The 244,174-nt window shown below is 58.1% G+C and overlaps 14 protein-coding genes across 46 annotated transcripts; 9 read left to right on the plus strand and 5 right to left on the minus strand.

Annotated features, from left to right (window-relative positions):
- Positions 1 to 6,822: 6,822 nt before the first annotated feature.
- On the minus strand, positions 6,823 to 10,010 carry LOC144929593 (uncharacterized). Its single transcript, XM_078849610.1, has 4 exons — positions 9,775 to 10,010; positions 8,474 to 8,657; positions 7,614 to 7,752; positions 6,823 to 7,102 (listed from the first exon to the last, which is right to left on the minus strand). Exons 2-4 carry the CDS (start codon positions 8,649 to 8,651, stop codon positions 6,823 to 6,825), a joined length of 597 nt encoding a protein of 198 aa, XP_078705736.1. The 5' UTR covers positions 8,652 to 8,657; positions 9,775 to 10,010.
- A 3,748-nt stretch (positions 10,011 to 13,758) lies between these two features.
- On the plus strand, positions 13,759 to 20,924 carry QTRT1 (queuine tRNA-ribosyltransferase catalytic subunit 1). Of its 3 annotated transcripts, none has more exons than XM_073318727.2 (10): positions 13,759 to 14,006; positions 14,793 to 14,861; positions 15,989 to 16,127; positions 17,180 to 17,258; positions 17,790 to 17,905; positions 18,460 to 18,598; positions 19,153 to 19,228; positions 19,416 to 19,525; positions 19,894 to 19,978; positions 20,209 to 20,924. In XM_073318727.2, the coding sequence occupies exons 1-10, from the start codon at positions 13,776 to 13,778 to the stop codon at positions 20,359 to 20,361; spliced, it is 1,197 nt and encodes a 398-aa protein (XP_073174828.1). In that variant the 5' UTR covers positions 13,759 to 13,775; the 3' UTR covers positions 20,362 to 20,924. The 3 variants fall into 3 exon arrangements, with proteins under 3 accessions (XP_073174828.1, XP_073174829.1, XP_073174830.1); XM_073318728.2 differs by lacking the exon at positions 13,759 to 14,006 and adding an exon at positions 14,496 to 14,635; XM_073318729.2 differs by lacking the exon at positions 13,759 to 14,006 and adding an exon at positions 14,496 to 14,590.
- Positions 20,925 to 23,727: 2,803 nt separating this feature from the next.
- LOC140900750 (potassium channel subfamily T member 2) lies at positions 23,728 to 62,701 on the plus strand. 8 transcript variants are annotated; one of them, XM_073318501.2, is made up of 31 exons: positions 23,728 to 23,908; positions 33,111 to 33,190; positions 33,773 to 33,875; positions 34,290 to 34,343; positions 34,427 to 34,475; positions 35,518 to 35,577; positions 36,528 to 36,602; positions 37,042 to 37,125; positions 37,483 to 37,580; positions 38,140 to 38,320; positions 40,723 to 40,887; positions 44,550 to 44,686; positions 45,030 to 45,093; positions 45,727 to 45,835; positions 46,307 to 46,415; positions 46,954 to 47,010; positions 47,386 to 47,535; positions 48,130 to 48,365; positions 49,128 to 49,350; positions 49,974 to 50,079; positions 50,547 to 50,719; positions 51,006 to 51,077; positions 51,413 to 51,547; positions 51,682 to 51,793; positions 51,893 to 51,994; positions 53,949 to 54,041; positions 55,464 to 55,547; positions 58,115 to 58,243; positions 60,362 to 60,665; positions 61,294 to 61,378; positions 61,751 to 62,701. In XM_073318501.2, exons 1-31 carry the CDS (start codon positions 23,820 to 23,822, stop codon positions 61,854 to 61,856), a joined length of 3,624 nt encoding a protein of 1,207 aa, XP_073174602.1. In that variant the 5' UTR covers positions 23,728 to 23,819; the 3' UTR covers positions 61,857 to 62,701. The 8 variants fall into 8 exon arrangements, with proteins under 8 accessions (XP_073174602.1, XP_073174604.1, XP_073174603.1 ...); XM_073318503.2 differs by having other exon boundaries at positions 51,896 to 51,994; XM_073318502.2 differs by having other exon boundaries at positions 37,486 to 37,580.
- Positions 62,702 to 65,810: 3,109 nt separating this feature from the next.
- Positions 65,811 to 81,116, plus strand: LOC140900722 (beta-1,3-galactosyltransferase 1). 2 transcript variants are annotated; one of them, XM_073318421.2, is made up of 2 exons: positions 65,811 to 65,878; positions 79,196 to 81,116. In XM_073318421.2, the coding sequence occupies exon 2, from the start codon at positions 79,273 to 79,275 to the stop codon at positions 80,365 to 80,367; it is 1,095 nt and encodes a 364-aa protein (XP_073174522.1). In that variant the 5' UTR covers positions 65,811 to 65,878; positions 79,196 to 79,272; the 3' UTR covers positions 80,368 to 81,116. The 2 variants fall into 2 exon arrangements, with proteins under 2 accessions (XP_073174522.1, XP_073174524.1); XM_073318423.2 differs by lacking the exon at positions 65,811 to 65,878 and adding an exon at positions 67,845 to 68,773.
- An 8,199-nt stretch (positions 81,117 to 89,315) lies between these two features.
- On the minus strand, positions 89,316 to 110,537 carry ILF3 (interleukin enhancer binding factor 3). Of its 9 annotated transcripts, none has more exons than XM_073319037.2 (20): positions 110,429 to 110,537; positions 104,801 to 104,893; positions 104,491 to 104,717; positions 103,981 to 104,161; positions 103,469 to 103,616; positions 102,062 to 102,153; positions 101,580 to 101,675; positions 101,088 to 101,199; positions 100,270 to 100,367; positions 99,738 to 99,849; positions 99,526 to 99,636; positions 99,030 to 99,229; positions 98,345 to 98,515; positions 97,712 to 97,849; positions 97,317 to 97,493; positions 96,876 to 97,029; positions 96,536 to 96,589; positions 92,406 to 92,771; positions 90,178 to 90,315; positions 89,316 to 89,969 (listed from the first exon to the last, which is right to left on the minus strand). In XM_073319037.2, exons 2-20 carry the CDS (start codon positions 104,801 to 104,803, stop codon positions 89,836 to 89,838), a joined length of 2,712 nt encoding a protein of 903 aa, XP_073175138.1. In that variant the 5' UTR covers positions 104,804 to 104,893; positions 110,429 to 110,537; the 3' UTR covers positions 89,316 to 89,835. The 9 variants fall into 9 exon arrangements, with proteins under 9 accessions (XP_073175138.1, XP_073175134.1, XP_073175135.1 ...); XM_073319033.2 differs by having other exon boundaries at positions 99,508 to 99,636; XM_073319034.2 differs by having other exon boundaries at positions 90,187 to 90,315; positions 96,876 to 97,032; positions 99,508 to 99,636.
- Positions 110,538 to 113,544: 3,007 nt separating this feature from the next.
- SLC44A2 (solute carrier family 44 member 2 (CTL2 blood group)) lies at positions 113,545 to 152,527 on the minus strand. 8 transcript variants are annotated; one of them, XM_073318917.2, is made up of 23 exons: positions 145,929 to 148,606; positions 136,086 to 136,134; positions 135,716 to 135,789; positions 134,478 to 134,562; positions 133,516 to 133,600; positions 132,749 to 132,868; positions 132,495 to 132,555; positions 131,755 to 131,881; positions 130,875 to 130,958; positions 129,897 to 130,009; positions 128,990 to 129,121; positions 128,027 to 128,126; positions 127,647 to 127,739; positions 127,313 to 127,397; positions 126,348 to 126,610; positions 126,133 to 126,227; positions 125,052 to 125,155; positions 124,496 to 124,569; positions 123,723 to 123,793; positions 123,347 to 123,435; positions 122,741 to 122,825; positions 121,643 to 121,798; positions 118,653 to 118,738 (listed from the first exon to the last, which is right to left on the minus strand). In XM_073318917.2, exons 1-22 carry the CDS (start codon positions 145,978 to 145,980, stop codon positions 121,677 to 121,679), a joined length of 2,163 nt encoding a protein of 720 aa, XP_073175018.1. In that variant the 5' UTR covers positions 145,981 to 148,606; the 3' UTR covers positions 118,653 to 118,738; positions 121,643 to 121,676. The 8 variants fall into 8 exon arrangements, with proteins under 8 accessions (XP_073175020.1, XP_073175022.1, XP_073175023.1 ...); XM_073318919.2 differs by lacking the exon at positions 121,643 to 121,798 and having other exon boundaries at positions 113,545 to 118,738; positions 145,929 to 148,602; XM_073318921.2 differs by lacking the exons at positions 121,643 to 121,798; positions 145,929 to 148,606 and adding an exon at positions 140,523 to 141,424 and having other exon boundaries at positions 113,545 to 118,738.
- Positions 152,528 to 156,285: 3,758 nt separating this feature from the next.
- On the plus strand, positions 156,286 to 163,732 carry AP1M2 (adaptor related protein complex 1 subunit mu 2). Of its 2 annotated transcripts, XM_073318295.1 has the most exons (12): positions 156,286 to 156,435; positions 157,359 to 157,515; positions 157,751 to 157,818; positions 158,378 to 158,508; positions 158,757 to 158,904; positions 159,170 to 159,296; positions 160,210 to 160,352; positions 161,010 to 161,081; positions 161,739 to 161,897; positions 162,226 to 162,351; positions 163,118 to 163,193; positions 163,437 to 163,731. In XM_073318295.1, exons 1-12 carry the CDS (start codon positions 156,394 to 156,396, stop codon positions 163,457 to 163,459), a joined length of 1,272 nt encoding a protein of 423 aa, XP_073174396.1. In that variant the 5' UTR covers positions 156,286 to 156,393; the 3' UTR covers positions 163,460 to 163,731. The 2 variants fall into 2 exon arrangements, with proteins under 2 accessions (XP_073174396.1, XP_073174397.1); XM_073318296.2 differs by lacking the exons at positions 157,359 to 157,515; positions 157,751 to 157,818 and having other exon boundaries at positions 163,437 to 163,732.
- A 1,769-nt stretch (positions 163,733 to 165,501) lies between these two features.
- CDKN2D (cyclin dependent kinase inhibitor 2D) lies at positions 165,502 to 168,281 on the plus strand. The gene is made up of 3 exons (XM_073319173.2): positions 165,502 to 165,557; positions 165,787 to 165,944; positions 166,611 to 168,281. The coding sequence occupies exons 2-3, from the start codon at positions 165,801 to 165,803 to the stop codon at positions 166,968 to 166,970; spliced, it is 504 nt and encodes a 167-aa protein (XP_073175274.1). The 5' UTR covers positions 165,502 to 165,557; positions 165,787 to 165,800; the 3' UTR covers positions 166,971 to 168,281.
- Positions 168,282 to 170,238: 1,957 nt separating this feature from the next.
- Positions 170,239 to 182,054, plus strand: KRI1 (KRI1 homolog). Its single transcript, XM_073319174.2, has 19 exons — positions 170,239 to 170,375; positions 170,781 to 170,857; positions 171,207 to 171,312; positions 171,853 to 171,952; positions 172,561 to 172,612; positions 172,968 to 173,017; positions 173,253 to 173,349; positions 173,584 to 173,658; positions 174,502 to 174,618; positions 175,521 to 175,643; positions 176,015 to 176,110; positions 176,497 to 176,667; positions 177,258 to 177,333; positions 177,837 to 177,940; positions 178,192 to 178,333; positions 178,837 to 178,967; positions 179,299 to 179,363; positions 179,905 to 180,000; positions 180,801 to 182,054. Exons 1-19 carry the CDS (start codon positions 170,294 to 170,296, stop codon positions 181,243 to 181,245), a joined length of 2,205 nt encoding a protein of 734 aa, XP_073175275.1. The 5' UTR covers positions 170,239 to 170,293; the 3' UTR covers positions 181,246 to 182,054.
- Positions 171,648 to 198,097, minus strand: ATG4D (autophagy related 4D cysteine peptidase). 6 transcript variants are annotated; one of them, XM_073319165.2, is made up of 12 exons: positions 197,972 to 198,097; positions 195,324 to 195,624; positions 192,182 to 192,265; positions 191,304 to 191,477; positions 190,386 to 190,719; positions 190,105 to 190,169; positions 189,699 to 189,847; positions 189,100 to 189,178; positions 188,525 to 188,601; positions 188,319 to 188,438; positions 187,638 to 187,807; positions 171,650 to 172,598 (listed from the first exon to the last, which is right to left on the minus strand). In XM_073319165.2, exons 2-12 carry the CDS (start codon positions 195,538 to 195,540, stop codon positions 172,298 to 172,300), a joined length of 1,770 nt encoding a protein of 589 aa, XP_073175266.1. In that variant the 5' UTR covers positions 195,541 to 195,624; positions 197,972 to 198,097; the 3' UTR covers positions 171,650 to 172,297. The 6 variants fall into 6 exon arrangements, with proteins under 6 accessions (XP_073175269.1, XP_073175267.1, XP_073175266.1 ...); XM_073319166.1 differs by lacking the exon at positions 189,699 to 189,847 and having other exon boundaries at positions 171,649 to 172,598; XM_073319167.1 differs by lacking the exon at positions 171,650 to 172,598 and having other exon boundaries at positions 187,546 to 187,807.
- On the plus strand, positions 182,186 to 186,664 carry LOC140901019 (galactosylceramide sulfotransferase). 2 transcript variants are annotated; one of them, XM_073319172.2, is made up of 3 exons: positions 183,846 to 183,985; positions 184,272 to 184,390; positions 185,057 to 186,664. In XM_073319172.2, the coding sequence occupies exon 3, from the start codon at positions 185,085 to 185,087 to the stop codon at positions 186,147 to 186,149; it is 1,065 nt and encodes a 354-aa protein (XP_073175273.1). In that variant the 5' UTR covers positions 183,846 to 183,985; positions 184,272 to 184,390; positions 185,057 to 185,084; the 3' UTR covers positions 186,150 to 186,664. The 2 variants fall into 2 exon arrangements, with proteins under 2 accessions (XP_073175270.1, XP_073175273.1); XM_073319169.2 differs by having other exon boundaries at positions 182,186 to 184,390.
- A 22,988-nt stretch (positions 198,098 to 221,085) lies between the features above and the next one.
- S1PR5 (sphingosine-1-phosphate receptor 5) lies at positions 221,086 to 227,137 on the plus strand. Its single transcript, XM_073318384.2, has 2 exons — positions 221,086 to 221,136; positions 225,092 to 227,137. Exon 2 carries the CDS (start codon positions 225,244 to 225,246, stop codon positions 226,414 to 226,416), a length of 1,173 nt encoding a protein of 390 aa, XP_073174485.1. The 5' UTR covers positions 221,086 to 221,136; positions 225,092 to 225,243; the 3' UTR covers positions 226,417 to 227,137.
- Positions 227,138 to 233,154: 6,017 nt separating this feature from the next.
- KEAP1 (kelch like ECH associated protein 1) lies at positions 233,155 to 242,429 on the plus strand. Its single transcript, XM_073318236.1, has 6 exons — positions 233,155 to 233,247; positions 236,538 to 237,187; positions 239,537 to 240,222; positions 240,672 to 240,877; positions 241,181 to 241,357; positions 241,619 to 242,429. Exons 2-6 carry the CDS (start codon positions 236,645 to 236,647, stop codon positions 241,981 to 241,983), a joined length of 1,977 nt encoding a protein of 658 aa, XP_073174337.1. The 5' UTR covers positions 233,155 to 233,247; positions 236,538 to 236,644; the 3' UTR covers positions 241,984 to 242,429.
- SPC24 (SPC24 component of NDC80 kinetochore complex) lies at positions 242,255 to 243,729 on the minus strand. The gene is made up of 4 exons (XM_078849698.1): positions 243,551 to 243,729; positions 243,134 to 243,226; positions 242,758 to 242,834; positions 242,255 to 242,643 (listed from the first exon to the last, which is right to left on the minus strand). Exons 1-4 carry the CDS (start codon positions 243,637 to 243,639, stop codon positions 242,537 to 242,539), a joined length of 366 nt encoding a protein of 121 aa, XP_078705824.1. The 5' UTR covers positions 243,640 to 243,729; the 3' UTR covers positions 242,255 to 242,536.
- Between the last annotated feature and the right edge of the window lie 445 nt (positions 243,730 to 244,174).

Raw genomic sequence — 244,174 nt, forward strand, 5'->3', positions numbered from 1 at the left:
CCCCCCCCCAGATGTTCTGGTTTAACTTGGATTTAAACCTGGAGAATGGTCAGTTTAGATGAGCTATTACCAGCAGGAGAGTGAGTTTGTGTGTGTATGGGGGTGGAGGGGATGTGAGAAAACCTTGATCTATGCAGGAAATAGCCCGACTTGATTATGTAAAGAGTTGTCACTTTGGATGGGCTAGCACCAGCAGGAGAGTGAATTTGTGTGGGGGGGTGGAGGGTGAGAAAACCTGGATTTGTGCTGGAAATGGCCCACCTGTTGATCACTTTAGATAAGCTATTACCAGCAGGACAGTGGGGTGGGAGGAGGTATTGTTTCATGATTTCTGTGTGTATATAAAGTCTGCTGCAGTTTCCACGATAAACATCTGATGAAGTGAGCTGTAGCTCACGAAAGCTCATGCTCAAATAAATTGGTTAGTCTCTAAGGTGCCACAAGTACTCCTTTTCTTTTTGCGAATACAGACTAACACGGCTGTTCCTCTGAAACCTATTTCCCCTTGTTTTTTTCCTCTCCCCCCCCCCCCCGTTCCTCAGACGTTCTTGTTAAACTTTGGATCTGTGCTGGAAATGGCCCACCTTGATTATCATACACATTGTAAGGAGAGTGATCACTTTAGAGACTATTACCAGCAGGAGAGGGGGGTGGGGGGAGAGAAAACCCTTTGAAGTGATAAACACCCATTTTTTCATGGTCTGGGTGTATAAAAAATCCTCACTGCATTTTCCACTTTATGCATCCGATGAAGTGAGCTGTAGCTAACAAAAGCTTCTGCTCAAATAAATTGGTTAGTCTCTAAGGTGCCACAAGTCCTCCTGTTCTTTTTTCTTTAATTTTTTGTTACCATATATCTTCCTATAGAAGGAAATAAGGACAATCCGAGGAACTAGAGACCAGTCATCTTAACTTCTGTACCCAGAAAGATAATGGAGCAAATAATTAAGCAATCAATTTGCAAACACTTAGAAAATAATAAGGTGATAAATAAGTCAGCATGGATTGGTCAAGCACAAATCATGTCAAAGCAACCTGATAGCTTTCTTTGACAGGGTAACAAGCCTTGTGGATAGGGGGGGAAGCAGTAGATGGGGTCTATCTTGACTTTAGTAAGGCTTTGGATACTGTCTCCTATGACCTTCTCTAAAAAAAACTAGGGAAATACAACCTAGATGAAGCTACTATAAGGTGGGTGCAAAACTGGCTGGAAAATAGTTCCCAGAGAGTAGTTTATCCGTGGTTCAGAGTCAAGCTGGAAGGGCAGAACAAGTGGGGTCCCGCAGGGATCGATTCTGGGTCTGTTCAATGTCTTCATCAATGATTTAGATAATGGCAGAGAGAGTCCACTTATAAAGTTTGCGGCTGATACCAAGCTGGGAGGGGTTGCAAGTGCTTTGGAGGTTAGGATAAAAAGTCAAAATGATCTGGACAAACTGGAGAAATGGGCTGAAGTAAATAGGAAAAAGTTCAATAAGGACAAATGCAAAGTGCTCCACTTAGGAAGGAACAATCAGTTGCACACACACAAAATGAGAAATGACTGCCTAGGAAGAAGTATTGCAGAAAGGGATCTGGGGGTCATACTGGATCACAAGCTAAATATGAGTCAACAGTGTAATGCTGTTTCAAAAAAAGCAAACATCCTTCTGGGATGTATTAGCAGGAGTGTTGTAAGCAAGACACGAGAAGTCATTCTTCCGCTCTACTCTGCGCTGATTAGGCCTCAACTGGAGTGTTGTGTCCAGTTCTGGGTGCCACATTTCATGAAAGATGTGGACAAATTGGAGAAAGCCCAGAGAAGAGTAACAAAAATGATCAAAGATCTAGAAAACAGGACCTATGAGGGAAGATTGAAAAAACTGGGTTTGTTTCATCTGGAGAAGAGAAGACTGAGAGGGGGCATGAGAATAGTTTTCAAGTACATAAAAGGTTGTTACAAGGAGGTAGGAGAAAAAATGTTCTTAACAAGGACAAGAAACAATGGGCTTAAATTGCAGCAAGGGAGGTCTAGGTTGGACATTAGGAAAAATGGAAATGCCTGTTCCCAGGCTTAGTGCTACCCACCCCATGCATCCTTGGTAGATTGGAAATAGCAAGATTCCTCATGGGCTTTGCAGAGAAGCTGGACACTTAGCCCCTGTCCATGTTCCAGACAGGCGCACAGTCCCACTGGCCAACCCTAAATCCACATACAAAGGTTTGGGACAGTTAATAGAGTCTCTGGCTCTACCCGGTTTTTCCCTTTGGAGGAAGTACCAGGGGTGTACTCTGGCCACTCCCATCAAGTCCAGGATTTTCATGCAACTGCCCATCACCCCAGGTTCTGGGCACTTTCCACATAAATCAGTAGCAAAGGAACTAGGAGACTTCATGGAGGTTCTGCTAATTCTCTCCCCCCCCCCACCCCCAAGAAGGAAGAGAAGAGAAATTTCTGGCTGGGCTTTTTCAACGATAATTTTTTTAAAGGTTGATTTGTCTCAGGGGAGGGATAGTTCTGGGGTTCAGGAGGGTGACCAGATGTCCCAATATGATCAGGATCATACCACTATTAGGGGCTTTGTCTTATATAAGCAACATATAAACCTCACCACTGCTGCCCTGATTTTTCACACTTGCTAGGTGGTCACTCTAGGCCCAAATATCAGTCTGAGGGAGAAATGGCCTATTTGAAGACAAAGTTTTCCCAGCATCTCCTAACACCATCAGACTGTGGCTGGGCCTGCTCTCCTCTGGACGTTTGCCTCAAGCCAGATTCCCTGCCATCGAACACAGCTCATGCCTGCTTCTGCCCACTGGTGACTCCACCTCAGGAAAGCATCTGCTCAAGACACAATGAAGCCAAAAGTGCTGAAGTTCTTTCCTGCACAGGGACCTTCACGCAGGCTCTAGGAGCTGCAGCAGCCCAGCCGAGCTCAACCCCCTGGCTGTTCACAGGTGAGGATGGGGTCTAATGTAGCTGGGACCCAAATCCCAACAACCTTGAGGATCAGGCCCAAGAACTGGCAGCAGAGTGGGAGCTACTAAAAATCTGTTTTGTGAGAAAAAAAGGTCTACAAAGTTATTCTGCACATGCAATATGAGCCCCAGAGAGAAAATAAAGCCAGTTTCCTACGGAAAGAGGAGACAGCCAGCTGGGAGGATCTGCCCCTTCTAATCCACACAAGAAACCCAGTTCTTATAAGCAGCGTCCTGGGCATCATGTTAACATCTGCTCCCCCATCTACACTGCCCCAAACTCAACTACAGCTGGGCAGGAAACTTTCCAGGCAGGCAAGTATTTGCAAGAGTTTGAATCAAAATTGCTGCAACCTCAACAAAAAAACTTGGCAGGGGTCAGGCCAAATGTTTTGTTTCTCGTCTGCTTAGGTTGGATTTCAAAGCAAAATGTCGCTTCAAACAGGAGTTGGATATTTAAAGGGAAAAAATGCCCACACAAAATGGACACTTGGAAACTTTTGCCAACGGTCAGGAGATTCATCCAAAGCAGCCCCGTGTCATGAACAGGTTTGAGGAATCCATATCCCCACCAAAAAGTTTTGCAGAAAGATTCCCAACCTGTTTCCCTCAGGAACACCCGCTCCGCCTGCAAGCGATTCACCCATGGGCTCTGGGACCATCAGAATAGACTTGGGTTATTACGTGTGTGTTATTGCTTGAATCTTGGTTGGCTAACCAGGCTGCCTGCACCTTTTGCAGCATACGCCGCGTTCCTCTGCGCAGCCAAGTCCAGTCACTCAGGCACTGCTTTGTAGCGCTCTCCCAGCACAACTCAAGAGCTCACACCACATTTAGTATTTATATCATCTTAGAACCTAGAGGCCCCAACCATGACCGGGGGCCCCTTGTGCCAGGTGCTGCACAGACAGGGAGAAATAGTCCTACCCTGAAGAGCTCACAATCTAAATAGACACAGGGTGGGAGGGGAAACGGAGGCACAGAGCGATTGCCCGAGGTCACTAAACAGGTCAGTGGCAAAGCTGGACTAGAACACAGATCTCCCCAGAGCCACTAGCAGGGGAGAGGGGGGTAGGTTGCTGTGACTCTCCCTTGTATTTTCTTTGGAGGTTGCCTGACCCAGACCTCCTGGTGCCAATCAGTAGAGGGCATAAGGGTTACAAGACTCCAGAGCCTGGTATTTACAGAGCGTCATGGGAGGTCTCTAATAGAAAATGTGTTAGAAAGACAAGGTGGGGGAGGTAACACCTTCCATTGGACCCATGGCTGTTGAGGAGACAAGCTTTCAGGCTCATACCCAGAACTCTTTCAGGAGGTCCTCACATGCCTAGTTGTCACCTACCACCCCACACTGGAGCCCATACAGGGTATCATTAAACCATTACAACCCATACTCAATGGGAACCACATCCTGAAAGAAATCTTTCCCACACCCGCTCTTCTGGCCTTCAAACACCTCCCCCCAGCCTCCTCACCAGAAGCAATCTCTGCACAGACCAGGACCTACCCCTGCCCCCCAACTCAAAGCAGCACCAGACCCTGCCAGAACAGATGCAAAACCTGCAGCCCTATCTCCACTGCTAGGATGACCAATCCCCCGGCCCCCAAACACACCTTTCGAGATCTATGGCTCCTACACATGCCTACCTTAACATGCAACATACCTCACCCAGTGCACAAAATGCCCCAACATGGGTGAAACAAGACAATCAATGTTCTGAAACAAACTCACACAGAGGAGCAATAAAAGACACAAACCCCACATCACCTGTGGGTGAACCCTGGTCACAGAGCAATCACTCCATATCTCACCTCTGAGGCCTTGTCCTCAAAGGCCTGTCCTTCAAAAGATGAGCTTAAATTCATAACTTTGCTAGAAACTACAAATCAAGGACTTAAAGACACTGGATTTATGGCTCATTACAACAATCTGTAATCCATTAACCATCCCCCCTTTTTTGTGGGGGGGAGCAGGGGGGTCCAGTGACTGCAGAGGTGTTAGCTGGTCACTTCAGTTTGACCCGGGTCTTAGAATATGTTAGCTACTTATGCTAGCCAATCTGTTCCATCTTGTATTTAGCGATGATGCAGAGTACCTTTCCCAGACCTGAAGAGCAGTTTGTGTAAGCTCAAAAGCTTGTCTCTTTCACTGTCAGAAGTTGGTCCAATAAAAGATCCCTCACCCACCTGGTCTCTAATGGGCAACCAGTAGCACTCCAAGTCAAATGCTAATGAAGAGTCAGTGGGGACTTCAGAAAAACTAACCAGAAAGACAGCAGGTCAGGGGAACCCTAGCTTGATGCGCACATCAAAGTTCATTTGAATATAGTTGGAGGACAAAGACACACCCCGTCACCCTCCAGAGGAGCCAGACAGCAAACTTTCTCCATGAACAAATAGCCTTCAACCAGATTGGATTGAAAACACTGGTGAGGACTTTGGACGAGACGAGCATCTTTAGAGAGGTGGTTAACCCGCTAGTTAAGTGCAGTCTCTAGAGGATGTTATTGTTTTGTATGTAACCACTGTTTCCAATATCCTCCTTCAGCCGCTGTTCTTTGGTTATGTTAGATGCATTTATAGTGAAAACAAGGCTAAGTGCTGGGGCGTTAAGCAAAGTGGTGATGCTGAATGGAATCCAACAAGCTGCTGTGTATTATTCCTTTGGGAACAGCAGGCCTGGTCATTCTGGGGAGAGGGGGCGCGAATCTAGTAGAACAGGGCTGGACATTACAGGGGACAAACTCCAAGGATGCAGTGGCTAGGGTGAAGCAGCTGCTAACCTGTCCATAGAAAGCAAGGCCTGTGAAGCCATGCTTGGGTTGCCAGAGGCTGGTGGTTTCAGGGAGCTGATCCACAGATAAGACTTTGCCTGCTAGCAGGTGATGGGGAGATACTACCCCCAAAACTGTGGGGTGCCCCCTGGGGAGCATCAATTACATTGAAATATATTTGCTCACATCCTGGAGTCACTCATTTGGCTCCCTCTAGTGCGGTAACTGCCATTAGCCAGGGGAAAGCTAATTACTAGCTTGCTGGTACCTGTAAGACATCCCTTAATTAACCAGAAGCTGAGTGGAAGCCTAGTTTACACCCACCAGTCAAGGTTCTAGTAGCAGGTGAAGGAGGGAAGAGAGCTGTTCTATGGAATAGGAATAGAACGGTCTTAATGGTTTATTTTAACACGACAAAGTGGTTTGGATTTAAACATTCCAGAGCTGGGGTGGGAAGCCAACAGAAGGTAGAGCCCCCCCCCCGTTCAAACACCAGCCTAGGGCTCAGGACACCTGGGTCCAAGTCCCAGCTCTGCCACTAACTCCCTGTGCCACATTTTCCCCCATGTAAAATGGGAAGAATCTCCCATCCTGCACCACTAGTCTCTCTAGACTGAGGTTCTTCAGGTCAGGGACAGTCTCACTGTCTGTACAGTGCCCAGCACAGTGTCATTGTCCCCCCACATCTGTTTGGGTCCATCAGTGCTATTGTAACACCCAGTATTCAAGGCACAGAGCCGGCCTTGTTGTCAATAGAGGGCCTGGCCCCTGCTCTTGCCAGCGGGGGGTTGAGTTAAAGCAGTTCCCTGGAACAAGGACGAGCCCCCAGGAGCCTTCACAGTGCAGAGTGTCTTTTATTTAGGATTTCTTTGGTTACAACATTAACTGCAGAGGGGAGCAGGGCCGGGTGCAGCCAGGCCCTTTGTGCCTGGAGGACTCACGGCCCCTGCTGGGTTTGTAAAACAGTTGGCTCTCGAGTACAGTTCCACCCCCTCCCCGAGACACCAGCAATTCCCAGAGGATACAAGTCCTGCCCAGCCAGGAGCAGGACTCATGTCCCCTCCACCACCCCCTGCCCCACCAGTCATTCCTAGCAGGCCCCTTTTCCACCCATTGTCTGTTGCTGCTTCCTGTCAGACTCCGGCTGCATCCGGGGCCCATGGCTGTGGCATAGGCCTTCACCTGCCTTGGTCTTGCTGCCAGTGACCTTGGCTGGGGTAACGCTGGGTTGTGCAGATGGATTTCTTGCGCCCCGAGGAGAGGCCAACACAGGGGCTCGCACCCCAGGACTCTGCATCCCTGTCACAAGCTGACTGAGCCCCAAGGGGAAGTGGCCAGCACACAGTGCTTCTGTGCTCCTCCTGGGGCTCCTGGAAGAGAAAGAAGTGTCAGCCTGCCCTCCCCAAAGCGCTAAGGGACACAGCTTCCAGAATAGACACCACCTCCTACTGGATGGGCCCAGAACTGCTCTGCTGTGTAATATAGCACAAACAGCTAATGGAGATTCTCCTCGAGCTCAAGTGACAGGGCCTTCTGGAGCAAGGGGGCTCCAAGTTCTAGCTTCATGGAGTTCTGCATGGTCACAGCATGCAGCCTAGTGGCACCTGAGTGATTATGAGTTTCCTTAGATTGTCAGCTCCTTGGAACAAGGACTGTTTGTACAGTGCCTAGCATGAAGGACAACTGGTCCACGGCTGGGGCTCTGTGCCTACTAAATAATGAATAGGCCACTGCAATGCCAAATGGCTGACTGCTCAGCTCAAGGGGGAGCACTGCATGCTGGGAGTCAGTTTCCCCAGGCTGTATCTCCTGGGTCAAAGCAAGGCAACAGGCTATATTGTATGCCAGGTCTAGTAGGAGCAGCCAATATCCCATAGTTACCTGAGGCCTGGAGAGCTGCAGGGGCTCTTGGCAGGAGAGAAAGGGAAGGCAGGCAGGGAGCGACGCTGGCGCGAGAGGTAGCCTTTGGGCAGATCCTGGGGCAGCTCCACATCCAGGCGCTCCAGGGGCAGAGCCATCTCTGAGCATGGAGAGGACAGGGAGGTGTCAGCCCAGGGCCACCATGGGAAAGTGCCCTAAAGCTAATGTGCTTGCACTGGCTCTGAAACGAGTCCTGCCACCGACTCCACCAGCCTTTTGGTCAGAGAGCTGGGCAAGCAGCACCCCCCCCATGTGGGTGAAGGAAAAGGTAGAGGCTCAAGTCACTGATGACACTCGAGCGTCTGGGATTCCAGACCCTTTGCACCAAGTCACAGTGAAAGGAGGCTCGTGTGCTGACACCCTGCCCCAGGCACTGGGCCCGGCCAGGGGCAGGAAGGTATGTGGTGCCCCAGTCGAAGAAGGGGAGCTGTGCCGGGCTGGGGCCCTGGTGAAACCACAGGCCAATGGTCTGATGGGAGCAACACCACAGAGCTAAGCTGGACGGAGCACCATGGTCATCTTCGACCGAGACACTTCTAAGCTTCTCCTTGGGGGTTGCCTGGGACTCAGGGATCTCTTCCTGGCTCTATAAACTGGGGAAAACTTACTTCACCTCTGAGCTGCTGGTTCCCTTCCCACCCCTGGTCTGCCTAGGCTGGGCGCTCTCAGGGACAGGGTCGGTCTCTTTTCGGCTCAAATCTTGGCAGGCACTTGGGGTCACAGGGTCCCTAAGAGGTGAAGGCTGCTCATCCTCAGAGACAATACAGGATCCACTGGGCCCCAGCAGGGTCAAGGCCCAGATTCCCCCCTTGAGGCCCTACCACTCCGGATCCGGCTCAGTTCTGGCCCCAGCAGCTTTCCATCGAGGCTCAGCAGGACGTATTTCTCCACCTTGATCTCCGGGCTCAGCTGATCCACTGCCCGCAGGTTCGGCCGCTCCATCGCCTCCACTCCCGGCCCAGCCCGGCGCTCCGAGCGCAAAGCATGCACCACGTTCATCTTCGGCTTGGAGAGAGAGCAGAAGGGTGGAATGGGCCAGCACAACTCCCCACCCTCAGGGTAGAGCCCGTAGCTGGTACCCTTCAAAATACTCCAGGGAGAAGGTCTATGAGCTGGCATGCGAGTGGAGGTGATCCTGGCTGTGCCAGTGGAGCAGGCTGCAGGTGTTGGGTCTTTCGCGCTTCACCCAGCACCAACCCCCTACGCAGAAGCCACACAGGCACCATGGGGACCATCTGCCCATGTTTATGGAGATACAAGGCCTGGCTATGTACATCCTACTACAGCAGCTGGCCTAGGGAAGCCCCTACAACACAGTGAGCACCCCTAGTGGGCTCACAAGCTATTTAAAGGGATGTTCTCCTAATCCTGTGTGGCACCCAAACCTACACAAGCGGTGGTGAGCTCTTTTAGCTCAGGCTTTCAGATTCAGAGATCACAGGTTCGATCCCCGCTGCCAACCACCCACCCAGGGACACAACATGACACACACTCCACTGGTGGGAACCCCTTGTGGTGATCCTGCTGCTGTCTGGACTACACCTGGTCTGATGCTAAACAAGGCCTTCAGGATGGCATGCAGCCCTCACGGCAATTGGTTTCCAGCCCTACCCAAGTGACCCCGAAGCAACACATGGGGCTAGCCACCTACACAGCCTGAAGAGGTGTCAGGGCATGCCGTCACACCACCAAGAGCTCAGACAGCTATCAGGGCCCCCTCATGTCACACCCTGCCCCAACAAGCTCAGTCTACATAGGGATGTCCCCACTGGAGGGGACCAAGGCCCAGAGAGGCTCTGTGACTTGTCCACGGTCATGCAGACTCAGTGGCAGAGCTGGGATTAGAACCCAGATCTCCAGTGTCCTGGTCCCCTCTGCCTCCAGCTGGGTCATCACCCCCACCCACCTGGTGTTCTGGCAGCTTCGCTCCCTAATTGCTCAGCCCTTCCAGAAACGCAGCTCAGGGTTTCTGGGTCAAGAGCTACCTCTCTCTGCATACTCAGCAAGACTCTGATAACCCTGCAGAGCAAGGCCTCCACCAATGCTACATGCTCACACCCCCATCCCCGCTTTGCCTAGTAGTCGCAGAATTGCAGATTCTGTGATCCTGGCCAGATTGTACCTGGTTTGTATTTCACAGCAGCTCAGTTCGATAGACACATGGCAGCTTTCCTCTGCCCTGTACCTGCCAGACAAGGTCAGACCGTTGGTCCAGCTAGCCCCACATCCTGCCTTTGGCGCTCGCTGCCTGATATTTTCTCCTTCCACAGAGCAGGTAGCCCTGCTTCCTGCCAGTACAACACATTCAACGCTGCACAGCGACTAGGAGCATAACTGAGCACTGGAGAAGGAGACTTGTCGTCCTGTCCCCCCCCCCCCCATCACCTGAGGGTCCGTGATGCCCCACACAGTGGGCAATTTAACCCACTTGTCAGCCAGAGTCCATGGTTTCACTTGAAACCACCACTTTGGCAGAGACCGAATTGCTGTGCAGGGGAGAACACAGTGTTCCGAAAGGACAAGAAAAACAATTGGGGTTTTGCTTGTGGCTGCAGAGAGGTATTACCGGAGCTAAACAGGCAGAACGATTGAACTGCAGAGGTGACAAGGGAGCCCATAAAAATAAGTGATGGGCCAGCAGCTAATTATTTTTCTCTTTTCCCCACCTCCGGCTTTCTGGATAGAACTAATTAAATCCCTCACCAGATTAAATCTATTACCCAGATTTCCCAGCTGGCTGTTTGCTAGCTACAGAGACAGCCCTCGATTGGTTTCCATTCGGGAGCCCACGCAGGGGAGCTCAGACCAGTAAATGGGCCAGGCTTCTCCTACGGATTCTTGCAGCACTTGAGACAGAGCCCTGCTAGGAAACCATTCATGAAGGGCCAGAGCTCAGCCTACAAGGAAAGCTCATGCTTGAGGTGCTGGGCTGGAACTCTGGCGCTGGATTGGATTCCTGGTTCTGCCATAGACTCCCTTGAGCACCTCACATCAGCTGGGTGCCTTCATTCCCCCATCTGTGAAGTGGGAGCAATGGGTTCCTTGTTCAGTCAGGCTCTCAGTCTCTCGTTAGGTATCCTTAGCACCTAGCACACAGAGCCCTCTAGCACACAGGGGCAGCACATTTTTGCCACAACCTCCCTAGAAATGCACACACACCCCCACACTCAAAGCACTGCCAGGGGGAACCTTTTTTGTTCTGGAGCCATGGCGGTAGCCTGGCACAGCGGGGCTATGGAGTCTGTGCATTTCAGGGTGGTGGGAAAAAGGTGCTGGATTTGTCTCCTTGCAGGTGCTCAGCCGCTCTAGCAACAGAGCTGATGCAGCATGAACAGAGTTTGCACCCCCTGCACAACACCCAGCCCCCTCTGCTTGCAAAGCTCGTCTGTCCAGAGGTTTGCTACTCACACCACACCCCATATCCAGGCCAGCAGGCAGAGCCCACCCCAAGCCACATTTGCCTTTACTGTCTAGTCCCCTATATTACCATATATTTCTATTGCAGCAGCACCTCAGAGCACCAGCTGTGGACCTGGCCTCCATTGTGCTAGGCACTGTACAAACACAGATCAACAGGCCATCACTTTTCAACTAACAAGAAAAGACACCTAGGAGCTGCCAGATCGACTCAGCCCCAGGTCCATGTAGCTCGCTAGCCAGTCTCCAACAGCAGCCAGAGCTAGTTGCTGTGAAGGAAAATCATGAAGTTTTAGAGCCCTTCTGAAAACCTTTACCAAAAGGTACAGGCTAGAAGGACTCCAGAGAACCCTGCCAAAGTCATCTAATACTTAATGCTTCCATGACAGCCTAGGACAATAAATATCACGGTTTAATTATACAGCAGTTGGAAGTGTATTTCCTCTTATCCATCTTGAATTTGCCACTTTGCATTTTAATTGTCCCCATGCTCTTGTGTTACAAGATGGAGAGTAGAAATTGGTAGGCTCTTTCCAATACCCTCCCTTATTGTACACGCTTGGGGCTCTTGCTCACCACCTCCTGATCTAGGTAGGCACAGAGGCTATGCCATTCCTACCTTGCTGCAGGGCCAGATACCTGCCATGGTTAAGGAAGAGCACCAGCCTCCCTGTCAGGACAGTCCCTACCTCAACAAGGTCATCAGTCATAACTAACACACCCAGCCATCTCCCTCTAGGAAGGATTAGAGGCAGACATCCCTCATTGCAAAGGCTGCCCCAAGTTTTAGTCCTGTAGTTAGCTGCAGTCCACACAAAATGGGCCTCCTCTTACACCCAGTATTGGAAGTTATTCACAGCAGGAATAAAAACCCATAACCCTAGGGCTGTAGAAAAATACCCTGACACCAATCCTACCCCACTAAGCCCCCTACCTGACTAATATTCCTGCACTCCTCTATGGGGCACAGTAGAGCCTACATAGAAACCTTAGCCACCCAAGCAAAAATAAAATAAAACTAAACCTTACTTACCCCCCCCAGCTATTTTCCCTTTACACCTGCCTGACAGACACCTGCAGCTGCCACCCCTGGCCCTATATACGAGGAGCCTTGACGCCCTCACTCAGCAACCTGACTCCTCACACCTGACCCTTGCCACACCTAATTCAATCTGCCCCTTATTAGGCCCCCCAACCAACCCCAGCTGCTTTCTAATAAGGTTTAGGGAGGTGATCTCTCTAAGGCAGTATCTTGCTTTTTGGGGGGCTAGAGCAAACATGTTGTGCTCTAGGCTACAAGGGGGCTTGGATGCTCAGGGGGGAACAAGAGTGGGGGATGTTTTGCTCTGGCGCATGAGGGGGCTTGGGCCCTTGGGGGGCAGGAGCAGGGGACCTGGGCTAGAGCGGGGGGGTATTGCTCTGGGGCACGAGGGGGCTTGGGCCATGGGGGGCAGCAGCAGGGGACCTGGGGCAGAGCAGGGGGGTATTGCTCTGGGGCATGAGGGGGCTCAGGCCATGGGGGGCAGGAGCAGGGGGCCTGGGTCAGAGGGGGGGTATCACTCTGGGGCACGAGGGGGCTCGGGCCATGGAGGGGCAGGAGGAGGGGGCCTGGGCCAGAGTGGGGGGGGTATCGCTCTGGGGCACGAGGGGGCTTGGGCCATGGGGGGCAGCAGCAGGGGACCTGGGGCAGAGCAGGGGGGTATTGCTCTGGGGCACGAGGGGGCTCAGGCCATGGGGGGCAGGAGCAGGGGGCCTGGGTCAGAGGGGGGGGTATCACTCTGGGGCACGAGGGGGCTCGGGCCATGGAGGGGCAGGAGGAGGGGGCCTGGGCCAGAGTGGGGGGGGGGTACCGCTCTGGGGCACGAGGGGGCTTGGGGCAGGAGCAGGGGGCCTGGGTCAGAGGGGGGGGTATTACTCTGGGGCACGAGGGGGCTCGGGGCAGGAGCAGGGGGCCTGGGTCAGAGGGGGGGTATCACTCTGGAGCACGAGGGGGCTCGGGCCTTGGGGGCAGGAGCAGGGGGCCTGGGCCAGAGCTGGGGGGAGTATCACTCTGGGGCACGAGGGGGCTCGGGCCATGGAGGGGCAGGAGGAGGGGCCTGGGCCAGAGTGGGGGGGGGTATCGCTCTGGGGCACGAGGGGGCTTGGGCCATGGGGGGCAGCAGCAGGGGACCTGGGGCAGAGCAGGGGGGTATTGCTCTGGGGCACGAGGGGGCTCAGGCCATGGGGGGCAGGAGCAGGGGGCCTGGGTCAGAGGGGGGGGTATCACTCTGGGGCACGAGGGGGCTCGGGCCATGGAGGGGCAGGAGGAGGGGGCCTGGGCCAGAGTGTGGGGGGGTACCGCTCTGGGGCACGAGGGGGCTTGGGGCAGGAGCAGGGGGCCTGGGTCAGAGGGGGGGGTATTACTCTGGGGCACGAGGGGGCTTGGGGCAGGAGCAGGGGGGCTGGGTCAGAGGGGGGGTATCACTCTGGAGCACGAGGGGGCTCGGGCCTTGGGGGCAGGAGCAGGGGGCCTGGGCCAGAGCTGGGGGGAGTATCACTCTGGGGCACGAGGGGGCTCGGGCCTAGTGGGGAGGCTGAAGCCTGAACATGACAGCTGCGCTGCGACCCCCGCTCCCGCGTTGCCCAGGCAACGAGGGCGGCTCGGAATCACGTGACCGTGCCCAAGATGGTGCCGCCTAGGGAGGCGTCACGTGACTCCCGGCCAAGATGGCGGCGCCCAGCAGCCGCGGCCCGGCGCTGTCCCTGCGCGTGGTGGCCGAGTGCGGGCTGAGCAAGGCCCGGGCCTGCGAGCTGCGGCTGCCGCACGGCCCCGTGCTCAGCCCGGTCTTCATGCCCGTGGGCACGCAGGGCACCATGAAGGGGATCACGGCCCGGCAGCTGGAGGGGCTGGGCTGCCGCATCTGCCTGGGCAACACCTACCACCTGGGCATGAGGCCGGTGCGCGACCGCCCCCCCACCCCACCCCACCCCGGGCGTGAGGCCGGTGCGCGACCGCCCCCCCACCCCACCCCACCCCGGGCGTGAGGCCGGTGCGCGACCGCCCCCCCACCCCACCCCGGGCGTGAGGCCGGTGCGCGACCGCCCCCCCCCCGCCCCCCCCCCGGGCGTGAGGCCGGTGCGCGACCCCCCCCCCCCCCGGGCGTGAGGCCGGTGCGCGACCGCCCCCCCCCCCCCGGGCGTGAGGCCGGTGCGCGACCGCCCCCCCCCCCGGGCGTGAGGCCGGTGCGCGACCGCCCCCCCGCCCCCCCCCCCGGGCGTGAGGCCGGTGCGCGACCGCCCCCCCGCCCCCCCCCCCGGGCGTGAGGCCGGTGCGCGACCGCCCCCCCGCCCCCCCCCCCGGGCGTGAGGCCGGTGCGCGACCGCCCCCCCCCGCCCCCCCCCCCCCGGGCGTGAGGCCGGTGCGCGACCGCCCCCCCCACCCAGGGGTCTAATTCCCCCCCACACACACACTTTTCCACCTGGCTATGAGTGAGGCTTGTGGTTGTCTGACCCTCCCTGCTCACCTGCCGCGTGGTCATGAGGTCAGTGAGTGTCCCTGTCCCTGCAATCTCGGCGTAGTCTGTCGGGTGGGTGTAAAAGCCTGTTCTTTGTTGTTTGTTTGTTTGTTTTTTTGCGGGGGGGGGGGTTAGCTGGTGCTTCTGGAGTTCTGATTTCTGGAGAATCCTTGGGCCTGTGTTCAAATTTCTAACCAAGCTTTTTCCCACCCTTCTAAACCCACCTCAGGGGCCTGAGCTCATCAAACAAGCCAACGGCCTTCATGGGTTCATGAACTGGCAACAGAACCTGCTCACGGTGAGTGGGGCTCACCAGGGCTGGGCGAGGAGGCGGGTTTCAGAGGCCTGATCCCTGTGGGTTGGTGGTGAGAGGGGGAGCAGGTTAGAAGCCAGGCACTCTGGCAGCTTCTCATGGGAGCTTGGCTCTGGAGGGGTGAATCGGGGGCCCCTCTGGGCAGGGTGGGTGGTCCGGATTGGGGCCCCTATGGGCAGTGTGCCAGGACATTTCAGAGCTGGGCTGCAGCATGGAGCCCCAGTGTGTTTCCCCTGTGTTAACCCTTTCTTATCTGGGGCTTTTCTTGACTGTTGCTCTGTTCAGGGTTTGCACAGCACCTCGTACAGCCATGGGGTCCTAGGTGCTACCGTAATACACGTAATACATAATGTGCAGCCCCTAGCACAATGGGCCACGATGGGTGCCTAGGTGCTACCGTAATACACGTAATACATAATGTGCAGCCCCTAGCACAATGGGCCACGATGGGTGCCTAGGGGCTACCGTAATACACCTAATAGATAATACAGAGTGTACCTTTAGTGTTAGTGGAACATCCCACGTTGAAGCGGCTTCTGTACTATGTATCTACAGGTTCAGCCTGGGCACCGGCAGGGCAAGCTCCGGCCCGTGGCTAACATGCCTCTGTGCTGCCCCAGCGGGGCCCCTTGCCCCCAGCAGCGAGCGGGGAAGCCTCTGAGGCTGCTGTTTAGCACCATTTGCCTCACTGAGCACCTGGGAGAGGATGACTAGCAAGCGGCCTCGTGGTGAAGGCGGTGGTCTGGCACTTGGGGGGTCTGGCTTTGATTCCTGGCTCTGCCGCTGACTCCCTGCGGGACCTTGGACAAGTCAGTGACTACCTGTGCCTCAGTTTGCCCATCTGTAAAGAGGGCATTGTAAGGAAGCTCACTAATGACTGAAGTGCTCAGATGCTCCAGTGATGGGGGCCTATGGAACAACTGAGGTAGATGGGCCACTGTCAGCCTGGAGTGGGCTCAAAGCAGAGGCCTGGAGTCTCCGTCCCCCTCCCTCAAGCTATCCAGCCTCCCTTCTCCCTATGTTGCACCTGTGACCCCTAGACAGTATCTCTGACCTAAATCTCAGCACCCCCTGGCCTGGTATTCTCTAGCTCTCGATGGGCTTGTTCGCAGGACAGCGGCGGGTTCCAGATGGTCTCCCTGGTGGAGCTGTCTGAGGTGACGGAGGAGGGTGTCCGCTTCCAGTCTCCGTACAATGGGGAAGAGATCCTGCTGACGCCGGAGAAATCCATCGAAATCCAGAACACGCTGGGTAACTTGTGCTGTTTGGGAGCCGCTGGCTGGGTCCCTGGTGCCTACCAGTGGCTGTACACAATGGGGCCATCCTTTAAAAAGGCATCCCCAAGGTGCAGACCGACCTAGAAAAGGAATTTTGAGTTTGAGCTGGTAACTCAGGAGGGAGCACTCGCCCTTGCAGCCCCAGTGCTGTGGGGGTTCAGTGGGGGGCACTGTCCCTTTGGAGGCAGTGCTGACCCAGTGCTGTACTGCCGGGGCAGGGTGGGGTGCTCATCTGGGAGTGTTTATCCCAGTGCCCTGGGGCAGTACGGGAGGGTTGCTGAGCTCTGGGGGAAGAAGTGGGGAAGTGAGATCCTCTCCTGTGGTTATTGAAGCTCCACATGGAGTTCAAGCCCTGTGGTGAGCTCTGGCCAGACCTCCCCACTTCTGTTACATTCTGCCACCCTAATCCCCTGTTGCCTGTGGAAATCCAGCTCCCGGTGGGGCTGAGCCCTGGTGTGTTGCTTCCGTGGGTTGCATGTGGCCTCGAATACTGCCACGCCAGTGTCGCGAGAGACCAGGGACCGGGTCACTCTGGTTCCTTCGAATCCTGTCGGCGGCGGGAACAACGGAAAGTCATGGCCGTCTGCTGGCTGCTTAGTGGAATGAGTCTGGTAGATCTCAGACCACGTCAAGTGCCAGATGCTCCCCGAGGGGTGGGTAAATAACACCCCCACCCCCACTTCTTAACGTCTTCAAAGCACAGAAGACATTAAGTGCAGTGGATGGTTTTCCTTTGGTTAAAGCAGAGTGGGGTCTAGTGGTTAGAGTTGGGGGGGCTGAGAGCCAGGACTCCTGGTTCTCTCCCTGATCTGGAAGGGGAGTGGGCTGCAGTGGAGGGCAGGGGGTTGGGAGCCAGGAGTCTTGGGTCCTGTTCTGGGCTCTGGGGGGGGATGTGAAGCTCAGGGCAGAGAATCAGAGCCATCCCCCTAGAGATTGGCCCTCCCCTGGCTCGCGGGGCCCTCCCCAGGCAAGTGGGAGCTGCCGCAGGCTCCTGGCTCAGGCTGCCTCTCCCTGTTCCCTTCCTAGGCTCAGACATCATGATGCAGCTGGATGACGTGGTGAGCAGCACCGTCACGGGGCCCCGAGTGGAGGAAGCCATGTACAGGTTTGTCCAATCTCTGTAGCGCCCCCCCACCTCTGTGGCTGGCGGATAATGCCCAGCTGAGCCTTCCCGAAGCAAGCGCCCCACTCGGGCTCCTCCACCCCCTGCTTTATCCCTCGTCCTAGGAGCCTGGTGGGGTGCCAGGCTCCTCGCCCCATTCGCTCCACGGGGTGGGTTTAACCCTGGGCAGGCCGGAGCCTCATCGCTGGTGGGTCCCAGCTGCGGGCGAGTGGAGGGCGTTCCCGTCTCGCCTAGTTCGCCCCCCCGCCCCGTGTGGCTGAGCTGTTTGTCCATCGATCTCCAAGTGCTTCCCAAAGCAGGTCCCTATCATTACTATCCTCGTTTTACAGATGGTGAAACTGAGGCACAGGGCAGTGAAGCGGCTTGCGCAGGGTGACCCAGCAGGTTGGGGGGCAGGGCCAGGAACAGAACCCAGCCTTTCCGAGTCCCAGTCCAGGGCTTTATCCATGAGGCCCCGCTGTCTCCAACTCTCCTGTGGGGTGGCAGGGACTGAGCGGGCCGGGTGCATTGCAGGTCGATTCGCTGGCTGGACCGCTGCATTGCTGCCAACAGCAAACCCAATGAGCAGAACCTCTTCGCCATCATCCAGGGTGGGCTGGACCCTGCCCTCCGCACCAAGTGTCTGGAAGGTAACGGAGACCTGGCTCTGCTCACTCCGGTAACAGCTGGTCTCTGTGCTCCGAGCCCGGGGATGGATGGGCTGGACTTGGGGGCTGGGATGACCGTGGGCAAGTCCCTGCTTCCCTCTGGGCCCCAGTTCCCATCTGGACAATGGTAATTCTTCCCGTGTCCAGATAGACCGTGAGCTCCTTGGCACGGGCCCGATCTCGGGCGGCCGTACCTGTGTTGCTGGGTGGTTTCCCCTCTCCAGAGCTGCCGGGAAGCCGGGCAGGGCCTGGTCTGGGCTCGCCAGCCCTACTGTGGTCGTGGGAGCTGTGTGGGGCCGTGATGCCTGCGGCGGGAAGCTCCCGGCTGGCTTTGGGGTAGGATTTAGAGCTGCTGGAGGGGACTAACCCTGTGGGATGGGGGCATGCCCTGGGGGTGAGGCGAAGGAAGGGGGTGTAGAAGCTGCCTCTTCCCCCTTAGCCTGTGGAGACCCTCACGAGGGCATGGGTAGGAGTGATCCTGCCCTACCCCTTCCCCCTTAGGGACGGGACCTTCCTAGCTCTGTTTCCATCCCCAGAGATGACGCAGCGGGACGTGCCCGGCTTCGCCATCGGGGGGCTGAGCGGCGGTGAGGCGAAGGATCACTTCTGGAGGATGGTGACCCTCAGCACCGACCATCTCCCCAGGGGGAAGCCCCGCTATCTCATGGGGGTTGGGTAGGTGTCGACGCCGAGCAGCGTCCACTCCCTGGCTCCCCCCTTCTTCTGGGGCTTTCGGCTGGGCTTGGCATCTCGGGGGACTGGTTCCCTCCGCTTGGGCTCAGGGATTGTCCCGTCTACGCAGCACCTGCTGCTGCTGGGGTGCTTCATGCTGCAGAACCTAGGGGGTTCAGGTGCCTGGGGCAGCAGCGCCTCATGCGGGGAACCAAGGGGGTTCAGGCGCTTGAGGCCTAGTGTGCAAGTTGAAGCTGAAACATGGCTGCCTAGTTACCCCACTTCCTCCTGGGTCATGGGAGGGGAGCATGTGACCCTTCACCAAGAGGGTGATGCCCGGGGGCTGGCAGGTATGGCCCACACTCGGGCAGGGCAGGGCCCCAATTCTAACACCCCTTCCCCACCCATGTGCCTCACCCTGCCCTCCAGAGGGCCTTGGGTCGTCTCGCTCCCTCTCCTGAGGTTCCCCAGGTTTGTGCTGGGTGTCTGGGGCCCTAGGCTGAGACCCGATGTGCTCACGGGCCAGTTTGCAGAGCTGTCGTCTCCCCCACCCCCAGCTACGCCACGGACCTGGTGGTCTGCGTTGCCCTGGGCTGCGACATGTTTGACTGCGTCTTCCCCACCCGGACAGCGGTGAGTGGCTGCACTCAGGGAACGGGGTGGGGGTGGGGGGGTCAGTCTGTCTGTCTACACCCTGGGCTGCTCTTCTGTTTGCTGGGATGCCCCATAGTGATGGGCAGGTAACTGGGATCACACACCCCACCCCATAACCCCTTGTTGGCCACAGTCTCAGTGACCAGCCGGATCCTTTCCCTCCCAGCGCTTCGGCTCGGCCCTGGTGCCCTGGGGCTCCCTGCCAGTAAAGAACAAGCAGTTCGCCAAGGACTTCCGGCCCATCGACGAGAACTGCGACTGCCCCACCTGCCGCAGGTGCGTGCCCTGGGTCGGGGGAGGGGGGCAGGCAAGGGTCGTTCCCCTCCCTGTGGCGGCCACCTCGCCCCGCTGATGGGCTGGGAGCCAGCTGCGTGCTGGGCACCTCAAAGTGAGTTGGTGCTTGGGGGGTGGGGGGCGTTGGGTCCCCACCTTCAGCACGGATCTCCTGCCCTGGTGAGGGGGGGTGGAGGACAGAGCTGCCCTCACCCCAGGGTACTGACCCCCGATCCCAGCCTTTCTCTCAGCCGTGGCTCGTCGCCAGGGGCTCCCATGGGTCTCTCGAGCTCTGTCCCTTCCGAGGCTGCCCCAGGAGGGTCGGTTCCTGGGGCCTTCACCTCCTTCACCGCGACGTTTCCCCGTCCCAGGTACAGCCGGGCCTTCCTGCACGCCCTGGTCCGCAGCGAGACGGTTGCCATGCACCTCCTCACAGTACACAACATCGCCTACCAGGTGGGTCCCCAGGGCGCCACCCGCCGGAGTGCTGCCCTCTAGGCCGGGCGTTAACAGCCCTGGAGGCTGGGGGGGCGCAGCAGGGCTGTTAAATTTGCTGCTGCTTCCTCCCGGGAGCCAGGCGGGTTCTGGGTGTGTGGCGAGCCCCTGGGTCTGTCCCCGGTCGGTGGGGAGGGGATGTGGGAAGTATCTGAGCTGTTCAGGGTGTAATCTGTTCCCCTCCCCTACAGTTGAATCTGATGCGGTCGATCCGGGAGAGCATCGTGGAGCAGAGGTTCCCGCAGTTCGTTCGGGACTTCATGAGAACCATGTACGGCAGCCGGGAGCGGTACCCGCCATGGGCTGTGGAGGCCCTGGCCTCGGTCAATATCACCCTGGAGTGATGGGGGGATGGGGGGGAGGTTGTTTTTCACTCCCTGTCCCCTCCAAAGAAGATGAGCTTGGAGGAGCACAGAGAATCTCTTCTTGACCTGGATTATCCCAGCTCTTCCCGCCCCCAGCAGATACCCCGGGAGTGGGAGGGGTCAGACCTGTAGCCCAGCCGGCCCCATCTTCTGATGCCCGTGCCCAGCGGTGACGGCTCTTCGTAGCGTCTCCACCATGGGACGAGGGGGGGTCGGTGAGTCTGCAGCACAGAGCTCCTCTGTGCAAAGGGTTCTGGGTAACACGGGAGCCCTCAATCGGGCTCGTGGCAGGAGCAGTGCCAGGGCCTGGGTTGTGGGGTCAAAAGAGTTAAAACCCAGCAGCCTCCAAGCTCATTAAGAAGGGGGCCTGGGAATGATTTTAAGCTTTCTTTTTGTTTTACTGTCCCGTCCCGCCTTTGTACACGGTTTGTAATTAACGGTTGGGTTTTTAACGAGGCGGAGCCAGGTGCTCTGCTCCCCACTGGGCTGGGCACTGCCCATCAGCCCCCAATAAAGGCTGTGAAGCTGCCAGTGGAGATGGATCAGCCTGTTGTGGGGAGTTGACTTGTGGGGGTGTGGCTGGCTTGGGGCAAAGACTGGGCCCCTCCACACCGGTCTGGTCTGGCAGGTGCACGACATCCCCCTCCGCTGCAGGATGCCAGAGACACCTACATGGCAGGGCACATGCCTGCTTGTGACATGGAAGGGTGGGCAAATCCCCTTACAGCCTGGACAGTGGGAGGGAGCACCTGAGCTGTTCTGCATCCCTTGTGCTGGGTCTGAACCTGCTCAAGAGCATCCGCCTCTAGGCTGTGGTGCAGGGGTGGTCTCTACAGGGGTCCTTTGCCCCTGCGCTCAGATGCAGCCACTTCTGGGGTGGGACATGGCAGCTGTTCAACAGCGGTACAGCACCAGTGCTTGGTGCATGGAGTGAACAGGAGCGCGGGGAGGCAGGGCTGGGCCTGTGCTGTCTGGGGAAAGCTTTGGTGCTCGCCTCCGACCTGTTTGGTGCCTGAGGGCTGCTGACGTGGCCGAGGCCTGGAGGTGAGCTGGGCTTGTGGGTGGGCCCCCCCACCACTATCTAGCTCAGGGACGATCTAGCCACTCTCCAGCAGCAGCCTGTCACAGACCCTACGGGGTGCCCCAGTCCCTATGCACTGGGCTGGGGGCGGGGGTGGGGAAGCAGGGCCCAGGATACCAGCTGGGGCCTCATGGACCTGGCTTCAAGTCCCTGCTGTGCTGCAGCCTCTCCGTGTGATCTCATGCCAGTGGTGTAGTGTCTCCGTGCCTCGGTTTCCCCATGTGTCCAGTGGCACTAATAGCCCTGCCTCCCCAGCAGGCTGGGAGGGCAAATGGGGCAGCGCCCGAGGTGCCTAGAACAGGAGCGGCTGCAGCCCGTGGCGCTGTGCGTTTCCCATCTCCTTCCAAGCCCCGACTCCTGCCTCTCCCGCTCCCCAAGCCCAGCCCGGGGGGGGTCCCCCCAGCAGGTTGTGATCTGTTCCATGGGGAAAGCATCCCCGGGGGGCCAGCTGCTGGGAATGGGAGGTTCCCCTGTCGGCCAGTAGGGGGCAGCAGGTGCCTGGCGAAAGCGGGGCCCTGGTGGCGCTGCAGCGAGCTCGGGAGGTTCTGCTGCCTGCGTGCAGGGGGCTGTACGGTCAGTGCTCTTGGCATCCTGATGGGGACCCTGCACTGGCTTCTGCTGTCCTGGAGCAGGGACTGCTGCAGGGAGGGGTGATCGGGTACCAGAAGAACCCAGGAGTCCTGGCTCCGAGGCCCCCTTTCTCTAAGCCACCCAACGCAACTCCCCCCCGGTGGGTTCCTGTTCCCGCCCCCCCTGGCTTGTGCCCGGTAAAGCAGCAGGCTGGGAAGATCCGGTGCATTTGTTAGCCCTGCCTGCTCCATCCATCCTGCTTTTGACCCGGGTTCCTCTTGTCCCTGCCAGCCCAGGAAGGAGCCCAGGGGTGAGGGTGCTGGGAAGGGGTAGCACTGCCCGGGCTCCTGGTGAGCTGCAGGTAGGAGAGGGTGGTGCTGCGGCTCCTCAGTTCTGGGCACATTCAGCTTTGCAAACCCTCCAGGGAAAGAGACCGGCCTTGCCGGGGTCCCCCTGCCTGGGCCATCAAAATCACAGGGCGGGCGCTCCCCTGGCACATATCCCCGGCCCGGGGCAATGCTTCCAGCTGTGGTGGACCCAGGTACGTAGAGCCGTTGGCAACCCAGGGGTTAAGCCATACATGGGTTGGGCCCACCTGCAAGGTGTCTCCTATGCCAGGCCGCACCTGGCGTGATGCACGGACACAGTGTAAGCAGCTCGCTGTGGAGGGCAGGGTGGGGGTGAGGTGCCCTGGCCTAGGAGAAGCGGCAGAGAACAGGGCCTGGGGATGGGGGGGGAGCTGGGTGCGATAGGGGAGAGGAAGGGCGCCATGGTGCTGGGGGAGAGAGACACGCTAGTGCAGGGGCGCACACAGAGAGGTCCAGGAGCTGGAGTCTCTTCCTGGGTGTGCATGATAGGCTGTCCGTGAATGCAGCCGCCAGGGGTTCACGGCCACCACCGGGAGGGGAGTGGGGTCTAGTGGTTAGAGCAGGGCAGGTGGGAGCCAGGACTCCTGGGTTCTCTCCCCAGCGTGGGTGGGGGGGGAGTGGTGTCTGGTGGTTTGGGAGAGGGGGCGGGTTCTATCCTGGCTCTGGGAGGGGAGTGGGGGCTAGCGGTTAGAAGAGGGGTCCTGGGAGCCAGGACTCCTGGGTTCTCTCCCCAGCGTGGGGGGGGGAGTGGTGTCTGGTGGTTTGGGAGAGGGGGGCGGGTTCTATGCCGGCTCGGGGAGGGGCGTGGGGGCTGGCGGTTAGAAGAGGGGTCCTGGGAGCCAGGACTCCTGGGTTCTCTCCCCAGCGTGGGGGGGGGAGTGGTGTCTGGTGGTTTGGGAGAGGGGGGCGGGTTCTATGCCGGCTCTGGGAGGGGCGTGGGGGCTGGCGGTTAGAAGCGGGGCAGGGAGGAGCATCTTGTCCCCCGGAGCCCGAGGGGTTAAGAGGGAGGGAGCCCGGGCAGCGGCCCCCCGGCGAGGGGCGGGTCGGCGCGGCCCCTCCTGCTGGAAACGCCCCCCCGCCGTCCCTGCCGGAGACCGAGCCGCGCTCAGCGCCGGGGGCCGGGCCGTGGGCGAGCGGCAGCGCCCCGGGGGGCAGCCAGGGCGGGGGCAGCTCCCAGGCTGCTGCAGGAGCCGGGCACCTGCCGCCCCCCGGCCGGCGAGCCGAGGCCGATGGCGCCGGCTGCCGGCCTCCCTCCCCAGCCCGGGCGGCGGGCGGCGAGCGGCTCCGGGGCGCCCGCGCCGCCCCGCCGTGCCCCTGGGCCCCGGGCGTAGCCGGCCGCCCTGGCTAGCGGCGCCCGGTGCCCGGCAGCCGCCGGGGCGCAGGCGAGCGCCGGCGGGACGGCGGCGTCGGGAGCCGGCATGGCGGAGCTGGAGAAGGAGGTTCTGCCCCTGCCCCCGCGCTACCGCTTCCGCGACCTGCTGCTGGGGGACTGGCAGGCCGACGAGAGGTGCGGGGGGCCCCACCCTGGCGCTGGCGGGGGGGGCTGGGCGAGGGGCGGGCTGGACGGGGCGCTGGGCGAGGGGCGCGCGGGGCGCTGGCAGGGTGGGGGCTGGGCGAGGGGCGGGCTGGATGGGGCGCTGGCAGGGTGGGGGGGCTGGGCGAGGGGCGCGCGGGGCGGGCTGGATGGGGCGCTGGCAGGGTGGGGGGGCTGGGCGAGGGGCACACGGGGCGGGCTGGACGGGGCGCTGGCAGGGTGGGGGGGCTGGGCGAGGGGCGCGCGGGGCGGGCTGGATGGGGCGCTGGCAGGGTGGGGGGGCTGGGCGGGCTGGATGGGGCGCTGGCAGGGTGGGGGCTGGGCGAGGGGCGGGCTGGACGGGGCGCTGGCAGGGTGGGGGGGCTGGGCGAGGGGCACACGGGGCGGGCTGGACGGGGCGCTGGCAGGGTGGGGGGGCTGGGCGAGGGGCGGGCTGGACGGGCCGCTGGCAGGGTGGGGGGGCTGGGCGAGGGGCGCGCGGGGCGCTGGCAGGGTGGGGGCTGGGCGAGGGGCGGGCTGGACGGGGCGCTGGGCGAGGGGCGGGCTGGACGGGGCGCTGGCAGGGTGGGGGGGCTGGGCGAGGGGCACACGGGGCGGGCTGGACGGAGCGCTGGCAGGGTGGGGGGGCTGGGCGGGCTGGACGGGGCGCTGGCAGGGTGGGGGCTGGGCGAGGGGCGGGCTGGATGGGGCGCTGGCAGGGTGGGGGGGCTGGGCGAGGGGCGCGCGGGGCGGGCTGGATGGGGCGCTGGCAGGGTGGGGGCTGGGCGAGGGGCGGGCTGGACGGGGCGCTGGGCGAGGGGCGGGCTGGACGGGGCGCTGGCAGGGTGGGGGGGCTGGGCGAGGGGCACACGGGGCGGGCTGGACGGGGCGCTGGCAGGGTGGGGGGGCTGGGCGAGGGGCGGGCTGGACGGGCCGCTGGCAGGGTGGGGGGGCTGGGCGAGGGGCGCGCGGGGCGGGCTGGACGGGGCGCTGGCAGGGTGGGGGGGCTGGGCGGGCTGGATGGGGCGCTGGCAGGGTGGGGGGGCTGGGCGAGGGGCGCGCGGGGCGGGCTGGATGGGGCGCTGGCAGGGTGGGGGGGCTGGGCGAAGGGCGGGCTGGATGGGGCGCTGGCAGGGTGGGGGGGCTGGGCGAGGGGCACACGGGGCGGGCTGGACGGGGCGCTGGCAGGGTGGGGGGGCTGGGCGAGGGGCGCGCGGGGCGGGCTGGATGGGGCGCTGGCAGGGTGGGGGGGCTGGGCGGGCTGGATGGGGCGCTGGCAGGGTAGGGGGGCTGGGCGAGGGGCGGGCTGGACGGGGCGCTGGCAGGGTGGGGGGGCTGGGCGAGGGGCGCGCGGGGCGGGCTGGATGGGGCGCTGGCAGGGTGGGGGAGCTGGGCGCGGGGCGGGCTGGATGGGGCGCTGGCAGGGTGGGGGGGCTGGGCGAGGGGCGCGCGGGGCGGGCTGGATGGGGGGCCCCAGAGAGGCTGGTCCCTGCTCCAGCTTTGCCAGCCCACCTCTGGTGCGAGCTGTGCCCAGGCAGTCCTGGGGGCGTCGGGCTCTCTGGGGCGGGGCCCCCATGCCCTGGTTCCTGTGTTGCCTGCCGCAGCCTCCCCGGGCTCTCGGCCTGGGCTCTGAGTCTGCTGCCCGCCTGCCCGAAACACTTTGCCCTGGGAGCTGGGTGCGTGATTTCCGCTGGGTGGCCCCTCGTCTTCCCCTGCCCCCCATTCCCTCTCTGAGGACAGGGTAGGGGGGGCTCAATCTCCCTCCCCCGATCGGTGCCACCACCCCGAGAGCCTCCCCCATGCTCCCTGCCCCTGCTGATGCCAGTGTCGCCTGCCGCTTCTGGGCCCTCAGCCAGAGGGATGGGGACAAATGGGGAGGTGTTGCCTCGGGGCGGAAGGGAGCGGCAGCGTGGTCTGGTGATCTGGGGGGTGGGGTACCAGGACTCCTGGGTTCTGTTCCCAGCTCTGGGAGGGGAGTGGGGTCTAGTGGTTAGAGCAGGAGGCACTGGGAGCCAGGACTCCTGGGTTCTCCCCCCAGCTCTTGGGGAAGGTGTAAGCTCCGGATCAGAACGGATGGCATGGTCCTGGGGACACTGGGAAGCCCATGTTGGGTGGTTCTGGGCAGCGGCAGGGGCCACCGGCTGGCTTTCGGTGGCTCTCCGTAGCGCCTGAGGTGTCACCTGGCGCCCCAGGGTCCTTGGCGGCTGCTGCATGGGATCTCCCGGGGGGCTGCCTGGCTTCTCCTGGGCACAGCAGGGGCCTCGGCGGCTCTGTGTGGAGCTGCTGAGCATGGGGGCAGGTCCCGCAGGGTGTGTGGAGCTGGGCGCTTTCCCTGTGGCAGGGCAGGGGACGGGGTGGGGGTTTGGGGCAGTGCGTGGGGCTCTGTCTGGTGTCCCCGGGGGTCTCCCTGGCTCTGACTGGCATGCATGGGGCATGGGATGGTGCAGCAGTGTCCCCCCGGGCCGCTGCAGGCACTGGGGGCTTTCCCCACAGTGTCGCGTGTCCATGGGGCACTTCCAGTGTGGGCACAGGCTGCCCTAGTGAGAGCCCCCCTGCTGCACCATGTGGGGGCAAGGACTCCAGGCAGCGGCTGGGTGCCCCACCCCCACCCCCAGCCCTGCTCTGAGGGATCCCCCGGGGGACGCTCCATGGCTCATGCAGTCCCCAGCCTCTCGGCTGAGCCAGCCAGTCCCCCTGGAGACCTTGCCCCTGGGGTCAGATTGGAGCCGCTGTCCCCTTGAGGGGAAAGGCCTCGTGTCCCATTCCCCACCCCCCTGGGCCAGCCAGTCCCTGCTGCTCTGGGCCTGGATGGTGAGGGGCACCAGCATAGCTGGCTGGGGGAGCCCAGGGCTGGGACAGAGGGGGGCTCCATGTCGGGCTTGAGGGGCACCCGCGAAGCTGGGGGGTGGGAGGAGCCTGGGGCTGGGTTAGCGGCGGGGCGCTGCAGGTCAGGAGTGAGGGGCAGCGGCAGAGCTTGGGGGCAGGGGGAAGCCCAGCGTGAGGCTGGTCTGGGTCTGTGCTTCCAGTGACCCGAGTCTCGGTGGCCTGGGGCTGTTGGGATCTAGCAGCTCCTAAGGGGTTAACGAAGCTGCGAGCCCAGACTGGGGGTGGGGGTGGGGGGTGTTTTCAGAGCTTCCCTGAAGCCCATTTCCCACCCCCATCCCCCAATCCACCCACACCCCTCCTCCTAGCCTGCTTCCAGCGACAGTCACCAGCTGCTGCCTGACTCCAGCGCCTGATCATTGGAGCGAGGGATATGGGGGTAGCTTAGCTGCACCCCGGGCTGTTGCAGGGAGATGCGGGGGGGGGGGGGGTGTGGACAGGAAGGAGTGGGGGGGATATCCTCTTCAACCTCAACTCATTGTCCCCCCGTCGCCCCTGCTCCTTCCCCTTGGGCAGAGGCCGCCTGGAGCCAGATCCCTGCAGCCTGAGCAGGTACCCGGGGCTGCCGGCTGGTGCCAGCTAGGGGAACCTTCCAGGGCTTTACGTGCCAGCCTGGATCTGGCCCAGCAGGCAGAGGCTGTGTGGAAATTATAGCTGGAGAAGATCTGTTGTGGTTAATCAGGTGTATCCGGCTGTGGTGCACACAGACCACAACCCAGCTCCAGGGGTCCCCAGCGACCGTCCCTCCCCCAGAGAGCTCACCAAGGATCATTCCCACCCTCTTACAAAGGGAGGACTGAGGGCCAACACAGACAAAGGTGTCACGGCATCCCCAGGCGAAGCTCTGGAACTGCTCCCCATGAAGCCAGGCAGGAGTCCGGGGAAGTCTCTCTGGGAGCAGCCTGTCTGCAGGACACACAGCTCACCCGGCTTCCACCTTCAACATCCTCTGCCCCTCCGTGCACTTTCCCCAGTGAGTCCGCCCAGGCGGGGTCCTGGGGAAGCCAGAGGGTCCTGCCCCCCAACTCCACAGTCAGACGGGACTCTCAGCCAGCCAGTAAAACAGAAGGTTTATTAGACAACAGGGACATGGTCTGACACAGAGCTTGTAGGTGCAGAGAACAGGACCCCTCAGCTGGGTCCATTTTGAGGGGGGCAGTGAGCCAGACAACCACGTCTGCCCTTCACTCCATGTCTCCAGCCAGCACCAAACTGAAACAGCCTCCCCAACCCCCCGGGCTTTGTCCCTTTCCTGGGCCAGGAGGGCACCTGATTCCTTTGTTCTCCAACCCTTTAGCTCTCACCTTGCAGGGGGGAAGGGCCCAGGCCATCAGTTGCCAGGAAACAGGGTGTCGGCCATTCCCTGTGTCCAGACCCCTGCACACACCTGCCCTCTAGGGCTCTGCAATGATCATACAACCTTATCCCACCACCTAGATACTTAAGAAATGCATAGGGGAAACTGAGGCACCCCCACACTATTCAGAGGAAACATTAAGAACAGTCCCGCTTCGTCACAGGGGGCACTCTTGGCCAGTTAGCTGTGATGTGGTGGTGGGAGCATTTATCTAGGGTCTGCGCTAGGAATGATCTGGGGGAGGGGGGCATGCAGCAGGTCAGAGCAGCTGATCACAACGGTCCCTTCTGGTCATCTGCTCCCGGGCTGGCGTGTGTCTCAGCCGGTTCAACATTTTGCACCTGGCGGAGCCCTGCCGGGCAGGAGGCCTTGCTCTGGCAGCAGCCCTGGGGCCTTTCTGGGGTGCATGGGGGGCAGGGATCTGCTGGCGGCTGAGTGCCCCGGGGCCGGGTGGGGCAAAGGCTGGCTCTGGGCGCGCGGGCTGTGCCAAGTGGAACGCTGAGAGCAGCTGACAGCGGGAATGAACAGCTTTGTTCCGCCTGTATCTCCTGCAATGGATACAGGGCACCCCCGGAGGGGCTGAGCTGGCCCCTTGCCCCCCTGGATCCTGATATGTTGGTGCCCCTGCCCCCGCCGGCCCAGGGAGGGTGAGCTGGAGAGGTGACCCACGTCCCCCACAGCTGGGCCCCGGGGGCAGACGCAGATGGAGCAGAACCAATTGGATAAAGCCCTGGAAGCATCAGCAGACCCGGGGCAGGCAGGTCTGGTGTGACTTCCTGGCCTGAAGTGGGGGGGATGGGGGCTGGTTTCTGATCTCAGTCGTCCCAGGGGCCTATGGGAGCTGCCCATGCTGCCCCCAGCACTGTGTGTTCAGCTGGGCCAGGCAGGGGCCACGTCCCCCCTCCTATCCCCCACGTCTGCACCAGCTGGTTCCCCACCCCCTGCCCACCACTCGCTGCTTGCCAAGGCCCTTCCGAGCTCTACCCCTCCTGACTCACCCACCCTTCCCCTGCATTGGGTCCATGAACCCCACCTGCAGACACCCCCCAAGCCTTCCCCCAGCCCCCCTCGGAAAGCGGGGAACACTCGAGATCAGGCCCTAACTGCCCTGATTGAATCCAGACTGACACCAGCGCCGGGCCCAGGCGTCCAACTGGAGTGGGTTTTACCGGCAGGACACGTTTACCGAGGCATGTGGCTGAGGTTGATTTGATCAGCCCCGCCCCAGGTTGCGCTGCGGCTGGGAAGCCGGGAGCCCCAGGGCCAGGCAGGGAGTGCTGAAATATGGGGCCTGTCTGGCGTGTGAGCTGCAGCGAGCGCCCCGGCTCGGAGCGCCCCTGCCAGCAGCCATGGGAGCCGTAACTGGGAGCAGGTGGTGGGGACGATCAGCCTGGGGGCTGTTCTTCACGGCTGCGTCCTGGCAGCCGGGTGTAATGAGGATTGGGGTTTCTGAGGCTACCTGTGTTGATGGGGGGGACAATTGGTTTAGTCGTGCTGCGGGGGCTGGCGCCCGGGTGAGGAGGTTTAAGGGGGGGTGTTGTTGCAGGGCGGCACTTGAGGAATAGGGTTGGTTGGCTCAGCCCCCAAAGCACCTAGAGACCCTACAATAACAAACCAGCACACGGACCTCTGCATGACCCTCCATTACCATACGGGTGAATGCAGCTGCTCATGATTGACCCTATGCTAACGAAACACTATAGGGGTCTGCGCACCCTAGGATAACAAGCCAGCGCCCAGCTCCGCCCACCCCAACGATAACAAACCGGCGCCCGGCTCTGGCCACCCCAACGATAACAAACCAGGGCCTCTCTCCGCGAGGAGACCAGCTTGATGATGACAACTCCCACCAGCTCAGTGGCTTCTTGGTGAAATAGCCCTGGGGACCGGTGCCCCAGGGTCTCTGATGGCCCCGGGACCTGGCACCCCAGCCTTTAGAGGTTTCTACCTCCATCCCGGAGGCCACCTGTCCTCCTGGCGTGGGTCACGCCAGCCATGGCTACTGTGAGAATGGTGGTCTGCCCCCACCCTGACTCTGGTCTGGTCCTGCCCTGGGTCTGAATGCCTAGTGCCAAGGCTCTGTCTGGCCAGCTGGCTTGTCTGGGAGGCAGGGGAGAGTCAGCCCCTGGGTTAAATCCCACAGGGTTGTGGCTCTGGCACGGCACCTTCCTTGCCAGGTGAGTCCTGAAAGGTGTGTGTGTGTGTGGGGAGTCAGGGACGTGTCCCTCCTGCCCCTGCCCCGGTGTCCCTGCGAGAGTCACACTCAGGGCAGCTCCCCATCTCACAGCAATGGGCTCAGGCTCTCTGCAGACCCAGGCAGACATTGTGGCCTCACATGTCCTCCCATCCTCCGGGCAACAAAATGGCAGGTGACGTTCAATGTTGATAAATGCAAAGTGATGCACGTTGGGAAACATCATCCCAACTGTACACATAAAATGACGGGATCTGAATTAGCTGTTACCACTCAAGAGGGAGATCTTGGTGTCATTGTGGAGAGTTCTCTGAAAACATCCGCTCAGTGTGCAGCGGCCGTTAAAAAAGCGACCAGAATGTCGGGAATCATTAAGCCAGGGAGAGATCATAAGACAGAAAATGTCACATTGCCTCTATAGAAATCCATGGTACAAATCCAGTATTCATCCTTGAATCCTGCGTGCAGACGTGGTCACGCCATCGCAAAAGAGATCTAGTGGAATTGGAAAAGGTTCAGAAAAGATCAACAGAAATGATCAGGGGGACGGAACGGCTTCTGTATGAGGAGAGGTTAATAAGACTGGGAATTTTCAGCTTGGAAAAGAGACAACTAAGGGGGAATATGACAGAGGTCTGTAAACTCATGCCTGGTGTGGAGACAGTGAATAAGGAAGTGTTATTGACTCCTCCTCATAATGCAATCACTAGGGGTCACCCAATGAAATGAATAGGCAGCAGCTTTAAAACAAACAAAAGGAAGTATTTCTTCACACAACGCACAGTCAACCTGTGGAACTCCTTGCCAGAGGATGTTGTGACGGCTAAGACTATATCAGGGTTCAAAAAAGAACTAGATAAGTTCCTAGAGGGCAGGTCCATCAATGGCTGTGAGCCAGGATGGGCAGGGACGGTGTCCCTAGCCCCTGTTTGCCAGAAGCTGGGAATGGGTGACAGGGGATGGATCACTGGGCGATTCCCTGTTCTGTTCATTTCCTCTGGGGCACCTGGCACTGGCCACTGTCGGAAGACAGGACACTGGGCTGGAGGGACCTGCTCTGACCCAGGATGGCTGTTCTGATGTTCTTTAAAGTTTTCCTTTGCAAACTATGAGGGCTGGAAACGTAATTCTGTACGTTTGGTGGATGAATGTCACGAGGCTGCTCTCACGCACTGATGCCAGGTGCTGGGCCCAGGTTTCAGTGCAGAGCTATAACCCAGCCCTGCCCCCCATGCCCACTGGTTCCCAGGGAAAAGCCAAGTCCTGGGTTTCAAGCAAGCAGGAGTGCCTGAAATTACAGTGCTGCCTCCCTCCTCCTGGCGCATTGTCCTATGATGGGGGTGACTGATGCAGGGTCCCTGACCAATGCAAAGGGGGCAGCTGCTATGGGGAGGGACGGGAAGAGACCAGCAGCTGAGCATCCCCGCAGCAGACGTCAGGGAGCCGCTCGCTGGCGGTGGGGAGATGGCTGCCTGCCATGGCTAGTGCGGCAGGGCAGGACGCCTGGGTTCTCTTCCCAGCTCTGGCACGGGGGACGGTCCTTGCCCTGAGGACACAGGTTGCCAGAGCTGGTGCCTCGTGGCCCAGTGGGAGTGCAAATGTGCCAGTGTGGGGAGCTGGGAGCCGCTCGGCCAGGCCTGTGGCTGGGCACGGGGCCGGGGTGGGATGTGGCACCTGCGGCGAGATGGCCGGTTCTAGGAGCAGGGCTGCGCCGTGGGGATGCAGGAGGGTTTGGGCTGAGTCTCCCTGCAAGCAGTTGGGGGGCAGCCTATCAGCTCCTGTCCAGCAAGGGGGAGGCCAGAGGGGTCTTTCTCCGGCGGCCCGGAGAGCTGGCTCAGCCTGAGGGATGTCTCTGAACGTAGTGAGCTACTTCGGAAGGTGCTGCAGGTCAGAACCGAGGTGTGGGGGCAGCCTGGGGCTGGGGCAGCCGGGGGCTGCGGGCTGGAATTGAGGGGCACCAGCAGAGCTGGGGGGAGCCCGGGACTGTGGGCTGGTCTCATAACCTGAGCCCTTGATCTGATGGAGCCTCGCAGGTCTCGGAGCCAGCACTTCCGCCCACGGGCCTGGAGCGGAGCCGAGGGGCAGGGACCAATCTCCACTGCTCTTCTGGGGGCAGACAGCGGCGCAGGGGGCTTTGGAATCCAAATGTCTGGTTCCTCCCTGTGTCCTGGCACATCGCTGCTGTCAGCATCCCTCCCCCCACCCCTCCAGCCTGGCATCCACTGGCCTGGTACCACCCTGGGCTCCCTCTCTGGCTCAGTGATCACAGCTAACGAGATGCCAATCGGTGGAGGCCAAACTAAGCGAGTCCAGCTTATGGTCCTGCCAGTCAATTAGCGCCCAGCAGTAAGTGATGCGCTGGGGTGGGGGCCCGGAGCAGCCGGGCTCTGCCTGCCCAAGACACAAGGGGACCCCAATCCGACAGGACCCCAGGGGGAGTGGCCAGGCGTGTGATGCAGGCACTGGGCCGGGACTCGGAGATCTGGGGTGGCCACCCATCTCTGCCACCGACTCCCTGGGGTGTCCGTGGGTGAGTCACTGATCCTGCCCTGCCTCCCGGCGGCGCTGTGTGGATAAAAGCCCCTGGACTGTGTCTGGGAAGGTGGCACCCTGGGGAGCTGTCTCTGGTGCTGACTAAGGTCCAGCAGAGGCTGCTGGGATCTGCCCAGAATCACCAGGGCTCGGAGCCCTGTTCCAAGCAGGCAGGTTCCCGCAGCCTCAGCTCTTCCCCGGCTGACTCTGTGCCCCCATCTCTCTCGCAGGGTCCAGGTGGCGTTTTACATCAACGAAAACACCTTCAAGGAGCGGCTGAAACTCTTCTTCATCAAGAACCAGCGCTCCAGTGAGTCGCTCTGGCCGCCCTGAGTCCTGGGAGGGGTTTTGGGGGGGGGCCCGGTGCAGAGTCTGGGATGGCTAGGGCAGGGCATGGCCAGCCCGCGGTGATGGACGGTTCTGTGGGTCTACAGCTGCCGGGGCCCCAAACAGGATCTGCCTGGGCCACAGGGGATGGGACTGAAACACAGCTCGGAGCCCCCGGGAACCTCCTGTTTCTCCCCTCTGGCCCCATCAACTCCCTCGCCTCATGGGCGTTACTCTGTCTTTCTTGGTGCCCAGCTAGCTCTAGCTTCACCATAAGATGTGGGCTTGAGGCAGGAATCCCTGGGTGTGATCCAGGACTCCTGGGTTTATCCCCAACTCTGGGAGTGGTTAGAGCAGTGGGGGAAGAGGGGAGGCAGGGACTCCTGGGTTCTATCTAACTCTGGGAAGGAGTGTGGTGTCTAGCGGTCAGAGCAGGGAGGACTGGGCGTCAGGACTCCTGGGTTCCCTTGTAGGGAGTGGGGTGGAGGCTCTGCCCTTGCAGTCCGTGCTGACCCCAGTGTGGCCCGTGGGGCACTGCCAGTCTCATCCCCCGTGTGTGTTTCAGGTTTGCGGGTGCGTCTGTTTAACTTCTCTCTCAAGCTGCTCAGCTGCCTCCTGTACATCATCCGGGTGCTGCTGGACGACCCCCAGGAGGCCCGAGGGGGCTGGTGAGTGAGGCCCCCCGTCCCGGCTGTGACTAGCTCAGAGCCCCCCAGCTGAGGGCAGCCAGTAGAGACAGGCAGCACCATGCCGGGAACCGCACAGAAAGGGTGGGGTGGGCACGGGCGCCCCATGGGCAGACCCCACATGCCTCGTTACCCAGAATGCTCTCTGCCGCGGGCACCACCTGGTTTGCTGGTTCGGCCCGGGGCGCCAGTCACTCCCCCCGGCCAGGAACGTGCCGCCTGCACGTGCAGGGCAGGAGAGGCTGTCTGAGCAACCTCGGCATGGAGATCACAGCGGGCACTCTGGGGTGGGGGGCAGAAACCAGGGCCGGCCCGGTGACTGGCCTCCGCCTCCGGGGAGAGATGGCCAGGGGCTCAGAAGTCTGTCTGTCTGTCTGTCTCCTTCTGCTTTTCCAGCTGGGGCTGCCCCAGGCAAAACCACTCTGCTCACCACCTGCATAAATTTGACTGGTAAGTGTCCGGAGACGCCGAGCTGGCTGGGCCAGGGCTGGGGAGCTCTGGAGCGTGCCCTCAATGTGTCTTTTCTCTTCCAGGACTCCGATTATCTGGGTGAATAGGCCTCTGCCCCTCTGGGGGCTGCAGGTGAGTGGGGGTGTCCAGGGGGAGCAGCAGGAGGCTGGAGCGCATGGGGGTTAGTGACTTGTGGGTGCCTAGGAGTCTGTGTCCCAGTATTGGGGGGGTTGCCTTGGGGGTGTGATGGACACATGGAGGGACCCCTGCCACTGGGAGGGTACTGAGCTGGTCACAGGGGTTATCAAGGGAGGTGGCGTGTCTGCAATTTCACCAGCCTCTTTCCTCCCAAAGGATCCCAGGGGTTGCTTCTCTGGGCGCTGAAATGCAGCTGGCTCTGGGGTGGGATGCAGCTGCTGTATAACAGCCACGCAGCAGCGCCACACAGGGATCGCTCACCCAGCACAGACATGCAGCCACCTCTGGGGTGGGGCATGGTCACCTGGCAAAGTTTAACAGCCACTGGGCAGATGGTGCCCAACAGCTTAGGGCAATACAAGGGGCAAGGGAACCAATCTGACCCGAAGAGCAGAAGCCAGGAAGGCCCAGGACTCCGAAGCCCCAGCCGGCCTGGGGGTGGGGGTGGGGGTGGAGAAAGCAGCGGCAGCCTTGACGTGAAATATCTGCCCTCTGGCCAAGGGCCCAGGGGATCATTACGGCTACGGATGGACTCCGTGACTTCCAAAGACCTCCGTGGATCAGCACCGGAGGCTGGGAGCTGCAGGGTCCCGCCTGATGCAGCGAGGCCCCCAAACTCCCTGCCGCCATGGGCAGCAGGGGGATCCCCGCAGCTCCCCAGCGCCACGGGCGGCAGGGGGACCCTCAGATGGTGGAGCTCCCAGCCACCCCGCGGCTGCCCAGTTCCTGCCCATTTTATCACAGGCAGTTTTAGTAAAAGTCAGGGATGGGTCACGGGCGCCGTGAATACCCATGACACAATCTTAGCCTCAATCCTGGGGCCTGCTGGACCGCCGGCTGCTTGGCAGGAGCTGGGGTCCCCTCCCAGTCCCTTGCGATGGCCCGAGGCCCTGCGCTGGTGGGGAAAGATCTGGGCTCCCTGTGGGGCTATCAGCGTCATTCCCTTACTGACCCCCCCTGTGTCCCCCACCCCCAGGTGCTGGTGGCTTTGATCAGTTTCCTGGAGACGATGCTGCTGGTGTATCTCGGCTACAAGGTATAACCGGGGGGCAGGGGCAGGGGGTGGGGGGCTTCTCCGTGCAAATCGCCTTGGCCTGAACCAACTCCCCTGCCCCGCAGTGGGCCCCGGGGGCAGGAATCCCTGGCACTGGACTCTCTTTGGGAGGCGGGTACCGCAGCTGCCTCCCCTCTGACGCCCTCCCGGGATCTCTGCCTTTCTGCTGCTATCACCTGCTACAGCAGGGGGGTCCCTCTGAACAAGACAGGGGGGGCAGACTCTGCCCAGGTGTAAATCAATAGACCCACCCTGGTTTACCCCAGCTCAGGATCTGGCCCTCGGGGTTCCAGCCCATCCCCAATCCCCCAATACGTGGGAACTCGCCCCCAGCCCGGGGCAGCTGGCAGACACCCCTGGAGTGATGAGCTCTTTGGCGGGGGGGATGGGCAGAGAGGGGGCAGGGAGGGACCATTCCCTGGTGATGGGGGGAGTGGGGCTGAGACTGGAGGGGAGAGGCTGAAGCCGGGGGTGGGGGGGCAGGGTAGATGTATTTAATGCCCCCCCAAGTCTTGTTATTGACAAGGCCAGTTCTCCGCCCAGGTGGCTTGGGGGGGTGGTGTTCCCAGATCTTTCCCCTTCGTTTCTTTTAACGACCTCCCCACTTTGAGCAGTAACATGAAAGCTGTGGGACCAGGGGGGAGACAAGCACCGTGGAGCCCCCCCACTCCCCCCCGCTTTACAACAGACTTTGGTAATTTGGCGAAAGACTGATAGAGCCGTGTAGAGAGGACCTCGGGAAACTGCTCATCCTGCACCCCCCAGCTCAGCTGGTCCCCTGAATCCCGACCCCCAGCCCCCCATTAGCCTAGCCCAGGGCAGCCGATGCCCCTCCATCCTGAGTGAACTGGGGATGAGGGGCAGGAGGATCAGTTACTGTTTGTTCCCGCTGGGAGGGTCTTGGGTTCTGATTTCCTTTCCCCCGTCACCAGGGGAACTTGTGGGAGCAGGTTCTGCGGGTTCCCTTCATGCTGGAGATGATGAACACGGCACCTTTCCTCATCACGGTGAGTCTGAGCCAGGGGCCCCCTCCCCATCCCTCCTTCCCCCACTATATCCCCTGCCCCACTAACCCCCTTCCCCCACTACACCCCCAGACTCTGCCCCAAAAGATCCCACCGCTCCCGCTAACCTCTCCATCCCATTCTCCCCACCAACCACCCCATCCCAGCCCAACCCTTATCTCGCTGCTTCCCTCAAAACCCCCCTCGTTCCATCACCCCCACACCTTGGCATGTTGCTGTCCTAGGACAGGGGCCCATGGTGGCAGAAGTGGGATCCCTACAAGACACCATCCCCTCCCCCGCCCTGACCAGACCTCAGCCTCCTACATCCAGCAAATAACAGGGCAGGGCAGATTCCTGCTGCTGGGAGGGGTCTGTCCTGTGCTGGTGGGGGGCTCTGCCCCCCCACTGCTAACCTCCCCCCGGCCCCTCCTCTGCTCAGGTGTTCTGGCCCCCGCTGCGCAATCTCTTCATCCCGGTGTTCCTGAACTGCTGGCTGGCCAAGCACGCCCTGGAGAACATGATTGTGAGTCTCAAGGCTGGGGAAGGGGGGGCTCACCCAGGGGTGGGGGACACGGCTCTGGCCCCCTTCCCCCCTTGCCTCTGTGCTGGCCCTTCTCAGACAGACCCATCCCAGCTGAGTGGCAAAAGGCTCCCTGGCCCCATCCTGCAGGGCCCCTGGGGGACAGTTGCGCCCCCCCCACCCCCGGGGCACACTCCATGCCAATGAGCAGCACCCAGTGTACCCGCTGGGCCTGGGATTTCTGCTGCTGTCCCAGGTGTGCCGGGCTCAGTGTGCATGCGTGGGTTGCCTGCCGGGGCTGGGAGGGGACGGCAGCGCCTGGCCCCTCAGCGCCCCCCCAGCCCCCGCCTCTCGTCCCAGCAGAACGATCTCCACCGCGCCATCCAGCGGACGCACTCTGCCATGTTTAACCAGGTCCTGATTCTGGTCTGCACCCTGGTCTGCCTGATGTTCACCTGGTGAGTGGGGCCCAGGCAGCAGGGGCTGGGAGGGGTCCCGGGGAGCTGGGGCCGGGGTGAGTGGAGGCAGGATCCTGCCTCGCCCGCTGGGGCCCTGCCCCTCCCCAGCTGCAGGGACAACGCTCAGACCAGCTGGGCTGGGGAAGGGGCAACGCTGAGGTTGGCTCAAGTTCAGGGCCTGAGCGCAGCCCCCCCGGTGGCCCTATTGGCCCCGAGCGCCAGGCTTTGAAGGAGCAAAGGTTCTGGGCTCAGCGGCGTCCCTGGGGGCCGGTGGGGCGTGGGTGGAGCTGGGCTGGCAGGGGCAGGTCAGTGGCAGCACCATGGACAGCAGCCCAGCTGGGCCTTTTCCGCCTGCCCCTTGGGCCTGGAGACTTGAATCCCCAGAGCCACCCAGGCTGAGCGCCTGGCGTGCTGTGCCCCCGCTCACCTGCCGGGGTCAGCGTGGAGATGCCCCTCCCCGCCCTGTTGCGTTGCTGCAGCCAGCTCTGAGGCGGGGCACGTCACTCGCCAGCGATCCCGATGATCCTGGCTGTGACGCTGACCGGTGGCTCCCCCCCAGCATCTGTGGGATCCAGCACCTGGAGCGCGCAGGCAACAACCTCACCCTCTTCGACTCACTCTACTTCTGCATCGTCACCTTCTCCACCGTGGGCTTCGGGGACGTCACCCCCAAGATCTGGCCCTCCCAGCTGCTGGTCGTCATCATGATCTGCGTGGCGCTCATTGTGCTGCCCATCCAGGTGAGCTGCAGGCAGGCGGGAGGCTGCCCAGACGGGCAGGGGTGGGTGGGAAGAGCGGCACCTGCGGGTCGGGTCACTCCCGAACTCTTGGGGAGTAACACGGGGGGCACCTGGCCTCCACGGGGAGCCAACGGTTACTGACGGGCTCCTCAGTCCAGCAGCCAAGGTCGAGCCAGCTTCAGCGGCTGGAGGGTGAAGCTGGCCGAGTTCCAGCTGGCCACACGGTGCCGATGTTTGCCAGGGAGGGGAATGAACCCGGGGGCGCGGTGGGGTCTCTGTCCCTGGCGGCTCTGAACTCAGGCTCTGCTCGGGGCCAGCCAGGAATGAGCTCAGGGCCGTCCTGCACTGGGCAGGGGTCAGACCAGGTCCTTCTGGCCGTGGCATCTCGGGAAGAAACAATGACTCCGGCCGGGGTGGGCCCTGGACTCCTCAGAAGCAGGGTCCAGCCACTTGGGGTGACAGGGGGGCAGGTCAGTGCGGCGGGTGGGAGAGAATCCAGAGGGGGAAAGCTGGAGCCAGGGAGGCAGCCGAGCTCTCTCCGCAGGCCAGGAGGGGCGACCTGCCTTTCCGCTGCCTTTTCGCAGCTCCAGCCCCGGGGCGCTCCTTCCTAGGCCCACTGCACATCGGGCCCGCTGAGCTCCCTTGCCCTGGTGTAGACAGCACGCAGCTCCAGTGGGGTCACCCCAGATCAACCCCGGAGGGGAACCGCCCCCGGTGCTTCCGGCACCATTGCATTTGGGCCCAGAGACAGGAGGCAAATTCCAGGATCCACCGAGTCAGATCCCCAGCTGGCATCAGTGGCCTTCGCTCCATTGGCTACATATGCATTGCGTGTGGCTGCGTGTTTGCATTGTGTGTCCATGGTCCCGGCCAGGGCTGGAGGGCGCCGGGTACTTCCCACCCGTCTCCTTGCCCTGGAGCTGGCGTGTGGGGAGCCCCGCCTGGTGGCTTGGCAGCAGCTGGCCTCACATGGTGACGGGGGCGGGCGAGGACACGAAGTGCTGGCTCCTGCCGTCTGTCAGCTCCGGGAGAGGTGGATTAGAGCTCCCAGGGCCAGGAACAGCCAGTTTTTGGGGAGCCCGGAGCCTGGTGAGAGCCGCAGGGCCCCCTGCCCCATCCCCGCAGGCAAGGGACCTGGGGATGCCCCAGTGCAAGGCAGGAGACAGGGCCCCCCAGACAGGCTGCCGGCTTTTCCTGGTGCTGAAGGTCTAGTGGGGGGATAAAGATGGAGCTGGGGGGGGGTCGCCCCTCTAGCAGGAGGGAGGGGGCAGGGCCCTTGCTCCACCCCACAGGGACCTGCAGCAGCTGGGATTCCGCCCCCCCATCACTCTGTCCATGCAGCTTCCTGCCTCCTCAGCCCCAGGGAACAGACCCCCCTCCCGAGAAGTGGCCTGCCAGCTCCTCTGCCTCCCCATTACCCCCCACGCTCACTCCCAGCCCCAGAGGTACCACCCCACTGGCGGGCTGCCAGGCCCAGGGACTCTCAGTGCACGCGTTCCCCGCCAGGAAGGAGTGGGATCCCAGCCCAAGGGGGCTAACCCAGCTGGCAGCAGCCACGGGCCCAGCCCACCCCCTGGCGCTGGCATGACCGGGCCCAGAGCAGAATGGGGGGCAGGAACCCAGAGCAAATTCATGGTATGGGCCTGCTTCCAGCCCGTGCACCATACACGAGGACCCCTCGCCTGGCACCGAGATGCAGCCACCTCTGGGGTGGAGTGTGGGGGCTGTTTATACAGGGATCCCTCGCCCAGTGCTGAGGTACCCTCACATTGCTCCTAGCTGCACACCACCTGCTGAGCACCCCTCCCTGCAGTCCAGCGCCCCCCACCGAGCCCCCGCCCCTCTCCCCACAGCCCAGAGCCCCCTGCCAAGCCCTTGCCCCGCTCCCCGCAGCCCAGTGCCCCCCGCTGAGCCCCCATCCTGCTCCCTCCAGCACCCCCGGCTGAGCCCCCGCCCTCTCCCCACAGCCCAGCTCTCCCTGCCGAGCCCTTGCCCCTCTCCCCGCAGCCCAGAGCCGCCCGGCAAGCCCCTGCCCCTCTCCCCACAGACCAGCGCCCCCCACTGAGCCGCTGTCCTGCTCCCTCCAGCGCCCCCCGCCGAGTCCCCGCCCCACCCCCTGCAGCCCAGTGCCCCACCGAGCCCCTGCCCCTCTCCCCACAGTCCAGGGCCCCCTGCCGAGCCCCCGCCCTGCTCCCTGCAGCCCAGGGCCCCCCGCAGCCCAGCGCCCCCTGCCGAGCCCCCGACCTGCTCCCTGCAGCCCAGGGCCCCCCGCAGCCCAGCGCCCCCCGCCGAGCCCCCGCCCTGCTCTGGGTAGCACAGTGCCCCCTAGTGCTGCACTGGGGCCAGCAGCAGCTCGGAGGGGCGCGCGCCCCCTAAGGCCGGCTCCCCGCCCTCTCTCGCAGTTCGAGCAGCTGGCCTTCCTATGGATGGAGCGCCAGAAGTCAGGGGGCAACTACAGCCGGTACCGGGCACAGACGGAGAAGCACGTGGTGCTGTGCGTGAGCTCCCTCAAGATCGACCTGCTCATGGACTTCCTCAACGAGTTCTATGCCCACCCCCGCCTGCAGGTGAGAGGGGGCGGGGCGCCAGGCTGCGGGGGGCACGGGGGGGCTAAGGAGCTCACCCCGCATTCTGCAGCCCCTCCAGACACCGATGGTGCCAGCTGCTCTGGGGGCGATGGCATGCTGACGCTCCTGACGTCCCAGCTCTGCACAGACATTGTCCCCGGCCAGGATCGTGGGGGCAGGACAGGGTTCGGGGGGTCAGCGTGGGGCTTGGGGGGCAGGACAGGGCTTGGGGGGTCAGCATGGGGCTTGGGGGGCAGAACAGGGCTTGGGGGGCTCAGCGTGGGGCTAGGGGGGCAGGACAGGGCTTGGGGGGCTCAGCATGGAGCTTGGGGGGCAGAACAGGATTCGGGGGATCAGTGTGGGACTTGGGGCACAGGACAGGGCTTGGGGGGTCAGTGTGAGGCTTGGGGGCAAGGCAGGGTTTTGAGGGATCAGCATGGGGCTTGGGGGAAGATTTGGACATGAAAATCTGGGGGTCCAGTTCAGGTTTTGGGGGGTTCAGTGCAATGTTGGGGGGGTGAATGTTCGCTCCCACACTCTCTGCACACTCTGGTCTGTCCCTTCCCCACTGCCCCCCCACCGCCTGCCAGCATGCTCACTCCTTGTCAAATCAGGAGCAACGCCCTCAACTAACAGAATGGGTGATTTGCATATTCATATATGCAAATGAGACACCCCCACAGACTACTGCACTGTGTCATGCATGGCCTTTGTGCCTGGCATAGCCTAAGTGGGAGGAGGGCAGAGGGAACAGAGCGACCCATTTTATCTCCCTTGCCCAGGAATCGAACAAGCAGCTGGGCTCGGGGGGGGGGGGGAGGCATAGGTGGGGCAGCTGACTCAATGCCCCCCTCCCCACTCCAGGAAAAACATGCTTTGGAAGCTCTCAGGGCCCGATCCTGGGTTCTCAGGATAAATTGAAGGTAACCACTGTAAGTAGACAAAGGGGAAACCGAGGCACGGAGAGGGGCGGTGCTTTACTCCAGAGTGTGGAGCCAGGAGTAGAAGCCAGGAGTCCCGATGCCGGCGTCGTGCCCTGTATGGAGCGCTGTTGGCTCTGTGCTGCTTTATGGGCGGGGGAGGGGGCAGACCCTGGGTACCCCTGGCAGAGGGGCCGGTGCCCTACCAGATAGTTAGTTACTGTTGCTGCCCGCTCGCGGGGCACTCCTCCACCACAGGACTGGAGGTTGCAGGCTCAGACCCAGCCCGGGGCTGGTGTGGGGCAGGGGGCATCTGTAACGAGGCTGGTTCTGGTGGGACCCAACTGAGAGGTGCCAAGTCAGGACACATTGCTGAGACCAGGGCAGGGCTTTTGCAAACTAAGGCAAACCAAACCCACCAGCCAGCGAGGACTTGGGTCTCACCCCACGGGCTAACCACAAGTCAGGCCGGCAATGCCCTCAGACGCGCCCGTTTCCCAGGATCCCCACCAGCGCCGCTCGCTGTGGGGACGCACGGTTATGAAAACCAATTCGCCAGTAAAAGAAAGACGGTTCTCCCGATCCAACGGACCAAGCCCCAGACCCCGGGACAAGTCAGCTCTTACCCACAAATCACGCTGTTGCCGATCCTTTAGCATCTAAAAGCTAAAGGTTTATTGATCAAAGGAAACCGAGGTTGGTGAGAGCCAGCACTGGTGAAATGGAATCAGTCCCATCCAGTAACGGCCAAGTTCTCGGGTCAGGCTTGTAGCAGGGATGGAATAAGCGGCAGGTTCAAATCCAGGCTCTGGAGAACGTCCCCAGCTGGGAGGGGTCCTTTGGTCCCGGGTTCAGAGCTTCCGTGTGTAGCAAGGTCCCTCCAGAGGTGAGCAGCAGGACAGACGACCAGGTGGAGGAGCTGCAGTAGCTTTGTATAGTCTCCTGCCAGGTGGCCTCTGCTTTCTTTGTCCCAAGGACAAGCTGCCCAGCCCATGGCCTGGAAACACCTCAGAGTTTGGTCCATGGGCAGGTCCCTGCCTGCCCGGCTGAGTCCCCAGGCGTGTCTGCCTTCTCGCAATGGGACAGTTGTGTCGCTGATGGTCCTTTCTGGGCCATCCAGCAGGCTGGGCGGAGCTGACCCCAACGTGTCTGGGGCGTCCCCCGGAAGCAGAGCGCAGGTTTGAGCTACAGACAGTACAGAGTCAATACTGATAACTTCAAATTCAAAACAGATACACACACCCAGACAGCACAGTCCTAACCAGCCAACCATCACCTCGTCTTAGACACCTCATTTGACCCCCTTTATACACGTTTTGGTGCCACTACTGGACCTCGGTTGCAACAATGATCTACATGGTCCCAGTTCACGTCAGGAACATCACAGCATCGACCCCCATAGAGTGAAGCTCTGGACCCCCACCCCGTGCTGCAGCAGGAAGAGCTGGGCACTGCGGGCACAAGGGGGTGCTGAGCCCTGATCCCAGCTGGGGAGGTGCAGGGGAACGGCGCTGTGCGGGGAGGGGGAAGGGCTGTTCCAGGGGGCCCCGATGGGCTGGTGCCTTGGCACTGTTCTGCGGCCATGTGGGTGCAGGGGGTCTGGCCTAGCAATGCGCGTTGCACCCTCCCTGGATGCGGGGGCTGCCCATTGCTGTGCAGGGCTCAGAGGGGCTCAGCGGGCAGGCGAAGGGCTGGCGTAGCCCAGGGCTGGAGCTCTCCGCTCCCTGAACCCTCCGGACCCCATGGAAGGGTGCGGGGAGGGGAAAGGGAAACTGGGAGGGAGCGGGTGGGGTGGGGGTGGTGGATGGAGGGGGGTGGCCATAGTGGGATGGGGACTGGCGGGGGGGGGGGGGGGGGGCTAGCCCAGGGGGCGGGCCGGGCCGGGGAGGTGTAGGTATCTGGCACAGGGGGCTGGCCATGCTGGATAGAGGCTGGTATGGGGGGGCTGGTCCAGGGGGCGGGCCGTGCCGGGGAGGTGTAGGTACCTGGCACAGGGGGCTGGCTGTACTGGGATATGGGGGGGCTGGCCATGCTGGCATAGGGGGGCTAGCCCAGGGGGCGGGCCGGGCCAGGGAGGTGTAGGTACCTGGCACAGGGGGCTGGCCATGCTGGGATAGAGGCTGGTATGGGGGGGCTGGCCCAGGGGGCAGGCCGGGCCGGGGAGGTGTAGGTACCTGGCACAGGGGGCTGGCCATGCTGGGATAGAGGCTGGTATGGGGGGGCTGGCCCAGGGGGCAGGCCGGGCCGGGGAGGTGTAGGTACCTGGCACAGGGGGCTGGCCATGCTGGGATAGAGGCTGGTATGGGGGGGCTGGCCCAGGGGGCAGGCCGTGCCGGGGAGGTGTAGGTACCTGGCACAGGGGGCTGGCCATGCTGGGATAGAGGCTGGTATGGGGGGGCTGGCCCAGGGGGCAGGCCGGGCCGGGGAGGTGTAGGTACCTGGCACAGGGGGCTGGCCATGCTGGGATAGAGGCTGGTATGGGGGGGCTGGCCCAGGGGGCAGGCCGGGCCGGGGAGGTGTAGGTACCTGGCACAGGGGGCTGGCTGTACTGGGATATGGGGGGGCTGGCCCAGGGGGCAGGCCGGGCCGGGGAGGTGTAGGTACCTGGCACAGGGGGCTGGCTGTACTGGGATATGGGGGGGCTGGCCATGCTGGCATAGGGGGGCTGGCCCGGGGGGCCGGCCGTGGGGGTGGCGTAGAGGGCTGGCCGTGCCCTGACCATGCCCCGCGACTCCCCGGCAGGACTACTATGTGGTGATCCTGTGCCCCACGGAGATGGACGTGGCGGTGCGGCGGGTGCTGCAGATCCCGCTCTGGTCCCAGCGCGTCATCTTCCTGCAGGGCTCGGCCCTCAAGGACCAGGACCTCATGCGGGCCAAGTGAGTGCCAGCCAGGCGGGGCTGCCCCATGCCTCGGGGGCCCTTCCTCCCATCCCCGTCGGCCAATGACAGAGGGAATCGATGGAACTGGCCAGTGGGGTCAGAAAATCTTGGCCACCCCCCCCAGCCAGCTGGTGGACCCAAAGGGGGGGCCCTGCCCCACCCTGTCTGTGAAGGGAGGGGTGCCGGGGCAGGGAGCTGGCCTTGTCTGTGATGGGGAAGCAAGGGGTCCAGTCCCATCCTGTCTCCAGCCACTTTGCTCCCCACAGCTAATCTGTGGTCTAAGCTGCCCCGCTGGGGTCTGGTTTCCTGCTAATCCCCGTCTCTTCTCCCCACACTAAAGGATGGATGACGCAGAGGCCTGCTTTATCCTCAGCAACCGCTTCGAGGGGGACCGGATCGCTGCGGTAGGTGCCACGCATAGATATCCCGCCCTGCGGGCCACCCAGCCGGACCCAGCACAGGGTTAAAGATAGTACCGGGGGAGGGGTATTTATTACAGGGTAGCACCCAGACACCCCGACCAAGATCAGGGCCCCGTCATGCTGGGCACTGCCCAGACCCCGACCGAGATAGGGGCCCCGTCGTGCCGGGCACTGCCCAGACCCCGGCCGAGATTGGGGCCCCGTCGTGCCGGGCGCTGCCCAGACCCCGGCCGAGATCGGGGCCCCGTCGTGCTGGATGCTGGGCCAACAGCTCTCCTGCAGTGGCTTCTGGGATACGCGCTGGCAGGGGCCGTGTTGTCCGGGTCTCCATCCTCTGCAGGGACCCCACCTGGGCAGGCTGAGACCCCCTGGTGCAGGGCAGCGGGAAGCAGCTGCCAGGCTGTCTGCATTTCCCAGCCATGGCGCCCTGCGTGGGTCGCTGTGTCCACGCCAGGCCAATTGGGTCTCTGGGGACCACGCTGCACAGCAGGGTGCTGGGGGCTGTGGGGAGGCACTGGGGGGAGGCGTGATCCCTCCTGGCACCCGGGGGGCTGGGGGAAACGTGAGGGGGCTGGCCTGGCTGTGACACTCTGCCCCATCTTGCCCACCCCCCAGGATCATCAGACCATCCTGAGGGCCTGGGCGGTCAAGGACTTTGCCCCCAACTGCCCCCTGTACGTGCAGATCCTCAAACCCGAGAACAAGTTCCACATCAAATTCGCAGGTGAGGTGCCCCCACATGGCCCCCGCTGTCCTGTCTCTGCCTCCACTGTGCCCCTGGCACCCTCTCCTGCCCCTGCCCCATGCTCCTGCAGGGATCGGCAACGGGGGAGAGGAGAGCGATGGGGGATGTCTATGGGGATGGGGGGATGGAGGGTTGGCTGGATAGAGGGTTATGAATGAGGGTGGATAAGAGGGGAGATGGGGATGTATACGGGGATGGAGGGATGGATCAGGCAGGGGGTAGATGAATAGAGCAGACAGAGGAGTGGACGGGGGTGGACGGAGAGCTAGAGAAGGAGGGAAGGTGGTTGGGTGGCTGGGTGGACGGAGAGCTGGCAGAGGCAGGATGATAGGCGGATGGAGGGAAGAAGGAAGGGACGGATGAAGGAAGCAAGCAGCTGGGGGAGCAGGCCCAGCTCCTCCGGGGCAGCCTCGGCCCTGGCTCCCAGCCCGTGTGCGCCTCTCTCTGCAGATCACGTGGTCTGCGAAGAAGAATTCAAGTACGCCATGTTGGCTCTGAACTGTGTGTGTCCAGCCACTTCCACCCTCATCACGCTGCTGATCCACACCTCGCGGGGACAGTGAGTAGCGGTGCCCGTCGCTGGCTGACCGCCCCCAGCTGGGGCTGCACTAGACCCAGCAGCGCTGCCTGGTCTGCACAGAGCCTGAGCCAGTCGCTTTCGGGCTGGGGGGAACCCACCCAGTGCATCCCAGTGGGGTGTTGATTCTCAGCCCCACTGCTCTGGGGGTCCTGCCAATCACACCCCAGCAACAGGTCTCTCCACCCACCCTGGGGTCAGTACTCTTCTGGGAGGGAAGGCAGTCAAGGGGGGGGTGGGACCAGGGAGCCCCACAGCACTTCCTCCTGCCCTGGAGACCTCCTGTGCCCCCCCACAGCAGCACTGAGAAAGAAGGGGGGCAGGAGCCAGTGCCAGGGTGGGGGAGGAAACAGCATTAGGTGCATTGGGGGAGGCAGGAGTCAGCAGCAGGGTGGGGGAGACCAGCCCCAGCCACATCTGCCTGAGTGTGCAGAGAGCCTGAGCCGATTGCCAGGGTGGGGGATGGTGGGGTGGCAGGGATGGGGTCGGTTGTCATTTGCCCCTTGGTGCCTTTGGACAGAACCACCCCCATGGAGCCCTTCAAGCCGCGGCCAGGCCCCTGGCAGCCCCTGTCCAGGTGAGTCTGGGCTGGGGCCTGGGTGGGTGACGTGCTGCGGGGGGAGGGGATGCACTTGCCTCTGGGTCACGGGCCAGGAGGAGACGTTGGGGCCCCTCGTCCTGGGGTCGACCCCCGGCTGGAGCCCCCGCATCCAGAGCCAGGCGAGCAGCAGAGGGAGGGGCCCCAACCCTGCCCAGCTCTGGGACATCCCACCCTGCGTTCTGTGAATGGCTGGAGCCCCGTGGACTTTCCCTGCCGTGACCCAGGCACCAGCGACACCGGGGGTGAGTCCACAGGCCAGGGCTCCCCTCCCTCCTGGGCGGGGGTCGGGGGAGGGCCCCCCCCCCAACCCCAGGGCTGTGATGCACATGGGGGGCGTCTCTCCCTCCTCAGGGACGGCCCCGCCTCCCCGGAGCAATGGCAGAGGATGTACAGCCGCTGCTCGGCCAACGAGGTCTACCACGTCCGGCTGGGGGACAGCAAGTTCCTGGGCCAATACCAGGGCAAGAGCTTCACCTACGCCTCCTTCCACGCCCACAAGAGGTGCGCGGGGCCGGGGGAGGGCGGCTCCATGTGCCGCGTGTGCACCGCCGCATGCCGGCACGCTGGCGTACCCTTGCACATGCCCGCACACGTGTATGCTCGTGCCCATGCTCACACACGTGCTCGTACACTTGTGCCCATGCTTACACACATTGGCATACCCTTCCAGGTGCTTGCACGCAGGTGGGCAAGCTCACGCCCTGGTGCACATGCTCACACACATTGATTGGTGCATACCCTTGCACATGCTCGCACATGTCCTTGTACACTCATGCACACACTTACAGACATTGGCACACTCTTCTGTGTGCTTGCACACACTTACACACGTACACTCGTGCCTCACCTGCAGACACACATTTGCATGCCCTTGCACGTGCGCAGACATCCTCGCCCACACGCACCCCTGTGCACGCGCATGATCCAGCTTGCGCGTGGTCTCTGTTCATGAGCACACTTACACCCAGCCAGGCCTGCACGCCTATTGCACCCCCAGGAGCTCCGAGCTGGCTTGCACACGCCTCCCTCCACCAGCTCTGCAGGGCTGAGCCCCCTCCCGGGGGACCCAGGCGCTGACCCCGGCTGCCCCGGCAGGTACGGGGTGTGCCTGATCGGCGTGTGCCGGGAGGACAAGAACAACATCCTGCTGAACCCGGGGCCCTGCCACATCCTGGCCTCCTCCGACACCTGCTTCTACATCAACATCTCCAAGGAGGAGAACTCGGCCTTCATCTTCCGCCAGCAGGAGCATCTGCGCCCGAGCCGGCTGCCCACCCCGGCCTACCCCGGCCTGACACGCCTGCCCGTGCACAGCGTCATCGCCAGCATGGGTGAGCCCCGCCCGTCACCCACCCCGGCCGGCCCCTCACACCTCTCCGGCCAATCGCCCCCCGGCACGCAGCCCGCCCGTTCCCCACCAATCCCCCGCTGGCTCGTCACCCTGCTGCAGCCAATCGGAACTCAGCACCGAGCCCCAGCTTTCTCCCCTCGTCCCCTGCCGGCCTGTCAGGTCTCAGCCAATCACCGCCCGGCATGGGACTCCCCCCAGAGTGCCCCACCAATCCCCAGCCGGCCCTTCACCCCTCCTCAGCCAGTCATTATTGAGTATGGGGCCCTGCCAAACTCCCACCAATCTCCAGCTGGCTTGTCATACTACCCCAGCCAATCACCATCCAGCACTGGGCCACACTCTCCCTTATTAATTCCCACTTGCCCTTCACACTTCCCCAGCCAATCATCACTCAGCATGGGGCCCACCAATCCCCAGCCAGCCCTTTGCACTGCCGCAGCCAATCCCCACCCAGCACAGGCCCAGCTGCCTGCTCTCCGAAGCAGGGGGGCAGGGCACCAGGTGGCTGGTGGGGCGGGGCCCAGCTGGGGGCCGGGTTCCAGTCCAGCCCAGCTGGGTGGCATCATGTGATACGAGTTTGCTGGGGCTCAGCCTGCCCCCACTCGGGGGGCGTGTCACAGAATCGGCCCCAGATGCCCCCCTGCAGGCTGGGGGAGGCACGTGGGGGCAGCCGGGACGGCTGGGCTCAGGGTCCTGCCCCCGCCCGAGAGTGCCCTGACCCGCCTGCCCCCCGGCCGTGCAGGGACGGTGGCCATGGACCTACCGGACTCTGGCAGCAGCCCGGACAGCGTGGGCGGGACCACGCTGGGCCTGCCGGGCGACCCGGCGGGCACTGAGAAGTGCCGCAGCATTGCCCCCGTCCTGGAGGTGGTGGACGCCATCCCCAGCCCCGCCTTCGACCTGCTGAGCGACCAGTCGGAGGACGAGGCCACCCATTCTGACGGCTCCGCAGCCGCCTCCGGCACGTAAGGACCTGCCCGCCCGTGCCTGCCACGGGGCCCTGTGTGACGTGGCTCGAGCTGGGGGGGTCTCAGCATCCTGACTGGCCCCGTCCACGGAGAGGCCACGGGGACGGAGGGGAGTGGGGCACGTAGGGACCTGCCTCTGGGGCACGCCTGGTGCTGCCCCCGCGAATTCAGGCCTGGACCTGCAGCGCCCCTTGCAGGGTCCCGATGGGAAAAAATGTTTATAGCAGTGGGGAGGGAGGTGGCTGTCCGTGGGTCGGAAGCCGCAATCCCCCAATGCCCACATGCTCCCCCCCCGGTATGGGAGACCCCAGGGGGGTTTGCCAATGACAGCATGTGCGCGTGTCTCCAGGCACGTGAGCGTGCGGTGTGGGGTACACGAGGGACCCCCGAGAGTTAAGGGCTGCCCAGAGCACAGACAGACACCCATGCTCCGTGGCACTAACCCAGCTGGAAGGAGCTGCCCGGCTTGGCGGGATGTCTGTGTATCCTGCTCAGCTCCAATGTGCCCTGCTTGGCGCTTTGGGGCTATGAGGAGCGAGGCCCCCCAAAGGCCTGGCCTCCCCCTCTCCCTGCCCCCCTGCCCCCCAGCTCCTCCTTCCCCCTCTCTCTTGGTCTTCCAGCTGGGTAAAGGGTTACCCCACCAACTCCCCCTACATCGGCAGCTCCCCCGCCCTCTGCCACCTGGTCCAGGAGAAGATCCCCTTCTGCTGCCTGCGGCTGGACAAGGTACCACCAGGGCTGGGCAAGACGCCCACGGGGGCGATGCCAAAGGGCCCTGGGCTGGGCCCCCAGCACCATCCCAGGGGCCCCTGCCCTGCCCCAGTGACCCCCTGGGGCCACCCCAGGGACACATGGCTGGCCCCCCTAAGAGGCTGCAGGTGAGAGGGCACAAGTGAGCAAAGGATGATACAACTCCCCCACCAATTTATAGATCCAGGAAGGAACAGGGAGGGGGTCACCCCCCCACCTCAGCCCCAGGTCTCCAGCTGGGGATCAGAGGGAAATGGGGGGATGGGTCACGCCCCCTCTGGGCTGGGGGATTGGTGGGGTTTAACCCCTGCCGTGCTGGCACCCCAGAAGCCAGCTGTACCCCCAGCCAAGTCAGATCCCTGGGGGGTCCCCGGCGCCGGTCTCAGCCCTGGCAGGGAATGAGGGGGGGTTGTCCCCCCGGTGAACCCCGCTTGCCTCTGCAGAGCTGCCACCACTACCCGTACGAGGACGCCCGCGCCTACCACTTCCAGAACAAGCTCATCATTGTCTCGGCTGAGAGAGCCGGCAACGGGCTGTACAACTTCATCGTGCCGCTGCGGGCCTACTACCGGCCCCGCAAGGAGCTCAACCCCATCGTGCTGCTGCTGGAGAACATGTGAGGGACCTGCCCCGGGTAAAGGGGTCGGGGAGGGGGCCACCAGGGCACAGGCATGGGCTGGGGGAGAGGGGGAGCTGTCAGGGACAGACAGCGGGTGCTGGGCTCGCCGGCACACCACTGGGTATTGGGCAGAGGGAGTGGGACAGGGACATGTGGGGGTACAGGCCGTGGGGCGGGGGCAGAGGCTGGGGGGTGGGGGTGGAGTAATGCAGACTGGGTGGGAGCAGGGATACGCCCCTCCCCCTGTCTGCCCCTCCACTGCCGTCCCCCGTTTCCCTTGCAGGCCAGAGACCCATTTCCTGGAGGCCATTTGCTGGTTCCCCTTGGTCTATTACATGGTGGGCTCCATCGATAAGTGAGTAGGTGCTGCACGGGGCAGACCGGGGCAAGGGCTGGGGCAGACCCAGGAGGGAGGGAGGCGGAACCACTCGTCCCCTCTGGATTTCCGGCCACGCTTGCTTTGGCCCTGGGCTCTGGGCCACGGTCCCGGGCTCAGCTGGGGGGCCGGTGGCGTGGGCCAGCTCGGCCCCCTCCCGCCTGCCCCCATCCGGTTGGCGTCGTGGTGCCCTGTGCCCTCACCCCCCTCTAATTCGGGTAGCTTTGGAGGCCCCCAGGGGTGCAAGCCAGTGGGGGGGGGTGTGGGGCAGGGCGGCGCTGCCTGGCACAACAGCTGACCCCCCCGCCCCCCAGCCTGGATGACCTGCTGCACTGCGGTGTGACCTTTGCTGCCAGCATGGTGGTCGTGGACAAGGAGAGCTCCATGATCGCGGACGAGGACTACATGGCCGACGCCAAAACCATCGTCAACGTCCAGACGCTGTTCAGGTATGGGGCCGGGGGAGCCAGGATGCCTGGGGTCCCTCCCCGGCGCTGGGAGGGGAGCGGGGTCCCGTGGTTAGAGCAGGGGGTGGGGGCTGGGCTCAGGAGTCCGTCTGACCCCGTCTTTGTGCCCGGGGCAGGCTGTTCCCAGGCCTGAACATCATCACCGAGCTGACGCACCCGGCCAACATGCGCTTCATGCAGTTCAAGGCCAAGGATCGCCACGCGCTGGCCCTGTCCAAGCTGGAGAAGGTACGGCCTGGCCGGCCCCGCGCTGCCCCCCTGTATCTCCCTGTCCCCCGCTGTGCCCTGGCCCGCTGCACCCCACTCACTCGCTCTCTGTCCCCACAGAAGGAGCGGGAGAACGGCTCCAACCTGGTGTTCATGTTCCGCCTACCTTTCGCTGCAGGGAAGGTGTTCAGCGTCAGCATGCTAGACACACTACTCTACCAGGTACCCCAGGGACCCCCTGCCCTTGGGGACACCCCTCCCTCCCCCAGGGACCCTCCCTCCCCACCCCCAGCAACCCTCCTCCAACTCCCAGGGACCCTCCCCGGGGGACCTTCCCTCCCTGCCCCCAGGGACCCTCCTTGGGGAAATCCCCTGTCCCTGGGGACCCCTCTTCCTGCCCCTGGGGACCCTCCCTGGGGTTATCTGAACAGGTGATCTGCTCGATCCCTCCAATCCTTGACCCTGGGAGCCAGCCTTACTCTGCTCTGCTATGAGAACCCCGCTCCTGGGCTGTTCACGCACAGCCTCTGGCATGTCGGCTGCTCCTTGGATTGTGCAACCAAATGACACTGGCCAATATCTCCAGCCCCGGACACAACCCTAGGAACCTTGGTCCAGTTATGCTGCTGGACACTGCAAGCTTCCATGAGTTTGTCAATTTAACAAAGAAATGGAGATGTACCAGGCTTGTTCTCCCAAGGGAAGTCTCTGACACGCTTCAAACCAACCGCACTGCTTCAGGTAGAATAAACAGATTTATTAACTACAAAGATAGATTTTAAGTGATTATAAGTCAAGGCACAACAAGTCAGATTTGGTCAAATGAAATAAAAGCAAAACTCATTCTAAGATGATCTTAACACTTCCAATGTTGTTACAAACTGAGATGCTTCTCACCACAGGCTGGTGGTTGCCCTTCAGCCAGGCTCTCCCCTTTGATCAGTGCTTCAGTCACTTGGTGGTGGTGTCTGTCGATGGAGGTGGGAGAGCGAGGAAGAGCCTGGCAAACATCTCTTCCTTTTATCACGTTCTTTCTTCCCTCCCTTCCCCACTTCAGGGTCAGGGGAGCATTACCTCATTGCAGTCCCTGACTGACCAAAGGAAGGGCGGTGACTCACTCCAGAGTCCAACAGATCCTTTGTTGCTGCCTAGACTAGTGTCCTTTCTGCCTGTGAGGCTGGGCTGGGTTTGTCCCATACACGCCCTGATGAGGTGTGAACTGCCCCTCTGCTCTTAGAGAGTTTTGCCTGGCCCTGTTTTAAGCCATGAGGGCACATTTTTCAGCCTCATAACTATATACATGAAATTACAACCTATAACAACAATTACTATAACAACCGCTCAGTGCATCATGAGCCTTCCGAAGACACCCGACATGACAACCTTTGGATTGGATACCACACAATCATTTTACAAGGATGAACATGGGGGTGCAGGGTGTTCCCACGAGGTACAGAGCATCACACATCTCCCCTCAGTTTACTGCAAGAGGGTTAGTCACTGACTAGCTCGAAGGCAGTTTGTGTTATAGTTCTCTTGGCATCCAGCTATTATGGCCATGAGGCAGCGTGCCTCAGTCTCCCCTTTCACACACAGCAAACCAGGTTTGTTATGGTTTCTCTGCTGTGGTATGGTTTGAATCTGATTACATGTATTAACTGAGAACTAGCGTTCCCATAAGGTTTAACATCCGTGTCAAAATTCTTATCCCCAAAACTTAACATTAATACCAAACATTTTATCACAGATGGACGTTTACAGGTATCTTTATGATACCACGCCCTCTGTTCAGATAGTCTGGTTTGAGGTCAGTTTTTTCATTAACCATGCTGTTCTTTGACTCTCTCCCATGGAATCAGTCACTGGCTTTTCCTTCCCTCCAGTGTTCCCCTCTGTGCGGGCTCTTAATTTAATCATGTTTCTGGAGTTTTGGTGCCTCAGGGTCTGGCAAGGTAGGTGTTCAGGGGGATCCTGCACATTGGCTGGCCCTTTGGGGAGTGGTCTCCCAACCCCAGGACTGTACACATGCAGAAAATCCAGCTTCCCTTTTGGGGTTACCGAGTGTTTCCCCCTCCAGCACTGAGTCCTTCCCTGCCCCCTAGACTAGAGGGCTGTGATCCGTGCTCTCTGGGCTAGGTGTGTTTACCCTTCAATCAGATTCACCTTTTCCCCACAGCTCTCCCACCAAACGACCACCTTGCAACTTCCAGGTCTCAAATCCTCTGTTCTCACAGGCATTGGAGCTGCATCCATCAGTTTCGCTATCAGGGTAGGAACTCTTATCAAGGATTTCTGGTATTACATACAGGCCTGTTGAAGGCAGTCAGATATTCAGCAATACCATCGTCCTCACTGAATGCAGGACATAAGTGTTCCCACTTGTGGATTTTTGGCGTGATGGGAGTCGTTGGGGTCGGGAGGTTCTGATTCTGCTTCTCTAGCAGGTCCAGTTGGTGTTTTTGCTCGCTCTCTCTTTCTTCTCTCTCTCTCTTTCTCTTTCTTTTATCTCCAGTTCTTTCAGTTGCAATAATCTCTGGTGCTCCCGCTCCTTGTCTGCAATCTCAGGCTAAAAAGCTCCAACTTCGCAATCGCTTCACTGCTTTCACTCATTTTCCTGCTTTTCTGTTCCAACTTCCCTTTCCCGAAATACTCAAACAGAAAATAACAAACCTCTGACCTCCTCCTGACTGTTCTTAACCACTGCGCTTAAGACTCACTTAAAATCACAAATATCAGTGCTTAAAGTGTGAACTTCATTTGGAGTAACAAGCTGCACATACACCCTGCTTGCTCTGCCACTGTGACGTCCCCCTCTGGTGTTATCCGGACCAGTGATCTGCTCGGTCACTCCAGTTCTTGACCCTGGGAGCCAGCCTTACCCTGCTATGCTGTGAGGACCCCCACTCCTGGGCTGTTCACACACAGCCTCTGGCATGGAAGCTGCTCCTTGGATTGTGCAACCGAATGACACTGGCCAATATCTCCAGCCCTGGACACAACCCTAGGAACCTTGGTCTTGCAGTGTCCAGTTATGCTGCTGGACGCTGCAAGCTTCTATGAGTTCATCAATTTAACAAAGAAATTGAGATGTACCAGGCTTGTTTTCCCAAGGGGAGCCTCTGACACGCTTCAAACCAACCGCACTGCTTCAGGTAGAAAAAACAAACAGGATAAACATGGGGGTGTAGGGTATTCCCACAAGGTACAGAACATCACCCCCCCCATCCACAGGGACCTCCCCTCCCTGTCCCTGCGGACCCCCCAAGGGACCTCCCCTCCCTGCCCCCAGGTACCCTCCCTGGGGACACCCACTATTCCCTGCTACTGGGAGCCCCGCCCCCCCACGCCCAGCCCTGCATCCCCTTGTCTCTTTCTCTACCAGGTAACCCCCCCAATCCTGCCCCCACCATACCTGGGACGTACCAGCCTCCCCCCTCTGTGTGGGATGTGCCAGCCTGTCCCCATGTGGGACGTCCCAGCCCCCCTCACCCCACCATAGGACATGCCAGCCTGCAGCCCTGGCAGGGGCAGCCCAGAGTCTGCTGTGCTGGGTCCAGGGGCCAGGCTGGCCTCACCAATCTGCACTGTGAGATCTGCTCCCATCCCCTCCTTGCTAGTAAGGGGAGATGGGGAATCGGGGGCAGGGGGTGGCCCAGAAAGCTCCCCGTTGACCCTCCCCCCTGTCCTGCAGTCGTTTGTGAAGGATTACATGATCTCCATCACTCGCCTGCTCCTGGGGCTCGACTCCATGCCAGGCTCCGGCTTCCTGTGCGCGGTGAGTACCCGGCCGGACGCTGCCTGGCACCTGCCCCTCACCCTGGCGTCTGGGCATCTGTGTCTGCATCCCTCTGCCTGCCTCTCACTTGTCCTGTACATCCCTCTGCTTTACACATCTGTCCAGCCAGTCATGCGTCTCCTCACATGGCCTTCTGTCTGTCCATCGGTCCCCTCACACAGCCCTCCATCCATCCGTCCCCACATGCAGTCTTCTGCCTGTCCAATGGGTGCCATTTAGGAAGGGCAGCGGGGGCTCTGGCTCCCCCTGAGTTTTGCACCTGAGGTCTGCTCACAGCGCTTGCCCTAGCCCCAGACAGACAGTTAACTGCACACAGGTAACTGCAAACAAACCAGGGAAATGCAGCCGAGATGGAGGGTACTATAAGGTGGGTGCATAACTGGTTGGAAAATCGTTCCCAGAGAGTAGTTATCCATGGTTCACAGACAGGCTGGAAGGGCAGAACGAGTGGGGTCCCGCAGGGATAGGTTCTGGGTCCGGTTCTATTCAATGTCTTCATCAATGATTTAGATGATCAATGGCATACAGAGTACGCTTATAAAGTTTGCGGACAATGCCAAGCTGGGAGGGGTTGCAAGTGCTTTGGAGGATGGAATTAAAATTCAGAATGATCTGGACAAACTGCAGAAATGGGCTAAAGTAAATAGGATGAAATGCAATAAGGACAAATGCAAAGTGCTCCACTTAGAAAGGAACAATCTTGCACACACACAAAATGGGAAATGACTGCCTAGGAAGGAGTCCTGTGGAAAGGGATCTGGGGGTCATAGTGGATCACAAGCTAAACATGAGTCAACAGTGTAACGCTGTTTCAAAAAAAGCAAACATCCTTCTGGGATGTATTAGCCGGAGTGTTGTAAGCAAGACACGAGAAGTCATTCTTCTGCTCTGCTCTGCGCTGATTCGGCCTCAACTGGAGTAGTGGGTCCAGTTCTGGGTGCCACATTTCAGGAAAGATGTGGACAAATTGGAGAAAGTCCAGAGAAGAGCAACAAAAATAATCAAAGGTCTAGAAAACATGACCTGTAAGGGAAGATTGAAAAAACTGGGTTTGTTTCATCTGGAGAAGAGAAGACTGAGAGGGGGCATGAGAATAGTTTTCAAGTACATAAAAGGTTGTTACAAGGAGGTAGGAGAAAAAATGTTCTTAACAAGGACAAGAAACAATGGGCTTAAATTGCAGCAAGGGAGGTCTAGGTTGGACATTAGGAAAAACTTCCCACCTGTCAGGGTAGTTAAACACTGGAATAAATTGCCCAGGGAGGTTGTAAAATCTCCATCATTGGGGATTTTTAAGAGCAGGTTGGACAAACACCTATCAGGGATGGTCTAGATAATACTTAGTCCTGCCTTGAGTGTGGGGGACTGGACTGGACGGCCTCTCTAGGTCCCTTCCAGTTCTGTGATTATTTCTCCCTATATAAGCTCACAATTTTGATGCCACTTTTCCAAACCCACCAAGATGACACCATATTTCTTCCTAGAAAAGAGACAACTAAGAGTGGATATGATAGAGACCTACAAAATCATGAATGGTTTGGAAAAATTGAATAAGGAAGTGTTATTTACTCCTTCACTTAAAACACAAGAACTAGGGGTCACCCAATGGAATGAAGAGGCAGCAGGTTTAAAACAAACAAAAGGAAGTATTTACATAACACACAGTCAACCTGTGGAGCTCCTTGCCAGAAGATGTTGTGAAAGCCAAGACTATAACAGGGTTCAAAAAAGAACCTGATAAGTTCCTGGAGGATAGGTCCATCAATGGCTATTAGACAGGATGGGCAGGGACGGTGTCCCTAGCCTCTGCCAGAATCTGGGAATGGGCGACAGGGGATGGATCACTGGATGATTCCCTGTTCTGTTCATTCCCTCTGGGGCACCTGGCACTGGCCACTGTCGGAAGACAGGACACTGGGCTAGATGGACCATTGCTCTGACCCAGTCTGGCCGTTCTGATGTTCTTATATAGAACCCAGATGTATCTGCCCCCCACTTGACCCCCAGAGCTGAGATAGAACCCAGGAGTCCTGACAGAGTCTCTCTGTCTGCAGAGTTAGTAACAAAGTAAGAATAAACTTTAAATATTTAAACCTAACCAGTGTCCCTTAGGTGACTTGCCACGAGGTGTCAGAACATGTTAGTGTTAAGGCTGAATGGGTCTAATATTTATTGAATCTTTGTTCTTTTCTATAGGAATTAGATCCAGGGCTCCTGTCAGCTAATTGCTAAGTTCTCTGCCAAAACACTTTTCAGGTCCCTAAGTAGCCCCCGGCCTGGCATCACAGTTAAAGTTGCCCCCCAAAATCTGAACTGGCACCCCCGGTCGGTCCCCTCATGCTGCCCTCAGTCCCCACACACGGCCCCCTCTCTCTCTGTCTCCCCCACCCTTTCCCTTCTGTTCTCGGTGTGGGGCTCGCTCCTCATCCCCCTGCAGGTGCCGGTAGGGGGGCAGCAGTCACTGCTGCATGGCGGAGGGGATGGCAGGCTCGGGGGGCAGGGGGACGCCCCTCCCCCGCAGGGTGACCCATCTCTCTCCCCCGCAGCTGAAGGTGACCGAGGACGACCTGTGGATCCGCTCCTACGGGCGCCTCTACCAGAAGCTCTGCTCCAGCACGGGCGACATCCCGATCGGCATCTACCGCACCCACTGCCACCTGCTCTCTGCCGCCGAGGTGCGCCCCCCTCCCCTCCGCCCCGGGATCAGGGCTTGGCCCCCATCCCCCCCCGGGATCAGGGCTTGGCCCCCATTCCCCCCTCCCGGGATCAGGGCTTGGCCCCCATTCCCCCCTCCCGGGAGCAGAGCTGTGCCCCCCTCCCCTTCGCCCCGGGATCAGGGCTTGGCCCCCATTCTCCCCTTGGGAGCAGAGCTGGGCCCCCATCCCCCCCCAGGATCAGGGCTTGGCCCCCATTCTCCCCCCAGGAGCAGAGCTGTGCCCCCCCCCCGGGATCAGGGCTTGGCCCCCATTCTCCCCCCAGAAGCAGAGCTGTGCCCCCCCCCGGGATCAGGGCTTGGCCCCCATTCTCCCCCCAGGAGCAGAGCTGGGCCCCCATCCCCTGGGATCAGGGCTTGGCCCCCATTCTCCCCCTGGGCTCACGGCTTGGCCCCCATTCCCCCCCTCCCCGGGAGCAGAGCTGTGCCCCCACCCCACCCCCCGGGATCAGGGCTTGGCCCCCATTCTCCCCCCGGGATCAGGGCTTGGTCCCCATTCCCCCCCCCCCCCCGGGAGCAGAGCTGTGCCCCCATCCCCCGCCCCCGGGATCAGGGCTTGGCCGCCATTCCCCCCTCCCGGGAGCAGAGCTGTGCCCCCTCCCCTCCGCCCCGGGATCAGGGCTTGGCCCCCATTCCCCCCCCCCCGGGATCAGGGCTTGGCCCCCATTCCCCCCTCCCGGGATCAGGGCTTGGCCCCCATTCCCCCCTCCCGGGAGCAGAGCTGTGCCCCCCTCCCCTCCGCCCCGGGATCAGGGCTTGGCCCCCATCCCCCCCCGGGATCAGGGCTTGGCCCCCATTCTCCCCTTGGGAGCAGAGCTGGGCCCCCATCCCCCCCCAGGATCAGGGCTTGGCCCCCATTCTCCCCCCAGGAGCAGAGCTGTGCCCTCCCCCCGGGATCAGGGCTTGGCCCCCATTCTCCCCCCAGGAGCAGAGCTGGGCCCCCATCCCCTGGGATCAGGGCTTGGCCCCCATTCCCCCCCTCCCCAGGAGCAGAGCTGTGCCCCCACCCCACCCCCCGGGATCAGGGCTTGGCCCCCATTCTCCCCCCGGGATCAGGGCTTGGCCCCCATTCTCCCCCTGGGCTCACGGCTTGGCCCCCATTCCCCCCCCCCCCGGGAGCAGAGCTGTGCCCCCATCCCCCGCCCCCGGGATCAGGGCTTGGCCCCCATTCCCCCCTCCCGGGAGCAGAGCTGTGCCCCCTCCCCTCCGCCCCGGGATCAGGGCTTGGCCCCCATCCCCCCCCCGGGATCAGGGCTTGGCCCCCCATTCTCCACCTGGGAGCAGAGCTGGGCCCCCATCCCCTGGGATCAGGGCTTGGCCCCCATTCTCCCCCTGGGATCAGGGCTTGGCCCCCATTCTTCCCCTGGGAGCAGAGCTGGGCCCCCTGGGATCAGGGCTTGGCCCCCATTCTCCCCCTGGGCTCACGGCTTGGCCCCCATTCCCCCCCTCCCCGGGATCAGAGCTGTGCCCCCATCCCCCGCCCCCGGGATCAGGGCTTGGCCCCCCCCGGGAGCAGAGCTGTGCCCCCACCCCACCCCCCGGGAGCAGAGCTGTGCCCCCATCCCCTGCCCCCGGGATCAGGGCTTGGCCCCCATTCCCCCCCCCGGGAGCAGAGCTGTGCCCCCATTCCCCGCCCCCGGGATCAGGGCTTGGCCCCCCATTCTCCCCCTGGGAGCAGAGCTGGGCCCCCATTCCCCCCCGGGAGCAGAGCTGTGCCCCCATCCCCTGCCCCCGGGATCAGGGCTTGGCCCCCATTCCCCCCCCCGGGAGCAGAGCTGTGCCCCCATTCCCCGCCCCCGGGATCAGGGCTTGGCCCCCCATTCTCCCCCTGGGAGCAGAGCTGGGCCCCCATCCTCCGAGATCAGGGCTGGGGCCCCCCCACTTCACGCTCACCCCCCCCCCTTCAGGAGCAGGATCATCCCCCTCCAGTGTGTTCAGGGGCCACGGGATGGCCTCCAGGGCGGGGCGTGGGGGGCAGGGGGTCCCCACTCCTCTGTGCCCCGCCCCCCCCTCCAGCACCGCGGATCCCCCGGGTGGGGGGGTCCGCGGCCCCCCCGCGCTGACCCCCGCCCCCCCCCAGCCGCAGGTCTCGGTCAGCGCGGAGGACGACGAGGACACGCGGGAGCCGCGCGGCGCCCGCCTCTGCCGCCGGGGGCCCCGCGACTCGACGGGCGGCGACCCGGCCGAGCAGCCGCTGCTGCGCCGCAAGAGCCTGCAGTGGGCCCGGCGGCTGAGCCGCAAGGGCGGGCGCCGCCCCAGCCAGACGGCGGCCGAGCGCATCAGCCAGCAGCGCCGTGCACTGTCCCGCCGCTCCGAGCGCCAGGAGCTCGGCGCCCTGGTGCAGACCCGCATGAGACATCTGGGGCTCTCGGCCGCCGGCTACAGTACGGGGGGCTCGGGGGCCGCGCTGGGGGGGCCGGGCTAGGGGCCTAAGCTGGGGGGGCTGGGCCCCGGGGCCGAGCTGGGGGGGGCCGGGGACTGGGCTAGGGGCCTAAGCTGGGGGGGCTGGGCCCGGGGGCCGAGCTGGGGGGGGCCGGGGGCTGGGCCAGGGGCCTGAGCTGGGGAGTGTTGGGGGCTGGGCCTGGGGGCCGAGCTGGGGGGGCCGGGGGCTGGGTTCGGGGACCGCGCTCGGGGGTGCCAGGGGCTGGGCCCCGGGGCCGAGCTGGGGGGTGCCGGGGGCTGGGCTAGGGGACCACGCTGGGGGGGGCTGGGGGCTGGGCCCGGGGACCGCGCTGGGCGGGGTCCCAGGTGGGCTGGGCTGGGGGGCCGAACTGGGCAGGGTCCCGGATGGGCTGGGCCCAGGGGCTGAGCTGGGGGGGTGTCCCAGGGGGGCTGGGCCCGGGGGCTGAGCTGGCAGCGGGGGGGTCTGGGCGGGCTGAGCTGGGGGAGGTCTGGGTGGGCTGGGCCCGTGGGTCTGAGCCGCGGTTGGGGGTGATACTGGCCTGGCTGACTCCGCCCAGGGATGGGCTGGGGGGCCGGACAGGGGTCTCACCATCTCCCCCCAACTTGCAGTGGACATGATGGACCAAGGCAACACACTCTCTTACATCCTGCTCAACCCCTCGCCTGACACGCGGCTGGAAATCAACGACGTGGTGTGAGTGCCGGGGGCACGGCCGGCCGGGGGCGGGGGCTGCTCTCTGGGGGGCACCCACACCCTCTGCCCAGGCTGCAAGCGGCTGCTCCCCCCTCTCCTATACCCTTCCCCTTCAATCCTCAGCCCTGGGCCAAATCCACGCTGGGCTTAGCCCTCCTCACAGCCCCCAGTCCCATCCGGATCCCCCCAGCCGTCCCCTGGTGAGGGAGCACCCCCACCCATAGGCCCGGGGGGCTGGGCTCAGCAGCCCCCCCAGAGAGGGGAGGTGCTGGGGTATAGCTGGCCTGCTTATTTCGGGGGGACGGGAATGAAGGCTGGCGGGGGGACTGCCTGGCTCCTGGCCCCTCCGACATCTCCTTTGTCTCCCCACAGATATCTCATCCGGCCCGACCCCCTGACCCTGGTCTCTGCCAGCAGCCCCAGCCGGAAAGCCAGTGTCAGCCACTCCGAGGACCTGAAGGACAGCACCCATCTGTGACCCCAGCCAGGAGACACGTGCCAACACTGTGACCCCCTGCTCGGCAATGGACTCTGCCAGCCCCCGAGCCAAGATCTGCTCCCAGGGCACCGGGCACCTGCCACCTGCCACCACCGGGCCCGATCCTGGCCCCAGTCTATACGGCTCCCGGAGCCATGGGGGCGCTGCCCTGAGAAAACTTGGCACTGGGGGGCTGTGCCCGTTCCAGGTCCAGTGCTTTCCCATTGGCTCTGGAAAGAGCAGCCCCTGTCCCTCCCAGCACAGGCAGCCCTGACCCATCGGGCACTGTGAGAATTGTGCCCCCTCCTGGGAACCCCAAGGGACAGACAGACAGGCCTGCCCTGCTATGCCTGTGCCCGCTGCCCCATGCTTCCTGCAGCTCTGACCGGCTGAGACGGGTCCCGCGCCACCTGCATTCCAGCCCCAGAGACAGGAATCCGGCCCCCAGGCTGGGGGCGTCCTCTGGGCTGCCAAGGCCCTTACGGCATTTCTCCTTGGCATCAGCCCACGCCCAGTCTCTCTTCCAGCTTGGATTTGGTTGTGCGCCCCTCCGCTCCCCGCAGGCAGCTCCCCGTTCCCACGCTGGGACCGGGTTGGGGACAGGGACCGGAGCTGTCCGTGCGGGCACCCCTCCCGTTAAAGGATCAAGGCCGGGCATGCTGGGAAATGCACTGGCAACCCCCTCCCTCCCCGCGCGCCACTGGTTGAATGTAGCTCCCCCCCTCCCCGGCCTGGGACATGGGCCAAGGGACTTCTTAATGCCAGAGATTCCTCCGACTCTGGTCTCACTGTGAACATGGGCTCTTAGATGTACAGATACAATAAACCTCTCTAGCTGCCTTGGAGATGCTCCATCAGTGTGTGTGTGGTGAGGGGGGAGCCCTGCCTCCCCCCACGTGTTCATGAATCTCGCCATATTTCCTGGGTTCCCCCACAAATCTCCAGCTCCCGGAGTCCTGTGATCACAGGAGACATTCGGCTTTTGTTTAGCCAACAGTGAGCGAATCTGTGCAGCCGTCCCTGGAAGCCGCAGCTCTTGGGCAGCTGAGGTGCTGGGCTGGGGTTCTTTAAGCCCTTGTGATTTTTCGCTCCGTCGGCTGCCGGCCAGCCTGGGGCGTTGGAAATCCGTGATTACTTGAACAGGAGCGCGTGGGTCTAAGTACCTCTCCCAACCTGTGTCCCCTTCGCAGGGTTTTAACCCTTCGGCTCACGGGCGAAAGGGAGGGAGCGGGGCTCGATTTGCCGCCTGGTTCTTTCAGCTTATGGCGCTGGTGTGTTGCGGGTGCAGCTTGGTTTTGGCTCCCCCCTGGGCCAGCCCCCAACCCCACACACACACACACTGCCCTCAGCATCACAGGGCACCGGTTCCTGGGGCACCTCAGGCCAGGCAGCTCTCTTCCGGGGCCCGTTTACCCCTCCCCGTGTCCCTGGGGTGCGGGTGCTGGAGGGATGGCAGGGGAGAGGGTGAGCTCGGACGGACATGGGCTAGGCCCAGCAGGACAGTCAGCCCAGAGGCTGCTGCAGGCATGGCTCAGGGGAGCAAGGGAGATTCACCCAATCCCAGTTTGGGAGAGGTCCCTCAACTCCCAATGGGGTCCTGAGCACTGGCCCCCCACACTGCTCTGCATTAGCCCCCCCCCAGGTTTAGGGGGCTCAGGCCCCAGGGGATGTGGGGGCTGTGAGCATCACTAAAGCACTCTTAGAGCAGCCCCCTGCCCCCCCTAGCGGAGCTGGAGTGCCGCCCGGGAGCGAGGGCCCCATCAGCGGGGCATGGTGGGTGGGAAAGGCTGCTGTCCCCCTGCCCAGGCTGGTGCTGCCCTGGACTCCAGGTGCAGGGGAGACGGGGCCACCCCAGGGTGGAAAGGGCAGCAGGTGGGGTCTGGGCGAGAGGTGGGGGCATTCACGGTTCTGGCTTGGAGCAGGGCTGGGGGTTTGGTTCCTGCCTGGCTTGTTCTCTGCCACAGGCCAGACTGGGCTCCTCACCCTGTCACGCCGCTCCCTCGAACAACGAGCCCCGGCGGGGGGAGGCCTCGGCGCCCGCCCGGCCTGGGGCAGCTGGGCTGGGCAGGGATGGCTGCGGGTGCGCGAGAACTGGGGGGCCGGGCTCAGCCGCCAGCAACTCAGCTCCAAACTGGCTGGAACCCAGGAGATGCCACTGCCCCTGCTAGGGGGCGCTGTGCTGCAGGGAGCGGGGCGGGGTTCAGCCAGCAGGGGGCGCTGTCGCCAGGCAGGTTCAGTGCCGGGATGCTTGCTCTGGGATCCTGGCCGTATGCCAGCCGGGCACCAGGATACTCCTGGGAACGCAAGAAGGAAGTTTTGCATCGTTCCATTAAATAATCTTGGGCCTTTGCCCACAGCTGCCGAAGCCAGGAAGTGGGTGAGCCGACCTGGCCTGCAATTAGCAGGTGTTGCTTACGTCTGGACAGCTCCCACAATGCGCTGGGCTCTGCCCGAGAATGGCCGCAGCCCACAGCCAGGATGCGCCCTCTGGCCCCACCCTACCCCAGAGGTGGCTACATCTTACTGCTGGGGGCGACCTCTGTGCAGCTTGCTCTTTGGCCCTTACCTACTTGTCCCGCCCTGGGATGGCTGGAGCGAGTGGTGTGTGCGGTCAGGTCCCTGAGGGCCTCGGGCTGTGTTTGGCTGAGAGCCCAGGAGCTGTAACCTGGCCTTGAGCAGCTTTTCCCCGGGTGCTGGGTGTGGGAGTATTTGCCACCCCATGGGGCCAGTGCATCCTGCTGCCTGGGGGTTCAATCCAGTGCCAGGACCTATGGTGCACGGGGCGGGGCCGCGCCGCGGACATCACTGTTAGCAACTGGGAACATGGCATGTTCCCCTGCTGGAGCCGAGATGAGTCGAAAGGGTGGCGAGGCGACTCAGGACAAGGAGGTAGTGATGCCTGGTGGTTAAAGCGGGGTAGGTGAGATCCAGGACTCCTGGATTCTCTCCCTTCTCTGGGAGGGGAGTGGGGTCTAGTGGCTTAGAGCAGAGGGGGGCTGGGAGCCAGGACTCCGGGGTTCTAGCCCTGTCTCTGGGAGGAAGTGTTCGCGGACTGCTACCTTCAGGTCCGTACTGTAGCCCCTGGCTTGGGGTGGGGCTGGAGGAGTCAGATTCCAGCCTGAAAGGAGCAAAGGGGCAGCCTACAGGGCTCACATACCCAGTGCTGAAATGCAGCTACCTCTGGGATGGAGCCCAGCTCCCGCATCGCCGTCCCTGACCCAGCCAGGGCCATGCCCTCCACCTGAGACCCAAATGCAAATCTCCCCAGGGAAGAGCCCCTCCTGGCTCCCCAAGCCCTGCACTGGCTCCGACCTCTGACGCTGTGGTCCTTGCCAGAGCCGGTGAAAACCCAGGGAGGGGAGAGCAGCCCCAACGCTGCCTGGGGACCCCACTGGGATGCTGAAGGGACACTGGGCAATCAACGGGGTTATGACAAGAACAGACAGGGCTGTCTGTGGGGGAAGGATCAGGCCCAGGGCTGGTGGGGGGAGGATCAGGCCCCAGGGCTGCAAGGGGGCGGCCCAGGGACCGACAGGTGCTGGATCCTGCCGCTTATTCCCGGTGCAGGGGCAGGTGCTTGATCCTCAGCCCTGATCACCAACCCCCAGCACCTGGCCATGACTGGGACGGGGGAAGGTCCCCTGGGGCAGACAAGACCCAGACCCCACATCCGGGAGGGGCCCAGATCCTGGTTACCTGGGGCCAGGTGACAGCAGGGCCTTGACGTCAGGGAAAATAGCTGGCCCATCCCACCCTGTTACAATATGTATTAAAGTAAAAGGTGTGGTGCCCAGCCAGCCACCTCCATCCCCTGCCCCCAAGGAGCGGGGCAGCAGGGACCTGCCCAGGGAAAGGGAGGGAAGCAGGAAATTTGTGGAGAGGGTGTGTGACTTTGTCGTCAGACACCTTGTGCAATCTTTCCCCCGCACCCAGGGCGCGTGGAATAAATTGTGCCAGGATGGGGCCAGGACAGGAGGAAGAGACGAGCAGGGCTCAGACGGGCGGCACCGCACGGCCCACAGGTGAGCGGCAGATGCTGGGAGGACGGTGAAGGAAAGAGGTGGGGGAGAGAGAGAGAAATGGCTAGAAAGAACGGAAAGAGAAAAGGAAACGGTTAATGGATGAATGTGAAAGAAAGAAAGAAAGAAAGAAAGAAAGAAAGAAAGAAAGAAAGAAAGAAAGAAAGAAAGAAAGAAAGAAAGAAAGAAAGAAGCAAGCTGTATGAAAGGAAGGAAGAACCATTAGAAAGAAAGCGGGTTACAAGGACAAATGAGGAAGGCCGCTGTAGAGAGAGCTTTCAGAGTAACAGCCGTGTTGGTCTGTATTCGCAAAAAGAACAGGAGGACTTGTGGCACCCTAGAGACTAACCAATTTATTTGAGCAGAAGCTTTTGTGAGCTACAGCTCACTTCATCGGATGCATACTGTGGAAAGTGTAGAAGATATTTTTATACACACAAAGCATGAAAAAATACCTCCCCTCACCCCACTCTCCTGCTGGTAATAGCTTATCTAAAGTGACCACTCTCCTTACAATGTGTATGATAATCAAGGTGGGCCATTTCCAGCACAAATCCAGCGTTTAACAAGAATGTCTGGGGGGAGGGGGGGAGGAAAAAACAAGGGGAAATAGGTTACCTTGCATAATGACATTGGTGATTGTGCAGGTGAACGAGCCTCTGATGGTGTGGCTGATGTTAGGCTCGTCCAGCCGGAGGAATTGCTGGGCCCAGCCAGCGCGGTGGAACGCTGACCAACGGGTCAGGAGCAACCCCCCACGCACTCCTGGGCTCTTGGGTTCTGTTCAGACGCTCTGTGTGCAGTGCTCCCTGGTTTTAACCCTGGCCCTCCCACGCTGCCAGTTGCCCCACAAGCACTGGGTGGATCAGGGCCTTGTTGCTGGGGGCGGGGAGAGGGGGCATCTAACCAACAAGCCCATGTAGATCCCTGGAGGTGAGTTGCCTTGGATCTGCAATTCTGAATGGGAAAGTGCTTGGAGGGAGAGTCCCTGCTGTGGGGTGTCTGCAGAGACCAGGCAGATGGCTTCGGGAGCGGGGGGTGTCTCATGGGAACTATCCTTCCAGGGGGGCTGTGGGATGGGGTTAGAGTAGCTCCCGGGGCAGGCTGGGCTCACTGAGGTCTGGCTGAAGAAGGGTTAGGTTTGAATTGCACACTGGCTGTTTTTTGGTACTGCTTGTGATTCCTTCCCTGCACACTTCTCACGGCCCCGGCCAGCTTCAAACGGGACTTGGAAAAGGGCTCAGTATTGCCTATATTACAGTAGTCACTGGCTGAAATCAGAGCCCCGTTGTGCCGGGCGTGGCCCAGACCCTGACCAAGATCAGGGCCTGTGCCAAGCGGGACTGTTCTTGATGTTTCCTCTGAATAGTGTGGGGGTGCCTCAGTTTCCCCTAGGCAGTTCTTAAGTATCTAGAGGGTGGGGCAAGGGTGTATGATCATTGCAGAGCCCTAGAGGGCAGGTGTGTGCAGGGGTCTGGACACAGAGAATGGCCAACACCCTGTTTCCTGGCAACCGATGGCCTGGGCCCTTCCCCCCTGCGAGGTGAGAGCTAAAGGGTTGGAGAACAAAGGAACCAGTGACCTCCTGGCCCGGGAAAGGAACAAAGCCCAGAGGAGGAGGGGCTGGAGGGAGTTTCAGTTTGGGGCTGGCTGGGACATGGAGTGAAGGGCAGACGGGGTTGTCTGGCTCACTGCCCCCCAAAATGGACCCAGCTGAGGGGTCCTGTTCTCTGCACCTACAAGCTCTGTGTTAGACCATGTTCCTGTCGTCTAATAAACCACCTGTTTTACTGGCTGGCTGAGAGTCCCGTCTGACTGCGGAGTTGGGGGGCAGGACCCTCTGGCTTCCCCAGGACCCTGCCTGAGCGGACTCGCTGTGGGAAGCGCAGGGAGGGGCAGAGGAGGCTGAATGCTCCGAGGTCAGACCCAGGAAGGTGGAAGCCGGGGGAGCTGTGTGTCCTGCAGACAGGCTGCTCCCAGAGAGGAGACTTCCCCAGAGTCCTGACTGGCTTCATGGGGAGCAGTTCCAGAGCATCGCCCCGGGACCCCGTGACAACTGGTGGCAGAGGGGGGATGTACTGCACCCCACGGACGGCGCTTCCTGCAGTAAGTGACTGGGGAGCAGTAAAACGAAGGGGGATCGCCGAGGACCAGGCGTGCTGAAGGCTCAGAGAGGAGCGGTTTCGGGGGGCGGTTAACCCCTGCGAGTGTGTGACCAGCGAGAAGGACTGTGCAGTAATGGGGTCCCCCTGGGGACTGCGGGGAGCAGTCTCAGGGGCAGTCTCAGGGGCGGAGGAGCCTTCAGCTTGGCCCGGGGAGAGAGAAGGACTTTTGCAGTAACAGGGTCCCCTGGGGATTGCAGCGAGCGGTCCAAGGGGCGGAGGAGTCTGCAGCTCGACCCTGGCAAAGAGGGGGTGACCTCGAGAAGGGCTGGCACACTAGGGGTTCTCCCTGGAAACCGTGGGGAGCTGAGAGCACACGGGCCTGTGAGTCCACAACAACTTGGGAAGAGCGGAGTGACGGCCTGGAAGGACATTGTAACCCTGTGCAGGAAGAGAGGGTTGCGCATTGGAAAGTTCACCAAGGCACAGTTCATCGTGCAGCTGGAGGAGGATGACCGCTCTAAGGAACAGATTCCTGACCCCAAATGGGGCTATAGCAGGATCTGGGAGCAGCTGGAGCGGGAGCCAGGCATCCCCAAGACTCCTGTCCCCAACGAGACGAGGGTCTTCACGATCGGGTTCCCCATTCGGGGATCGAAGATGGACGGGATTGGAGCTGAGTCCGAGAGAGCAAGAGGACCGTGAGAGACAGCGAGAGCCCGAGAAAGAGCTGCAGAAGCAGCAGCAGCATGAACTGGCGGTGGTGGGGTGGAGAGGCCTAGGGGACCTCCCCGGGGTGAGTGGGGATAGACCCCGGGGGGTCAGTTCCACAGGGAACCTCGAGAGTAAATTGCTGCCCCTGGTTAAGGACGGGGGCATGTGGATGCCACCTCACTGCCTTTGAGCAGGCTGGAGATTTGAACCAGGGGGACCCTGCGGAAAAGCCCCGGTGTCTAGCTCCCTTGCTGGGTCCCAAGGCCACAGACTCCGTCAGCCAGATGGGTGGGGAGGTGGACAGGTTCCCACTCCTGACCCCAACCGATATGTCTGTGTGGAGTTTCCTGGGGCCAGGCCCCTCGGACCCCCAGTGGGAGCGGAAGGGGATGGTCAATGGGGAGACATTCCTGGGGTGGCGAGACCCTGGGACAGAGAGAACTGGTGTCAGGCCCTGGGGGGTGCAGCCTCAGATGCTGAGGGGCTGTGTGAGCTGGGTGAGGGTCTCAGGGACGAAGCCCCTCGCCCTGCCTATGGCCCAGATCCCTGTGCAGACTCAGGAGGGGTGGGTCTGGCTGGCCGTTGGGGTGCTCCAGGACACCAGCTGCGAGACTCTGTTGTGGGGTGACTGTCTCTCTTTGGGACAGGATCCAGGCCCTGCTCCTGTAACTCCCAAGGGTTTGAATTTGAATCCAGGGAACCAATCGGTGGAGAGGGAAATGGTCAGTGAAAATGCAGGTGACCTGGCTGGCAGTGGGGAGGAGCCACTAGGCTCAGGCTACCTGCCTGCCTGTAATCAGACCCCTGGGGCTGGGTGGGACAGAGAGATGCTCCCCGCCCCCTTGCACACCGGAGAGGGGGCTCACTCTGGCTCTGATGCAGTGAGGAAAGCAGCGAGCTCGCTGCCTACCCCCACTGGGACAGCCAGGGCAGTGCTGAGCACAGTGGGAGCTGAGACCCCAGCTGAGTGGGGGGAGACACAGGCAGGGCAGGGGATCTGTGGGAAGTGGCAAGGTGCTGGGTAAGGAAAGTTTGGATGAGCCTAGGCAGCCTTGTGAGCTGATGGCTGTGTCTAGTCAGCAGGGTGGGAAGGCGAGGAGAGTGGAAGATGAGTGTCCCTGGACCTTACCTGTTAGCTGGGTGGAGAAATGGGACAGTGAAGGAAACGTGCCTGTGTCTGTCAGGGATATTGACTTGCGTATGGAGGGAGCTACCCTGGTCTCCAAGCAGTTGTCCGTGACCAGCCTTGTGTGCTGGGACCAGGGGAATGAGATCCCAAGCTGTGGGTCTGGGAAAGGAGAAAGTGTGTCCGGCTCTTCTTTGTCTGTGGAGCGAGAGAAGGGGCCTTTCAGCCTGTGATGGTTGAGGGTCGTGCAGTTGTCTCAGAGCTGGTTCTGGATTCAGCTAAAGCCCAGGAGGGGAAGGGTCCTAAGTTTGTGTCTGCTCGGGAGAATAGCCCTGTAACTAGGTCGCATCCAGTTAGTGTCTATGTAAAATCCCCGAGACCAGACAATTCTGGTGCTTGTATTTTGCCTGTTGCTAGTGTGTGGTTGGGAAAGGGTGTCGCAACTCTGTCTAATCAGGGTGAGATCCTAGCCAGGGCACAAGGAGAGCATGAAGGTGATTTGATCGTGTTACCTATTGAGGGTGTGGAAACCTGTAATAAGAAGGAAAAGATTCCTGAACTTATGTGTGTGGCAAAGGGAAGGAGAATGCTTCTGACCTTTTATCTAGGAAGTCTGTAAGTTTGCCTGAAAGGGGATTGTGTAGGAATCCGCCGGATGGGCCAGAGGTGATTCTGGATGTAAGGGAGACCCAGAAAGAGTCTGTTGTTGCTCAGGAAAGTGTTCCTCTAGAGCAAGCCCTAGGTGAAGAGGGTAAGAGCAGAATTTCTTCCCCCCCTTCCCCCCTGCAAGGTGAGAGCTAAAGGGTTGGCGAACAAAGGAATCTGGTGCCCTCCTGGCCCGGGAAAGGGACAAAGCCCAAGGGAGGAGGGGCTGGAGAGTTTTTCAGTTTGGGGCTGGCTGGGGACGAGGAGTGAAGGGCAGACGTGGTTGTCTGGCTCACTGCCCCCCAAAATGGACCCGGCTGAGGGGTCCTGTTCTCTGCACCTACAAGCTCTGGTTTAGACCATGTTCCTGTCGTCTTATAAACCTCTGTGTTACTGGCTGGCTGAGAGTCCTGTCTGACTGTGGAGTTGTGGGGCAGGACCCTCTGGCTTCCCCAGGACCCCGCCTGGGTGGACTCACTGTGGGAAGCACACGGGGGGCTGAATGCTCCGAGGTCAGACCCAGGAAGGTGGAAGCTGTGTGAGCTTCTTGCCCTGCAGACAGTCTGCTCCCAGAGAGGAGACTTCACCCGAGTCCTGCCTGGCTTCATAGGGAGCAGTTCCAGAGCATCGCCCAGGGACTCCGTGACAGGGCCCCATTGTGCCGGGTGCGGCCCAGACCCTGACTGAGATCAGGGCCCTGTTGTGTCAGGTGCTGCACAGACCCTGACCGAGATCAGGGCCCCGAGGCTGCACATACACAGAGTGAGAGACAATCCCGGCCCCAAAGATCTGACAGTCTAACTGCACAAGGGGTGGGAGGAAACTGAGGCACAGAGCGTGGCAATAACTCATGCCAGGTGCCACAGGGACACAGAGGCAGGAACTGAACTCTGGTCTCCTGAGTCCCAGCCCAGCCCTTCCACTCACACATCCTCACATTCCCATCTGGTACATTTGCGACATGACTCTGCATTGAGGCTTGCACGGAAAACCGGAAAATCCTGTTGCCGAGTCTGAAGCCTCGCTGGGAGTTTTAGCTGCCGGCCACATTCCTGCTCCCCTGATGGCCTGAGCTGGGGCTGACCCATGGGCGTAACGCTCGGGGTGACCAGATAACAAGGGTGCAAAATCGGGACACTTTTTTTGGGGGGGGATGGGTGTTCGGGAATAGTTGCGTATAGAAGCCAAAGCCCCTAATACTAGATGGTCCCAATCATAGCGGGATGGCCAGTCACCCTAGTAATGCTGCACACGCCTGTCAGGGCTTCCAGGATCGGGCCCAGTCTCTAGCCCGCTCCCTGCGGCTTGGTTTGATGGGGCTGAATGTAACTGATATGAACCCCCCCTCCCCCCCCCACACACACACACCCCTCTGGTCCTATCCTAGCAGGGCTTTAACTAGCCCCAGAGATGGGGCCCTTGACCCTTCTGAGGGACGATTCCCCAGCTATTAGGGAGAAGCAGGGTCCCTGGCCCTTCCCTCAAAGAGACGATCAATTCCCTGGTTGGATCCTTTCCCCCTCCCTGTTGGGGTGCAGCAGGCCCCGGTCCTTCCCAGGGGTGCAGGGGGAATCACATTTTCAGGTTATTAGTCAGCCGAAATGTGCTCTAACCAGATTCCCCCCAGCCCTGCATTCTTTGTCCCACGCCCTTTCGCTCAGCTCAGATGACCTGGCTCCAGCTTCCGCTGTCACCTTTGCTCCCATCAGCCCACGCCCCACGGCTCATTCCAGTCTCCCTCCTGCACCCCCCACGTAGGTGAGGGGGTAGAGAGCTCAGTGGTTAGAGCACTGGGCTGGCCCTGGGTTCAGTTCCCTGTCGGACTGTGGGTGAGCCACAGAGCCGCTTTGGGGCCCCTGTGTGAAATGGAGGAATAGTCCACCCCCAAGGGCCACCTGGTAAGTACCTGCCATTAGTGACTCTACGGTATTGAGCCCACCACAGGCGATAAGAGCCATTGGTGCTTTCCATCCACGGAATTCAAAGCACTTCACAGAGGCAGGACCATCCTCCCACCCCTTTTACAGAGAGGGGAAACTGAGGCATGGAGCGAGGGAGGAATTTGCACAAGGTAATAGAAACCCTGACTGTGCTCTGACCACTAGACCCCACTCACCTCCCGGAGCTATGGATAGAACCCAGGAGTCCTGGCTCCCAACCCCCCACTCTAACCTCTAGACCCCACTCTCATCCCAGAGCTGGGGGTAGCCCGCTGCTCTCAGCAGCCTGCCATAGCTGCCTTCCTGTTAGTAAAGCAAATGTTGACTCCTGTCTATTACTCCTAAACGCCGACCCCTCTGCTGCTAATGGCTCCCTGCGTGAATGCCTCTAAACGGATCTCACCCCCCTGCAATCCTGCCATCCCGCCCCCTGCCCTTGCTTCCCAGCGGGAAAGGGAAGAGGCTTTCTAAACTGGGGAAGCTGGTGCGTGGAGCTGGGCACTCCCAGAGTTCTAGAAAGATTTTTACTGCTCCGGTTCCTGGGTGTGGAACAGCTGCTCAGCAGCCAACACCCGGGGCAATCAGAGCAGCCTGTTGCCAACAGCGTCCCTTTATCGCAAGTGTAACACCTGGCAGGGTAGCTCCGTTATCCCGGTTTATAGCTGGGAAGTGACACCTCAAGGACAAGCTTTGCCTGCGTAGCTGGCCCAGGACCCGAACCTGCCTTTCGCTGGGGCTCTGTGACATGGAGCTAGAGTGAGCTCCTTGGGGTGGGGGCTGTCTCTGGCCGTGTGTCTGTGCAATGCAACCGGGGCCTTGATGCCAGCCTGGGCCTCACCCTGCCCTCAGGGGCCTTCTCTCCCCAGTCCCCTCACTGTCCTTTAGCACCATCTCCCCGTCCAAGCACCAGGGCCACCTCCTCCCGTCTGCAGTGCCCTCCTCGTGTCTGGGTTGGGGTAACTCTCCCCTGGTTCATGTCTCTCAGCTGGAGGGCGGCGGTTCTTCCCCCAAACCCTGCCCCTACCCTGCCCCTGCCCCTGCCCCTGCATAGCCCAGGCCTGACAATCTCACCCAGATCCCCGTGTCTAGCTCATGTGGAGCTAGAGCAAAGCTTTGAGATCGCGGTAAAGCGCCTGAGGGAGGGAGAAAACACCCCAGGCCTGGCCCTGGCCCATCACCCGTCCTGATCAAAACCTGCCCCTTAGTCCAGTCCCAACGGGTTGTGCCCAGCAGCCAGCGCTGGGTCTGGGGGATTAACTGAGCTGGGCTAAATGGACCCTAAGAGCCAGAGGTGTTAACGCGACCCTGGAACTGTCCAACATTAAACCAAGGGGGGGTGGGGTTTGGGAGCTGGAGACTCTGCTCAGCACATGGCAAACCCACCAGCAAAGAGCCTTGGAGCCTTTTATTAACAATACCGAAAAGCTGGTGGGGGGGAGCCGGGGGGAGGGGTGGTTAAAGCATTTGAAATGTAGAGTATTAAGTAAGGTTTTCATTTGAACAACAGCCCTGGGTCCCTGGGCCCCCAGCTGGGGAGGGGTTTAAAGCCCCGCTCTTGGACCTTCTGGGGTGGTATTAAAGCCTGGCCTGGTTGGAGGACAGAGACGGGCTGAGCGGGGCTGGAGCAGGTGTTGCTGCGGTTCCTAGATGACAAAATCAGAGAACCACAAGCCAGAGGGGGAAGAAGGAACAGGAACCGCAGTGTTCATTGTCTTTGAAGTTAACTTTTCCTTGTCACCTCATTACTGGATAAACACCAGCCTGGCACACGGGCTGGGCAGCCGTGCCAAGACCTAGCAAACACAGATCTGTGTCAGGCTGCTTTGGGTGGTGCTTTATCTGAATCTTTGCGGTCACGGGCTCACCGCAATGTTGCAAAATCGCTATCGAACAAGACCCGTAGCAACCCAAAGGCCCAAGGAGAGCAGTGGGAAAGGGGAACTAGAAGGTGCGGAAGGAAAAGGCCACCCGAGGGGTGGGAAGGGCTCATATGCCAGGTGGTGGTTGGGATCCAGCCTAGAGCTGGAGGTGTCCTCTGGGTCGCCTGCTCTGGCCTGCTCTGCTCAGCACATCTCTTGGGATCAGGACAGCGAAGGTCCAATGGTGAGACCCCCAGGCGGGCCGGGGGCAGAGCAGCCCGTTCTCCCATGACTTTGGCCACACCTTAGGCCTCATTTTCAGCCCACCAATTTGGGCCCATTGAGTTCTGGTCCCGTGCTGCCCTCGTTTCCCAGGCCTGGTTTTAACAGTCTGCGCGTTACGTCAGGAGGCCTTTGGCTTTCGACTGACGGTGGCACCAGGGGGAGGGGTAGCTCAGTGGTTTGAGCATTGCCCTGCTAAACCCAGGGTTGTGAGTTCAATCCTTGAGGGGGCCATTTAGGGATCTGGGCCAAAAATTGGGGTTTGGTCCTGCTTTAAGCAGGGGTTTGGACTAGGTATGTCCTGAGGTCCCTTCTAGGATTCCAGCAGCAGCAATGCAAGCAGGGCCTCACCCTGCCCAGCGTTCCAAGCAGGTGTGTGGGGCAGCAGTTCCTCTGGCCGTGGTGGCAAATCGGCAGCAGCTTCTTCTTTCTGCCATCTTCCTGTCTGCTGGCTGTGGTGCTGCCATGTCCCCTTTGCGGCACCTGCTCTGGAGCGCCCAGGGTCTCCTGACCCCTACGGGGCCCAGGCTGAGCCACTGGGAGGGCAGGCGCTGGGCCTGATCCTGCAGACGTGTTCCCCTCTGCATTCCCCTGCAGCCCAGGGCCTGGCCTGTGCCCAGGGACTGCCCCCGGTGGGCTCAGCCATAAGAAAGAAAAACTCGTGAGCATCACTAGACCCGGAAACCCACAGACCCATCTCGATGCATCCCCTTCTCCCAGGAGGTGCCATGTACCTGGGCACGAGCCCGCTCAGCCATCCCCTCCATTGCCCAGCGGCCCCGGCTCACCAGAGGCCCAGCAGCCAACGCCAACTATGGGGAGAGCGGGGAATGAGCCAACCTACAGCCAGCGGGGACCCAGCCCCCAACCTGGACAGGCCTGGCCCTTTCCTGTCACCCCCTTTTCCCAGCTCCTGACCCCCAAATTCCTTGTTCCCTGGCAAGTCTGACTGGAGGCCCCCTCTTTGCTGTGGGGAGGTAAATCGATTTCCTCCTACACACCTGCTTGGTAGGAAGGGGGCAGAGTGGGTGGGGCACTGGAGGGGGAGCCTCAGTTGCTCCAGTTGCTCCTCCAGGGCAACAAAAATGATTAGGGGACTGGAACACATGAGTTATGAGGAGAGGCTGAGGGAGCTGGGATTGTTTAGCCTGCAGAAGAGAAGAATGAGGGGGGATTTGATAGCTGCTTTCAACTACCTGAAAGGGGGTTCCAAAGAGGATGGCTCTAGACTGTTCTCAATGGTAGCAGATGACAGAACGAGGAGTAATGGTCTCAAGTTGCAGTGGGGGAGGTTTAGGTTGGATATTAGGAAAAACTTTTTCACTAAGAGGGTGGTGAAACACTGGAATGCGTTACCTAGGGAGGTGGTAGAATCTCCTTCCTTAGAGGTTTTTAAGGTCAGGCTTGACAAAGCCCTGGCTGGGATGATTTAACTGGGAATTGGTCCTGCTTCGAGCAGGGGGTTGGACTAGATGACCTTCTGGGGTCCCTTCCAACCCTGATATTCTATGATTCTATGATTCTATGACTCCTGGGTTCTCTCCCTGGCTCTGGAAGGGGAGTGGGGTCTAGTGGTTAGAGCAGGGGGGACCTGGGAACCAGGACTCCTGGGTTGTGTCCCCAGCTCTGCACTGCCCTGCTGTGTGACTGTGGCCTGTTTACTGTCTCTGGTTCCTGTCCCCACGCATGTCTATTTAGACTGTCTCTCATTGTATCTGTGCAGCGCCTGGCACGACGGGGCCCGGATCTTGGTTGCGGCCTTTCAGTGCTACCATCCTAGTGATATAATAAATAACTCTAATAATTTCCAGGGGGGTTCAGCCCTGTGACCTCAAGTCCACAGCACAAGTCTCTCTGGATTGTGCTAAAGCAGCAGCTCTGTTAGCAAGTGGCAGTAGTGGGCTGTTATCCTGTATGCAGAGCAGCCACTAGAGGGGAAATCTCTGTCCGTCCCCTCAACAGCTGAGTAGCAGAGTCAAATCTGCAGTGCCTTGATCCTCACACACACACACACACACCCCGTGGGAGGCAGGGCATCACACACAGGTGGAAACTGAGGCACAGAGTCACCCAGGAATGCCATGGCAGAGCAGGGACTTGCCACCGGTCTCCCAAGTGCTAAGCTAGAGCCCCAACCACAGGCCCATCCTTCCTCTGTCCGCACAGCACTTTACACCCAATGTACACAAGGGCCTTGCGGGGGACAGGTTCATGGGGCTGTGAACTTCTTTCCCCCAGGAGCCTCTGCTGGGCCAGGACTCCCACGGGCTCCCGGCTCTGGCAGCTCCCCTTGGCACCAGCTCTTACAACCAGTTTGCGCTGGAACAGCACTGCTGTCAAAGGCATCCAGCCCGTGGAGGAAATACCGCAGGGCCCCAGGAATGCCGCCCTGCAGCCGGCGGGGAGGGGCCAGTGGGAGAGGCAGAGACTCTCCTTGTTTGCCTTCCCCTGCCCTGAGAAGATCTCTACTTCCAGGCTGCCTCGGGCAGGCTAGCTAGCTGCCACTTTGCATACCCGTGGCATACAGGAGCCATCCCCACTGGGCTGCTAGCCAAACAGACCCAGAGAAAGGAAGAAGAAAAGGAGGACTTGTGGCACCTCAGAGACCAATCAATTTATTTGAGCAGAAGCTTTTGTGAGCTACAGCTCACTTCATCGGATGCATACCGTGGAAAATACAGAAGACGTTTTTATACACACAAACCATGAAAAAATGGGTGTTTGATTAAATGAATGTAGCTCACGAAAGCTTCTGCTCAAATAAATTGATTGGTCTCTGAGGTGCCACAAGTCCTCCTTTTCTTTTTGCAAATACAGACTAACACGGCTGTTACTCAGAGAAGGGAAGGGACTTACCCCTGCTCACCTAGTTAGTGAACAGCAGAGCTAGGGAGAGAACCCAGGAGTCCAGGCTCCCAGCCCCTCCTGCTCTAACCGTTTGACCCCACTCCCCTCCCAGAGCTGGGAGAGAACCCAGGAGTCCTGGCTCCCAGTCTCTCCTGCTCTAACCGCTAGACCCCACTCCCCTCCCAGAGCTGGGAGAAAAACCAAGACATCCTGGATCCCACCTCCCAACTTCTCCCCACTGCCTTGATCCTGTTGCATTCCCAAGCAACTTTGGGGAGACAGAAGATTAAATACATCAGCCAACAGGCTTCAACTGCAGAGCCGCCCGGCAAGCGCTGGCCACTCCCCACCCCACCCAGCTGTTTACACTTGGCTGAGGTGTCCTGCTGCTAATCTCCACTCCAGGCTCCCTGTGATTGCTCTGGGCACAGGCCCAGAAGCTGCTGGACTCACCAGGCCAAGCGTGGCCCTGCCACTCCCAGATCTCTCGCAATCTGAGAATCAAAGTTCCAGGATGCTGGGCCGGCTGGAGGCAGCGGGTTCGGGGGTGTGTGTGTGTGTGACTCATGGAGCTACCAGAGGAGGGGGGCTGGCTGCAAAGAGCAGCCTGTCCAGGGGCGCATGGGGCTGGCTGGTTTGGTCTCACAATATCCCAGCTTGGTCTCTCCCAGCTCCTGCGTCCCAGAGACCAGGAGCCTCCCCACCCCCCAGGGTGTTTTCCAGCCCCTGGCGTGTGCGGAGTATGAGTTGGTGTTGGTCACTGTGGGAGAGACAGGAAACGCTGCTCACCGGCCACCGATGGAGCAGCCCGTGTGCGCAACAGCCAAATGGCAACACCGCACGGCAGTTTATGGCGGGTGTTGGGGGACATAATGGACGGACGGTGTCTCCTGCTGCAGTTGCAAAGGGGCTTTAGGGAAGGAAAACGGAATGAGGCAGGTGTTAGCAGCGTAAGCCAGGTAGAAGGGCCAGGGGACCTTGTTTCTAATGTCTCACCCACTTAGAAATAAGCTGCCAATTCAGAGGGGAGAGCGCCCCCTACTGAACCCCCACCCCACTTCCTGCAGCACAGCGCCCCCTAGTGCCAGTCTGGGGCACTGGGGTCAGTACTGACTGCCAGGGGAGAGAGCCCCCTACTGAGCCCCCGTCCCTGCAGCACAGCGCCCCCTAGTGCCAGGCTGGGGCACTGGGGTCAGTACTGACTGCCAGGGGAGAGAGCCCCCTACTGAGCCCCCGTCCCTGCAGCACAGCGCCCCCTAGTGCCAGGCTGGGGCACTGGGGTCAGTACTGACTGCCAGGGGAGAGAGCCCCCTACTGAGCCCCCGTCCCTGCAGCACAGCGCCCCCTAGTGCCAGGCTGGGGCACTGGGGTCAGTACTGACTGCCAGGGGAGAGAGCCCCCTACTGAGCCCCTGGTCCCTGCAGCACAGCGCCCCCTAGTGCCAGGCTGGGGCACTGGGGTCAGTACTGACTGCCAGGGGAGAGAGCCCCCTACTGAGCCCCCGGTCCCTGCAGCTCAGCGCCCCCTAGTGCCAGGCTGGGGCACTGGGGTCAGTACTGACTGCCAGGGGAGAGAGCCCCCTACTGAGCCCCCGGTCCCTGCAGCTCAGCGCCCCCTAGTGCCAGGCTGGGGCATTGGGGGCAGCTGACTGAGTGGCATGCACCCTGTCCCCTGCAGCACACGGCGGTCTTCCATCCGAGAGCAGACCCGCCTGGCAGAGGGTCACAGCCCCAGGAGGCTGGGCTTGCTCCCTGTGCCTCCTGGCTGCTCTTGCTCTAATGCAGCTGGGGCCTCCCTCTCTCTAGGTCTGCGCTGGAACGAAGCAGAAGAGGCACCGACTCTGCCCCGCTGAGGCTGTCCCGTCCTTGAGATCTCTGCCAGCATGGGGGCTGGCTTCCTGCACAAGCAGCTCTTGGTCTGTTTCTCCGCCTTCCTCTTCCTGTTGGTTGTCATCATCCACCAGGACGCCCCTGGGACCCTGCAGCTGGGGTTCCTGGGCGCACTCCGGGGTGAGCCTGTCTCTGCAGAGCAGCGCCAGGGCAGCCCCACCTTCCAGTGGCGAGGCACAGAGGAGGAGAGAGCTGGGGACTCCATGCCTGTGCCCGTGCCCAGCCGCCCGCCAGCGACCACCAGGCACCCGCTGCAGGTCGTCTACCCCTACAACTACCGCTTCCTCCTGAACGAGCCGGACAAGTGCCGGGATCGGGCGCCCTTCCTGGTGCTGCTGGTGGTGACAGAGCCCAAGGACATCACGGTGAGGAACGCCATCCGCCAGACCTGGGGCAATGAGAGCGCCGTGCCCGGGGTCTCCATGGTGCGGATCTTCCTGACCGGGGTCCACCCGCGCTACGGCTCCCCGCTGCAGCGGCTGCTGGAGGAGGAGAGCGCCCTGCATCGCGACATCATCCAGCAGGACTTCCTGGACACCTACAACAACCTGACCCTCAAGACGCTGATGGGCATGGAGTGGGTGAGCACGCACTGCTCCAATGCCAGTTACGTGATGAAGGCCGACAGCGACATCTTCCTCAACGTGGGCTTCCTCGTCCGGCAGCTGCTGCAGCCCCAGCTGCCGCCCAAGAAGGACTTCATGACGGGGCACATCTACAGGAACACGGGGCCGCTGCGGAGCAAGGCCTACAAGTGGTACGTGCCCCGGGAGGTGTACCCCAACAACACCTACCCCCCCTACTGCGGAGGTGCTGGCTACGTGCTCTCTGGAGACCTGGCCAAGAAGGTGTACGGGGCGGCCCAGACCCTCCGGGTCATCAACATGGAGGATGCGTTCCTGGGGATCTGTTTGTACAAGCTGGGCATCAGCGTGACCAACAGCCCCTGGGGCCTCTTCAACGTCTTCTGGCTGGAGTACGAGAAGTGCCGGTTCTCCAGGCTGGTGCTGGTGCATCACTACGGGCCCACGGACCTGCTGAGGGTCTGGCCGGACTTCCAGGGCGGGAACAAGACCTGCCCCAGCTAGAGGGATGGGGAAGGAGCCGGGACGTGTGCAGGGACACACGGGCAGGGAGGCAGGCTTGCGCATGGTGCCTTGCCCAGGCTGACAGCCCAGTGTGTGCGCACACTCGCCGCTGTGTACACCCCCCAGTGTCAACACACACACACACTCCAATGCACACCCACACCCCCCCGTGTATACACCCCCCGTGTTCACACACACACACACTCCAATGCACCCCCACACCCCCCCGTGTATATACCCCCCGTGTTCACACACACACGCACGCACGCTACTGTGTACACCCTCCCCAATGTACACACACCCCACGCCAGGGTATACACCCCCCCCAGCTCTATACCTCACTCAGCAACCGTACATCTGGCACCCATACATCACACCACCATCCACCTTGCTCATGCTCCCTGACCGCCATCCACCCCCACCCCACCCCACCGGCCGAACCTCAGACACTTTGGCCAGAAACTCTGGCACTTGGGCAATTGCTCAGGCCTCTTCGGCTGCATAATCTCAGGGCTCTCAGCTGGACCCCAGCTAATAAGCCCCCCCCCCCCCGCCATGCTGCTTTCCCTTTCCCCCCCCCCCAGCACTGCACACGGGGGTGCCTTATCCTGAAATGTCTCTATGCCTTTGCCCAGACAACAAGCAGCGCCCCCCCCCCTTCCCCCGTGGCTACCAGGGGACACAGGGTTCCCATGCCCGGGGCCTGGCTTTATTGCCGGGCTGGTTCAGGCTTTGTATTAAATTATAGATCGCTACATTTGTAATAAACGGGCTGGCTAAGGGCCAGCCGGACTGCGTCCTCCAGCCGCTTCATTTCTCTTTCTTGCCAACTTCCCCTGCTCCTGGCTGGTTCCTTCTGAAAGCGTGGTTAACACGATCCCTGCCCTCTGCTGCTGCTAGGGCTTCTAAAGCCTTCGTTGGCGGGGCCTGAACACCCCTGGGTGGGTGAATCTGGCCTGTCCTGTGCTATGGAAAACCCAGAAGGGGCCCGGGGCTCCAGCTGGGATGAGTCAGTGGAGTGCTGGACACTGCAGGCGGCTGACCTAGGGCTTTCGCCAGGGAGGAGCAGCTGCAGCCAACCCCAGGTGGTGTGGAGGCGTAAGGGGCCAACTGCAGCGGGGGGCCTGGAGGAATGGGGGTGGGCGGGGGAGGCTCTTTGCTACAAAGCCAGATGCTGCAACAAACAGTCCCTGCAATAGAAAAACAGGGCTTGGCATGCTGCCAGCTGCTAGTGACCGTCCACAATTGCAGGCCTGGGCGTTACACACACGCACACCGGTTGGCTGGTCTGGGCAGAAACGCTCCCATGTTTGACTGGGCAGAGTCCACCCACTGACCAACCTACCGGGCCCCAATGGAGACAGCAAATACTCTGGAGGCGACAAATACCGAGATGTTGTTGCAACTCATGATGAAAATGGCACCTGCAGCCGTTTAATTGGGCTGGAGCCAGAGGTGGGCCCAAGGTACCCGGAGAACCCTGCAGCAATCCCCTTTGTGTCTAGGTAAAAGTCGGGTGTTTAAAAAGGGGGCGTGCGAGCAGGGGCCTGGTGACAATGCAGTACCCGACAGGTGCCAGCGAGCGGCATCTGTTCCGTCCTGGTCCCTGCCCCCCAGCCGGGCGATGCATCCACGTCCCGTAGACTAGCAAGCTGCCGACCCCCCTGGTACAGGCCGGGAGTTTAGCTGGGCGTGTGCGGGAGGGACGGAGCCCGGAGTCATTCCAGAACCTCGGGTGCCAACCAGCCGGAAACCTGGGCCAAGGGAGGGGAGCTGCCCTCCTAAGAGTAAAACAAGCCCCCAGTTCCTCCTGGGATAAATCCAGCCCAAGTGCCTGAGACTCGCTGACCTGCAGCCAACATCTCGGCCCTGGGCGCCCCTCCCTAGCTGGGCACCGCAGCCTGGCTGCTGCTCCAGTGGGGCAGGTAACCCCTCTGCCCAAAGGCACTGCTCTCAGCTCCCAGTGTCCCCCTTCCCAGTGCTTCTCCCCCCCTTTCTCCCCGCTGGCCAAAGCTGTTTGCAGACATTAGAAAATTCATCCTCACCACCCCCACCCCCAGGACAGCATGGGCACCTTCACTTAACCCCCCACCCCCGAAACATCAAGGCTGGTTAGATCAGAACATCCTGGCACTTCCTCTGTTGCTAGGCAACTCCTCTTCCCTTCTCCCCTGTGCCAGCTGGTTGCCATAGCACCCTCCCCACCCCATCCCCTGTCCCCATGGAGACCAGTGGCATCACCTCGACAATGCTGGGCTGGTAGTGGGTAAGGCATGACCTGCTACCCTCGAATGCACAGGGACAAAGACTGTGTGGTGCATGCTGGGTCCCCCCCACGACTCCCTGCGGCTCCGAACTGGGAGATGGGGCTGAGATAAAGAAAGCAGCTAACGGGAAAATAGTCTGTATCTACAAAATCACCCTGACCCCGCTGGAGGGGGCTCCGACTACAGGCCAGCTCCGGGGACTCCCTCGAGAGGAGCAGATCCTTGCAAGGTAGCCCCTCTGCCACTCTCATTACCATGTGAGCCAGCATTGAGCAGAAAGGTCCAGGCTCCCCTTCGCGTGGGGTAAGGGCAGGGGGCATGGAGGCAGGTGCAAATCGAGCTGGAGGTGGGCTCAGCTCTCAAGCCCGACCCCTGCTTTTCATTCCGGCCTCAATTCAGAGCCTTTGATTTTCAGGTAGATCCTAGATTCAGAGATTTGAAGGCCAGGAGGGACCAGGCTCGATGTAGCCTGACATGCTGCCGAGAGCCACGCCCCGTGATTCCAGCAGCCGCCCCGTCACGTGGTTGAGAAAGCAGCCTCCATTCCCCATTTCAAGTCCCCAAATAATGGAGACCCCACCCCCTCCCTTGCTAAGCTGACTGAGGCTAATAGCAACCTCTCCCAATCTGGCCCCACGTGCGCCATACCAACGAGGAAGAGGAAAAACTCTAATGAGATGCAAATCTGGTGCTGAGGTCTCGCACACTTCAGCCCCTGGCTTAACCGCATCCCCAGCCAACCATGCCACTGACTCATTACAAACACAGCTCAAATCCATGGTGGAGACAGGTGTCCGCTATCCACCGCAGGCCCTGCTTACAATGCCGTTGTCTCCAAGCACGATGAAAACAGCGGCCGTCGCTGGGTTTAACTTTGCTTTGTTTTAATGTCATGCAGCATCTCAGCTGAGAGTCAGGGTGCCCTAGGAAACAAACTGCCAAGGGCAAAAGTCAACTTGTGGTTGCTGCTGTGTGCCAGCCAAGGGCCAAGTCCATTCAATGGTGGGGCCTGGGGAAGCAAGTGAATGCAGCGCTGCCTCCTCTCCGCACCGTCAGACCGTCACTGAAAGGACACTTGTGCACTGTCCACATACCAACTGCATGATTTATTCTTCACACCAGGGGGAATTGGCGCAGTGACCGATACATAAGCTTGAGTGGCCTTTTGGGGCATGAGTAGATTTGCAAATATGCAAAACCACATGGCAGGAGACTGCTATGCTGAATGAATATCTAATGAGGGTAGCTGGCCCACCAGGCAGCCCCTCCAGGGCACGTCCGAGAGCTCTGATTTTAGTGGAGTAAGTGTAAAAGCAGCAGTTTCAAAAAAGTACCCTGGTCAGATAGTTTTTACTTTGTGTCACTGCTAAAACCAGGCTTCAGTCCCAGGTTTGTTAATAATTCTTTGCATTTCTAGGCTGGCATTTCTGCCAAAGGACACCCAGAAACAGCATCCAGGGTGGGATGCAGCAACTCACTGAGAACTGCGTGGCCGTTTAGAAGAGAGGGAGAATCCTGTGACAACCATGGATTGGAGACTGAGGACTCAGAACCTGGACTCTAGTCTCAGCTCAGCCCCTGGCCTGCTGGGTGACCTCAGGCAAACCATGTTCCCTCTCTGTGCCTCAGTTTCCCCATCCGTACAATGGGGATGCTGATACTGACCTCCTTTCCCAAGTGCTTTGAGATCTACTGATAAGAGCTAGGTGGTGCTAACTGAAACCGTCAGGAGGTGTTTAAGTAGGTAGACTGCCATCTGCCATGCCAGAACCCAGCGGGAACACCAGGGTTATCGCCCCAAGCCTTGGGAAAAGGGCCCTGTGACCTGGAACGACCACACACAAGTGCAGCCTGTGATGCAAATCTCATGCAAAAGCCAGCTCCGTTCAATGCAGTGAATAGCTTGCTGCAGCCACCCTCCCTTCATCTGCTTTAGCACCGGGCCCTTTGAAGCGAGCTGCCTGGTTTCAGCAAGGGACACATTTCCATGAATATACAGCTAGCAAAGCCTGTGCAGATTTACAGAAAATGCTCAATACATCCCCCCCAGCCCCACAAGCCAGCTACAGCCTAGTATGGCTGGGTGCAGCCTTCCCTCCCCCAAGACATGGGGCTATTTCCCCACTTTCTCCCTCCCTCTCTAATTGGTTTCCCAGAATTCCCCACGAATATCCTGTCCTAAGAACAGCCCCCCAGGGTCAGACCAACCAGTCCATCCAGCACAGTACCCTGTCTTCCCACAGCAGCCAATGCCAGGTGAACAGAACAGGGCCACTCCCAGCTTCTGGCGGTCAGAGGCCGCTTTCACTTTTATGCCAGATCCAGCTCATTGCCTGTGAAAGTCAGCCCTCCCCCAAGCTATCGTACCCATCAGCTCCCCTCCTCACCCTATCCTTAGGCTTAACCTGCATGGCTTGGAGAAGGGTCCTCCCATGCCTACCTTTTCATTTCCTCCCCCACAGAACTCCCCAGGCCTGCTTAAGCATTAAACCCTTCCCTGGTGCATCTTCCCCCACAGCCTGGCTGGAAACCCAGGAGGACCGGCAGCAGGGACGGATGTCAATCTAACGACAAAAGGGACAGACAAGGGCCCGCAGGCTGTGCCTAAACACCCAAGCAGATGGGGATTCACTTCCACTAAAGCACACACCAGCTTCCCTGACAGACAGGCAAAGCCCCGTTGATTTCTAGCCTGGGTTGCGTGTGCCACAGTCAGCAAGGTGGGTGCTGCATTCCCACCCACCCCCACACTCAGATGTAACACACTGGGGTTCCTTTTCCTCCTGCACCTGGCAAGAGAGCAGGGTGCCCACTGGCACCCTGCTGGCTGGGTTGGCATGAGTGCCCATGAAGCCCTACCCTGCCTTGTCAGGTAGAGCATGATGCAAGGGGGCTTGAGCTGATTGGCTCTTCTAAGCAGGTTCTGGCTCAGACGATCTAAATCAGCAGCAACGTGCTCTCCTGTGAGTCTTTCCCACGGCAATTTAGGTATCAACGCGCTGCAGGGATGCCGTGCTCGGCAGCATCAGGAAGGGGTTATTAGCCGTGCACTTGCCTGGGCAGCGAAGCCAGGACTCTTGGGCCTGTAGACGTGAAAGGGGGCAGCTGTACAGGTAGGCTGGAGCAGAACCAAGCTGGAAAGCCTCAGCTACACATCACCAGGGCAGTTTTCTTCCCACAGAGGGGGAAACACACTTCCCTGCAGAAAGAACAGGAGGACTTGTGGCACCTTAGAGACTAACAAATTTATTAGAGCTTAAGCTTTCGTGGGCTACAGCTCACTGCGTCGGCTGCATAGAATGGAAAATATAGTAAGATATACACATACCCACAGAGAAGTTGGGAGTTACCATACAAACTGTGAGAGGCTAATTAAGATGAGCTATGATCAGCAGGAGAAAAAAACTTTTGTAGTGATAATCAAAATGGCCCATTTAGACAGTGGAGAAGATGTGAGGATATTTAAGGAAATAGATTCAATAAGTGTAATGACCCAGCCACTCCCAGTCTCCCTTCAAACCCAAGTTCATGGGATCTAGTTTGCATATTAATTCAAGCTCAGCAGTTTCTGGTTGGAGTCTGTTTTTGAAGCTTTTCTCTTGCAAAACTGCCTCCCTTAAAGAATAAATGGACACAAATCTGACATCAGGAATCACAACACTCAAAAACCGGTAGGCAAACACTTCAACCTCTCTGGCCACTCAGTAGAAGATTTAAGGGTGGCAATTTTGCAACAAAAAAGCTTCAAAAACAGACTCCACCAAGAAACTGCTGAGCTTGAATTAATATGCAAACTAGATCCCATGAACTTGGGTTTGAAGAGAGACTGGGCGTGGCTGGGTCATTCCACTTATTGAATCTATTTCCTTAAGTATCCTCACACCTTGTCCCCGGTCTAAATGGGCCATTTTGATTATCACTACAAAAGTTTTTTTCTCCTGCTCATAGCTTATCTTAATTAATGCATCCGATGAAGTGAGCTGTAGCTCACAAAAGCTTATGCTCAAATAAATTGGTTAGTCTCTAAGGTGCCACAAGTCCCCCTTTTCTTTTTTCTTAATTAAATTAGCCTCTCACAGTTTGTATGGTGACTTCCAACTTATCTGTATGTTTCAGAGTAACAGCCGTGTTAGTCTGTATTCGCAAAAAGAAAAGGAGGACTTGTGGCACCTGAGAGACTAACCAATTCATTTGAGCATGAGCTTTCGTGAGCTTCTGCTCAAATAAATTGGTTAGTCTCTAAGGTGCCACAAGTCCTCCTTTTCTTTTTATCTGTATGTGTATATCTTACTATATGTTCCATTCTATGCATCCGATGAAGTGAGCTGTAGCCCACGAAAGCTTATGCTCTAATAAATTTTAGTCTCTAACGTGTCACAAGTCCTCCTGTTCTTTTTGCGGATACAGACTAACACAGCTGCTCCTCTGAAACCTTCCCTGCAGGTTAACCTGCCCAACCATCTGGCACTGATCTGCTCATGCTAGACTCCGGCCCATTCCCCACCACTGCACAGCAGCCCTCCCTGCCTTTCACCTGTGACAGCAGATGCCTTGGCTTCACTAGACAGGTCGCTGCGCAAAGCTGCCCGGCTGGTGCCTGACTGGCCAGAGGCAGGGGGGACACCAGTCACTGTCCGGCGGAGCCTTGACATAGTTTGCTGCCTGCCTCAGCACTCCTTGTACGAAGGATGATTAAAGGCAGCAAAGTTCAGCCTTCCCCAAGCTGCCTGACCTACTGGCTCATTTGTTAATCCCGTTTGACAGCAGCGGGATGCAATACACTGCTTGTCTGCAGCTGGGTAAACTTGCCAGTCATTTAAGCTACACCAGACTGACGACTGAAATTGATGCGCATGTCAGAGAAAGGGCAGGCAGCATAGGCTGCCATCCTTTCCTCTGGGATCTTCTCTAGCGCCTTAGCTTAGTGACTGATGCGCTTTTGGGGGTGAGGAATTTCTCAGAGAAACTTATTGCTAACGGTCTTGCTAACAGTACCGACCAAACCTGGCTGCCAGAAGAGGTCAAAGCTTGGTGAGTCTGCATGGCCACGCTGCGTCTGGACAGGGAGAGGGAATAGAGGTCGCTGGGCCTGGAGGGGGAATGAACACTGACAGGTGGGAGTCGGCTCAAACCTGATTTCTGCACAAACACAGGCAAAGCCTTTGGGTTTAATGCTGCAGTGCTAGTCGCAAAGGAACTCTTCCCGTTCCCTGGCGGACAGCAGCACCACCTAGTGCTCATCTAAGGCATTTCAGACACGCCGGCTTGAGACGGCTCTCAGCTTCCACTCAATCTTTCGTGTGCCAAGGGCGAGGTAGAGCGGTTTTTTAATTTTGACAAGAGTCAGTCAGTGTTTGTGACAGCCTGGTGCTCTTTGGTGTCCACGTTCTCCATAACTGGGTGGAGAAGAATTGCTGTTCTCTTATGTAAAAGTACTCCAGGATCTGATTTCCTTTTGATCTGTCACCTCTTCCAGTCCATGGGTACCTAGGACAGCACGGCCGGCAGAGTTCACGCTCGCTAGGAGGAAAGGAGTTTTCTTGGGTCTCTTCCTCTGCCTGGCTAGAGGCTGAGAACTCATCCTCTGCAAGCAAGGAGGCAAGGGAAGATGCTGGTTAGTAGATTGTTTTCATGAACAGCATGGTTACTTTTTGGAGAGCCTCTTCCCACCTGGTTAATTTCCCAAGGATAGGCCTGGAAATAAACTCAGCAGCCCCTGACAGAGGAGACGGGCTGCTGACTCCATGTGTGCCCTGCTACTTGAGGTAGGTCTGAGCCACTGCTGTACTTCCAGTAAAGGGGTGAATCCCAGTCCTTTACTGGTTACTGATAGGGAGTCTGCAGCTAATGGTGCCACCAGGGATCTGCCACAAGGCAGTCCGGGGCTCAGGAGGGACAGCCCTGTTGGTACTGGAACCTCACCAAACCTCGACTAGGGAACTACTGCCTCCTGCTGGGCTTGAGGTATTCCCACTATGGCTGCTGCTGGAATCTCTCTGCCCACGGCAGCACTGGCATGTGAGATACCAGACTGAGGGAGCGTCAAAGCTCTTGTCCTCTCACTGCTTCCAAGGGCAGCCACAGAAGCCTCTGGGAACCACTATTCCTAAGTGTGTCCTTTGCCAAGGCAGGAGATGAGGTGGAGAGCTCAGTCTCTGCACGAGGTGGGGAAAACAAAGCTGCTTCACACAGTCAAGCAATTCTCTCTGCCCTAAAGGGACGCTGCTGGAGGAGCACAGCAATTCCCAGCTGAGAAAAGAAAGGAGGAACTTTGATCTGAGTTGCAGGCTCCAATGGGAATGGCAAGCCCCCTGATCTGGTGACTGACAAGTTCGGTCCCATTTCAGCTACACAGCAGAAAACCAATGTAAAAATGGCAAACCTGGATATGAACCAATAGGACTGAACGGTCCAAAAAGGCGATTGTAGCCAATTTTTATAATTGAGAAGAAACATTGAGTTCTACTTTCTATATTGATAGAAACAGCTATTTAATTCAGGTCTATCATCTGCACACCTCTGGGGCTGCTGGATATATTTTTGCAAAATGGTTTTCTGGCCATGTTTCACTATTTGTGCCACTGTGGCTATTAAAGGAAGAGGACAAAGTTATTTTGCTGCAGACAAACATTCTAGCTGACATTTGTATGCAAGGCAAAACTACACGTTTGGAGACAAAGACATCAAGAGTTTGTGTTTATTTGTCTACATTCAGCTTAATCAAGATGTACTGCCTGAATGATCCAGACATACAAAACCCACTCTTTCCCACTGGTTTTTAAAATAAAATCTTCACTTATAAAACTGAAACACTAAAGCATTAAAATACAGAAAGCTTGTTTAACTCACTTCACAAAAGCATTAACAGATGGCATATCCCTTATCTATTTAAAGCCATACTGGGTTAACACTTGAATGACAATTTTAAATAGAAAAAGGATACTGAAATTTTATTAACTCAAAAATTCTATTTAGACAAAGTTGTAATGGCAACTAACAAACCATTAAATACATAGATGTCCAAAATACAGCTAAGTATGGAATTACAGGTACTCGACCATTAGTGACGGATATCACAAAGAGCACTGCAACATGGAAACGGGGGTTTACATGTTTACTGTGATGCAATAAAACTGAATATTCAAAGGGTGCGCAAGTGCGGAAGGTAACAAAACTTCACACCCACGGAGAAAGGGTCGGTTTATCTGTACTGATAATTCATGTTGTGATCGTTTCTGCCGTAGCCGCCTTGGGAAGCTTGGTAGGAACTTGGGGGTCCGCTGTAATTCTGGCCTGAACCTGGAGAGCTGTAGTTAGTCTGAGAAGAATATCCACCTGAAATGGAGAGAGAAGAGTTCATCTAAACCATGTTGAGACGAGCTATTTTAACACAACAGTACGCAACAAGAATTGTTGTTACTTATCCAGTCTGGGCTGCCATCCAGCAGAGCACACACAGAAAACAGAAGAGTGGTGACTGCATCTTCGCACCACACACAAACACATTTTACAAAAGGAGAGCCGAAGAGGGTTGTGTACTGACCTTGCTTACCTTGGTAAGACGACCCTCCTCCCCCAGATCCTCCCCCATAGCCGCTGTGTGAACCAGTATTGTATGAGGCACCTCCTGACCCATAGTTATTTCCTCCACCTCCACCACGGCCACTGCCGCCACCATAACCTGCAATTGAGAACACACGCTGAGCAAGGCTGACAGTGAAGTCTGCAACTCTGCTCTTAGACCAGGACACCTTAAAAATATCTAGACTATCAATACAGAACTGAGTTAGTAACAGAAACTGCCAAGGAGTTTATGACTCATCAAGGTAAGGGTTACGGCCAAGTGTTCAATTAGAGAAAATCTTTCTCCTGCAGCCTTTGGCTGGTAAAAGTGCCCCAGGCTTAGCTGCCAGCGCAGGAGAGGCTTGATCAGTCAGAGCTGCACCAAGAAGAGACTACGGTCTGTAACAGGGTAACGTCTCCACAGCCTGTACAATTGCATATGGCTGGAGGGTCTGGCCTACAGCTGGAAGAACAGCTCATGCAAGTAAAAAAATTCCTTTTGTGGAGAGTGGGGACTTGGGTAATTTTTTGGCTGAGTCACATGGGTGGCCTCAATTAGCCTTGCCTAGCCAAAAACTACATGGGTGTTGTACGTAAATTTGTTAAGTCTCTAAGGTGCCACAAGGACTCCTCATTGTTTTTGCATGAAGAAACAGTATTTCTGGACAGAGGTGTTTACGGGCCTTGAAGATTCTTTCAAACCCTGTTCATGTCCCTGATTCCACGACACTGCTCCTTAACCAAGGCTGGCTTTTGGCATAAGTGCCCTGAAGCAGTTTGATTTGTGATGGAAAGACCAAAACTATCAAATGTTTATTCTTCTACAGTGTTAAAGACTAAATGCCCAACTGATCACGTTAGTGGTAATGTAGCAGACAATATCCACAAAGACGCAGCACAATTGTACAGGCTGTGGAGAAGTTACCCTGTAACAGACTATAGTCTCTCCTTGGTACAGCTCTGACTGATCATGGGAAGTAGCATCAGAATGGGAGAGAGATCAGTCTAACAGGTGAAAAGGCCAATCTGGTATCTGCTACATTTGGCAGCAAACTACTAAGGCTGCATCTCTACTTAACATGCTACAGCGGCACAACTGCAGCTCTACTGAATCTCTTCGGTGTAGACTCTCACTACAGCGAGAGGAAGGGTTCTCCCATTGCTGTAGTTAACCCACCTCCCCGAGAGGCAGTAGCTATGTCCGTGGAAGAATTCTTCTGTGGACCTAGCACTGTCTATATGAGGGTGTGGGCCAGCTTAGCTTTCTCTCAGGGGTATAGCTTGTCACACAGCTGAGAGGTGTAGCTATGCTGACTTAAGTTTCCAATGTAGACCAGCCCTACGTGTAACAGGGACAGTTTAACTTCACTAACTACCTACATTATTCTAGCAGATTCAGATCCTGAATATGGATACCATCTCACTCTGGAATGAAGTCCACAGGGTGTCCATTTCAGAATACAGATTTACATTCACTGGGAGTCCTACTTCTTTCCAGTTGAACACTAAATACGGTATCTAAACTACACGAAATAGGAGGATATATTTATGTCAAACCCACGGATTTTCTGCCCAGAATCACCAGGAATAGAAAGGCCAGGTACACAGAATGGGCCTGCATTTAGAATTTGTAATTCTCTGCATCTCAGACCAGACACATGATCAAGGGCTAGTCTCTCACTAGCCATCTTTCATTTGGACTGTATATCATGAAGAAACAGGTTTTAGAGTGGTAGCCATGTTAATCTGTATCAGCAAAAACAACAAGCAGTCCTTGTGGCACCTTAGAGACTAAAATTTATTTGGGCATAAGCTTATACCCAAATAAATTTGTTAGTCTCTAAGGTGCCACAAGGACTCCCCATTGTTTTTGCATGAAGAAACAGTATTTCTGGACAGAGGTGTTTACGGGCCTTGAAGATTCTTTCAAACCCTGTTCATGTCCCTGATTCCACGACACTGCTCCTTAACCAATAAAGGAAGTTTCAGCAGAGCAACACACCCATAATGGACTCTCATGCCAACATGGCATTGAAGTACCATCATCACAACTCCTGAAGCTCACTACAATTCTAACGTTTAAGGCAGTACCACCTGCTCACCCCAAAAAGACTTCATAATCCCTGTGGAAATCTCTGTCTGGCCCCCAAATGTAGCATTTTAACCCTGAGTATCTACTTAGGTCCTTATAAGCAATCCCCCACTCACTGAATTTGCTCTCGTAGTTGTAGTCTGATCCTCCGCCAGAGGAGTTGTAGGAATTAGAGTAAGAGTAGTTGCCTTGTCCGTGATTATACCCTTTTTGTTTGCCTTGTGGAGGGCCGTAATTGCTGTACTGGTTTTGGTTGTAAGACTGCTGTTGCTGGCCTTGGTGGGATTGATACCCTGACCCATAGGAAGGTTTTTGCTGTCCTCCATGCTGCTGCTTCTTTCCAGCATGTTTGGGCGGAACTGGTGAGCTGTAGTTGTCACCACCTTGGTAGTAGGATCCATAGCCAGAGGAGCCCCCGCCGCCACCACCGCCTCCACCACTTCCTGTGTTGCCGGAGTGACCACCATTGCTATAAAACTGGCCTGAACAAAGGAAGAGGAAGTCAAACGGTGTTTCTGACAGGCTTGAGGAAACAGGCACTCCACCACTTTGTTTAAAAATACCTTATTAAATGTAAATGGTTGTGTGCCCTGTATCACACTATGATGTTTTGACATTATATAAGCAGCAGTTTAGACTCCAGAACTCTTTTGACCAACACAAGAAGATTTAAGTAATTCCAGACAAGGCCAACAGGTGTAACATTTTGTTCATTTAAGTAGATAAGGAATCACGATACACATTGACACAGGATCTTCCAGTTACTATCACTGCTCATTAAACAACTCTTCAAGTCTTAGGAATTAAATGTGTGTAGAACTTTAAGGATCTATATCAAATTCTAGAACTAAGTTCAAGGTGACTAGTGGTTTTTCCAATGCATGTTACAATATCTAACAATTATTACTTAATGTTCTACAAAGTTAGTTGGTCTCGTCCTCAAATTACACTGGAGACAAGCTAGCCACCAATGATAATTGAAGCTCATTCTCCACAGAAAAGGAATGAAAATCAGGAAGACTCTTACTCCAGTGACAAGGACTTAGAGCCAACACCCATGCAAATCACTCTAAAATAAAGAGCACTTTCCACATGAAATGCTGTTTGAATAGGAATAATTTGACTGAAATCAAAGATGCCTTATACAAAGCTTATCCAACTGTACCAAAGTGCTCACTCCATCAAATTCTGGCATCAGCATGAACTCAGAAGGTTACCAGAACCCTGTGTTAGGGCTGAGGATCCCCAAAAGGAATAACTGGAATAACCTTGTACTTAAGTCTTTTGGCAGCTAGAAACTTATTTTCTGATCGACCTGTGGCACTAACAGACTGGATCTTGCACTGTTGAGTAACTACTTTCCTGCCCAATTTAAACATGTTCAGGTTTAAGGGATTGTTCAGTTCAGGCCCTAGATAATTGGCCTACTTTAATAACTTAAGACGAGAGCAGGTATGTTGCATTTTGATTTTTTAATAAAGATCATGATTCTTATTTACCAAGAAACAACAGCCACTAGGATCTAGACAAAAACCTGCAACACTGTCCACAGTAGAGTACGCACAGCTCCAGAAGCTTAAGTGATGCTTGAGAGACAGGTGGAGTTTTACTGAGTTAAACTACATTAGAAACAAAGGAGGGGTGTAATAAAAACATAGTACTTCTCAAATAGAGAAGAATGTAAAGTTAAAAAGTCAAGGAGTAAACTTGTGACCTTTAACAGCTCCACATTTGTGAAACTTTAAAAAGCACATCTGAATGATGGAACGTGAATCAGAGCTCATTTCCAACATACAAACTGCAGTTTGTACAGAAGAGCTGGCTCTAGGAACCATCCAGCTTTTTTCTTTATTTTGCATACTAGTTTAAAACTTATAATATTCCTGGAATAACCATTTAAAAGGACTTCACCCCACCTCCAAATTAGGGTAAGGCCCTTTCCACACTATGCAAATAAACATGTTATAACCTGTCTTCTTCTGTGGGCAGAAGGCCACATTTCAATAGGGCAGAAACAAGGTTCTTTAATAGTTCTTTCCACCCAAAAGAAGTTATAACATGGTTATACCATACTACAATAAAAAAATATTCCTGTAGTGTGTAGCTTGGTACTAAACCTCCAGTCTTTGGTACAAACAGAGATCCAGAGTTATAGCAAAAGAATATATGAAAGAATGCAGAAGTGAGCTTCTTCCGAATGGGAGGTGAGGGAGAAACCTGCATCACCTGAGCTGAAAACGTAAATGGTGGAAGTTGATGCTTTTCCCAAGAGAGTTAAGACAGCTTTTGGGACAGTCATTTCTAGATGAATGCTTTATATTTAACTAGGCAAGTGTTAACACTGTTCAATGCCTAAATTCCACCCCTGTTCAGTTAAAACTACTGAATAAAAATATCCAACACACAAGTTACTTTAACATGTATTCATTTAAAAAAAAATGGCATTTTCACCTCATTCAGAACAATATCTATTCCCTTGTATAAAAAGACATTATCTCAAACAATAACTTTCTAAAAAAAATAGGACATGCATTATTTTTTTAAAAAGTGTTCACACTGAATATTTAAAATTTTGCCCAAGGAGGTTTCAGCAACCGGATGTTTGACAGGTTACTGTTTTCACCAGTTTAAATTATTGAGTTAACTAAAAGGTTATTGAGCCTCACAAATTAAATTAATGCAATGCTTCAGGATTTGCAGCTAAAAAGAACAGTGACAAAGAAAATACAATTTTGAAACATAAGTATCATAGCAAGAATAAAGGACCGAACACATGATCTTTTATTAAATATTAGAGAGTCTCAAAAGGCAATTTATTCCCTGAGACTTCAAACTCTTATGACGTTTCATTGTCCGGGCTATTAAATACTTCTGCTTTTAGGGCAATGTGCATTTTACAAGAGGCATAAGCTACAGAGAATATCAGATGGCCTGAGCAGCCAGTCAGCCTGCTGGGTTTGCAACCCTTGGACATTTTAGTTTTTGAAGTGCTTTAGGCCCTTTATGCTTGGATCAAAAAAGCCCATTTTTATGTAACTAATGAACCCACGCATTTTTAAGAAGTCATGAAAACTAACACTTTTACATTAACTCCTTAATGCCTGGATATTTATTGTACCAGTATTGGAAGCACAGTACAATACCTTTGACAGTATACTAGCTAGCAGCCACAATAAGTCACACCCCTCCAGCATTTATTCACCAGTGTATTACAAAGTATGTAAAGATTAATTGAGCACATATGATTGCACATACAAGTCACCATTTTGCATGCTTAAAATGCTGGGCTGTACTAGATTCAGAAATGTTGAAAGTATCTTCCCTACTGTCAGAGGCATCAACCCAAGTTCTGGTGTTTATTAAAAGGCTTAAATTTTGTACAAAACCTGCTGTAAATTAAGACAAAGGTAGATTAAAACTTCAGTATTTGTTTCTTAAAAATAAAGTAATGCTTTCCATAAAAAGCAAAGGTGGGCTTTTTGCCTTTATGCTGAACAGAGCTGACTTTAAAATTTGTGCAAATTGCACAAAAACGTTCTTGGATAATTAGTTCCCCCTGTTGTGTACATCAAATTACGAGCAAGTTCAAAGGCAAATCACAATAAAAACTGCCACTGTCTTAAGTTCTGCCGGCTAATAGTTTCAGACAAGCTGCGGTGAAAAGCCACTGTTGAGAAACCCAGTGAAGCACAGGGACACAGCACGAACACTTTGGGTTTTGGAGTTCGAGAAAATTGGAGTAAAAAGCTGTTTTTTGCAATACTTTTAGATGATCTAGGAAGACCCAAAATCATGATAGCCGTAGCAGTCTGTGAAAAAGTCACCTACAAAAGGGGGAGACAGAGCAGAGAAAAAAATTAGAATTCTTTTGAAGATGGCAAAATGCGCCACATTTGAAAGTCATGTTTTAGATTTCTCTGCTCCTGTCACCCCCCAATGAAGGCTTCTTCTCAAGACAAATAGCTGTGTATTTTCAGGAAAATCTTATTCACAAGAGTGGTGGATTGCTTCACATGGCTTAAAGCAGAGAAATTTAAAATATTCACATTTGAAGAGGAAACCTGATGTTACCTGGATTTGAGTTTAAGTTTTAAACATCTGATTCAGCTCCCTTTCATTATTTCTCATTTTAAAATGAACATGCTATGATGGTTCAGGTACAGGTATATCACTGTATGTTGAAACCCAGAGTTCGAGTAACCCCAGTTGGGTGCTGTGTTTCAAAGATTAAAACCTTAACACTTACTATAGCCTGCTGTTGCAGAATTTCCTCCATAACCATAGCTTCCGTATCCAGCTCCTAGAATGGAGGAAAGCAATTACTCTAAGATATTCATTTTCTATTGTTGATGAAAGGAATGAAAAGCTCATTAAAACAAACTTCACTTCCAATAAGCTACAGCGTAAGTTATCTAATTTGTGTAATGTAGGAACTCTATTACCACCTATATGCTTAAACCAAGAAAGCTGATCAACTCCATTGGAGATACCCTACTTGTGAACAGCTACTTCACTTTACATGTATTAAGTTTAACATGCGACAGCAGACGTTTAGTTAGTAGAGTGAAACATTCACGGTAACTCACCAGCATTCATATAGCCACCATGATTGCCACCACCAAATCCACCTCTGCCTCTGCCACGGCCTCTGATGTTGCCTCCTCTGCCACGTCCACGCAGATTTGGGGGAGGTGGCACTTCATTGTGCATGGGGCCTCCCATTCCAAAACCTGGATTATGCTGCTGTGGAAGAGACACCTTGTTACACAACCCTATTTTTAAATCAGCATTTCAGTGCCCAACCTGAAATGGATTTGTGTTTCTAAAGTCCAGTGCAGGTAGAACTGAGCTACGAACTTGAGTGTTTGGCCCTAATTCTAAACCTAGGGGTAAATCAATCTCCGTTTCTCCGAAGGCAAACGGGGATAACAACCACCCCTCCTCTGCCTCTCTGGGGTGTTGAGTAACATTGCTTAGGTTACACACACAGAACAGAAACATTTAAAATCACCAGCAAGTGTACCTACCTTTACTGCAAACTTGGGTCCTCCCCTTGCAGGTACAGGGGCTCTTTTCTTCTTATTGGGCTCAATAGCAACTGGAGCATCGGGAAACAGCTTCTCTAGGGCAGCTAAAGCAGCGTAGGCTTTTGCCACTTTTTTGTTTGAGCCAGCTCCTTGAAATTTCTGCCCATCAACCTCAACCTTAGAAACAGATTAAATAACCATGCTATGAATCACACAAGAGATGTCACTTTTGACACTGCTATGTTGGTAAATTATGGCATAGCTTGCTACTTCCATGCACAGTGTCAGACAGAAATTAGTATGAACTAGTGAAATTTTACTAGGCCTGGAAGTTAAAGCTGCACAGAATGTCTATAAATGTAACCTTGTGTACAGAGAACTACAAAGTCGCTTACCTCCATGACAAAGCGCTTGTCATGGCTGCCACCTGTTTCTGAAATCAGTTCGTATTTTAGACCACGCCTCTTCTCATTGAGTTCCATCACTGGATTCTTGCCATGCTTAGTCAGGATTGGTCCCTGTTGTTTCACATTCTAAAATAAATTAGAAGTGCCATTAAAGGTACAAAGAGCTGTTGGACTTGGAGTTATCCAATGTATGCTTATGGTTTTTATAATTAAGGAAAATGTTAGTCTTAAAGGGAAAGTTACATTGAAAGTTAAGTTTGAGGAATAAAAGTTTCAGCTATAACCCTTATAATTATTGTAACTGAAAAGTTAATGATTTTTATAGTTTTATTTTGCATTTGTCAGCATTATGTATAGTCAGTGTGCTCCTTACCTAGAACACCCCTTTAAAACAGGAGAGAAAAAATCCTCAAATATTTTACGGGATTGTAAGGAGTTTCAGGACACACTATTTAATCAAAACTCCACTGAAACTCAAGTGGACAGTATTCCTTTTAAAAAGTGCTTGAGAGTTTCAGACTCATGAGTGAAAGAATCATTTAAGCAGCTTGTCACAACACGGCTCTCCTGAAGGTTGGAGGAAAGATTTGGTCTCAAAAGACGTAAGAAGTCTGTGCTCACCTCTGGAGTTTGCTCTGAGGGAGGAGAAGCAGCACTGGGTGTAGAGATAGTTTCCACTACAGGAGGAGGAGGAGCAACTACTGGTTTCTGTTCTGTTTCTTCTGCCGATTCATCTCCTTTTCCAGACTCTTTGCCTTCCACTCCTGTAGGTAAACCCATATCCTGCAACACCTAGGGGTGCAGGAAGGGAGACAGGCCATTGAGAAGTACTGACACTATATCCTCCATGCCTCTTATACCCCTACGGTGAGGTACGTGGCTGAGAGGGCTGTGTAGAAGTGGATCCACTGGCCCTGTCCCAGAAATTACAACTACCTCCATTCGTTCCAAATGTAGTATTAGCCCAAGCTTCATCCATCCCCACTGATGGTGCTAAAACTTCCAGGAGGCTATAACCATTCCCCCAAGCCCTGCAGGCCCTTTAAACATTGGCAACAAAAAGGGTAAAGTCTTTTGGCTAGTGATTTACTTAATCCGTCAAGGGCTGCTACTATTTCAGTGTTTTAACTTCAACACAAAACTGTACCCAGTGTAGAAGGGCCTACACACTTCACATATGATTTCTAACATGATCTTCCAGAAGATTAAGTCTAAGGGAGTAACTGTTTGGATACTAATGTTTTTTAGAGAAAGGAATTTGAAGGGGGGGGGGGGAAAAGTGTTTACATGAAGACAAAGCTCTTACTTTTACTGCCACATGCAATTTGGCTGTCTTTTTGGAAGGTCCAGATGCCTCAAACGTACTGCCATCGACTTCCACGGACATAGTAAAGATAGGAGCATGAACTGGACCAGTCTGAGACACAAGTTTGTACTGGAGACCAGGTTTTAGCTGATTTAATTTCATCAGTGCATTCATAGCCTGGGGAGGTTCAGTTTTTTCCTCTAAACAGAAAAACAGTTTGTTTGTTAGACATGCACATTTGTTTTAAGACAAACTTGACAACTGAGTTCAGACAATAAGAGGTTACAATCTGCCACTGTGGACTTCTTGTTTAGAAGTACAGATTTGAAAGGATCATTTACAGTAGATAAAGCCTTAAAAAGCAGGAGAAAAATCCAGTCACTCAGATTTACAAGCCATTCCACAAGAAACACTTTCTTCTGCAGTTTGCCCCTCATTTAGTCTGAAAACAGCTCTTAGGCAGCAACTTGTTACCTACCTCTGGTTAACTCAATACCTTTTTTCTGAATCTTCTTTTTCTTTTTGCTGGGAGACTTCTCCTCTCCATCCTCCTCCATAGGACGCTTCATTGGGGTGATGGCATATGTGGTACTGGGGGGAATCTGGACTGTAAAGATCATAAGAGGCAGCTAAATATATCAATTACTGAGTGATGGAGTAGCAAGAGCACTGGGCACTGAGAATGTATTCGTTTATTCCAATACCTACCAGTGTAGTCAACTGGATTTTCGTTCTTTGGTTTCTTGGGCATCTTGGAAGGCAGGGGATCCATCCCCAAGACCTTGTGAAGCTGGCCAAAAGCAGCAAGTCTCAAAGCATGCTAAAAAGATGGAACACAAGTTAATGGGATGCACAAGTTGCTAAAGTAATATTTGCTCACTGCAGAAGTTCAAAGAGGAATCTTCTACCCACCCCTGCTCAAAAAAAAAAAAAAAAAAACCAACAAAAAACACACCAAAAAAGACAGCTCAGTTTAAATGGGATGCTCCTTAGAATTCTAAGTTCAATCCAAAACCTGGGCCACAGCGGTAAGTCACTATTTAAAACCTGATACTTTGCTTCTGGCAGATGAAACTATAAATTTCTTTTTTAGTGTGAGACCCATTTTTTTTACATGACTAGGTATTAAAAAAATTAAAACCAACCTCAGAGAGGTTACTAGACTACCATTAACCAATATGGAAGTTCAACATAAATTGAACTCATTAAGTTTTTGCAACATCTGTAGGCAAAACTATACCTGAGCACTCTGTGTGATATCTTCCCTTTGTTGTCTGTCTAGATGCCCAATAGCATCAGTGGCTTCTTTTTCACAAGGATCATAAATACCAGAACCATCTGAAGGCAGGAAACAAGGAAGATATGCAGAGAATTATCCTAGTGTTTCTAAAAAAACTAAACTAAGTATTCCCTTGGCATCATTCAACACTCATCTGTGTAACACCGATCAACGTCCAACATTTTGAAATTTATCTGGATTATTTTACAAGTATAATTATAAGTGAAGTTGGTTAATACCACTTAGAAAGTAAGACAACCAATTTAACACTTGTAGAATCTGGTACTTCACACTGCAGGGCTTATCATCATGGGTCCTTGTGCCCTAGATAAAATGATGGTACTGTAATACCCATTTATGCTACATATTTTTATGAACTTTTAAATCTCAACTGTGCAAACACAGAATCACAGAAATGTAGGGCTGGAAGGGCCGAGAGGTCATCTTGTCCTCCTCCTCGCGCTGAGGCAGGATCAAGTATACCTAGACCAGTGGTTCTCAACCTGCGGCCCATGGGTCGCTTGCAGCCCAATCAGCACAGAGCTACAGCCCATGTGACATCCTCAGGGCCATACAGGTAGTATTGGATGTGGCCCACATAACACACTGGGCCATATATGTGACCCACAATGGTAAATAGGTTGAGAACCACTGACCTAGAGCATCCCTGACAATGAAGGGGGCCTTGTAAGTACCACACAATACTATAATGCACCAAACTTTAATTGCATCCCATGTGATTTCTTGCTTTGAAATGTATATGCAGAGAACCATCTAACCTGGCATAACAATTCCTGATGCAAGACATTCAAGTACTCTTCTCAGGGCCTCACCGGCTCCCATTGGTCTATTAGCTGTTCCAATTGATTTTTCACACAGCAGCTCCAGAGGCTGTAAAACATTTGAGATTTTAAAAAGTGAGAGATGCAGACACATGACGGTTTTAGGGAAACTTTACAACAAATGCCTAAGCAAAAGCAAAAGAATCACCAAATTGAATATAAGAAGCAGAGGGCTGTAACTGCCATAAGTTTAGAAATTACTTTAAATTCAGCCTACAGATCCAAAGTATGTGATCATATAGAAAGTCTTCAAGTGTATATTTCAAAACCAAAATGCTTCAATAATGTCTTCAAATTAAAGAAAGTTGCAATTTGTGAAAATGGCATTTCAGACTGAAGAACAGTTCTCTCCAGTGACTTAAAGAATAAAACCAAACAATTCAGAAAACAGTAAAAAAAAAAAAAAAAAAAAAAAAAAAAGAAAATTACCCATCCTCTAAGTGGTCCCCAAGTAGGAATCCGAGTACACAGATCTCTCAGCACCCTGATGACTATGACGCACGATTTCAGACCATTAGCCCTGGCCTAGAATAAGTAATCAAGCAAAGGCATATTCAATAAAAATACCAAAACCAATTTATGTGCAGACAAATATTAATTTTTGCAGTGCTACTTTGTCAAGGGTAAACAATATATATTTACATCATTACTATTTTATAACGGAATAGTAATTACAGTGTACAAAAGTGACATTACTCTTAACACAAAGCAGCAACTATGCATCTACTCATTAAAAAAAGTTTCCTCTTTGAACATTAAATTCGCTTAAGTGCTTCTTTAGCAACTGTATGGTTGACAGACGCTAAGTTCAGCACAACTATCGTCCAATGTTAAAGTACTTTAATATAAAGTTAGATATTTGTAAACTTTAACTGGCTACTTAAAGACAAATATAAGAACAAAATGCAAACCTGGAACCACTTGGCGTGTCGGAGTGACGCCAAGGCAGCAAGGCATTTCTGCCTGTCCAGAACGTCCGGGGTGTCGTTGACTGATAGCGTTTCTATTCGTGGATGGAATAAGAAGACAGGCACAGTTTGACCAAGGGGGTTCTGTCAGGTGGAGAGGGGATGAGGCAGCTTCCTAAAGGGCAGCGGAGGCTCCCAAAAGATCTCGAGCTATACCCTTTACCTGAAAGGATAGTCTGCAGTACACTTCACTTTATTACCCTTAACTGGAACTTCACACTGCAGAAAGGGGGAGATTAATGTAACAGGGAATAGGCTAACTCCTATACTATGAGGGGAAAGAGGAATTCTGTGTAGGAGGGGACAGAAAGCCTATACTGCTTTAACAAAGCTTCAGAAAGTAGAATTCTACGGTACCTAACAGAAAGGGAAGTTTGAACTTAACCCTCACTCTACATCCAGAGCAGAGGTAAAGGCTTTTCTAAAGCCAAGGGAACCCCCTCCGCCCACAAGGCTTGACTGCCCTGGCCCCGGCCCGTGACAGAGTGCGTCCTGTTGGTCAAAGGTCCAGCGTCCCTAAAATTGACAAACTAGAAGGCTTGGTAGACGAAGTCAGATATCAGAACCATAGACAATCAATAGAGCACAAAAATATTCTCCAGTCTGTGCTGCAGCAAAACTGAAGATTTGTGTTACTAATTTTGAAGTGTCTGAAGACCAGGGTTTTAGATAAGGCTAGTTCGAACACTTGTTATGCATACAAGTTCATGAGTCAAATAGTGTGATGCTTGTGATACAGAACTGATTATAGTAAGAGATTTTTCAAGTGAAAATATTTTTGACGTCTTATTCCAAAGAGTAAGTTTGAATAAGATCATGGATGGCGTCTAACTTTATCCAAAACTCTGCATCACGTCCTGGAATTCTGAACTTTAGCTGATAAAACAGCCAAAGAGACCCAACAGTGCACCTATCATTTTTGCTGCAACACAAACCATTTTATATAACATATCCAATTTTATGTACATGCAAAAGTCATTTACAAGAAGCCTTCAATATTTTTTAAGGTACAAGCTTACATTTGATGTCATTTGTGTGGGCCTTTAACACGGCTAGGTATAAAAAAAGATTTAAACAACATTATATATTAGTGAACTAAAGGCCCAAGTAAGAAAAGTGAAATACCACTTGAAAGGTGCTACTCAATTTTAGGAGTCTGTTTCTAATTATCCACATCCATGGTCTCTTGTAGTATTACAATCTGGAAATTGAATTTGTCTGCATGAAATATTTTTGTCTCAAACAACTTGGACTACCTACGCTGAAATTGAATAGCACATTTTAACAGTGATTAGCAATACACAACGTAAGTTCCCAGACTGACTGTTAGCCGTTTTCAGTCTTCCATACCTCCAGCTAACAGTTTTTCCATTTCTTCTCTCACAACAGGGGATGTCAAGTGAATGGTCAGCGTCAATGGAGGCTCCTGTGTGTTCTTAATGATAATTGCAGCTTCGCTCACAGACTGGATTATTTCATATTTATCTTCAGTAATAGTCTACAATATAATAATTTTACCATTTAGAAATTTTCTCTTGGATTTATGCGTTTCTTCCAAGTGCACAGCACCGCCCTTTCCCTTAAGAGTATCAACAAGCCTCATACGGATGCTATAACTTACTTTTCAGTTTAGTTAGTTTATGAAGTGATATTATAAAATTGTTTGCGGCAAATGACATCCACCTACTTTACAAGGTGTTTCTGTAAAGACAAGGTGGTTCTGTAAAGATATTAACCACATTTTCCCATTCTGTCTTAGTAAGAAGCCTAATAAATATCCCAGTAACCTTCTTGTCCCTTTAATCCATTCACTTGTGTGTGTTCACTGTGACAAGCATACACAATCAAAGGATTTTACTCACAGCAAGCTGTACACCAAGATTCTCAGCTACTTTGTCCAAGAGACCAGTTGTGGGTTTCTCTTTGCACAGGAGAACTAGCTCAAGATCCAAGTCTCCCTTCAGTAGCAGGCCTTTTGCTACAAGCCCAACACGCATCACTCCACGAAGGGTCCTAGTCAAATGCTCGGCAGCCTTCTGATCCCTGTGAAAAATATGTAAATGCAGTTATGGCAGCACAAAAGTCGAAGCCTGAAGTGCACTTAAAGGGACACTTAAAATAACCTAGCTCACAGGACAAAGCAGTAAAGGTTTAGATCCAAAATATGAGCACTACTACTATACACATACAGGAAAATTACTTGAATTCCATGTTTATTTCCTCTGGCTATGGAATGTCAGAATTAGGGAGAAAATGAGAACTAATGTCTTTTCAAGCACTTAAGAACACATTACTATCAGTCTAGAGAAAAAAATACTACTGAAGCACTTGACAGAGTCCCCATAAAACAGCTGACTAGTAATGTTACTTACCCTCCTTCTTTGTTTTCTTCTTCGACTGCTGTTTCCATGGCCTCCGGTTCTGGCTGCTCCCCACTGACTTTTTCCTGTTCATCAATCCAGTCAGATACAGCTTTGAGAGCACGTTCTGTATGGGAGACCATGTTCTGAACTGCCTCCAACTCTTCCTGAGTTGGGTAAACAGCAGAATGTTTTGCCATCACATGGCGGTCATCATTCACAAAAATACGCATCGGTCGCTGAAAAGACAAAATTTGATGCAATTTAATAATAGACTAAGAATAATATTTATTTCTGAAAGCTGGAGATTTCAGAGTCTTACCATTTTTGCTTCTGAATCTTTGCTGAAGCTTTCAAAAAGTACTTATTTAACTTCTTCCTCCAAGGAACTACAACCAATACAGCTTTCTATAATCTAAAAACAGAAAAATAATTACCAATGATTTGTAGGTGGACTGATAAATCATCTGTCTACTTGGTAAGTACATACCTGTAACTCAAATTTGTTATCAAAGTAATTGGGTGTATAAACTGTGCAGATTAGGACCATATGAACAGTTTATAGCTGACCAAGTATTCTACCCCTGAAGACCAATACCCATAGGCATTGATATAGTAGCTGAACATTAACCCAAATGCAGAATAATGATCAAAATCAAGTTTGCCATACAGACACCATTCTAACATGTATGGATTGCTTTAAAAGTTCTTACTTTTAGAAGGATGAAAAAACATTCCAGAGCTCATCAAGTGCTACATCAAATATATCTATTTAATAAAGGTTTGACAACCACTACCATACATCCAAGATGTGCAATGCAACATGTGAAATAACTACACAGACCTAAATGTATAATGCCAACCCTATGCTATATTTCATTCAAGAGCACAAAAGGAGTGAGGTTTCATGTTGTCTAAAGACTTAATTATAAGAGTCCAATGGTCTGAGCAAAAAAGACTGCCTGATTTCTAATCCTACCTCTTACACTGTACCCATTGTGGACTTGGGGAAGTGATATAGCCTCCCTCTGCCTAAAACACACACTCATTTTCTTTACAAAAAAAATCCACTACACAAGCCCCTCTCTACATTTTAAAGACATGAATTTTTAAGTCCAACCTAACTAAATCCCCAGTTAATGCAAAACTACTTTCCACTAGTGAAGTGGAGCATGAAAAATGGAATCACTGCAAACTTAACTAACTACTGCAGTTTCATGGCAAAAGGAACAACCTGGTGTCCTAGCAGAAAGGATCCTCCAATGCCTGCTCATCCCAGACAGGCCTAAGTGATCACTTGCGATAATCTATTTCCCATATCACCACCTCATCCTACTGCCTACAAGTAAACGGGCAGCCTGTTTCACTATGATGATATATGAGCAAGTAAGGTTATGTTCATTGCCTTAACTTTTGTTTTCCTTGTTTCACTATTTGTGTTCTGAGTAGGCATGGCAGAATTCGGGATTTTTTATACTTCTGACAGATAATACTGATGTCTATTTTTAAGCATTGTGTGTTATTTTTATCAGTTTAAATTTTCACCAGTTGCAGGAAATTACGTGGAGGGTCAAACCATTATTTCATGACAGACGACACTGAGATTCAAAAAATTAAAGCTTTATAACCATTAAAACAAATTGTCAACATCACATGTCAAAATATACAAAGTAAATATCCTTATAACCAACCCTAATAATTCAAACAACATTTTTCTTAATTTGACTATGTGTAAATTTTAATGTTAACATTTTTTCCATCAGTTTGTGTGTTCAACGAAATCCATGTTTATTGATAAAAATCTAATCCTTCCAGGCCTACCTATGAGGAAATACACTTGTGCAAACTAAACTCTAAGTCAGCTAATTTTTGTGTAGGAATACAAGTGTTTTGATAATTCCCATAATTGTTGTGCTACAGTTGTACAAGAATCTCCATGGAACTACTCATCACCGTTCTGAGGTCATCTTTAGAAACGAACAAAACACTTTAAAACAGTTTATGCCAGGGGATCTCAAACTGGGGGTCGGGAGGTTATTATATGGGGGGGTCGCAAGCTGTCAGCCTGCACCCCAAACCCCGCTTTGTATCCAGCATTTATAATGGTGTTAAATATATAAAAAAGGCTTGCTATGTGAAAGGGGTCACCAGCACAAAAGTTTGAGAACCACTGGTTTATGCCATAACTGGATTTTAACTCTGTATCAACTCAAACTTCTACCCCTTTGTTTCTTCATTTGATCACTCTTTAATAGATAGATAGATGGCGGTAAGATTAATCTCCTAAGGATTCATATCTATTCTTTGTGAAAGGCAACACCTTTCCAAGAACGTTTTCAGATGTGCAGGTGACTTTTGGCATGAAGCCCAAAATACAATCTAGCACCAAACTGGCTTTACCCTTCTAGTTTTAAACAGCAGTAAGAATGCAGGAAGCTATGAAATAAGAATATGACAAGAACCAACAGTTTATTGAAATAGAGACAGTAAATCAAAATCAGTTTGAAAATATTTATCTTTAGTAAGTCTCCATGATTTCTCTCTGCAAAATATTACAAGGTCAATTTATCCCCCACCCCAAACTCCTAGTTTTCTAATAACTTCAAGGAACTAGATTACCTGTTAGGTGCTGGCTAAAAACATCTAAGCATATGGCATCTCCAACATGAAATTCTTACTGAGCTCAAAAAGGTGATGCAAAGTTATCAAGCCTCAGAGCTAATGAATAAATTTGTAAAGGTTTACAACAGAAATTATAGTTGGAGACAAGTGCTGGCAGACCCTTAACTTCAACACCACTACTGGGCTCTGCTTAATTTCAATTAAGATTTTGTCGAACTGTTTTAAATGCATCCATATTAACCTTGTCTGGCATTTCCTACCTACCTCAGATTTACACGGCAATCGTGTCTCAACTGAATTTTACACGTCAGAATCAAATACATGTACTTGAATTTCAGCTGTTTGCAAATGAACATACATCTTCACAAAAAGGGGACTAAATTTTAACTTTTATTACATTAAATTACACTGGGATCCATGCAGACAGGTATCTTAGGAGACAGTAAAAAACAAAAACACCCTGATGAGTACTATAAAAATACTTAGCATTGACAATATACTCAGGATGCCATATCACTTTTTCAATAATACTAATTTGCAATTAATCCGGACACATCTTAAATAAATATAAACTATTGTGAGGGGCTAGGAAGAAAAAAACACTAGCAATGAAGTGGCAAAACACTCAGTATTTTACTAAAGCAGTGCTGCTCTATGTTTTATTAGCTGTATCATCATAGTGCCTAGATCCCCGTCATGGACCAGGACCCCATTGTGCTAGGTGCTGTACCAATACAGAAGGAAAAGGCAGTCCCCCAATCCCACAAAGTAATATCCTATGATGAAGACAACTCACTATCATTAATCCTTTGACACAGCAAGTGGGGAATTTTCACCATGCAGCCTTTTATAACATATTAAAAGAAACAGCTAGGGCTGCAATTCTGCAAATATTTACAAACATGATAAACTTTCCTACTGTGAGCAGTCCCATTAGCTCAATGAGACTACCTGCAATAATAAGGATAAGCATGTACGTGTTTGCAGGACTGAAGCCTAGATGTTTCAATTCCAGGATCATTCTTATCCTGTAATACAGAGGTGTGCTGGTATTCTGACACCTTGTCATATGTTAGGAACATATACAAGTCCTAACCTCTCTAATCCCTGTCCGAAGGCCTGAGTCTGGATTCTGAATACTTCTGAAAGTATGTGTACCAATTCTCAAAAATGCCCTCACCTGTTAGCCAAATATCTACTTAATTTACTAAAAATTACTTTTATATTTATTTGTACCCTGAATATTAATTTTGTAAATAAGTGTTGACAGCCATACATTGATATTTGTTAATGACATCTGTATTGTTCCCTCTCCAAGTGAGATGAGAAATTCTGAATCGTGTCAATAAAAAAAAAAATTAAAGGTCACATCCAGAAAATGCTACAGCAGATTAAACTGAAATTTCCAGTTTTCTAAGACTAATATTATTTATGCACTTAAGATCATAAAAACCCCTTTTTAATGTGAGAAAAAGAGCTACTTATGGTTTCTGCAGCATCATAGGATTCAGACCTTGCAGGAAAGGTAACCACAGAATAGGTTAAAAACATTAATTTTACTTATGGTGTGAACTATCGACAATGCTTCACAAAGTTAACATTCAATAAAATGTGGGAAAAGGACTAAAAAAGGTAACACACACACTTCGAAATCACATCATGTTCTTTACTATGCTAAAACTTCCTCCTATCATTTCCACTTCATGATTTAACTAATTATTCCAATGCTAATAAAGCACTGGGTTCTTGCATTTCAAAGTAATGGCCTAAACTGGCTCATGTGGGTGAAAAGCAAGAGAGTAATTAGAATGCTAAAGGTTTAAAGTTTGTTTTTTTATAAACGTTTCAGAGTAGCAGCTGTGTTACAGTCTGTATCTGCAAAAAGAAAAGGAGGACTTGGGGCACCTTAGAGACTAACAAGTTTATTTAGTCTCTAAGGTGCCCCAAGTCCTCCTTTTCTTTTTTGCGTTTTTTATAAAGATACCCCATCTATTCTGTGATATCTTAGCTTGATGAGGAAAAAAATAGTTTCTATTTCTCCATTTATACAGTTTTCTTTTTTAACTTCCTCAATTTGAGTAAGACTGGGTACTCCATTTCATTTTTGTTTATGACCAGTTCTGTAGGCTTTCAAGTTCTCATTCACTAACAGGACAGGACACATTTTTGAGTTGTTCAAATCTTGGTCCCAGAACAGCCTGTTTGTGGGAAGATTTACAAAACCTGGCTCAAATGTAAAGAGATGCAGGATGTTAATGGAAAGCAGAGATTTCCAGGTTTTTCAGTAGGTATGCCATTACCAACCCGCGAGTCGTACTTTACATTGAATTCTGAGTTACAGAGAAATCCAGCAGCTCTGAAAACTGGTCTGAAGTAGAACAAAGGAGAAATTTCAGCTACCAGGGAAGCTGTGGGGAGACGAACTCAATGGGACCCGGCCGGATGTTTCCCCATCTCTGCTACATGCCCCTCCGGGCCTGTGCTCTGACGGAGTCACCCTCCCCCACAGCGCTGTTTCACTGCACTGAGAGCGGCAGAGATCTGCAGCCTCCTGCCAGGATGCAGGCCTCGGGCAGTAGGTGTCTCCTGCCGCGCCGGGGAGCGCCTCGGGCAGGCCCCTGCTCCCCGCAGCAGGGGAGCACTGAGCGAGCGCGGCTCTCTGCCCGGGCTGCCACTGGTGCACGCCGGGGGGCGGCCTACCCGGGATGCGGCGCTCCGCCCTCTGCAGGAGGAGCGGGCGGCCCCGGGACCGCGGGAGGGGGGAAACCCCTGCATCGCGCAGCGAGGGAGGGAGGGAGGGAGGGAGGATCGGGCCCCCCACGCGAGGAGCAGCCGCCGCCGCCATTTGCAAAGGCGGCAGCGAGAACAAAGCGGCCCCGAGCAGCGCGTGGAGCCGCGGCCGCCGCGAGACCCCGCACGCGCCACCGTCCCCCCCCCCCCCGCCGCCCCAAGCCGGGCAGCGCGCGAGGGGGTGAGCGAGGTGCGCGCGCAGCACCCCCCTGTGCGCCCGCGCCGTACCACTCCCCCCCCCGCTTTTACTCCCGGCCCAACCGCCATCCGCCGCCATTTTGTCTCCACAGCACAATGGGGCGAGCGGAGTGGGGGGCCGGGCCGGGCCCGGGGTGGGGGACCAGGCACCCGCTCGCCTTCAGGCCGGGCAGGAAGGGGCCGCCAGGCCTGGGAGTAGGCCCAGCACCGCCCCCCCGCGGCCCAGCACCGCCCCCCCTTCCTCCGCCTCAGCGCGGGGACTCCCTCAGGCCGGGGGCGGCCCCTGCTTCGCCCGGCCCCGCTCCCCGGCTGCTGCCCGGCTCCCCGAGGCCGCACTCACCGGCCGGGCCGTGCCCACCGCCGCCGGCTCCCCACACGGTGCGGTGCGCAGCGCTGTTCGGCTCCGACTGCAGCGAGGGGGGAGGAGCCGGCGGGAGAATGGGGGAGGGGGGCCGTCGGGGGGGCAGGGAGGGATCACGTGGGGAGGCCGCCGGGTCCGCTCCCCACCAATCGGCGCGGGACGCCGCTGCGACGTCACCTGCGCGCCCGGCTAGGCTCCGCCTCCTTCGGATCTGCGTCTCCGCGCGCGGCGCCGCGGGCTCAGAACGAGGGGGAGGTGGCTCGGCGCGCGGGGAACTGGGGCAGGTGCGAGGCGAGGGGGCGGGGCGAGGGGATCGATGGGGAGAGGGGCAGGGTGGGGCGGCCACCCTGATGGCAAGGGAATGCGAGGGGGGCAGGTGCTCTGAGGGGGGCAGTGTGGGGAGGCTGCCCTGAAGGGAGGGGGATGTGGGGGGCAGTGTGGGTTGGCTGCTCTGAGGGGAAAGGGGCATGGGGGGGCAGCTGCCCGGAGGGGAAGGGGGCGGGGGACTGGCCTCAGGAGAAGTGGGGGCAAGACACAGTTGCTCTGAGGGGAAAGGGGCATGAGGGGGTAGTGTGGGGAGGCTGCCCTGAAGGGAAGGGGATGTGGGGGGCAGTGTGGGATGGCTGCTCTGAGGGGAAAGGGGTATGGGGGGGCAGCTGCCCTGTGGGTATTACAGCCCTCAGGAGACTAAACTGTGATGTGCCACAGGAAGAGAATAGGAGGGAGTGAGGTGTCCCAGTGCCAAAGACCCTTGCCGTGGCAAGAAACTGATTAATTGAGATATATACCCAGACGATCCTGGAAAGCAGTCCACACCCCAAGCCACAGAGGAAGGCAAAAAACCCCCAAAGGTCTCTGCCAATCTGACCTGGGGGAAAATTCTTCCCAAATCCACATATAGCACGCAGTTAGACTCTGAGCATGATGTGAACAAGAACCAGCCAGCTGTAGCCATCGCTGATGCTTCTGAGGAAGGAGAGAAACAAAATACAAATACAGAATAGGTTGTGGGGTTGGGCAATCTCTTTCTGACCCCTGCAGATGACCACCTGAAGCATGAGATGTGAGCAGAAAGGATTTTGGGGAGCCTGGCAGCAGCTGTCCATCCTGTCATGAAGGGAGCATGGGAAGGATCACTGGGTGGCTGCTCACCTCACACCTGTTATGAGGTGGGGTATGGAAGGGCTCAGATCTTCTCATTCCCTGCATTTGTGTGCATGCATGTGTGAGGTTCTTACCCTCAGCACAATGAGGAAGGCTCACCTGACAGGACTTAGACTCACCAGTGGCAGCCCCCCTGCCCTCTTTGAGCGTGGATGACTGTATTTCCAAGCTGGAAAAATGGGAACACTTGCCAATTTCTCCAGTGCTCTCTCCCCTCCCTGTCTTGTTACCATTCTCCATCCTTCAGGGTCAGACTTGGGCAGGAGGGGAGAAGTGGTAGCATCCTCCTCCAGCACTGCCCACAGATTGGGGTCCACCCATGAACAAATGCAGTCTGTGACTGCTCTTTGCCTCAGACCTGAAGGTGGTCAGGTGCCCAGTTCTGCACTACTTACTCAGTTTATTGAAGTCATGTGAGGATTGCAGGATCAAGTCCCTGCTTTGCCAGTCTTGTGAACCTCCCAAACAAGCCATTTCTAGTCAGTTTCCAAGCAAGAGCCAATATTATGCTTGGGTGCATTGTGGCTTTTAAAAATCTGTACATTTCACTTGGAGCAGGTTTCAGACTGTTGGCAAGTTGACAGTGCACATAATAATAACTACAACAGCTCATCCCTTGCTAAAGCAAACCTTGGGTGCGCTGTTCCATTGATATTATTCTCTGAAGAATTCAGTTTATTTGAGAGCCCATGACACTGAAAAAATAACAAGGAGTCCTTGTGGCACTTTAGAGACGAACAAATTTATTTGGGCATAAGCTTTCGTGGATTAGAATCCACTCCATCAGATGCTGAAGTAGCTGCATAGCCATTTCTAATAACTTACAGTTGTGTTACTTGTTAGTTTTAGAGTGCAGACAGACAGCACCTGTAGATTATTATCCTAGTTGGTCTGCGTACACTTATAATTTACTTCATCCATTGTATTGTTTAGATGCAGTCAACAAAACAGGATCTATCTACTGTTGCTGAGAACTCTTCAGTGTAAGGAAGAGGCAGAAAATGTTGTTTGATTTTGGATGGATGGGTGACCCACTGAACAGCCTTTGTTTGGGGAGCACAATTGAGAGAAGAGATCTGAGGTTTTACCAGAGTAGCACATATAGAGAAGAAGTAAGTAAGTAGTAGTAAAAGAAGAAGTAAGTGCCTTTCGGTTCGGTGCTATGGTAGGAGAATTTTTGGTTTGGTTTCTTTGCATTTGCTATGTCAAAGTATCAAAGTGAAAGGGAGGCTGTAACTGTAGGGAAGAAGAAAATGTTGCACTGTTTGTGGAAAATATTGTGGAAGTGTCTAGAAATTTGCCAAGATTTATTTGTAACTCCTTAGGATGATTTTGAGTGACCCAAGTTCCTGGGGATGAGTGCAAATGTCTCCTTAAAATGTCAAGAAACAACAGCCACTGATGGCTATTAGCAACCTTGGAATCCCAGTCTTTGATCCAGACTCAGGGTATGTCTACAGTGTAGTCAGAGGTGTGATTACAGCTCAGGTAGGCATACCTGTACTAGCTGTAACCTAGCTAGCACAACTCGAAATAATAGCAAAGCTGTAGCATCATGGGCCTCAGTGCAGGCTAGCAACATAATGTAATCAAGATCCCAGGTGGGCTTGTACAGCCCATGCCACTGCATCTTTACTATTTTTAGCCATGCCAGCTAGATAGAAGGTGTAATATGTAGACTGCTAGACAGCGTTTTTACCACTGTCATCTACCTCAGCAGTCTGGACAACTCATTGGTAAAGATACAAAGCAGCTCCTCCACACAAGTGCTCCCTGTGTTGCTAGCATAAGTGCTGGACCAATGGTGGAGGAACTCCCTAAAATGACCTGTTTAGGTAAGGCCAAGGAGTCTGATTCTCTCTCTACTGTATTTAATCTGGTCCAGGCCTTGGTCTTGTTGTGTCCTCCCTTTCCCGCAATGAAAATTTGGACATTTGGCGGAATTCAGTCAAACACCCTTCTGTATGTGGTAGAATGTTACTCTGTTATGACAGCAGTGCTGATTTGTTCACCTACCTTGTCAGAGAGAGAAGAAAAGAAAGTAGTGAAGAGATTTCAGTAGACTATTTGTCATGACAGTGTAATCTGGCTAAGGATTAGCCACACAAATCAGAATGATCCATTCGGAAGAAAGCCAAGCTTCAGTCCAAGTAGGCACTTTATTTGTGGTTGGAATGCTGACATTGATATAATGGAATATCACATATACATTGGAAATATACACATACATCCCCACTCAAGGTTGTTGTTTTTTATTTTATTTTGCATAAAAGGCCTCCCTGCATAGAGTGAGCATCTTTGGGAAATCAAAGGAAGGGACAGTTATCACAACAACATAGAAGGGCCAATCCTGCAGTCTTTGTACAGGCAAAATACCATTGCAGGATCAGCCCTGAAGGATCCAGGGAAGGAAATGGAACATGAGTGGTTTACAGGGACATAAAGAGGTATTTTAAAGGCAGTCGGAGACAGTTGTTCTTAAAGGTAAGATAAGCAGTTATGGCTTTAAGATGCAGCTCAGGTAGGAAGAGAAAAAAACTTCTAATCACACAGTCAATTGAGTAACAGAAACAGGCTTCCATAAGGAGATAGAGAGAATCACCAAGTCACAGCATAACAATCAATCACTGGAGTTCATTTTGGGACATTAGCATCCCGCCACGCAGTGTGCATGTGTAAATGTACTAGACTGTCTTTCCAGTCTGAGTGATATGGCAACAACATTAATATTCTGAACAGCTCCTTAATAAAAGATATGTCCCTTTGCTGCAGAAGGCAGGGCCCTGCCAGTGTTTATCTACTTCACCAGGATAAATAAAGAAGCATGTTCATTATAGTACAGTGTGGGTGTAGTTGTCATCTTTAAAAAGGGGGAAGAGGCTACATTACAATTATATCAAGACTATGAAGGCAGAGAGAGGGCTGGTTTCTGGTATTCAATCTGAATTCCATTAGGGTATTTAACTAGGATTTCCTCCCCATCCTGTTCCTTAAATTCCATAGTTTCTTATACTACAACTGAGTCTACAGAATACATCCCAAGCCAAAGCAATGGTTTCTGTGGGAACTATGCTTCCTCATCAACTCTTGTATGCCTGAAAATACAAATCTTTCCATAGTGACTTAAAATGAGCCATCTTATGAGAAAAATATCCTAATAACAGAAAGGCCCTAAAACCCCCTTTGCTGTTGGTCCTTCTGGGCACCTGCTATTTTAGAACTTTATTTCTACAGCAACCAAAATGATTCTATTAGAAAGATAATTAGCAGTTGAGCTGGAGAAACAAGCAGCAGAAATAGACCACCCACAGAGCCTGTCCTTGTGCAAATATCCCTAGCAGTAAAAACAAAACAAAAGACTGTGGAAGAGATGAAAAAGAGCAATAGATGAGCAGAATAATCTTGCACAAAACATTTTGCAAACATTTTCCATTAGATGCCAGTAAATCAAATCTGTAGTTTTGTTTCTGTAACCACTCCTGCCCCCTTACCTAGGTGACCATCTGTCCTTTTGAACATCCCGTATTTGGTGCTTACTATCCCACAGCCCATCTCCGGTAAGTAGCATTTGATCAGGTAATAATCATGCAAAGGATCATGCACTATAAGTCTAGGATTTTGTGACACGAATAAAAAATTGGGGATGAAATAGGGGAAAAGCTGTTTTTTATTTCCTAGAAATGCAGTTGGTCACCCTACCTTTATGATTAGTTTAAAAAAAGTGGCACTGTAAATATGTGATGCGTAACAGGACATACAAAGTTCGGACAGGGTTATATTTTAAAATGGGATGGGGATTCTAAAGGAATCACCAGGAGTTTATGTAAGGGTAGAGTAAGAAATCCTTTAAAGTAGTTTCTGTGGATATTTTTGGCATATATAGCCCCATGGAAGGGATTACTAGCTGTCAGGCACAGGTAGATGATGCCAGGTTTGGAGACTCCACAGCACACAGATTATCTATGTAACAGGCTGTAGTTTTTTCAAAGAGGTGAAGTTTAGCCAATGAGTCATTGATGAGGCAACTCCTGCTTACCAAGCTCAGGTGGGTTTTTTTTTTCCTATTCGATATAGGTTCTTATACTGCGCCCTCATCCCTGTAGCATCTGAGCATCTTCCAGTAGTGAGTTCAGTGACAGAACAAATCACATATAACAGATATTACTTATTTCTCTCATCCTCTCCGCGGAGGGAGAGCAATGGGTGCAGTACAGTGTTTTGGTATGGTTTGTTTTGGGGCCGTTTTGGTTTTTTGGTCAGCGATCTGGCAAGTCTCAGTCATATTTTCTTATATCACAGTGTTGAAGAATAATTTGTCCTATCTACACTAGCAGAGCTTTTACCTCACCAATTCAAGGGGACTGGTTACCCGCTGCTATTGTCAGCAACAGATCAGCTTCCTAATATAGATGCTGCTTCTGAGACCCAGTGGTCCAAAAGACAGTTCTAGGAATATGAAACTCCTAAGTTCCAGTCCAAAGTTCTGATACCAACTCCCAGTGGAAGCTTTGGGCAAGGTCACAGCACATCTCTGCCACAGTTTCCCCAATGATAAAGTAGGGATAATACCTGCCTAACAGGACTTTGGGAGGATTAATGCATTTGACAAGTGTTTTGAACTTGTAAAGTTCTAAGTATTAAATGAATAGCAACATTGCAAAAGCATGTGAGTCTTTTCCATTGGAGAGTGGTTTAGAAGAGTAGCTAGAGCTGCCTCTGCAAACTCAACAACTTGGTCATTTTTATTTAATTATTTAAAACCAAAGCAAAATGTCCAAAGTAACTGGTTTTCATTATAAACACCAACCTTTCAAACGTGCAAAGCTGATAATCAGTTGGAGAGAAAGAAAACTTAACAAAAGATTTTATACATATATATTTTAAAAATCCATCACAAATTTACAGCTGTAATGAGATCATCTATGCTGTGCTCCAGGCTCATGTGACTTTATGGCTAAGGGGCTATACCAGTACCTAAGACCTCTGTTGAACGAAAGAAGCAACGTTGACCAATAACAATACTGGAACTCGTGGGTACAACTAATAAAAACAAAAATGTACAAAACCAAAAAACCCTTTAATATTTCAGATAATAAAACAATTCTCATATCTTACAAAAAATACTACAGGCTCAAAAGGTTACTAGAAATAGGTATAAAAAAAGTAAAATATAACCTTTAGCACAAATTAAATGCTACAAATTAACTGGCCAAATTAACATATTTGGAATAAAGAGTTCCTTTTTGTTTAAAAAAATAAAGAGTCCAGATAACCTCACAATGCCTCTTTACACCTCTGTGTTCCTGCATTATTTGGAAGCTGTAAACCATCCAAATAGCCCCATTTCAATTTGTTTAAGCAGATTAAAAATAATAAATGAAGTCATGAGGTTGACCACCTTTCCTATCCCCAAGAGGGCCCCATCTACATTAGTGAAAATAGAGTAATTCACAAATAGTGGTAGCAAGGGTGGATGCTCTAGTGCAGCCTGAGGCCTGTCCTTTTTCCCCACCATCCTGGCCAACCCTGCTCACTGGTAAAAAAAAAAACAACAAAAAACTGAGTCCTGTCTACTCTGCAGCTTCTACTGTTGCTACCGGAGGCAGAGTTGCACCTGTGGTACATTATCAGTTTTGCCAACATTGGACACAGTCAGAGAGATGACCATTTAAAGGAAACTACAGTGATTCTTAACATGCCTGATAACTTAATTTGCAACACTGGGCTTTCTGATGTTCAGTGGCATTCTAGTCTCGCTTTTTCTCTCACACACATTGCTGGTGTTTCTCTAGGTGAAAGCTGCCCTTGGACTGGAACTTCCCAGCAGGCTCCCCCATCAGATGGTGGCTTTCAAAACTGTGAGGCAAGTTTGTTTGTTTGACCCTTTGGTTTGTTTCACCACAGTTAACAATACTTTTCCATTAGCCAGCTCTTTTTATATATATATATATATATATATATATATACACACACACACACACACATATATATAAAGCAACAATGAGCATCCTTTCTTTCCCATGCATTCACATGGGTTTTTGCATATAATGGTGGATTTTTCCAATAAATCAAAACATGTTAAAGGTACAGAAGCAGCACACTCCTGGACTGTCAATCTCACTGAAGAGACAAAACAAATGACATAGAGCTTTCATCAGTAATACTAATGACTATCCAGAGATGCACATTCCCTGCCAGTGCTTATCTGAGTATTTTGCATTTCCTCTGCTGTTCAAGTTCTACAGCTTGATTAACATTGCAGGTTTCTCTTCTGTCCCTGCCATCATCCATGAAGACAAGGCATTAATAGGTGCGTTCCTCAATCAATGAAGGTATTTAATGTGTCCAACATGGTAGTATCTGAGTGCAGTCAAGTATGTTAGTGATGTTCTAGCGAGCTAATGGAGGAGGTAATGGTCTAGCTTTACTGGTGTGACAGATTTAGTAGTTTTATTTAAAAATTCAATTTGGTGTCTGTGAATCTGTGATTGGTGCTGGCTTTACAATCCTGTAGACTGAATTCAGTCTCTGGAATAGATGGAGATGGACAAAGGCAGGGCAAGTTAACCTTACATCAGTGGGCCTCAGCTGAAAACTGACCAATTCATTTCTTCGATTCTCTCCTGAGACCAACAAGGTCCCAGTAGCGCTGGGTTCTGCAGTAGTGGATACCTGTCCACTAAGGCAGTGGGCTCAGTTTTTACTTAGCAATGCCTAACAATCTTAAGTAGAACTATTGACATTAATTCCTTCTCTCTATCTGAGGAAGGAAAATCCTGCAAAATGCTCTCCAGAAACAATTTCCACTGCTCTGGACGAGCTTGTGGCCAATGCACAGGCTGACAGCCAAAGCCGTCCATCTTAATTTGAGTAAAGGATACTGCAGTTCACAAAGTACTAACAAGGTTTGCATATTGGACTAATAGCACTTAATGCTGTATATTATTATTTGCTCCTGAAACAGAAACGGGGAAGGGACAAATAGAAGTGAAGAGGGCAGTGAGTAAAGAGGAAGCTGCTATGCATCCGAGTGACCTTTGTTTGTCTTGTTCAGAAGTTTTTTCAGGTCAGATGACATGAAGTAAGGCTTTTCGGATGAACCATCGTTACGCTCCAGGTCTTCCACTGCAAGGGGGGAGAGGGTTAAAAACACAGAACTTAAGTACTGCAGGGTTGTAAACACCTCAAACTAGAACCAGTTACTGGGCTTGCCAAGCCTCTTAGGGATAAATTTGCCGGTGCTCTTACATCTACATGCACAACCTTCTCATGATTCAGACTAAGTTGGATGCTCAGGAAAGTGGCTGCAGTCCATGTGATGGTCATAGAAGGTGCAATAAGGAGTCTAGAGACAGACAAGTGCTAAAAGAGCAGATGTAATACTCATCCGTTAAATACCCAGTTGAGATGCGAATTCCCTTCTGCTTCTCACAGGCAGTGCATGTGTGTGTATTCTCTCTTTCTTCTAAAGCCGTTGCTGAATGTAGCTTCCAAATGTAAGCCAGAATTATACTTGTACCGCTCCCATTTTAAAGACAGAGTATTGGACTCCTGAAGGGAGGCTGTTTATCAACATCTGTTTGGAACAGGGAGTCTAAAGTGTTAGGTTACAAATCAGCTAAGACAGAGGCTCCTCCTATATGAACAGAACAGGTTGCTCAATAGTACCATTGCCTGGAAATACAGAGATTACCATTACTTGGGGATAGTGTGGAAAGACAATGCTCACTCATTGTTCTTCAGTGTAGTGTAACTGCTCATGACTTGACTGTAAAGCAAGTCACTTGTTATTTGTTTGGCACAGTTCACCTAGTGTACAACACCCCTGTCAACATACAGTACATACATAATACTTAGGCATGTCCATGGCACAGAATATATTTTTCAGATGCTAGCTGTTCAAAGCAGAGCAGCAGCTCCAGCAAAAGCCATAGGAGAATAGCAGCCAAAATCACAGAGACCATTAGCTTCATAGTTTAGTGAAACAGTCCTGGAATATTTTGAGGGTGATGGCATAGTGATGGCATGAGTATCAAAACCCAGCAACTTTTTCCTAGAAGGATAAGACTCAAAATATGGAAACCTTATTTTGATGGGCATTTGTAATGCAAGATTTGGCAGTGTTCACAGAATTGAGTCCCCAACCAAGAGACTCTTAATCAATCAATCAAAATAAGACAACAAACCCCATGCAACATCCTTCTCGTCCTTGATATAGTAAGGAGAAAATAAGGTGAAGATCCATGGGGTATTTGCGGGCATATGTTTTAGATGCCGAAAACTTTAAAAATTGGCCATCTGTCAAACCTCTCTAGATTCAGTTGTATTATTTCTGTCCACCATCGTGCTGAAACACCTCCCAGATGTAATATCTGCCATTTTCTCTTGCTCTTCTAGTCATTAACACTGGGTACATAATCACAGATTCTTGTGGCATCTAGACTTGATGGATGGTCTAGTGGCTAACGGGAAATCACAGTAGCTACTTAGGGCATCCCTTTCTGTACTATGTAGCTCAGCTTCCGACACCGACAGTCAGTTATCTTCTGCCCGACTGTCCTGACTGCACTGGGCTGTAAGCTAAGAAGGTGCCCAGATCTTATTTGAGATGCCTGGAGGCTATAACCCTGCTTTACCCCCTCCATCTAGCGCTCTCACTGAAAAGTGGGACAAATGTTAGCTGAACTACCTCAGGAATGAGCAGAGTTCTGTGAGCCGGTTACCACAAAGATCCACCATCTTCCATTTAGGTTTCAGAGTAACAGCCGTGTTAGTCTGTATTCGCAAAAAGAAAAGGAGTACTTGTGGCACCTTAGAGACTAACCAATTCATTTGAGCATGAGCTTTCATGAGCTACAGCTCACTTCATCGGATGCATACCGTGGAAACTGCAGCAGACCTAGTTTCCACGGTATGCATCCGATGAAGTGAGCTGTAGCTCACGAAAGCTCATGCTCAAATAAATTGGTTAGTCTCTAAGGTGCCACAAGTACTCCTTTTCATCTTCCATTTAGTTACTAGTTAAGTGAGTAGCCAGCCAGGAAGTGGGAGACAGACTGAAATAATTCTATACAAGTCAAGGTGTACATACAAGTGAAAAGATCAATTAGATTTTTCAATTTAAAAAAAAATTATAAAAAAAAAAATCCTGCCAACTTGTTCATTCCCCCAAAATAACCTTTCTGAAGAGTCAGCATGAGAAAACAGCAACTACAAGTTTCCTACTTTAAACAGAGAGAATTCCACTTTGGGACACAAAGGTTTCCAGGACCCTCGTGGACACAACGGGTTTGAAAGTGAAGGATATGCCACCTAGTAAAGAAAACTTCAGGTCTGCCAGCTTGATTTTGCATAGAAAGAGTAGTGAGAAAAGTAGTTAATTTCTCTTTGCAGCTAGCTGGAGGCTGAGCAATAAAGAGGAAAATATAGTTCCATCCAGAACAGATTGACACATGGGCAGCTGTAAACCTCTTGATCATTCTACAAATTAGTATCTCACCAACTGCAAAGAGAAACAGCTCCCCCGCAAACAGAGCATAGAACGGGACAAAGCAAAAGTGAGTCAATTTGTAAGGAACATTCCAGAAGTAGCTACAATGCCCCTTCCATTATAGGCAATTGAGAGTAGAGGAGGATGCAAGTTAATTTTTTTTAATAAGTGAGATATACACTACCCTGTGTATATATAAAGCCAAATTTGGCCTCTGTGGAGGCAGAGTCTTGTTAGTTAGGTTAGCAAAATGTTACCTTTCATGCATTAATGGAGGAGATGATTGTGTCAAATGCACAAGAGTCCCAATTGCAGTTCCACCCATTTTGGTACAAGAATATCAGTTAGGGGGAAGAAACATAGATTTGATACAGCATTCACCCACTTGCACTGTCCTTCCAAAATCAACACCTCCTCTACCCTCAAGAATTCCAAGGACAAGCAGCTGAAAATCATGCACCACCAGGGTGGACCCTTGGAATAATGCCACACAGTTACAGATTGGCTGGGGGAGCACAAGTCTTCTACAAGACACCCACATGTGCTAGCCCTCCCTGTTCAGAAAGTTGAGCCCTATCCTTGGCTATCAGCACTTTTGGATGATTCTAGGCTCCCCTTCAGCAGGATTTCACTCAGCTCTGGGGACATGTAGTAAGGTCGCTCAGGAGATCCATCATTCCTCTCCAGGTCTTCACCTTTTCACAACCCCAGGAAGATGAAGGAAGCGGCCACGGAAAGGAGGAATGAGAAGCAGTGGAGGAGCAAGGGGAGCAGCACAGCAAAAACAAGAGAGGACGACAGAGGGAGAGAAAAAAAGAAGGAAAAACTCACATTAGTTGCAATTAGATTCCACCACCGAGATCAAAGCACCAAGAAATTTAGAGAGACTAAAACAGATTACAGAGAGTCTACTCTTGGGCTACAAATTTCTTTTGCTACCAAGCAAGGTGTACAGGAGCTGCTTGTTAGAGTAGTGATGGGGGTGGTGAACAGGGAGAAGCAGAAGAGAACTTCAGAGTTTTAGAAATGATAGAAGGAGTTAGCTTTCAGGGGTTCTTCCATCCGTCTCATTTTATTCAGGGTTTTAAATCACTGATGCAGAGTTGGTGCATGTGCATTTCTGTACGCAGTTCTTAGGGGAGATTTTGAAAACTTGTACTTCTAAATCCTCTGGCATTTTTGAAAGATTTCCCCACGTGCTCCAAGCCCTGGGCACATCCTTCCCATTGCAGCCCATGCACAAAAGGCAGCATTTGAGAGGACTGGAGCTGTGATGCAGAAGGCAGAGGAAAGCTGGCGGTTTGCAAGTGCCCATAACAGTCTTTAATGGTAATGAGAAGTATGGGGAAGCCCTAGACTAAGGAAAAAATTATGACACTTCAGTTCTAGGGAAGGGGAGGATGGAAATTGGAGGGTCCCTTTGTGGTGTGCTGCCCTCTTTTATAAGCAGAAGCCATGTCGGTGGAAGTAGTTCAGTAGAGCAGAAGCAAACTATGAAGTGACAAGTAGTGAAAGAAAGGCCGCGTAAGTCAAACACAACAGAACAGTTCCACAGGCCAGCCGTCTGGGATGACAGAGGTATAGCTACAAAGTAATACTCAACTGAGCACCAAAATCCCTGAGGCCCAGTTACTTACAGAAGCAGAGGAAGAGGGTATCCACACACATGGCATAGACGCTGAAGAATCCATGTGCAATGAGATAGGAGCCCACAATCACAGTCTGTAAGAGAAACCGGGTTGTCACCTCAATGCCAAACCTAATTATTTTGGGGAAGTTCTCTGCCCTGTGTTAGGAGGTCACAGTGATCCCTTCTGGTCTTGAAATCGATAACCTGATACCAGTATAGAGAGCAAAAGCTCTGTCCCTTGAAAGAGAGAAAAGACGTGCTGAACTCCACGCACAGTTCCCCCTTCCATTTCCATAGGAAAAGAGAAACAGCCCTGCCCAACCTGATTCAGACACATGGAGGCTCAAGCAGCACCAGCAAATGGAAGCTGGCCAGGCTTGGCTCAGTGCAGCCGCCTGGAAGTGCCTATGGGGAGATGTGCTTCTGCATTAATTGGCTGACTCTGCAGAGAAGCCAAGGTTTGAATGGGAAACTGAGAATGAGCTCTCCTTGCTCTACAAAGAGGGACTCCTGGAGGACAGTGAGTAGGGGAAGCTTTCTCTGCTCAAGCTGCACACGTTCTGGAGAAAGGCTAATGTCCCTAAATTCATTGTAAGGCAAGTAAGATACCCACCAGAATAGGGACCCAATAGTAATTGAGAGGAGGTGCAGTGTCCTGAACCAGTTTTATCCGCTGAGTGAAGAAGAAAAAGGCAAGGATTCCTAGAGAGGAGAAAATAATAATACAGATGTTTGTGAGATGCACTAGTTACAAGCAAGAAAGGGCAGCATTATAGGGGGCTGACGGGGGAGGAGGAAGGTGAATTTAGAGACCTAGTAGGGGAATTATGGACAAGAAGTTAGTTCCTGGAATGGCTGGGGAGATTTGCAAGGAGTTGAGAAGATGCAAAGACATGCAGCTTTCGCCAGTCTTTCTACAACACCAGGGTTCAGGGGGAGGGGCTGTAATCAAAGTAAGCCCTGGAAGAGGACTGAGATCCCAAACTTACCAACACTTCCCACGATGAGGAGTTTACCAAGGAAGAGCAGAAAATCTGTGACTTTATCTAAAACAGCCACCCTGAAAACAGAGAGATGTGAATGTCTTTCCATACCCTCCAGGATGGGGGGGGGGGAAAGAGGCAAAGTGCATCCAGGCTCCCCCAGGGGCTCTGTGATAAAGACAACCCAGGATAAGAGTCGCTAAAGACACAATGGGTTGTGCAAACCTAGAGCCAGTTTGCATTTCCCACCTGATATGTGGCAGATAAACAGACCTTGGATCTCCATAGTGAGAGTCAGTTGTTCACACAGGCCTCTGAAATGGTTTCAGATACAAATGTCACCTTTACATATCCCTAGATAGGCTGCTTCCCAGAGGGACTAGAATCCTCCCTGTCCTCTTACTTCTAGCTACTGCCTCTTATTTTCCATTCCCAACACATCTTTTTCCACAGGTCACCTATCTATCCGTGAAAAGAAAAGGAGTACTAGTGGCACCTTAGAGACTAACCAATTTATTTGAGCATAAGCTTTCGTGAGCTACAGCTCACTTCATCCAGACTAACACGGCTGCTATTCTGAAACCTGTCTATCCGTGGTCACCTCTCCATCCGTGGCAAGGCATCCAAAGCCATTTTCATAGATTTGGCTGTACCCACGTCATGCCTTCAGTTAGCTACCCTGGCCAAGCCTGGTAAATAGCAGCCCTGGGGAAGAGGAGCCATTTCCTTGTTGGGTAGTCTTGGAGGAGGGAGGATTCCATCAGTTTCCAGGTTCTTACCTGATAATGTTCCTCATGAGTAGGAAGAACGCATTCTTGGCTGAAGTGCAGAAGTTGGTGCCATAGATGGCAATCTGGGACAGATCACAAAGGAGGACACAGAGAAGAAATGGGGTTACTCAGTAGGCATCATGGTCTTTTCCAGAAGATTTTGCCCTGAAGCCTAAAGATTGTCAACAAACTGTCACTGTACAGGTTAGTCATTCAGAGCCGCATTAGGGTAAAGAGACCCACCTCCTCTCCTCCTCCGCCCCCCCCCCTTTCACCACACTGCCAGGGCAGAATGTGCCAAGCGGCCGTTCTGTCTGAAGCCTGTGCCATCTTCACTAGTACACAGGACAGATCTGATCTGCTGATACTGTGTACACTGCTGGATGTTGGGTCACTCACATAAGACAGCCAATGCCTCTTAAGACCTAAATGAGATCGTCATGGAGCTAGGGGAAGCCAACCATTGATGGGGTGGGAAGGAGTGTTCAGAAGCAGTCCCTTTTTGAGAATCTCCAAATCCCCATTCACTGGATGTTTGGTGGCATTCTTAAACTAGGGTCCTCACCATGATGTATGCGTTCCTGTTCAGGAACTTGATAAATTTTTCCAGGCACCAGAAGCAGCATTTGAGACAGGTCAGCAGGAACTTGGCAAACTTATTCTCAGCAGCTAAAAGCACAAGAGACACAGTGGAAAGAGTGTGGAGCAGAAGAGAAAGTTGTTCTTTGAAACAGCAACTCTTCAAGTATCAAAAATCTCAGCACCACACACCTCGCTCTCTGCAACACATCTCTCCAACCCCGATCCTGTGCACAGTTCCCACCCATATCTGTTCTCCAGCCGTTTCTGTTTGCTCCTTTCAGCTTAAGCCTATGTCACAGCACCATCACTTTGGCAGATGGAGCTGGCAGCTACCTTCTCTTGCACAGCTACTTTCAGGAAACATAAACCAATTTTCTTTTTTAGCTATCCACTATCAAAAGCATCCTCAGAGAAGAAGCAAGCAGCAGTCCCTCACTTCATCCTGAGCATCCGATGAGAGTTTTAGGTTGGGTATTCCAGTTAGCCACAGCCATCACGCCAGCGGGAGCACTGGGATTTTAGTACTCTCATCTGGAGTGAGAGCCCTACCCACTGGACTGTACTACTCCTGTGGACAGAGAGGATACTCTGGAGAATCGTACGGGGGAAAGGTCTCACGTGTCGCTCTTGTGCTTTAATTCACGGTCACTGAGGTAATTTGGTTAGAACAGGACTGTAACAGGGTATCAAGTGCAGTTCTGCACAGAGGTCCAGAGCCATTCTACTGACTCACTGCCAATCAGACCAGCTGGGTTAGTGCCTACCCAAGAGGAGTATGTAAGGTCTCTCTACTCACAAAGGCAGAAAGATCTAGAGAAGAGTGGGTCTGACAGAGAAAGCCTTTAGGAACAGCTAGGCTCAGAAGGAAGCACAGAGTAGTACCTATGTTTAAATTCAGTAATAAGATACAAAGATAAAGGAAAAGGGCAAGTTTGGAGTAGAACAGGAACACCATCTGCTTACACGGACCAAATTATTCTGAGTTGTGACTCGACATGGAGAAACTTTGCTCACCTTGTTTGTCCCTCCACCTGCCCTTTCCCAAACTATCCTCAACTGGGTACCTTTCAGCCTGTGATCCAGATACTCCAGAAGGACCCTGATGATCTGGACAATGGCAAGAATCAGAGACCCAAAGGCCAATGAGCCAGTGTGATACCTGCCACGGGGAAGAGGGCCTTGATTAGATGCAGCTTCTTGGCATTTTTGCTTTTACATTATTTCTCCTGTAGCCAACAAGAAAACCCACACCCCTCTTTGGAAAAGCTCCAGTGCTCACCTGAGTGCCCGGCCGAAGGAAGAGAAGAGGGGAAAAGCCGGTATGTCATCAGGTTTCTTGAAGGCCCAATAGTAGGAAGCAAAGGCTCCGGCTAGCGTGACCTGGCCCAGCGCAATCACAAAGTTGGCCAGCCAGAAGAACATAAAGGCATTATAGATCTGGAAGACGATGAGGTATTTATGGTAGGCTGTCTCGCCCCCATAGAAAGCAAAGAGGCAGCGGGCATCTGGGCACTGCTTGGTGATGTTGGTCATATTGAATGTCTAGAGAGAATTAGAGACGCTCAGATACTGCAGAGATGAGGACCACACAAGAACCTAGATAGACAGTAGTTCTCGCCAACCCAAAAGCCACTTCTGGAGTTTGAGTCCAAGAAATTATTCTTCTCTTCTCATACACCACGTTCAATCCCACAAGCAGTTGCATTTCAGATGGGTAAAAGAACTTGTCTACACACACTACTCACTGAGTCCCTGGGAGTACTGTGAAGATCTCTGGTGCCTCAACATCACAAGGATGAGGGGTAAAGGCATGAACTAAGCTCAAGGCGGGGAGTCAGGAACTTCCAAGTTCTAATTCTTATTCAGACACAGGACTTCCTTTGCAACCTCAGCCAAGTATGTGCCTGAGTTTCTCCTCTGGAAAATGGGAATATATATATTTCCCACTCTCGAGGGGCTTGGAGAGGGAGAGGGTTAAGTATACACAGTGGTTAAAGGAGGATTCTGAGGAGGAGGAGAGCAATCAACAGATACGAAGAGTGTAAACATGAACAAAGGGCGGTGAGGGGAGGGTATAGTTTAGCTAGCCTGAGAGACTGTCACAGCAAATAGGAGCCATATGGTCCTTCCAGGGATGGAGGCTACAGTAGCCGCCAAATTGGCTTTTGCACAATATGTCTGCTCAAGAGACTAATCTTATTAAGTCCAACATGTTCAGTTGTGACTATTCAGAGAGCCCCTCACCTCTGGTATGCAGGTCTGCCCAGCGTAATCACAGTTAGACTCGTTAAACACCTTGTAGACAGCCTCATTAGAAGTAGATAAAAAACTGGGAAGAAGCAGTTAAGGGGATTCAACTTTAAGGAGACTGGACCCAATTCTCTATCTGTCCCACACAGACCTGCTCTTACCGTCCTGTTTATCACCCCTTTTTTTTTTTATTATTTAATCATGAGACTGGATACATGTAAGTAAATAATCCCACAACATTTCTAGCCTTCTGAGGGATGTGTGATTTCTGCCCCCACCACACCAGGGGTTCTTTGCGGGTGGAGGAGAGAGGAAGATGGAAGGATACACAGCGGTGCTGGCCCAGTAAGCAATGCAGAGACACACCAGGAAGAAGGTGCACAGAGGAAACACCAGCGACATCATGATATGACCAACAGCCCTGCCAGGGAAGAGAGAGTCAGTAAAAACAACAAAAATCCTCTCATTGCAAAGGAAATCCAAACAGATGGAGTAGAAACCATCCACAGACAGCAGCTTGCTTTGCATAGGCCCCAAACCTCCCACCACAGGTTTGGAATTGTGACTGTGCAGCCATCTCTATCATGGGCCAGAGGGGGAAACTTGGCTTGTGGGTTAGACCCAGCAAGAGTTGGTCTTCGCCATTCCCCCTAAGCGAGCACAGCACTCTCTATTGCATGCGGCTGCTGCAGTCCCCACAAAGCTCACCTGCTGGCTTCCTTGATGAGCGCAATGGCAATAAGGATCCTCTTGCGGAGGAAGATGAGTAACAGGATGATGATCACCTCTATGATGCACAGGATAATCACTGAAAGAGAGAGGGGAAAACTGGAGTCGTACCATGATCAGAGCTCTGGATGCCAGCAGTTTCTTTGTTGTAGGATCCTACAATGCTGGCCCCTAGATATGAGAGCAGCACACCTTGAAAAGACCACCTCTTCTTCCACAGAGTCCTAAGGAAACCCACCAACTTTGGGTTGGGGGTAGCATTACCACTAATACACCTGGGTTTAAACTCTCCAGAGGTTATGAGCATAGATATCCTCTGTAGGGGACGGTCTACATTTTTTTCCAAAGAATTGACCAGGCAGTTGTGCGACGTGATTGTCCTCCTTAGACGTTGGCTTCTGAAGGAGTTCTCCCTTCTTTCCAGTTCCCAGGCGTCCAGGTTGCAAGAGGGACAAAAACTGGTGGCCTTCTCAGCAGCCTCAGCAAAAAGTCAGAGGACTGAAGGGCCATGGAGGATGAACTCTCTTCCCTTCACATCCCCAGAGGAGCTTGGGAAAAAGGCACATGTCCTGCCACTGCCCATGCTGATGGGCCTGTTGTGGAGATTGAGGATTCCTGTCTCCAGGAGCAGTCAGTCCAGCACTGAAATTCACATCCCCCCCAGCCAGGCATTTCTGCCTTTCGGATGCAGCCATGAACACAGTCCCATGATTGGGACATCACATATGGAGGTACATGAGTTCTTGCTGTGCCCCCCTCTAAGACCACCATCTCCTATTCTTGCAGGACAGCGGGACCTATAACCTTCATGATGTCTTATTTTCTAGCCTCTTCCTCCAAACAAACAAGCACAAGAGATGAGCATACAGGAGCGCTTGTTGTCCCACAGCCCCATGTTTGTTTGCATTGCACCAGGCCCAGTAGAGCAGAAGAGAGACTTACTGAAGGCCAACCACGTTTGCTTCAGGTGGAGATAGACATGCAGATCAGTCTGGAATCCCAGGTCCTTCAGGGAGACATCAGAGCCTGCTTCTCCTTTTAGTCGGGCGTATTCCATGTAACAGTGGAAGATTCCTGCAGTGGAAAGCAGAGATTTGACTGCCTTAGAGTAAAACTGTTAGCCTCTGATTAACCTCATGCTCAGAGTATCTGCTACCCAGCGGGAACTATCCTTAAAAGGAGACCGTGGGGAGGGTCTGTCAGCTCTTTGGGATGCAAGAACGAGGAGGCTTCAGTAAATGCATACCTACAGGAGCAACTGCTGTCTAACCATTCAGGGAGCTCTAGGCAAAGACACAAATGATAACTGGAGAGGGCCTCTGGCCCCAGCCCCATACAAGCTAGGGTTAAGCGACAGACCAAAAGATGGCAGCCAGTTTAGTCAGGTCTCCCCTCCCAGCAGATGTTCATGTGTGTTCCCACCCTGGTCTACACAAAAGGTACATGCTGGATATGGTCCAAACTTGCCTTCTTCCTGGAGCTTACTTAATTTTTATTGTTAATGTAAACAAACTTCTGACTAAGGTTGGCTGTTCCGCAGCTTTTCCTTGCAAAACTCCCTGTCCCTCTGCCTCAGAGAGGGATATTCCCATCCCCTCTTGTATCCTGGGTTGGAAATAATAGGATCCACCTGCTAGCATAAGTCAGTGGAAATAACTGCATCTTCAGCCAGAAGAGCCCTGCAACCCTACTGCAGTATCACAGTGAAACAAAAGAGACTAGAACACAGACTGAGCGGCTGTGACCTAAGTCACTAAACCAATCTCAGATAGTTCTGCAGGGTGAATGCAAGGAGAGAATCCCTGGAGCCAGCCTCATGTCAGAGACCCTGGGCTCAACAGCCACTCACCATATCCGAGCACCAAGATCACCAGCACAATCATAACCCAGATCATGATCCCAGCAAGGAAGCGAAGCAGGACAATGAAGATGAAGCTGATCACCAAGGCAATCACTAGACCTCTGTGGAGGGGAGAGAGTGGCAAGTTCATGAGCACAGAACCACATGCAGAAACAAGCCCATGTCAGAGCGTCCCATTTTCTGTGCCCTGCAGCTTTGTTCCATTAACTGATTTAGTCTCTCGTTTTTTCCTGTGAACTTTAACAACAGTGGAAGGTGCTAAGTTGGCAGCCGTACTGATGGAAGTCCTCTGTCCCCAGAGCAGATGCAACACAAGCAGCATCAGAGCAAACTTTCCCCTAAACTGCCTTCTCTGTGTCTCTCAATCCTGGAGGAGGGGGGAAGAGGTCAGTCCCCCAGTGCCTGTTCAAATCCTTGGTCTCTAGATGGGGGCTACCAACACGGGGGGCAGTTTGTCCTGGCAACACGTATCCTGCTAAGAACTGGACCGAGACCCAACAAACTCATTGCACACAAGATGCCCAACTGTCAGAGCTGAATGACTCAGCCACTGCCACATTGGTGGTGGATTAGAATCTGGAGGGGGGGGACACACCAACAAACTAAACAAAGAAACCACTCTGGATTCCATTCAGATCCCAAGCCAGCCAGTCTCTCTAAACTCCTTTATTTTAGCATAGTTCCACTACCACCTTTTTACCATCAGCAAAGTGGAGTGGAAAAATCCCCACCACAACCCTCATTACATAGGGAATAGAAAAACCCTACAGCTTCCATAACCAGCAAGCTTTGATACATGTTCATTCAAATGCCGCACTGTTCTCAGACAGCACATGTTCTGCCAGACTCTGCACCCATTAAGTGCTAGCAGCTCCCTGGCTCCGTTCCCATACAGCTCTGTTTGGAAGGGGATCGGACATCATGCTCTTTGTATGCATTAGCTGAGCCATTCAGTTCTCTGCTTACATTATTATCCAGTACCAGGAAACTGTGTAATCTTCAAAGATCTTCATGGCCAGTTGTCTTGCTTCCAGAACCACGTTTGCTTTTCTGGAATTAAAAACAGCAGGGAGTTGGGGGGAGAGGGGAGAAGAGAGGCATGTCAGTTTTTGATCAACCCCGCACTCTTTATAGGTCGACCAAGGCCCTCCTGGTGCCGGGATAAGAATTGTTCTCACTGAACATCCTCAAAGCTACCTCATTGTCCTCCTTCAGATCCCTTTTTAGAATTCCGCTGTGATGCCTACAAACATTTTGTTAGTGACTGGGCGGTTGTTGTGCACTGACCGCTGCCCGGTGTTTCTTCCCTGTATTCCCCCAGTTGTGTGTCAGTCTCTACCCGTTTCTGGTCTTTATTCTTGGACTGTAAGCTCTTTAAGTCAGGGACCCTCTGTTTGTTCTGTGTTTGCACAAAGCCTGCCACAGTGGCTTCCTGGTCCAAGACTTTAGATAAGCTATTACCAGCAGGACAGTGGGGTGGGAGGGGGTATTGTTTCATGGTCTCTGTGTGTATATAATGTCTACTGCAGTTTCCACGGTATGCATCCGATGAAGTGAGCTGTAGCTCACGAAAGCTCATGCTCAAATAAATTGGTTAGTCTCTAAGGTGCCACAAGTACTCCTTTTCTTTTTGCAAAGACAGACTAACACGGCTGTTACTCTGAAAACTGGTCCAAGACTAAGGCTCTCAGGTGCTACCGCAACACATGTAAATAAGCATTATTTCATGGCAACTTATTTACCATGATGCCTTCTGGTCATGTTCGAACGTGACCGAGTTTCCTAACGAAGACAAGCCCATAGGCACCCAGGATACCTCTCCTCAGAGATGAGGCTCAGAACTCACTTGGCCCCTTCCACCAGCTCTGTCACGTTCCTTTTTGTTTGTCCCCATCCATCATCAAAGGTCGTCTCGTTCCCAACCATGATGACCCCTTTCTTGGTGTTGATTGCTGGTAAACACCTGCGTGCCACTGAGGGACAAAGTACAAGAGGCACAGGTGCATTTTGTAGAGCAAAGCAGTCTAATCGCCACTTGCCTCATCAGGAAAATCCAGTACCCTCAGGTAAGGCTAACAGGAAGTGCTTTACACAAGTGTCAATATCACTAACCCCATTTTACTTCTATGGAAACTGAGGCACAGATTAGGGAAGGAACTCCGCCACAGTTCCACATCAGATCAGCAGCAGAGCTGGGTTTAGAACCTGGCTGGTTCCCTTGCTCTCATCACCATAAACCCAAACCCAGCAGCTGGTCTGCTCCTGCTCTTATCTAGCAGTTTAATGGGGATTTTGCTCAGTACCCTGTCCCAGCTGGTTGGATGTACCACTGGGGGAAGGAAGCTGTACCCTTTTATTTGCAGGTCTCTTCCAAGCAACCTGCAAGGGAATGAACTGGAGCAAATCCTAGGTAGGGGGACATAGACACATGGAGACCAGCTGTGTGCAAAGCTATCTTGGATGTACATTGCCCTCACATGCTGTTGCACAAGAGGCAACAAACCCTGTCTGAACTCATACACGACCCATATTCAGTTCCCAGGAGCCTTCCCAGCCTCTTTTCCTTCGTTCCCCAGTCAGACTTACAAGGTTTGCTGGGAGTGATCATGGCCGGACAGTCTCCATCCCTCAGCACTTCCGGGACGCTCTAGAAGAGAGAGAGACAAGTTTAAATGAAATTCTCGCCTGAAAATTTCTACACCATTCACTCTTCCTCTGGAGAAACATGCAAGCATCAGGTTAACATCAGAGAAAGAAGAGTCTAGAATGGCACCACACTGGAACCAGTTTTGAACAGTTTACTTCTAAAATACATCCCTTTCCTTTAATATAAAACTCACCTTCTGCTGATTGTTAAATTCTGGGACGCAGAACTGCTTGTAGTATTCAAAGTCTTTGGTGAGCTGTGTCCTGACTTTCAGGTACGTGAGATACCGGTCTGGGCACTTATTCACACAAATCTGAAAGAGTTCAGATATGCACAGTATGTAAGACTGAAAGAACTGAGTGGGGCTGTATAAGATCTAAGTATCATTATTAATCAGAGAGGAGCGGATGAGACAGACACAAGGTCACTGCTCCCTCTTGGGTGAGGGGCAGGAGTCTGCTAGCTGGCGTCCTGTCCATTCACTCTCAGCCTACAGTTCAACTCTTGCCCATTGTGCCATAAACCTCAAAGCAAATCAACAGCAGAAGCCACTCATTTTGCTCCTCTTCCTGCACCTTTCCCTGTTGAGGCTCTCAGTTGCTGTTGCAATGCTCAGGCACAACCAAGAGAGGGCATCCCGCACTGTAGCTCCTCTCTCCTTAAACACTGAGAGACACACAAACACCAGGAGACATGTGCTCTACATACCTGGCACAGTACCCAGTGCCCACCCCGTTACAGGATTCACTCATGGCTGACTGGAAAGCAACACCCCCTGCTCCCCGGGCGGTGGTCTGTGTGTTATCTGCAAGGACATTTGCTAAAGATAGCATGTGGGACATTGCAAAGCTCTTATTTAAAACCTTCCAAATGAGAACAAAGCAGGGGTTGGGGCCCCAAGAAGAGAAGCAGCAACAAGTGGTGTTTGGGAGCATGAGAAGCTGCGGAGAGCTGTATTACCTGTTTGGTCGGACACTGGAACTCCAGCAGTACCAAGGGGCTGGCGCACTTCATGATGTTGAAGTAAAACAGGAAAGGCTTGTTCCTGCAAACAAGACAACATTTCAGTTTCTGGAATCTCCTGTCCAAGAGGGGAACAAACCTCCCACACCACCTATTCTAGTCCAGGCCTGCAGTGAGACCCTGTGCTGCCTTGCCCATCCAACAGCAGTGGAGAAGTCACATTGTCCTCCCACAGCCATGACAGTCTTGTGGTTTTGAAGCATTTATACTGCTTCCCTTTCAATATGCCGAAGAGCTAGAGCAGGAATCTAAAGTCAAACGCTGTCCCACCAGGCTGGAGAACCTAGTTCTAATCCTGCTCTTGTATCTGGTTCCCTGGGAAATGGTCTAGAGGTTCATCTCCTGGGGTGAGAGACTCGCAGCAATACACTTCCTGGCTGATTAGAACTGGAGCTGCCAAACTTGGAAAATCACAGTGACCCACACTTGGGTGTGATTTGAGACTAAAAGGTGGTGTTGCTCAGCCTGGGTCCGTAGCCTCTACCTGCAGCTCTAGTAGTCTCTGCTGGTTTGATCAGAGCTCTTCTCGCTTTGCCTAGTCTCAGGCAGTGGCAAGTGGAGGGGGGTTCTCACACAGCCTGAAAAATGGAAGGTAGCACTGAGCAAACAGATAGGATTGTTGATGTCCCGTTTATACCTCACAGGAGCTTGGGGGTGGGGGGACAGAAGGAAAAGGGCAAATCCCACAGGCAAATCCTAGCAGCCAGAGGCAGGGAGGAGAGGAGATACAGTTGAATGGGGTTGTAGGGAGCCAAGAAATCAAGGATGTAGTATTTTGAGGCTATATTTCTTCAGGAGGAATTATGGAGCAAAGACAGGACATTACTCAGTGTTCCCATTTAATGGCAAACCAGCTTTCCTTGCAGTCTTTTAAAAGAAGAGTGATCTCAGACACATACTCATTGGGAGTTCCCAGCTGGCCACAGAACTGCCCGCGACTGTCTGTGGGGTATATCACCTTCCGGGGGTCGCCATGTGTCCATGCTGAATGGGAGGAAAAAAAAGCTACGATTAACCAGGCAACCTTCATTTCCTTCTCCCACCTCACCTGCTGTATCAACCTGCTGAGTCAACCATTTGCCAAGGACCTCCCCCAGTTAGCAAGTGATCTCATATAAACACCCTCCTCCCCAAACAAATCAGTGGGACAGCCTCATCATGGGTAGCCCCACCCAGAAGTCCCCTCTGTGCTGATTTGACATGACTGTAGATACATGGATCAGTCTCTTCCAGCCTTCACATGAAACAGGAGCAGATGGAAAACTGAGGTAGGGCATGAAATGACAACCTGCTCTCATGAGTCTTCAGCTGCTGAAGAGCTAAAGGGATTGTCCCAGGGTGGCTGGGCCCTGTGAACAGGCCAGGTCTGGCTCTCTTGTGCCAGAGTCGGTGGGCCCAGTTGAGCTCATTAAAGGGGATAGGGCTCCATGTGGGGCTAGGAAGGCCTGTCAGAGGACAGGAAGAGGAGTGATTGGGACAGATTGTTCCTGAGGACAGAAGCCACAGAGAAGTGGAGCTAACTCTGGGAATCGATCCCTGGAACAAGGGGCCAGGTGCTCAAGGAGGTAACCCTGGTGCCAGCGTTCCAGAAGAAGGGAAGCTGGGTGAAAATGGGAAGCTGCAAAAAGCAAGATTACCAGAAACCCCTAGGAGGAGAGGTCACAAAACACTAGAACAGAGGTGAGCTGAGGAACTAGTTTTGCTGGTTTGATTAGGTTTGGACAATAAACTTGCTTCAGTAAGACTGGCCATGGCAACATATGCTTGAAAACTGGGGAGAAGCCCTGCCACGTCACAGTCAGGGATCCTGCTTCGAGGAACAGGGGCGACTCCACCTGCAAGAGGAGAACCATCCCTCCTACCCAGAGACATCACCTGTTAGTGGCTGGGCAATGGGTACTGTGCCAACTACTGCCCTGTGAGCCACCCCCCTCACACACGTGTAACATCACAACACACTAAGCATTTAATCACTTGTCAACCTGGTGTTTTTACCCCAACCAAGCATCTGCTGTACACCAATGCCTTTTTAGGACCTGTCCCCGCCAGGATCTGAGTCTAGAGGTGTCGAGGGTGACAAATGCCACTCTGTTTTCTAAAAAACAGAGAAAGGAAGAGAGGGCCATATGCTACCTACCTACGACTCCCACAATGACATAGCCAAGGATGGCGATGAGGAGGAGGATACAGCAGATGATGTCAGTGCAGCCCCTGAGGGAGGAACGCGAAGTAAGAACAAGATCAGGCACTAGCTCCAGAAAAGCAGGGAGACTGGAGCACTCACTATGCCCACCTGCTTCATCCCAGCACCTCCCTGCAGAAACCACTCCCATCCACATTCCCGCTGAGATGTGGACCCTGTCTCCAAGGTCTCTGCGGCAATCAGCATTCCCCAGTCACCTATTCATATTAGCGCCACCCCAGAGTGTTGGGTGAGAACAGGTGTTCTCTGCTCAGCCTGAGGAGCACCCCACTCCTATTGCCAGCTGCTGAAAGGCTGCTCTTACCTGTCATGAATGGGACCTTTGAATGTTGGGTCATATTTCTGTGGCGTCCCTAAAAAGAAGGTAAGAGGACACTGAGTTAGCCATCCATTTGGAGTAGCATTGGGCCAGCAGGGTAAATTTCCACATCCTTTTCCTTCTACTAGGACCTGTTTTGGAGCTACTTCATACCCAGGAGTAGCAGGAACTTGGCAAATATTGATGTTGGTTAGAGATGACAAATATCCCTTTCATCAGGTGGCAGGGCAGCTGGTAAACTGAAGCCAAGCAAGAGAAAGTGATTTGCCCAAAGGGACACAGCCCATCAGTACAACAGCCAGGAACAGGACACCATTTTCCATGGCTCTAACTACTTGGCTCCCTCTTTGACCAGTGTTTGTAGCCACCAGACACAGACTGAACCAAATCTGCCCCTGGTGGGGTACCCATGCAGCCCCGGAGGTAACAGAGGGTAGACCTTGGCCCATTGTATTTCCTTTTCAAAATCAGAGTTGTGCGCATCTGCTATGTTATGGTGGGGAAGGTGTGTTGAGGAAGTCTGATTCTAAGTCTAATTGTCATATGTGGCAGTTGAATTTCTTCCCACCAAGAAGAGAAGAACTCAGGATGCTGTAGGGTTAGTAATGAGTTTGGGGCTCTCATGAGCAGGAGAACTTCCGTTCTATGAGACACAGGCAAGAAAGATTCAGAACAGGAAATCCCCTGCAACCACCATTTTCTGGGCTGATCCTAGCCACCCCACAGGAGCACGGGAATTAAGGAAAATGTTAGTTCAGGGATGGGGAAACTTTTTGGCCCTAGGGCCACATTGGGTACAGAAATTGTATGGAGGGCCGGGTAGAGAAGGCTGAGGGAGGCTTATGCCTCCCCAAACAGTGAGATGTGGCCTGGCCCCCACCCCCTATCTAGCCCCCCGGAACTCCCACCCCCATCCAATCCCCCCTGCTCCCCACCCCTGACTGACTCCAGGACTCCTGCATCCTCTCCAAACACCCCTGCTCTCTGCCCCCTGACCATCCCCCCAGGATGCCCGTCCCCTATCCAATCTCCCCTGCTCCCCACCGCCTGACCGCCCCCCTTGGGGCTCCCCTGCCCCCATCCAACCCTCCCTGCTCTCCCCAACCCACATTAGCTGTGGGGTGGGGGAAAGGAGGCTCAATCCTTTCCCTGTGCATTTCCCCTGCTCATTTTGGCTGCTCTCCCTGGCAGTCGGGCAGGGCTCACTCCGTGTCTGGGCTTGCTAGAGGTGCATGCTGGAGGTGGAGGGGGGCCCTGGTTTGCTCTGCCCAGCCCCTGTCCCCGGCAGCAGGCCCCAGGCCCCTTGACCGACCCCTAGCTCCTCACATCCCCACCGGAACTCCCTCTGGCCCCGCTATAGCCATGCTGCCCCGCTTGGGGAACTGTGCCTGCGAGGGCAGCAGGGAGCGAGGGGAGCAGAAGGGGAGGGGCCAGGGACTAGGCTCCGCCCCGCTCACCCGGCTTTGGGGAGTCAGGCTGGCTCCTCTGCAAGCTTGTCCTGACCCCGCTCCCTGGCAGGAGCTCGGGGGCCAGAGGGAAGGGTCCTGCGGGCCGGATGTGGCCCATGGGCCGGAGTTTGCTCCCCCTCTGGTTTAGATATTAGAATTCATAATTTTATTAAGATGATGTTGAAGTAAAAAGAAAATGGTACAGAGTTTAAGCATAGAAGTTTCTGGTTATCAGGGAATAAGGTACAGATTATCAAGGGGTGCGAAATTCGGTTTAGGAACGGGTGGCGTAAGGAATACATAATCTGCAATCTCCCCGATTGGGGGTAAAAGTTTAACAGGTCAAAGTACAGACATTGAGATATGGGGTATGTTGTTCATATAATGGCTACGTTCAGGTGTGGAGTATAATGCGTGGATACGATGATGAGGATGGATTTACCCTCATTTGGTGGGATTTAATGTTCAGTGAGTTTACGGAGTTTGCCCCCCTTTGGTTTAGATATTAGAATACTACATCCTCATCTTGGCACCACGGACGGTGCTGATGGAGGAGGCTGGAAGCAGGTTTCACCTTTACAGCAAAGGCCTGGAGACTACCCAGAACCAGGGAGGAAAATAATCTACCAAGACATCATTTTTCTTCCGATATCCTAGTGTCCAGGGCTGGAAATAATTTGGGGCCTGACTGTAGAACAAGTTTCCACATAGCTCCTCAGCCAATTCTCAGAGAATGTTTCCATTCAGCTCCTGGGAATTTTCCAAGAGAGAAAGTCACCAGAAATGTTTTCAGAGCCTCAAAAGAGGCCCAGGGGCCCCTCAGTCAGGTTACCCAGAGCCAGCTCCAGATCTAGGATAGTAAGTTCTATCTAACCTAGAAATCCCTTCTCTCTACAGGCTGCAACCGCCCTAACCCACCCAAGCACTCCTTGGATGGAATTCAATAGCTGGAGCCAGACTGCTCATTCCATTACCTCCTGCCCTGAGAAGGAGCCACGCACGGATCCCTCTCTGAGAAACCTGGGAGCTGCTGAGATGCCCTAATCCCCGAATCAAAACGTGGGTAAGAGCCAATGCACAAGGCAGGCATACACAGATGCTTTGAAAGTGAAACCAGGTGGATTTCCTGGAAAAACAGGCCAAGGCTAGCATACATACGCCAGAAATTTCAGCTACCTAATGACAGGTTTCAGAGTAGCAGTCGTGTTAGTCTGTATCCGCAAAAAGAACAGGAGGACTTGTGGCACCTTAGAGACTAACAAATTTATCTGAGCATAAGCTTTTGTGAGCTACAGCTCAAATAAATTTGTTAGTCTCTAAGGTGCCACAAGTCCTCCTGTTCTTTTTGCAGCTACCTAATATACTTGTACTTACTGCTGGCACTTGTGGAAGAGACATGAGTGTGCAATGTTCCTTCTCTGTATGTCTCATAGGCACACAGCACCTGCCCTGGTCATCTTGTTTGTGGACAGGCAGTGAAGTGATTTACAAGGCTCCTGTTTTCCTTATCTACAGAGCAGGATTCTTGCCAGCTTCTGTGAACTGTCTGCACAAACACTCAGAGCAGCTGCATCCCCACCCCCACCAGGGAGAATTTATGCAGAAGAGTTTATAACAGCAGGTTTGCAGCTCCCACTCAGCACTCAAAAGATGCACCATGGCCCATGTGCCAAGCTACAGAGACCACCAAACTCTCAGCGGGACCTGTGGGACCCGTGAAACGAAACAGTTCTTGATTTCTACTCACGGGATTCCCCCCTTTCAGGGGCATCACAATTCACTGCTCAGAGAGTGAGCAGCTAGTAGCCCTGCTTGGAACTAACAGCATGCTTCAGGCCAAACCTGCAGCCCCTCCCTGCTAATCCAGGCCTGGACACTGCCAGTACATCTCAGTCCTGACTAGCGGCACCCTTCTGTTCCAGTCCTGGGCTCCCCGTGCCCCCAACTCTGCCAGCACACCTCTGCTCTGCCCCCCCCCCCCCGCTCTTCCAGTCCTGGGTCACTCCAGGGCAGCGATGGCTAACTTTGCTGGAACGTTCGCCTCCCTAAAAATACCACGCAAGCAGCAGCTTTGCGGCAATTACCCCCAAACTAACCACCCCCCATGCAAGGTCTTGGAAAGCATGGCGGGGGGTTCTCCACCATCTGTGCTGACGCAAGGGGAACTCTGAACCTTTGCAGAAAGGGTGAGGGTCACAGAGGAGAACTGGAAGTCCAGGTTCTCAGCCATCAGGGCCAAGAGACTCCAGGGTTAATTTGTGGCCATGGGAGCCTAAAAGAGGAGGAGCCAGAGCCCAGGGCTATGAACCGAACACAGAGTGACTCACAACAAGGGAGTGACAATTTGTCCACACACAAGTCACGCTGCTTTAACTACACCATGGAAAGCAGTACAAGGCAGCTGGTGTTTATACTGATTACAAAGGTGCTTTTATAGCTGTTCCCCTGCAAGAACGGGAATAAACTGTATGGGTGTAGGGCGCCTTTATACCAGTGCTTAGAGTGTTTGTCTCCATTCAGTCCCAAGGGCAGGGCTCACCACAACTGAAAAGAAATGCAGAGGAAAGGCAGCTGCTGTCTTGTTTCGCCAGGAAGCTGTTTAATTAACTGTAACGCACCATCTCTACCCTCCATGGACCTCAGCTGCTTGTGAAGGAGCCTGATGGTCAGACATTCATTAAAGTTCAGGGAGTTTGCAGAGAGCCAGCCATGTCCATCCATGCCCAGATTCCACTCTTCTCTCTGCCCATAATCAGAAAGGCATCCGAGCACAGACTGCTCCTGGCAAAGGCCCAAGGCACCCCGGCGAGACAGCACCCGGTTCCCCAGAACTCAGTGCTGTCCCCTGCAGACCCTTGCACACACAGAGGGGAAAGCGAGCATCAGGAGCAGGAAGGGAGCACAGGAGGCTGGCATAAGCAAGCCCCAGAGAACAGACACACTGGACATTGCTGCACGACGCACACTTTCTTACCGTGTTTGCCATAATAATTCTCTTCGTCTACCCCCATGCCAACGACTCACTGCAGGAGCTCAGCTCACTTCCTTCCGACTCCCACAGTCCGCTAGGGATCAGTTGCCCAGTCAGCTCTGGTGGCCCCTTCTTCCTGTCTGGCTGAACTGGTCTAACCTGTAATAGGTGTTTAGCAAAAAGCTCCCTTTGCAGGCAGTTTGTGTTGCTCTTTCACATACTGATTCTCTGGCTGTCTTAGCCGTCTTTCCTCTTCTCTCTGGGTGTGACTATGGGCAGCCAATAAAAACAGAAGCCCATTCAGCAAACACATTTAAAGGGACAGCAACCACTCCTATAGGATAGGCCTGGGTTGCTGGCCTGATTCTCCCAGGCCCTGTGCCACGTCTGATCATTTACACCCTGTGCCAAATGCATGCCAAGCGCTCCCGAATCAGAATGGGAACAAAGGTGGAAACATCACCCAAGGTGCAAGGCAGGGGCCAGTTCAAAAACAGGACTGAGGCTCTCATAGGATCTCTCAAGGTATCCCTCGGATGGAAGATGTATCAGCTTCTAGCCATCTCGCACGGCCAGACCTGCGGCCAAGCAGAGCTCTGCACAGAAAAATCCCAAACACACAGGATCTGACCCACTGCGAAGAACTTCTCCCCAAAGAAAGGGGTCAATGAAGCAGCTCCGTGCCTTAGTGCCAGGGTAGCATGGTGGCACATGGGAGAAGGGAGTCTCACAGAGATGCTGTGAACACTTGTAGCTGCTTAAATCATAAAAAGGCAACGAAATGGGGGAAGTTTTATTGCTTAAAAAAATAAGCTTTTTTACATCCATGCCAGTAGGTATGCAGTGCTTTGAGCTGGGCTCTGACCCCCTCCACAGCTGGAGTCAGGCGGAATTCTCTTCTCTCTCTCTCTCAGTCACGCACGCTTAGTTTGTGCAACGGCAGCTCCAGGCAGAAAGTCTGACTTTCTTTTCTTCTGAAAAAGAAACTTTCCTCTCGCGAGCCCTTGATGCAGAGAATGAGGGGAGGGCACAAGTGAGAGAGAGGCGCATCGAGAGGTGCACGCGCATTTCTATTCCGCTGACGGGCCGAGGCACTGTGGTTGCACTGGTAGAACTGTGTTGGTTCCTGATACAGTCATACTCCCACAGTCTCTAGTGTGGATGCACTTATACCAGAATGAAGGTGTCTTCCTGCTACAACTTGTTCCCCTTCCTGTACGGCAGGGGTTCTCAAGCTGGGGGTCGAGACCCCTCATGGGGTCGCAAGGTTATTACATGGGGGGGTCGCGAGCTGTCAGCCTCCACCCCAAACCCTGCTTTGCTTCCAGCATTTATAATGGTGTTAAATATATTTAAAAAGTGTTTTTAATGTATAAGGGGGGTCACACTCAGAGGCTTGCTGTGTGGAAGGGGTCACCAGGACAAAAGTCTGAGAACCCCTGCTGTACGGGACTAGCTAGACTGGTACAAGGCACTTTGATATCGGGCTAACCAGGTTCACACTAGGTGACTCTACCAACAGTTAAGCTTTTGTGTATAAACAAGACCTTAGAATTGTGTCTTTAAAAAAAGCTTTAAGCCTTTCTATCTGTTGTGCTCATCTACCCTCCTTCACACACCCCTAGGAGGCAGGGCTGCTACCACTGGTGGGCAGATGGGACTGAAGGCCCAGAGAGACTAAGTGACTTGCCCGAGGTCACACCAGGAGCCTGTGGCAGAGCAGGGATTTGAACCTGGCTCACCTATGTCTCAGGCTAGAGCCCTTCACCACTAGACCTTCTTCCTTTAGCCACCCACTGGCCGCCGCTGGCACGGGACCAAGGTGTGGGGCTGTGGTTGGAAGCTGGTTCAGCTTGTTTTGTTCTTAACGCGTACTCAGCGGCACTGGCAGACGGTTCTAACCGCCAGCCCCAGCACCTCAACTGACCCTCAGGGTGCAGACACCGTGAGCCACGGCAAGGCAGGGATCTACCTCCCGCTGCCTCCTGCCAGGGCCTCAGCTCCATCTCAGCGTCCTCGGTGCCTCTGCTGGGATCGAGAGCAAGAAGCCAGCTGGTACCGGTCTGTTTGTGGCTGAGACCCACCCGATCCATGTTGCGTCAGGGCGCACGTTCCGATCTGGGGCTGCCATGGAAATCACTGAGCATTGCATGGCCACGGTCAGTCCCCTGAGCCTACAGTTCATTGCTGTGGTTTACCCTCTTCGCTATATTTAGATTGTAAATAAATCTCCACTAGACACATTGACTCAGAGTCAGGAATAGAAACCAGAAGCGCTAACTCCCACCCCTCCCCAACTCTAACCATGAGACCCCACTTCCCTCCCAGAGCTGGGAATAGAACCCAGGAGTCCTGGCTCCCAGCCCCCCCGCTCTAAGCACTAGACAGAAATTCCTTCGGATAGTAACTGAGCCAAAGGTTGACGGTACATCCTATGCACCCCCCCTAAGCCAGCGCAGAACCCACCTCCCTGCAGCGTTGCTGCTGGGCTACGACCTGGGGCCTGATTGAAGGACGAGCCATGGGAGTGGCTCTTGGAGTCACCAGCTGTAAGCAGCATGTTTCTCGCCACCCTAAGTGCAGGGCAGGAGAGAGAGATTTATGGGCGACCTGTGCCAGTCGCCCGTGAGCCCTTGCCCTGGCAGCAGCTCTGTGCCCCCATTGGCTGGTGGTGATGTCATGGGGCAGACTGGTAGGCCACTGATTTACAGCTCCAAAACAAAAGCTGGGATTGGAGGAGCGGGAGAATCCTCGCATCTCTCCTGGAGCTGCTGCCTTGGACTGAGGGATCACCCCCGCCAGGCACCCGCACCCCGCTGCCCAGTGCCAGGCTGCCCCTCAGCACAAAGGAGGGCTGGGGAAAGCCTCAAGAGTGATGGGGAGAGGAGAGAGGCCAGGGCAGAGCCTGCTGGGCCATGAGTCATTCTGCCAGTCAGGCTGCTGCAGGGAGGGTGGGGAGAGAGGAACAAGAAACACATGGGTGTGATGGCATGAGGGAGGCTGATTAACCACAGCCCAGCGGATGATGCTCCTAGCCACTCCCTGAGCCACAGTGCTGGGGGCAGAGGGAGAGAAGCGGGAAGCCTGGAGGGCTGGGACTGAGAGATCCAGGCAGTGGCGGGAGGAAGGATGGTCCAGGGGTTCAGCCTCAGGAGATCTGGGCTCAACTCCCCGCTCTGCCACTGACTCACTGTGTGGTCTTGGCTGAGTCACTTAGTGCCTCGGGTCCCAGCTGTACAAAGTGCATAACAGCCCAGGGCTGGGCTAGAGCAGCAGCTCCCATAGCTAGGGCTAGCAGAGATACTGCAAAAAGAACAGGAGGACTTGTGGCACTTTAGAGACTAACCAATTTATTTGAGCATGAGCTTTCGTGAGCTACAGCCCACTTCATCGGATGATACTGCGATGCCACAGCCCTTGGCGTGGCCAGCTGACCTGGCGGGGGAGCTGTGACAAAGTGGGACTGTTCTTCATGTTTCCTCTGAATACTGTTGGGGTGCCTCAGTTTCCCCAAGGCATTTCTTAAGTCTCCAGGTGGTGGGATAAGGGGGTGTAATGGCTGCAGAGCAAAGGGCCAGTGAACATAAATGGCGACACTCTGTCTCCTGGCAACTGATGGCCTGGGCCCTTCCCCCCTGCAAGGTGAGAGCTAAAGGGTGGGAGAACAAAGGAATCTGGTGCCCTCCTGGCCCGGGAAAGGGACAAAGCCCAGGGGAGGAGGGGCTGGAGAGAGTTTCAGTTTGGGGGCTGGCTGGGGACATGGAGTGAAGGGCAGATGGGGTTGTCTGGCTCACTGGCCCCCAAAATGGACCCGGCTGAGGGGGTCCTGTTCTCTGCACCTACAAGCTCTGTGTTAGACCATGTCCCTGTCGTCTAATAAACCTTCTGTTTTACTGGCTGGCTGAGAGTCCCGTCTGACTGCGGAGTTGGGGGGCAGGACCCTCTGGCTTCCCCAGGACCCCACCTGGGCGGACTCGCTGTGGGAAGCGCACGGAGGGGCAGAGGAGGCTGAATGCTCCGAGGTCAGACCCAGGAAGGTGGAAGCCGGGTGAGCTGTGTGTCCTGCAGACAGGCTGCTCCCAGAGAGGAGACTTCCCAGGGTCCTGCCTGGCTTTATGGGGAGCAGTTCCAGAGCATCGCCCAGGGACTCCGTGACAGGGGCTGGCTCGGTTATTCACACACCCAGAGCCATTTGGGTTTCTTTTGTCACCCTCTGACTTTCCCATCATGTGGCCTTCCCAGGCCCCTCTGGCCATTTTCCTTCCCCAACATGGATTCTGTGAGTTTGTTTCAGTCTCCCTCAGGAGAGGCTCCCGCGGGCGTCTCTCTCCTCACCCCACCAGCCAGGTGGGCACGATCTCGTAGCCTCTCCTCTCCATCCACAAGCTGCAGGCTCTGAGCCCCGAGCCAGCCCCCGTCCCTGCACCCTGGACACGGGCTCACAGCTTTCGGAAGCCACAAGCTGCGAGGCCTGAGGACGAGAATGAGGAGACGGTAGAAAGTGTCACCTCCCGAACCAGCAGCCCAGAGCCTCCGGCCACACACAGTGACAGACTCCAGACCCCCCATCTCGCTAGGGGCTGCCCCAGGGCCCCAGCCCCAGTGCGTGCTGTTCAGAGGAGGTGGAAAGCAGCGTCCTGGCAAGCACAACCTGATCAACAGGAAATGAAGTGGTGCAAATTAAAAGACATGGATGCTGCTGACTTTTATCTGCATTCAGCCAGGATCAAAGGGGCGCTCGATAGGCCGTTCCAGAGAAAATGCCAGGAAGCGGCAAGTTTGCAGAGCCCCAGGAAACCCCCGAGGCCCCTCTCCATGGCACGGAACCAGCATATTCTTCGCAGCCCAAAAGTGGAACAACCTCCTTGCACTCATCAGTTCAGCCACTCCCTGCCCCATTGGCTCTGAGGGGCGCGAGAGCAGGCGCGGGGAAGTGGGGCACAGCCAGAGATCCTTGAGCAGCCGCGGGCTCACTGCAGAGCTAAAAGTATCACAACAGCAACTTGGTTTTAGTCTGTCCCCCCACAAACACACAGCGGCTGCTAGACCAGCCTTGCTGACCCCGCGTGGGCAGGACACGGACAGAAGAGACAAATTCAGCTTAAAGCATTTATCAGATTAAATGGGCTTGGGTTTGTGTCCTATTGTAACGGGGGTTTAATTCGGTTTTGGTTTTAAATTGACAAAGTGTTCGCTGCCTGGGAGAGTGGAGGATCTGTGCCCCTCAACCCTGATCCACAGCCCCTGCTATCCCAGCCCTGCCCCCCAGGCCCACCGATGCCCCTCAGCTCTGACCCACAGCCCCCTCTATGCCAGCCCTGCCCCCCACTCCCAACCTGCAGTCCCCCTGCTACCCCAGCCCTGCCCCCCAGCTCCACCCATGCCCCTCATCCCGACCTGCAGCCTCACCGAAGTCTGGTCCTGGCTCCCAGCTGAACTCTCCCAACGCCCTTCGCTCCATCCCTGCAGCCGCCTCGTCCGCCTGCCGGCAGAGCAGCCCCAACCCCAGGCTGTGATGGGTTCTCAGCTCCCCCCCTCAGCAGGGCCCTGCTGCTGCCTGTCTTTATCTCACCAGCCACCTGCTCCAGGGAGACTAGTATCCCAGCATGCAATGCTCGGGGCTGTCTCCTGCTCTGGGTGGATCTTCCAGCTGATGCAACGCTGCTATTGTGACCTACGGGCTCTTGACCAGCTTGGGTCAGATGCCTCCCACCCCCGTCCCGGTCTGGACAGCCACCCCCTCTTTGTGCTCCAGGACACAGGAAGGACGGTGTGATGAAGTGGGAATGTTCTTAATGTTTTCTCTGACTACTGTGTGGGTGCCTCAGTTTCCCCTAGGCATTTCTTAAGTCTCTAGGTGGTGGGATCAGGGGGTGTGATTGTTGCAGAGCCCTAGAAGGCCAGTGGGATGCTGTCTGCCCAGAGAATGGCCAACACCCTGTCTTCTGGCAACTCATAGCCTGGGCCCCTCCCCTGCAAAGATGCCAACCAAGGGGTTCGAGAACAAAGAGATCAGGTGGCCTCCTGGCCCGGGAAAGAGACAAAGGCTAGAGGAGGGGCTGCAGAGTTTCAGTTTGGAGCTGGCTGGGGAAATGGAGGGAGGCCCAGATGGGGCTCTGGCCTCCCTGCCCCCCAAGACGGACCCAGCTGAGGAGTCCTGTTCTCTGCACCTACAAGCTCTGGTTTAGACCATGTTCCTGTCATCTAATAAACCTTCTGTTTTACCGCCTGGCTGAGAGTCCCGTCTGACTGCGGAGTTGGGGGGCAGGACCCTCCGGCTTCCCCAGGACCCCGCCTGGGTGGACTAGCTATGGGAAGCGCACCGGGGGGGCAGAGGATGCTGAATGCTCCGAGGTCAGACCCAGGAAGGTGGAAGCTGTGTGAGCTGTGTGTCCTGAAGACAGTCTGCTCACAGAAAAGAGACTGCCCCAGAGTCCTGACTGGCTTTGTAGGGAGCAGTTCCAGAGCATCGCCCGGGGTCTGCGTGACAGAGGGTTCCCCAATTCCAGCCTCCGGGCGCAATCTCAGATTTATTACCTGGGGCCCTTCCTAAAATCAGCAGCTCATCCTGCCATGGCCTGGGCTGCACCTGTGGTGAGGTCAGAGACCTTGAGACCCCAGGGCAAGGGATGCAGAGCGGCAGTGGGTACAGGGCATGGGCACAGGTGCTGCAAGTCAGGGTGCCGGGGTGCAACCGCACCCCCTGGTTTGAAGTGGTTTCCATTCTACACAGGGTTTACAGTTTGGTTCACTGGCTCTCAGCCCCCACTATACAAACTGTTCCATCCCCCCAGGTGTGGGGTCACCCTGCCACGGGTCCTGCTCTGGGCTTAGAGGATGCCAGTTTCCAGAGCTGCCAGTCTGGCACCTGCCATCCGCTAACAACATCCAGCCCCGAGGTGAGGAAATCCCCCTGCCGGCCCACATGACCCGTGTGGCTTGTAACAGGATGTCATGCCTGCTAGCGCAGCCAGACAAGCAAGAGGCCTGGCCTGTAACAAGTGGCTGTGCTGGGTCTGGGCCCCTCTGATGCTGGGGGCTCTGTGGGGGCCCGTGGACAGCGCTTGCCTCTTTCCAAATCTTCTTGTGGTCCCGGCACCTCTGGCGTTTCCAGCCTCGCAATCCAACACTGTTTGCAGCATCAAACCACCAGCTGTTTGCTGTCCGGGCCCAGGCCTCTGCTGCCCTGATGGGTCCCAGCATGGCCAGGACCTGCAGCTCTCCCTGTAAGCTGGGTCTGGACTGGCATGTGAGCTGGCAGGCATCTCAGAGCCTGGCTCTCCACCCCTCAAAACTCCCTCTCATCCGTCTGGCTGAGGCAGCTCCTGTCTTGCTCAGATTCCCTTTCCCTGAGTCAGCTAGCTGGGGCAGGAGTCCGCTGAGAGAGGGGAGGCTCCTTCTCCTCCAGCCAGGCCAAGGTCTGCAGCCTCTGGTTATAAGGGTCTGGACCCAGGGACCGGGGCCCTAGGCAGCCTCTCAACCTCCGGGAGACTGAACATCCCCCGACAGACGGAAACATCCCCCCCGCAGCAGCTTCGGGTGCAGGTCTCTGCAGGACAGACAGGGAGCAGGTCTGTCTTTCTCTGGGACATTCTTCCTCCCTAGATCCCACTGGGCAGAGAACTCCTCACCCCCCACCCCCTAAGCTGTGGCTGTGCACGGTTACACAACACCCGCTCCCCCCGGAAGCACTTGTGTAGGCAGGGGCTGGGCTTCCCCATTTAAAACAGCAGGGTTGGAAGCAAAAAGCCACATGTATCGAAACCAAGAGACTCGACGCTTTGTGGGCTCTCTCCCAAGGCAGCATGTCCCTGGGGAGTGAGTGGCTCCGCGACCCACCCTGTCCTGAATGCCTGGAAGGCAGCCACCTCCTTCCTCAGTTCCTGGTCCACTTCCGCCCCTCTTCCCGGCATGCCATGCTCTGAAACGCTGCCAGCTGGCGGGGGTGGGAATGGGGGGGCACCTCTGACCCCTCATCTGCAGCCCGGAATCCCAGCTGCAAACCCTGAATCCGGCCATGACGCTCCCCTTGTACAGGGGGCAGGGCATCACCCCGCCTTGGAGAACCCCTACAGAGAGAGACGCATCCCCTGCAAATACCCCTGCCCCCCACCACACCCCCACACCCCGTGCTGCCCTTTCCCAGCCAAGCTAGCCCTGTCAGGCGAGGTCCCAGCCCCATCGTCTAAAGCAGGGTATTTCTCCCCCTCCTGGAGGGTGACGGACCTGACCTGCCCCCCTAGGCAGGCTGGGCTCTAGCCGAGGGGGAAGACAAGGCCGAGGATCCCCTACGCTCACCTAGGGAGAGAGTAAGAGTGAGCGAGTGAGCCCCACGTGACTGGAAGGGGCCCAGATACCATGGTGATGGGTGCAGTGGCCGCACCTATCGAAAGCGCAGGAATCTACGGAGAAGAGGGGCTTGGACTGCGGTGCCATCCACGGCCAGGCTCAGGCCCCCGCTGTGCCAGGCACATCGGATCTCCCCTCCGGGGCCACCAGTCCATATGCTCCAGTGCCGCTGCCTGCCCTGGGACCCACACAGCGCCCACTCTAAGAGCACGTCTACGCAGCGGCCTGGATGGGTGATTCCTAGCGCGGGCAGCCAGACCCGGGCTAGCTCTGTCCAAGCCAGCCTGCTACAAATAGCTGTGTGACCACGGCGGGACGGACGGCGGCTCAGGCCAGCCCCCCAGTGCCACCCCAGCTCCCACCCAGGCCCCATAGCTAGTTTAGCTGGAGCAGTGCGAGCGTTCGGCTCCCCGAGCCAGCCGGGCATCCAGCGACTCTGCCTTTACCGCGGAGAATGACATGTCTGGGCCGGAGTGAGCCAGCTCGGCGTAAACCCCGCGTGGGGACAAAGCGCTGGTGGCGTGGGCCTGGCTGAGCTGACCCCCACAGGCTCCACCCCCACCTGGGCCTTGTCCCCAGGGTGCTACACGCAGAGCTGGCTCCAGCGAAGAACAGAGCCCAGCCCTGCAGCCGCTCACACCAGCCGTCTGAGCCAAGAAACCTCCTTGGATGGATTCAGTCTGGCTCCCGCCACAGCTCTTCCTCCAGGAGAGAACAACCCCCCCCAGACCGGGCTGACGACATCCCAACTGCTGGGGTGCCATCTGGCTGCCAGAGCCAAAGCATCACCAGGGTGGGGCGCTCCAGGGCTCCCTGCGTGGGGACCAGGACAGAGGAAAGAGCTCGTTATACACCAGGAAGGTGAGAGCACCCCGCCCCCAGCCCTGTTCTGTCTCATTGGGCCGGGGGGGGAGGGGGTGCGGAAACCATCTCCTCAATTCAAACTTGCCCCATAAATCAGGAGAGTTAAAATTCTGTGCCCACCACAGGGGGTCCCTGCGGAGTCCTGGGCATTGGGGAGGAGGCTGTTTGAGAGTGAGCTTTTTGGGGCAGGGACTATTTCCCAGTCTACATTTGTACACTGCCCGGCACGACGGGGCCCTGATCTCGGGCGGGGTCTGGGCAGCGCTCGGCACGACGGGGTCCTGATCTCGGGCGGGGTCTGGGCAGCGCCTGGCCCAGTGGCTCTCCACGCAGGACCAAGGTTTGGTAGCCACCGCAGTACCACTAATGAGTGACCAAAAGGAATAACCACGCTGACCCTCTGGCTGCACAGTGCTCTGCAGTGAAAGGGGCGAGACGCTAGATCGTGGGGGGCCAAACCTTTTGGCCCAAGGGCCACATCTGGGTATGGAAATTGTATGGCGGGCCACGAACGCTCACGAAATTAGGGCTGGGGTGCCGGAGGGGGTGAGGGCTCTGGCTGGGGGGCGGGCTCTGGGGCCGAGCCAGAAATGAGGAGTTCAGGGTGTGGGAGGGGGCTCTGGGCTGCGGCAGGGGGAATGGGGTGCAGGCGATGTGTGAGGGCTCCGGCTGGGGGTGCAGGCTCTAAGGTGGGACTGGGGAGGAGGGGTTTGGGGTGCAGGAGGTGGCTCTAGCCTGGGACCGAGGGGTTCGGAGGGTGCGAGGGGGATCAGAGCTGGGGCAGGGGATTGGGGCACTGGGAGGGGGGCAGCTCAGGGGTACAGGATCCAGGTGGCACTTACCTCAGGCAGCTCCCAAAAGCAGCGGCATGTCCCCTCTCCAGCTCCTACACGGAGGCACAGCCAGACGACTCTGCACACTGCCTGGTCTGCAGGCACCACCCCTGCAGCTCCCATTGGCCGCGGTTCCCAGCAAACAGGAGCTGCAGGGGCAGCGCTTGGGGTGGTGGCAGTGCGTGGAGCAGAGCCCCCTGGCTGCCCCTATGCATAGGAGCTGGAGACGGGACATGCCGCTGCTTCCGGGACCTGCTAGGAGCGGCCCGAGATCCCGCTCCCACCCCGTAGCTATCAGCACTGTTTGTGCAGGAGAGCAAGTGCGGGCACCCACCTGGGGGAGCTGGGCAGCTGCCCTGGCCCATCGCATTTCTCACAGGGCTGTCACACCAGGGTGTGCCCCAGGCCCAGCCACCCCGCCCCCACTCCTTTCCCCTGCCCCTGTCAGTCCGGGTGGAAGGAAACAGAGCAAGTGGTGCTGGTGATTAGAAACACAGGGCTCCGCACTGAGGGAAACGGAAGTGGGGGTGGGGTGGCAGCCAAGCCCAGGGCTGGTTGGGATAAACACCCCGTGGGAACATCACCCCAGGAACTGGACATGATTGACAGCTGGGGGACCCGGAATGGGGGGGAGGGAACGAATGGTCTGTAACATCACATATCTGGTGCTCCCAGCCCCCCCTACACACAGCAGCCTGCAAATGTGCTGCGGGGCGGGTTAGAGCCAGCTCCCCGCGAAGGGAGAGCAGCTGAGTGCTGTAACTAAAGGGGTCTGGGCGGCGCCCGGCGCGACGGGGCCCTGGTCTCGGGTGGGGTCTGGGCGGCGCCCGGCGCGACGGGGCCCTGGTCTCGGGTGGGGTCTGGGCGGCGCCCGGCGCGACGGGGCCCTGGTCTCGGGTGGGGTCTGGGCGGCGCCCGGCGCGACGGGGCCCTGGTCTCGGGTGGGGTCTGGGCGGCGCCCGGCGCGACGGGGCCCTGGTCTCGGGTGGGGTCTGGGCGGCGCCCGGCGCGACGGGGCCCTGGTCTCGGGTGGGGTCTGGGCGGCGCCCGGCGCGACGGGGCCCTGGTCTCGGGTGGGGTCTGGGCGGCGCCCGGCGCGACGGGGCCCTGGTCTCGGCTGGGGTCTGGGGGGCGCCCGGCGCGACGGGGCCCTGGTCTCGGCTGGGGTCTGGGGGGCGCCCGGCGCGACGGGGCCCTGGTCTCGGCTGGGGTCTGGGGGGCGCCCGGCGCGACGGGGCCCTGGTCTCGGCTGGGGTCTGGGGGGCGCCCGGCGCGACGGGGCCCTGGTCTGGGTCGCGGTCTCCTGGCCGTAGTTCTCAGTTCGGCTGCATTGCACCCTCCCCAGGGCAGGACCGAGGGTTTCCTGGCTTTGCACCCCGCTGGGATCTTTGCTTTCAAAGCAGCCGAGGCGAACCCAGCCCCACAGCGCCCATCTCCCCATCACAAACCAGCATCAGCCATCACCCGCCCCTGGCGATGCAGCAGACCAGCTAACGGGCCTGGTTCCCCCCGCAGCCCCCAGCCTGACCGCCCCCCACGGACAGCGGGAGCCCAGGGGCGCGGTTCCCTTCTAAGGGCACCTGGGCCCCAAACCCCGACGGGGGGGGGAATGCGGGGCTGAGCCCCTGGGCGTTACAGGGTCCAGCTGTCTGGGGCCCTAAGGGGAAATAGCCGCGGGTGGGCGGGCACAAGGGGGGATCCCAGCTCACTCCCCCCCCGGCTGAGCCCAGCAGATGGGGGCAGCCCCACCCCAGCTCCCCTCGGGCACTTTCCTGCCCAGATGCCCGGCGATGCGGGCGGGGGAGGGCCCCGATCCTGGATGCAGCCCCCCCGCCCCACGGAGCCCCCCCGTTACCGTAAGCCCCGTCCGGCTCCTTCTCCATCGCTGGCCCGGACCCCGCGGGCGGCTGCGTTCCCCAGCACCCGGCGCCGCCGCCGCTCGCCCGGCACAGCCCGGGGGCCGCCGGGGGGGCGGGGCTTGAGGACACACCCCCAGAGCTCGGCTGCCCGGTCGCCTGGGTCCTCCGCCGCCTGCCTGGGGAGGGGCAGAGAGGGGTTGTGGTCCGCTGGGGCAAGGCCATATAGCCCCATGGCCGCCCCATCCCGTCAGTCCGTATAGTCCAATATCCCACCTCCTGCAGCCTCGGACTGGACCACAGTCCATATAGATCGGTCCATATAGCCCAGTATGGAACCTCCTGCCATTACAGATCAGACCTTCAGTCCACATATCTCATCTTCCACAATCGATCAGCTCAGCGGTCGCTACTGGCCGATATCGCCCTGCCTGCCAGTGCTACGCCAGGTTGGGCCATCAGGCCATACAGTCCAGCACCCTCCTTCCTGCCCTGCGGGATCGAGCCATTACAGGTCCGCTGGCCCACTTGCCCGCCCCCTGCTGCACTGGAGAAGATACCACAGTGATGCGCCCGGGACAAGACCCTAAACAGCCCAGAACAGCAGCACAGGTCTGTCCAGCTCGTTAAGTGGCTCCATAGGGGACCAGGCCTCAGACCTCAGTATCCACAACTCTTCCCTAATGGATCTGACTTACAGGTCGATACAGGCCAGCACCCCATGTCCTGCCATACTATATAGACTGTTGCTGGTCCATATAGTCCAGTATCCCATGTCCTGCCATATAGATTATTATGGGTCCATATAGCCTGATATCCCAGCTGTATCAGATGAGGCCAGCGGTCTGTGTAGACACATCCCTGCAGCCTGTCAGAACAAATCAGTCCATAGAGATTGAATTTTTTTTAATGAAAACTCATTGTTAATTTCACTCCCTGCATCAGCTCAGCAGGAGGGGAGGGGGCACTGGTCCCAGGCACTGAGACCCCCCCAGGACCCGCCCCTTGCATTAGATCCCCCCCTGCTCCTCCTTGGGTCTCAGCAGTGCACAGCCCCTACAGCCCTATAGGGCCCGTGAGCTGCACACAGGGATGTCAGTGCCTGCGAAGGAGCCAGCTGGCCACATTTCCTGTGCGCTGCTTGGCCTGTGATCCTGGCTGTTATGACAAGAACTCACAACCACAACCCCACCCAGCCGCAGTCTTGCTGCCTCCCTCAGATCCAGGAATGCTTGTGAAAGGCAAGCAGCTCTTCCCGATGTGGCCTGGAACTGCCTTGCTCGCTGACCCCCTCCAATTACCCTGGGCGTGGGCCCTGCTGCACCGTGGGTCGTCCCCCCTAACAGAACGTGCTTGTACCCACCCAAATATACACGGTGCAATTACAGAGACATGCTGAGCATGGAGGGCTCTGTCCCTGGGCAAAGAGCCCAGGGCTTGGCACCAGCATCTGCCCACACTGCCCAGCACAGACCGATTGCCTGCTTCTGATTTCTTCCTGAGCTTCCCCTTATTATTATATAGGTACCTCAGCAGTGCCGAGAGGCCCCAGCCGAGACCAGGGCCCCGTCGTGCCGGGCGCTGCACAAACCCCGACCAATATCGGGGCCCCGTCATGCCAGGCACTGCCCAGAAAATCAGTCCCCATTTCCAATCTAAAGAGACCAGACAGGTCGAGCGGGAGAACAGCAGGCTCACTCTCATTTGACAGAGGGGGAATGGAGAGAGATGCAGGGACAGGCCCAAGGCCCCACAGGAGAGTCTGGGGCAGAGCTAGGAACTGTCCCTAGATCTCCTGGGTCCTACCCCAGCACCTGGGCCGTCAGTCCATCCTTCCTCCTCATCCCTTCTTGGCTCTGTGCTGCCAAGCCCCAGGGTTCACTTCCCAGACGGGCTGATCTCTGCACCTCCCTGAATTCCTCGGGGGCAGCCGCAAGGCTCCTGCACTGGGCACCCCTGAAGAGATCCCAGGGTGCAGTCGCAGCATAGCGTGGGCATGGAAACAGACTCCCTGGGTCCCTGAAAGGGGAGCACCAGCACCCCCTGCTGCCTCGCTTAGGAAACACATCACAAGGGTTATGTGGGGACAGGGCAGGGGCTGGGCCCTTTGTTCATCTTCTAGCCAAGGGCTTCAGGTCCCTTGGAAAAGGGCGAGTCCCCTGCTCATGGGGGAGCCAGGCCCTGGCAGCTCGGGCTCTGCTTTCTGGAGCCGGGCACTCCATTAGCCCTGCGGGCAGCTTGGCTGCAGTGGAACCCGGGGGGCGCCCCCCATGCTGGGGTGACTCTGATTCTCCATCAGGCTGGTGCCAGGGGCAGAGATGCTCAGAGCTCTGAGTTCTGCCCCGTGGCACCAGCACAGAGCCCCGGAGCAGCAGCCGAGCCGGACGCCCACCCGGGCAGGGCCCGACGCCTGGGTTTGGGTTTTGTAACGGAATCGTCCCTGCGGCCCCTGGGTTCAGCTGCCTTCCGGCTCCCGGGGAGCAGAGTGGGCACACTTCGGGGAGGGGCCATGCCCGCTGCAGCACACAGCCAATAACAAACAGGCCATGCCCACGGCACTGCATATGAAGTGCTGCCGAATGGCAACAGCCGAGCAGCACCTGGCATGGAGGCCCTCCCCCCCCAAGCTGGAGGGAGCAGATCTCCTCTCCGCTGAGGTTGCTGGCAAGGAGGTGTCAACCAGGGGGATGGTGTCTGGGAGGTGGGCACCCACCCCACTAGGAGATGGGCTGAGAGCTGGAGCAGGGGAAGGCCCCGAGAGTCCCGTGCCGCTGCTGGGCTGGAGAGAGGAGGGATCGGAGCCGGCCCACGCACATCATACCCCACAGACACTGCAGCTTAGTGGGTGGGGCACTGGGCTGAGACTCAGGACACCCAAGTTCCATTCCTGGCCCTGCCACTGCCCTGCCGGGTGACCGTGGGCAAGTCACATCCCTCTCTGGGCCTCTATTTCCCTGCCCAGGCTTTGGCTCTTTAGGGAATCTCTCTCATGCTGTGTCCATACAGCACCTGGCCCCAGGGGGGTCCCGGATCTTGGTGGGGGTCTGGGCAGCGCCAGGCCCCAGGGGGGCCTCGGATTTGCTCAGGGCTTCTAGACACTCCTGTGAGACTCTTCAGCGGGAAATGGCATCGGCTGCATGAGCTCCCACAGCTCCAGCTGCCACCCGCCTGCATTCCCCGGCTCATGCCATGCTGCTGAGCGCAGCCTGGCTCCCACGCCCCTCCGCATCCTAGCCGCATAGCCCGGCGCAGAGGAGGCTGGATTCCGGCTGGTACTGGCCCTGCCCAGCACAGGCCCCCATTGTCCTGGCTGGCGAGGTCGCCCGGCCCGGGGCTGGAATGCGCCCGCGTGGGTGGCTGGGGAATTCTTGCCAGGCCAGGGCCCTGGGCAGAGCAAGGAGTTTGTGGAGATTCCCCTGCCCCAGGCCACCCCCTCTCCTGCCCCCCATCTTTCCACAATGCTCCCCAGCTCCCTTACCTCCTTGTCCCACCCCCAGCCTGCCCCCCTCTCCCTGGCCACCCCCACACACTGACAGCCCCAGGGCTTGGCTCTGCCTGCCCCCCCCTCCCCCGGGAATGACTCCCAGGTGCTAAGCAGGGGGCAGGGGTTTGGGGCAAAGCCCTGAGGGGGGTTCGCTGGACACTTGGAGGGCAGAGAGGATTCCTCCAGCCCAGCCCCCTTGAGCTGCAGCCCAGAGGTCAGGCCAGCTGCGGGGCAGACCCATGGGGGTGGGGGGGCACAAGCACCATCTGTCCCACGGCCTGTGGGCCCAGGTGTGCCAGGGGTTCCGTGCGCCGCCACCCCAGGGCGCCTCTGTGGCCGCCTCCCTCCTTCCTGTCGGCGGATATGTGTCACTTCCCCTTTAAGGGGCCAGCTCACCTGTGGGCGCAGCTCCCTCACCTGGCCCTGCGGGGAGCCAGGAAGGAGGAAGCTGCGCACAGGCCGGGAGGGGGCCAGGCCAGGCCAGGATCATGTCAGCCTCCGCTGTCTTCGTCCTGGACCTCAAAGGCAAGGTGAGCCCTGCTGCTCCCCCCACCCAGGCCTCCAGCCCCCGACAGCTGGGGGGGGGCACTTTGCAAATGGTCCCTAAAGGGAGGCTGGAAAGAACCCCCAGCATGCTCTGCCCTGGCCCAGTGCCACTCCAGCCCCCACTCTGAACTGGCCATGGAAACTGAGGCACGGGGTGGGGGAAGGAAACTCACCCATGGCCACAGAACCAGATCTAAGAATAGAACCCAGGAGTTCTGCTGTCAGGCCCCTGCTCCAATCACCAGACTCCACTCCCCTCCCAGAGCTGGGGAGAGAACCCAGGAGTCCAGCTTCCAGCCCTCCCCCCTAACAACTAGACCCCACTCTCCTCCTAAAGTCCTGGCTCCCAGCCCCCCTGCTCTGACTAGCAGATGAGATGTGGGGAGGAGCATGCTGTGAAGGGATGGGGGGACATCCCCCTCCCCACAGGGTCCCGTGAAGGTCACAGAATGGCCAGAGCAAAGTGAGACTGGCCAGCCCCGAGGCCCAGCCAGCCCAGCTCCCAGCCAGATGCCCAGCTCCAGCTACACCAGGGGCAGGTGCGGGAACAACCTGCCCCACGAAGGCCTCGTCCGACCCTGATGGAGCTCTGGGCTCTGCTCACCTGGGCTCTGGAGGGGCTGACAGGCCATGCGGGGCAGGGGCTGCGTGGGGGAGCTGGGCAGAGTGTGGGAGGCCAGAGCAGAAGGGGGATTCCCTGCTTAGGGGACTCCACCAGGCTACTCACCTGAAATGAATGAAAGAAAGAAAGGTCACAAAATCCTCAGCCCATGGTGGACCAGGGCGAAAGCTTCACTGTGGGGAGTGGGTCCCCATGGATGGCGGGGCTGGTGCTCTCCTGCAGGGGTCCCCACGGGGGGCTCCCTCAGGCCTGTCCCCACGCACCCCCAGCCTCTCCGTCCCGCAGCCGCTGATCAGCCGGAACTACAAGGGGGATGCGAGCATGGCAGAGATCGATCACTTCATGCCGCTGCTGATGCAGAAGGAGGAGGAGGGGGCCCTGACCCCGCTGCTGACCCATGGCAAAGTCCACTTCCTCTGGATCAAGCACACCAACCTGTACCGTATCCTACCAGCGCTGGCGGCCGCCCTGCCCTCCCCTGGGCACCCCCCCACCTTCACAAGCTCTGGTGCCCATGATCTCCTGGTGCTGTGTCCCCAGATGGATGACGCTAACTGGCAGCTGCCTGACCCCTCTCCCCCCAGCAGGTCCCTCCTGGGGCAGGAGTGGGCGTATGGGCAGAACGTGGCACCCTGCTCCCCAGAGTGATCCCCCCCTTTCCTTAACTCGCCCCACAGTGGTGGCCACCACCATGAAGAACGCCAATGCCTCGCTGGTCTACTCCTTCCTCTACAAGGTGGTGGAGGTGAGCGACGCGGGCGGTGCTGGATCCAATGGGGGTGCGTCCCTGCGGCACCTCCTGCTGGGCGGCGGGAGGGGCTGCAGCCTCAGCGTCATGTCCCCGGGACCCCGCTTCAGTTGAGCGGAGCAGGGTTGGGAGAGCCAATGATGTCTGCACGGGGAGGCAGCAAAGCCCTGGATATTGGAGCTCTGCCTGATCCCAGGACAGATTCACTTGATTCCCCCTCACCCCCACCCCAGCCTGGCAGCACCCAGCTCCACATGATCCCAGAACAGATCTGCTTGGCCCCCCCAGCATCACCCAGCTCTGCCTGATCCCAGAACAGATCCGCTTGATTCCCCCTCCTCCCTGTGCCTGGCCTGGCACCACCCAGCTCCATGTGATCCCAGAACAGATCCACTTGGTCACCCCCTCCCACCCCCATGCCTGGCGTGGCTTCGCCCAGCTGACTGAGTGGGGCCAGGGGTTATTCCCGGGGAAGGGAGATCCTACCTCGGCCCCTAGGAAGAGGCCGGCGAGCGAGCGGCGTCTGAAGTGGCTAGTGCTCCTGTCCCTCTCCCAGGTTTTCTCCGAGTACTTTAAGGAGCTGGAGGAGGAGAGCATCCGAGACAACTTCGTCGTCATCTACGAGCTGCTGGATGAGCTGATGGATTTCGGGTTCCCCCAGACGACTGACAGCAAAATCCTCCAGGAGTGAGTAGCCCAGGCAGGGGCCAGTCGATTCACGTGGCTGGGCCCGGGAAGGCGGCCAGTGAAAATAAGGCAAATGGAGAAGCTCAGGAAACGGAGGCTAGTACAGAGAGAGGAGTTTCCTGTCGGGTTCATGGGGCTGGACCTCTGGCGCGGGTGTAACTAGGATCTCTCTGGCCAGGGGCAGAGTGGGCAGCAAAGCCAGTGCCCCGGGGAGGAGATGGGCTCTTTTAACCGGGCGTCATCCCCAGGTACATCACCCAGCAAGGCAACAAGCTGGAGACTGGCAAGTCCCACGTGCCCCCCACCGTCACCAACGCCGTGTCCTGGCGCTCCGAGGGCATCAAGTACAAGAAGAATGAGGTTTTCATCGATGTCATTGAGTCAGTGAACCTGCTGGTGAGCGGGGGTGGGGCGGCCCTGGGGCCACAAGGGAGATGGGCCAAGGGATCCCGGGGGCTGGAGACGAGACTCCAGCCTTGGCTCCCTGCCCTGGCCGGTGGCTGCCCAAGCCCCCCAGCCCAGCTTGCCAGGAGCCCCGGCGTGTGTCGGGGCCGTGGCCGGCTCCTGGGGGCAGGGCCCAGGCCCAGCACCGAGCCCGTGCCCGGCCAGCGCGGAAGAGGGGAATAGGGTCCCTCTGCTGACCACGCTCCCGGCCCCCCAGGTGAACACCAATGGCAGTGTCCTGCTCAGCGAGATCGTGGGCACCATCAAGCTGAAGACGTTTCTCTCCGGCATGCCCGAGCTGCGGCTGGGCCTTAACGACCGCATGCTCTTTGAGCTGACCGGGCGTGAGTACCCGGGGTGCCCCGGCTTGCCCCTACCACGGCTTAGCCCCTTCTGCCCAGGGCGGAGAGCACGCACAAGGGGAGGGGGGCTCCCTGTGTGGAGGGGCAGGCTGACCCCACAGCTGCTCCCCCCACACTTATGGCAGCACTGGAGTTATTGTAGGCCCTACATAAACTGTGTCTTGGTGTCGCGGGGCGACGACTCACCGCTGCAGCGCCGCCTGCTGGCTGCCCAGGGAATTAGCTCTTTTCAGCCAGGAGCGCCCTCTGCCAGTCGGTGTCTCGCCTGCCGCTGGCCCCATGCCCCTCCCGGACCCCTTCTAGCCTAGGGCTCTGCCCCCTGGCAGTACCCCCTCAGTCTGGGTCCCCCCTCCCAGGGAACCCCCAACCCCCTATCCCTCCCTTGCCTCGTCTAGCCCCCGCTCCCTGGGGCAGACGCAGTCCGCACCACTCATCATCGGCAAGCGGGGTCGGACCAGCTGCCTCTGTCTAGGCCTGGGCTGCCCCTCTGCAGCCTTAGTACCCTTGTGTGGGCCTTTACCTCGGCCTGCAGCCTGGGGCTCTGCTAGGCTGGAGCGCCCCAGCTCCCTCTGCCCTTCCCTGGGTACCCCCTCAGCTTCCCCGGCAGCCAGGTCCTCCTCTCTCCAGGTAGCTAGAGAGAGTCTCTCCCCTTCTGGCCCACAGCCCTCTGATAAGGGCCAGCTGGGCCCTAACTACACGGGCTACAGCTGTGGCTGTTTCCCCTCTCAGCCCTCTCCCAGCGTGGCGGGGGGACCACCCCGCCACACTTGATGTTCAGCTTCGTATCACAGAGCAGTAGATCTTGAGTGTCTGCAGGGCTCCCCCCATCCAGTTGCACCCCCCCCAGCCCTTCTGCCACCCCCCTCACAGCTGCCCCCTCTGCTCGCCGTGCCAGGTGGCAAGAACAAGTCGGTGGAGCTGGAGGACGTCAAGTTCCACCAGTGCGTGCGGCTCTCGCGCTTCGACAACGACCGCACCATCTCCTTCATCCCGCCTGACGGAGACTTCGAGCTCATGTCCTACCGGCTCAACACGCAGGTGGGCAGCGGGCCTGCAGGGAGGGCACGGCACCACACTCAGCACTGTGCCCCTGCCCCTGTCCGACACATGAGACTGGAGGGAGCAGGGGGCTGGGAGCCAGGACTCCTGGGTTCTGTCCCTGGCTCTGGGAAGGGGGTGGGGATCTCGTGGGTTGAAGCAGGACTCCTGGGTTCTGCCCCTGGCTCTGGGAAGGGGGTGGGGATCTCGTGGGTTGAAGCAGGACTCCTGGGTTCTGCCCCTTGCTCTGGGAAGGGGGTGGGGATCTCGTGGGTTGAAGCAGGACTCCTGGGTTCTGCCCCTTGCTCTGGGAAGGGGGTGGGGATCTCGTGGGTTGAAGCAGGACTCCTGGGTTCTGTCCCTGGCTCTGGGAAGGGGGTGGGGATCTCGTGGGTTGAAGCAGGACTCCTGGGTTCTGTCCCTGGCTCTGGGAAGGGGGTGGGGATCTCGTGGGTTGAAGCAGGACTCCTGGGTTCTGTCCCTGGCTCTGGGAAGGGGGTGGGGATCTCGTGGGTTGAAGCAGGACTCCTGGGTTCTGCCCCTGGCTCTCCCAATGACTCGCTGTGGGACTTTGAGCGACTCCCTTTTTGCCCCACTCCTGGGCACTACCCGGGGCAGGGGGGGGCCTGACTTTCCGTTCTCTCTCCCTGCGGGAAGGTGAAGCCCCTCATCTGGATCGAGTCGGTCATCGAGAAGTTCTCCCACAGCCGCGTGGAGATCATGGTGAAGGTGAGCCCCTGGACTGGGTGTGTGGGGTGACTGGGTGTGCCATGACCGGGTGCAAGGGCACCTCGATCCTTTGTGCCCCCCCCAGATTTTCACACTGCTGTGCCAGATGCCCCAGAGCTAACGGGGTGTGCGGACTCCCCTTGGCCTGCACTGAGCCCCCCCCAAAACACCCTCAGCCTGCCAAGGAGAATGAACACCTACAGCTTTGTATGCCCCCAGTGGGGTAAGACTCTAGTGGGGAAGGAAGGCCTAGTGAGTAGGACGCTCCCTTCGACTCATGAAACCTGGGTTCAATTTCCTGCAGGACCCTGAGTGTGTCACTCACGCTGCCCCATGCCTCAGTTTTCCCATCTGTAACATGGAGTTAACATGTCCTTCCCCCCGGGGGCAGGAGGGTGGCTGTGAGTGGCTTGGACAGGCACCTAGACAGGAAACCTTTCCCCTAGCGCTCCTTGGGCTGCAGGGCCCAGTGTCCTCATGGATGATGATAAGCCCCACCAATTAACTCCTCCGCACAGTAACTCTGCTGCCTTCCTGGCTGAGCAGCGGGAGGGTCTGATCTCATTCCCCCCAGCCCCAGCTGGCTCAGCCCATGGGGTTGCTGAGCTGTGAAAGGGGATGCCCCTGACGCTGTGTTCCCCCCCTTGCCCTGGGAAGGCGAAGGGCCAGTTCAAGAAGCAGTCGGTGGCCAATGGTGTGGAGATCTCGGTCCCCGTCCCAAGCGACGCCGACTCCCCCAAGTTCAAGACCAGCGTTGGCAGTGCCAAGTACATGCCCGAGAAGAACATCGTCATCTGGAGCATCAAGTCGTTCCCGGTGAGAGAGCGGCCTTTGCCCCCCCCCTTATGCTGGCAAGGGCTGGGAGCCGGGACTCCTGGGTTCTATCCCTGGCTCTGGGAGGGGAGTGGGGTCCAGTGGTTAGAGCAGCAGGTGCTAGGAGCCAGGACTGCTGGATTCTACCCCTGGCTCTGACACTGACTTTGCTAAGTAACCTTGGGCGAGTTACTTGCCCGCTGCCTGTCCTGGTCGAATCGATCCCCCAGGTCAGCCAGCTGTTCGCAGGGATGCGGGAAGGTGGGGAGGGGGCGCCCTGGGGTAATCTGCAGCCTTAGTTTCCCCATGAGGGCCATGCTTGTCTCCACAGGGTGGGAAAGAGTTCCTGATGCGGGCCCACTTTGGGTTGCCCAGCGTGGAGAAGGAGGAGGTGGAGGGGCGGCCGCCCATTGCTGTCCGCTTTGAGATCCCCTACTTTACCGTCTCCGGAATCCAGGTAAGCAGGAGCGGTCAGGGGGGTTATATGGAGGGAGGGGGGCTGGGTGTGGAGAGGAGAGAACTAGGAGAGTGGGGGGCAGGGTGTGTGGAGAGAGGGCCTGGGAAAGCCCGGGGTGGGGGGGCTATACCCTTTCCCATGCCATCACCCCTCCCCCTGCTCATGGTGCCTTCAATCCAAGCTGCCAGCCTCCCTCTCGCCCCACCCTGGTCTCTCCACGCCATCCTGCCTATGACCGCCCCCGGCCTTGGGGGGCGTGGGGAGCTGGGGAAGATGAGCTGACGCGCTCTGGTTCCCATGTTCCTGCTGCGCGGCGGTTCTGTGGGCAAGCGACTCATCCGGGGAGCTGGACCCGGGACGGGGGAGCCCCCCCCCGGACTGCAGCTCAGTTGCCAGAAGTGGGGCTCATTCCCCCTCCTCTTCCCTGAGCCTTCCTCTGCAGCAGGGGGCAGCCTGCGACCCTAATGCAGAGTCGGGGCTGTCGCGGAGGGCGGTGCTAAGGGAAATGCAGCGACTCTGCAGATGGGTTGGAGACGCAGGGAGGTCAGGCCAGGGCTGGGCTCTGCCCCAGCTCCTTGGGCAAGCCTGTGCCTCGGTATCCCCCGGAGAGGGGCCAGAGGGGAAGGTCCCGGTGACTGGCAAGCTGGGGGGAGGGGGTACAGCTCTGAGCTGGGGGGAGGCTGGAGCAGTCCCCCAGTGGTGCCAGGGGAGGGCGGGAATGTCCCCACCAAATAGCCGCCTGCCTTGTGACTTCCTTCCCCGGCAGGTGCGCTACATGAAGATCATCGAGAAGAGCGGGTACCAGGCACTGCCCTGGGTGCGGTACATCACCCAGAGCGGGGGTGAGTCACCCAGGGGCTGTCTAGCTGGGGGGTGCGTTGGCCGGGGTCTGCCCTCTCAGCCCTAGAGGGGGGAAGCTCACTCTGTATCGGCCCCCCGGCCATGGGGGTGGGGGTCTACTGAGGGTGGGCGGATTCCAGGAAGGGTCACCAGGCCATGGTGCACTTTGCGCTCCCGTGATCCACTTGGCCCATTATGATCCCCGGCTCCGCATTTCACACGCATGTCTCCCTTTCTCGGTCCAGATTACCAGCTCCGGACCCAGTAGGCTCCAGCCGGGCGGCGAGGGATCCTGCGGCCCCACGATTGAAGGAGGCTGGAGCCCCCGGACCGCAGCGAGTGCCCTGTGAACCTAGAGAGGCCCTTTTAAGAGAGAATTTTGTGCATTTCCCCCTGGGCTGCTGTCCGCCGTCCTGCCCCCAGCTGGGGCTGAATTTCTGGAGACTCCCCTACCCCAGGGCCCGGTCCTTTCTCCCGACTTATCTATTGATTTATAAAGAGGAAATAAACCTCGCTTGGCTCTGAGGATGGTTTAGTGCCAGCTGCCACGGGGGTGTCCGATGTGAATCGGGGAGGGGCTCTCCTGACCCCTTTGGGCTGGAAAGTGCCGTGGGTACCTGGGCAGGACTCGCAGAGGGCCCCGTTCTGCCCTCAGTTGCTCCCCACTGCAGTCAGCGGGGCTGGATATGCGTCTCTGAGCACAGGATTGGGCTTAGCAAGAAACCCAAGGGAGGACGACATAGCCCGAGAGCTGGGATGGGATCTAAACCCATCTGCTCCCGGGCATGAGCCAATCTCTAATGGGTCAGGAGGGCACTCCAGCACCAAGGAATCGCAGCACTGCAGGGCGCCAGGCCCCTTCCTTTGAAGCAGGAGTATCTGGCTGCTACAGGCCGGCCTCTGTTTGTACCGCCACGAATGGCAGCTGCGTGGGGGACCCCTATGTGTCATCCCTGCTATGGATCAGCTGGGGGGCAATCGGCCAGGAGGGGGCAGGAGGCAAAGAGCTGCGGCTGAGTTCTGCCCCGTCCCCTGCCAGCTCCATTTCCCCGGGCGAGGGTCTGACCCAGTGCTCGTGGGGAAAGGTAACCGGGGCCTGGCTCCAAACTGGCCTGCGGCTCCTCCCCGGGCCTGCTGGCTTTGCGGCGCCGTGTCCCGGCAAAGCTGGGGCTGAGGCGAGGGCGCGTCGGCCCTTCGCGCCGGGCGGCTGGAGCTGCCAGTCATCCTCACACAGCGGCTGCTCGCCCGAGAGCCGGGTATTAATGGCCCGGGCGTAAAGGCCGACCCCCCGCAGCTCGGCGCCTGGGCCAGGGGGCAGAGGGGTGTGGGCAGGAGCAAGGCAGGATGGATGGCTGCGCTGAACGGGCTGGCATGGAGAGGAACGTATCCTCCCTCTCTCGCCGGGGGGGGGGGCAGCTCAGGGGGAAAGGCCTGGGAATTTCCCCACTCTGGTAATGCAGTGCCCAGCTGGATCACAGGGGGCTGGCCCCCCATCTTCCAATGCAGCATCTGGGGCAGGTGCTTTGTCTGTCACGCTTCACCGGGGGGGGCATGGCAGCTGGTCGCTGCCTGCCTGCCACAAGCGGCTGCTTCCTCTGGGCCGGTCCGGTGCTGCCCTGCCCCCCATGCAGGGTCTGCTGGGGATCCCTTCCCCACAGAGCATGGCTGGGGGGGGGCACAACCCAGGTCTGGGGGTGCCAGAACTTCTGCAAGGCTCCTGGCATTTGTGGGGGGTCCATGGGATGGGGGGCTCCTAGCAGGTGGGGGGCAGAGAGCATGAGCTGGGGGCGGCTCCTCGGGGGGGGGCTTGGCCCCAGGGGGTCACTCAGCCTGGGGGGCTTGGCCCCAGGGGGGCCTAGAGTCTGTGAGTCTCGCAGCAGAAGGGGGGTCCCGGCCGCTGGGGGTTCGCTGGGGCGGGGCGGGTCCCGGCAGGGGGGTCCCGGCCTCCCCCAGGGTGGTTCGAGGGGGTCCCGGTCGCTCCGGCGCCGCCGCCTCCTTCCCGCCCGAAGCTGCGTTTGAATCAGGGAGCCCCGCCCTCCCCGCCGCCTGCCGGCGGCCAATCAGGAGGCGAGAGGCTCCAAGAGCTTGCCCGGAGCCGGGCTCCGATTGGCCACTCCGGGGGAGGGGGCGTGGCCAGGGCGGTGGTGGTTCGGATACAATGTATCGAGCCCAGAGCTGGGAGAGAAAAACAAACATGGGGCGGCCACGTGGGCGGAGCCGAGCGCGGGACCCGCCCCGGCCCCTGCCCCCAGCCTCGCCGAGCCCGGCCCCGCCCCGCCCCCAGCGCCCCCCCCAGCGCCGCCCCCGCCCTCCCCACTGCCGCAGCCGCCGGCCCCGCTCCCTGGCCGCAGACGACCCGCCGCAGGGTGAGGGGGGCGCGGAGAGCCCCGGCGGGGCCTGGGGGGCCGGGCAGCCCGGAGGGGGGGCTGGGCGGGGGTGCGGAGAGCCCCGGGCACCAGGGGTCCCGGGGGCAGCCGCGGGGAGCGGTGCGAAGGGGGGTGTCCCGGGAGGGGCCGGGCCGGCGCGGGGAAGCCGGGCGGAGGGCGATCCCCGGCGGGGCTACGGGCTGACCCCCCCCGGTGTGTCCGCCCCCAGGTCCCCGCCCGGCCATGCTGCTGGGGGACGAGATCAGCGCCGGGGACCGGCTGAGCGGAGCCGCCGCCCGGGGGGACCTGGCCGAGCTGCGCCGCCTCCTGCACCAGGAGCTGGTTCATCCCGACTCGCACAACCGCTTCGGCAAGACGGCGCTGCAGGTGGGGACCCCGCCGCCTTCCCCCTGGGGCAGGACCCCGGGGCGCCCCCAGCGGGGCAGGCAGCCGCCCCCCGCTGCCCCCCAGGAGCTTGGGGGATCCCCACGGGGAGCTGGCGCCCCCCATCCCGGCTGCGGGTCGAAGGGCACTCGGGGGGTGAGGGAACCCGCAGCTCCTTTGTGCCCAGGCTGTCCAGCTCAGGGCTCCCTCCCGGGCGGGGCTGGCAAGCCCGCGGGGGTCCCAGTTCTTCTTGCCCCATCATCTCCAGCGCCCTCGTGCGCGCGCCCCCCTCCAGCACCCAGGTCCCACCCCGCCAGTGCCCTCGTGTGTCCCCCTCATGCCTTCTGGCCGCCCCTCCCGGCTTCACACTAATCCCGCAGGTGCCTCCCAAAGGAGCGATGTTTATAAACAGCTGGGGGGTGCAGACCAAACAAGATGGACACAGCCACCGGGCCGAAGGCTGCCACTTGGCCTGGCTCCAGGTCTCACTGGGTGGGGGCCCTGGGTTAGGGTCCCAGTCCCTGAGCGCTCCCTGCCTAGAGCGGGATGAGGGCTCTGGGGCACGGGTGCAGTCCCCAGCTGCCCATCGGGGGGGGGGGACTTGTGGTCCTGGGTTCAAATCCCCTCCCCCCAGGCTGCGTGTGACACCCCCCCCCTCCGCTCGCCCAGGTGATGATGTTCGGCAACACGTTTGTGGCAGAGGAGCTGCTGAAGCAGGGCGCCAGCCCCAACATCCAGGACGAGGCCGGCCGGGCGCCCGCCCACGACGCCGCCCGCACCGGCTTCCTGGATACCCTGCGTGTGTTGGTGGAGCATGGGGCCGACGTCAACGTGCCCGATGGGGCGGGGGCGCTGCCCGTCCACGTGGCCGTCCGGGAGGGGCACATGGAGGTGGTGCGGTACCTGGCGCCCGAGTCCAACCTGCGGCACCGTGACGCCGAGGGGCGCACCCCCCTGGAGCTCGCCCGTCACCTGGGCCTCTCGCACCTTGAGGCCATCCTGGAGCAGCACCTCTCTGCCCCCGCGTAACACCTTCCTGGGCAGGAGGTGGGTGGCACTGCTCCTCCTGGGACATCCCCAGTCCTGCCGTTGCACCCGCCCCAGAGGGACTTGCCTGCCCCCTCCCGTCCTAATTCCCGGCCCGTGTAAAGGCAGCTCCCTGCCCCCCACCTACCTCAGAGTTCGTCTTTAACTTTCACTGTTGTTTCTATTTATATTTTTTGTGGGTGCTTTTCTCCCCTCCTAGGATGTTCCCAAGTGAGGGGGGCTTCTCCCCACCCCGTCCTCCTTGCCGTGGGTGCTTCCCCCTCCCTCCCGGATTGCTGACCTGTGTGTGTATGTGAGGGGAAGCCTGGTTTTGCTGCCCATGATTCAAACTCGGATCCCTGGGCGGCTTGCTAACCTTGCAGCCAGGAGGAGTGCCTGCCATGCAGCGAAGACTGTCTGTGGTGTGGGGAGGGCACGGTGACACAACGGTGTTTCAGTTGCAAAGCCGGACCTTCCCTGCCCCCTCCCACTTCAGCACAAAGCAGTGGGGGGGTTGTGTGGCTCCCTAGGAGAGCGCTCCGTGCACAGGGCCCTCTGGTCTCTCCCCACCCCCATATCTGCCCGTCCCCCTGCCTTGTACAGTGTTATTTTGTGAGTGTCCGTTTTGCATTGAACCCAGCCGGGAGGGGCGGGGGTTGGTGGGGGGCACTGGGAACTGCGGCATGCAAAGGGTTAATGGGACCAAGCTGATGAGAGGGACAGGAGGTTAGAGCCCAGGGGGCTGGACTTGAGTTGGAGCTATGGGGCAAATACCCAGGTCTAGGGCCGGTCAGCATTTGGGATCCCCCATGGCAACGCATAGGGCTGCTATTAAAGAGGGCGACCCACTGGCAAGAGCCTCATGTTGCCCATGGGGTTCCACACTCTGTCCCAGATCAGCTCTGTGCCTCCCGCCCCTCCTTGGTCCAGGCTGCCCTAGAGACTACACATCCCAGCATGCAATGCAGCTCACGCTGGCCTCTGTGGTCTTGCCAAGCCACGCTCCAGCCATGGTTTGGGGGATGGTGGCTGGTGTTTTCCCTCCTCTGCTAGGCCCCTTGGGGACGGGCGAGCAGTGTCCCTTCCCCCCGAGCGCCCGTGTGTTTGAAACAGAATTGTCTTTGCGTTGAAAATGTTTGAGCTTGATTCTTCTGGCAGCAGCCTCTTCCCGGGATGAATTGGTGGATCTGTGCTGTGTATATAGTGGTTTTTTTAAAACAGAGAAAAGATTAAACCAGATTCTATTTATTGTGCTTTGGAGAAAATGTTGGGGGATAATTTAATGTTTTTAACCATTAAATTAATATTTGTGGATTATGAATCCTGGGTCTTCCTTCCGGCAGAGATGGCAGCCCTAGCTGCGTGGGTGGGTTCCCTGCAGCTGTCTTGCCACAGAGGTTGGGAATTAGGATCTCAATGCACTTTTCAGTCAAACTTCCCGTCACCGCTCCCATTTGATACTGGAAGGGGAAGTGACTCTTCTGAGGTGTCACAGATTGCAACAGAGCCCAGGACAGAACCCAGGAGTCCTGGCTTGCAGCACCCTCTGCTCTAGCCACTAGACCGCTCTCCCCTCCCAGAGCTGGGCAGTCGTTCCAGCTGCCACGATACTTCTTGTTTTGCACCCACGTCACGTCCCACACAACTAGGGCGGCACTGCCCCCCGGCTCTGGGCTCCTGCTCTGGCTCCCCCGTCACTGGACCGTGATGGGCTGGGCCAGGGGCTCTCCTGCCTTGTGTGCCAGTTGATGTAACTCTGCCAGGGGGAGGACACTGGGGCTCCGCTACCATTGCTCCCTGGTGGCACCCTCTCCTTTCCCCTGGCTAAGCCTCCTACACTCCTGTAGCCTGCAACAGGGACTGGAGAAGGTGCAAAGAACCCGTCCATATCCCCGAGATTCAGGCAGAGCTCTCCTCCCAACTGATCCATGTCGGGCTGCAGGGAGAAGGGGCTGAGAACTATTCAGGTTTTTCCCGAGCCTTTGCTGTGACTCTGGCTGGGAATCCAGCGCGACCTTAGATGCTCCCCCACAACCCGTGCCCGGAGCCTAGCTCGGGGATGCTGGCCAGGTACCTTCCCCTTTTCTGCTGGGCCCCTAGGAGGCCGGGGAGCTGGTTTCCCAGCTACTGGCCTGGAGGTTCCTGCTGCAAGGGAGGGTGTCTGTCCTGGCTCAGATGCTGCTATAGGAACCTGTAAGGGGGGGCGCAGCAGGGGCCGCCCTGGCACTCGTGGGGTGGGGATCCAAGCTCCCAGGCCTGTCTCCGCTCCCAGCGCTGGCTGGGTCTCCGCAGAGATCTTTGCGCAATAGGTGACGCTGCAAGGGACGCTTTATCGGGCGGGCTGTCCCCGCGGCCTGGGCCCAGCCTCTGGGTGTGGCACGTAGTGACACAGCAACGGAAGGAAGGAAGCCAGGGTTTGGCAACGCTAGCTGGGTGCCTGTTGCCAGGCCAGGGTGGGGCAGCCCAGCCTCCAAGCTAGGAGAGGAGGAGAAAGGAGAGCTGGCTGCTGCCAGGAGCTTTAAAAAATAAAAGCAAAAGCCCAAGGCCCAGCTGGGGCTGTTTCACAACAACCCAGCCTGTGGCAAGTGCCAGAAGCCACAAGCAGCTGAGAGGAGATTACCAGAGACAGAGGCTTTTCCCAGCTGCAGCTCCTCACCCCCCCCCGCCACCCCAGGCCCCTTTCTTCTGTCTTTGCTGCATCCCAGTGATGTAGTTCACTGTGGGGTGAACCCGAACGGTGCACCTCTCCCTCCAGCAGAGTGTGCCACAGACCCCAGGTGGGCTGGAGCAAGTAGCTTAGGTCCAAAAAAAAAATCTCTCCGGGCCTCAGTTTCCCCGTACAATAGCTCTGCCCTACCTCCTGATTGTGGCACTCAGGTACTGCAGGGGTAAGAGCCAGAGAACTACCTAAGATCCAGAGGTTTGCTAAGAGAAAAGGAGGCCTTGTGGCACCTTCGAGACCAGCAAATTTATTAGAGCATAAGCTTTCGTGGGCTGCAGCTCACTTCGGCGGATGCATGCAGTGGAAAATACAGTGGGGAGATTTTATATACACAGGGGCACCTGGGGCTGGGATGGCCGGGGGGCTGTGGGTTGGGACTGAGGGGCACCGGCAGAGCTGGGGGGGAGAGGGTGTCCTGGGGGGGTTCTGGTTGGGGATGTTTGGTGGGGGGGGGAGGACACTGTCTTCAGTGACAGCCCCAGGTTGCTGCGGTCCCTTTAAATGGGGGGGGTGGGGTTGCAGGGGCGAGCGCCCCGCCCCCTTGGCCTGCCCACGTGGTCTCCCGACCCGGAAGTGCCCGGCGCCCACGTGGTGGGCGAGGAAGATGCCGGAGCCGGGGCTGAAAGTCAACGCGGGCTTCGCGGCCCGCTACGGGCGCTACCGGCGGCGGGAGGAGCTGCGGCGGCGTGAGCCGGGGGCGGGGCCTGGCGAGGGGGCGGGGTCTGCCGGGGGGTCCCCCGACCCCAGCCTGGGGGACCCCCCACCCCAAGGGCGCCTTTCCCCACCAGGGACCTGTCGCTGCAGCGCCCCCCCATTGCATAACATCTGCCCCTGCAGCGCCCCCCCATTGCATAACATCTGCCCCTGCAGCGACCCCTTGTCCTGGGCTGCCCCCAAGCTCAGCGAATAGCCCCCTGCCCTGACCCAGAGACACCCCTCCCCCTCCTTCTATGCTCCTGGAGGAGGGAGTGGGGCGTGGCTGGGGGGGGTGCAAAGCTGGGGCGGGTGGGGCACCTGGAGGAGAGGGGAATAGGTACCTGCAGACCCCCCCCCCAGCTCCCCGCTAACCCCACTGCCTTTGACCACCCCAGTGCAGGATCGCTATGGGGCCGACGCGGGGGCCGGTGAGGAGTCCAGCTCGGAATCGGAGGAAAGTGGGGATGACGTGGTGAGCCTGGGATGGAGGCTGGGGGTCAGCGGGCCTGAGAATGCGGAGTGGCTTCAAAACAGGACTCCTGGGTTCTATCCCCAGGTCAGGGAGGGGAGGGAGGGCTTGTGGGTCAGAGCAGGAGGCTGGGAGCCAGGATTCCTCTTGGGTTCTGGCCCCGGCCCTGACACTGACTGGCTCTATGCCCTTAGGTGAGTGACTTTCCTTCTCAGTGCCTCAGTTTCCCCCTCTGTCCTTTGGGGATAACGCTGAGCTGCCCCTTGGTGCCTTGTGGGGTGGGGTCAGTGCTAGACACAGAGCCCCAGAGAAAGGGTGGGGGTCGCTGTTGACTAACCCGCTGGCTCTGCAGGAGCTGGACCCCCTGGAAGACAGAGATTTCTATCGCACTCTGGCCCTGCTGAAAACCAAGGACCCCAGGATCTACGAGAAAGATGCCACCTTCTACAGCCAAGCAAGTAATGTCTCCCCGTCCCGTGTGTGCTGTGCAGTCCTCCCCTTCTCTCCTTGCCCCCAGTGGCTCCCCCCCATCAGAGCCGCAGCGTTGGCCTAATGGTGTGGTGCTGCCGGGAGGAAGTATCGTCCTAGGTGGGACCCGCTGGTCACAGTAACTTTTCCCCCTTTGCCCGGCTGTGCCGGGGGGAGCGCTGGAGCCAGAGGCACGGTCCTGGCTCCCATGGGCAGCTTGCCACCTTGCCATAGTAACCTAGGAGGGGCACACCACATGGGATCCCCTTCCTGCCCCCCCCCCGGGTTAATTCCCAGCTGGGACCCCCTCCCCCACTGCCTGTACTCCATTCCCGAAGCCCCCACCCCCAAGGCCCATGGCTGGGGTCCCTGAGCCAGGAATGCTGGGCTGGGTCTGGCTCCCTGATCTATGGGGACTCCCCTTCCCAGCCTGCAGGACACCCAAATTCCTGGCGTGTGCATCCAGCTACCTCCCCCTGACCGGAGCGCCTGGCTCCCCGCACTGAGCTGGGCTGTGGCTCTGTCCTCAGATTCCTTGTCAGAAAGCGGGAGGGAGGTGGCCCCGAAGAGGAAGGAGAAACCCATGTACCTGAAGGATTACGAGAGAAAGGTGATCCTGGAAAAGGAAGGGTAAGGAGCAGGGGCTGGGCTGGGCCACAGAGGTCCCCGGAGGGGTGATTTCATAGAGTTTAAGGCTAGTTTAAGTGAGCAAGACCCACCAGCCACGCATCTTAGATGGAGGATGCTTTGTCCCAGCTCAGAGCCCTGATTTGCACTGACTGGTATCTCATCTCTAGCCGAGGCCAATCTCTGATGCTTTAGAGGCAGGCAGGGCGGAAAAGACCCAACCCAGAATATATCTGGCCAATTGTGCACTGGGGAAAACATCCCTTCCTGACCCCTGCAAGCGACTGGCTGAGGCCCTGAAGCCTGCGATTGGATTATAGCCATTGGCTTAATGCCGCACTTCAGGTGTCAGGTGTATACTGAGGACAATGCGGATGAAGGGTTGACCTCCCTCTGGAGCCCACCGGCCAAAGGCTCAGGCCTGGTTGCCCTGTCGCTGAAAGGGCAGTGCAGCGTTTGAGGGGTCCTGCTCCGGCAGGCAGCTGTGGGTCTGTGGCAGTGTTGATGTAGCCGGGATTGGGTGCCTGGCTCCTCTCCTGATGGCAGCTGACGTGGCACAGGGGCTGCGTAAAGGCTGAAGTAGACAAATAACCAATTTTTTCCTCTTCCAGCAAATACGAGGAGGATGAGGAGGACGAGGAAGCAGCAGCTGAAAGACAGAAGGTGGGGAGTGGCTTGGAAAGGGCCTTCTCGGGGTGGGAGGGGCTGTATCTCTGCCCAGAGAGAGGGGGGAGGAGGTGCCAGGGAAGCCTTCTCCACTACAGAGCCTGTTCTTCCTCCTTAAACCCCACCTGTGGTATCAATGGGACATGGGATTCTCCTCTTCCTGCCCCATGCTGTTGCAGCATAGCTGCTGAAAGACTGCTGGCCCCCACCCCAGAGGTGGCCGCATCTCAGCGCTGGGGGAGGGATCCCTGTATAAACAGCCTCCATGTCCCACCCCAGAGGTGGCCACATCTCAGGGCCGGGGTCTGGAGACCGGTGCCAAGTTTAACCCTCTGTTTCCTTTGCTGTGCAGAGAGCCGCCTCCCAGAGCTACGTTGAGGAGCAGAAGCGAATCAAGGAGAGGTGAGGGGAAGGACGGGGTGTGGGGCACAGAGGGGGGTGTGTGGGTGACCAGGCTGAGTCCCTACGGGGACCCACCAGACGCAGGGGCCACCGGGGGGGATGCGGGCCCCCAAAGGGGTAGGTGTGCTCGGGGCAGCTGGTGCTCAGCACTCCAGCCAGGCAGGTCCATGGGGGGGTCCCGTGGCTTCGAACCCCAGTGTCTGCTGCTAATCCTGAGGCGTCCCCGTCCCGACAGCTTCCGGCCATTCGTGGCAGACAGCGATGGGGAGGAGAGCGCAGGGGAGGGCGGCTCGGCCCTGCTGCAGAAACGGATCAAGAGCACGGAGGAGACGGTGGGTGACAGGGGGGGAGGGGGGGTTGCTCTGGGTCCCTGGGCTCAGCCAGGGGAGCTCTGGGTAGAGACGGTTCCTGTGCCGGGACGGGGTTTGGTGGGGTCAAGGTGGCTGGGCTCGGGGGATGCGGTTCTGGGGGCTGGCTCCCTTAGGTGGGCATCAAGGCATGGCACCTCCTGCTGGGCTGGCTGGATTCCGGGGGGCTGACGGGGTCTCTGCTTATCTCCACCCCAGGCGCGCGAGCAGGAGGGCTATGTCAGCTGGCTCAAAGGGCAGGATTTCCCCCCGGACCGGCAGCTCGAGGATCTGGTAAGCGGGCGCCCGCTCTCCCCCGGCCAGGTGCTGTTGGAGCCCCCAACCCCGGGGCAGGGCTGTGGTGCTGGGCCAGCGTCCCGTGTGACCTGCCCCTGGCTGGCTGCGGCTGGTGCGAGGAGGATGCCTGTGCCCCCGGCAGAGACCCCCACAAGCGCCCCCTTCTGGCCAGTTAATAGGGTCTACAGCCAATGTAAAACCCAAATCGTGTCCACCAGCCCCTGGCTCAGTGCTCGGCCCCTTGCCCAGGGTCCGGGCACTCCGGCGTCTCCCCTCTGGAGAGTCCATCCTCAGCCCGCAGGCAGGAGGCACCTGCTGGTCCCTGCCGGGCGTCGGACCCTCGGGGCTCTGTTCTGCTCTCTCCCCTGCTCACCACTGAGCTCTCACCCACCCAGCCAAGCCCACTAACCCTCCCGCCCCCAGCTGAGCGATTTCCTGGAGCTGCTGAGCCCCAGGGCCTTTCCGGGGCCAGCTGGCCTGTGACAGCCGCAGCGTGGGCCAGCCCAGCCTTCGATCTGCTCCTTCCCGCCCCCATCTCCCTGCAGCTCTGGCTCGGCCCAGGGGCCTGTCTAGCCTGGGATCCCGCCTCTGACGGGAGTGGCACCAGCTGCTTCAGAGGTAGGAGCAGGAGGCAGAAATGGGATCACCTGCCCTGGGGGAAGTCCCTCCTGACCCATGTGAGTTAGAGGGTTGGGGTCCTGCCCCAAAGTGGGAGGGGGTCCAAAACCCCTCTCCCAACTCTCAGTTACTCTAACCCTGGCTGCTCCTGTTTCCCGTATCGATGCCCTGGCATCAGTCGCCACCTTGTGGCAGTGAGTTCCGCCGTCTTCTCTCCGCCAGGCCCCGCTGAAGGAGTATTGGAACAACCCCGCGCTGGACCCCGGGGAGCGCTTCCTACGCGACTACATCCTGAGCAAGGGCTACAGGGAGGAGGACGAGGAGGAGGAGGGAAGGCAAGTGTAGTGGGCGCACCTGGGGACGCTTTCTTGCCCGCTGCCTTTCCCTGCCCCTTGGGGCTGGCTGGATGAAGGGATCCCCTGACCCCAGGAGCCAGATCACGAGTGGGCCATGTTTTATTGGGTGGGGGTTGGGGGGTCTCTAACTTGGGGGGCCTGGCCTGACTCTCGGGGCTGGTACCCTGCAGAGCCCAGTGGGGGTTGGGCCCCCAGAGTCATGGCTCCGCCCCAGCTGCTGCCTGGACATGTGCCCTTCGGAACTCCTGGAGACCGGCCTCCCGCCCCATTGGCCAGTCTGGGGTGGGTGTGGCCACCCCAGCCAATCAGAGCAGGAACTGGGGGGGGCAGGGGGTTATTGCTCCTGTAAGAGGAGAAACCACTCGGGTTCCGCTGCTGTGGGGCAGTGGGGGGGCAGCCGTGGGGGTGGGGGGCTTCCTGGGGATAGCAGGCGGGGGTGAAAACATAGCCTGTGAGCAGAGCTCCCTATAGGCACTCCCCAGAGGGGATGGCTAGCTCCTGGAGGGGCACGTGTTGAAATCAACTTGGGGGGCAAGCATGCAGTGCCACCAAGTGGGGGTGACGGCTGTCAGCAGGGGGCACTTGTCCTTGGCCTGGGGAGGTGGAAACATAAGGCAAAGGCCTGGGGAGGGCTAGAGCAGTGGGGAGGAATGGTGCGGGGAGCCTGGGATGGGGCCCCCAAATTAAACACCACCCCCGTCCTCGGTGGTGCAGGTGAATGCTGCTGGCTCTTAGCTCAGCCCTTTAGATCCCGTGGTCGTGGGTTCCATCCCCGGCGCCGACGACCCGCCCAGGGTGTCACGTCACCCCTAGGAGAGGTTCTAGGGTGGGTTTAGCTCCTGGAGACACCCCCCCCCCACGGCCTTGTTGGCTTTCCCCAGGGAGCCTGGGGCCGTGTCCCCCCTGCGGCTGGAGGACTCCTCGGACGAGGGGGAGCTCTTCCTCAAGAAGCAGGAGGAGTTTGAGCGCAAGTTCAACTTCCGCTTTGAGGAGCCTGATGCACAGCTGGTAAGGGATACCCCCGGGCGCCGTGTCCCCCTGCCCCTCCCCCCTCAAGCGCTATGTCCCTCCCCAGGCACCATGCTCCTCCCCCGGGGAGGGGGAGTGACTCTGGAGCCAGTGCAGCTGGGTGGGGCACGATAGGGTCCCAGGATAGGGGAGCTGGGAGACCCCAACACAGATGCAGCCCCAGTCCCCCTGGCTGGAGTGAGGCCTGGGGGCTGCAGTGCAGAGTGTCCCCCATGCTGTGGGTGGGGGTGTTCAGGCTGTGGGTGCAGGACACCAGGGGCCCTGGAGTCTCGCCTGTGTGTGGGGAGGGGGGGGTCTGGCAGTAACGCGGATCCCATGTCGTCGTCCCATCTCCCACCCCCCCACCCCAGGTGAGGACTTATCCCCGGACCATCGCCAGCTCGGTGCGCAGGAAGGACGAACGGCGCAAGGAGAAGCGCGAGGAGATCAGGGAGAGGAAGAGGAAGGTGAGAGATGATCACAGCGTGAAGGGGGCTGGGGGGTCTCCACCCCCTGGAGGTTGTGGGGCAGCCTGAGTCATGGAGCTGAGTGAATAATGGGGGGAGAGAGCAGGGGGCCCGGATGCTTGGGTTCTGTCCCCAGCTCTGGGAGGGGAGTGGGGTCTAGTGGTTAGAACGGGGGGGGCCTGAGAGCCAGGACGCCTGGGTTCTCTCCCTGCTCCTGTCTTGGGTTGGTCTTGGGGGCTGGTTCTATCAGACAGGGAGTCTCTCGCGGGTTAGGAGCCCCCCCCGCTCCGTCTCTCTGGGTTGCATGGACCCCCTGGCGGGCGTGGGGGCAGCATGAGCAAGTGAGGGGAGCCCATCCCATAATAACCCCAAGTCCCTCCCCACAGGAGAAGGCCCGGAAGCAGGAGGAGTTGAAGCAGCTGAAGAACCTGAAGCGCCAGGAGATCCTGGCCAAGCTGGAGAAGCTGCGGGAGGCGACGGGCAACGCGACCGTCGGCTTCGGGGAGCAGGAGCTGGAGGGGGCCTTTGACCCGGCCGAACACGACCGGCTCATGCAGGCGAGAGCCCCCCGCACACCTGCCCTCGCCCGGGGGATGGGGACCTGCCCACCTCGCCCTGGGGGGCCTGGTGCCTCCTGGCCTGCAGCACAAACACCCCCACCCCCAAATGGGGCCTGAGTGCCTCCCGGCCTGCAGTACAGACCTTGCCACCTCGGCACCTCTTGGCTGGCCTGCAGACACCTCCCCACTCTCCCCATGAGGCCCTCGCATCTCCTGACTCTGCCACACCCCTCTGGGCTCCAAGGGGTTAATGTCCGCGCCAAGCCCAGCTGGCCCGGGGCCTATGTCCCTGGCCTGGCCTGGCCTGGCTTGGCTCCTCTGTGGGTCAGCGGGATGGCACCAGGCAGCATCCCCAGTGGCAGGGCGGTCCCCTCCGTTCCGGACCGGGCCGGAGATGCAGCCCTGCATGGGGCTGGGATGGGCCCAGGGTGTTCGTGGGGACCAGCCTTGGGACAGAGGAGCCCTCCCTTGTCCTGTCCCACTGGGCACAGCCCCTCCCCAGGCTGGGACCCCCTGCCCGGGGGGGAAATCCTGCCCCAGTCAAGCCAGCTGCTCACTCAGCTCCTTCTCCTTTTCCCACCCCACAGAAGTTCTTCGGGGCCAAGTATTACGGGGAAGGGGAGGAGGAGAAGCCGCAGTTCGAGGAGGAGGAGGGCGTGGATGGTAGGTGGATGGGGGAGGGCAGGGGGGCAGGGCGTGTGCGGGGAGGACAATGGGGGGGCACCATCCAGGACACACTGGGCCCTATGATGTCTGGGTCCCGTCCCCACCCTGCTCAGACCAGCTGGGCAGGTCACTTCTCTCCTCACCCCCATGCTGCAGGGAGGTGGTCTGATTTGCATATTTACATATGCAAATGACTCACTGTCTGGGAGGGGTGCGTGAGTTTGAGGGGCTGGTTCTGTGGGAGCTGTCGCGACACAACGCAGACGCCACTCGGAGCCCGCCTGGGCTGGCTCCATAGCGGCCCCACACTGCAAACGGCGGGGGGCAGCAAGGGGACATTGAATCTGAACTTCCCGTCCCCAACCCCGTGGGCAGTGCTGTTAAAATCAGCTGCCATGCCCCAGCCCAGAGGTGGCTGCCGCTCAGTGGTTGTGGGGGGGGGGAGCAGTAGGAGTACGATTCTGCTCCAAAGAAACCATCTCTTTCCCCTTTGGACCCAGATGGCTGGAACTGGGACAACTGGACCGGCCGGGACGCAGAGGGGGGCGAGTGGCCAGAGGAAGAGGGGAGCTACGAGCCACACTGCGAGGACCCCAACTTCATTGTACGTCCCTGGGGTAGAGGGAATTTGCCAGCTGGTGCTGAGACCCCGCTGAACTCATGACACTGTTGGCAGTGCCGGGTGACTCCAGCAGAGGGCGCTCCCAGCATGCCCCAGTGGGGTGGTGCCAGCAGGGCATGTTCGGGGGCACCCCACTTGGGGATCGGGGCCCGTGGCGCTGGGAGGTAATGGGGGGAGGGTGTATGCCTGAGCCGAGCGTGATGGGTGCCGCCGGGGCGGTTCTGTCCCCCCAGATGGACGCGGATTACGACCCCCACGTGCGGCCAGGCCCCCCCGGGAAGCGGCAGAAGGAGCCTCCGACGTTGCTGGGGAAGAGGAAGCTCAAGACACGGTTCACGGAGGCCATGGAGCGGGAGAAGCCCCCGTTCGACCCTGGTAAGGGGGTTGGGGGGGGGTTCTGCCTGGAGCTTTCTCCAGCGCAGGTGTCCTGGGGCGTCAGGCTCCTTGGGCCCAGCAGCCGTCCTGCCCCCTTCCCACCCCACCAGGAGCCACGTGCTGCCAGGTATCCAGCCCCCTCCCTGGGTGTCCCCACGATGGCTCCCTGCAGCTCTGCCCAGGCCGGCAGGCTCCGCACTTGGGGTGCCCCCCGCTGGCTAAGACATGGCTGCGTTGGATCAGGCTCCCTCCTGCCCCCCGGTGCCCTCCCTGGTATGCCCCAAGGGCACCCTGTAGCCGGGGGGCCCAGCCCCCGGCTCCCTCTGGGTCTGCCTCAGGGCCCTCCGCAGCTGAGAGGGGGAACTGAACTGGGTGGGGGATCACCTGTGGGAGGGGGCTGTACTGGGGGTGCTGCCTTGGGCTGGGAGGGGGTTGCTGGACCAGGGAGCTCCTGAAGCCGCCCCCATCCCAGGGCTGTGCTGAGCCCCACCGTCCCCCCCCAGAGGTGGGCTCCTTCGAGCAGTACCTGGACGAGTATTACCGGCTGGACTACGAGGACCTGATCGGCGACCTGCCCTGCCGCTTCAAGTACCGCACCGTGATGCCCTGCGACTTCGGCCTCAGCACCGATGAGGTACCCGCCTGCCGCCCCTTCCCTGCCCAGCACCCATCCCTGTGCTCTGCCGGCCTCCGCAGAGTTCTGGGCCTAGCCCGGCTTTCTGTCCCAGCTCCAGGAGGCGAGTGGGGTCTAGTGGTCAGAGCAGGGGGCTGGGAACCAGGACTCCTGGGTTCTCTCCCTAGCTCTGCCCCAACTCTCTGACTTGAGGGGATCAATCCTGTCCCTTCTCTGTGCCTCAGTTTCCCCCTCTGGATTCCCGGCTCCTGGGGGGTCTCCTCCCCCACAGTGGATTCCTGCTCCTCACAGGCCATGAACCCTCCCCCACTTTGCTCTCGTCCCCCGTCAGATCCTGGCCGCTGATGACAAGGAGCTAAACCGCTGGTGCTCATTGCGCAAGACCTGCATGTACAGGTGAGGGGCTGGCCCTCCTCTGTGGCGCTTGGAGGTGGGGGATGAGACGGCAGCAGATGGGTCCTTGGGCCCCAGGGAGCTTCATACCAGGACTTTGCTTTGCTCAGAAACCACATGCAGGGCGAGATTCCCACAGCCCTGTGGAACAGGACTCCTGGGTTCTATCCCTGGCTCTGGGAGGGGAGTGGGGTTTTGTGGTTAGAGCCGGGGGGGGGGGGGCAGGGCAGGGAGTCAGGACTCCTGGGTTCTATCCCTGGCTCTGGGAGGGGAGTGAGGTGTGGAGGTTAGAGCTGGGGTGGAGGGGAGGGCTCGGAGTCAGGAAACCTGGTTTCTGTGTATGCCTCAGTTTCCCTCTCTGGTGCTCTGCCGTAGCATTGCCAGATTACAGTCCAGGCCCCGTTCACACATGGCCAGGCTGATTCTCCCATTTCCCAGCTCTCTGGCTCTCAGCCCTTCTCCAATTAGAGGCCTTGGAATGTGACCCCCGGGTCCCCCTTTGTGGGTCAGGATCTGAGCCCTCCTGCCCCGCGTCTCCCCGCAGGTCGGAGAAGGAGGAGCTCCAGGATAAGGCTGCCTACACCCGCAAGGCCCAGAACACCAGCAAGAAGCAGCAGATCCTCAAGTCCCTCTCCGCTGTGTACGTACCCTGGGCCTGGGCTCCAGCAGGGGGCACCAGCGCTGGGTCCCCGGTGCCGTGCGATTTGAACCCTCACCCCCTGCATGGGAGCTCGTCTCAAACCATATTTTTTTGGCTGGGAATTTCCTTGGTTTTTAGGAGTCCCAGGGGGCTGCTGGATGGGCCCCCCAGCTGCTGCACATTCTATGGGGCTCCAGGGGGCTGGTAGCACGGGCGGGGTGGGCCCCTGGCAGGGAGTCTTAAAGGCACTGGGGTTACAGAACTGAGGCCACTCTGCGGACAGCATGTTCCCTCCTCTCCCCGCAGCTGATTGGGCCTGTTGGTCAGTGCCCCCGGTCCCATGCTGTCCCCAGAGAAGCAGGCTGGGCAGGTGGGGGGCAATGCTCCTGAGCCCGTCACCCTCATATAAAGGAAATGCTGTGTTCACATGGGGCACAGTGGGTCGGTGGAACTCTCTGCTACATGATCCCAGGGAGGCCAAGAGCTGGGCAGCTTGAAAAGTTTGGGCGCTTGTATGGACAGCGTGAACGGCTTTGGGGCAGGAGCCCTGACCTCTGCCTGGTGGGAGGGGATCCTATTTCTGCTGCTTCCTGCAGGGCGTCTTGCACCTTCCACTGGCACGGCCCCTGCTGCAGACTGGATGCCAGGCTAGATGGGCCCCCGGGCTGGCGATGCCTGTGCTCTCGGGGCCGCAGGCCTTGCAGGGGGTGGGTGGCTCTGGCATGGCAGGGCTGAGTTTGCATAATGCCCTGGGCTGGGGAACCCCCGCTTTTCACACGGCCCCTCTCCTTGCCCTGCAGCGCGGAGGAGGCCGGCGAGGACGAGCCGCGGCCCAAGCTGGGGAAGAAACCCCAGGACAAGGCGAAGCGGCGGCAGCTGGAGCAGGAGCCGCACGGCGCCGGGCTAACCACGCGCCCAGAGGCCGAGGGGCCCTCGGTGCCCACGGCAGGGGCCCTCAGCCCCACCCTGTCCCCTGCTGGGCAGCCCGGGGGTCTGGCGGGGAAGGCCTCCCCTGGGCCCCAGGCGGGGCCACGGCGGGGCCGGCGGGGGCGGCTGCTGGGTGCCAGGGTGCGGGTGGGCGGGCGGGAGTTCAGCGGGCAGAGGCTCCGGGCCTATGGGCTCAACCCGGGGCGCCTGCAGTGGCGCCAGCTCCACCGTCACCAGAGGAAGCAGCTGGCGCGACAGACTCAGCGGGCCGAGGCGCCCGGACGCCAGGGTGCCGTGGGAAAAGCCGCCCGGGCCTGAGCACGGAGAGAGCCGGGGGCTCGCGTGGCTGGGTGCCGTCGCCTGGCAGCTGGGGGAGAGGGGCCCCAGGCCTGCCCTGGAACTGAGTGTGGGGGGCAACTCTCGCCCCTCCCCAGCAGCTGGGGTCACTGTCTCTACCCCTTCCTGCTACCAGCAGTGGGCTTGACGCCTGGTCTGGCTCCGTGCCTCAGTTTCCCCTGCTGGAGCAGGTGTACGGCAGGGTGGGGCTCAGTGTTTGGTGGCAGAGAGTGGAGCAGAGCCTGTTTCTCCCTCAGCGCCGCTGGGCCTTGTTCCCTTTTTTACACGGATTCTGAAATAAAACTCTGTCCAGTGCTCTGACTCCCTGAGCGCAGCTTTCATCTTGGGGCGGCCGCTGCCCGTCCTGCCAGGGCCAGCTGTGGCTCCCCCTGGCTGGCCTGCCTCCCCCAGAGTCCGGGGGACACATTGAAACTCTGCTGCTTAAACTGAGGGGAGCCAGCCTGCGGGGAGGCAAACCCTCCCCTGGTTTCCCACGGGGGGAGATGCTGGCTGCACAGGGCTGTCTGCTCCTCGGGCCACGGGGATTGGCGTTGTGGAGGGTTAGGCTGTGGGGCCGGGTTGGGTGAGTGCCATCCCCGGGGCTGAAACCCCCCCCCTCACCACCACCAGACCAGGAGCTGCCTTTGCTTTAACCCGGGGACTTAGCCCTGGCAGCTGGTGTCCTCGGGGGAACCTGCTAATGCCCTGTGGAGCCGAGTCTCCTACCTGCCCTAATTGGGCCCTGATGCAAAATTGCCTCTTGGGGGGAGCAGAAAGGCCCCAGGGTGGGGGTAGATCCTGCTTTTCCCCAGCTCCCTTCAGGGGCACAGGGAGTCCTGGGCGGTGGGGCGGGGCCCTGAGGCGCCGTTACACAAATTAGCCCCCAGGGCTGGGCCGGCCCTTGGTCCTGCACTGTCAGCCTGGCTGCCCCAGGCAGGGCCTGGCTCTGGTCTGGGTTTGGGCAGCCCCTGGGACCGCCTGTGGCTCCTAGCTGCTGGTCCCATACTCCCCTGCAGGGCCCAGGCCCGCTGCTGGGGCACAGCGGGGCAGGCTGGGCCTGGCTAGGGCCCCTACTGCTCTGGGGCCCAGCTGCCCTGTCCCTACCAGCGCTGGCTGGGGGTAGGGGGCTGTGCAAGGCTGATAGTGCTGGCCCAGGTGTCCAAGGCTGGAGCTGGGCCCTGCCGTGCCCCTCAGGGGTTGGGCCCGTCGCTCGTCCCCCTCCGGGCTGCAGCTAAGCCGCCTTAGCAAGGTGATGCGAGGCAGCCCTTGGATTTCCGAGCGATTTAAGAGGCCGTGGCAGGTGCTGGTAGCCCCAGGCTGGGCACAGAGCAGCAGGAGCGGGAGGAGATGGCCCTGGCTCGCTGGTGCCACTCGGCTGGGCCATGGCGGTGCCGTGCGCTGCTGCTGGCAGGACTCCTGCTGCTGCTCCTCCGGCAGGCGGCCAAGCGGTGAGTAGCTGGCACCTGTGGGGTGCGTCAGGGGAGCTTCAGCAAACTGGGGGGGCAGGGAAACCTGCAGGGGCTGAATGTGGCTGTTGGCAGGAGCAGCTGTGGGTGCTGGGCCATGGCTACCCTGTAATTCAGTGCCCAGCTCTTGCCATGGGCAAAGGCTCATAGTGGGCAGGCTGGGATGAGACACCCCCCCCCCAAAAAAACGCAGTGCTGGTTTGGGGCCAAGGGCTTGCTCATTCTCCCCAATGGCCACACACCTCAGCAAGCAAAGCAAGGGGGCTGCTGCTGCTGTTTCAGGAGCCCCTCCTGGACCAGGCTGCCATTGTGCTAGGTGCTGTACATGTGGGTGTATTACAGTCATGTCCAGGCGCTGTACGTGGGGATGTATTACAGTAGTGCCCTGGCACACCCCCATGGTGCCAGGCACGTAGATATTAAGGTCAGAAGGGACCATTATGATCATCTAATCTGACCTGCACAACGCAGGCCACAGAATCTCAGCCACCCACTCCTGCAATAAACCTCTCACCTATATCTGAGCTATTGAAGTCCTCAAACCACGGTTTAAAGACTTTGAGGTACAGAGAATCCTCCAGCAAGTGACCTGTGCCCCATGCTACAGAGGAAGGCGAAAAACCTCCAGGACCTCTTCCAATCTGCCCTGGAGGAAAATTCCTTTCTGACTCCAAATAGGGCCATCAGCTGAACCCTGAGCATGTGGGCAAGATTCACCAGCCAGATACCCAGGAAAGAATTCTCTGTAGTAACTCAGATCCCATCCCTCTACATCCCATCATAGGCCATTGGGCCTATTTACCATGAATAATTAACATGATTTTGTCAATTAATTGATCTTTATCTCATCATACCATCTCGTCCATAAACTTACCGAGTTTAATCTTGAAGCAAGATAGGTCTTTTGTACCCACTGCTTCCCTTGGAAGGCTGTTCACTCCTCTGAGGGTTAGAAACCTTCCTCTAATTTCAAGTCTAAACTTCCTGGTGGCCAGTTTATATCCATTTGTTCTTGTGTCCACATTGGTACTGAGCTTAAATAATTCCTCTCCCTCTCTGATATATTTATAGAGAGCAATCATATCTCCCCTCAGCCTTCTTTTGGTTAGGCTAAACAAGCCAAGCTCCTCGAGTCTCCTTTCATAAGACAGGTTTTCCATTCGTCGGATCATCCTAGTAGCTCTTCTCTGTACCTGTTCCAGTTTGAATTCATCCTTCTTACACATGGGAGACCAGAACTGCACACAGTGTTCCAGGTGAGGTCTCACCAGGGCCTTGTATAACGGTACTAACACCTCCTTATCTCTGCTGGAAATACCTCGCCTGATGCATCCCAAGGCCGCATTAGCTTTTTTCCCGGCCATATTGCATTGGCGGCTCATAGTCATCCTGTGGTCAACCAATACTCCAAGGTCCTTCTCCTCCTCCGTTACTTCTAATTGATGCGTCCCCAGCTTATAACTAAAATTCTTGTTATTAATCCCTAAATGCATGACCTTACACTTCTCCCTATTAAATTTCATTCTATTACTATTACTCCAGTTTACAAGGTCATCCAGATCTTCCTGTAGGATATCCCGGTCCTTCTCTGAATTGGCAATACGTCCCGGCTTTGTGTCATCCACAAACTTTATTAGCACACTCCCATTTTTTGTGCCAAGGTCAGTAATAAAAAGATTAAATAAGATTGGTCCCAAAACCGATCCCTGAGAAACTCCACTGGTAACCTCCCTCCAGCCTGACGGTTCACCTTTCAGTATCACCCGCTGTAGCCTCAACACACTCCCTGGCATTTAGTGGCTGCTGGGGCAGTTCTCCCAGGCAGGGTTTTCACAGGAAACAGCCAAGGGCTGGGGCACCCTCCCTGCCATGGGAGGGCCAGGCCCTGAGCCCCCCAGCAGCTGGCTGGGCCCCAGGCTGAGGGCAGCAAAGCCTATCACCACCACGCTAACAAGTGGTGCAGGCTGGGGGTAAGCACCAAGTGCCCCTGCTCTGACCTCGCCAGCATGGCCTTGCACACAGGGCCTTGAGGGCACACAGGGCCTTGAGGCCAGCCACTAGTGACACAGGACTGCTGGGCAGAGGATAGGGGTGCGGGAGGTTTACGAGGGAGCAGCACAACCAGGGCCCCAGGCTGGCACTCAGGACACCTGGGTTCTATTCTCAGGGCTGCAGGCTGAGTCCCCTCCCCCGCCTGGCCCTTTCTCCCATCCTGTCCACCAGTCGATTCAGACTCAGCTCCGTGGGGCTGGACCTGGCTGTGCAGCACCTGGGGGCCCTGCTCCAGCAGTGAGGGCCTCTAACCCACCCCCTCTCTCCCACCACAGGGAGGTGGGTAGAACCAGCCCCCCTGAGATGCTGCAGGGGAAGAGCTCCGGCCGCCCTCCCCCCAGCGTGGTGTTCGTGAAGACCCACAAGACGGGCAGCAGCACCCTGCAGAACATCCTCTTCCGCCTGGGCGAGCGGCATAACCTCACCGTGGCCTTCCCCCGCTACACCTACCAGTTCGCCTACCCCCAGCGCTTTGCTGCCGCCTTCGTGGAGCCGCTGCCGCCGGGCGCCGCCCGCTACAACCTGCTGCTCAGCCACCTGCGGCTGGCAGCCAGCGAGCTGCGCCAGGTCATGCCCCTGGACAGCCTCTACCTCACCATCCTGCGTGACCCCGTCCGCACCTTCCAGTCCGTCTTTGCCTACTACCGCAGCACCGTACCCGCCTTCCGGCCCCTCGCCAACCACACCCAGCCCCTGGCTGCCTTCCTGCAGGCCCCAGCACAGTACTATGACCTGGCCGACACGGGCAACGGGCTGGCCAGGAACCCCATGGCCTTTGACCTGGGGCTGGAGGCCGGCGGCGACGAAGAGGGCAGCCGGTGGGACCAGGAGCTGGAACAGCTGAACCGGACCTTCCACCTGGTGCTCATCGCCGAGCACTTCGACGAGTCCCTGCTGTTGGCGCGGGAGCTGCTGGGGCTGCGGCTGGAGGAGCTGGCCTACGTGCGGCTCAACGCCCGCCAGGGGGCCGTGGAGGAGGCGTTGGCCCCGGGGCTGGCGCGGCAGATCCGGGCGTGGAACTGGCTGGATGTACGGCTCTACCGGTATTTCCAGGCCGTGCTGTGGCACCGGGTGGAACGTTACGGCTATACGCGCATGAAGGGCGAGCTGGATGCCCTGCGCTCGCTGCTGCGGGAGACCCGGGAGACCTGCCTGGCCGGGGAGGCCGTGGGGCCCGAGGAGACAGCAGACGAGCTGCGGCCCTGGCAGCCTGACACTGCTGCCATCCTGGGCTACAACCTGCGGCCCAGCCTCCCACCGGCTCAGCACGCCAGCTGCTATCGCCTGGTGCTGCCAGAGCTGCGGTATCACGCCCACCTTTACTACCGCCAGTACGGCAGGGAGATGTGCTCCCTGCCCTGCGGCTAGTGGGGGACAGGCCAGGGGGCTTTGATAACCCACCCGTGGGGCCCAGAGCAGCAGCCCAGCCCCCTGGCACTACAGCCCCCCTCTGAGCCACAGCCCGCGAGCAGAGCAGGAGAGCTGGGTTTTCTTCGCTGCTTTGTCGCTGCCCACTTCCCGCTCCGGGCCTGTGACTCCCCACCCTTCGCCTAGCTAGAGAGTGAGCCCTTCAGGGCAGCGCTCGGGACCGCAAGCTCAGTGTGGGTAGCGCCCAGCCCCACCCCTCTCCCCTGCCCCTGGGGGCCGAGCAGCCGGAAGCCCCGCTCTTAGCCGGATCCACAGGGCGCTGCTGTAGCAGACGCTGGAGAAGCTGGAAGTGGCCCTGATACACCCTATGTCACCCGCACTCCCGCACTTTCTCCTTCCAGCAGGACTTTCCCCGAGAGGCCCAAGGAGCGCCTGACTTGGGGGGGAAGCATCCCCGCACACTGTGTCCTGAGCTGGGGCCACCCACAATAAATAAACCAGGTCCATTCAAAGCCAGCTGCTGTGGCTCATGTTCCGACACCGCTGCAGGAAGAGCCTGCTCCATTGGGCTGCCCTGGGCTAGGGGGGAATGGGTCAGCTGCCCCAGAGGGGTGCTCGGGGGGTAAGGAGAGTTCCCTTTCTTAGGGGGTTTCCAGAGCCACCCCTCACGACACACGTTGCACATAGCTGGTTTGAGTCTCGTCCTAAAGCCCTCTCAGCCTGCCGCCACCCCATAAGCCATGGGGCCCCTGGCTCCAGCTTTCCTCTGTGCCAGGGCTGGATTAGGGCAGTGGAGGGGCTGCCTGGTGCCCCCACAGTAGCCCTGTGGCTCTACTGCCGGGACAGCCCTGGGGGAAGGGCCTAGCCCCTCACATTTGCTAGTAACCACCTCCCGGCTCGGAGGCCTAGTCTCATTCCCTGTGGTGCGAGGGGTGATGCACAAGGGCAGCGGTCTTGTGGACAGTAGTGCTAGGGTCCCCTAGGGGATGCAGGTGTCCCCCCACCCCACAGGGTCAGTGCCTGCGGATGGCAGCTCCCTCTGGGGACAGGCTGCAGCTGGGCCATCTGACCTCTGCACTCCGGTTTAGAGGGACAGCGGGGTCCTGCCCTGGCAGCCCAGGAGCCGGCAGAGGGCAGAGCCAGACTCCAGCAGGAAACCGCAAAGGACCTGCACAGCCGTCGATCAGCTTCAGGGGGTGCTAGATGCCAGCAAAGTAACAGGGCCCGGCCTAGGTGAGGGCACCGCTCTCCCCCGCGTGCCAGGGATTTATTCCAGTGTAAATTGGGAAGTACAGTGTGCAGCAGGGCTCTCTCCAGTTCACCGGCTGCCTGTCCCCACGGTGGGTGGGTGGGGCTGCCCTCGGGCAACGGCCCAGCGCCCCCGCTGCACTGCCAGTGTTGTGACATGGTGTGCGGGGCAGCCAGTGGCCCCCGCCATGTCTCTATAAATAAGTAATAAATAATGGGGCGCAGCCCCCCCCTGCTCACAGGAAGACGAACTCGTCCGAGCTGGGCTTCTTGGCCTTGCTGCGCTTGGGGAGCTGCACGGTCTGCTGGGAGAAACGGGAGCACAGCTCGGCCAGCCCATACTCCTGCGCCTGACCCTCCGTCACCGTGAACATGGGGTACTTCTCCTTGGCCGACGAGGAGTTCAGTACCTGGGGGGCAGAGGGCTGGGGTCAGAGGGCCACGAGAGGGAGGCAGACACCCCACCCCCTTCGCCACACATACGTTATCTGCTTGCAAAATCCACGCGGTGCCCCCCTGCTCCCAGCCAGCACCTCAGGGAGCCCGTGCTGCAAGGGGCAGGGAAAAGGCTCAGGGCCAGGCCATTGGAGGCACCAGCCCCTTGGCTTGGCATGGTGGGTTCTCTGAGCCCTCACCCGCATGGGCAAGCGTTGGGGGAGGAGAACGGAGCTGCCCTGCCCTGTTCTGACCAGGCAGGATCCAGATATTGAGGCAGACTTAAGTCTCCGCCAGTGGCAGGAGGCAGAATCCACACAGCACTTTTCCCAGGCAGGTGCCCGCATGCACAGTGCAGATGCCAGACACCAGCACGGGGGCTGCGGGAGGGCTACATCCAGGGTGTTCTGGGGCCCCGGCAGAGCGCACCCCCCAGCCAGTCCCCACTCCAGCTGGCACCAAGGCATTGCCCGCTGCGGCCCTTACCCTGGTCAACACCGAGCACAGCGTGTCCAACTCCTGCCCATCGCGGGCGTAGAAGCCGATGGTGCAACTGGGATCCATTTTGCTGAAGGCCATTTTGCGGGGTGAGCTGCAGTGGAACGACTGGGAGAGAGAGCGTGTACACGTGTTACTCTACGGAGCCAGCCCCTGGCAGCAGCTGCCCCCCCCATCCACCGGCTTGTACCGACCTCCAGGGGGAAGTTCTTTTTGGTGGTGTCCACAAAGGGCTGGCAGTAGTGGGGGTCCAGGTACAGCAGGAAGTCGTCTGGAAGGCAGGGGGGAGGTGGGGAGAGGAGAAGCATCAGCAGGAGCTCAACAGCCCCTCCCTCAGGGGGTCCGGATCACACCAGCCCCAGCAGCCAACCCAAAGCATTGCAACTCAGACCTGCTGCGGTGCCACATGGGAGCGGCGGTTTGGTTCCCTCCTGTTCCCCCTTCTCCTATGGGCCAGGCTTCCCAGCCAGACTACACCTCCCATGATGTACTGTGGCCAGGGACGCCCAGAAGACAGCCACCACCCCTCACCACAGGGAGACTGTGGTGCATCATGGGAGCTGTAGTCCAACCAGGGAGCCAGGCCTCGGGAGGAGACTGGGAGGCACTGCAGCAGCGTTTCCAAATCGGAAACTGCGGGGGTTTCCATTTTTTGCCAAGAGGCCGGAGATTTCCCACGGGAAGAGCCTGTTTTCCGTCCGGCAGCTCCCGCTTTGCTGCCCCGAACATGCCAGGGATGGGCACCGGGCAGGAGCTTGCGGGCACATACCTTGGTAGCCCACGAAGTAGAGCGAGTGCTTGGGCTTCCCGCCGATGATCCCGATGCAGAGCTCCAGCTTCAGAAGCTCCTGGAGGGGGATGGAAACACAGGGTGTGGGGCTCAGCCTTGCTATTCACTTCCTGCTCTCCACTATGGAGCTGGACGGGGGCGTCACCGAGAGGACTTCCAAGGAGACGGGGCTTACCCCAGGGCCTCAGGAGGTTCCTACACTGGGCCGTGTCTCGAGGCAGCTTGACGTACCGTGCCAGAGCAGCTGGCAACACAGGGACTGAGAGGAAGGACAGGCAGGGTGCTAGCCTGGGACTTGGGAGACCCAGGTTCAATTCCCAGCTCTGACAGACTCCCTGGGGCACCTCTGGACGTCCCTTAGCCTCTCTGTGCCTCAGTTTCCCCATCTGTGCCATGGGGATAATAGCATTGCCCTGCCTTTCGGAGAGCAGTGAGGAGAAATACATTAGAGATTGGGACAGGCAGATACTTATGTGATGGGGGCTGGACAGCTAGGGACTGCTGGACAAGTCCTGCCTCCCATTCCTTCCCCCACCAATCAGGGTCCCCCAGGTGTTCAGGCCCCACCCCTGCTCTACCTTCACACAGTCTACGTAGACAGGATTGAGGGTCTCCCCGCCCAGGCGCATGGGCACCAGGATGATGACAGCTTTCCGCTTGGCGCCGGGATCAGGCACGGTCCGGCCGTCGCTCCCCGACACCAGCCTCACCACGTCCCCCTTGTACACTGAGCGTGTCACCAGACAGAGGGGAGGGGGGTTAGTCACTGGCAGCCTGGCACCACCCTAGACACCAGTAGGGTCTGGCTTCTTCTGCGGGGGGGCAGGAGGGGGTCAGATCCTAGCCCGGGGCAGGGAGAGACCCCCAGCCTCTAGGTGTGACACCCGAGAGTCAGAGCGCCCCCTAGCTCGGGTGTCCGTGGAGCACATCGGTTTTCAGCCACAGGCTACCCCATCACCACAGCACCAGCCTGGGGCAGCTCACCTGTGCAGTCCTGAGATACGTAGACAGCCAGGCTGCTGCCTTCTGAACAGCCTTCGACCGCTTTCCTGCAGGAGATGGAGGGGAAGAGAATGAGCGTCCTGCGGCCTGGCCACGCCCCAGCCCAGCTCCGCAACTGGGATCGGAAAATGCTAGGCTCCGCGGGAGTGGAGATTGCAGGCCGCAGGCTTGTGCTTCAGGAGAGCTCCCATGTCATGCCCAGGGCCGCCCCGGTGGAGTCAGCATGGATTGATCCCCGGTGCTGGGGGCCGTCATCAGCTCACCTGACAATGTGGGCCGCAATGGAGGGGCCGTACCAGTCCCCGGCTTTCTTCCCTGAGCTCCTCCCCAGCTCCACCAGCCGGTGGATGCCGAAGGGTGCCTGAGGGTGATCTGCGAACCATGAGACGATCGTGCGGTGGCTGCGCTCCTTCTCCAGCTCCTGGGGGCTAAGGGGGCACAGAGGGGCCCAGATGCCCCAGTGGTCCCTGCCTCTGTCCATGGCGAGGGTAGGCAGCTGCTGCAAGCCAATGCTGCCAGGCCGGGCAGGAGAGACAGGCTTCATGGGGTCCATCTCCACCAGGCTGGTGGTGAACAAGGCATCGGGCCAGGTCCAGTCTAAGAGTAACAGGAGAGGTACAGGCGACGTGTCCCACAAGCCTGCCCTGGGGGGCGCAGGGTCCACACGTGACTTGATGCCAATACCCCTCTCCAGGGGCCAGAGCTCAGCCTGAAAGTCGCTCATGGAGTCCAGGCCAGAAACGCACTGTCCTCCTGGAGAGCCGACTCCTGGGTTCTGTTCCTGCCCCTGCCACAGTTTCCCTCAAAAACACCCACCTACGTTGTGAAAGGCTGAGTGCTCTAGGGAGGGGCTAGGCAGGGTATTACCAACAAAGGGACATGACCCAGGGTGCTCGGAGCGCCGGCTGCTCCCTCCAACCCAGCAGCCAGAGCAGCTGTGGCCTGCGCTGAGCACGTGCAGTGTCTTGCCCCTAGTTCTTGGGGCAGGAGAACTCTCCCCCGCAGGCAGACGGTCCCACTGCCACCTCCTGCAGGGTGTCTTAACCCTTCCTCTGAAGCTCCTTTACCCCTCCCACATGCCACCCCCCAGGGCCTGGGCACGGAGCCGGGAGCCCTGGGCACATGCTGGCCAGCCTTGGATTTCTGCGGCATCCACCAGCAGCCCCTGTCCCCACACTCACTCCTGCCGAGGAAATGCATGAGGAGTCCCTGGGCGAGAATCATCTGCCCGCTGCGCAGCATGCAGCCCCAGCCGCAGTCCGTGGTCCACACGGTGCCCTCCAGCTGCTGGAACTCCCGGCGGTAGGTGAGCCAGATGCGGGAGGCAAAGTCCTTCTGGAACCGCTCCACGTCCTCTGCAGGAGAGACCCCCCCCCGCGCCCAATCAGCCACAGCGGGGAAGGAGGGACCCCTGTTCAGCCACGGACCACCAGACGTGTATGGGGGGCCTCCCCACTCAATCCAGGGGCAGGGTAGCAACACAGAAAGGAACCCCACTGTCACGGCCCCATCTCTGCCAGTGGCCAGAGGGGGCGATGTTAGCACTGAGCCTTATCAACAGGAGAGAGCTCTGGGCCAGGGCTCCCAAACATTGGGGATTAAGGGGTGTGATGGGGGCAGGGGACTGGGATTCCACGTAGAGCTGGGTGGGAAACGTGTCATCCAACACAAATGTGAGATTCTGACACTTTTCCCCTCCCCGAATCGGGAGGGAGAGCCAAGATCTCAAGGGAAGAGTTTTGGTTTGGGTCACTGCAAAGGCTTTGTTTCCATCCACTGGGGGCGGGGAGAGGGGTTGTGCTCAAATTAGTTTGAATTTATAAACAAAATCGGCATGAACAAGGAAACCGGAACTGCTCATTTTGGAAACACCCAACCCAATGGTTTCCACAACTCCGCAGCTGCCTCCCTTCTCCCCAAGTTTGGACAAATCAGCATTCTCCGGCTAGGAAACGGTTCACTGAAAAATCCCACCCAGCTCTGGTTCTGGGCATTTGGCCAGACGGGAGCTAGGCAAGATGGAGTCATGGCTGATCTCTGCGCTAACCCGGCTACTCACCCTCCACCTCAAAGCAATAGACATGGCCAAAGAGGTATATGGGGGACAGCTTGCTGAAGTTGGTTTTAGTCTTGACCGTCCATCCTGAGAGGGGAGAAGCAGAGAGAAGTGAGCAGTGTCCTCCCGTCCGCACTCCCTTCCATTCCCAGGTCCTGACCATCAGAGAGTAGCCAGCTCCTTCCTCCTGCTAAACCTTCACATCCCCAGCAGCCAGGGTCAATAACCCACAGCTGTGTTCCCATGCACAGGGCATGGATTCAGCTAGTGTACAAAGCTCTGATGCCCTGGCTGGCTGCCCTAGATTTCCCTGCCATGGGGCATTATCCCAGGTGCTCCAGAGGTGCCCTGTCCTCAGTATCATGTCCTGACTGCAATAGTTCAGGTAGGCACCATGTACTCAGCTTTGGGGGGGATCACTTGGGGGTAGGGTTGACTGAGCCCCTATGCCTGCAGCTCTGGTTGTGTTTGCCACCTGCCCGTGTGCATGTCATTTAAAGGAGAGAAAATGCCAACAGCCACACCTTGGTGCAATGGTACAAAGAAAGCCAGACCGGGTCAAGGGGCAGCTGAATCCTGCCACACAGCCTCGCTAGTCAAACCCAAACCAGTCCTCTGGCCAGCTCCCTCAGGAATGCTGCCTCCACTTGCTGGCTGGGCCATGGCCCTCCCACCCCTTTACTTTGTTGCTCTAGGCTACCGGCTACAGCCCCTTGGAGGAAGTGAAACAGGCAACAGTCAAGAACCGCGCCTTGAAATTCCCTCTGTGGGTGGCTCCAGGAGCTGTGATCAGCATTTGCCAGCAGCACGCAGCAGGTTGTTAGAAGCAGCCATGTTAATTGCAGCACTGGTCTAGACACAGGGTGGGGACAAAAGGCGCTGCTTATTTCTCCTCCACTCTCTACGCTGGCTTCCCACACTGCTGACTCCAGATCAAGGTCTCGGTCCTTAGCTTCAAGGGGTTCGCTTCTTGGCCTGGGCCCAAGATATCTAAAAGACCATCCAAAGCTCCAGAGGACCCTGGTCGACAGCTCCACTCCCCGGCACAATAGAGCGCTGTGCCCTAAGGGTAAGGCTTGGCTGGGCAGGAGAGAGTTTTCTCAGAGGCCACTCCCTGGTGGTGGAACAAACTCCTCTGGGAACGAAGGACCTTCCCAAACCTCCCACCTTCTGCTCCAAATACAAGGGGCATTTCGATGACCTGCCTTTTCCAACACAGAGCAGCAGGGACATTTCAAACCACTCTAGAATGCTACCAAAACACACCACATCACTGCATGGGCTGCTCCCCGGGGCGGGGGGGGACGGACGACTAACAGGTGACAGACACGTAATCTCATTGCTTAATGCGTGCCTGGGAGAAACTCAGAGAGCACAACAATGAGCAGCGTAAAAGCCTGTAGAGAGGGTGTGTACACCAGCTGGGGCCAGGAATACCTCTCAGCTCGCACAGTCTGAGCTCTGCATTTCGCTCACCTGCTCCCTTCAACATGCCCACTAACAGCCCTCTATGGTCCTGAGGCACCTGCCTCCACCCTTGGGAGTCCCTGCACTCTGCTTTGATCCTGGCCACTCACAGGGCTGCAAGGTAGCAACTGCTTCAGGGGTGTGTGTGGGGGGGATTCTAGGGACTTTCTTTGAAACACTCCTGCATTATCCCCTAGCCCAGCCACACCAGGGCCCAGGAGTCACATGGCACAGCAGGAAGAGCCTGATCCTCCTTAAGGGAGGTGACCTTCGGCCAGGGCTCTAAAGGAGTGAAGCTGTCCTCCCAGGACCTTCTAACTGCCAGATCCTAACCACCCAGAGGAGAGCAGGACCAGAACTGCCTTTGTTGACATGCTGATGCAGCAGAAGTGTTGCAAAGTTTATCAGCAAGATAAAGTGACTCTCACATGCAGGCAACAGGCACCCACAGGAGGAGGAGGGTAGGTTTGAGGTCAGCTCTCGATGCCCTGACACAAACACAGCCAGCACTGGGGGGTGAGGGGGGGGAGTGTGGTCTTTCCAGCCACGTCAGCAGCCAGTGAGTTGAAGGAGCCCTTGATCTGCCAGAATTGACTGAGTTACAGGAAGAGAAACCTGCACTCAGCTGCAATGGGGAACCCCACCCCCTCCATTCATGGCGAGGTTTCTGCTACCCAGCTAGGAATGGGACTCGAAGCTGTCCTGGTTAGAAACAGCATGAATGATGGGTCCAGTTTGTAGCCATTACCCTAGACATTCCCCATTTCTTAGGGATCCCCCTAAGCCTGCAAGACATGTGGAGGCACTGACTGACTGATCCTCGCCACCCTCCTGTGCTGTGGGTGAGCCGTTCGATCACTGTATTTCACCGCTGGGGAAGACAGAGAGGGTTAAGTGACTTGCCCTGGGCCCAGAGGGCATCAGTTTCAGGGCTGGGATTAGAACAGGAATTTCGAGGTCCCTGTTCCAGGTGGACTGAGAAGCCTTCAGGTCACAACACAGCTAGGGCTGAGCATGGGTGGAAGCCCAGCCTCCCAGCAGGGCCACTGGCTGGAGTCCAGCCGGCAGGATTCTCACAAACATCAAGGCCTGGCTTGCCCGTAGGCCTAGACTTGCCACAGCATCCAGACACACCCACAGAGACCGTAGACAACCTGGACGGGCTGCTCCCCCATGGCCAGGAGCAGGAGTTTTCTGACACAAGCACCAGGGGTATCGACATGGGAATCTACAAGACAACTAGCAGATTGCAATGCACCAACCTGCCTGCTGCCCACAAACCAACAGCTGCCACGCCCCAGCTAAAGATCTGAGGGAAGAGCCTTTTCAACACAGAGCCACGCACGTCCCTTTACCATCACCACACCAGGCCAGAAGCGACCTGCAGCAGGCTGCTGCGCCGGCACAGCTAAACTAATCCAGGCCAAGCACTCCCAGGAGACCAGGAGTGGAGGGCAGCTTAAAGCCCCAGAGACAGCACATTTTGGGGCAGCCCCAGTTCCAACACAGACACATGACATCTCATCATTCTCTTCCCCGCTGGCCAAGCCGCTCCCGGCCCATTTGAAATCCCAGGTGCACTGACTGGGCGGCAAGTCAGAGCAGGACGCAGATCTCCTTGCCCCGAAGGCCAGCGCAACAGCGAGCCGGGCAGTACCCAGGTGGCTGGGGCGCTCACCGTATTTCACGTTGTTCCAGGCTGAGAGGAGCTTGCTCTTGATCTTGTCCACCTCGTCAGGTTCGCTGGGCTGGCCGCTCTGCGCCCCCCCCGGGAACAGCCCATTGCAGCTCCCATCCTGGCTCCCGGCCCTGGGGTTAAAGAGCTTCCTGCCATCTGAATGGTGCAGCTTGTCCTGGCTGACGTACTGCACCGAGGCAGGCGAGATGGAATTCATTTAGAAGGCGGGACAGGCGCAGACGGTGTTCTCAGGGTGGCGGGGCCGGGATGCAAGTGCACGTGCATTGCCAGGAAAGCAGAGCTGCTGAGCGACCAGAGACAAGGGGTTATTTTCAGGGAGGCGGCGGCGGCATTTGGATACTCACTGTTAGCACAGAGGGGTGAATGTCACCCCCTCCCCGCACCCTGTCACTTCCCCCAGGTCAATGCTGCAAGAGAAGGGCATTTGAACGCGGGCTGGGCTGCTTGACACAGCACAGGTGAGCGAGAGGCCCAGGGAACAAATCCAGGCATCAGGGCAGTAAGTCAGTGCAACACACCAAGCCAGGGCAGAGCAGTGCAGTTAGTAGTGGGTAAGGCACAGAGGGAAGCCTTCCGTAGAGTCCTTTCTCCCCACAGCATTTTTCTGCCCCACACCTCTCTACAGCAGGGATCTTGCCTCACCTTACACCCACATGCCCCACCCCCCACGGTGCTGTCCTCACCCTACCCTCTTTCCATACTGGGCACGCAGGGAGAAGCAGCTTCCTGCCGCACTGGGTTGCGGGGGCTCTCTGAGGACTGCAAGCCCTGGACACCCTGGTCCTCCCGCAGGCACCTCTGCCAGGGGAATCCCTTCATGGTCCCCTCCACAGCCCTGGCACCCCCAGCCAAGACTCTTCACCACCTCTCCACCATGCAGCTATCCAAAGAGAGCTCTTATAGCCCCGAGTCCCACCCCAGACACGGCCCAGAGCCAAGACCTACCCCTGGCACTCCCCCAAACCTGCCCCACACCTGCATAGCCCCGCTGCTCCCCACCCAACCGATGCCTCCTAGGCAGCTCTAGCACCCCACAGCCAAGGCCCTGCTCCACACCCGAGGGGTCCCCCTCCCCAAACCTACCAAGCCAGGAATTGCCTGAGGTCCCCTGACAATCGCCTCACAGAGGGACCCCCACAGCCTGAGCTCCCCACTGCCTAGCCCAGGCTGTCCCCACACAGCCCACATGCTGAGCCCCTCCAACCTGAAAACAACCCATAGCCCTGTCCCAGTGCCACCCCCCACAGGCCTGTTGAGGGGACTCCAGCCCCCCCATAACCGCAGCCCCTCCCCCCTGCAGCCCTGTCCGCAGCACATCCCCCATAGCTCAGGGCTTCCCGCACACCTGCCCCACAGCCCTCCCCCCAACCGCAGCCCAGCGACCCCGCACAGCCCTGCCCCCCAATCGCAGCCCAGCGCCCCCCCACAGCCCTGCCCCCTAACCGCAGCCCAGCGCCCCCCCACAGCCCTGCCCCCTAACCGCAGCCCAGCGCCCCCCCACAGCCCTGCCCCCTAACCGCAGCCCTGCCCCCTAACCGCAGCCCTGCCCCCTAACCGCAGCCCAGCGTCCCCCCGCAGCCCTGCCCCCTAACCGCAGCCCAGCGTCCCCCCGCAGCCCTGCCCCCAACCGCAGCCCTGCCCCCAACCGCAGCCCAGAGCCCCCCCCCACAGCCCTGCCCCCCAACCGCAGCCCAGCGCCCCCCCACAGCCCTGCCCCCCAACCGCAGTCCAGCGCCCCCCCACAGCCCTGCCCCCAACCGCAGCCCAGAGCCCCCCCACAGCCCTGCCCCCTAACCGCAGCCCAGAGCCCCCCCACAGCCCTGCCCCCTAACCGCAGCCCAGAGCCCCCCCCACAGCCCTGCCCCCTAACCGCAGCCCAGAGCCCCCCCCACAGCCCTGCCCCCTAACCGCAGCCCAGAGCCCCCCCCACAGCCCTGCCCCCTAACCGCAGCCCAGAGCCCCCCCACAGCCCTGCCCCGTAACCGCAGCCCAGCGCCCCCCCACAGCCCTGCCCCCTAACCGCAGCCCAGCGCCCCCCCACAGCCCAGAGCCCCCCCACAGCCCTGCCCCCTAACCGCAGCCCAGCGCCCCCCCACAGCCCTGCCCCCCAACCGCAGCCCAGCGCCCCCCCACAGCCCTGCCCCCTAACCGCAGCCCAGCGCCCCCCCACAGCCCTGCCCCCTAACCGCAGCCCTGCCCCCTAACCGCAGCCCAGAGCCCCCCCACAGCCCTGCCCCCTAACCGCAGCCCAGAGCCCCCCCACAGCCCTGCCCCCCAACCGCAGCCCAGCGCCCCCCCACAGCCCTGCCCCCAACCGCAGCCCAGAGCCCCCCCCACAGCCCTGCCCCCAACCGCAGCCCAGAGCCCCCCCCCAGCCCTACCCCCTAACCGCAGCCCAGCGCCCCCCCACAGCCCTGCCCCCTAACCGCAGCCCAGAGCCCCCCCACAGCCCTGCCCCCTAACCGCAGCCCTGCCCCCTAACCGCAGCCCTGCCCCCTAACCGCAGCCCAGCGCCCCCCCACAGCCCTGCCCCCTAACCGCAGCCCAGCGCCCCCCAAATAACCCCCCGTCGCGCCCGGCCCGCAATAAGCACCCCAGAGCCCGGCCCCCCACGACCCCGGCCCCACCTGGGCGGACTCGGGGCTCGGGCCCGGGCCGGCTCCGCTGCTCACTCGGTCCCCGGGGGGGGCCCCGCGGCTCCCCCGCCTCCCGCCGCCGCCATCTTAGCTCCGGGCCAGAACCCGGAAGCGGCCGGCCCCTCTCCGGGCGGAAGCGCCTCCCTGCCGGCGCCTTACGTCACCGGAAGTAGCGTTGCCAGGCGACGGGGCGAGTCCCTGGGGTCAGCGGGGTCCGGAGGGGGAGGTCGGGGTCAGAGGTCAGCGGGGTCTGACAGGGCCGGAGGTGAGAGGTGACTAAACGATGGTGGGTGGAAAGGTCAAAGGTCACTGGAGTTTAGAGGGCTTCAGAGATCACCCAAGCAGCAGGGGTCAGGGGTCACCTAATCCGAAGAAGTCAGGGGTCAGAGGTCATCGGAGTGGAAGGAGCGAGGGGTCAGAGGACACTTCAGATGAAGGGGTCAGGAGTCAGAGGTCATCGAAGTGAAGGGGTCAGAGGTCACCTAAGTAGAAGGAGTGGGGGAGGGGTCGGAGGGCCCGTTTGCCCAGGGCAGTCCTAAATTTAGTGCCGGCTTCTGCAGCTCTGTGCCCCGGGCGTTGCCAGCCCCACTGGGGTGCCCCCTGCTCTCCGACCCAGCCCTGGGTCGCAGGGTCTCCGTGGGGAGAGAGGCCCCCTCCGGGGGCCGATCAGGCTGGGTACGGCTCCTGAGGCACCTGAGCGGTCCCCAGGCTTAGGGGGCCCAGCCGGTCCGTGCCTGGTGCAGGGCCCCCCGTCATCATGCCGAACATCACCATCAGCGCAGACCAGCACCAGCGTGGAGAGACCACGGGGACATCCCCAGACGCTGCCAGCAGCCGCAAATCGATGTTATGCTCCAGGAGTCGAGGGCACCTGGCTTTGGGGCCCATGGTGGAGTCGGCCAGGGGACGGTGAGCCCACTCAAGGGAGCCTGGCGGGGAGGGCAGGGATGAGGAGAAGTCGGGGAATGGGAGCGTGTAGGAGAGAGGAGCGGGGTTCAGTTAGGGTTGCCAGGTGTCTGGTTTTCGACCGGAACGCCCCACTGAAAAGGGACACTGGTGGCTCTGGTCGGCACTGTTGACCGGGCTGTTAAAAGTCCGTTCGGCGGCGCAGCGGGGCTAAGGTAGGCTCCCTGCCTGTCGTGACACTGCGTGGCTCCTGGAAGCAGCAGTATGTCCCCTGCTCTGGCTCCTACACGTAGTGTGGGGCAGCCAGGGGGCTCCGCACGCTGCCCCTGCCCCAGGCGCTGGCTCTGCAGTTCCCATTGGCTGGGAACCACGGCCAATGGGAGCTGCGGGGGCAGCGCCTGGGGCAGGGGCAGCGCGCACAGTCGCCTGGCTGTGGCTCCGCATAGGAGCCAGAGGGGAGACATACTGCTGCTTCCAGGAGCTACCTGAGGTAAGCGCCATCCTGAGCCTGCACCCCTGATCCTTCCCACGCCCTAACCCCCTACCCCAGCCCTGATCCCCCTCCCGCCCTCAGAACCCCTCAATCCCAGCCCGGAGCCCCCTCCTGCACCCCAAATCCCTTATCCCTGGCCCCATTCCAGAACCCGCACCCCTAGCCGGAGCCCTCACTCTCTCCTGCATCCCAACCCACTGCCTCAGACCGGAGCCCCCTCCCACACCCGGGACTCATTTCTGACCCCACCCCGAAGCCCACACCCCCAGCCAGAGCCTTCACCCCTCCTGCACCCCAGTCCCCCGCCCCAGCCCGGTGAAAATGAGCTACTGAGTGACGGTGGGGAGAGCAAGTGATGGAGGGTAGGGGGGCGGGGATGGAGTGAACAGGGGGCGGGGCCTCAGAGAAAAGGCAGGGGTGGGGCTTCAGAGATGGGGCGGGGAAGGGGGCAGGGCAAGGGTGTTCAGTTTTGTGCGAGTGGAAAGTTGGCAACCCTAGGTTCAATGTGGAGTGGATGGGAAGGGGTCCTCTGTGCTGCGGGGCGTGGGGGAACCCTGATTTAGCACAGACATTGAGCGTTTCTGGGGGAGGAGGAAGTGGAAGTTGCTGCTTAGTAATGTGCATACAGGGCTTCTATGTGTCCTGGAGTGTCAGGCCAGAAGGGACCCCAGATGGTGACGTCTGACCTCCTGCATGCCACAGGTGGCTATCTCCCACCCAGCGAGCCCGGTCTGGGGCCCAAGGACCTGCACTGGGCTAATGCGGCGCTGCCCTTGGGGGACTAACCTGGAACGTGCAGCAGGTGATGGGCAGGGAGGAGGTCAGTGCTGGGACCATCTTTTTGTTCTGTGTCTGCACAGAGCATTGGGGCCTGGGCTGTGGCTGGGGTTCCTAAGCGCTACTGTAATACACCTAATAACAATGGTAATACGTGCTCTGCAGTGTTGGTGCTGAGCTGCTGAGTGTTTTAACGCTACAGGGCAGATGGTGCTAGCTGGTTGCCTGTTTTTTACATGGCAGCATCCTGGGTGCTGGGTTCTGTGCTGGTTCTGTTGAGGGTTTAAGGTTCAACTTCCACCTGTGTGTTCTTTCAGCTCTCAGCCTTCCCCCAGAGGTGCTCCTGGCCCACATCTCTCACTGCTGCATGCCAGGGGGGCAGATCTGAGCACAGTGTCTTCTCCTAGGCTTGGAGAGGCTCGGGACCCTGCTTGGTGCGTGGCAAAGCAGGGTAGAATGCTAGGAATGGAGGGGCTGGGATTGGGAACAAGAGAGAGGGTAAGGAAATGGGATGTTGAGCTTTCCACCTCTGTGGCACTGGTGCCAAGCCAGCCTCAGGTCAGAGGAATTCTGGCTTAGGAGTATGGGGAATGGGACACTGGGCTTTTTCCCTCTAGGGGGCACTGGCATGGATCTGGCTCTTGCATAGGGAGGACTGGCTGGCTCGGGGGGGGGGGGGGGGTCACACTCAGCCTTGCTGTGTGAAAGGGGTCACCAGTACATATGTTTGAGGACCACTGCTCTAGATCCAGCCTTTTGGCCCCGAAAGGGGTGCGATACTGGCTGCAGACAGCAGGTGTCACACTCCACCTGGCTAGAGCTAAGTGCTCCCCTCGGGGCTGGGTCTGCTCCTGAGGTGGATCTCAGGGTAGGTCTACACGTTCAGCAGCCCCGAGCCCGGCCGCTGGCAGGGGCCAGCATCTAGCTGCAGTGTAGACAACCTCTGTGGCTCAGCTGCGGCCTCCTTGGGGAGCACAATCCTCGTTGAGTGCTAATTAAATGTCCAAGGATGCCGGGTACCCGGATCTAACCTGACCCTGCCCAGGCCTGGGCCAGCTGTGCGCAAGAGACAATGCGACTATCTTGTCATCCCAAATGCCCCCAGATTCTCCGACATGCGGCCACTTCTGGAGCAGCGAGCGGCAGGTGGCACACAGCAACAGGGGCGAGGAGACAGGGGCAAACGCTTACAAAAACTGCCCAGCGTTTGTGCAGGGGCTCTGGGTTCCAGGCCCCACCCTGCAGGGCTACTCACAGAGGGGTGCCCAGAGCCCAGTTCATGCACACTCTGCACTGGGGCAAAGGAGGGGGCTGTGCGCAGGGGTGAACGACCCTGGCGGACGGCTGGACCCCATGCAGCTCCCTGGGAAGGAGCCTGCCCTGGGGGCGTTTGGAGCCTGCCCCGGGGGCGTTTGGAGCCCTGGCTCCCCGCCCACCCCCTCATCAAGTGCAGCAGCCCACTCACCTAGACTGCGTGGGGAATTGGCCCGCTGGGTGCGCCCAGCCAGGCTAGGAGTGTGCGGGAGGGCGACAGGGGACCCCTAGTAGTGAGAGCCGAGGTGAGTTGCACCCAAGGTCAGGCGCAGGAGGGGGGGCAAGGCAGCGACAGCCCCGGTGGGGCAGGGTCAGAGGTCAAGTGTGGGCTGCTTTGCTCCATTGTTTGGGGGATGGGCTTCGTAGGCAGGACAGGGGAACCTGCCATTGCTCTGCTGGGCCTGCATGTGTGCCCTCTGGTAGTGTAGGTGGGGCAGTGCCATGCAGAGCCCCTCCCACGCCCCCTCACCTGGAAAGCCCCAGATTGTGGTTCCCAGTCCCATGTGGGCAGGCGGCCAGATTCAGTGGCCTCAGGCTTCCCCCTCGCTGAGTCTCTTGCCCTGAAGCCTTGAGCTGCCCTGCTTGGGCACACAGAATCCATGGTAACGTGAAACTGCAGCTTCCCACAGACCCCCGGGGCCAGTTTTCCGGCCCGTGGGTCTCAGGATTGTGATATGCCAGCTCTTCCCCCACAGAGAACCGGGATTCTGGGAACTGGGGTTCAGCTCCACTCCCAGCCCCTCAGAGGCAAAGACTCGGACATGCCTGCCCGGAGCCAGCGATGGGGCAGGTTGCTGGCATGAGGAGCTGTCATGATGCAGCCCAGGCCCTGTTCACACCTGTGCCCCTGGCCTCACACTCTGTAGTTTTCACATTGACAGAGCGAACCTCAGGGGAGGGGAGGAGAGAGGTGCCGGGCCTTGTTCACACCCCTGGCCTCCCACTCTCCTCCACGTGGGCACGTGGTCCTTGCACTGCTGAGTGGCTGGCCATAAAATCCTTAGACCCCTCTCCTCCCCCTGTCTCCCACAGGGCCCTGTGGCTTTGCTGGCCCGGGGCCCTTATTCCCACCCCCACCCCCCCCAACTGCTCGGTTTAACGCTACCATCCAATTTGAGATGCTGTAGAAGAGCTGAAATCAGCTTATTTTTTTTCCAAGCCAAAGACCAAAGCCGCACGGGCCTTCTGGTCCCCCCAGCCCAGTGCCTGGCAGGCTGCCCCCTGGCCTGCATGGGCCGGGAGCTGCTAGCCAGCTGTGCCCCCCGCTCTTGACTGCAGGGAGGGCTGTGGGTCGAGACTGAGGGGCACCGGCTGGTTATAACAGCTCAGAGGGTGCCGGCCGACACGCTCCAGGTCTGGGCAGTGTGCGAGAGAGCAGTGCTGGATCTGCCTGCGCTCTGGGTCCAGGGCACATGCTCCTCGTTCCCATGAGAACAAAATCCCCACTGAAACTGCTGCGGGGGGGCAATCTCCTGGGCTATGAAATCCCCACAGGAACCCCCAGGTAACAAGGCTGGGTCGCTCCAAGCCCCTAAACCTCCTTGATCACCCTTGGGGAAGCTGTAGGAATGGGCTGCTGCAGGCAGGGTCCATCAGTGTGAGCGCTGGAGCACGCAGCCAGCAGGGGGCGCATGAGAGCATTAGCTATTCTTTTCCTGTAGGCCCTACAGAAACTATCCTTGCATTTTTGGGTTTTCTTCCCAACAGCCGAGTGCTGGTGGCATTTGGGGAATGCAGAGGCCCTGCCAGACCCAAAGCATCTCACACGAGGCTACGTTTTGGACCTACAGAATTTGACAGTGAGTTGGCAAGTGGGTTTCGAGCGATAAGAGGAAGCGAATGCTTTACAGAAATCCCCATGGGGAGGGCAGAGGAGTTTGGCCTTTGCAGCTTTGCATAGCATACTGCCTCTGCCGGGAGTCTGTACAAACACATGCCAGGTTTTGTCATTTTGCTGCAAAAATGCCGCTCCCCCGATCAGTGCAGATCCACCCTGACCCTCCCGCCAGGGTGGATCCACCTTCCCCCCAGAGCAGACCCCATCCACTCCCCATCCCCCAGAGTGGATCCACATACCCCCGGGCAGATCCACCCCACCCCCTCCACTAGGACAGATCCTCCACCCCCCCCCCCACCCCCACCTCCACCCCAGGAGGAGAGGCTGGATGGAATGTTTCATTTTTTGCCAGGCAGCCCTCGTTCAGGGTCCGTCAGCGATGGCTTTCCAGCTCAGGGCGGGAGCTGGTGGTCTGCAGGGACAGGGAGTGGAGGGCTGCGGGGCATTGGAGAACATGCCTTCCCAGGGAGGGGAATGGCTGGGGCCAGTCCTGAAACCCGGCTGCTTTGCTCTTGTGCTGGAATGTTTGCCTGCGGCCGCCCCTAACCCAAGTGGAATGAACCTCCCAGGCCAGGGACTGGAATTCACACTGGACTGGGAATGGCAGAGTTAGGGGGAACCACACTCCCTCCCTTGAGAGCCACAGAGTCTGGAGCTTCCTGCCTCTGCTGGGCAGATATCTCTTGGAAACCCACAGCCTCCTGCTATCCAGCCCTGGGATCCCCCACAGCTCTGCCGGTGCCTCTCACTCCTGACCCGCAGCCCCCTACTATCCCTGTCCTGGGCTCCCCAAAGTTGTATCTCTGCATCTCAGCTGTCCTGGAAGCTCTCAAATCCCCTTTGCCACTCCTTGGATTTAGTCCACTCCCACCTCCAGCTCAGCTTCCAGGGCCCTGTGGGAAGCTGCATTCCTTTGGGACTAGCCTCATCCCCTGGCTTCCCAGAAACCCTCAGGGCCTTGGAAGGGGGGCAGCTGGAAGCTGGTCAGGCGGGGGGAGGGGGTCTCTCTCCAGGAATCTCTTGGAGCTGCCAAGACACAAACCGGGGAAGGCAAAGTGCTAGTTATCGCTGGGGCTGCGCGCATTGCCGGGCAACCCGGCCGCAGCAAACAGAGACACTGGCTCTGCTTCCCCGCATGTCCCACTCAGCCAGGAGACCCTGGGTCCAGAGCTGGGAGCCTGGCAGGCCGGGGGAAAGCCAGGAAGCCCCCTGCATGGGCCCAAGATCGGGGCCCTCATGTCATGCCAGGCGCTGTGCAGACCCTGCCCTGCCATTGGGCACTGGGCTGACACAGCCTGGCCTTGCAATACTCACCATCTTACCAGCCCAGGGAAGGATCCCTAGCCCCACCTTATGGGGAGAAATGGGGCCCAGTGAGATGCAGCCACTTGCCCAAGGTCTCCAAGGCTGAGCAGGCAACTGAACCCAGGTGTCCTAGGCTAGCTCCGCAGTGGGCTGCTCCTCCTTGGAAAGGGCAAATCCGGCAGGTTGCTGCCCCCTGCTGGGGATGCCCCAGTGCCCGTCAGCCGGCCCAGCATGGGCGGGGTTTGCAGGTGGGAGCCCCACCCGTGGGAACGCAGCGCTGCAGCAGCTTGGGGCCGGGCAGCTCCAGGGCGTGGCAGGACAGGCAGAAGCAGGAAGAGGAGCTGGGCCCTGTGGGTGGCTGAGCCCCAGCTGCTCATGAGCACTGGGAAAAGGTGGGGCCGGGGGCAGAGAGAGGCCAGTAGGAGGGTCTCTCTTAGCCAATCAGGATCCCTGGTACCCATCCTCTGGTTTCCCATGCCTCCTGGACCCTGTACTGTTTAGGGGAGTCTCCTTTAGCTTGGAGGCTGCTCTGTCCCCGCTGGCTAGGACGCAGCCCAGCATGTGGGCCCTGGAAGGAAAGCTGCCAGTTTGTCACACTCACATAGGGCCTGTGGGCAGAGGGAAGTGGTTCTGTTTCAGCGACAAGGCGGGGGTGGGGGCGTAGTGGGGGGTTAGATGAAGACAGAGGTGGGAGGGAGTTTCCCACCCAGGAGTGGGAGCGTTTGATGTTAAAGCCCCATTGTGCATGGAACCCGGGAGGGGAAGAAGCAGCCCGGTGGCTGGGAACAAAGCTGCAGGACGCTAGGAAATCTGGGCTACTGGGCAGAGAGAGGGGGTTGAAGCTGGGATGCAAGAACCCAGCTGAGCCGGAGACCCAGCTGCTGCCCTGTAGCCTCCCCAAGCATCTCTGGGCTCCCCGCTTTACAGACACCCAGCCTGACCAATCTAATGCCCATCCCTGCCCCCGAGGGCCTCTCAGCCAGTGAAACGAGAGCTGGGTCACCTGCCCCCAACCCACCCCACCTCCCCATGCTCCCAGTCACGGAACAGGGAGATGGGGGGTTATCGGGACTCAGACTGAGGGGGAAGCAGTGTCCCCCTCTCCCCTCTGCCCCATGGCCTCAGCTCTTGTTTAACGATAAAACAAGCCAGCCCCCTCTGCCCATGGAGGCTGGCACTGATGTTGATAAACTGAGGGAATATGTCTAGTGGTTAGAGTGGGATACTAGGAGCCAGGACTCCTGGGTTCTATTTCCCAAGCAGAGTCACACTCTACCTGTGCAAAGGAGGGCTCACAACAGGATAACTTGCCTCCCGACATACCAGGCCGTGCCCATGCCATGCAGTTCCCCTAGGGGTTTGCCACAGGGTGAGTATCTTTAATGTCAGCAGGCCATCAGCCTCTGGCAATAGTGACTGGAATCTTTGTAATAGGACCGTGAGTTTGCCGAGAGCCTCAACCCATTGCTCTGCAAACCTTGCTTGCCTCAGCCAGGGCTGAGCCCAGATCCGTGCTGAGAACTGATTGACAGGGCAGCATTGTTCACATTTTCCCTGCTGATCAAAGCAGATGGGAAGGGGGCAAAGCAACACATGAGATAGGGCCAGTTGGCTGTGGCTGACACCATGAGTGGGTGGGGCCTGGGAGATCGCAGGTGAGGCTAGAGACCGAGGTGACACTCCTGAGATCTTCTCAATTTGCCCTGATTGTGCCTTTGGAGTGGGTGGGGTTTGCTGTGTGGGCGGAGCCTGCAGTCCTACCTACCACTACCCTCCTTGCCTGTGGTCCCATGGGTGCCCCTTTCTCTGAGGAGCCTGACGGATCTGAGCTCTCTGTGCGAGCAGCCTCCTCCTAGAGCAGAGCTGGGAAAGTCACAGAGCGGGCGCCCCCTCACCCGGGCTAGGTCTGGCTCGGGGGTGGGGGTGTCCCTGCATTTTCCCACCGTCTGACTCATCCGGGTTATTGGCCACATCCCACCAGCCCCCTCCTTCCTGCCCAGCCCATGAACTGGAAGCTCTGCCAGAGGCAGCCGGCTGCGGCCGCTGATAAATCCTTATCGCCCGGCCAGCTGCAGGGACCGGGAGCAGGCGTTGCCAGATGTGGGGCCCACATTTCGGGGCCAACTGTGGAGGAACTGGGGGGCCAACATGCAGCATTGGCTGGGGAAGCAGGGAGGAGATATTCCTGGGGGTTGGCTGGGCAGGCTTGGAGCATGACCCTGTGCCTGTCCACTGAGCAGGCAATGCCAGGGGGAGCGTTCTATTACTGCCTATGCCACTGTGTGACCATGAGTAAGTCACTTAGCTGCTCTGTGCCTCAGTTTCCCTTCTGTGAAATGGGGACAATCCCTGTTCTAACCTGGGTACAGTGCCTCAGCGACAGTCTGTATCCAAAGGCTCAGAGCTAGACCCCCTGTTCTGTTCATGCTCCCGGAAACAGCCAGCCTCTGTCTTGGAGATTACCTGAAAGGGGCAGGGGCTGGTCTTGTCTTGGGGGTGTCCTCTGGAGCAGCTGGCACACCCCCATCTGTGCCATCCCTGTCCAGGCACGGCCGGAGCCCAGGCCACAGGGCCTGTGCGTCAGCACTGTAGACAGCCCAGCTGCATCCTCCGCTGGGAGGAAGTACATTGCCCCCCCGACCCCACCCCATGAGGCTGCCTTGGCTCCTAGAGCCCCAGCACAGCTTCCTGCCAGCCCCGCCGCAGTGGGGAGCAGCAGTCCAGATGCTCCTTGCCCGGCGGCCCTGCAGCTCCCAGACAATAACCGGACATGATGCCTGCCCCGGCCTCTTAAGGAGATAATCTTCTGGGCGAAGGGCTCCTAAGCAGAACCCAGAAGTCCTGGCTCCCAGCCCCCCAACCCCCCTGCTCTCACCACAAGACCCTGCCAGAGACAGAACCCAGGAGCGCTGGCTCCCAGTCCCCCCTGCTCTCACCACCAGACCCCAACCCTTCATCAGAGCCTGGACCCCAATCCCTCGTCAGAGCCTGGGTCGGAACCCAGAAGTCCTGGCTCCCAGGTCCCCCCCAATCTCACCACAAGACCCCAATCCCTTGTCAGAGCCTGGGACAGAACCCAGGAGTTCTGGCTCCCAGGCCCCTGCATGCTCTGACCCCGGTGATGAGGTTTTTGGGAGCACCCCCTCTCGTCGCTGACAAATGGGCTTCCTGTGTTTCTTCCTCCGCTCCTTGGGAAGACACGAACCGTTTATAAACTGTCCAGAGCCTGAACTTCTCCCCAGTTCCCAGTAGTGGAGGAGCCCTGGGATTTCTGCGCGGGGGGGAGTGACATGGCGGGGGCTGGTTGGCAGGGGCTGGTGTGTTGTCAGCCTCGCTCTTCATTTCCTGAAAAGAAAGCGAGTTTTGCAGTTGCACCTCCCCGAGAACCACCCCCAACATCCCCCATCCACTGTGCTGTGGCCAGCCACAGCCCTGCACTGGGGGAGGTGTGAAAATGGCTTCCCAGCGCAGTGGGGAGCTGCAGAGGCAGGCTGCCTTTCCTGCTGTTAACCTCAGGCCCAGCCCAGCTCTGCACCCCAGCTGCCGTGCACGCTGTAGGGCTGAGCATGGGCCCGTCACGCCCAGGTGCTTGCAGCTCGCTGGAACCCGCTGGCCGCCTCGTGTCCTCATGCACCTTGACACGGATCCTTCTGAAATACCAGGGGTTAGCATGGGCCTCCTCCAGTCCAGCCTTTGCCTGCTCTGTCATTTGGCTTCTTTCCCTGCCCTTTGCGATGCAGAACAGCCTGGGGTCTTGCAGACCCTTCCCCAAGGGGCCAGAAGCCAGGGCATTCCCAGGGGGCTGTGGAACAAACTCACCTAGGAACGAAGGACCGTGTCAAGGCTGGGGGCATGGTTCCTCCCTCCCTCCAAACCCAACCAAAACAATCCCCTCTGCTGCACACACGCTCCTCCCCAGGGCAGAGGGGGCAGTTCTCGCCAGCGCTCTTCATCCAGACAGCACCAAGCGCTTTGCGAAGGAGGTTGGTGTTTTTTTAAAGAAGGGGGAAAATGAAGCAGCGAGTGGGGAAGGGACTTGCCCAAGGTCACCCAGCAGGCCAGTGGCAGAGGCAGGAACTGAACCCAGGCATCCTGAGTCCCAGTTTGTATCCGCAAGGCCACGCTGCCTCCACTCTAGGATGAGAGAGAGAGAGAGCCACATGTAACAGATGTTGCTCACGTCCTGTGCTGCCCAGAGGGCAGGTGCCAAGATCCCTGGGGGGTGAGGGCACGGGAAGGCCCTGCTTGGAATGTCGTTGTCCCTTTGGGCCAAGCAGTTAGCTGTGCAGGGCTGGCTAGGAGGAGAGATGGATGCCAGGAGCTAGGTCTGTGCTTGGTGGGATTTTATTTATTTACAGAGAAAGTGCCCAGAGTCCTGGTTCCCTGGGTACAAACAGCTGCAGGCAGTTCCCTTGCTCCAAAATCCCCGCATCTGCCCTGGCAGCAGGCTCTGTGCTCAGCCAGCTCTGTCTCTTGGCTTCCTCCCAGAGCCACACTCACAGCTGCTCTCCTGCCATCTCCCTCCAGCACCCAAGGCTGCAATCCCAGCCCTGCGACTGGGGAACCTCGGAACTCTGCTCTGAGCTGCCATGTGCCTTGGGCGGTCCCTCCTTGTCTGGAGTTGTCTCAGCTGCACGATGGGGGCTTCATTGCTCCTTCCAGTGAGTCTGAAGGACGGCGCTTGGCACAGCCTTTGGCTTTGGGCTTGTCTATGCATGGCGTTGTTCCTGACGACCTCCATGCGTGGCTGCACTTATTCGAGAACAACAGTGCCGTGTTCCTATCTCGGCTGGGCTGGAAGGGGCCTTGAGCCCAGCCTCTGGCCCTGAGGCAGGACCAAGCAGCCCTACCCTCTCCCTGATTTCGTGGCCTTCCTGTTAGGAGCACGCTCGCAGGAAGTGAACCAAGAATAGCGGCTGCGCTTTAAATTCACACCCTATTTTAATCCCGCGGGAACGTTCGAGTTTAGCCAAGCCCCATCTGTGACTGTCTGGGGATTGAAGCCTCGGCCCCTGGCAACTTTCAGCCCCTCCGCTGGGCTCGCTACTTGTGGCTGGTCCTGCCATGGACAAACCAGCAGCCCGTGGGTGGTGCCCAGGGCTGGACAGGGAAAGGATTTCCCCAGGGTTCCCCAGCAGGTTAGTTGGAATAAACCCTAAGTGTCCTGACAGCCTGTCTAGTGCCAGACCCACTGCCCCTCATCACTGGCAGGTCTGAGGGCTAGGCAACGCTGACAAATTGCATCAGCAGAGTGACCTTGCTCAGGGTGTGAAATCTCCATCAAGGTCTGGGCAGTACCTGGCACAAGGGGGCCCCGCTCTCAGTCAGGATCTGGGCAGTACCTGGCATGGCGGGGCCCCGCTCTCGGCTGGGGTCCGGTCAGTACCTGGCGCAATGGGACCCCACTGTTGGTTGGGGTCCACGCAGGACCCAGCATGATTGGGCCCTGCTGTTTGTCGGGGTCTGGGCAGTACCCTGAGCGACGTGGCCCCGCTCTTGGTCAGGGTCTAGAGACATGACTGCCACACAGTTAATTACAGCTAAGACATTATATCTCTAATTGTAACATTAATCTTGGAGATTTAATATACACGCACTGGAGTCCCATTCTGAACATAACAACCTGGTCAGAATCCCTGCTGCTCCTGTGTTGAGGGATTTTTGTGGGGGAGGGTGAAAAAAAAGTTAATTTCAGTCTCCAGCAGTAAAAACAACAAGGAGTCCTTGTGGCACCTTAGAGACTAACAAATTTATTTGGGATTGGAGCAAATGTGGTTGTATCGTAGAGCTTGACTGTAGACAATGGTTCGTGTGGTGTCTCCTGGATGGAAGCTGGAGGCATGTAGGTAAGTATAGCGGTCAGTAGTTTCCGGTATAGGGTGGTGTTTATGTGACCATCGCTTATTAGCACCATAGTGTCTAGGAAGTGGAGCTCTTGTGTGGACTGGTCCAGGCTGAGGTTGATGATGGGGGTGGAAATTGATGAAATCCTGGTGGAATTCCTCAAGGGCCTCCTTCCCACGGGTCCAGATGATGAAGATGTCATCAGTGTAGCACAAGTAGAGTAGGGGAGTTAGGGGACGAGAGCTGAGGAAGCGTTGTTGCTGTTGCTCCAATCCCTCAGACAGAGACAAACACCTACAGGATCGCTATCAGGCGTTCTTAAAACTACAATACCCACCTGGTGAAGTGAAGAAACAGACTGACAGAGCGAGACTGGTACCCAGAAGTCCCCTACTACAGGGCAGGCCCAACAAAGAAAGTAACAGAACGCCACTAGTCATCACCTTCAGCCCCCAACTAAAACCTCTCCAGCGCATCATCAAGGATCTACAACCTATCCTGAAGGACGATCCCTCACTCTCACACCTTGGGAGACAGGCCAGTCCTTGCTTACAGACAACCCCCCAACCTGAAGCAAATATTCATCAGCAACTACACACCACACAACAAAAACACTAACCCAGGAACCAATCCCTGCAACAAACCCCATTACCAACTCTGTCCACATATCTATTCAAGGGACACCATCATAGGACCTAATCACATCAGCCTGTCCTGTAGTAGGTGACTTCTGGGAATGTCACGGCTAACCTGGTGGCTGAACTTTGTGACTTTGTCCTTACCCATAACTATTTTACATCTGGGGACAATGTATACCTTCAGATCAGCGGCACTGCTATGGGTACCCGCATGGCCCCACAGTATGCCAACATTTGTATGGCTGACTTAGAACAACGCTTCCTCAGCTCTCGTCCCCTAACGCCCCTACTCTACTTGCGCTATATTGATGACATCTTCATCATCTGGACCCATGGAAAAGAAGCCCTTGAGGAATTCCACCATGATTTCAACAATTTCCATCCCACCATCAACCTCAGCCTGGTCCAGTCCACACAAGAGATCCACTTCCTGGACACTACAGTGCTAATAAACGATGGTCACATAAACACCACCCTATACCGGAAACCTACTGACCGCTATTCCTACCTACGTGCCTCCAGCTTTCACCCTGACCACACCACACGATCCATCGTCTACAGCCAAGCTCTGCGATACAACCGCATTTGCTCCAACCCCTCAGACAGAGACAAACACCTACAAGATCTCTATCAAGCTTTCTTACAACTACAATACCCACCTGCGGAAGTGAAGAAACAGATTGATAGAGCCAGAAGAGTTCCCAGAAGTCACCTACTACAGGACAGGCCTAACAAAGAAAATAACAGAACGCCGCTAGCCGTCACCTTCAGCCCCCAATTAAAACCCCTCCAACGCATTATTAAGGATCTACAACCTATCCTGAAGGATGACCCAACACTCTCACAAATCTTGGGAGACAGGCAAGTCCTTGCCTACAGACAGCCCCCCAACCTGAAGCAAACACAGCAACCAGCAACCACATACCACACAACAGAACCACTAACCCAGGAACCTATCCTTGCAACAAAGCCCGTTGCCAACTGTGCCCACATATCTATTCAGGGGACACCATCACAGGGCCTAATAACATCAGCCACACTATCAGAGGCTCGTTCACCTGCACACCCACCAATGTGATATATGCCATCATGTGCCAGCAATGCCCCTCTGCCATGTACATTGGTCAAACTGGACAGTCTCTACGTAAAAGAATAAATGGACACAAATCAGAGGTCAAGAATTATAACATTCATAAACCAGTCGGAGAACACTTCAATCTCTCTGGTCACGCAATTACAGACATGAAGGTCGCTATCTTAAAACAAAAAAACTTCAAATCCAGACTCCAGCGAGAAATTGCTGAATTGGAATTCATTTGCAAATTGGATACTATTAATTTAGGCTTAAATAGAAACTGGGAGTGGCTAAGTCATTATGCAAGGTAGCCTATTTCCCCTTGTTCCCCCCCCCCCCCCATTCTGGTTAAACTTGGATTTATGCTGGAAATGGCCCACCTTGATTATTATGCACATTGTAAGGAGAGTGGTCAGTTTGGATGAGCTATTACCAGCAGGAGAGTGAGTCTGTGTGTGTATGGGGGTGGGGGGTGAGAAAACCTGGATTTGTGCTGGAAATGGCCCACCTTGATTATCATGCACATTGTAGGGAGATTTCACTTTGGATAAGCTATTACCAGCAGAGAGTGAGTTTGTGGGGGGCGAGGGGGGGGGATGGAGTGTGAGAAAACCTGGATTTGTGCTGGAAATGGCCCAACTTGATTATCATACACATTGTAAGGAGAGTGATCACTTTAGATAAGCTATTACCAGCAGGAGAGTGGGGTTGGAGGAGGTATTGTTTCATGGTCTCTGTGTATATAATGTCTTCTGCAGTTTCCACGGTATGCATCCGATGAACTGAGCTGTAGTTCACAAAAGCTTATGCTCAAATAAATTGGTTAGTCTATTAGGTGCCACAAGTCCTCCTTTTCTTTTTCCCCCTGCTGATACTCACACCTTCTTGTCAACTGTTTGAAATGGGCCACCTTGATTACATTGGCCTCATTATCACTACAAAAGTAATTTACCCTCCCTTGGTATTCACCCCTTCTTGTCAGCTGTTGAGAATAGCCCACTTCCACCTTAATTGAAGTGCTCGTTAGCACTGACCCCACACTTGGTAAGGCAACTTCCGTCTTTTCATATGCTGTGTATTTATACTTCCCTACTATATGTTCCACTCCAGGCATCTGATGAAGTGGGTTTTAGCCCACAAAAGCTTATGCCCAAATAAATGTGTTCGTCTCTAAGGTGCCACAAGGACTCCCCGTTGTTTTTGCTGATACAGACTAACATGGCTACCCCTCTGAAACCTGTCCAGCAGTAGCAACCGATCACCTTTCCAGTGAGGTTCTCAGCCAGATTTGACTTTGTTTTTGTTTCTGTTTCAGTGCTGGCCCTTTTAGCCAGGAGAAAACTTTATAATTTACAAAACCAACAAACCACAGGCTTCCCAAAGCAAAGAGACTGTGTCCAAGTGTTGGAAAAATGCTGAATCTCAACCCACAGCCCCTCTGGAGCATGAGGGGAGCCGCTCATGTTTCATCTCCCTTTATTTTGTGGTCCCAAGGCTTTGGGAGCTCATCTGGTGGGGACGAGCCTCCTCCGAATTGAAAGGTAGGATGGGGCCCTGTTTAATTCCTTGCCAATGTTCCATCCCTGGGGAGTGTGGAACAAGCTGATTTGAGGGCGGCGGCGGTGGGACACCGCACCACACTGTGCAAGGCTGCGTTTGGGATCTGGGGGCTGTGTTTTCGAAAGACAAACAGCAGCTCCCCACGGAGACAGAGGCTTTTATCCTGTGTGCAGAGAAACGAAGTGGACCAGAAATGAGACCAAACGGACGTTCGTACAGCCCCTGGCACAACAGGCCTTGAGCCTCGGTGCTACTGTAATTCACCCAATAAATAATGTACAGCGCCCACACAGTGCGGTGGTGGGGGTGCTACCGTAGTACACCAGCAAACAGCGTGGAAGGTCCCTTTCCTTCAACCTTCAAATGCAGAAGGATCTAAAGCCAAAGAGGTGCCGGAGGCGCTGGGCTGCAGGGAGTTATGTGGGCAACTCAGTAGGGGGCACTACCCCCCCCCAGTCAGTGCCGATGCCTGGGGGGCAGCGTGCCAGGAGCAGGGAATGGCGGGGGTGACTTGGCAGGGGCGCTCTCCCATCTAGGGCGTTGCTCCAGCACAATGCGAGGGGGCGCTGTGCTGCAGGGAGTCGGGGGTGGCTCAGCGGGGGGCGCTCTCCCCTTGGAGTCAGCGCTGCCCCCACTCCTCCAGCCTGGGGCCAGGGGTGCTGTGCTGCAAGGGGGCAGTGTCTTTCAGATGCGAGGGGAAACCAGGGGCGCGAGGAGCACAAGGGAGATCCCAGGGACCCTCAGCCTCCTGGCCCAGGTCAGAACCCGGGGCCGGCTCGGTCTGAGTCCTGGAGAAGAAGGCTTGAGGCAGGATGCACCAGGGCAGGGGCAGCTGAGCACTAAGGGCAGGATGTGAGGGGTGGGAGCTCACCCTTGGCTGGGGGGGCCCTCAGCTCCCAAGGAATCATCTCCCCCTCATGATATCCCCCCCCCATGTCTGCCCCACACACTCCCAGCAGCCCCAGGAGGAAGCAGTGGCTGGGGTTGGCAGGAATGACCAGGAGGGAGGCCAGGAGTACGGTGATGGCGTGAAGCCCCTTCTGATCCCCACGGGCCCTTCCCGGGGCTGGCCCTGGGAGCCCCAGAGCCTTCTGGCTCAGGCTGATCAGCCCTAAATCGCTGGGCTCTCCCCCCACACCCCGACTCTCCAGGGGCCGCCCCACAGCCCGTTAGCACCCCAAACACGAGCGTGGCAGCATCTCTCCGAGCGCGGTTTGGAGCCACTGGATCCGAAATCCCCAGGCCCTCGGGCACAGCCTGGCAGTGGGGCCAGTGGTCCCTCCTGCGGCTGACACGTGCCCCAGGGGCGCACGCTGCACAGAGCTGCTGGCTCAGCAGGTTGGGTGAGCGTTTCCCTCTCCGTGACTCAGCGCGTGGGCTCTGCTGCCTGCCACAAACACCACTTGGCTGCTGCCAGCTGAGAACCAGCAGCAAAGCGCCAGGCCAGTGCGGTGTAGAGAACAGACCTGCCCGAGGCCTTGGAATTGCCCTGCCCCTCCTGTGCCCGAGGATCTCAAAGCGCCATGCAGATGGGCACAGGGATGAGCCAGGAGCGCCCCACAGGAAGTGAGGGGCAAAAATGGCAAAACTCACATCTGAATCCGTGGCTGCCAGAGGGCTAATCCCCGGGGTTCTGGACTCAGCCCGCGGCCCAGCGCCCTACTTGGGGGCAATAGTGGCACACTAGGGACCGCGGGAAGGGCTGGGGCAGCTGGCAAAGGAAACTGGGTGGAGGCAGGTGGGTGAGGATGAAGAAAAGCAGAGCAATACGCCTCGTCCGCCCCCAGGACATCATGCATGGAGAGGGGGCAGCCCCCAGCCAGGGGGGAAGGCCCAGGGCAGCGGTGGTTTCAGGGGACTCTGCAGATCCTCCTCCCAATCTCATTTCCCACCCCCCCACCCCGTGCAGCCTGCTCTGCTCCGGTCACCCTGCCTCCCCCAGCCCCAAGCCGGGCCCAGCCCGTCCCTCCCTTGTGGGGAGCTGCTCGTCTGGACACTTGCCTGGTGGTCCTGGCTGGCTGCCCCGCTCTGAGCCAGCAGGGCTTCACCCCAGAGCTGGGACCTCCCCGAGGGGCAGTCGTGGGGTTGCATAGCCGTGCTGGGAGAGCAAGGAATGGGGGACAAGCCCACACAGCGTCCCCAACCACAGAACCCTGGCTCCGGGTTTAATCAGCTCTACCCAGCCGGGTTTGCATTTCGCCTTATGGGGGCAGGACGGCAGCCGGTTGTTCCAGGCCGGGGGGGGTAGAGTGGGGTGGCTGCAATGGAGGGGCTAAATCCCTGCTCTCTCTGCCGTTGCCGATTTCCTCTGCAGAGTTTGTCTGTGTCTCTCTAATCCCCTCTCAAGTGCGACCCTGTGGGATGGGATCAGGCCCCGGCCATGCGCTGCCACCCCGGTGGCTTTGGCCTGGGCCAGGTGGTGTTGGGAGGTGGTTTGTGATCCACGGGGAGGCTGCTGCACTGGGATTCAGGCACCTGGGGGCTGGTCCTGGGCAAGTCATGGCCCCTCGCTGGGCCTCTATTTCCACCTTCGTCCAGTTAGGCTGTGAGCTGGGCAGCACGTGGCACAACAGAGGGCCAGATCTCGGTCAGGGTCTGGGCAGCGCCTGGCACAAGGGGGCCCTGCTCTCGGTCAGGGTCTGGGCAGCGCCTGGCACAAGGGGGCCCTGATCTCGGTCAGGGTCTGGGCGGTGCCTGGCAAAAGGGGTCCCTGATCTCGTTTGGGGTCCGGGCAGTGCCTGGCACAACAGGGGCCCTGATCTTGGCCAGGGTGTGTGCAGGCTGGGGATGGGGGTCATCCCCCCAGATTTCTAGCAATGTGCACAGTGCTGGATTTGCCTGGGACGGTGCTGGGGCTTGGGCAGCGGGAGTGGAGAGACAGGCTGGAATCAGGGCAGGGGACATTCAGTCCCAGGTATCTGCCCCCGCCCTGACCCATGCGAGTTTCATTCCCAACATCTCCTCATCTAATGAACACCCCAGGGTGCACTGAGCGAACGTCCACTGGAGCCCCGCAGCCTGGGATCCTGAAGCACAGTGATCCTCCCAGCCCCCAGCGGTGGAACAGCAGCACTGCCCCCATTGTACACAGGGAAACTGAGGCACAGGGTGTGGCCACAGAGCAGACCAGTAGGAGAACTAGACATAGAACTCAGGAGTCCTGGCTCCCCTCCCTCCATCCATCCTGCTCCTACCCACTAGACCCCATTCCCCACCCAGAGCTGGGGTAGAAACCAGGAGTCCTGGTTCCCAGCCTCCACTGCACTAACCACTAGATATCACCCCCGCTCCCAGAAAGAGTGAACAAGGTTGCCCTTTAATAAGCACCGTTAGGTTTCAGGGTGAACGGCCCCTCCCTCAGTGCTGCTGGAGCAGGCTGCCCTGAGGGTGGCGTGGCTCCACTTCCCACAGCCCCAGGATGTGCTGGGGCAGGGCTGGGCTGCTGTGCGGGGAGCTGGGGAGCAGCCCTGGGTGCTGTTAGCTCAGCAGCCAGGTTGTCGGTGCTTGAGCAGCTGCCTGTGCCCCAGGCTGTTCCCACGTCCCAGCACTGCAGGTCGGGCTGCCTTCCCGGCAGCTCGGGGCCTCTGCCCGTGTTCCTATGGGATCACGCCACTGTACCCCCCTGCACTCCCAGAGCCAGGGGTAGAACCCAGGAGTCCTGGCTCCCAGCCCCCCTGCACTGACCCTCTAGGCACCGCTCCCCTCCCAGAGCCAGGGATAGAACCCAGGAGTCCTGACCCCCAGCCTCAACCCAATAAGCCAGACTCCACAAGCCCAGCAGGGCAGCTGAGGTGGGAAGGGCTGGGTGCTTGCACCCGAGGGAGCGGGTCGGGGCTTGCCTGGCAGGGAGGAGACAGACTCTAGGGGCCGCGGTGGATGAACCGGTTGAACATAAGGGCTGGGTGCCAGACAGCGCAGCGGGGGGCCGATTCTGCAGGGATAGTGCCCTGGCTGCAGTGCAGGGGGGTGGGGGGCGCTGTGTGCATCCCCATAGGAGGGCATGCGGGGGGCAGATTCCCCCAGACGGGCGGGAGGGTCCGTTCGCACCAGCCCATTGGGAACCCAGGAGGAAGCGTGGTGCCCAGCCCTGGGGGGCCAGGGAAGAAGGTGCTGCACTGCAGAGACCCTGTGGGCACAGTGCTGGAGCTCAGGGATCAAACAGCTCCCCCCAAGCCCTGGCAGACACAGAGGTCAGGCGTCTCTGCCCCCCCCATGGAAGCAGTAGGGGAGTATTAGGGTTGGGGGCCATTGCCCCCCATTTCTCCCCATCCTGCCCAGCCCTGAGGCCTCGCCCCAGACTTTCATTTCTGTCCTGTGGACCCCACATCGCCCTGTTCCCTGCCTGGAACCGGTCACCTCTGGCTGGGTGAACCTTGGCACCCGGCTGGGTGAACCTTAGCACCTGGGGCTGTCTGGCATGGAATGCAGCCTGGCACCTGGGCTCGGGAGACAGAAGTCAATGGGCTTGGGGAGCCCGAGGGACCCCCCCATCCAGCTCAGCCCCCAATCCTTGCTGCATCACCCCCATGCCTGAGCCCTGGGTGCATCCCACTGGGTGGGAGGGGATGGGGCAGACGGGACTGTGGACGGCTGCTCCCAAATAGGCGAATCCTGGCAGCCCCTGGCATCTTCCCACCTGCCTACACTAGCAGCTCCCATTGCCCCGGCAGCTGTTGCTACATCTCCAGGGAACGTGGCTGGGGGAGGGGACTGGTGGGCCCTCTGGGAGGCAGAGCAGGAGTTGGGGGCATAGGAAGAAGTGGCTGGGGTTGAGGGCTAGAGGGTGAGAGGCAGACAGTGCTGTGGGATGGGGGGGTGACAGCAAGATGCACCTGCACTTGTGGGGTTGGGAAGGTGAGATCGAGTCAGGGACCCCTTGCCAGGTGCTGAGATGCAGCTGCCTCTGGGGTGGGGCATGGAGGCTATTGATACAGGGCCCTTTGCCCGAAGATGCAGCTGCCTCTGGGGTGGGACAGATGGGCCGCAGGGGCTGCATTCCCCAGCACTGGGCGTGGTGGTTCCTGACTATGCTCTGGCTCCCATCACTACCCCTGCTTGTGCCTTCATGACCAGGGAGTGGTGAGACACCCTATCCCAGTGGTGCATTGAAATCCTCTGACCCCAGGCTCCTGTCTGAGCCTCCTTTCCCACCCCAGGCTTCTAGCAGGGGCCCAGACACCCTGGCACGGGGAGCACGGTAGTGCCAGGCTGAGCTGTCTTCCAGTGCTCCTGGAGGATTCACCCTGCGGGACCCATCCCTATTGTGTCTGCATTAGGCACGGCCATTGCCCCTTCTGTCCGCCTGAACTGGGTATTGTTCCTCCCAGCTGGGCAGTGCCAGCCGAATGCACATGGAACCGGTGGAGCACTCCTAACCTGCAGCTAGCAACGCCCCAGACCCAGGACCCCCAAGCTGGGACTGCCCCCCCACATGGACTCTGATCCGCTGCCTCTTGGGGGAGGTGAATTAGGTACCTGCGATAGTGAGGAAATGGCAAAAACGGGTACAACACGGCTGAGATAGAGGGGCCCCAGCAGAGCTGTTGCGGGAGGGAGAACCCAGGGCTGGGATAGTGGGGGCTGCAGGTCATCCCTGGCAGAGCTTCAGGGCAGCCCTGGGCTGGGATAGCAGGGGGGCTGTGGGTCAGGGTTGAGGGGCACCAGCAGAGCTCAGGAGGTAGGGCTGGGATAGTGGGGGGGCTGCGGGTCAGGGTTGAGGGACACTGGCAGAGCTGGGGGGCAGGGCTGGGACAGTGGGGGGGCTGCAGGTCAGGGTTGAGGGACACTGGCAGAGCTGGGGGGCAGGGCTGGGATAGCAGGGGGGCTGTGGGTTGGGGTTGAGGGGCACCGGCAGAGCTCAGGGGGTAGGGCTGGGATAGTGGGGGGGCTGCGGGTCAGGATTGAGGGACACTGGCAGAGCTGGGGGGGCAGGGCTGGGATAGCAGGGGGGCTGTGGGTTGGGGTTGAGGGACACTGGCAGAGCTGGGGGGCAGGGCTGGGACAGTGGGGGGGCTGCAGGTCAGGGTTGAGGGACACTGGCAGAGCTGGGGGGCAGGGCTGGGATAGCAGGGGGGCTGTGGGTTGGGGTTGAGGGGCACTGGCAGAGCTGGGGGGCAGGGCTGGGACAGTGGGGGGGCTGCAGGTCAGGGTTGAGGGACACTGGCAGAGCTGGGGGGCAGGGCTGGGATAGCAGGGGGGCTGTGGGTTGGGGTTGAGGGACACCGGCAGAGCTGGGGGTTAGGGGTGGGATAGCAGTGGGTGCGCTGCCTGTGGCTTTGGGCTTTGCCTGTCGTTAGCTGGCCGGTCACCCCTCGCCCATCCACCTGGTCCCAGACACTCCAATGCCAACCCAGGCTGCATGGCCCCCCGCCCCGCAGGATGCCCTGGGACTCTGTCCCCTCCCCTTCCCACCCCCCTGTGGCCCCTGCCCCCAATGCAGCCATTGGGTAGTGGAAGGCTTGAGGGCGGCCTGGAAGGGAGCACTGCACTACCCATCCCCTGCAGCCGGCTCTAGGCTGTGCCAGGCCATCCCCCAGCCAGGGCCCCAGGCTGCCCCTCTGCCGCTGGGTCAGCGCGAAGCAGTGTGGGGTGGCGCCATGCCAGGGGCTCTGGCACGCGGGGACAGAATTAGCATCTGAATGCGGAGGAGCCAGGCCAGGCTGCTGGGCCTCCCAGCTGCTCCGAATGGCAGGTCCGGGGGTGTGGGGGGTGGGTGGGTGAGGTACCAGCCTCTTCCTCGCTGCCCGGAGGTCAGAGCTAGCCCGAGTGGCCGGAGGCAAACGTCGCTGCCCGGGGCCAGGCTTCCTCCCCCCGGTCCTAAATGATTCCCCAGCAATGGGGGGCCCTGCTCCCAGCCCCACCCCAGGGAGACCAGTTCCCAGCCTCAGCCACTCTTCCCATGGGGAAGGGTCCTGACATTCGGAGATGGGGGGCTCGGAGCCAGGACTCCTGGGTTCTCTCCCCTGCACTGGGAGGGGAATGGGATCTAGTGTGTAGAGAGAGGGGCTGGGAGTCAGGACTCCTGGGTTCTCTCCCCAGCCCTGGGAGGGGAGTGGGATCTAGTGGGTAGGGGAGGCTGGGAGTCAGGACTCCTGGGTTCTCTCTCCAGCGCTGGGCGGGAGTGGGATCTAGTGGGTAGATAGGGGGGGCTGGGAGCCAGGACGCCTGGGTTCTAATCCCGGCTCTGCCCTGCAGACCTCTCCGCCCTCTGTCTCAGCTCCTCGCCCTTTGCAGCGCGGAGTCGCATCCCCGACCCCCCCCCGGTGAAGGCTGCTCTACCCCGGCCAGGGCGGGGGCGGGGGCGGGGGGAACGGGAGGTTCCCACGTGACTAGGCACCGGGCCAGGCTCCGGGCTCCGGGCTCCTCCGGCACGTTTCTCCGCAGCCCAGCCTGGGACGCGGCCGGACGGTGAGTGCTGGGCTGAGCCCCCTGCCCGGGGCTGGTGTTCGCGGGACCTGCACGGGGGAGCCCCCGGGCGGGGATCGGGAATGTCCCGAGTGGAACTTGCGGGGGGACGCGGCGCTGGGGTCCCGCGGGGTCCAGGCGGGCGGGGATTCGCCTGCCCCACGCGGACAAGGCGCTGGGCTCAAAGCTGCATTAAATCGGGGGGTGTCCACGGGGCCCCTCCGTCGGAGAGCAGGACCAGGGTGCTCCGACTCCTAATGCTCAGGGTGTGCGTGCGCAGGAATGGGGGTCCCGGCCCCATGGGGCAGAATCACGGTGCGACCCTGGGGGGCCCAAGGGCAGCTCCCCTGCGATGCTCCCACCCGCACTTCGCTGCTTTCGGAAACGCCCTGGGAGTGCCCCCAGCCGCCACGCTGGGGGGCAAGGCGGAGGAGATGCAGGGCATGCCCCCCCCCAGTCCCTGGCACACAGCTCCTGGGGTCCATGCACAGCTTGGGCTCTGTTCCCCACCGCCTGGCCCCTTGTGGTGTCCATGGGGCCCTGGTGTCAAGGATGGAATGAGGTGGCAGGGGATGGGCCCTGGATCTCTGCCACCTGCCCCTCTCTGGGGGCAGAGCACAGACCCGCTGAGCCATCCAACCCTCCCCCAGCCTGGGCTTTCCCCCCGCCAGCCTGGATCCTAGTGCAGAGCCTGCCTGTGGGTGTAGGTCACCGGGAGTCACGCCAGCCCAAGGGCATTGGCCCCCCGAGGTACCAGTGTGACCTAGGCATATGCTCTGGGGGGTGGGGAGACAGGGCATCACTTAGTTCTGGGTTGGGTCAGGCTCCCCATGCTCCCCCCTCCTTCCCCGTGGGGGGTCACACCCAGCCCTCACCCATCCCCCAAGCTCCGTGCTGGGTCTGTGGCTCGAGGTCTGGCTACCGAGAGCCAAAGAGGGGGAAGCCCCCTCTTCCCCTCCCACTGGTCTCACATATGCCCATAGTGACCAGTGCTCAGAGGGAGCCTGGGAACTTTCCCAGCCCTCCAGACTTGCCCCAGCCTGAGGAGGCATGAGGCTGCCCTGTTGTGCAGGGCATGGCAGGGCTGGGGTGCAGCGCTTTGGGGGTGCAGCCAGTCCAGAAGGGCTGGGGTCCAGCTCCCACTCCCCCCCGCCCCGCCCCGAGCTGCCAAACGCCCTGGCTTTGTGCTGCTGCTCTGGGAAGCTGCGGACGAACGATAAGTTACAGGGTTCAGAGAGACGCCGCAGGGGGATCTCCCAGAGCGCGCTGGGGAAAGGCCGGAGCTGTGGGAGGACAAGTGATTGTTAGTGTTTGGGTGATGGAAATGTTGACCAAGATCAGGGCCCCCATTGTGCCAGGCGCCACCCACATCCTGACCGAGATCAGGGCCCTGTTGTGCCGGGCGCTGCCCAGACCCTGGCTGAGATCAGGACCCCGTCATGCCACACTCTGCCCAGACCCCGACCGAGATCAGGGACGCTTCATGCCAGGCGCTCCCCAGAACCTGACCGAGATCAGGGACACTTCCTGCCTGGCGCTGCCTAGACCCCAACCAAGATCAGGGCCCCATTGTGCCATGCACTGCCCAGACCCTGGCTGAGATCAGGACCGCGTCATGCCATACTCTGCCCAGACCCCGAGCGAGATCAGGGACGCTTCGTGCCAGGCGCTGCCCAGACCCCGAGCGAGATCAGGGACACTTCCTGCCTGGCGCTGCCTAGACCCCAACCAAGATCAGGGCCCCATCGTGCCACGCACTGCCCAGACCCTGGCTGAGATCAGGACCCCGTCATGCCATACTCTGCCCAGACCCCGAGCGAGATCAGGGACGCTTCGTGCCAGGCGCTGCCCAGACCCCGAGCGAGATCAGGGACGCTTCGTGCCAGGCGCTGCCCAGACCCCGAGCGAGATCAGGGACGCTTCGTGCCAGGCGCTGCTCAGACCCCGAGCGAGATCAGGGACGCTTCGTGCCAGGCGCAGCCCAGACCCCGACCGAGATCATGGATGCTTTGTGACGAACACGCATGCCCTCTAGGGCTCTGCAATGATCATACACCCTTACCTCACCTCCTAGATACTTAAGAACTGCAAAGGGGAAACTGAGGCACCCGCATACTATTCAGAGGAAACATTAAGAACAGTCCCGCTTCGTCACATGCTTCATGCCAGGCGCTGCCCAGACCCCAACCAAGATCAGGGCCCCATTGTGCCGGGCGCTGCCCAGACCCTGACCGAGATCAGGGCTCCATTGTGCCGGGTGCTGCGCAAACCCACAGTCAGTCCCTGCCCCATGCAGCGCGACGGGGGTGGGGTGGTAAATGGGGCATGTGGAGGGGGAGTCGTTCCCAGCTGCAGCTGCTCTCTGCGCATCCCTTGTCCTGGCCAGCCCAGCCAGCCCAAGTGACCCGGCCCCGTCTCCGTCAGGCTCTGGCTCCTTGGAGGATTCGCAGCCGCGCCATGAATCCCTCCAGGCCATTCTGTACAGAACAGGATCCCAGGCTGGCTCGCCCCTTGGTCCTGGCTGTCCTCCCCCCTCCCCCCCAGGGCCAGCTGCTGTTACTCTGCGGGAGCTTCTGTTTGCCGGGCCCAGCCCAGGCTGCAGCGGGTGTGTGATGGGGGTGTGTGTGTGTGTGTGGGGGTGATTAGAAACTAGCTGAACCCTGCAGGTGACAAAGGGGCTGTGGAGATTTTAGGTCTCGAGGGGGGGAACAAGCCCCATCCCAGACACCCCCTGTGGGCTGAGGGAAGCGGAGAGGGGAGCAGGGCCGGCTCTAGGTTTTTTGCCACCCCAAGCAATAAATTTGCCGCCCCAAGTTCCGAGAGCGCAACTGCCCAAGCCAAAAAAGAAAGAAAACGAACCCCACCCGGAACGCCGCCCCTGGAATTGTGTCCCCCCAGCACGTGCCTTGCGTTGCTGGTGCCTGGAGCCGGGCCTGGAGGGGAGCTGTTCCAGGCTCTGCGATGGCCGGAGGACAGGCCATGAGGGCCGTGACCCAGCACCCAGCTTTGCTGCAAGAGGCCCTGGGAGGGAGGACTTGGTACCGGCTCTGCCCCCTACGTCCTGGCTCCCTTGCCCACTTGGTGCCATGGGGCTAGACCCCAGTGGGAGCAGGGCTATGGCTCCTCCAGCAGCGCCCGGCATGCCCCAGCGTCTGCCAGCCCAGCTGCGGGGAGCTGCCCCCGGGTGGGTATTTGACGGGAGTGTCTGGTATTTAACCACCTGGCCTGGGGCTGAGACACGGCCCCTCAGCTGCTCTGCAGGTGGGGGAGGGGGGCCTTTCCCTTGCCTTCCTGGGCTTTGGATCAGGCTCCCCCCTGCAGGTAAAGCTACCCCCAGACTCCAGTGCCCCTCATTTCGCACAGGGCATCAGCTGATCTGTTCCCAGCCACCTGGGAGCCAATCAGAGAGCGATGCCCAGGAGATTGAGAGGCCCACGCCCTGCTAGCCTGAGGGGGCACCAGTTGCTGCAAAGCAGCTGGGCCGGGTGAGGCTGGGCACCAATGCTGAGCGAGGAGTGGGCAGGGCCAGCCGGGGGAGTGGGGAGCCCTGCGCTGGGATTCCTGATGGCAGCGCCACCCGCAGCCCCAGACGCGCTGCAGAAAGCCGGGAATCGGCAGCTCTTGCGGCTGCCGAAGGCCCAGGGCAGGGAGTGGGAGTGTCCCGGCGGGAAGCAGCGCCGGGTTCACAAGTCGGTGGGTTCACGGGGGAGGCGGGGTTTGCATTCCCGGTGCTCTGTGTGATGTCCAAGCGCAGGCATGAGTGGTGGGGGAGGATGTGGCTGGGGGTGCAGGGTGTTGGGGGGCTGGGTGTGTGCGAGGTAGCACAGGGTGATCCAGGGGAGCCCCCCAATACCAGCCCCTAAGTGGAGCTCTGACCCCTTTGATCGCAGCCCCCTGGGCGCCCAGAGGCTGGTACACGGCACCAGGGCTCCTGACGTCCGTCTGCCCCTCTTTGCAGGGCTCCCCTGGGCGGCTGAGGATGCCCTGCACCCAAGCGGCCCCCCGCCACTGAGCCGCACTGCTTCAGCGGCACCCCCCGTGGCGAGCAGGGCCTGGCGAGCGCCGGCTGCTGGAGAGCCAGAGTGGGCAGGGCCGCGCCATGTAGCGCTCATGGGAGCCACCGGCATGGAGCTGATCACGGCGGAGTCCCCGGCCCGGCTGGTCCGGCTCTACCGTGAGTATCACAACAGCGAGCTGATCTCGCTGCATTACAACTACACGGGGAAGCTGCAGGCCAGCAGCAAGTACAAGGGCGGCCTGAAGGCCGATGCGGTGGCGTTCCTGGCCATCTGCGCCCTCATCGTGCTGGAGAACCTGGTGGTGCTGCTGGCCATCTGGAGGAACAAGAAGTTCCACTCACCCATGTTCTACCTGTTGGGCAACCTGACCCTGTCGGACCTGCTGGCCGGCCTGGCCTACGCCGCCAATATCGCCATGTCGGGTGCCAGCACCCTCCAGCTCACCCCGCTGCTGTGGTTCCTCCGGGAGGGGGGCGTCTTCATCACGCTGGCCGCCTCCGTCTTCAGCCTGCTGGCCATCGCCGCCGAGCGGCACATCACCATGAGCCGCATGAGGCTGCACCACAGCGACAAGAAGGGCCGCATGTTCCTGCTGGTGGGGGCCACCTGGGCGACTTCGGTGCTGCTGGGGGCGCTGCCCATCATGGGCTGGAACTGCCTGGACAGCCTGGCTGACTGCTCCACCGTCCTGCCGCTCTTCTCCAAGAGCTACATCCTCTTCTGCATCACCGTCTTCCTGGCCATCCTGGCGTCCATCACGGTGCTCTACGCCCGCGTCTTCCGCATGGTCAAGGGCCACAGCCCGCGGCTGGGCAGCCTGCGCAAAGGGATGCCGAAGCGCTCGCAGAAGTACATGGCCCTGCTCAAGACGGTCACCATCGTGGTGGGGACTTTTGTGGCCTGCTGGCTGCCCCTCTTCCTGCTGCTGCTGCTGGACGTGTGGTGCAAGGCTCAGGCCTGCGGCGTGCTCTACAAGGCCGACTACTTCCTCGGCTTGGCCATGATCAACTCCCTCCTCAACCCCATCATCTACACGCTGACCAGCAAGGACATGCGCCGGGCCATCCTCAAGCTGCTCTGCTGCCTGCTGGTGGGACCAGCCGAGGACGGCCCGGCCCAGCGCTTCGGGATCCCCATCCTGGAGTGCAGCACCAGCAAGTCAGAGCGCTCGTCCCACCGGCCTGAGGGGCTCGAGACCAGCCTGTCCACGGGCAACGGGACGCCCACCCCCGTCAAGGTGCTGGTGCCCAGTGCCGGGGACTGAGCCCTCTGCCCCCCACCGGGGTAGGAGCGCGGCATGGGCCAGGGGAAGAGCTGGGACAGGCACCCCCTGAGACTTGGAATGGCTGGAGCCCTGGCTGCCTGGGAGGCGAGGGACCCCCGCAGGGAGCCGAGTGTGCCCACCAGAGGGCCGCAGCCCAGGGGTGCCCCCTGCTGGCCTGGTCTGTACGAAGCTCGTTGCTGGTCCGGGCAGCATATCTGTACGGCGCACAGTGTTAACACCTGCGGGCCCAAATCGGCTCAGACAAGCTGCCATAGGGCGACCAGACGTCCTGATTTTATAGGGACAGTCCTGGTTTTTTGGGTCTTTTTCTCATATAGGCTCCTGTTACCTCCCACCCCCTGTCCTGGTTTTTCACGCTTGCTGTCTGGTCACCCTAAGCTGCCATCCCCCCACAAGTGATCCAGTACACCCCCCCGGTGCAGAGCCCATCCCAGACCTTGTGCCCCACGCGGCCCCCCCGTGGCCAGCACAGACCAGATTACAACCCCTGTGCCCCCTCCCAGAGGCTCAGCACAGCCCACTTCCCACTCCGGTGACCCAGTACCCTAGATCCCCCCATCCCCAGCACAGACTGGCCCCCCATGCGCTACGTGGGGGCTCTCTGGACAGGTCCTGCGCTCCCCTCACTCGTGGTAAATTAAGGCCTCTCGGGGCCCCTTGTTGATTTTTTTAACAGTTTGTAATAAAAAGCTTCCTTGGAGCTCCCTGTCCTGTCCTGCCCCCCTTAACCCCTTCCCTGCCAGCACTTCCTGTGTGGGCAGAGGCACGGCACCAGGTCCCCGGGGGGCAGCTGTGAATTGGTTTCTGTTGCGGGGGGGGAGGGTACGACGATTTGGGGCACCCCAGTGTGGGGGTAGGGGCACTAGGTATCCAGTGTGGGGGTGAGCTCAGTGTGCTGGGTCTCAGTGGGCTGCATCTGAATGGGGCCCGGAGGCCAAGTCACCCCATGGAGCAGCTGAGCATGGCGGGGGGAGGAGGGGGGGAATTGCCCAGGCAGTGACCCTGGCATGGTCGGCACAGGGGTGGGGGGCAGCCGAGGCAGGACACAATGCCATTTCCTCAGGAAACCATCTCTCCTTGCGTGCTCTGCTTTGGAGATGGAACCTGGTGCTCGATGCTGTATCCCGACCTTGCCACAGCTGGGGGCTGTGGGGAAAGGCTCCCCATGGCTCCCCAGTGGCATGTGTTTCTAGGCCCCTGAGGGAGCCTTGGATCGGGGAGGAGAGTCCCCATGTGTGGGGTGGGAACCCCTTGCACTTGTGTCCTTCCACCCCCAGGATCAGCCCCAGAGGCTGCTCCTGCCCCTCTCGGGGATCCCAGGGAGGCTTCTGGGCAGCAGGGGTCCTCTAAACCCCAGGGCAGATGGGGTGAGGCAGGGACACAGCTCAGCCAGACCCAGCCGCTGCCTGGGACCCGCCCTGTGTGCTGCCCGGCTCCCAGGCCGTTCCCAGGTGCCCACGGCTGCCCCTTGGCCAGGGCGGACCCAGGGCTCAAACACCTTCCTTGGGCAGCAGGACGGAGGGGCTGCGGATCGGGGTGAGGGGCAGTGGCTGAGCTGAGGGGGGCGGGCTGGGATAGCAGGGGGCTGCAGGTCTGGACTGAGAGCCACTGGCAGAGTGGAGGAGTGGGGGGAGCCCGGTGGGGGCAGCAGTCTGAGTGGACTCCCCCCCCCGATCTCTCTGGCCCAAAATTGTCCCCCAGTCTCCCGTGCCCGGGCTCTCTGAGCTGGAGCAGGGCTCGGAGCGCCCTCTGGTGGCCAGCTGGGGAACAGCACCAAGGCGGAGCCCTGTGGTCAGAGGGGTGGGGTCACTCACTTCCCAGCTGCCCCCTCGGGGGGTGGGGGGGGGGTGAAATGCAGCGAATGGCGGGTGCGACAGAGGTTTCGCTCCAAGGATCCTGGCCTCTGCCCTTCGATGTGCGTTATATGATGTGCCCCAGGGCAGCACGAGGGGGCGCTGTGCTGCAGGGGGTGGGCAGAGGCTCAGCAGGGGGTGCTTCCCCCCCCCGCCCCGAATCAATATTGATCCCACTGCATCTGCCCTTTCAGCTGGATACCTTTAGCCCAGGCCCCTGATCAGGAGGCCGGGGTCCCCACACCCCACTTGGCCCCTGGACAGGCAGGGCCAGGTGCTGCAGTGTAATGGGACCATTTTTTAAATCCTGCTTCCATCCCGTCCTGAGATACCTGCCCCTGCTCGCGCCCACGTTGTTTCTTGCAGCGTTATCCCACTCGCACCCGCAATCACTTTAGATCCTGCTTCAGAGCAGCCGCCGTGTGAGTCTGTATCCGCCTACAGAACAGGAGGCCTTGTGGCACTTTAGAGACTAACCAATTTATCTGAGCAGAAGCTTTCATGAGCTACAGCTTCATCAGTGACGGAATGCATCCAGTGAAGTGAGCTGTAGCTCACGAAAGCTTCTGCTCACATAAATTGGTTAGTTTCTAAGGTGCCACAAGGCCTCCTGTTCTTCTTAGATCCCACGAATCCCATGAGAGAGCCAGATTCCCCAGGCTACTTCCAAACCGATCCCACTCGGGTGATATATACTCGGAATTCAGGCACCATTTTTACCACAAGAATAAAACAAATTGTGCTGAAACCATGTAAAAAAAAAAAAAAAGACTTTAACTCCTGTCATAACAGACATCAAATCTCCTCCTGTCCCTCGCTTAAATGTATATCTTCAACCCTTATTTAAAGGGAGGGAAAGAACAGCTTGCTCCACGTTGCTGAAATCCTATTACGACAAACTGACAAGCGATTGCACGTTTCCCCACAGTCTGGGGCTTTTTGCCCATCCCATCCCATCCCACCCCACCTGCAACAAGGAACATGCTTCCTGCTTCCGCTATTATGGCGGTGCGTCCTTCGGGATCCCAGTCCTGCTGGGGGCTGTGCCCTGGCATTGGCAGAGTTACCAGCAGGCAGCCACGGGGCAAGCACGGGCACCTGGGCTGGCGACGGCTGGGTCGCTCCTGAGAGCCGGCAGGGAGGCAGCGGCTGGAACCCCATTATTCCTGGGCCTCCAGGCCCGAGGGGAGCAGCTGCTGTGGCCCAACTGGGGGCCAGGTCAGGTGGTCGCGGAGTGCTGCCACCCTCGGTGTCCCTGGGGATTAGCCGAGGTGGGGTGACCTGGAAGGGGGGGACTGGGGTGGTTTTGAGGCCCCTGGTGATTTCTAGCACATCACTCAGAACCCCTGCTCTAACCACTAGCCCCCACTCCCCTCCCAGAGCCAGGGTAGAACCCAGGCGTCCTGGCTCCCAGCCCCCCCCACTCTAACCATTAGACCCTACTCCCTTCCCAGAGCTGGGAAGAGAACCCAGGAGTCCTGGCTCCCAGCCCCCTGCTCTAACCACTAGCCCCCACTCCCCTCCCAGAGCCAGGGTAGAACCCAAGCGTCCTGGCTCCCAGCCCCCCCCTACCCCCCTCCCCGAGCTCGGATAGAACCCAGGAGTCCCGGCTCCCTTTCTACCCACGAGGCCCCGCTCCCTGGGCAGAGCCAGGGCGCAGCTGGAGTCTGCGGAGCCCAGCCGCGGGTGCTGCCTGCAGTGCAGGCTCCTGGCGCCAGGTGGCGCGCTCCGGCATTGATTCCCGTGTCGACCGCCGGGCCGAGCAGAAGCTAAAATGACATTTTGGGGGGCGAGGGGGGCCCGAGCTCCCTATCGGCTGCGCCAGGAACAACCGGCTGCGGCCTCCAGCCCCGGCCCAGCCCTGAACCTGCCCCCAGCCCTGAGCGCGGCTCCTTAACTTCCAGCCCTTCCAGCACATGGAAGTGGGGGGTAAATCCCGGGGACTCCCCCATCCCCCTTCGCTTCCCACATCCTTGCCCAGCTCCCCACTGTGGGATCACAGGGCACTGACCCTGTCCAGACAGGGAGAGAGCGGGGCGGCCTCGCCCACCCTGCTCCAACCACTAGATCCCACTCCTCTCCCAGAGCTGGGGAGAGAACCCAGGAGTCCAGGCCCCCAGCCCCCCCCACTCTAACCATTAGACCCTACTCCCTTCCCAGAGCTGGGGAGAGAACCCAGGAGTCCAGGCCCCCAGCCCCCCCCCACTCTAACCATTAGACCCTACTCCCTTCCCAGAGCTGGGGAGAGAACCCAGGAGTCCAGGCCCCCAGCCCCCCCCCACTCTAACCATTAGACCCTACTCCCTTCCCAGAGCTGGGGAGAGAACCCAGGAGTCCAGGCCCCCAGCCCCCCCCCACTCTAACCATTAGACCCTACTCCCTTCCCAGAGCTGGGGAGAGAACCCAGGAGTCCAGGCCCCCAGCCCCCCCCCCACTCTAACCATTAGACCCTACTCCCTTCCCAGAGCTGGGGAGAGAACCCAGGAGTCCAGGCCCCCAGCCCCCTCCCCCCCACTCTAACCATTAGACCCTACTCCCTTCCCAGAGCTGGGGAGAGAACCCAGGAGTCCAGGCCCCCAGCCCCCTCCCCCCCACTCTAACCATTAGACCCTACTCCCTTCCCAGAGCTGGGGAGAGAACCCAGGAGTCCAGGCCCCCAGCCCCCCCCACTCTAACCATTAGACCCTACTCCCTTCCCAGAGCTGGGGAGAGAACCCAGGAGTCCTGGCTCCCAGGCCTCTCCTCCCCCTTTAACCACTAGACCCCATTCCCCTTCCAGAGTTGGGGGGGGAGTGGGGTCGAATGGGTTAGAACAGGGGGAGGGGGGTTGGAGCCAGGACTCCTGGGTTCTCTCCCCAGCTCTGGGAGGAGAATGGGGTCCAATGGGTTAGAACATGGGGAGGGGGTTGGGAGCCAAGACTCCTGGGTTCTATCCCCAGTGCTGTGACCTCGAAGCATCACGTCCTCTTGAGTGAAAATCCACCTGTTTCAAATGCCCCAGGGTTCAGTCCTGATTCCCAAGTTGCTGCCCCCCAAGTGTGGGGCACTAGGCTTAGCAGGGAAAACGCGGCCCAGAGCAGCGCCTGTCACACGAACTGTGGTAGAGCCCTGCACGGACACAAGATTTGTATCTGCAGCCGATCTGTGATCCGCAAACATGGTCGGAGGAGATTGGCGGCTTGCGGGGCTCTGAACCAGGGCACCAGGTATCTAGGCAGGGAGTGTGGGAAGTGTCTGGCACCAGCAATCCCCTGCTAGCCTCAGCCAATCGTGGCTGGACATGGCTCCTGCTGCCACTGCACCTGGGTCACCAGGAGGGGGTCGCGGTCACACCGGAGCTCTGTCTACACTGCAGCTGCCAGTGAGATGCAGCCACCTCTGGGGTGGGGCGTGGAGACTGTTTATACAGGGATCCCTCGCCGTCGGTGCACTGAGGGCCTGACCTGGGGCCCCGACCTCTCTCCAAAGAGGGCCAGGCGAGCCCAGCAGGAAGCAGGGAAATGAGTCGCGGTGCAGAAGGGGGCTGGTCTTGTCCCAGTGACCCGGGAGTTGCTCCCCTGCAGCACAGGACGGGGCCCAAGGCTGGAAGAAGGGGCCCAGCGGGGTGGGTGGCTCACGGCACCCACAGCCCTGGCACCGCAGGTAACGAGTCAGGCCCGTCTGCACTACAAAGGGCTTTTAGACCCTCCATGGCAGGGTTGGTGCGGGGGGATCCTGGCTGCTCCCCCTTTGCTCCCCCCGACTTTCACGTTCAGAGTCACATGACCACCAGCGCTCGGGGGCAGGGCAGGTTCCATGAAGTCCATCCGCCTCCATTCTGCGGGCCCATTAAAATCCTCCTGCTCTGCACTGAGGGGAGGGGGCTGTAAAACAGACCCTCCATTGCAGGCCGGGGCACCCCCAGATTACCCCCCATGGGATCTCAGGCTCTGTGGCCCATTTGGCCCTCAGCGGAGCGAACTGGTGCCCACTGTGCTGGACGTGCCACGAACAGGACTGAGACCCTGCAAACTCCTTTCACGTGGGCTCCAGACAGGAGCAAAGGCCAGTCGCTGCTCCCCAGGGCAAGAGCTGAACCAGCAACCTAAGGGGAAAGGCCCCATCCTCCCGCCCTGGGGACAGGCCCCATGGCCCATTCCCTGCCCCCCTGCGCCAGCCAGTCCCTGTTCTGGGGCTGGATGGGAGCCGGCGCCCCCTAGAGGGGATGGGCCCCATGCCCCATTGCCCGTTAATTTGAGCCCCTCCAGTGAAAGGGCCTAGAGGGGGGTAGAGCAGGGGATCTTGGGAGCGCTTGGCTGCAGGGCCACATTCCCTGTCCGGGTACAAAGTCCCCCTTCCAGGTGCATCTCCCCAGGAGGGCAAAGGGCAGCGACATCCGCACCCAGTCGTCTTCCTATTTCATAGCAACCGGAGCTGCGTAGGCCCTGCCCCGGACAGCTCTGGGGGGCCCTGCTAATGGGGATACAAGCGACACCCGCCCCCCAAAACGGAGGGGGGAAGGGACGTGCGGGAAAGGCAGAGAGAGGGGGACCCATACCCCGGCCCTTTACTGTTCCCAACCTCCCCTCCCCAGCCTGCCCCCCGCCCTGTGCTCCTAATCTTCACCTCAGTACCCCCCGCCCCACAGCCCCCCAATTCAGCCCCTCTCTCCGCCCGTGCTCAGCGTCCCCCCGGCCCCCCAGCTCCTGAGCTCAGCGCGCCTCGGAGCGGATGCGCCGCTTCCCCGCCGCGTTCTCGAACCCGAAGGCCGGGGCCGCCGCGTTCCATCCGGCCGGGGGGAAACCGGGGACTCTTATTCTGACAGCGGCCGGGCTCTGCTTAGTCATGGTGACTCCCCCCCCCCCCGCCACTCCTCCCCCCCCCCCCCCAGCCCCAGCCTGCGCCATGGAGGAGCTGAGCCGGGACCGGCCGGGACGAACGGGCGGACCAGGAGGGCAGTGGCCGGGGCCATGGCTGGGTTAGTGGACCCCCCCGCCTGGCGAGAGGGGATCCCCTCTTCCCCGCTCCCCCCGGGCTCATGGGGATCCCCCCAGCCGGGCTCCGGGGCAGGGGATCAGCTTCCCCCCCAGTCTGGAGAGGGGGAATCCCCCCCAGGCTGCACAAGGATCGCCCAGACCTCCCCCCACTAGCCTGGGCTCCCCCCGGAAATCCCAGGGACCCCCGTGAACTGTGGGGAGAAGACCCCTAAATCCTGAGAAGGGGAGCGGGGGCCTGAGGTGCATTTTGGGGGGTCCATTGAGTTGGGAGCGGGGGAAGGAGAAACGTGGGGGGGTCGCGACCGAGCCCCCCCTCCCGGGGGACCAGGTGGCGCTTTGTCTCGGTAGCTTTAACCAGCTGTTTGTCTGGGGGGGGTTGGGGTGTAATGGACCGGCGGGGGAGGGGCTGAATGTGTAGCTCTCACGGGGTGGTGGCGAATGAAGGTCCCTAGATTGGGGGGGGTCCCCCAGGCTACGTCGTCCCCCCCCGCCCCCCCCCCCGCACTGCAGCCTTTCTCGTTACCGCTCCACGGGCCCCCAAGAGCCTTCGGGTTCCCAGCGAGGGGGGAGGGTCTGGATGCGGGGGGATTATTCCTGTATTTGGGGTTAACCCCCCCCAGATCCGGTTGGGGAAGGTGGCCGAAATAGCTGCGTGTGAGCCGAGCTCGGGGAAGGGCCCGATTCGGTGGCTCAGCCCTGCCCCCGGTGCAGGGACCTTGTTTACAGCCCCCATGCCCAGCTCCCTAGGCAGGTCCGGGGGGGACGGGGGGGGGCTGTCCACGCGGGGAGGGGGGTGGCGCCGTGGCCTGGTTAATATTTTCCATTTCTGGCTGCATCAGTGAAATTGCAACACGTTGCCTTGGTGGCTGGGGCTCCACGCCTCACACGCTGCTCCCCCCCCCCCCCCCGAATTTCCCAGGCCTTGGTGGGTGCAGGCTGCATAATGCACCGGGGGGGGGGTTGGGGGGTTTGTCCTGGGAGCACGTTGTGGGGCACAGTCTAGCAGGGAGGGGGATAAGGAGTCAGGATTTCTGGGGGATGGGAGCCAGGACTCCTGGGTTCCAACTATGGCCCTGGCAAGGGGCTGGGGCCTAGTGAGTTAGAGGATGGGGGACTGGGATTCAGGACTCCTGGGAGAGCTGGGGCCTAGTGGGATATGCAGGGGACTGGGATTCAGGACTCCTGGGTTCCAGCCCTGGCCCAGGGAGGGAGCTGGGGCCTAGTGGGTTAGAGCAGGGGGTGCTGGGAGTCAGAACTCTCGAGTTTTATTCCTGGCTCTGCCCCTGACTTGTAACTTTGGGCAAACTCCTGTCTCGCTCTGTGCCTCAGTTTCCCCATCTATAAAATGGGGGTCATGGTACTGTGCGAGTTAGTGTGTGACTGGGGAACAGGGCCCTGCACTGCTGGCATCCGAATGGCTCTGCTGTGTCATGGGCCCCACACTGCTACCACCTAATGGAGATTTATCTTTGCTGAAGCAGGAGAGGCCTGGTCTCTCCCTGCTGCCCCCCAGCTGTGCCAAGCGCCTGTGCTGGATGCTCCCCTGATTTGTGAGCCATGCTGGGCCTCCAGGACAGCAGAGGCTGAGTGGGGTGGACGGGATCCACTTTCCTATCAGAACTCTGACGCGGGTTTTCTGTATTGCTCACTTCCCTCCCCCGTGGGGAGCCACACACAAATCAGAATCTAATTGACACCAGGAGCCCGGGGTGACCTAGTGGTTAGGACACTGGACTGGGACTCAGGACACCTGGGTTCCATCCCCAGATCTGCCATTGGCCTGCTGGATGAACTTGGGAAGTCACGTCCCCTCTCTGTGTCTCAGTTTACCCTCTCACCTGGTGTCTGTCAATACTGTGAGCTCTTTGGGGCAGGGACTGTCACTCGCTTGCGGCCTGGGCAGCGCCTGGCACAATGGGGCCCTGGTCTCAGCTGGGGTCTCCAGGTGCTACCATGATGCACAGACTAACAAAGGTTAGCTGAGATGGGGAAATTCTGCCTTCTGGCCTGGGCTCCAAACCCAAGCGCGCTGCCAATGGGCACTGGACAGATCTGGTGCCGGGGGATGCGACAGAGAGAGACCTTGCAAGCAGAAATGATCCTTGTGAGTCAGTGAGGGGGATGCTCAGCCTGTTTGGAGGTGGGCATCATTTATTAGGTGTATTATGGTAGCTCCCAGGTGCCCCCCCAGCCATGGCCCAGGCCCCATGGCATTAGGCGCTGTATGTTATTAGGTGTATTACGGTAGCTCCCAAGTCCCATGGCGTTAGGCGCTGTACGTTATTAGGTGTATTACGGTAGCTCCCAGGCCCCATGGTGCTAGGCGCTGTATGTTATTAGGTGTATTACGGTAGCTCCCAAGTCCCATGGCGTTAGGCGCTGTACGTTATTAGGTGTATTACGGTAGCTCCCAGTCCCTCCCAGGCCCCATGGGGCTAGGCACGGCCCACCCGATCTGAGTCTAAGCCAAGCAATAGGGGGGCTGGCGTGTGAGTGGGGGGGGGGTTGGTCTGTCTGTCTGCAGTTACCTGTATTAACTGCAGCCTCCCCACCTCCGATCCAGCCCCAAACAACCCCCTGTGTTAGCGCTCGGGGCAGGTCCCCTCTAGGCAGTGACTGCTTCAGTGTGAACACACACACCCCTGCTGGGGGGGCCAATCAGCGGGGCTGGCTTTGGGGTCCAGCATCTGTGTTTATAGCCCGGCTAGTGGAGAATGAGCCCGGTTTGCTTCCAGTCAGTTACAGCTGCACAGAGCTGTGGGGGGCGGGGGCGGTGGGGGGGATGCTGCTGCTAACAGTGGGACTGCATGGGGCTGTATGGGGAGGGGGTGGTCTCCAGGGCTGCATGGGGGGCTTGCTGGGGGCAGGGGGGCTGCTGGGGGTGAGCTTTGGCCCTGCAGACCCTTTTCTTAACCCTGCTGAATTGTTGCCCGGCTGTGCCAGGCGCCCGTGGCCCAGACCTCGCCCTGCGACTGAGCTGGGCCCTCGTTAGCGGTGATTCCTCCTCGTTCATGCTCAGACCCACCACCACCAAACCAGCTCCCAAGAGGGAGCTTGGGGGCCCCCTCTGGCCTGGCCCGCTGGGGGCTGCGGCTGGCCATGCAGGGGGCTCCCTAGAACCATTGGGGATCAGGCTTCTGCTTGCCGGGGGTGGAGAGAGCCCCTTGGTCCAAGCCGGGGTGGAAGGTGGGGCAAGGCCTGGCTGCAGTCCCCGGGCGGAGGGGTGGGGGCTGGTGGCCCCGTCTAACCCGGTGTCTCCCTTCCCCTGCAGGTGTGGCGTTGCTGTACTGCCCCAGGGCTCAGTGAGGCTCCAGACAGTGTAGCCCCCCCGCCCCCAGCTCAGTTGCCCCCTGCGATGTGCCCCCGCCGGCCTCGGTGATGTACGCGCCGGAGTGCAAGGCGGAGGTGACGCCGTCTCACCACGGGCATCGCTCGTTCAGCTACACCCTGGAGGAACACACCAAGCAGGCCTTCGGCATCATGAACCAGCTACGGCTGAGCCAGCAGCTGTGTGACGTCACCCTGCGGGTGCGCTACCAGGACGCCCCCCCGGCCGACTTCCAGGCCCACAAGGTGGTGCTGGCCTCCTCCAGCCCCGTCTTCAAGGCCATGTTCACCACGGGGCTGCGGGAGCAGGCCATGGAGGTGGTGCCCATCGAGGGCATCCACCCCAAGGTGATGGAGCGGCTCATCGAGTTCGCCTACACGGCCTCCATCTCGGTGGGCGAGAAGTGCGTGGTGCACGTCATGAACGGCGCCGTCATGTACCAGATCGACAGCGTGGTCAAGGCCTGCTGCGACTTCCTGGTGCAGCAGCTGGACCCCAGCAACGCCATCGGCATCGCCAACTTCGCTGAGCAGATCGGCTGCACCGAGCTGCACCAGCGGGCCCGCGAGTACATCTACATGAACTTTGGGGAGGTGAGCGGGGCGGGGCCACGAGGGGCTGTGGGATGGGGGGCGTCATAGATCGACAGCTCAGAGCTACGCCCCGGCTTCCAGCCGTCCCAGGGGACCCGCTCTTCCTGCAGGCCTGGCCACGCGGCCCCACAGCCTCCGAGGCTGAGCCTCTGGGCCCCAGCCCTCCTGCTGCCCGCCGTGAGCTCTGCCCGGTGGGTCTGGCTGAGCCAGATGCCTGGGCACAGACCTGGCCCCTCTGTCGGGACCAGCGCGGCTCAGCCAGGGCTGGCAGCGAACCCCGGCCGCGGCCCCCAAGCAGCGACGGGCTCGTTAGCCCCCGGCCTGGGAAGGCCCCAGGTTGGCGCAGAGCAGCGAAGGATCAGACACATGGTCCGTGCGGCCGAGCCAGGGCTCCGCCCGGCCAAGCCACCGTGGGGTTCGTCTGGGCTGGATCTCCGACTCTGTCAGTCCTGGTGAGAGCTGCTGAGCCCCTCTGCGGCCCGTCCCCATGACACCTCCCGGGCCATCGTCCTGGCTCCGCGGAGCCCGGCCCAGGGATTCAGCCCAGTCCTCCAGACTGGGTGCCTGGAGCGGCGATTTAACCCCTCGGTAACCCGTGTCCCAAGCCGAGTCCCTGCCCGGCCTATCAGAATAGCAGACAATTCCCACTTGGCCTCCTCCTCTCTTCCCCTTGGAGGCAGCACGGAGCCGGGTCACAACCAGGCAAGTTCTGCGGAGCCGGGTCCCAACCAGGCAAGTTCTGCATTTCCCATCGCCCGGCCTGCCCCGCCCACCTGGGTCTGTAGCCCCAGCGTCAGGTCCTCTCTGGGGCCTGGGCCCGTAGGTGACACCAGCAGGGTGTGCGGGGAGTTCTCCTGCAGCCTGCTCTTGCCGCCCCAAAACCTTTGGATTTGAAACTGGGCTGGGCTCCTGCCAACCCCCTACCTTCCGTCAGCCCCCTCGGCTGCAGCCCAGGGCCCCTGACCAAGCCTCTCTCGCCGTAAAGCAGCCTCCCAGCTGCTTTACGCTTCCCTTGGCGCCGGGCAGGGCAAAGCTGCCTGGCCTTCCCCCTGCCCTGCTTGGGTCTCGGCCATCCCGGGCTCAGCTCGGCCCCTGCTGGCCCAGGGCGGGCAGGCCGGGTACTGGCTGCCTTGGTCCCAGTACCCAGCATCAGGGAGGGTTCGCCAGAGCGGGCGTGACTCATCTCCCCGCGGAGCTGGGTGGGGGCCACCCCTCATCCCGCCCCACTGCACGTAGCTGCTTGCTGAACGGCCTTTCCCTCGCTCCCCCACCCTGCCAGCCAAGCTATTTGTATTTTGGCTGGCACCTCCCGTCTGAGCTTCTCGCTCCCTGGCAGGGCTTGGCCCGGCCTTCGGCTCTGCCAGGGAGAGCGACTCCGTGGCGCTGAGATGGTGGGGAACCCCCCCACCCAACCCCCCAGCTCTGCCCGGTGTCTGCCCAGCAAGCGGAGCCGGAGCAAATGGCTTCAGGTGCGAATCCTGCCCCGGGTCTCAGCCCTTCGGCCTCCGACGGGCTTTGCAAGGGATCTCTCTGTCCCAGAATCTACCCTCCCGCCACTGCTCCAGAAGAGTCGAGCCCAGGAGCGTTCAGCAAGACTGAGCCCCAGTGCCCAGGCTGGGAGCCCGTCGGCCAGCACCCCTGGTGCCCTGTGGTGCCGGCTGTGTGGCCACTTTGCTCCAAACGCTCGGTTCCTGGGGGTGCCGGACATACCCGTTCTCATGCCTTGGGCCCCCTGCCCACGTACCCTCCATTGTCCTACAAGTGCTGTCCTGTGGGTCAGGGGTGCTGCTCCCCCTGTTGGGTTTATCTGAATCTCACTGCTGGGGCGCTTCCCCTGGCTCAGGCCCCAGGCTTAGGCCAGTGCCCTCGGGGGCTCTTCATCCCTGGACCTACGCCCGCCTCCCCTGTGGAGCTCCGTTGGCAGAGGGTTGGGGGGCACTCGGAATGTCCCCTCGCCCTCAGGATCCGGCCCTAGCTGAGCGAGGGGGGGGGGGCTGCAGTGGGGCCTGGGCCTGCCGGGGCGGGGGGTGCAGGGGTGGAGCTGAGTCGGGGCGGGCCTGCCCCCCACCGCTGCCAAGGGGCCCATGTGGAGGCAGAGCAGACGCCCCAGCTGACCCCTTGACTTGGGTCCTTGGCACCAGCTGCCTCCATGAGCCCCCCAGCCCTGTTATTGCAGGGTCCCTCTGAGCTGGGCTCGGTCTTGACCCTGCTCCCGTGCGCGTGACGGCAGCACCCTCGAGTGGCTGCAGCCTGCAATAGCAGTTGTGGCTCACAGCCAACCCCCAGGCTCACCCCGTGCCCCCCCAGATCCCCACACTCACCCCCTCTCACGGCCTCTCCCCCCTGCAGGTGGTCAAGCAGGAGGAGTTCTTCAACCTCTCGCACTGCCAGCTGGTGACGCTGATCAGCCGGGACGAGCTGAACGTGCGCTGTGAGTCCGAGGTCTTCCACGCCTGCATCAACTGGGTGAAGTACGACTGCGCCGGGCGGCGGCTCTACGTGCAGGCCCTGCTGCAGGCCGTGCGGTGCCACTCACTCACCCCCCACTTCCTGCAGACCCAGCTGCAGAAGTGCGAGATCCTGCAGTCGGACGCACGCTGCAAGGACTACCTGGCCCAGATCTTCCAGGAGCTCACCCTGCACAAGCCCACCAAGGGCATGGCCACGCGCGCCCCCAAGGTGGGCCAGCTGATCTACACGGCCGGCGGCTACTTCCGCCAGTCGCTCAGCTACCTGGAGGCCTACAACCCCTGCGACGGCTCCTGGCTCCGGCTGGCGGACCTGCAGGTGCCCCGCAGCGGGCTGGCCGGCTGCGTGGTCGGGGGGCTCCTCTACGCCGTGGGGGGGCGGAACAACTCGCCCGATGGCAACATGGACTCCAACGCCATCGACTGCTACAACCCCATGACCAACCAGTGGTCGCCCTGCGCCCCCATGAGCGTGCCCCGCAACCGCATCGGCGTGGGCGTGATCGACGGCATGATCTACGCCGTGGGCGGCTCTCATGGCTGCATCCACCACAACAGTGTGGAGAGGTGAGGCGGCCCCCGCCTGCCCTGTGGAGACGGAAGCAGGCCCTGGGATGGGCCCCAGCAGTCCCGGGCCCCCCACAAGCCAGTGACACAGCCCAGGATTGGGGCCCAGGAGTGGGACCCAGGAGTCCTGGCTCTGGATTTCACGCTGCTGCAGTTAGAGGGCGGTTGGGCCCAAGGTGCCTCGTGAGAGTTCCTGCCCCGCCACGCTCACAGCCAGCCTAGCCAAAGGCTGGCTGAGGACCAGAGGCACCGAGAGGGGAAGGGACTTGCCCAGGGTTCCCCCCCTCCCTGGGTGCCACTCCAGCACCCTGTGCTGCCTCGCCTGTCCCCTTGGCTTGGGCTCGGGAGCAGGGAGCTCTGCCCGGTGCCCCTGGTTCCGTGCCGCTCCCCGTGCACCCCCTCCGGCCGGTTGCCTCCCCTGGTGTCCGACGTTGCCCTCTGGCCCCCAGGTATGAGCCGGAACGGGACGAGTGGCAGCTAGTGGCACCCATGCTGACACGGAGGATCGGCGTGGGGGTGGCCGTGCTGAACCGCCTCCTCTACGCCGTGGGCGGCTTTGACGGCACCAGCCGGCTCAGCTCGGCCGAGTGCTACTACCCGGAGCGGGACGAGTGGCGCATGATCGCCCCCATGCAGACCATCCGGAGCGGAGCGGGTAAGCGAGGGGCCAGGGCCTTCCTGCTGGCCGTGTGGGGATGAGCAGGGTGTGCGCTGCCTCTGCCCCAGGCAGGCCTTGGCGCTGGGGGGCTGGGCTGCAGCCAGCTGGGGAAGGGCTCTCCCTGGGCCTGGCAGCCCTGCAGGGGGTGGGGAGGCATCGCAGGGACCCAGAGCCGGGCCTAACTCAGCTGCTGCTGCCCGTGCAGATTAAGGGGGATTGCCGGTCCCTGTGCCCCCCGCCGCGTTGGCTGGGATGGGTGCACGCTCCCCCCGCCCACCCTGCTGCTCCATGTTCCCACAGGTGTCTGTGCTCTCAACAACTGCATCTACGCCATGGGGGGCTATGACGGCACGGACCAGCTCAACAGCGTGGAGCGCTACGATGTGGAGACAGACAGCTGGGCCTTTGCCGCCCCCATGGGGCACCGGCGCAGTGCGCTGGGCGTCACCGTGCACCAGGGCAAGATCTACGTGCTGGGTGAGTGCTGGGGGGCTGGCCAGCTTCCTCCCACTGCAGGGCAGGAGCGGGGCAGAGACCTGGGCTGGTCCTGCCTCCAGCGCCCACAAGCGTGCATGGCCCACGCCGGCTCCTGGCTCCTGCTGGTGCAGTGGCAGGGCTCGGCTCAGCCCACAGACCCAGTTTAAGCTGTTTGTAGCTGACGGGGGGGCAGGGCCCAAGCCCTCCCCAGCGGGGCAGCAGGCAGCCGAGTGCTGGTAACAGCCACTCTCTCCTCCGCAGGCGGCTACGACGGGCACACCTTCCTGGACAGCGTGGAGTGCTACGACCCCACCAGCGACACGTGGACGGAGGTGACGTGCATGACGTCCGGGCGCAGCGGGGTGGGGGTGGCCATCACCATGGAGCCGTGCCGCAAGCAGGTGGACCAGCTTGACTGCTGCTGGGATGGCCCCCCTCCAGCACAGGGGTCAGTGTTAACCAGCTGGGCCAGGGAGCCCCCTGCTGCTGCTGCTCCCATTCTGCAGGGGGGAGCGTTTTTCCAAGTGCCAAGGGGGGTGGGGGCAGGGAAGTCCTGCCCCCCTCCCAGCAACAACCCCTCCCTCCCCACGCAGCCCCGTGGACCTGGCTCCCCGCCTGCCCTTTAGTTGGGAGATGGGAACGTGGGGTCTTCCCAGCTGCCTCTCGTCTCCCTGATTCCTTCCCCTCCCTCCTCGGGAGGAGCCTCTGTGCGGGGGGCCAAGACGCAGGAGTTGCCCTCTGCACCGCGCCGGGGATCTGCCTCCTGGGCTCGGCCACTCAGCTCTCCTGGCCACAGCGGCTGTACCAGGCCCAGACGTTTTCTGGTGGCTGGAGAGAAACATTCCCCTGTGGGACATGGGGCAGTTCTTCCCCAGGGCTCTGGGGCAGCCAGGCTGCAGCTGGAGGAAACGGACGAGCAGCCCCAGCTGCAGTTACCGACTAGCCGAGTGACGTTACCATGCCTGACTTGCCTGGTGTCTCGTCTCACCAGTCACGCTCCAGCCCAAGCTGGGAGATTGGTTTTAATAATTTCAAACGCTGATTGTTACATTAATAAAAAATCCCTTTGTGATTCGCCCCTGGGTCCGTCCTTACTCGTGCTGGTCGAGGCACGAGCCAGCTTTTAGTCGCTCCCGCCATCCAGTGTCCATCCGATCAGTGAGGCTGGCCTGGGCAGGGTCACCAGGCCGTGTCCACCAGGCTCCACAGGTAGTCACTGACGAAGCACTTGGAGTGCTGGCTGCTGTCGATGTTGATGGGCTGAGCAATGGCTGGGCCATGATGGACTGGGGGAGGCGGTAAAGGAAACTGACACACTGGTGCTAGCCAGGCAGGTGTCCCCTCCCCCCCAGAGGACACTGCCTTTGATCTGGGGTGTCTGTCCCCCCCTGAAAGGATACTGCCTTTGATCTGGAGGTGCTGACACTCGTAGTCCCAGTCCAGCCGGCTGATCTTGTAATAAAGCTGTGCGATGTACCTGGGGGATGCCGCTGTTAGACCTGGCCCTGCCTGCACGACCCCAGCCAGGTCGCGCAGAGCAAACTCACAGGCTGGATCCCCTTTGTTGGGGCTCAGACCCCTCTAGCAACATGGTGGGGGAGCCAGGCCCCTGAAGGGAGGCTCCATGTGGCTTTTAAGGGACCCCGCAGAGCCCGAGCGTGGTGTTCCAGCCCTTTAGCCCCCGTCCCAGCAGCTGGGAGCCAGCAGCGTGGATCAGAGCGCAGGCTGGGCCGGGCGGCACGTGCAGGGCACCGGCATTCCCCTCCCCGCACTCACATTGCAGAATTGACCATGCCAGTGTCGTCCTCCATGTCGTCCTGCAGTCGCCCGAGCTCGGCCCTCAGCTCCTCCAGCTCCCTCCGCAAGGCAGTATGGCAGGTGGTGAAGGAACCGTGGCTCTGACTGGTTCCCTCCCTGCCCTCCAAACCAGCTGGCATTCCACGCACCAGGCTAGTCCCAGCCCCCCACCCCACCCCACGACGCTGTCCCAGCCCCCCACCCCACCCCACCACGCTGTCCCAGCCCATGACCTGCTGCTGCCCGCCCGCCCACCCACCCTGGGAGATGCACGGGCCTAGGTCTGAGCCTCAGGGTTCACCCAGGGGTGTACTGGACCTGCAGAGCACTGGGCAGTTAGCTACAGGCAACAGCCAAGCGAGCCGGTGCTCTAGGCTCCCGGGCAGGGAAGGATATCTGCTGTCAGCCCTCAGGCTGGTGTCCTCCTCACTGGCTCTCTGCAGCGCCTCTTCCATCGCCAGCACCTTCTGCAGGCTGGTCTGCATCTCCTCTTCCCCCGCCAGGAGTTTCTGAGCCACTTTCTCCTCCGTAGCTAGGAGATCTGCAGTGGGGGAGAGGCAGCCTTTGCCATCAACCCCTAGTCATCTGCTAGGGGCGCTACACACCCTTCTCTGGACCAGCGGGGAGGGGGCCCGACTGGGGGCTGCTGAGCCAGCAGGACCCTTGCACAGAGTGACCCTGATCGACCCCAGCCAATCCACACTGCTCCCTCCACCCGCTGAGGGAGGCGCTTCCATGCAGGTAATGGGTCACAGGGTCCAGCCTGGCGCTACGCTCCCGCATTGGGATTTCTGGTGACCACCCCATGGTTCTTAGCGCTGTAGGGAGCTGAGCCGCTCTCTGATTTGTTCCCACTGAACAGGGAGAGCAAGTCTGTCCCTCTAGGCGTGCAGGCCTCATGGGCTGGGTTTCAGCCCGAGGGATAGCAGCAGCCAAGCTCTAACCGTGCCCCAGGGAGCCGCCTGGCCTGGCAGCACCCCCAACTCAGGTGAGAGGGCTGTGTACTCTGAGATAGCGCGT

The sequence above is a fragment of the Lepidochelys kempii genome, chromosome 20, assembly GCF_965140285.1.
Source record: "Lepidochelys kempii isolate rLepKem1 chromosome 20, rLepKem1.hap1, whole genome shotgun sequence".
NCBI classification, from domain to species: domain Eukaryota; kingdom Metazoa; phylum Chordata; order Testudines; family Cheloniidae; genus Lepidochelys; species Lepidochelys kempii.

What these genes read in the sequence shown, in the direction of transcription:
- LOC144929593 (XM_078849610.1), bottom strand. Translation starts at nt 8,651, where the DNA reads ATGAACGTGGTGCATGCTTTGCGCTCGGAGCGCCGGGCTGGGCCGGGA. An exon ending in ACTGAGCCGGATCCGGAGTG is followed by an intron (nt 7,753 to 8,473) that starts GTAGGGCCTCAA and finishes CTCCATGCTCAG; the next exon opens with AGATGGCTCTGCCCCTGGAG. An exon ending in TGCAGCTCTCCAGGCCTCAG is followed by an intron (nt 7,103 to 7,613) that starts GTAACTATGGGA and finishes TTTCTCTTCCAG; the next exon opens with GAGCCCCAGGAGGAGCACAG.
- QTRT1 (XM_073318727.2), top strand. Translation starts at nt 13,776, where the DNA reads ATGGCGGCGCCCAGCAGCCGCGGCCCGGCGCTGTCCCTGCGCGTGGTG. An exon ending in GTGGAGGAAGCCATGTACAG is followed by an intron (nt 17,259 to 17,789) that starts GTTTGTCCAATC and finishes GGTGCATTGCAG; the next exon opens with GTCGATTCGCTGGCTGGACC. An exon ending in GACTGCCCCACCTGCCGCAG is followed by an intron (nt 19,526 to 19,893) that starts GTGCGTGCCCTG and finishes TCCCCGTCCCAG; the next exon opens with GTACAGCCGGGCCTTCCTGC.
- LOC140900750 (XM_073318501.2), top strand. Translation starts at nt 23,820, where the DNA reads ATGGCGGAGCTGGAGAAGGAGGTTCTGCCCCTGCCCCCGCGCTACCGC. An exon ending in CGGCACCTTTCCTCATCACG is followed by an intron (nt 36,603 to 37,041) that starts GTGAGTCTGAGC and finishes TCCTCTGCTCAG; the next exon opens with GTGTTCTGGCCCCCGCTGCG. An exon ending in CCCTGGCAGCCCCTGTCCAG is followed by an intron (nt 47,011 to 47,385) that starts GTGAGTCTGGGC and finishes CTCCCTCCTCAG; the next exon opens with GGACGGCCCCGCCTCCCCGG.
- LOC140900722 (XM_073318421.2), top strand. Translation starts at nt 79,273, where the DNA reads ATGGGGGCTGGCTTCCTGCACAAGCAGCTCTTGGTCTGTTTCTCCGCC.
- ILF3 (XM_073319032.2), bottom strand. An exon ending in GGAAAAACTGTTAGCTGGAG is followed by an intron (nt 102,154 to 103,468) that starts GTATGGAAGACT and finishes ATCCACGAATAG; the next exon opens with AAACGCTATCAGTCAACGAC. An exon ending in CCTCAGAGCAAACTCCAGAG is followed by an intron (nt 97,850 to 98,344) that starts GTGAGCACAGAC and finishes AATTTATTTTAG; the next exon opens with AATGTGAAACAACAGGGACC.
- SLC44A2 (XM_073318917.2), bottom strand. Translation starts at nt 145,980, where the DNA reads ATGGAGCGAAGGGCGTTGGGAGAGTTCAGCTGGGAGCCAGGACCAGAC. An exon ending in GGAGCCAGGACCAGACTTCG is followed by an intron (nt 136,135 to 145,928) that starts GTGAGGCTGCAG and finishes CCTTCTTTTTAG; the next exon opens with GGACGCCACAGAAATATGAC. An exon ending in GATCTTGGTGCTCGGATATG is followed by an intron (nt 129,122 to 129,896) that starts GTGAGTGGCTGT and finishes TTTCCACTGCAG; the next exon opens with GAATCTTCCACTGTTACATG.
- AP1M2 (XM_073318295.1), top strand. Translation starts at nt 156,394, where the DNA reads ATGTCAGCCTCCGCTGTCTTCGTCCTGGACCTCAAAGGCAAG. An exon ending in TCCTGGACCTCAAAGGCAAG is followed by an intron (nt 156,436 to 157,358) that starts GTGAGCCCTGCT and finishes TCCGTCCCGCAG; the next exon opens with CCGCTGATCAGCCGGAACTA. An exon ending in GACAGCAAAATCCTCCAGGA is followed by an intron (nt 158,509 to 158,756) that starts GTGAGTAGCCCA and finishes CGTCATCCCCAG; the next exon opens with GTACATCACCCAGCAAGGCA.
- CDKN2D (XM_073319173.2), top strand. Translation starts at nt 165,801, where the DNA reads ATGCTGCTGGGGGACGAGATCAGCGCCGGGGACCGGCTGAGCGGAGCC. An exon ending in TCGGCAAGACGGCGCTGCAG is followed by an intron (nt 165,945 to 166,610) that starts GTGGGGACCCCG and finishes CCGCTCGCCCAG; the next exon opens with GTGATGATGTTCGGCAACAC.
- KRI1 (XM_073319174.2), top strand. Translation starts at nt 170,294, where the DNA reads ATGCCGGAGCCGGGGCTGAAAGTCAACGCGGGCTTCGCGGCCCGCTAC. An exon ending in AGGAAAGTGGGGATGACGTG is followed by an intron (nt 170,858 to 171,206) that starts GTGAGCCTGGGA and finishes CTGGCTCTGCAG; the next exon opens with GAGCTGGACCCCCTGGAAGA. An exon ending in AGGAGGAGGAGGGAAGGCAA is followed by an intron (nt 174,619 to 175,520) that starts GTGTAGTGGGCG and finishes TTCCCCAGGGAG; the next exon opens with CCTGGGGCCGTGTCCCCCCT.
- LOC140901019 (XM_073319169.2), top strand. Translation starts at nt 184,221, where the DNA reads ATGACCTTACACTTCTCCCTATTAAATTTCATTCTATTACTATTACTC. An exon ending in CTCCCATTTTTTGTGCCAAG is followed by an intron (nt 184,391 to 185,056) that starts GTCAGTAATAAA and finishes CTCCCACCACAG; the next exon opens with GGAGGTGGGTAGAACCAGCC.
- ATG4D (XM_073319162.1), bottom strand. Translation starts at nt 195,540, where the DNA reads ATGAATTCCATCTCGCCTGCCTCGGTGCAGTACGTCAGCCAGGACAAG. An exon ending in ATTGCGGCCCACATTGTCAG is followed by an intron (nt 190,170 to 190,385) that starts GTGAGCTGATGA and finishes CATCTCCTGCAG; the next exon opens with GAAAGCGGTCGAAGGCTGTT. An exon ending in AAAAGAACTTCCCCCTGGAG is followed by an intron (nt 188,439 to 188,524) that starts GTCGGTACAAGC and finishes TCTCTCTCCCAG; the next exon opens with TCGTTCCACTGCAGCTCACC.
- S1PR5 (XM_073318384.2), top strand. Translation starts at nt 225,244, where the DNA reads ATGGGAGCCACCGGCATGGAGCTGATCACGGCGGAGTCCCCGGCCCGG.
- KEAP1 (XM_073318236.1), top strand. Translation starts at nt 236,645, where the DNA reads ATGTACGCGCCGGAGTGCAAGGCGGAGGTGACGCCGTCTCACCACGGG. An exon ending in CACCACAACAGTGTGGAGAG is followed by an intron (nt 240,223 to 240,671) that starts GTGAGGCGGCCC and finishes TCTGGCCCCCAG; the next exon opens with GTATGAGCCGGAACGGGACG. An exon ending in GACCATCCGGAGCGGAGCGG is followed by an intron (nt 240,878 to 241,180) that starts GTAAGCGAGGGG and finishes ATGTTCCCACAG; the next exon opens with GTGTCTGTGCTCTCAACAAC.
- SPC24 (XM_078849698.1), bottom strand. Translation starts at nt 243,639, where the DNA reads ATGCAGACCAGCCTGCAGAAGGTGCTGGCGATGGAAGAGGCGCTGCAG. An exon ending in GGCATGGTCAATTCTGCAAT is followed by an intron (nt 242,835 to 243,133) that starts GTGAGTGCGGGG and finishes GGCATCCCCCAG; the next exon opens with GTACATCGCACAGCTTTATT. An exon ending in GCACCTCCAGATCAAAGGCA is followed by an intron (nt 242,644 to 242,757) that starts GTATCCTTTCAG and finishes CGCCTCCCCCAG; the next exon opens with TCCATCATGGCCCAGCCATT.